This window comes from Calonectris borealis, chromosome 17, assembly GCF_964195595.1.
Source record: "Calonectris borealis chromosome 17, bCalBor7.hap1.2, whole genome shotgun sequence".
Classification (NCBI taxonomy): domain Eukaryota; kingdom Metazoa; phylum Chordata; class Aves; order Procellariiformes; family Procellariidae; genus Calonectris; species Calonectris borealis.
The window spans coordinates 16,452,307-16,689,881 of NC_134328.1; the positions used below are offsets into that span (position 1 = coordinate 16,452,307).

A 237,575-nucleotide genomic window follows, 5' to 3' on the forward strand; every position below is an offset into this window, starting at 1 on the left:
TAAAAGCGAGTGGGTTGGGTTTAGGAAAGCTGAGAAGAGAGCGGGGAAATTTTTGGAGGGGTTTGGAACTACTAAATCCAGAGGGAAAGAAAATAAAGAAGGCATCCGCCTTCTTCGCCCGCATCCCTGCGCCACTCCCCAGAGAGCAGGGGCTCTCCCAGGCTTCGGGGGCAGCGGCGTTTCTCCCTCTGCCTGGGAGCATCCCCGAACCTGGGTGCAGGTGCCGGCCCCACCAGCACAGCTCCGGCCGGGACGGGCTTCGGGGCTCATCCAGACAGTGGCTATTTTCCCACCCGATGGCTGCAATCGGGTCAGACGCGCTGGCCGGGCGAGAGGGCTCCTGCACGGGGCTGAGCACACGCGAGGGACGAAGGCGAGCAGCGGGGAGGCCGAATTCATCGCTGCTGGTGCCTTGCTAACAGCGTCAGGCCCTGGGGGACACGGAGCCCTGCCTCCCCCCGACCCCCGCACCCCTCCGGACCGATATCCCCCGGCCACGGCCCCGGGGCGATGCTGGGCTCTGCCCGTGCCCTGCCCTGCCTGGCCGGAGAAGAGGAAACATCTTCCCGAGGGCAGCTGGCTCCGGCAGGGATTTTCCGCTGCCTGTTTGCCGTGTGCTGCCGGAGCCAGCCTGGCCCCTGCTCAGGTGCTGGATCTCCCTGGCTGTAATTTCATCCCTGGGCTCCCGTAACGGCTCCGGCCGGGTGACACGAGGGAAGTGACCGGGGCGCAGGTCCGATCCCCAGCCCAGAGCTGCATCCGCCTGACGCTTCCAGCCCAGCCTTATCTGGCGGCTCCCCCCATGACTCCCCATTTTCCTCCTCTCGCCTCCTTTCCCCACCCCACCCCACGCTTCCTGCAGCAGGGCGAGGGCTGGGGGCTGCGGGGCGCCCGGCGGGACCCCTCCCTGCCGACCCCGGCTCTGCCCAGATAGGAAATCCTGCGGGAGCCGAGGGCTGGGAACAGCGGCCGAGCTCTCCCTGGGGCCAGGCAGCACCGGGATTTCGGCTACAGGTCGCCTCAGCCAGCCAGGCTGCAACGGGCAGGGGGGGAAAGTCGGGGTGAGCAGGGAGAAAGCCAGGAGGAGGGCGTGGAGACCACCGTGACGTGCCCTCGGTGACACCCGTCACCTACACGTGTGCCATTTACACCAACAAGAGGGGATTTTGCACTTAAATGAGCCGCTTTCCTCTTGGAAAGGGTGGGAGGAGAGGGTGGCCGTGGGCATTGCCGCAGGAAGATGCTGCCCACCGCGACGCACGGCCACCGGCGTGAGCCCGACAGCTCCCGGGTCTGTCGGAACCAGGCGTCGTCAGCACGGCTGCTCATAGAATGGCTTGGTGATGCTAAATACTATTAACTGCCTTTGAACAGCTTCTAATATAAACTAATTTATTGACAGCCTCATCGCTCCTCATGACAAGCAATTTAATATAAATTCAAATATCGTGCAAAATGCTTCTGATTTACTTAAGAGCATTTGTGCATGTTTTGCAGGGTCCTCCTAATTTTTCTTGTTATTTTTTTAGAATGGGAAGCAACCACAGAGATCTGCCGCTACCCCCACCGCAGCTCAGCTCCAGGCAGTGCCCTGCGTGGGACCCCAAAATTTGGGCTCTCTGGGCAAATTCAGGACACCGGAGGGAACACCAAAAGGAAGCATCAGAGCAGGACAAGATGCGGGCAAGCTCTCCACCCCTCCTGAGCCGCGGGGGGAACGGAGGTGGGGTTAATTCACCCAGAAAGGGCCGGACTGTGCCCGCTGGAGTGCCAGCCCGAGCTCCGCACAAATGAGAGGAAAGCTTGACTTACCGTATTTAACCTAGCTAAACCTCGAATGTGGCCTGAATCGTTACGGCGAACTACCAATTGCCTGACTAAACCCAAACCACACTTCCCAGACTTCAGCAGTTATATATATTTCAACTGTTGCTTCTGCCCTTTCCAAGCGTAGCTCCATTACAGGCGCTATTTATACAGATTGCATGAAACAAAGGACTCACGTGCAGCCCTGTAATTTCTTTGGGTTCTGAAGAAAATAAAATCGTTGCAACAGAGGCATCTATTTCAGCTAAACCTCTCTTAAGCTCTGAGTAGTTCGAGGTGCTGTAGCAAAAAGGCTCGAGCTTAACGGAGAGCCAAATCAGACTTTGAAGGATGCCGGCACTTCGGGAATGCCCCTGTTCGTGTCTTGCAACTATTGAAAAGAGAAATGGGTTTGCCCATTTGTAAAGGGGCTGGTGTGAGCCCCTGGGTAACGGCTGGGAAAGGTTGCAGGCGTGAAGGATGGCGATACTGGAGGAGGAAGGATCAAAATTTATTCTAAACGTGCCAACGTTGCGCTGTTGGTGCCAGGAGAAAGCACAGCCCAGGCCATGGTTCTTCCCAGATGTGCAGAGGCGAACGTCAGCGAAGAGCTGCAAAAGGAGATCTGGTTAAAGAGAACCGTCCAAAATGCAGCGCGGTGAGCTGCTCCGGATCCGTTCCTGGGAAAGGAGAAACCTGTTAGAGGGATGAAGTGCCAGAGCACTACGACATAAAATACAGCAGAAAGCAGCCCTGAGAAGAGCCCAAGCTCACAAAAAGGAGAGCAGAGATCCTTTATTGCAGGAGGAGGGCGATGTCGGCGTAGTACAAAGTGATCTGCTTGAGCACCGAAATGATCGGTGGCTGCTGGGTGGGAATCGAAGGGGCCCCAGGGTGGCCCTAGGCTCCCAACGGGGTCTGCAGAACCAGAGCTTGGCTGCTGCTGGGGAGGAGAGCAGGCGAGAGAGGAGAGAGAGCCAGGGCAGCAAGGGGGACGGTGGGCACGAGCCGCCGGGAGAAGGTCGGGGGACGGAGCTTGCTGCTGTCTCCCCCTCCACGCACTCCTGCACCCCCCGTGCCATGGCCCGGCACCTTTCCATCCTTATCAGCACCTACAGCCTTGGGTGAAACTAAACGAACACCCCGGAGCTGAACTCGGCCAGGCCACGAGGAGTTGGGAGTGGGGACCAAATTTGGCAGCCTGGACGCTTCTCCACTCGAGAGGCTTTGAAAGGGAATGTATTTTTGGAGCGTTAAAGATCAACTGTTTGTGACTCCGGCCAATCCCTTTCAAGAGCAGCACCAAAGGAGGTCAGTGGGATGCGGCTGGTCAAATATTTTGTACATGAACATCATCTCTCACCCCCTCAAGTATTTACAGACCTGAGAGCATTTCCTGCTGTTCCCCCCCGTTGAATATTTGGTGTCTCTGCTTTCTCTAGCAGGATGGTGCGGTGCGGCTCGGTGAGTGGTGAAGACGCGAAGGACCACCCAGTGCTGCCCCTCCGCACAGAAAATAAAAACCAAAGCAGCGCAACGTGTTTAGTCACACAAACGGCAATGGATTTACCCGGCAAGCAGTGAAACGGCAGTGCACGATAATGAGAAAAAATATGCGGGGGGGGGGGGGTGGGGAGATGGGGTGGAAAGAGGGAGTTTTATTCTCCAGGGTTTTTTTGTAATCTTCATTCACCATATTTAGTAGGCTTGTGCCTTGCCCTTGCTAGCTCATGGAGAATTCCCCCAAGTGTTTACTCCCACAACCTAGCAAATGCCTCAATACACATCATGGAAAAAATACAATCGACATCTTCACTCCCACTAGAGAAGGAATTCTAGCTTGCCCGGCACAGACCGGGAGTATGTGCCTGTGAGAGAGACAAATACTGCTTCATTAGCTCGCCTCAGATGTGGTTTACTCCTCAGATGACCTGGTCAGGGCTGCACACCACCTCCCTCCCTTCCTTCACCTAAAGAACCGCCTGACCTTTGATCGGAGCAATAGGGACAGGAATGTGGGTCCTTTAACCCTTTCCTCCGACACCAGTGAGCTGCTCTCACTCGGCTGACAAAGTTGATGGTCCCAGGATTTTCCGGGATCCAGAGCTGCCGTGAGGGGTGGGAGCAGAGCCCTGCGAAGCGGCTTTCTTCCTGCTGCGTTAGGGAAGGACAGGCTTTGGTGATGGAGACCCATGTCTACCGAGAGCAGAGCGTGGAAACAAAAGGGGATCGCGTGAGCAGAGCTTACAGATCAGAGGTTGCTCAGGATTTTTTTGCACTCCTATTTAAGAGAACAAAACTTTTGCAGGGCGAAAAAACACAGTAATTGGGCCACTTGGGTTTTCTCAACGTGCTTCCAAACTGACCACATGACAAGGACACACAAGAAATCATTTTAATTTATCAAATGCAAAATCTCCTGCAACTGAGATAAGTACAGGGTAGAGCGGACCTGAAGAGAGGAGCTGGAATGAGAATTACAGATGATTTTGCAAACGGGACGCGGTATGAACGCAGCAACCCAGCCTGTATTGCTCCTCCCCGGTCCGGTCCGGTCCCACCTTACGCGGCACAGGGGACAGCGGGGGGCTGGCTTATTAGCACTGGTAAGGTCTCCGAGGTCGTCTAGGGAGCGATCACAGAGGTGCGGGGGTGCAGAGCGGGCGGCAGAATTCAACGACACGCGCGCAAGTCCGTGTGCGCTTAATTTGTGTGGCCAGTGACGATGACTAGCCACCACGCATTGCACGTGGCTTCAGCCGGTGGCATCTGCAAGCACTCGCATGCTTTGTAAAGAAAGTGAAGGGAACGCGTCGGGGTGATTCCAAACGCTCTCGTGCCACAAGAATGTGACTTTTACCTGTTTCCCCAGTGGCTAAGAACTATCAGCGGTGCAATTAAAGTCTTCACCTCCACCGGCCTCTGCCTTGATGAAATCTGTGGTACGGTGGCGTGCAAAGGACGTCGACTCAGGCTGGAAACACGCGGTCTGTAATGCCTGACATTTCCCTGAAGAGCTGCGCCGTTATGCTCTTAACCTCTCCTTTGCACATCTTGTTCATGGCGCTTTGCACACCAAAAATCACACAAACTACTCTGAGTTTTCCTCCAGCTCACTGGTTTTGCCTATTCTCTTCTTTTTTCCACACACATTCTTTCCTTCTTTATGAGGAGAAACCACCTCTCTTCTAAGGACAGGCTGAGTAATTGCAGTATTTACCTAAAATACAATACAAACTTCTAATTAAAGGAGGGGGGGCAGCGTGATTGGCAAAAGAATATGAAACCTTTTCAAGTCTCCTGAAATCCTTTGTGCAGAACAGCTTTGGGAAGCGCGGCCTGCCGCCACCCTCCCCCTCTTGGAGAGCGTTCCCCAGGGCAGTGCCCAGGCTGCAGCTGCTGCTGCTCCGGGGGAGTCAGCCCGGCCTGACAGACGAATAAATACTACATAAATAAATACTTTCTTCCCACAAAGACCTGAGGAAGAAAACCTGGGTAGGAGGAGAGGAAGGGAACACACATGCTGAACCTGAAGAGCTTTGGGATGACGGGGGGGGCTCGGTCTCAAATACGGGGGAGCGAGGAAAGGCGGGAGTGCTTATAGCTGCAACCAGGTATAATATAGATTTTATGCAAAATAGATGTATTTGCATAAAGATACAGCTCCATCTTCAATCAGCCCCTCTAACGTTCAATCCGCCCCTCTAACCTCCACATTTCAGCGTGGAGCCTAAAAAAAAGCAAGACTTAAAGCACAGAAGCATTGAACACCTGCAGGCGCAGGGGGATAGCTTCACATGAAAAGCGGCTTCAGCATTTAGGGTGGAAAAGGGATTTTGACTGTTTAGTTCCGGTGCTCTTCACCCACAGGTGACAGAGGCTGGAAAACGTGCGTTCGACGGGGCGAACGCACAGGATTGTGCGTGCAGAAAGAGCAGGTGGCAGCGGGAAACCCCGCCTGGCGACGATTTTATATTGCTTCAGACTAAGAAATTGCGTCCTTCGTTGCATTAACAGACAACTTCTGCAAAGTCTTCATTTGCATTTTAATGGAGCTCTTTCTAGGAAGGTGCTGCTTGGACTCTGTCGCAATATAAAGTAAAGGGGTAATTAAGAACATGCTGGAGTTAAAAGACATTTCATTTTCATTAACCAGGTTTATTCATAGTCTTTTCAAAATTAAAGGTATTTAGGGTATCTAGGAGGAAATGGGGGGGAGGAAAACACGTGACGGAACATCTGTTTATTTAAATTACAGATTAAAAAGTGGAAAAGACACTTTTTGTCAGGGGACGTCCTAGAGATTAAAAGCACCTTGTAGAAATGGATTTGAGTAAAGAGTAGGCATAAAAGTCAATGCCGAGGTTTCAACAGTAGGTCTGCCTACTTGAAAGCCAGAGATGAAGAAAATACAGAGGATGAGGGAAAGGAAACCACGGAGGAAATTTTTAAACCTTAGGCACACAATTATCCAGGCAATTACTGTGATTATACACCTAAGCCAGTTAACTCTGCAAACAAATGGCCAACCCAAGTTACTCGTATGTGTATTTCCCCAGTTTTGGGCACAATCACAGTATGCAAATGTTGATAAACAGGTTGAAAACATTTTATCTGCTGGACCAACTCCTGCTTTCACATCCAGCAACCGCACAGATTTCAAGAACGATGCCCTCACTCGCCACAGCTATCGTACGATCGGCGTCGACTTCCTCCACGCTCCAGACCTATCCTGTCCTGTTAAGCTCTGTCCTTTGAAATATAGGGCAGTTTGTCAGATCCTTCAGCGCGACAGTCAAAAGGGCAAAATCCTGCCCTTTGTTGCAACAAGAGGTTTTTCATCCCCGGATCTGACGGCACCCTACGCCGAGCAGTAGCTGTGATCTCCACCTCGCAGCGGCAGAACCTCGCTCTCCAGACCTCCAGGCACGCTCTCCAGCCATTAAGCCAGGCCAGCGCCCCGCTGCCCAGTGAACTCAGGGGGCTCTGAAGCCTGCAGGGCTGTAGATCCTTCTTTTTTTTTTCAGGGATTTGTGTGAAATACAGATTATTTCTTAAGAGAGCGCAAAAGTGATTTTTTTTTCCCCCCGCAAGGTGCTGAGGAGGCTGCAGCACGGCCCGGGCAGCGGCCCAGCGCCGGCTCCCATGATGAACGAACCCCTGTCCTTCATCCCGGCTGCTCCTCGCCCTGGCCCGGGCGTGGCTCCCGGGGAGGCCGCGCTGGGCCTGAGGGGATGCACCCGGGCGAGGGGAGGCAGCCGGCCGCCGCGGCGCGCCCCTTCCTCGGGCCAGGCGCACCTGCCGCCACGGCAAGGCGAGGCAAGAGACGCCCGAGGCGCCCCAGACGGACCCGGGGCGGCGGCCGGTGCGGAGCGGGAGCGGGAGCGGGGCCGGGGGGGCCGCCGCCCGCCCTCCGCCTCAGCCCTGTCACCGCGCCGTCCCGTCGTGCCCCGCGCAGGCGAGCCCGGGCGCGCGCCCCCGCCCTCCCTCACTTCCGGTGTCCGGCAGTGGCAGAGCCGCCGGCGGCGCCCCCGCTCCCCCGGCGCAAGGGGGAGGGAGGGGGGAAGGGGGCGGGGAAAAGGGGCGGTGCTTACGGAGGCCCGTTGCTCGCCGCCGCCCAATCATCGGCCGCCGGCGGGTGAGAGGGGGCGGGGAAAGCGCCGGCACGCGCCGCGCGGCACCGCCCCCCCGCCCGCCGCGGGCTCGCGCCCCGCGCGCCCGAGGGAGCGGCGGGAGCGCGCCCGGGTGCCCCCCCCTCGCCTCCCCCCTCCGCCGGCTTCTCCCCCCCCTCCTCCGCCCTCCCCCCTTCCCCTTCCCCTCCCCACCCGGGAGGAGAGGCACGGAGTGACCGACGGAGCCAGAGCTCCGGCCGCTCCGAGACCCCGCTCTCCTCCATGGGGCCCAGGTAAGCGCGCCGCCCCCCGCCCCCTGAGGCGAGCGGGGGGTCGCCATGGCCGCCCGCCCCCTGAGGCGGCAGCGGCGGGCCGCCCCCTTCCCCGCGGCCGCCCTGAGGCGAGGCGAGGCGGGCAGCGCTCCGGGGGCGGCGGGGAGCCCCCCCGCTGCTCCCGCACCGCCGCCTCCTTTATTATCACCGTTATTATCACCCCCCCACAGCCCCCCCCACCCCGGCACCCTCCTCCGCCTCGGGCAGAGCCCGCCGCCCGCCGCGGGGGGAGCGGGGGCCGGTCGGTCCCTGCCCGCGGAGGGGGCACGGTGTCTTCTTTGGGACGCGATGTCTTATTTGGTGTGGGTGGATGGCTTAACTTGGTAAGTGGCAGGGTTTAACCCCCCTCCCCCGGCCCTCCCCTCCCCTCGCTCCTCCGCCCGCCCCCCCCCCCCTCCCCGTAACCTCCAAAAGGGGAATTTTCCAGCTGGTAATTTCTGCTGCGTCAACACCCAGCTCAAGGGAGAGGAGAAGAGACAAGGGGGCATTTTAACAGCAGCTCCACTTGCGAATAGCCAGCCTCAATCCCGGCTCCAGCATTAAAACCCTTTCCGCCCCCTAAAAACCAGCATCCGTGCAAGTTGGACCAAGAGTTTGTCAGGAGTGTGGTTCAAAACTGCTTGGAAAAAGGGATGAGGTAATAATACTGGTGAAGCATGTTGTATTTCTCTCTTTCTGCCTGTCTCTCTCTCTCTTTTCTCCCTCTCCTCTTTTTTTTTTTTTTTTTTTTAAAAAAAAAAAAAGCCAGGCCTGTTTTGGGTTATTGTCTCCCCCTAAAGCCAGACATAGATCGCCTGGCCTTGCCTCCATTTTAATTGCAGGCTGAAATGGGAGAAGTGACCCTCTTTTTAAAAAAAAAAAAAAAAAAACCACCACCAACAAACAAAAAAAACCTTGAAAAAATAATGCTGTTCCTTTGGGGGGATATAGGTGATTTTCCATAAGGCTGTAACAAGTGCAGAAGTGGCTGGAAATGTTTTCTGTCATGCTGGGAAACTAGTGAGGTGTCCTCCCCCCTCCCCAGAAGAAAGTGTGTGTAAAATTTGGCCGAGGGGAGAAGGAGAGGTGCTGTGAAAGGTGCTGGTAAAAGAAGGGGTTGTGCTGCTGGATTGCCTTTGTGTCTCTGTAAATAGACATGTCAGTTCCCAAAGTAATACAAGTAGTGTCTGATAACTCAATCCCAGATGACAAATAGAGAATGGAGCAGATTTTCAGGACTGTAATAGTGGGAGGATTTCTCTTTTGAAACGGAGGGGGAAAAAAAAAAAATGTTGGTACCTCCTGAGGAGGTTCTTCACCGGCGCCTTATTGTGAAGCGGAGCGTTCGGAAGAAATCCAGAGATATAAACCGATATTTATTTATTTTTACACCTGACAGGGGAAAGATAAACAAAGGAGAGTTTAACAGCTCTTTAATGAATTCCTCATGCTTTTTATTTTGCAATCTCAATGATTCATTTGGCAAGCCTTACAGGACCGGATTATTATCAGCATTGTTTAAAGCCATGCTAATTAGGAGATGTGTTTTGCAAACAGTGGTATTGTAGACACCTGTACCAAAGTTCTTGCATGCATTTTAATTGCATCACTGGTATCATTTTTAGCATTTAGTCACTGTAATATAGATCTAGGTCTCAGTTCTTGAACTTGATCAAGTATTTATTACAAGTGTGGATTCTCTGTGTACATAGAGCAGCCCTGCTACTAATGCATTAAATGTATTTTCTTAAAAAGGAGAGGGAGTATGTTTTGGATTTTTTTTTTTGTGGGGATTAAAAGGAAAAACTAGATTACCCAAAAAGAGTGAGAAAAATGGAATTTTGAGGAAGAACCTTGCTGTGGCTGGATGGCTCTTCCACTTTTATCAATACCTTGCCCGAACATTTTATGTTTTCATAGCATCTTTTAATTGGAAATAAAATTTTACTTTCCCCTTCTAAATTCCACCTAGCTTCTCTCACTGTTTGTCGAGTTTTATATTTTGAAATCCTTAGTGATGGAAAAAATGGGTGGAGTGTATTATTAGTCACAATATTTTCAACATGTGGTGAGGAATTATCGCTTTAAGGTGTTTTTTGGGAACTGACGAGAAACGGGTAGAGGAGCCTGCCCCGAGGGCTGGAGGAAGAGCTAGAAAACAGTATTTAGGGGAGCTCCCAAATGTAGGTTCCTGAAAAATACTACGTGGTTGGGTACGCTAGTGGGATAACTGAAATAGAAAACTAGCATTTTGGTTTTGATGCAGCCTGTCCAGGAGGGGGAAACTCACTCACAGCTAAACTTCTCTCACAGTTGTTTTCATAGACTCTACGTTAGCTTTGATGTAATTGAGTCAGTTTTGGTATGGTACCAAAAAATAGGGTGTTCTGACAATTCTAACATTAGATGTTTATTCATATACTTTAAATGCTGCTTCATTCTAGAGTGTGTAAGATTGAGCCTTTGAAAACATGACCTGTACACGGGGTTCTTGGAGACTGAAGAAAATGGGCCACTTTCTCCCCGTGGTCTTTGTTTTCTGGGACAGTTGTACAACAGTGGATATGTTCTTCGCAAGAGGATTTTTTTTTTTTTTTTTTATAACTGGAAGTGCTTAGAGGAAAACCAGTTTAGTAGCCCCCCCTCCCCAGCAGTCCTCTGTCGAAAGGAAAAATGCCTCATGTTTGAAAGATCTGTTATTTGCTGTTAATACGCCTGCTTTTCCTCCGGTAACGTCTTGTGTTGCTGTGAGGTTGAGCATATTCTTTTTGTCTTTGCTATCCACTTGTGTGGATTTTTTTTTAGATACGTGTTTTTGAAGTTTCTAAGCAAAGTTTCCTGTCCTCCCAGCAGCGCAGCAGCAGGCTAACACCCAATCCAAACTGCTATTGCTTGCTTTCAGAGCAGCATTATTTCATAAACAGCTCAACCTTTCCCAGGACATTCTTCCCTTCGTGTTCTTGCCGGTTTTACTGGCTGCTCCGGAGCACTCTGTAACGCTCTAGACTCCCCCTAAATTGGTAAAAAGCATTCACAGGGGTTTTCCTTGCTCCTGTGTGCTTAGTTTAATGGGCAAACAAAAGGGCAAAGAGAAGGCTTAGTTTCAGTCTTTGAAGAGCTACCTGCAGTTGTAATGGTTATCCCACATGTCCGTTGTAATTCCCAGGAGCCAGCGGTTCGTGTCCATTCCTGGCTGTGAGCATTACCCTAGAAAATTCTGACACTTTGCACAAAAGGATTAATACTGAGTTTATATTTTGCTTCTGGCTTACGACTGGCTTGAACATTTTTAAGTGCGTAGCTTACCTGTGTTTTATGTGTGTGATATTTGAAACTTAAAATGTATTAATAGTGAAAGCAAGCATGCTGTGGGGCTGTCTGTAGATAGCAGGGGTCACGTTAGGCGAGAGTACAAGGACCTACCACGGCTGTGAGATAGAGGGAGGTGTTTGGTCCGCGGGAAGCAGTGCGATCTTAGTCCTCGCCTAAGGATCTCTGTGAGCATTTTCATGATATTTTGGTCAAGTACAATGACAGTCAGGACTCCAGTGTTAAAATTCGTTGCTTCTAGACATCACTTTATTCCTTCTTGTTGCACTAGGCAATATGTTTGTTTAAATACAACCTTCAGTAGTTGGTTTTCTCAATTCCCTCTAGATCTTTAGTCCTTTAGGCAGGATGAGAAATAAAAGCGTGTACCAGTTGTTGCGGGACTTCTTTCACTTGAGATGAAAGAGGAAAGAATCTCAACTTCCCTAAACGGTTCAGTAGTTTTCTGGTTCGTGCTGCCTTGGTGTGTTTGGATGCACAGGGATGTCCAGTTTACAGGGGTAGCTGCTTGGGATGCGGTTCCCATCCTATAGCTGTTGATTGAACGTGCTGGTGTAACTGCTTGTTACCAGCCTCCCCTTCTGTGAAACAGGGGTGCCGGGGTTTGCTCAGCTCTTCCAAAACATTTTCTAATATACTGATGAAAAATCTTAGTTGTGCTAAAAACGCTTTTTCTTCGTAAATGCAAACTAATGTGAAGTCCTCACTGAATTTCCTACGAGATTTGGTGGAGTTCAGAGCTCGTGGGTGGGGTTTTCTGTCCCTTACCAAGTTAGCTGTGGTGCAGTTATTTTCTGAACAGTTGCTTTAACTTTCTTTCATACCCGTATATTTAAGAAACATCAGTTTGTGTTTTAACTGCTGTTGAAATGTTGGTTTTGAATAGCTTCTGAGTGCTTCGCAGGCAGGATGAGATCCTTGACAGTAATTCTAATTGGATGGAAATGTGTTCCACTTCGTGGTGTTTTGTTGCGCGTAGGTAAGGATGCACGTGTGCATTGGAACAAGCGGCGCAGCCGCGGAGAGGAGCAGTAGCTTTGCTGAAATGTAACAGGTAGATGCTGAGTTAGAGCTGAAACTCACCTTTTTGCCGTGCTTTTTGGGGCGGTGGCTCGCTTTTATTCCAGCCCATACAGTGGTGATCCCTTCTGTCCTGTCACTCACTTGGCTTGTGTATGCACTCAGGAAGAAAAACGTGCTGCAGATGTTGGAAGTTGCCTAGCATTCTCTTTACAGTAAACTGAGTTGGGGTCTCCTGTAATGGAGGGAGGCAAAAAGGCGTCAGAAGTATTAAGCAAACACAGCCACTAGCTTGTGTATGGATTAAAATAAACTTAGTAACAAGAATGTCAGAGCGTGTGCCAGGAACTTAGCTGCTTAAGAACCCTACTTAGAAAAGTGAGTAGGGTTTTACATATTAAATAATATGTTTATACCTGTGTATACTTAAATGCCTAGTTATCTTTCCTAATTACTTCCTCCTCATGTGTTGAACAAACTGCTTATTCCATCCAAGTGAGTTTTCTTCCTGGTATTTCTTACCTTGTGATGAAGAACTCTGCAGAAAGAGTTGATATTTCGGGCGGTTAGCTCACTCTCTTCGAGGAAAGGGTTAAACAAAATTTGCACCTTTTGCACTAATACACCATTGGAGGAAATACCTTTCTGACTAGTGCTCAAATCATGCTCTGAAAGAGAAGAATCGGTGGTCTGTATTAGTCATTAGGTGCTTAAAATACCCAAACCTGACACCAACTAATTTAAGTACTGATAAACGAAGTAGTCAGGATGCAGTACTCCTGAAAGTCCTGCCACTATGGTATTGGAGAATGAGGTGGTGGCTAAATATAAAATGAGCTTATTGACTTCCTTCTTATTACTGTATCCTTCTTGGCTTCAGTCCACTTTTTTTTTTTTTAATAATAGTTGATCAAATCTGCATTATGGGATTTATACTAAAAAGTAAAAAGGGATTCTTACCCAAGGCACTAAGTGCTTGTACCACGAATTACACAAATGACATTAGATTGTTCACAGAGCACCTCGTATGTTACCTTTCATTTTGCACTAGTTGATTTTTTTACTCTTGGATTGTTCCTGACTCCTTACGTGTCTTTTCTGTCTTTTAGGTGCTCTTTCCCTCAGTTCCTCCCACTGCTATACTTCTCTTTAAAAATTACCTCATGATTCTTCCTCCTTCTTTGGCTCCCTCCCTTTTTACGTACTGAGTTTGGGAACTTTAGCAAAGATCCCCTAGTTAAAAAACCCAAAACCAATGAGAAAGTTTTGGGGGAACCATTCTCTTCAGGGCAATTCCCAGTGTGATATGCTTGCAGTTCTTGAATCCTCTTTTTTTTTTTTTTTTAAGGTGCTTTTTATGTGTTTTTTGGCTAATAGATGTACAAGGGCAAAGTCGTTTGCTTGGATTTCTTTTGTGACTCTTTTTTCTTTTAAGTGGAAGCTTAAGATCTTGTAGGAGTTAATGGCACTTGGACAGGTAAGTGTCATACTAGCCACAGGCATTTGCATTTTTTCAGGTTGTTTTTTAATCTTCACTGCTAGAGTAGCAGGTATATCTGTAGCTAAAGTCTTACTTTTTTTTTTTTTATATCACCAGACTTCTCAAGCCTGGTACCCTGTAAGATACTTGCTTTTTAAGTGCTGGCTAGCTGTTCCATGTTCTCACTGCATTCTGCAAGGTCCGTGGCATGGGTAGCGTTGGATCTGTTCCGCTCTTGGTGCGACCAGATGAGAGAGAGAACACAGATAGGGGAATGATACGAGCAACTGTTTCTGTACCGTGATGGAACTCTCCATGATGGATAGAGAGGATGGAGAGAGAGGGACATGGACAGAGTTGGAAGTTATGGGGAAATGAGTAAGTGAAATGCAGAGGAAATACAAAGAAATATTACTGCAAGTAAGCATTTTGAACTAGAGCATGCACCTAGTGCCCTGTAAGGAAAGGTGCATCCTGTTGTATTAGCAAGTTGTTACCAGTTGGAATATTGTATTTCGGGCTGCATAGCTTTTACAGGCATGGAAAATAGCCTTCTGTTAGGCTTTTGCATCTTTTTCTGTATCTTTGTGGGTTTTCTTTTTTCAAAATTTTTAAATTTTGGAAAAGGAGCAAATTGCTTTACTCAGTACTTTTGTGCACACCGGATTTAACTTGAGGGTGACACTGGCTTTTGAAGGCTGTGATTCAGTCGAGTTGGGAATAGAACTCAAATATCTTACTTTTGTATAATGTGGGCACATAATTTTTCTGTAACCTTAGGCAAATATTTTGGTTTGGAGGGGAATCACTGTAACTGTGAGGTTAGATTAATACTAACCCCATTTAAAGTGTGTCGCTGAAACATTAACTGAAACTTTATGATGTTAACTGGTACAAACAATATTGTTAAAATTGTTTGAAATCCTCATATAAAGTACTGGTTTTTACAGTGACTTCTTCAAAACACTTCTGTCGAAGCATAGTCAGAAGTTGTTAATAGTCTTAAAATTTGTATGTTAAACTCTAACTTAACGCAAGAATTAGATCATTTTTTCCTGTATGTCAGAATATCTTTCTTATATATCAGACTATTTCTTGTTCGAAATGGCAAAGTGTTGTAAATGTGCAGTTATTTTAACTGTTGGTTGTAATTATGTGATGTTGAAGGTTTTTGTATTAAGTTAAAGTTTAGATTTTAATTTTTGCCTCCAATTCTTTCCATTCCCAAATACAGGACATCTGATGAACCTTTTGGAGCTTGTTAGCAGAGATCATTCTCCTCTATTCATTAAATCATGCACTATCCAGCTGTGAAACATCGTGACGTTTGTTTTTGCTAACAGAAAACATTTTCAAATATTGGTAAGTTCTCAGCGTTTAAAGATATTTTTGTAATGTGGTAAAGGAAAGAGAAAGAGCTGGAGATAACGTCATGAGGACTTACAGTTCTTTATAAAATTTGACTTAACATTGATAACAAAGGCTGCTTTAGAAGTCTTACTCAGCCGCAAAAGTTGAAGAAATACCTCTGGCTATTCTGCTCCTACGGTGTGGTAGGGCTGCCTCCATTAATCATGGTCACTTCGTTCTCTTCTGTTCGATTAGAAGAGGAAAACAGGTGCAGAGCTCAAAGGGGGAAGAAAAAATGCAGAGCCGTGCAAAATAGTATAGGTCTCAGCTTTACCACTCTTACCAGACCATTCTGGCTCATTTTGTGACTCTGGGACAGAGGTGTAAATGAGAGTCTTAACAGTAACTGTCCTAAGACTAAGTGAAAATACGTATTACTTTTACACTTTGCTAACAAAGTAATTTCCCATGTGTCTGTGTTGGTCTAGCTCCCTCACTTTATTTTTTTAACTGTCTAAATAACAGGACTAAAAAGAGCTAGCCAAAACAATTGCTATGGAGAAGCAATCAGAATTAGAGAAAGGCAAGACTTGGCAGTCTGAAATAGAAATTGAGAACAAAGTCAGTGGTATTTGCTTCAATTGGGTCATATTTGTTTTCAAGATTTTCACAGTTCTGCTTGTTGCCATAAGAATGCTTGGATTTTCCTTGTTACTTCATTTGTTTATTAGATATGTTATTTCACTGTTTATAATGACATTAGTTTGTATTGGAAAAGCTTTCTTAATTTTTATCTTTTGATGTTTTCTTTCACGATCTGTTACTACAGAAGTCAGTCTTGAAATCAACAGCATTGATTTATAGCATATTTTCACTAAGAGCTAATCTGTGTATTGAAGATGTCTGAAATACAAAGATCAGAAATATATGGCAAATACTTTGCTGTAATGACGAACGGTATATAAACAGTATAAAGTTTTGAATAAAGTGTAGTCAGAAGTTTTAGTTGAAGTTAAATGTTGCAAGTGTGGTGAAAATGCTATTTTGAAGAAAATAAAGTCTGTTTTGTATAAGAAAAACAGGTGTACAAGATGATAGTTATAGTGGGTCCGTCCTCACAGACAAAAAACCTTTGTGTAGATGAACTGGTCCTATTCTTTATACCTTGTAATCATAAATGTTAATATTTTATCTGAGAAGTCTATCTGTGAAGGTGCCTTACTATACCTAAGTATCTGTATTTTACACAAATGTTCAAAATCTTGGATTTGTTTAGTCTCTCAACCTAGAATGGTGTCAGCCAGTAGAAACTGGCCATTAAACATTTCAAGAGGAAATTCTCTTGAATATTCCATTGCGAACTTAATTTTTTTTTTCTTCAGGAGTTGTATTGGTAGCTTTTTAACCTCAGTTTTTTATAGGTCAGATAAGGTGAATTAGTGCCCTTCAGGCCACAAATGTCTCTTTTAAAAAGTCATTCAAGTGAGAATGTTTTGAAAAGCTACCAAACAGGAAACACTGTTGTTTCAAGAATCTGTTTGAAGTTTTAGTATCTAAAATTAGACTTTTTTTTCCCATACTTTAAGAAATAACTCTTGCTTATGTTATTGCAAAAAGGTAACCAGGATTTAATTACCTGCAGTGTATTGATACACTTTGAGTTAACATTTTTTAGGGTTCATTGTCATAAAAAGGGGTGTTATAACTGAGTTTGGAGGGAAAGCACTTAAAAATGTATCACTGTTGTTCAGTAATCTTGTAGTTTAATGCTAATAACTTCTTCTGGTTTTGTTTTTTATCGTAGTTCTGTCTTTCTCCTACAAGAGTTCATACCAGTGGTATTGGAAGGTCGCAGAAAAGTGCACTACCTGTGCTGCCCTAGGGCTGTTGATGTCCTCAGCTGTTGTAGGAGAAACACTAGACCTGGAACCGAGTTTATTACTGGTAAGAAGTAATTGTCTTGGATTTTATTTTTCTGTTTAATATTAAAGTTCGTATGCTTTCTCTAACAAAATCACTAAAAATCTTTTCACTGCTTATTATTTTACGAACACTGTAGCAAAACGTACATCTCTGGTCTTTTTTTTTTTTTCCCCCTTCCTATTTTTAACTTTACAGTTTCTAAATTTCTAATTGTAATTTTTAATTGCCCTCTTTTCAAAATGTGGAGGCTAACAGTTTTCCCTTAGCTTTCATTTTCAGACCTGGTTTTCTCTTGGAATTCTTCATGTGCCATCAGAGCTAATGAAGGTTAATAAATGGATTTTTCTAAGATACCTTCAGAAACTCTGTCTTTTGGTTGTACTTTTGTAGTGTCCAGCTTCTGCACGCTATAGCTGGCCCCATAACATCAGGTAGATGGTCTGACAAGTCAAAGGCCAAAGCCAGGTCTCTAGTTTGAGGTTCTGGAGTAGTGTGTTAAACATTTAATGAAAGCTCCCTGTTATTTTATGTTCTGCTTACTGGAGTTAGATTTTGCTTGTGGTTTGTGTTTGCACTGCAGAAACAAAGCTTTGATATGAATGACTAGAAGCGTGTAGTGTTTTGCATGTCCTTATTCTTTTTGCTGAAATTGACCGCCTTTTAATTCCTAGTTGCATTCAGATCTATGTATTTTCATGATAGAAGCAATTGTAAACTGATGATGTCTTAAATGTATTGTATTTCCTGACTAAATCTAACCTGGGCAGGCAGGGAGTTGAAGTCTCCTTGCCTGCCCTGCGAACCAGCGGTTCAAGCGAGTGATTTCTTTGCCGGTGTGTTACAGCTACTGAAGGTGTAATGCTTGCCCTGCCGCTGCTGTTTGAACTTTACTCATGGACTTTATGGATTGTAGCTACTACACAGATGCTAAACGGAGATGTTGTTTTGATGCTGTTGATGATGGGGTAGCCTTGGCTTGAAATTGGAGAAATTTTAGTGAGTCCTCATCAGGCAGATTATAATTAAATAGGGGTAGGGGCTTGTGGTGTTGTGTTTTGTTTTGTTTTTCCCTACAGTCATTGAGAATTGAGTGGGCCTCTCAAATCTGATAATAAAAATATAACTAGTTTGGGTTTTTTGAAGTTCACTGAAAATCATTTGCCTCCCAAATTCTTGCCTTTTCTGTAATTCTGTAGTATTTCTCAAACTGAATGAGGAAACTTTTATTTTCTTCCTGTAACTCCTAACCCATAAGGATGAACATGCGCTGTTGGGCTGTAATTAAACATTCTCATCCCCAGTCATAAGGGAAAAGTGGTACGCTGTTGTTTTCATGAAACTGTGAGTTGTGAGTAACCTCTTTGGCCCAAGGGTCTGGTTTGGTCTGTTTACAAACATCTGCCTGTTTCTCTTTGAATTCAGAGTTGTGGTTGGAATGAGCAACTTAAACAATGAATTATCAGTTTCATGGATCGGAATAGGGTAGAAGAGTTTCTTTTTTGGCAACTGTTCATTTGCATAAGCTGTTACTTGCATCTACTTTGAACAAAGCTGCACATACAAATATAATTTTGGGATATCTAGTATCAAGAAATTAAAACTCTTCTAGAATCGTGTGCTCTTCTTCAAACACACGTATGAGAAAACACTTTACTTCTGGAGATTCGTACTTGTAAAGCTCACGAGCAGTGTCTTTGCAGGGAGTCATCATCCATCAATATCCCGAGTCTTCTGCTTGCTCTCTCATTTAGGAGAATAAGCACAGGTGTCGTTCTTTTCAGTTGCTAAGGTTACGTTGGGTTTTTTGTTCTCTGTTCTTTTTGGCACAGGGCACATGGATAGGAGGAATCCTATGCATTTCTGTTGTCTTTAATTGGATAAAAGTGAAACTCGTATACACAGTGTGTCTTGTTGTGCAAGGAGGCGTTTCAAGCCCAATCTCACCTTACAGAGCTCCTTTGCAGAGGAATTTAAAAAATGTTGGAATGTCTTGGGAGTGGAGACACGGACAGGACACAGGGGAAGCAGAGAAGTGGGGTGTGTTTGTTGGGGTTTTGTATTATAAACCATTGGAGTGAATTTGAGTTGTTCCTTAATCTGTTTTTACTTTTCTCTGAAGGGAGAGGGGGGAGGAAACAACACATTTTTGGTTAAATTCCAGTAGGAATGTTTTCTCTAGGGAGCATAGAGCGGCTGGTGGAAGAGTGCACTCGTGAATATCTTGGTACTCTCTAACTTATGTCCTTAGTATTAAGTGTAGAAACATGTTTAGAAAATAACAGGCTAAATGTCATGTAGTTTAAATTTTTGGTTTGCTTATATTCTGAGAGAGCGAAAAGTAAACAAACAAACAAAAAACCCTGCCAACAACAAAAACCCGAAAAACCCCTCTAGTCCCCTTTTTTTTTTTTTCCCCCTTCCCTGTTTTCCTTCTGAGTGAAGGGAGTTTATTTTTGTCCTCACTATTTCCCAGGGGACTGTACTGTAGAGGCTTTCATCTGTGTACTGCATTTCTTGTGTGTGGCTTTTTGTCAAAATTCAACTAATGCACTGAGTTTCAGATGCAACAAATTTGTATCCCTTAATTTTACTGGTGTTAAGATTTTGGTCAGGAGACTTATTATGGGTACTTGTGCTGAGAGGTTGGCTTCGTAAGTATTACTGGTTACTCTTTTTAAGACCTTTCCAACAGTAGGTGAAGATTGTGTTTGTTTAGACTCTTACTATGTCATCAGGTGATATTTTCATGTTCAAATAACTGTACTGATAGTGCAAAATAAACAGTTTTCATAGATGCTATATTTGTAGAACTAGGTTCATTCTAGCTAGGGTTAAAGATTATATAAATTATTAATGCTTACTTTAAGACCAGATTTTTGACAACATGAAAAATAAAAAGCTGGCTTGTATCTTGACAGAGGTTTGCATGAAAGTGATTATTGAATCTGCTCATGTTTTGTTATTTTTGCTGTTACATCCATGTGTTGTTTGTTTCGGGACAATTTTTTTTAGTTATTTTTGGAAAAGTAATAGACTTGAATTACTGTACTGTCTGCAAATTGACTTATGAAAAAAGCCTGATCTGCTTTAATTTATTTTGTGGAAAATCTACCGATGAGCTTTCATGGTTCATTGGCTTCTTGGAAAGCTGTGTTGTGGCCACGTGCTGTCATCGCAGGCCCAGGCCTAAAGGATTTTAGTAGGTGCTCAACTTTGAAATCTTTCCGTGTACTAAAAAGACCTGAGATAGAACAAAAAATACATCATTGATCTTCGAGGTCTGTTTCCAGAAAATCTCCACAGTTTATTCCATCTTCACCATGCTTCCATTAGAAGTTTGAAGGGTACTGCTTTTCTGAAGAAATCTTTCCACAACATCTTTTAAGTGGAGATAAATATCGTTACCAGGAAAAGGGGGGGGGGAAAACCCAACAACAAGACACAAAACAGCATGTAAAATTGGAACACAAGACCACAGGGTTTTGAAGCTTCCTGAGTTTTTAACTACTAGCAAATTGCCTTAAATTTAACTTGGATTAATTCCCTAGTGATCCTTGACATTAAACGGATGTTCTGGTTTGACATGGGTAGACAGAAAACTAATTAATTCCTCTGAATTTGAGGCATATTTAATTTTCTCCCCCAAAGACCTCTCATTTAAAAGGTACAATGCTGTGATAAATGTTGAATGTGGAACGATGTGTATAAGGTAGCAGGCCTTTAGACAGAGGCAGATCAAGACATCCACAATAATAATTGCTGGTTTGTAAGATGTTAAATTTTATTGATCAGACTGAGCACGGTAGTATCCACATCACTGCTTGCATACTTAAAAGTGCTATAATGTGCCCTCCTATCAGTGGAAAGGATGTTGCTCTGTGATGGGCGTCTTCCCCATTCATCTCTCTCTCTCTTTATACTTAAAGTACTTGGGAACAAGGGCAAGTTGTCTTCCCTTTGCAGAGAGAAATGTATATTCCCGTTATTTTTACTTGTTTTCTTGTATTCATTATATTTTGGCATGTCAGGTGTTTTTGCTTTCTTGTCCAAAGTGTACCTGCCCATCCTCTGCTCTTGTCCCCAGTGTCCTTGGAAATGTGGTCAAGTAAGATACAAGGACTGTGTGATCTTACTGTAATGACACGCTTTGGTTCATCCATGGCTTGCCTGGAGGGTGTCTTCTGCAAGAGCTTGCTGGGTGGGAGGGAGGCCAGTAAGGAATCTTGCACAGTGGTTTTTTTGGTTTGGTTTTTTTTTTGTGTGTGTGTGTTTAGTAAAAATCCCTTGATAGGAAATAAAGTCAGAGAAAAACTGTTTCATAAGGAGGCTAGCAAGTGCTTCATCCATAAGAAGCACCAGGTTAGTCAACGACTGAGCCTCAAACTGGTCCAGTCTAAATCAAAGGTAGCAAGAGACAAATATTTTAATCTGGGTTTCTGGCATAGGCAGCTTAAACAAAGGACAAGGTGTATCTAAAATAGCCTGTTATCAACAGTAAGGGGGAACCAACCCACTGAACTAAGCTTAATAAACATATGAAATAGTAAAGAAATAAAATCTTAAGGAGTCGGTGTCATTTCCAGGTGAAAAAAATTGAAGAAAAGCTATTGTTGCATAAATTCACAAAACCAGGTGAAGACATTGATAACTACTTCTGATGCTAGTTTGTATTAAACTGAGGAAGAGAAAATCATCCTTGCAGGAGACTTCCCCCCCACCCCAATTCCAGGGAGATGCTGCCTTGAAATATGGATTTTGATACCTCTGAAGGAACAGCAAAAGGAAATGGCATGTCTGAAACCTTCTGATCACTTCGTAATTGTATGCTGTGAGGTTTTCTTGCGTCTTCTTCTGAATCGTGGATATGGCGGCTGTTGAAGACAGGATTGGTGATGGACAACTCGCTTTATCCTGTGTGGCAAGTCATATTTCCTGAGGGGACTAAGCTGACTCTTCAACTCCTAAAAGTAGATGCTGCAGTGGTTTCTGGAATAAAGACAAAACTGAACTGTCATTCTGCCTTAAGAGATGTCCTCTCAAACATGAAGACGTTGGGAAGTGGTGGCAGCCATCTTCAGAGCCTGGGTTAGAGAGGTGCTGTGCTGGCTGGTTCTAGCACAACCTTTTCAGGCCAAACACCGGAAAAATCAGTTCTTTTTTTTTTTTCCTCGCTCTCTGGCACTGATTCTTGGTTTGATTTTTATTAATTTATTTCATTTATTTGAGATGGCTTCTATGTGAGAATTTGATTTGAGGTCTCCGGGCAGGTTTCCATGGTAAATAGGTAGTGTCATTCACTATTATTGACCTCTTCCAGTTCAAATAAAAAAAATATTAGCTTCTTTGTGTGTTCTGTGCTTAATTCTGTAGAAAAGCTGTATGGATTTGAAATAGATGAACAACAGTTCAGCCTGTTTGTGTTGCAGGAAGATGGTCCTTCCTCTCTTGAGGGAAGCAAATGCTTCTCAATGATCAGGGACCAGTTGGTTTTGAAAATTAGCATTTTTGACACTGCTGAAGAGACATCTCCATTCTTGCAGAACTGGAGAAGCTTGTGCAGGCAATCTTGCTTAACTTGAACTTTTGAATCATCAGGTGGCTCTCTAGAAGAAAGGTCCTGTGTCACGTATGTTCTGTGGGCTGAGAGGTGGTTTTCTAGCCAATGGTGTTGGCTAAACTGTAGCTGTTTTGCCCCTGTGGATGATAATAATAGCACAGACTAGGGGAAGGGGGCAGAGGTCTTATGGATCAGTGTTCCACAGTACAGGAAACCCACTTGCATGTGTCAGGAAACTTTCTTAATCATGGCTGTCTTAGGACTGCCCACTGCTGTGAGCCGACTTGAACAGATGGGACTGAATTTGTGTTTGACCTCGATGTATGTTAGAAAGTGGCTTCAAGCTCACATCAGCCTCCTTACTGACAGTGCTTATATTTAACCATGTACACTTCAAGACGGTAAGACCTCAGAAGTACAGTGACTTTGGTTTTATCAGCAACCACCAGTAGCCTAAATCCAGGCTTCTGATAATGTGCGCCTGCCCATACTTGCATTCAGAATTTGGTCTTGTTAGCAGATACTAATTTTACAGTTGTATGTTGACATGTGGACCCACATATCAATTTTACAGTTGGAACTTCGTATATTGGCACAAATTTAAGTTTTTGAGAGAAAGGAGTAGATATCCTTCACATTGTGTGGCAGCTCGGTGCTCTTAATTAGTTGGACCATTAAACCACTGTTACAGGGTATATAAATCTTGAGAGTAAATTCCAAATAAGTGGTATAAGCTAGATAAAATGGCAGAAATTAATGCCAAGGAATTTGTAAAGATGTGGCAGCAAAAGCGAGTATGGAGTTGCAAAGGTACTAACTGCTGAGGTACGGTGTTGCGGAGAGTACTTCATCGGTCTGTTCAGGTGCTGCCAGCGTCCGTCCTTAACACCTTGAGTGTTGTGACCTTGCAGTCATCTCAGTTGAGAGGCAGAATGTGTTCACACGCCTGATACCAGTGAAGTGTTACCTGGGGAGACGAAGGGCAGGGAGTTTCTGATGATGCTGAATGGACAACAGGCTAAGCTGCGTGGTAGGAGTGACTTACTGAATGCTGCGAGAAGTGTAGGTATGCGCTCGTTCATGTTGATGTGCTACTTCTCTCGTATTCGTACTTTGGGGTAAAATTCAATCTGAAAATATTAGCGCCACTGATCCCCATTTAGGACCTTTTTTTTCTGTTTTGGGGTATAAGAGGAGGACAATTTGGAGCATAACTTACAAGATACGGGTCTCTGCCATGCTGCTGGCACTAACTAGCCTTTTTTTGGATAATACTGTCAAATTTTATGAAAGGTGATCAAAAGTCCTGTGAATTGTTCTCAACTTGATGGATGCTTTGTTATTTTGGTCATAAGCATCCTTTCTAAACAGGAATATTTAGGTGATTATTAGAATTTCTCTACCCAATATCTTAGGGTGGTTGAGGGGTAAACTTGGAAATGTAAAGCCAAGGAAATAACATGCTTTATTGCAAAGTTAAAAATCTTGTGCTTATAAGTAGCTAAGCTTAAAATAACGTTAATTTCATAGCTCTGATCTATTGCCAGTTTAGTTTGGGTGGGGACTTAAAATTCTGTGATCTGTGGTCTTGGATTTGCCTATTGCTCTTCTGACTTGAAAATAGTATTTATAGCCCCTCAACGGCAATATAGCAAGGGAAATAGCTGGTTTCAATTGGCTTTTGCTGTTTGAGGATTTCGGTTATTCAGTGTGCTACACATAATGCTTGTTCCCTTGAGGAAATTGTGTTACAGAGTGCTCTTCAATAGTTTGTCTCCATCAGCATGGTTTCAAGTGTAATACCTCTTTCAAAACCAAACTTTACTGAACCCAAACAGTAAAAACTGACAGCTGTTTTACCCAAGTAACTTAAGACAGGTTTTCTTACAAGTCTGTAGTAATTTAAAGAAATGTTTCTCTGGGATGTTATGAGCCACTGGAGGATTGAGCTTCAAATGTAGTCCCTTTTAACATAAATTATTTGAAGAATGGTAAAAGTAAGCTGCATCAGGTAATGAATGTGCAGTCTTTCTAGGCAGTAGTTGTATTTTGTGGCATTCTTTCAAGAGGAACCTGTTACTTAATTTGGTACAACTTGGGGTTTGTCTCAGCCTTTGAAAAACACGTTTGTGAGCTTGTATTGGATTTTGTAATACTGTCATTTCCTTCCCCATACAGGACTTGTGGAAGAGGAAACACAAAGATTTCCAAATGAATAACCGAAAGGAAGATATGGAGATTGCTTCCCATTACCGTCATCTGCTGCGTGAGCTTAACGAGCAGAGACAACACGGCATCCTCTGTGACGTTTGCATTATAGTGGAGGGGAAGATATTTAAGGCTCACAAAAACGTTCTGCTTGGGAGTAGTCGCTACTTCAAAACGCTGTACTGCCAGGTACAGAAAACCTCCGACCAGGCCACAGTCACCCATTTAGACATTGTAACTGCACAAGGCTTCAAAGCAATCATTGACTTCATGTATTCTGCACACCTGGCGTTGACCAGCAGAAACGTCATTGAGGTGATGTCAGCTGCTAGCTATCTGCAAATGACAGATATTGTACAAGCCTGTCACAATTTCATAAAAGCAGCTCTCGACATAAGCATAAAGTCCGATGCCTCCGATGACCTTGTCGATTATGAACTTGGAGCCCCTTCCAGCAGTAGCACGGATGCTTTAATTTCAGCAGTCGTGGCTGGCAGGAGTATATCTCCCTGGTTAGCTCGGCGAACAAGTCCAGCAAACTCTTCTGGAGATTCAGCTATTGCCAGCTGCCACGAAGGAGGGAGTAGTTACGGAAAAGAGGATCAAGAACCAAAAACAGACAGCCACGAAGACGTTTCATCCCAGTCTCTTTGGTCTAGTGACATGGGCTATGGGTCTTTACGTATCAAAGAGGAACAGGTTTCACCATCACATTATGGAGGGAGTGAACTACATTCTGCCAAGGATAGTGCAATACAGAATGCGTTCTCAGAACAAGGAGTAGGGGATGGCTGGCAACCCACTGGACGCAGGAAGAACCGAAAAAATAAAGAAACTGTGCGGCATATTACGCAGCAAGTGGAGGATGACAGCAGGGCAAGTTCTCCAATGCCATCTTTTTTACCTGCCTCAGGATGGCCATACAGCAGTCGAGACCCGAGTAAGTCATTCTTCTGATTTTTGTGGTTGAAATTAGCAATGTTAATTAGATCTGTTTACAGTATGATCTTATCAGCCTCTGAAATATATTAGCTTGCCAGAAACTGAAAAATGTAGAAACTTGTGTTGCCGACGATTCAAAAGAACCAAGCACTGGTCCTCAGTGTCACAGCAGTGCAGGCTGGTTCTCCTGTGGAAGAAGTTGGGAGTTTTGTTTTGGCCTTGAACATAGAGTGGCCTAACTCACCCCCAAAACATCATTATAATTGTTGGAATTAATGAGAGAAAAGGTTGGAATTTATTTTAGCAGGTGTGCAAACTGATGTCAAGGTTGAAGAATTTTCCTTGCACAGTATATTGATGATGTAATTACACCACACACAGGTGTAATTTAGTCTTAACGATACTATCTTCAATACTTCCTGATATTCAGGTGTCACTTTCTCATGTGTGACAAAACCACCATAGCTTGTTGCTGGTAATGGCAATATAAGTTTTTGGTAACTCTTAAGAACAATATGGTTTTTTGAGGTGCTACTAAGGCTTAAACTGTATTTTGATGTGTGACTACTCGTAGTCTGAAATGAGTGGCTGCTTTTAAAGTGTATAGCCAGGGAGAAAAATATTTTCTTGACTTCTTTTGAATCTTCAGTAGTTACTTTTCTGTCTCAAGGTAACTGTCCTATTTGATTCATTAAGCACTGGCAATTAATAGATCCAGGAATGCTACTTATTGGAGGGGTTTGGGTGTTTTTTTTCCTAAGGACTTTAAGGGAATGTGGTATTAAACTCCCTCAAGCTGACTTGAAGAACTTTCTTTGTCCCGTGAGTTAGCCTATGTTTCATTACATACCAGAATCCAAGTCGGCCAGGAGAAGGGTGTGTGAGATTATATACCCTTATGTTGCCAAATTCAGATGAAAAAAGCAATATAAATAGTACTGAAAGTCTGAAGAGTCTTTATGGGCTGAAAAAGGATGTTTAAGTTGCTTACATGCTGAAGTTTAAATGTGGCTTTCATTGAACGGGTAACTCTCTACAAATGTCTTTAGATTTACTATGTTTTACAATTATCTGCCGCAGCAAGCTTGCATGTAATTATTCTAATTGGCTGATGATAAAATCTAAACTATGTCAGTTAGAAGAAAAATGTGAGATAACTTAAGATAACAGTGATTTATGACGAATCCTGGTTTTATAATGCATGTATTTTAGGCTTGTTTTGAATGAAGACTCAGCGTGGATTGCCCGGTATGCTATTCACGTGCACATATTTTTCACTTTCATAGTATCCCATAAAAACAACTCAATCACTTGTACTGTCTATGAGGTGTACGGGGTTTGGACAGGTATATGAAGCAAACCACACATGTTGGAATGACTGCAGAAATAGAACTGCAACTCTGATCGTCTTAGCAAACTGGTTATAGATTGAATGTCTTTACATTACTAAACACAGTGCAAAATATAAGAGGTTGTATTACTGGAAGCTAAATGATGTCTAGATTACTTAATTCCTAACTGTTAAGGAATTAAATAGAAGTGGCCTTTTTTGTTACAACTGTTTGCGGATGAGAGGAAGATGGCTTCGGGTGTTGACTCAGCGCAGTGCTGAGACAGCACATCAGCAGGCACAATCAAATTATTTGTTACAAATCTTGTCCTGAATGCGGTTTCCAATGAAAGAGGTGTTTCTAATGATGGGAAAGGGGAAGCGGAGTGGTGGTGGTGGTTGGGGGAATAGTTTCAATATTCCACTGGAGTGGTGCTGGTAAAGCTAAAGGAAAAACTGAATAGCAACACTTCTCACTGTTCAAAATGAGAGGAATGCCAGAACCGAACAGGCACAGGGGCTACGTATGTTGGCAGTGGCCAACCGGTCTGGCTGCTGCTCTGAGAGCGGTGTGTGCCGAGGGAGATGTTTGGAGACTGAGCTGCTCATGGTTTCCCCGTGTTGCCCATCTGGAGAGGTGGGCAGAGATGAACAACTCCTTTCTGCCCTGCTGGAAAGGGGCATTTTCTCCATGCTGTGGGGCCTGAGCTCGTGGGATGGATGCGTCTCTGCATGCTATGGGGAAGCACTCAGGAGGAGCCCTGTGTGCATTTTAGGTCAAATTTTGTCTTTTGGTTTTTTTTTTTTTTTTTTGGTATGATTTCAGAGCATTTGAGATCTGTGCATGTTCAGGTTCAGTTAACACTTGGGCATCTTGTCAGCAGCAAGCCTCTTGTGTGCTTGTGTGTGTAGATGTGTGGTTTGGGCAAAACCTGAGTTGGTCACTTGGCTAAGATTGCTTCTTTTCAGTGTGAAGTGAAAGCATCCCCGCTACCCCACACCACCACTGTCTTGGTCCCTACGAGCAGTAGGGTCTTTTGGTCTCACATTAATATTTCCCATCTCCAGCAGGTGGAAGCAACCCTCTTGCGAACTGCTCCATCTCCCAAGTTGCCAAGCTACAGGGTTCTGCTTAGGTTGTGGTACCCCAGGTTCTTCACTTTCCTGCTAGAATTCAGAAATAGTCTAGAGGTGTGGCAGACTTAGCTCCTATGCATGAAAAAAAATTTATTCTCTTGTGTGAAAATGGATAATGGCAGGTGTCTGCACTGTGTAATGAGTATTTGGGATGTGTTTAAATTTCAGCTTGAAGTTGTCTTTGATTTAGTAGTGTCAGGCTTCATTCTTTAAAACAGACTTCATAGTCTAGGGCTCTTTCTTTACCTCACTTATTTAGAAGTTTCCCTGTCTGCATTGTTCAGAACTAAGATGAAAAGGTACTCGTTTGCTGAGGAAATGGGTGTTGAATGTTCTTTCATAAATAGCTAAGAGGAAAAAAAATTACCTAGAACTCTTTGTTCTTTGAGGCTCATTCACTTTTCTGATCTATTCAGTTACTTTAAGATGCTGCTTGTTAAGTCTGAAAGCCCTCATTGTGGGGTAATTTGGGTACCATTTGCAAACGCCTCTATACTGGAGGACTAACACAGACCTTCTGGCAATGCAACAGCTGATTTAGGAGAGTCCATCTTAAAAGTTCAGTGTTAGTGTCTTCCTCCTGAAATTGTGCAAGATACTCATTAGGTCTTTCTGGCAAGCAGCATTGCATTTCAGCAACAAGCCAGCAGTGTTTTGGAAGGTGGATCTTGCAAGTAACCATTGCATCACCCTTTTAATTCAGTGATTATTTGAGGCAGTATACTTCACAGATTAAAAATACTCCCCTACTCCTGTGTTGTACAGGATTACTTAATTTATGTTGTATTGCAAAGAAACTCATTGCAGTCATTGAAACTTTGCTTTTGAAGCAACGAACAGCTCATCACTACTTTGTAGTGGTGCTTCTTTCAGTGAGAAACATGTTCTTATCAATACAGGCAGAGTGTACTAAAGTGTCCCAAGTACAGTAGACTGTACTTAAATATGATGCAATGGGGCCTCAAAAAGACACAGATTTTTTTAATTGAAAGGATAAGAAAATTCCTTCCGAATCAGTTGATTTGTTTCCAGATGCTGGTGGGGTGCTGCAGAGAGTCTTTGAATTTGATCACACTCCAGATTAAAATAAAAAGGAGTGTCTGGAGTAATCTTATTAATGGTAATCTTAACATCATGCAAATCACTGAGATTCTTAACGTCTGCTATGAAGAGTATATCTTCTTCCGCCAAGAAAGAATGATCAAATAAGATTTGCAAAAGAATCCAAACTAAGTCGAAATGCTAGGTTGAGAATGTGATTAAGCTGTCAGTTTCTACAGGGTGGTATCAGTCAAGCACAAAGCTTGATGAGGACCTTCTTTTCATGCTAGTTTCAATTTATTAATTCGAATTCTCTGTTTAGCATAAAACACATTAGGTTTTTTCTTTCTCATCCTGTTTGGGTTGCTCAGGATGTCAGTCTGTCATTCCTTGTATGAAACATTCATATATGTTTTCCTCACCAAGCCGCATTGGCTTGGAGCAGCAGTTCTCCAAAGTAAACTGAAGGATGGGCTTTTATAAATAATAACTTTCTTCATAACTGAGCCAAGAAGAATTTCCTTCACAGACTTGCCAAAATAACAGGTCTGCCTTTTATTTTAACCTTTTCTCTTGAACTAAAGAGAAGAGGTTTTCTAAAGAAACATATTGCTATTTGTTAGTCTTCATATCAAAGATGCTTACGAAATTCAGAAGTAGTCTTGTGTCTTGAGCATCTTCATTTTCCTTAGGTTGCTGTTCCTTTAACATTGCTGGATAAAGTTTTTACAGGATTACACATTGCAAGTGCCTGTACTCCGGGATCGGGTGGTATTTAAAATGTTCTCGCCAAAGAGGACAGTTATCTTCACTAGAAGAGCTGTTAAGCTAGCAAAACGTTGCTGGTTTTGCCTCTTCGTATAATGGAAAACTCTGTCACTTGGGGGGTGTCTTTAGAAGAATTTATTGATGGTTCTATTAATGTGTTAGTTCAAATATAGTAATTATGCTTTAGGAATTTATTTCTAAGGAAATACTCCCACACATCTTGTGAGTGTTTGCACCCTAAAGCTGCGAGTGAGTTTTTGTGTGCCAACTGACTGTGAAATGAAGCTAATTATTTTCAAAACAGAAGAGTCATTTTTAAAGACGCTGCAGTTTGGGAACTTTTTGCTTTACTTTGGTTACATGTAGTGAAATTGTTGTATTCTGTAAGAAGAGCTTCAAAACTTAAGTAAGCCCAGAGTGGTGACCTTCATGGGAAGGATGGACAGGACTTCACTATATCCTTCTGTCTTTGCAGAGTTCCAAGTTCCTTTAATATTTTCCCATCAAAATCTTTAATTTTGCACAAGTTTCCTCCCTCATGGTGAGGACACGTTCGAGTTCATCATTTTCCAATGACACAATGTGATTTCAGTGCCTGCTGCAGGGAGTTGTGCTACTGGCTTTCCGAGAAGACTGGAGACAGCTGGTGTTGTAAGCCTTTTCCTATCCTTTTTTCTGTCTTGGTTTCTAGAGAGCAAATTATGATTACAGGAGTTGTTGGCGAGCACAGATGCTTAACAGTTGGATCATATATAGTGAGCTTACATTTCAGAAGGCTTCAGAGAGAGGCAAGGAAAAGCTCTGTCTAGATGAACTCTCAGCTCGTTTTGTGCAGGTGAGGTCTCTCGACCTGTCTGAGCGCAGGTAGGTGAATGTGTAGATTGTCTTATTACAGGATTATTTTATGCTTGCAAAAAAAAACTTTTTCTCAGCAAGCTACCGGGCTTCCTGAAACTTTTTCACCTTTTCAATGCAAATCTTCAAATCTTTCCTTGATTTTTGAAAAAGTTATTATTATTTAAAAAAAAACAGTGAAAATTCCATTGTTTCTGTTATGATATATGGCAAGCATATTAGTCCAAGTAGTGGAATAGATGTCTTGTATAATGAGAAAAGGAAAAAATTGAGCATGGTGTTTGTATTCAGGATTCAGGTGTTTAAGGAACTCTTAAGATTTTTGTTCTGCAAAACCTGTATAATATTTCTGGCTTTACATGATGCTTTATAAATAATCAATTTACCTGTCCTGAAAAGCTGATGTTTAGAAGAGAAAAAAAAAAAATCATCTGCAGGCTAGCACTAAAGGTTAATATTAATGAAGAAATAAAGAAAATGCAGTGTGAACGAGTTCAGAAAGAATGGGGCTTTGCAGTTGGCAATGGTGTGAAGGATTATGTCAGGGAAAGCGAAGGAGGGGTGGCATGGTATAGGAGTGAAGAGTGTAAGGAATAGGAAAAGGGATAATAGAAAGAGAGAACTGAGAATGAGTTCTGAGAACAAAGAGCCTGAATTTGGTGTAGTGAAGGTGGTATCCGAGACAGACTGAAGAGATGAGGGAGCAAGGTTAAATCAGAACATGTCTGTACCAGGAATACCTGTTGAGCATTAAGGCACCATGAATTAATCGATTTTTAGGCTTTTCTACCCAGCTACTCCCAGCTAGAGATGGATAAACCTTACTGAGACTAACTCTGTCCTGTACAGTCATTCTTCACTCTTCCTTTTAACTTCTGCAGCCCAATATTAAGAACCTCTTGCTGCAGCTTGAAATGCAGCGGCACGGTAAATGCTAGTGCTCCCACGTGCTTCTGCCCTGCCTGTCTCCCGTTAGAGGCAGATTGAGCCGTCTACTCTGACCTTTACAAAACTTCTTTCCCTGCTCCTCAAAAAGTGTACAAAAAGCATATTTTTTGTGAGACGTGGTATCGCATACTTGATATTCACTGTTCATTGTATCTAAAATAAAGATATATTGGTAAATTGTTGATTTTTATGGGATGAAAACAAATGTATTGAAAGAGATGCTAAGGGAAGTCTTAGTAGGTAGATTGAAAGCGTGCAGCGTTGAAATGATCCGCGTAGCGTGGCAGGCGAAAGAATCACTGGGACAGAATACAGTCATTTACTCTTCCTTTAAATGGATTTTGCTTTGAAGAGGTGGAGTCTCCAATCCATCTGCCACGGCCTGAGTTCTGGTTGAAATGTAAAAACGTAAGGCAGGTGTTTGACTATTTGTTACAGCCATGAATGAAAACTAGGCTGGTTAAAATTTCAGCTGTCAGATTAATATCTGATGTCCTAAAACAACATGGGCTCAAATTTTTATAATTTCCTACTGTTAGTTCATTATTTGGATCATTCTTTTACACTCAGTTTTGGAAAGATCACTTTTTAAGGAGGATATAGATGTTTTGGGTCAAAACGTTCAGCTTATAGGAAGGGTGTTGGAGTATTTTTGAGGATAGGTAATAGTAAATTGCAAATTGCCTGCCACTTGGAAGATTAATTACTGCATTTTTCCACCTGCTTTTCATGAAGTTGTAGTTATGGTGCAAGGTATTAGAATTTTCTTGGCTACAATTGAGGGGGTTTTAATGATGTTTTTATTGGGGAGATATTTTGATGCCTTAAGCAGTGGTAGTCGGCGATGCCAGACTTCCTTTCTCAGCCAGACCTGGAGGGGTTACAGATTTGTGCTCTAATGCCACCCCCAGAATTCTTTCTTAGCTCCGAAATCAGCTTAGCCCTTGCTCTGCATTCCTCTGGCTTACGGAGCTGCCCAGGTTTCTAGACCGTCTTTGGTGCTCTCTTCACGTGCATGAAGTTTACTGCATGGAGGTAGCTGCTAGTTGCAACAAAATGCAAAACCAAGCAAACAAAAAAACCAAAACACAGCACCCTGACCTCTGTGTCCATATGCTGAGTTTTGCAGAGACATTGCAGAGAGCGCTCAGTGAATAATTCAGGTTCTCCGTATCACCACAGTTACAGGCTAATAAAATTATTAGAATGCAATCTTTGCAGGAGTAACTCTCTTGAGTTTCTGTTATTAAAAGGTTAGGTCAGGTTATTTTCAAGTCTGGAAACGAAAATCATTGCTTTAAACCTAGACACTTACTCGCTGGCTACACCCTGGCTTTAAAATGGTTCCGCCCTAAACCAGCTTTAGCTCAAAGCTCACTGTCTGTTTCCTTTCCCCACCCTGCATTCCATTTTCCCCAGGCTCCAAAGCCCTCCTCCTCCTCCTCTTCCTCCTCCCTATGGTAACAGCCCTGATTCTGTTAATCTGCTTTAACTCCAGAGATCAGAGGCACTTCCCCTCTCTTGAGTGTCCTTCTCACTATTTTATTTGCTCCTTCTGCCAAGGTTACACTAGGCTCATCTTTACACAGATCTCAACTTTTCCAAAAATTTTTTTTACCCTTTTTTTTTTCTTTACTGAAATTACAAGTGAGAAATCAAGAAGGTTTTAGAATTTTAACATTAAAAAATTCTAATCCTACTTTGTAACCATCACTGTTCAGGACTTTCACTTTCCTATTGGAAGTGTTGCTTTTGCATTAAAACATAGTGGGAATTCATTCTTTAGATGCAGTGTCTAGGAATCAAACCCAAAACCTAAATTTGCTGTATTGGTCTCAGATTTTTTTTTTTTTTTTACACATTTCTTACAGGCAGTTGTTTCAAAAGGTAAACACTTGTTCTCGAGGATTTTCAAAGGTTATAACTCAGCATCTTGTCATATCATGAGTACTAGTGTTCATATTTAATGTGATACTTGAACGTTATATTTCTATCCCTTCATGTTTGTGTCTATTCATGTGCAAATGTGCAGAAAGAGACTGTCTCTGTACTGAGGAGCAGCAGAGAGTAGTATCAGTCCTTTTACTGTGTGAGACTTAGAAAAAGAGGTTAAGCTTACACTCAACCTTAATATTTTTAAAGTGATAGTCTGCATATTTTGGGGAAACAAGAGTGTAGCTTAAGGTATTTCTGCACTGCTGAGTCATTCCTGCTTCTGCAAGGACCACTTTACTATTCCATTTTACAATAGTTTCAAAAATAATTAACTCATCCAGTTTAACCATTTTGCTCTTCTGTGCATTTGGGCATTTTGTTGTATCTTGTTTTGGGGAAGATTGGTTCATTGACCAGGTTTACTTTGTAGCCCTACAAACAGTTGAGTCGAGGTCGCTGACAGGGGGTGGGAAAGCAGCAACAAGCAGCTGGGTTTCGGGCCAGGAGCTCCTTTTGCTGACACAGCCCACAGAAAAATATCTGCAAAATCTGATTCAATGTTAGAAAAACAAATACCACAGGAAAGAGATAAAAATTTATTTCCCCCCCCACCCCTCCCGATACCTGGAGCAGTGGAGGGATTTGTACAGATAATTGTACACTGGTTACTGTTTTGAGGAAAACAAAGATGGAGATGTACTTGTGCTTTTAGAATATCACTGCAGAAATATCAGTAGAAAACCAGGCCGTATTTGTGTAGAACAAGCCTGTTTTATTTTAGAAATACTATCCTAGAGGTATTGAGGAGAATGCTTCTGTTGGTAATACATATATGGTGAATATCCTATGGCTGTAGGCTTGAAAATTATATTCAAGCCTGTATGATGAATGCTGCCTTTCAGTTGGCATGGACTCCCCCTGAGCCAGAAACAGTAACAGCATTGGAAATTTGCAGCTTTATGCAGGATGGTGTCTCTCAGCCACTCAAAACTCAACAGTGCAGGACAGTGTCCCAGGTCACTCTGCTTTGAATCACAGTCGAGAAGCTGTAGTAGGATTCAAACCTGGAAGAAGAGGGGTGGGAAAGTGCAGCCTGAAGGAGACCACGTTTTTGGCTCCGTGAGGACTCACTTAAGATATCTTACAGTCTTTAACATAAAGGCGGTTTTCAATGATCATATATGTTGTGGTTAAATATCTGTGTTTGCCTGATAGTTTCCTGAGTTATGAAATTGGAGCTTATTTTGAAGACTGTGCACATTTGTTATATCCACATGTATACTATTATGTCTGTAAGTTAGTGCTAATCAAAACCAATATTGCTCATGGCATCAATTCTCTATGTAAATATTACAGTATGTGAGAATGCTGGGTTTTGCTTAACCAATACTAACTTGTGAAACACTTTTGAAGGATTTCTGTTAGAAAGGAGGGGGTATCTCAAATACAAGCTTCAAAGATATTTTTAGCAGTTGGTAAAAGATTGTGCTCCTTTTTTTTTTAATTCCCAAGAAAAAGCACTAGGAAATGAAAGCTTTTTTTTTTTGCCTGTGAGTTTAAAAATTAATTATGTCTTTTGCACAGAAGGAGATCAAGCCAAATCTTCCTAAACTTATACAAGAAACATCATCCCTGAAATTTTAGATGAAATCTGTCAGGCAAATCTGTATAGATACTTGACACAAATAGGTAGAAGAACCTCCGAAAATTAAGTCTTTGATTTCACCTAAGTTTTTTCCAGAAGAGTTCGGCTCAGGTCGTAATTTGGCAGTGTCCTTGAAAGAAGAGCTGAGTTTAAGTGGCTCCCACTTTCCCTTGGTACTTAATTGCACCCCCACACTCTCCTGCAGTTGTTCCGGTGAAAATGTCTGTGCAACCGTGTAGTGAACCGGATTGGGGAACTGATCTGGGTTTAAAAATAACTTTTTTTAATAAACCAGTTTTATTTTTAACATTTTAGTTCCTGTGTCAAGTTCACCTCCCGACTATACATGTAGTCTTGGTACAACTGAGGGAGTAGCAGGGGAGGATACAGGAATGAGCATTTGGGGTGGGAGAAGTTGCTGATGTTGGGACCTGTTCCCTCGCCCCCCTCTGCCCTTTCTGCTTATCATGTTGTAAACAAAAAAAGAATTACATTTGCCACCACACTAAAAATTATCCAGCTGTGTGCAGGAGATCCTAAACAACTACCCCAGAAAGCGTGATGCCTGCATCCATCACCGGTAGCTTCCAGGGCCGATGCTGTTTAATTTGTTCATTAACAACTTGGGTGGTGGGATGGAGTGAACCCTCAGCAAGTTGTTGGATGACACCAGACTGGGAGGAGTGATTTGCTGGAAGGCAGCGGTGCCAGGCACAGCATGAATTCAACAAAGACAAATGTGAAGTCCTGTGTGTGGGACAGAATAACCCCATGCACCGGTATGAGTTGGCAGCCAAGGAGTGAGAAAGCAGCTTTGCAGAAAATGTGTTCTGGTGAGTAACGAGCTGAAGAGGGGTCTGCGTGTCCTTGCGGCAGCGAAGGCTGGCTGCGTGCTCAGTTGCCTTATGAAGAGCATACCTAGCATGTCAAGGGAAGTGAGACCACGTTTGGAGTACAAGATCCAGTTTGGGGATCTCCAGGACAAGAAAGACTTTGACAAGGTTGGGCAAGCCCAGCCGAGGCCATTAAGATGTTGTGTACGAGGGGAGGCTGAGACAGCTTGGTTTAACCTTGAAGAAGAGACGGGGGGTGGATGGATTGTCCAGAGCCAGACCCTTCTCAGGAGGGGTGGAGAAAGGATGAGAGGTAATGGACACAAGTTACAGGAAGGGAAATTCTCATGGGGTAAAAGGAGGAAATTCTTCACAGAGTGGTCGAATGATGGAGGAAGGGCCTGGCAAGTTGCGGTATCTCTCTCCCTGCAGATATTCAGAACTTGGCTGTACAAGCCCTTGAGCAATGAGATCTGACTCTAAAAGTAGCCCTGAAGTCACTTTCAACCTAATTTATTCTACAATTCTTAAAAATGGATCCAGGTAATACAGCAGTAATCAGGACGGCTACGCGCTCGCTGTCTGTTGGTGACACCCCTTAAGATGTGACGTCAGTTGCTGTTGTCTTCAAACTGTACTTTCCCTGATGCTTGCCTTTCTGTTTCTGACAGCAGGACTCATGTACCTGAAAGTTTGTCTTTCCTTCCCTTCACCCTTCCACCCTAATTTATGTAAAGAGAAGAATATTCTCTCCACCTATAAACTTTGCAGTGGGTTTTTACGTACTTTGTTCTTACATGTGTTAAAAAGAAAATTAGCAGTATGACTTGCCAGCCCTGCTTCGTGTTTGCCTATGGGAGGGAAAGTATTTGATGGGCGTAGCTGGGGGTCCTACTGTTTATGACTGTCAAGTGTGCTTTATAAATAAGAGTAGGATATAAGATTATCCAGTGTTCCTTTAATTAGCTCCAGATAGTTGTGGGATCTTGCTGTCACCCCTAGCTTTGGCAAGTGTCCACAAAATGCAGGCAGCCAGAGACTTTGGCTGGGTTCAGTTGACGGTGTTACTGATGTTGGGCCGAAAGGATGCTGGTGAAACCGGCAGGACAATGGTGTTCGTTCTGCTGAAGCACCTACCTGCCAAGACAAGTGCTGGAGCTGTGCGATCGGGCGAGCTGTGCAGAAGGGGCAAGGACGCTTTTTGCGATAGGAGGTGGCTTGAATTGCCCTTGTCTTTGGAGGTTGTGGGGACTCGTACAGAGTTTACTCCAGGTGCTGAGCAGTGATAACCTCCCGCTCGGAAAGGTGTGCTTGGAGGGGTGGCTCGTGCTGTGTGAAAAAGCGCTAAATTTGAGGGGGGTTGAGGCAAGGTTGGAAAGGCTCCTAAAAGCTTCCTGAAATCTGCCAGGGTGATAGAGAAAACTTACAGAAACTGGCTTAAAGCTTTGGCTGTAAATGAAAAGCTAAACACTGTTGCACTCCTTTCAAGGACTGCTGCGTTCGCCGGGGGAAGTCAGCTGGCGGTTGGGTCACTTTGATTAGGTAGGCAGTCGCTTGACGATGCGTGTCACGCGACCTCATCATCCTGGAAACTGGGAAGACTGAGGGAGAAACATCACTGCTTTGTATTTCTGCCAAACAGAAAGGGACTTTGAAGAGAAGATGACAGACTTCTCGGATCTCTTTTTACTTTGAGACTGTAATGAAAAGAGCAATATTGAGGAATAGCGACCTGGCAAAATGTTGCCGTTAGTTCTTGGGGAAGAGTTTGTTTCTGCTTTGAATTTTCCAGCAGCAGATGTAAACTTGTATGGCTTTTATTCACGCCTTTCTCTCTTCTCATGGGTTTAGTCCTCCAGCTACAGATTTCTAGATGATGTTCAACTATGTACATAAGAGAGCAGGAATAAAAGTTGAAAGAGGAAAAAATTATTAAAAAAAAAAAATTATGAAAGAGAATAATAGCATTGGGAGTCTGGGAAACAATCGAAAACACAACTGGGGGTTTACTGAGAAGGTAAAAACACAATACAAACAAGAAATAAGTGGTGTGAGAGAAGCAGACACTGAGGAGGTAGTTTGGTAACAGCTGAGTTTAAGCTGTAACGAGGCAAAATGACTGAAAGAGGGAGAAGAAATACAAGAAAAAATTGTTTTCTGTATTAATTAATTAAGGTACTCAAATGGATTCTTTAAAATGGAGAAGTTTTTCCTTGGTCTTTCTGAGATGGCATGTGTATTTTTCAGTTGTTTGACTTGGTTTAATGCTTTTTACTGTCAATTTTCTCCTAGATCTTGGAAAACAATTTATCACATTAACATTTCATTAGGATACTTTTAGTAAGTTGCATCACCTTCATTTCTGCCATAGCCCTTCCCAAGGGGCTGGCAGATGTCTGCAGTACTTCTTGATTTTTTTTTTTTTTTTTGGACCAGTACAACTTCATTTAAAAAAAAAAAGGGGGGGATGCTAAAAATATATGTAATGCTGAATTTCTCACAGATGATGACCTTGATGCTGATACACTGTAGTTGACAAGTCCCTGCCTTTCGCTTTGGTATTCTCATACCTGGATTTGTGACAAGAGCTCAGTTTATAGACTTTCAAGTAGAATCTTTTTTTCTTTGTTTTGTCGTTTGCTTTTTTTATGGTAGTAGTGGTATGCCTGCTGATAAATGGCATTTCTGATCTGGATTTGGGCTTTGCATAGTGTAGCAAAGCAAGCGAGTTTCCTGTGGCTGCACTTCCTTGCAGAGCAAGCATACAGCTCAGTTTTGTTTTGCCCAAGTACAAATTTCTGCGCAACAGCCACCCTGTGTGCGCTTGGGATGTTGTGCTGCTTGTGTTATACTGGCGTGAGCGTTACTCCTGTTTATAGATGTGTTAAAGCCTGCCTGGTCGGTGTGGTTGGGAATAAAGTGCGTTTTGTCGTGCCACGCTCAGCTGGGATGTGAGGTGTCTGTGAGAAGGTGCTTGTAATTGGGCTTCATTATATTCCTTTTACTTTAGGCTTTCATGTGTAAATAAGGACTTTACCAGTTAAATGTTGCTTTCGGAGTTTCAGGGATGCATGGAAATACTGTTGCCAAAACTGTAAAAATATTCCCTGTGTTTTATTTGAAACAAAAATAATAAAAAAAAAATTCATCCAAGTCAACAAACGACTAAAGCTTTTCTAAAGCTTCTGTGTTTTGGAAAGCAGGCTGGTGTAATAGAATAACTGCAAAATAATTATTTGCTAAAGAGACTAATGAGCTCAGTTTTTTAGAGCAGCATTAATCCCACGTTTAGCTCGCTGCCTCAATCGGGATTTCCTGCGAGCGGTGCCTGGAATCCGTGCAGTCGCAGTGACTGTCTCAGCGGTGTGAAAAATGAGATGTGGAGGAGTTGGATGGAGCTCTTGGGCTGCCACGTGACCCGTTGCCTTGAATGATTGCAAAATAGAAGCTCATTTACTAAAGCTTGGTTTACGTACTGTTGAAGCACTGTAGTAAACAGTTTAGATTACTGGGCAGTGACGGATACTTTTGATTCATATAATTCTTTGGCTAAATCTTGTTAAAAGAAGCTGTATTCTAGAGAAAAGAGAGAAGTGGTTTTGGAGGCGCGGTGAAGAGGAACTTCATGCATTTTGGGGTTTTGGTGTACTGAGAGTATTTTAGTACTTATGTGACTAAGTGGATATTTATTTTGCCTTAATGTGTATTTGATTAGGTTACATCAGCTATAAATACTGGAAGCTCTAAAGCCTCTATTTCACTGCCTGTCTCTAATCTTGGCTTTTGAGGAACATTTAATGTCTTGTTGTGGTTACAATTAATCTGTGTGTGTTTTAGCAATTAGTGTTTATGTGCAGCAGGCAGCAACAGATTCTGGCAACTGTCAATCAGCATCTGTAATTGGCTATGAAAAAGGACGGGAGAAAACGCAAGGTGATTTACTGCCTGCCCACTTATTTGGCAACACCGTTCTGTTGACAAACACGCTTTCTGGCCCAAGTTATTTGCTGTGATTTGCCGTGTAGGTGGTGAGGAGCAGAGGAATAGCAGTATTACCACTGCTTTGATTTGATAAAGCTGTCTGTTGCATTACCAGTTTAATGGGCTAGAATTTACTTTCTTTGCCACCTTTTCTAACAGCTGCTGTTTTTTAAACTCTTGTAACTTCCTTTCACGCGGAAATCTTTGTTTTCAAAACAAACTTCATTATCATCTAGAAAAATGTATATACCTGTTAACTACTCACTCAGTAACAGAGGGATGACAAAATATGTAAAAATTCAAAGCAGTTGAATTCTTCTGCTTGGCTAAGATTTAATAAAACTGATAATAGGAGATTATGCAAGCAAAACACGATGGAGGAGGGAAAATGGTTTGATTTAAAGAGAGAGCACCTCTGATACTTCACGTAGTTGCTGCTACTGTGTTTGTAGCCCCCAACCTTGGGTATTCCTTACATCTCCAGGGTGTAGGAGTACTCTGTTAGTGATTGTTTTTTCCTTATTGTTTGCTTTGAGGCTTTTTGTTTTTTAAAGGAAGTGGAAAAAGTTAACAGCAAGAGGTACTGGCAGTACAGCACAGCTTAGTAAAGTAAATATGAACGTGTTAAGGAACCTGATGTGCCCTGGGCTGGGACTGGAAAATTCACTGTCTGATCCTGGCTCCGTGGGCTGGACACCTTGAGCAAGTCACTACGTCTTTCTCTGGCAGTTACCACCTGTAAAATGGAGATAAAAATAACGATCTTCCTTTAGCCGTTTTCCAGGTTACAGGAGGTAGGCACTGTACCAGTGTCCTCATTAGCATTTTTAATAAGGCTGTGCAGATTGATGTCTTGCCCTGGTTTGAAGTTGTTGATCGCTATCAACCGAGTGCTAGTGTGCCACACTCTTCCTCTTCCCTCCTCGTAAGCTCTGCTGCTCTGAAACCTTCTGTACAGGAGTAAGTTTATCGTGGTGGTGTGTATGGACAACACCTGAATTCCTTGCCCTGAGAAGTGCAAGATGAATTTGTCAGAGCAGTTCATTTTGTACGTGTCATACCACGATTTTGAACTGTAATAGTTGCCTCTTGCGTTAAGTAGATTTAAATCTATTTTGAAGAAGGAGGCAATAAAATGTTTAGGATCTGCAAAACCAGCTTTTTCTTCCATCTGATCACTCATTATCAATGCCTTCTCTTTGGATTTGGATTTTTTCCCTCTACATCTTGATAGTACAAATGCCGCAAAGGCATCTGTTTGTTGGGAAGCTTTAGCCCTGTTTGCCAGGTACTCGACTGGGTTTTGAGTGTGTCAGCAGTGTTCTGCTGCTGCAGATTCTGGAGTAGGTGATTGCAATTTGTTTGACACACTTTGTAAATGGGGTAACAGCCCTTTTTGTAGATAATTTTTTTGTTTTGTGTGAAGAATAGAGAGGAGTATGAGAGTCACTTTCCTTTACGTAAAAATACATAAGTTATTTAAGATTATAAGACTATAAGAGAGTCAAAGTTCGAACAAGAGAGAATCTTTAACTAGAGCTCCCCAAAAATACAAAAATAAACAGTGTTTTTGCAGGGAGGAATTAACCTTATCACAGCTTTTTCATTTTTGTTTGGGTTCACTAATTGATGTTTTTGCTAATAGTCCATTACATTTTTGTACAGCTTCTTTGTAGCTACCTGTTGTAAAGTGGCTAATCTGCATCTTTGTTTTTGTTTTTAACTGTATCACTTCTGTATAAAACCTACCCTGTGATATATGCTGGGAACCACGGCTTACTATGTATTTTCCGGATAAGTGATCCCAAAGGATTTATACTAATTGGCAGTCCACTATTGTAGGCTGTTTATTACTGGATTTTTCAAAACCTTCATCATGGGGAAGAAATGAAAGAATGAAAATTCGGACTACCAGAGTAAAATTATGGAAAAAACTGGAACTTAACCATTTGAACGTAATTTCAGTACTAGCAGACTATCCTGAAATCTTAGTTTTAAATAAATAAGTAAAGAAAGTTTTCTCCAGTTGCTGGTTATGGGGAGGTTGTCCACATCTCTCTCCCTCTGCCCTGCCTTCCTAGTGCGTGGTAGTGAAGTTCAGACCCGTGGATAGAATCATAGAATCATACAGGTTGGAAAAGACCTCTAAGATCATCGTGTCCAACCGTCAACCCAACACCACCATGCCCACTACACCATGTCCCTAAGGGCCTCATCTACACGTCTTTTAAATACCTCCAGGGATGGTGACTCCACCACTTCCCTGGGCAGCCTGTTCCAAGGCCTGACCACTCTTTCAGTAAAGAAATTTCTCCTAATGTTCAATCTAAACCTCCCTTGGCGCAACTTGAGGCCATTTCCTCTTGTCCTATCGCTGTTACTTGGGAGAAGAGACCAACCCCCACCTCGCTACAACCTCCTTTCAGGTAGTTGTAGAGCGCGATGAGGTCTCCCCTCAGCCTTCTCTTCTCCAGGCTAAACAACCCCAGTTCCCTCAGCCGCTCCTCATAAGGCTTGTGCTCCAGGCCCTTCACCAGCTTCGTTGCCCTCCTCTGGACACGCTCCAGCACCTCCATGTCCTTCTTGTAGTGAGGGGCCCAAAACTGAACACAGGATTCGAGGTGCGGCCTCACCAGTGCCGAGTACAGGGGCACGATCACCTCCCTGCTCCTGCTGGCCACACTATTTCTGGATGGGGCAGAAGTGAAGGGTGCAGGTGGGCTGGAAGAACAGAAACCCCAGCTGTGGGGTGGGTGTGCTTTCCATCGAGCCTCTGAACAGCCAAGTTCATCCTCGGACTTTTGGCAGAAGGGGGGCGAGAAACAACACTCTCGCGTGAAAAGTGACAAGAAGGTTCAAATAGGTGGTGATAAGTGCCTGGTTCTCAGTTATTTGGACCCATGGTTAGACAGGCATGCGTGGCCGGCGTGCCTCGTCTCAGGAATTTGTTTGCGTCTCTGACGGCATCTTTCGTCATGCAGGTGCTGAGGTGACGGTAACAGAGCCCAGCAGCTCTGACAGCAGAGTGGAGCGATCGGACCCCTACACGAACGTCGACGAAGCCCTCATCGGCGGGGAAGCCAGCTACATCTCTCAGCCCCTGACTCCGGAGAAGGAGGATGCGCTCCAGGCTGCCACCGTCGCCAACCTGCGCGCGGCTCTCATGAGTAAGAACAGTTTGCTGTCTCTGAAAGCCGACATGCTGGGAGAGGATAGTTCTCTGCTGTTTGAGTACTTACCCAAAGGCACGCATTCTCTCTCTCGTAAGTTTGTGTTTTTATATTTTTTGTTTATCGACACTTTAAGTGAAATCTTTAGTGAGAAGAAAGTACAGGTCACTGTCTTGTTTATTACTGCTGATATGTTTATATCCCGTTTTAAGTCCTGCTTAATCCTACTTTCCATAAAATTTGGAAACCTGTGTCTGGTATTGATCCAACTTCAATGTTAACTACTGAAGCCATGGAAGGAAATATTTAGTGTATGTCTATGTAGTGCTTGTCCTCAAAATTCTCTTTTACTTGTTTGCAAAATGGTACTTACAAACAAAATACAAAGTATTTGAATCCTTATGGTAAAAGAAGTAGCTGCAAAAGTTTTGAATCCAAAATTGCCTAATGTTGAAAGGAGGCTTGACTGTTGCTCCTGTGTCTGTAGAAACAGTTGTGACTTTGCAGATCGCCTGATCTTTACTTCTTGCTGTTTACTTTTAGACCTCTCTCTAAGTTATGAACAGCTATTGATTGTTTTGTTATACTCGCTCATGGAAACAAATGTTTCTCTACTGTTGATCTGTTGGAGACGGCTGATATGTACCATTATGTGTGGACAGCTTATTTTTCAGCATGCTTTTGTATTTTCTTCATTGAAATCGTAAAATAGTTTGATTCTCCAGTGCATAAAGACAGAAAAATTGTTAATGCTGTATTTTAATAATACTCTCGGAAGATGGGGATATCATTTGCGACGTAAAATAGAGCAAGCAGTGGCTTTCTGAGTACTATGTGTTAGTTTCCAGCAGAAAAGGTTTATTTTAACCTCTACTGAGAAAATTGATCAATTAAATAGAATGAAAAGTTCACTTAAGATACTTATTTTTAGTTTCCTTGATGGCAAAAAACCATAACTTTTAATGGTCACTTGGGTTGTACGATAAAGGGAAGAAACTGCACAACGTAGTGTCGGTCTTAGTATCTCTCTTCGCTTCTCATGTCTGAACGGTAGAATTATTTTTTAAAAAAATCTTTCTAAATTTAGACGAAAAAAATTTTTTGTACCTTATTCTGCAGCTTTAGTGTTTGGGGGAGAATTGCTAATGCAATGTTCTTGTTACTTCCACAGTAGTTCGCTTACTGAATGATCTCCAATTAAGTCAGATTTAGATGGTTCAAACTAGGCTCCTGGGTTGAAAATCCCTTCATTGCAATGAAACAGCAAAGATCCTGTGCAGCAGTTTAATCGCCGGGCTTGCGTGCAGTGGGAAGAGTGCCCTCAGCTGGCACCGGGACGGGTGGGAGCGTAGATCGATGCATGGCCGCGAGGGTGATTTATGCACCGCGTGTTCAGATCCGTGGCTCGTGACAGGTGAAATCAGCGGTTTCATCTTCTGTCATGATAAACTGGAATAATGACGGGGCTGCCCTCTATCCATCATCCTTCTCTTAGTTGGAGGATTTTAGAATTTTACTTAAAAGCTGAAGGACCACTTGGCGTAAAGACAAATGAGTATAAGGCAGTCATAAATTTCAGCCAGAAATTAGAGATTGCCTAACCAGCTGAGAAGCGGAGTTCAGGAACAGGCGTGGTGTAGGCAGAAGACCAAGTGGGTTTAAAATAAAGCTTGATAGATTTAGAAAAGGGGGTAAATGAGAGCTCATTGAGGGGTGCGATGACTCAGGAGGTCCTTCCAGCCTGTATTTGAGGTCCCTGTTTCCCAGTCCTCTCACTATTACTTGAATTTCATTCAGCTAAGCTTCAATTATCTCATCTTTGTGGAAGCAAAGTGAATTGCATAAGACAAAAAGAAGACTGCTCGCTTGGTCTGTAGCTCTCACACCAGTAGGTGGATGTGGCTGTGGCCTGGCAGGAGGATTTTTACAGAGGCAGGGAGTTACAGAACATATTTTTCTTTCATCTTACTCAGATTCACAGGTATCGATTTATTTTAATCACTTGAAAAAGATGTTCTGATGTAGGACTCGTTTGCTTTTAAGTGGCCATTACTGAATACAATAGGACATCAAGTTTAATGAGAATTTTCAATGTATAAAATGACAGTAAAGCAAGTGCTGAGAAGATTCTGGAGATCTAAAAGCACAGTCTAGGTTGGTGCTAGCTTTGTAGGTGTTTTTCACATTTTTCTTCAAACACAATTTGAGGATGTTGAGTCATTTTAAGTCCTGGGTTATATTAAAAAAAAAAAGGCGGGGGAGTGGGCAGGAGCACAGTGAAAAAGATTTTTTTTAATTTTTTTTTTTTTTAAACCAAAACCAGCACAGTTTTCATCTGTCTGATTTGAAAAGGAAACGCACTAATTTAAAGAATTTAAAGCGATCAATCTCTCTTGAGTTTAAAAAATGTGAAGTGTGTTTTTAATCTTAACTGCTGTCGCTGGATTGTCTTCATATTCTCTTATGAAGCACTACATTAAGTAACTGACTCAAAGAGCAGCAGTTCACGTTTATTTTTCTTCTCTGGCGGAAAAGACTTAATGGAGGTGGACAGATCCAAAGAGTATATTATACACGTTTAAAATTCTGATGAGCCGTTTCTAAAGGGGACATTACTCTCCAAGTTACTGCATACATTGCAAGTTTTCATTTTTCTTCCACATAGTTCATACTGTTGTAAAACTTAATAGAGGATACCCCAAGGTTTTCATTTTACCCCAAGTTCTTTTCTCTTAATTCATTGCATATTGTAACGATCGTATGAAGTGTGAAATTACTGAACGTTCTCCTGATGGAAAACGCAGCCCGGGATGTGTGGGGGGTGTTGTATCACTATGACGTAGTCAAACATAGGTACAGCATTTCTAAAGTTAACCAGTTCAAACTCATTTAAAATCAGAAGGGAAAATTTAAGTATCTTGCCATTTGGGTAACACAGATGTCAGATAACCTGCAGCTGAAGGGCTCTGAGGATTTATGATGTTCGTGGTGTGTGATCAAGACTGACGTCGTTCATATGCTTGTCAGAAACCTAAAGAACATGCAGGTTTTGCAGAAGAAAGTATGTGTCAGTTACTCGTGGGTAACACTGGGGTCGTCTTGGGACCATTAGTTATTGAACCTGCATAGTTTGCTGTTGGGGATGTCTTTTGGAGAAGGCAATATAAGAGGTTCAGTTTTCTTCGTCTGACATGTTGTCATGGTTTGTCTGTAAAAATGAGTTATTCTTCGCTGATGTCCAACTTCAGCAGTGCTGTTCTACTGAGCTCCTTGGTTTAATGATGTTTGTCTTATTTCATGTGTGGTACTGAACTTTGGTAGCATTGTTCAGTACGGTTACACCACATCTGCAAAAGTCTCAAAGGCTTTAGTTGAGTGTTTTTAGCTGGTTTTGCCAAGTATAATCAAGAGAATGAGAATTTTAATATTCATTAGAAAATGAGTTGGTTAGTTTACATCCTTGTTTTCTCATTTAAAAAAAAGGTCAGAAAACTTTCAGATTTTGGGGCGATTGACTACCTTAAAGGGCGACTCTTCCACATTTTCAGAATAGTACATTGCATGCTTTTTTATATGTCTAAGTTTGGCTTTTCCTGTTTACCCTGTTGCAACTGAAACTGTTTATAGAAGCAATTCCTATGAAGCTTGCTGTCCAAGTGATTACATGGTACACAGAGCCCTTTTCTTTTGGGCAAACCAGCTAATACGTTATTTTTAGTTAGTGGTTCATTGGAGCCAATAATTTATACTTGCACTGGATGTTAAAGGAATACATTTTACACAGTGGTCAACTTTCCCAAGAGGGAGTTAAAGGTATTCAGTTTGGTGTGGAATTTTTGTACATGGTAAACCAAGATTTAGGGGAGAATGGATGCAATTTTAAATGAGATATAATAATCTTTGCCTTTCTGTTTTCCACAATAGTTTACTGTCCAACTGTCAGAGAATACTACATTCATATAAATACTGCTAAACCAGCGCATCATCTTCCATACGCAAAGCTGACTGAAGGAAAGCGCTTTTGATTTCTGATTTAGAAATTAAAATACTTTTTCATTAAAATTCATTTCAATACAAATTTAGGAGAGAAAAATGTTTCTCACAGTACTAGTCAGAATGGGACAAAACATAAATTCAGGTGCTGTTTGCATTCTCGTGTACAAAGTATGGGTTGTTTATGTGGGTTTCTCTTCTCGTGTTACTTGCAGTTGTTGAAACCAAATAAATATTAATTACTTTGTACTTTTTTGTGTTGTACATCTTTGTGGCTCATGTTGGATGATTGAATTTATTGTTTCTCCTTACTCTATTTCACTGCTTGTTCATTAGCCTTAACTTCTGCTTTGACAAGTGCATAGTTTCTTAGGAACCTGCATAATTCTGTAAAGGTGCTAATAAAGAATTAATCAAGCCAGACCCCCTGGCTTATCTTTACTGTATGCTAAAATACCATTTGTTTAAGGAAGTGCAGCCCAGAGATGCCTCCAAGTTGTCCGTGCTCACAGTGTGTAGCTTCAATGTAAACAGAGCAGTTTGAATCAGTTTGGGATGTTCAGGGGAAAAAAAGGAATGTGTGGATGTCTAGGCAGGAATTCTGCTATGGACCCGCAGAGCTGGGTTCCTGGTAACAGTTTCTAATGGGAAATACTGATGAACTCACATTTTCCCCCATTTTTTCCTATCTTGAATTTACAGGGTTTTAGCATTTTGTTGTCCTGCCTTTAAATTATAACAGCAATAGATGAGCACCAGCAGAATGAAAACTTGAAGTATTGTTATCACACTTGAATAGAGTTAACTAAGTTGAGAAAGATTTCAATCTGCGATCAAAGCGGAGGAAGGTAAATCAAACATCCAGCTTGTGGCACAAGAGCAGAATTTCCTTTGATAGCTGATAAAAAGTTAGGTTTGGGATTGTTCGCATTTAGAAACCTTTGTGTGGTTTCACTCGAATGCTTTGTTGTGACCCAGATCACAGTGTATTGTATTTGGATGCAGTATAAACTTTGACTTGTTATTTGTAGCTGCATTAAAGAGTTTGGGTTTTATATGAGTAAAGGTTTCAATCAGACTCTTTTGTGTTAGAAATAAAAAAGCCTTTAGAGCATCGAGTGCTTTAAATATGAATTTGTTTACTTTTATGCCATATTTGCTTCTGATTTCGCCTGCTTGCTTTTCAAAAATAATGACCTGCTCAATATGTCATTCCAATATTCAGTCAAGGTGTTTGTTAAAGTTTGTTTAACAACTTGTAATGTACGCCGATCTGGATTACACAGCCTTTATTTGTATGTAGATTTGTCATTGATTATCAGTGCTGTTTCTGGAATACTGTTTACCATTTGGCTGTTGCTACAGTGCAGGCAAGAGGGTACAATTCTGCTTCGGCCGGACAAATCACGTTTTCCTTTTTAATTACAGTAGATTTTTAGAATGTAATGACTGCCAGGTATAACTGAATAGTTTTGTACAAATATCTGAACTTCTGTGCTTGCTAGCTATAGAGCAAAAGGAATATTTTTTCCCATCTTTTGTAAAGCACTTTGAGATCAAGGACTGACAGTACTATATTAAATAAAACACCATGGTTAAATCTTGAGATCTGAAGCTTTGATATACATTTTCAAGAAAGTTAGTAGCAGAATAAAGTTTCTGTGTTTGTGACTTAAAGATTTAAATGTATGTGTTTGAAATGGTGCTTCTCCAAGAGGTGTCTTTCAGAAATGCGATTGCTCTGGACATTTGTGCTGCACTGTGCTTCTTTCTCCCGACGGACTCTTTAGTGACCATGCCATGCGATATAACTCCACTACATGCATCGCGCACAGACGAGGCGTTTTGGGTGGGGAGGCTGGTTTTAAAAAAGCAAACAAACAGACAAAAAAAAGCCTGGCATCACTGTCCTGCTGCATTCCCTCCCACTGACAGAAGATAAGCTGCGAGTGCTGGTGCGCTGCCTTTGCAAGGCCGTTTTTAAAACCACCAGCTGGTGCTAGTTCACGTGGGTGAGATTCGTTTCCTGTGTTCCCCAGGGCCTGGCACCAACTTGAATCGTTCAAGGGGCGAATGTGATGGCAAAGTGGAAGCACCATCTCCCCCGCTGCCTTCATCACACCTTGCCACTCAAAGCCCCCCTGAGACCTGCTCTTCTGGTGAAATGTCACCAGAAACTGTGATAAAAGGAGAGGTGCCTTCCTCAACCCAGGTAAGATCGTGGGGAAAAATACGAAAAAACTTAAATGCAAAGGTATCTGTTTAATCAGATTCTCCCCAGTTAGGAGTACTTTGGAAGACCGTAATACCTTATACTTTGATCTGTTAGCTTTTTTTTTTTGCCTTTTTTTTTTTTTTTTTTTTTTTTTTTTAAATATAGGTTATTTTAAAACCAGAAGTCTGTTGAGGTCAGGGCTGGTGCCCTAATTTTATACTTTCTGCCTTACCTCAACAGAACTTGCATTCAAAGACTTTTTTTTTTTTAAAGTATACATGTCCTTTTTATTGTAAATCCCTTTGTTTGCAAAACATGGCATACAAGAATATAATAATGGCATAAAGATAGCTGAGACCCCAGCTATCCATTGCCCACTTTTGGTGTTTTGCATTTGGGTTTCTTGTGATGTCTAAATTCGGATAGAAGCAGGCTGGCTTTCTGTATTACAGGAGTCAGGAGTTTGACATACAATCCATAGCTTTCTGCGGCATTTCTTATTCTTAACGTTTTTGAATGAGGCTTTAATTCCATTAAACAAACGGGTGGAAATGCAGATTTTCCTTTGCAGTCACCTTAGAGGAAAGTGAGCTGGTAACGGCTGGTAGCTGCTTGCCCGGGCTCCAGCAGACTTGCCCAGGCTGCATCATGCCTCTGCCTCATAGAGGGTTGCCATCTGCTGCACGCTGGCATATTGCAAATGCTTTATGAAAAAAAAATCAGCTTTTATTTATAATTTGGATCAGCAATGCCAGAGAGCATTGCATAAAGGGAACTACCCAGAAGGTGTTTGTTTTCTATGGGCTTTTCTATGTGGAAAGAAAAAGTAGCTATGTAGGGCTAAGAGAAAATTTTCCAGTTCTGTTGTGTCTGCTAGACATTTTCTATTCAGTGTTTCTTTCCCATTGGCCTGAGTGGGAGCTACAGATGCTTAGCGAGACTGAAAACTCAGTAGTTACCCAGGACCTAAATAGGCACGTTGATTACTGTCTTTAAACACCAAATCTTGCAAAATACGGCCCAGTTAACTTAGCCGCTTTGACAGTGAAATCTTTGTAAAGGCAAATAGGGTTGCTGAGTCAAATGATGAGCAATGATAAGATGGGAGTCTGAGCACTAACTATGAAGATGTCTTCTTGTAAATGCTTGCCTCAGCTTAAGTATGCTTTTCATTTGCAGGCCACTTACGATGGATTTTTAGCACTTTGGCAGTTTGATAACTCTGATTCAGGTAAGTAGAGAGAAAAATATTTTTTTAAACTACCGTTATTTTATACTAGAAGACACTGATTTGTACGTGTGTATGTGTGTTTCTACTTTAGATACGAGTTTCTCGAGATCTGAAGACTTGGACGTAACCACTGATGGCCTGTTCCTGGATTCAGCCCTAGCCAAGAGGCTGACCTGTGGTTTCTGCAGGAGGGTTTTCCAGTGTGCTGAAGAGCTGAAGGAGCACATCCACGAGCATGCTTTCTCCATGCTTCTCCCCTTCAACTTGGTTGACTGCTCCCAGCCTGGCCTTGCTGACATCGTGCCTCCTGGCCAGCTCGCCCGCTTCCAGTGCTCCAAATGCCCCGCGAGCTTCACTCTGAAATCAAACATGGATCGGCATGAAAAGACCATCCACTTCAACTGTAAGAAGATGCAGTGTCCTAACTGTGCCAAGCTGTTTCGAGACAAGACAGACTTAAACCGGCATCTTATGTCTGTGCACTCAAACGAGCGTACTTTTGTGTGTCTCTTCTGTGGCAAGGGCTTCGGTACACAGAAGAACCTCTCTAACCACGTGAAAGCGTGTTACCTGGGCTCTGCCCAGCTGGGCGGGTGCGAGCTTGTGGACAGTGTAGGACAAAACGAGGATCCTGAGGATGCGTAGCTACTGTTGCGTGTATGAGACACTTAAACTAGGAAAAGCAAGTTGTTCCATTGTGCTCGTGCTGCGAATAAACATACCACAGATGTAATACAATAGAGTAACTCCCCAAAGCTGGTCAGGTTGATAATGTGCTGGTTCCAGATACTGTGTCACTGCAGCCATGGTGCAATTTTTGCGCCAAGATAACTTTTGTCAGTCCATATAATGGGCACTTTGGCTATCTTATTGGTGTGATCATGCTATGTGCTTATACTACCTTAAACTTTTTTTTTTTCCCCAATAGATCTCAAAGTGCTTTATAAAAGAAATTATGTTTTCCTTGTATTCCCTGGGAAGATAACATACCTCAGCTTGTTGAGTGTGTTAGCAATAGAATTAGTAATAGAATTCAGTCTTCTGAGTTCTGGTCTAGTGCTCTGTCCATTAGACAATTCGGGCATTTCAGGGTTTTTCAGCTTGAGATTAGGAGCTGTGAAAGCACTGGGTTGCTCAGTCCTGTGAGCTGTTTATAAGTCTGGTTTTCTATGTCATTTAAAGGAGAAAAACATGCTGCTTGTTCATATGTGCAACAGGGTATATTATTTGGGCTTGAAAGTTGTTGCAAGGCTTGTGTATTTTGTTGATATTATGTTTGGGTATTTTTAGGACTCTCTTTAAAATATACTGGAGTATGCCTGTGGCTTTCAGGAATTCTGTAAATTTCCTGACTTGTTTGTTTTATGTAATTAAGTGAGCCAAACTGAATGTAGAGGAGAAGATAGAAAATATAAGATCTAATTGTAACCTAGGGTGCACATACAAAACCAGTAATGGTTGTTCCTGGAGGGTAGAAGTCTTGGTGTAATTCCTATTTCGTTATATGAAATTCATTTATTTTTTTAAAAGATGAAATATTTCTGTGTCTCTTGCTATATATTTACATGCAAAATCAGTTTATAGTAACTGTTAAACAAAAGTAGCATAATTAAGTGTAGTGCTTTCCAGCTGCGCTGTGTACAACACAGCTTGTCAGCAGCTCGAGCTTTAGCGTCGCAGGGTTGCTTTCCTTAATGTGCGAGAGAGACAGCTGAGGAGACGAAAGCAACTTCTACAAATGATCTTTAGAGTTCTTCAGAAAAGTTCTTTCTCGTAATATCGTTGCATCTCAGGGAGACAGAAATGAGAACTATTTGGTCATGCAAAAAGTGGACTTGAGCAGCCTGGAGGTCTCCAGTGGAGAGTTTCTTGCAAAGCTGTTTTCTGCAGAAAGCTAGACGAGAGAGATCATCGGTTCCCGCTGCCCTTGCTGGCGTAGAGAGGGAACAGGTATATTCTGGTGCAGCGCTGCTCTGCCCATTCCTGCTGTGAGTCGGAGCTTCGGGGAGACGGCTCCGTGCCGCATCAGGGCTGGGCTTCTGAGGGTCGGGAAGCCAGAGTTTCCCTGCTTGGCTTAGTTCTTACTCTTTGTTTGAGCGGGGTGCGGTCAGAGTTGAGAATATGCTCCTCTATAATTAGTGTATACAACATACTTCAATCACTTTTTTAAAATTTTACTTTTTTTTGCAAAGTCATGTTCATTTTTTTCGCTCTTGTTCCCATTGATATCTTTGGCATTGTGGATCACGGCTGTCTGTGAATGTGTAGAGTTTATAGTCTGTCAGCTTCCCTTCTTACAGATGTCAGTTTAATTGCCTTGTAATTTATTTTGCTCTTAAATAACCAGCAAGTGAGGAAGGAGAAAGCTGAGCCAGAAGAGAAAGTTGTGACCAAAATGAGTTTTATCTGGAAATTTGGGAGTAGCATGGTAGAACTTGTCTGAATTGGAAAAGTAAGATGCCGGCAAAAGTAATTTCGGCAAATTTTAAAAGGCTTCGTTCACATGATAATAATTAAGGACGTTCCACGTTTGTTCATTTTTCTCATATTTGAGAATTTAATTCAACATGGAACTATTTTTCTATAGTCAGGTCAACTCATTCTCTCTTAATAGAGGTTTAAGTAGTATTTTACTTGGCCTGTACATCGGAGTGCTTCCTGACTTCAGCTCTGAGAATTTCCAGTGTTTCCCTTCAGGATCAGGAGTAGGTTTTTTAAAATGCTAGAACCATAGGGTATAACATAGCAGAGGCTTACAGAGTTTGTGTAGAAAACTTTTTAAAAGCAGGATTTTTGTGTTAGAAAATGGTATGGGAAGATGATGGGAAGTGTAAGTTTGACAGTTAAATTCCACCTTGCTATTTATAACCTTAAATATAATGAGGATTAAGTGGACAAGAATTCTCTTAAAGTTTGTGAATTCTTTGTAATAACCAAATGAGCGTAGTATTTCAGCCATTATTAACTACATATCGGTTTACAGAGTTAATACAAAGTAGCTCTATCAGGCAGTATATCACTAGTGCTTTCTCTTCTCTTAAGTCAGGGATGTAGGGGCCTATTTCATTTAACAGCCTCAGTGAAATAAATAAAGTGACTTGAGATGACAATACCAAAGGCTTTTTTCCAAGCATTGTTGTGTTGGTTTTAAAAATGCACATCTTCTGTAAATATTTTAGTCAAGTTAAATATATAGACTTCTACTGTGGCACTGTTTGTATTACGTTCTCCATTTCTTGGTGCTATTCTTCCTATAGTTGTGTCCAGGAGCTAATTATCTGTGGCACTACTGTTAATGGTCTTGATGATCTTGTTAAAGATGGTATTTCTTAGGACCTTAATGCTGCTATACGTAAGCTCAATAAAATATTGTCATTTAGACAAAAGATTATACTCATACCAAAGTTGGTATGTTGTTCATTAAATATATGTACTTGTGAGTGCATATATTTAACAGTACTGTGAAAATGTTAACTCTGCAATAGTTATTTTTCTAACAATGTTGTTATTTTTCAGGTGTTTACTTTTATAGATACAAGAACTAAATATATGGCTATTTGGTGAAAAAATAGTTTTCAATAAAACTAGAACTGCAAAAACTTTTCTGTGACTATTTTTAAATATAAGCATACTAGAAGCTGAAAATGTGATTCTCAAGTGATTTAAGCTAAATACAGGCAAAAGTAAGCATGAGGGATTTTGAAATCAGAAAGTGTTACGAATATGTTGTTGGAAATACATTTATGTGTTGGAAACATAGAAGTGTAGATGGCTATTTGTGTGTGAAAGTAGCGTGCCAGTGGTGCAGGGTGTGCACCTAAGGTTTGGAGTGGCCTGTTCAGCTTCTACAGTAGCTCGGCCATAAAGTGAAGGGGCAGGTACGGGCAGTAAATGAGAGGAGGCATCTGGTCGTTTCGGAAATGACGGGATCAGGTACAATCTGGCGATGTAGGAGATAAGGGATTTGTGGTATTCTCTTCTCTAAAGCACTGTTGCTTCGTAATCTTGGTATCTGGTTACTGCGAGTATTTCCATCTCAATTTTTTCCAGGGTGAGGTGGTTAAACCTGACGTGCTGAGCAGCTCGTCCTGCTCGCTGTGGTCTGCACATGTGGCATGTTTGTGTTCCCAGTACTGGACATGGCCTTGGACTGGAGGAGGGGGGGTTACATGTCCCCTCCTGACTTCCCTTGATCAGCTTACAGCTTGCTTGCCTTGTCTAGACGCATGGTAATAGGTTTATAGTGATCCTGGGGAACGTAAGTGTTTGTGTGGCCTGTTGCTAATAATTGAGCCGTTACAAGATCAAACCGGAAACATATTTATCATAAATAGCTTTGTATCATAAAATTGATGCTTGCTTAAGACGTTCCTGTAGAAGAAAGTGGGCTCCTTGCCTCTGGTTGTACAGACAAGGGGGTGTCAAATCCAAAGGAGAAAATAGAGCAAAAAATACTTTTCCTGCAATATAAAAGAGAAAGAGTTTTCATATTCTATTTGTTTAAAAAAAAAAATGACCGTAAATCAGAAGTTAGGCACGGGGTCGGAGAAGGGCTGTGCAGCGCAGCCGAGTTGTTAGGTTACCGACAAGAGCTTGCCCAAGGCTCTGGGCACCGGGCCATGTTGAACTGTCTCCTCGGGGAGGTTCCCGAAGCAGTGCAAGGGCACGTGTCCATAGCCACTTGAAACCAGCCCTTCAGAATTCTGCCTGGTCGCAGCGAGTCATCTTTACGACGGGTGAATAAAATATTCTTAGCGTTCGCTTTCCCTGTCGTCAGTATTGCAGCCATGGCCCAGGTGAGTGGTGAGCAGGCGCTTCCCCCCCCTTGGGCTAGAAAATTCTCCTGACAGCTTTACAGATGTGCTGGGAAAAAACCACCAAACCACCAAAAAAAAGCAGCTGTAGGATGGACCACCACAGTTGGTGAGCAGCCCAAAGCAGCGAGTGAGGAGCATGAGAAAAGAATATATTAGATCCAATTCAAACTGCTAGTATTTTTTCCACAAAGTTACCTGTGTGGAGGATATGTTTAATCCTAAATAGTCAGAACAAATGCAAAGACAAAATTCATATCATGGCAACTTTTAAGATCTTGAACCATGCTTCTAGTCTGCATTAGAACAGTAAAAAACTTTTTAGAGTACTTTTCTAAGATGAGCTTGTGTCGAAATGTTTGTTCTGATTATGAAGGGTGGTGTTACCCTGTTTAAAGATGTCTCTTAATAGCACCGTGATGTTCGCACTTTTACACGAGTGACAAGTGCAGTTACTTTCCACATTGTTTTATCTGTATTGCAAATACAAGACAAAGTAAATTTTAAACACAAAAGGAGAAAGAAGCCCACAAATGGCGCATCAAAGTAAACCACACCGAGTACATGGGCCTACTGACTTTCTTAAAAAAGGCTGTTTTTAAGTAGCTGTTTTTCAGTGTACGGAGTAATTCCCAGGGCACGGAGAGCGTGCAGTGTGCATTCACTAGTAGGGCATTTGTAGGAGATAATGTTTCAATAAGCATCTAAAAATATTGCAAAATACTCTATGTTAGAAACCATATAGTAGGTCTGATACTTCCCTTATTCCCTTAGCTCTCCTACATAGACTGTTTGCATTTACCAAGAGCCATTTACATACACGATAGCATACTTAAGGTGATTAACTAGAACTTGTGTTCTTTTTTCCCCTCGTTGTTATGTAAACAATATATTGCTTTGAGAAATTACAATAATTAGGAGAAAAGTGGGTGAAAATTAACATACTAATGGAAAGCAATAGAATTATTAGAAGGTGGAGATTTAAAATTGCATCTATGTGGACAGTCGCTTCCAAACTTACAGTGGGTGGATGTCTTCAGGGAATAGCAAATACTGTTTTCACCTGCTGTATTTTGCATATTGCGCTTTCACTTTGTCTGGAGGAGGAAATACCAACACAGCTGCCATGTGCATTCTTCTGGCAAATTAGACCCTTGGGCTGTCAATACTGTACGCGTCCCCTGGCTCTGCTTTCAGCGCGCTTCTAAGGAGATGACAAGAAGGAAGGAATCAACAATGTCAGAATGATTTCAAAGAATTCATCCCTTTTCTCGATTGGGGGGGACAGAAAAAAAAGTCCGTCGAGGGCTATATACAGTTGTCTTGTAAGGAGGCTTGCAAGGGTCATGCTGTAACGCCACATTATGCTTCCCTTTATATTTCTGTGTCCATGCCGCAATGGTAATACTAGCTGAGTTGGATAACGTAGCGTATGTTTGTCCTAACTGCCCTGTTTCTTCTGGGTAAACTTTAGTCTCTGCACCTTCTTTGGAACACTCCTGGAGTGTGTGATCTTGTTCTTGCATCGCCCCATAAATAAAACTGAAGCGCATGGCGCTGTCGGGGTGTTACGTTTGTGGTCTTCTGTTCACGGCTAGCTACTTCTTCAACAAATAATAGTGTTAGAATTTTGGATCTTGATATTTAGGATAATTCATTATAATATAAATCAGAATTATAGCAGATTGTCAGCCCTCTTTATCTGCCATTTAGCAAGCGTTAGGCAATGTGTGTTACAGACTGTTGCGAAATGTTTGTGTGTTGGCTTGTTCAAAAGCTGCTCTGATAAAGGTACTTGAAGTTCTTAGCTTTAATAATATAAGTGCAATAATACAGTATAAAAATTTTAAAAAATTGTAGGTGGTTAAGATGGTAAGAGTGTGATTTCATAGTGAACTAATTTAACAGTGAAATAGTAAACAAGACGACTGACTGTTTTGAGACATTCTGAAAGTAATCTGCCTGTTTTGCTTGCTCTCTTACAGTCAACGAGTTCACAGTCATCAGGAAGAAGTTCAAGTGCCCGTACTGCAGTTTTTCAGCCATGCACCAGTGCATCCTGAAGAGACACATGCGATCCCACACGGGAGAAAGACCCTATCCCTGCGAGATCTGTGGGAAGAAGTTCACCCGCCGGGAGCACATGAAGCGGCACACCTTGGTAAGCGGGCAGGCGTTGGGTGGAAACGGCAGATTTGTTCAGGTTAAAGATACCAGGAGCTTCATCTGGTTTAGGTCTGTATTTTGTTTTCCCTCTGGGCTCCTCTGAAGACTTCTCCAGTATCTTTTTTCCCCGTGTTTTGCTGCCTGTGTACCCAGAGCTAACTCTGCCTGCTCTCCTAGCTCAGCCGCAGGGCTCCCGAGTTGCACCTCGACGCAGTGGGCACTGCCCGGGCACCCCCCGCAGACCCAGCCTCGCCTCCCGCGCAGCCTTCTCCTTCCCGTGCAACCCTGACTGCCGGGGGAGCCTGGGCGGCAGGGACGGGAGGTAGAATGGCTAATGCTGTCTTCAGGATGGAAAAGGAAGGGGTTTTTAATAGGTTGAATGACTCGGTGCAGAAAGCTTTAAAATAAGTCGCTCAGCAAGAAGAATTCGAGGCAAAGCTACTCTGGTCTGGCAATGCTTAGTTATCGAAAATAACGTTGCGCCTTATTAAAGACGGCTGCTCAAAACGGGCTAGGAGGCTGGCTGGTGCCATCGTCTGGCTTTTCACAACTTCTTCAGAAGCAAAATTTTAAGCCAGACTTGGCTTTTTTTCAGGGGAGAATTAATTTGCCATCTTAAAGCGTTTTCTCAAAGCTTGGTATAGAGATGATATTGTGGAAGAACAAATAGTTTCTACATAATTATTTCAGTAATGCATGCCAGCAAGTTCTGGTGCCCCTTTAATTAAGCTTGTAGAGAAAACCGGAATTTTTTTTAAATACTGGGGATGGTAGCTGTGAGGTTCTAATACAGTGAGATATTTAAAAAAAAAAAAATAAAAATCACAAGAGTGTTGACAGTTCCAGTGTCTAAGCATTGATTTGTTGAGGTCATTTAAATAACTTTTTCCATATTTATATTATCCCTACATATCGTATTTATATTCTCTATTAAATTTTGAATGCAAAGAATATCTTTCTGGCGGAGATGTGGTTAGAGTAATTAATGTTTTCCTGGTTGTCATTCTCAAAAAGCCACAAAGAACTTCAGTGTCCTCATCCCAGTCCTGCAAGCGCGTGCGTCCCTTCCATGCCTTCCTTCAAAGGCAGTTTAATAGCAGTAATGCAACTTGGTTCAAGTGTAACAAAATTTGCAGTTCCTTTTCTTGCTCTATAAATTTCTGCACTAATGAGAATCAGCATAGCTTTACATACTGCGGGGAAGGCAGGAAAATGCATTGTACCCTCCAGGAGTGAAACTGAAGTGATCTGCAAATTAATTTCAGTTTTGCTGCTGGAATCATTCTAGGTGAGTGACTTGGTTCTGTGGAGTCTGAAGTTCAAGTTCTGTTACACACCCAGGGAGATGAAATCAGCTGTTTGTGAACACATCCAGGAGAGGATATGTGTCTGTCTGAATCTCTGTATGACTTCTTTTATGTCAGGAACGAAGCTAATATAGAAAGTACCAGCTGGATTACAAGTTTTTAGTGCCAGTTCCTGAAAAAAGTGCAACCCTGACTATACCGATTTGTTTTCATTTCCAAAGAGCCGTTAGTGACTCGGAGGTATCTTGGGATGGATGCACTAAAGAGAAAAGGACAGGGATTTGGGGGTTTTTTTGGTACTGTTGTAAGTAAGGCCCCAGAAAAATTCCAGTTTCGTTATTTATCTGAAGTTTCTTTTGAAATGAAACTAAAAAAGGGGTATTTTCTTATATGCAAATGACACCGTGATCTTTATTTACAAAAGCGGTCGTGCAGGCTGTCTGAAGTGCTTGTGGCAAGATTAACTGTACGCTTTGCCTGTCTTGTCGTCTTATTTCTGGTGCCCATGACGTGTTGGGGCTTAATTGCCAACTCTCAGGTAAATCTGTAAAGATGAATGCCGGTGTGTGTCAAATAAAAATACGTGTTATAAAAATAATGTGTAGGAAAAGGAAGTAGGTTTAAGGCACCAAAACCCATGTTTCAGTTCCTCAACTGATAAGACAAAAGGCAAAAGGGACTATTTTAGTTTGTTCAGCTCAAATTAAAAAGCCTATTTTTATAGTCTATATAAAATTTAAATTGTATAGAAACGCTTGTTTTCTTTGAATGGGAATATTAAAGAAAAAAAAAATTTTCTTTCTAAAATCTTTGCATCTCAAGTGATGCTTCCGTGTGGTGGCAGAGCATAAACCGAAGTTTCTCGCCCCGTTGCAGTGACCGGGCTGTGTCCAGAAGGAAGCGCTACCTCTGCAATACCCTCGAGGTTTTCAGCTTAAAACAACCTTGACCAAAAGTTTCTTGGTTCTAGTTTGAAGTGACTTGTCTCCATGCGTACTGAACTTTCTTACCTGGTCTGTCGCGGCATCACAAGTGACTGATAACTGCTTAAAACTGGCAGGATAAATTTAGAGGGGAAAGAGCAGTTTTGTTTGCATACTGAGCTTCTGTTTCCTTGCAGTAGCTTTTTAAAAATTATTTCTTTTTTTTAATTATTTTTTTAAGTCTGTAGTGAACTGGGTTATTATTGCAGGCATTGCACCGCCTGTGCAGCTTGCTCCGTCCCTGCTGCTGTTGCAAAAGCGTGTTCCTTTCCCTGGGAGGAGCTGCTGCCCGGTCAGCTGGAAGCCAGTTGTCCACTTGCAGCAGATGCCGGCGGCGCGGCAGGGCTTGCCAAGCGGCGGAGCTGCCTGCAGCGGGCGGTTAGCCCCGGCCCCTTGCACCGGGATGATCAAGGGGCTTGCGTGACGAGTTGCTATGGTGTTCAAAACCCCACCATCTACTACCGCTTCCTTCCACGCGTCTGTGTCCGTTCGGATGAGTGCCCAGCCATCTGCTCGGGGGACTGCCTGCTCCCCGAGATGTCCTTGGGGTGTTGGGGTTCTGGTGTTCGGCAGGCAGATCCAAGCAGTGAGCTTAGTCCTGCTGCAAGCGCACAGATTTCAAGCTCCGTTGCTAGTTTTGCAGCAGGGACACCTTGTCGTGCCAGCTGGTTGCCTGCATCGTTTTATTTCTGAGAAATTTCCCTTTTTTTTTTCTAAATTTTTTTTCAGAAATTTAGGATGTTATCAGCATAGCGTTTTCCCCTCTTTCCCTTGGAATATTGGTATTTAGTCAGTTAGAATGTGGTCTTTCTAATGGCATTTTCAGATACTGAGGGCCGAACACCATTTCTGTGTTTAATACTTACTAATTTGGCGATAAGGGAGATAAGACTAATTTCTGCTCAGCTGCATCCAGCAATATGGCTCACTTCGAATATGCTGACAGAACTGTCAGTGTTGGAAAAGAGGGAGAGAAGTGATCAGATTTTTAACAGATATTTCAATTACACATCATTTTAGTACCTGTTTTATAATTTCTTTTTTGTATGGCTCTTTTAGCCCTTATTCTGCACCTTGACCACCCTCTGCAGTCCTATTCAGCTTTTGATGCCTAAAAATCATTCTTCTAACAGTTAAAAACGAGTGATACCTGTTGAGCTTGTTAAATGGCTTTGACCAGCCCTGTCCAACTGCTTTTAAAAAACCTTACATGTAGTTTTAAAAAAAAAAAAACCCACAATGACTTTGCTTGATGCAGTGAAGAATACATCGTGGGGACTAGCTCAGAGCAAGGAGAACCTGAAGCCAGAGCACATCAGAAGAGCTCGCAGGCTTTGAGCGCGGTCGGGACCGCTGCAATACAAAGCCTGAGCGAGTGCCCTGCGGTGGTGAGGGCTGAGGGGGTAAGATGGGTCAATTTGTCCTCTTCCCAAATACCTTTAGCTCGGCTGGGTATTCCGGATGAGCAGCGAGCGCAGGATTATGGAGAATCCGGTCACGAGCGCAGGTGATCCCGTGCTGGGGCAGGAGCGGGGAACGGGCCTCGCCAGGCGGCTGGTTTAAAATAAAAGGAAGGACTTTTCCACGCGAGGTGTGTTTAACCAGCAAAACCTTTCCTACAGGCCGTTGTGAGCATGAAAAGAATAAATGAGTTAAAAAAAGGATTAGGTGTGGCGATACATGCCCAGAGGGCTCTGGTAGCTGATGAAACGGCTTGCTCAGGACAACCCCAAATCACCGGCCCCTGAACAGTGTGGTACAAGGTGGATCCTCCGCTGCTTCTACACCGCTTGTGTCTCCTGACGATCAGCGCCAGCGACAGGGCACTATATAAAAAAGAAAAAATATATATGTATAATATGTATTGGTCAGCCCTGAAGTAGTCAGTCAGTTGGACTAGGTGATTGTTGTAGGTCCCTTCCACCTGAAACTATTCTATATATAGATAAAATGAATGTATATATGTTTTTTTTTTTATATATATATATATATATATAAAAAAATGAAAGTACCTGATGAGCCTCCTCATGGTGTAATTCAGGAGTACTCGCTGCACTGGTTGGCTGTTTCCTTTGGGAGAGGAGCAGGTGAACGTTTTGAGCAAGCTCCTTGCCTTCCATATGGCAAAAGCAGCCAGCAACAGATTTCACCTTTGATTAGGTGGTTTTGTGCTTCTCAAAGTATGTAATTTTGCTCATTGTGTACTGAAGTTTGAATCTTGAAGCGATTTCTGGTTTCCTGCAGAGCATTTTCCCACTTACCACTTACTCTGTAAGTGTGATAGCTCTGTATGCCTGTTACTCTCGGACATAAAATGCAGCATGATTTATAGAACAGAAACATTTGTGTCAAACCATTTTTCAGGCACCAGAGTTGTCAGAAATAAGGTTAGAAGTGCATTCGGCTGCATTTTGTTAGAGATGCAGGATGCGTTAATGGGGCTCCTACTCCTTGGTTCTTGGCAGCAGTGGGATCAGGAGCGAGACAGCAAAATGAGCGTGACGTTAACACCGGTCTGATCGTGGGTGGTTCTGCTCTGGTCTGCAGAGAACTGGTGCTTGGGGCTGGTGGGTTTTTTTTCCTTTTTAAGGTTTTCCTCGTGGTGATGGTGTCATGCAACTATTGCACCCCAGAAAAACAAAAAGAAAAACGGAGAAAAAAATTGATAAAAGTTCCTCTCAAAACTACTAGTTTGATGATCAAAAGGCAATTTCAAAAGGATTTTCCATTGTATGACACCATTACAGGTTGAATTGACCACGGTGGGTTTAAGTTCAGCGATGAAAGCCCGTGACGATCTCAGGCTGCAGTCGTGGGCTGCAGTGGTTTTGCCTTTGCCGAAGGAGAGGGGAGCGCGTCCTTCCCTGCAGCTCTCGGTCCGTCTCCATTGGCGTTAACGTTTCTGATCGTTCTCCTTTTCCAGGTCCACAGCAAAGACAAAAAATACGTCTGCAAAGTGTGCAACCGAGTGTTCATGTCTGCAGCCAGCGTGGGGATTAAGCACGGCTCTCGCCGCCACGGAGTTTGTGCCGATTGCTCTGGTCGAGGCATAGCCGGTCACCTGGACCACAACGGGGGAGAAGGGTCTCCAGACGAGTGCTACCCCGGGGAAGGCCAGTACATGGAAGACCCAGATGACATCAAAGTGGAAGGAGACGAGGAGATGGGAGACGACGATGACATCAAGTGGAAGGATGACGTGGGAATGTCACAAGATGATGTGATTTTAGATGATGACAAAGATGTCGACTCTCCGCAGGAGCAGGACAACTCTGGGGAGAACGACAAGGATTTTACCTGGATTTCTTAGGGATTTTTTTTTGGTTTTTGTTTCGCTCTGTTCTTTGTAGGGGGAGGGAGGGCGGGGGAGGAAGGAGTATGTTGGAAAAACTAAGTAGCCTTGTTGTCGTCCATGTGTGCAAAATAACTCTTGTGTTTTCTAAACAAGTCCTTCTCTGTTCCACTCAGATACTGTCTTAGCAATGTCGCTTCCAGCGACGCGACTGACTTCGCCTTCCCCCTTCTCCCTTCACGAACAACCCCGACCGCGGCCGCCCCTCCGGCCGAGCCAGCCAGGTTGCATGCACGTGAGGTGGAGTTTCTGCAGGTGCGAGCGCTGCGCGATGGGGAGGCTGGGTGAAGCATGAGTCCTCCTACCCTTCCCACCCTGAACCGAGCTCCGGGGAGATTTTTGTGTCCGAAGCAGGTTTTTTTTGGTGGTGGTTGGTTTTTTTTTAACACCTTGTCTGTGTGCTAAAATCCCAGCAGCAGTGGAATTACAAGCTGACGTTGTGAAAGCAAGTTGTTGTACGTGTTGGAGGGCTTCCCTTGATGGATACAGGCCTTTTGCAAAGTTATTTAAAGAGAGTTTTTATTATTTTTTATGAAGCCAAATCGATCAAAAGGCAAGTCAGATTACAGCCTTACGAATTCCTATCTTAGATTCTTAGCTTCCAAAAGAATCACCATCAAAAAAAGAAAGATTATGACGTTTCTTGGACCTACTGGCGTCTTACCTACGTCCCATCTTCCAGCCTTCGTTATCCGCAGTCACTGAAATGCGTTGGTGCTTCCAGAAGCACCCCTCGCTATAAAGGACACAGGTAATTCTCTACCTGTCGTTCTTCTCTGCAAATATCTTCACTTTTCTCCCTTTGCTCAGCTGCCTTTTTCATAAATACATGCAAACTGTAGCAAAACCGAAGCGTTTAGCAAAGTGCAGGATGAACTGGGAAACACGAGAAGCCAAGGTGAGGAAATCACCTTGCTGGATGGGAATCTTGCTGCTCTGGTCCCATCGACTTTGCTGGGGCCAGGATTTCACCGGAGTACGTTGTTCTTCCTTGCCAAGCTAAAAAATTTCATTCATCGTTGGTAGGTGTAACGCCTACTTAATTCATGACAAAAACCTTCAGTTTTAGCTGCACTGGTTCCATGTAAATTTTCAAATAAAACCTCTTTTTTTTAAATAAGAACCAGGTTTCTCCCAGCATCTCCTAACAGACTCTGTGGGGCTGCTCCAGGCAGTTGGATTCTCCTTGTTCATATCGGCCACTGTTGCCTTCTTCCAGCTACACCGAAATGACAACAGCAACAAAGCGTGTTGGAAGTGTCTTGTTCCTGAGAAGCAGCTTGTTTTACCCTTCACCTCTTTGCTTCTGGTGCTTTTTTAAATAAAAAAAAAAAAAGCTGAAGACCTCACTCTTTCCTTGCCGTGAAGCGATTTTATACGATGTCCGTGACCATGGTATCTTGAAACCTGCCACAAAAGACAACCCGTTACCAGAAAGCCAAACGACTAAAGGTGCTATTTTCCTCCCGTGGTGGGACAGGCGATCCCTGCAGGGTGGAGAGCGTTCTTGCAGGTCTGGTAGTCCGTAACGAAAAGCGTGGTTCCACCCAGCAAAGGAAATAAAAAGTATATTGTACAATAAACCCCAGTAGAGCAAATAATCTTGAAGGATTTAAGCCACTCGGTGCCAGGATTTGGTGGAGCGCGGTGGGAGCCTTGATCCTGGCACCTGCAGGAGCCGGTTCTTTCTTCATTCCCCGATTTCAGTCGCATCCTGGGTTTACGGCGTTCGATTCCTTTCTCTGCTCCTCAGTTCCTTGCACACGTTCGCCGCCTTCTCTCTGCGGGCATCATCTCGGTTCACGCTGACGATCGCCCTCACTGGGAGCCTCCAGCAGCTCCCAGGCTCCTGGTCTGTCGGTTTTAGTGCACGTCGGTGACTTGGAAACACGGGTCTTTCCTAAAATCCTCTGTTTGGTTCAGTGAGGCCACGCGAGCGCCGTCCCTGCTGCTGCTGCTCCTTAGGATTGAAGGGGTTAAGTGGGACTTGTTTTAGCCAGTGAGAGCGATAACCCTCTTCTTTAAATACTTAAAGAATAGAGCGGTAGGGTCATGCAGAAACATTTTTATTAAACTGTAAAATTCTAATTTCGCATTTTAGCTTCTTGTAAAGCCCTCCTACCGTATCTAAAAAGACGTAAACAAACCCAGCATTTTACAATTGGACCTTTGCATACTTTTTTCCCAGCAGTCGTAGCGGTTGGGGGGGGTCCCAGAGCGAGGTCGCTGTTTCGTTACCCTGACTTTTGCCTCTCGGAGTGCGGGCTCTGTATTTATTGTCATTTATCCTGTAAATATGGAGGGGAGGGGAGGGGGTGTCTGAGGTCCTGAACTTGCAGCCTCACCTGTTACATGTAGACAAATACATACAGTACTTAAAAGATATCTGTAGCTTTGCTTTTTATATGTAAAAATCTATTTAAAAAAAATTTTAAAACCCAAACCGTTCAAAACCCCTCCGTTTCTGTGACATTCCGTCTCGCCTATCTGCTCCGACACCGGTGTGTGCATCCGCTGTCGTACCTTCCGAGGAGGAGCAGGAGATGTTGGTCCGAGTCCTCCTCTTCCTCGCTCCTCCCTGCCCTCGCCCTTGGGTGACTCGATTTTTGTAATCGGAGTTATGGGGTGCTTAGCTTTACTTTGCAATTCCTTTGGAAATACTTCTTTTTTTCTTTTCTTTTCTTTCCTTTTTTTTAAAGGGTGGGCAGTAAGCCAGGTGGCTTTCAGAAGTGTTTCCTAGTAGTGCCACTTCGAAGCTCTTTGAGCTGAGGATGCAAAAAATAAATCAAAAAAAGGAGAGAAAAATGGAAAAATCCACGTAAAAGCTAACTTTCACCATGTTACCATTATAATCTAGCACATGCTTCTATATTACTAACACACACTATATATACCAAATAAAACCCTTCTAACACCTGATGTATATTTTAAGCGCTTTGTTTTGAAGGAGGTGTGCAGATTTGGAAATGCAGGAATTAGTCTTTAAACTTCCCTGCTCCAGCGGGCGCGTTGTGAGGCTTGGGTTCGAGAAAGGAATTTGGGCTTTTCTGATGCTGACACTTTATAAAACTTCATCAGTTGCTCTGCGCGACCGGACCTCTCGGGCTTCTCTCCGAGTGCATCTCGGATCTGCTGCCTATGCAAACTTCTGCTCTTCGAGATTTAAACAAAAAACCAATAATTCTGCCTGTTCTATCCAACACTAGCTCAAGTAACCTCTAGCATCTCGTCTTTGTATTTCCCTTCAGGGCTTTGTATACTTCACTGAGGATCCCTTTTTTTAATTTTTTCTAAATATATATATGTGTGTATGTATATATATACAGATTTAGTTTCAAAAAATTAACTCCCTTATAGGTAAAAAATTGATACACTTGGTCTCAATAACTTGCGACTAATTTTTTTAAGTATTCATACGTACTTGTAAATGTTCCTCCCTGGATTTCTTCATTATCCTCATTTTTTTTAAATGTGAAAGCGTGCCAGGAGTGCAGAGCGCGTTTCAAGCCGTGCGTTGCGACCGTCTCAGGCGGAGCGGGGCACAGAGGGCACCGTCCTGCCCTCGGCTCCAGAAGTCCCCGAGGAACGCGCCGCGTCACGCACGAGGTGGCCTCGGTCCGGTATCGCATTTGGAGCGTCTTAAACAATGAAGACAAATGAGGTTCTTGCGTGGCCGCCTGTCAACTTGTTACTTCCAAAAATTGTATTGAAAAATCATAACTTCCCCAGTTTTGTACGTTTTGAGGTCACCCTAAAGCCTGGCAGCTACAGAGTGATTTTGTGCAGCGGTCAGAGGGGGATGCGTCTAATGAAGTTGGCAAAGTGACTGTCCTTTTTTCTGTTTTGGTTTGTTTGTTTGGGTTTTTTTAATCAAAAATCAGCGGTTTGGACTACAAAAGGAATGTTTTTCGTACGAACGGACACCCGCTCTAGCATTAGGTCCCGTTTGATTTCTCCTTGACTCATGCCTTTAAACACTCCGCTTCTCCGGCGCGGAAGCGGCGTCGCGTTGGCGTTCGGTGTGTTGTGGGATCGGTGACCCGGAGCGGGGCTGGGTTCCTGCCCCCGAGGGCTCCCGATTCCGCTGGGGCTGAGCCCCCCCGGGCACCCCCCGCCTCCGCGCTTCCCGTTTTGCACATCGCCCTTTAGGAAAGAAACTCCATGAAAATAATGCAAAAACTGGAATTTTTTGCAATATTATGAAAGATAATCTTATTTTAGCTCATTCTGTGACATGTGCAACTCCTAAGAAAGCCATACTTAATGGTTCTTTTTATTTTTTAGATTCTATATTGTGTTTTGAATTTCTGCCTTTTTTTTTTTTTTAGTTCCGCATAGTAAGAGTGCTGTGTGTATGCTTTCATATATATTTATTTTTCAACGTGCTTTAAACCTGTCTACAAAAATAAAGCTAAACAAACAAAAAAGGACAGTGTTTGAAGATTGTTGATTATTTTTTTTTTGCTGGGAATATTCTATATTATACTGACTTTATATTAATTATTATAAACCTGTGTTTGTATTGAAGATGTGTTTAATATTTTGGGGAGGTTGAGGAGATTTTAGTAACCAGAAGTCAGTGGGAGAACATGGCTGTGTTGTACTGATTTTCTGTAAATGTAGTTCAGGTAAAATGACCTTATTTTCTAGTTGATCTCCCGGTTTCTCGTCTGCCTGGGCATGCCGGAGGCGTGCCTCTTGATTATAATTACTTTGTGATGGGATTTAGCTTAGACATACTTGCAAAAATCAATCAGTTTCAATAAATTGGGAAATTGCTGCTACAATTTTGTCTTGGGGTTGTTTGTTTTTTAAACATACTGGTTTTTTTCCTCCTCGTCGTGCGCGTACGGATGGGGCGATGACGGTGCCGTCCGGGGGCCGCGGGCACCACCCAGCTGCAGCCCTGCGCTGCTGCAGGGCCCTGCACCCCCCGCGCTCCCGGGCGCCGAGACGGGGCCACTGTGGGGTCCCTGCTCCCCAAAATCCCCCCTGGCCCCCGCGGGGAGCCCGGCTCCCCCCCAGCCTGGGGGCGACGCTGCCTTTGCCTTTCCCTTTCCCGTGCCCATCCCAAACAGGCGCCTGCAGCTCATCCCCCCCCCGCAGTGTGTCATTTGGTGGCAATTTCCTTATTTTTAGGGCTTTATTTGAATTATTATTTATTAAAAGAATCCCTTTTGCACAGCTGCGGGGAGGACGCACAGGGCGATGCCGTCCCCGGGGGCTGCGGGATGCAGGAGGGGGGTGACAGCACCGGGTCTGGGGCTGCCGAGGGGCCCGGGGGTGCCCACCCTGCAGCGCAGAGCCCGCCTTAAAAGTAAGTAAAGAAGAGTAATAATTAAAAAAAAAAACCCAAAAGAATCCAAATATTTATTTTTTTTTTCTTCTGGATCTGACACATCAAATCCCCGTCGGGGACAAGGGGGGGCCCAGCCTGGCACAGCACCGTCCCGGCCCACGGGGCCGAAGCGGTCTGACCCCCTGCGAGGGGGGTCCCTGTTGCGAAGGGAACCCCGCTGCAAGGGGGGGACCTGCCCCGGGTGCGAGGCCGGGCGGGGTGGCAGTGCCACGCACCCGTCCCATCCCACCCATCCTTGCATGGGGAGGGGGGCCAGCGAGAGGAGGGGGGCGGCGTGGCCCGGCCAAACCCAGGCCTGAGCCGCTGCCCGGGCAGGCGGGTGACGGGACGAGGGGAGAAAGGGTTTGGGGGGAAAAAAGGGGGTTTTGGGGGGGAAGGGGTTTGAAGGGAATAAAGCCCCTTAAAACCCCCCCAGGCTGGAGGCATCCCGCAGCGCTGCGGCCAGTGCGCTCTCGTGCCCTGGGAGGGAGTATTTAAAAATACGAATTTTCATATATTTTATTTAAAAAATAAAAACACACGAAGGAGGAAAAAAAAAAAAGAAAAAAAAAAAGAAACCTTTTTGTGCAGTTTGGCTTAGTGCAAATGGGCGCGTTCCTGCAGGCACTTCCCGGAGCATCGCCCCGGCGGGAGCAGCTGCTCCCCCGATACGAAAAATAGAGAGAAACGACGATATAAAGAGTAAAAACCCCCTCGGGGGGGTGGGGGGGGCAGGCGCCCACCTCTGCCCCCGGCACTGGGGGTCCCCCCTGGGAGCAGGTGGAGGGCAGGAACGGACACCCCCTTTTCCGAGCCCCCGCCAGCCGCAGGCACAGCTTATTTGAGCGATGGGCAGCCCCCGGCCCCGGGGGGGTCCCCGGCCCGGCACGGGGAGGGGGGCTGGGAGCAGCCGGCCGCCCCCCGCCAGCCCCCGCCACGGTGCCGGCAAGGGCGGGGGGCAGGTTTAGCTTATTTTCAAAGGAAAAATGGGAGGGGGGGGACACAAGCTCCGTGGCGGGGGGGAGGCTGTGTGCATAAAGCTTTCGGGGGGCCGTTCCCTGAGTCCGGGGGGGCCCCGGGGCGGCGGGGGGGCGCGAAGGCACCTCGAGTGCAAAATGTGCAAGAAGGAGGGAGCGCCGCGGCGGCGGCCCCGGCGTCAGTCGAGGAAGCGCTGGCAGGCCTTCTTCCAGCGGCACGCCGTGCACCACATCTCCCGGTTCTCCATGCCGTACACCTTGCGGCACTTCTTGGCCTCCCCCCGCGGCCTCCTGCGGGCAGAGGGGACACGTCACGGCGCGGGGGGGGGACACGGACACGAGGGGAGGGGACAGGAGCGCAGATGGTGACGGCTCACCTGGGGACGGTGGGCGGCTTGGGCGGCGGCAGGGCGGGCGCGGCAAGGGGCACCGGCGGGCGCGGGGGGACCGGGCAGCCCTGCCGAGAGAGGACACGGCCCCACGTCAGAGCTCGGCTGCCACGCCGGCACCGAGCGGCTGGGGGGGCCGGAGGGTGACGGTGATGCGGTGAGCGCGGCGGCAGACCCTCCATCCCCGTCCCCCCGCCTCACCTGGTACGCGTGGTCGGTGTGGACATGGCAGAGGCCAGGGGGGGCTGGGGGGCTGCGGGGGGAGGCCAGCGCCAGGTCGGGGATCGGCAGCGCCGGCGGTGCCGGACCCTGCGCCTCGGGGCCGGGGAAGGTGGGCGGCACCGAGGAGGTGGGCGAGACGGGCGTCAGGCTGGAGAGCCCGTCCGTCAGCGAGTCCACGTCCACGTCCAGCTCCGTGTAGTAGAAGTCCTCCTCGCCGTCGCTCTGCTCGAGGTCGGCTTTCCGGCTGCGGGGAGAGCGGGGTCCGGCTGGGGCGGCTCCCTCCCCCCACGGCAGGACCCCGCAGGGGGCAGCAGGGGGGTCTGGGGGTGTCCGGGGGGACCCCGCACGCTTACCCAAGGTGCACGGTTCGGATGTGCTTCTGCATCCCTGAGGAGCTGCTGAGGACTTTGCCGCAGCTCTTCCACAAGCACTTGAACATCACCTTGGTGGAGTTCTGCAGGAGAGAGGCGTCAGGCTGGCAGCCCTGTCCCCGTCCCCGTCCCCACCGTCATCCCCACCATCATCCCCATCCCCAGCCTCATCCTCCTCTTCATCCCCGTCCTCACTATCCCCATCCCCAACCTCATCCCCAATTTCATCCCACCTTCCTCTTCCGCGGGATGGGCTCTCCGAAGACGAAGTGGGTGCCATCGGGCTCGTCGGGGCCCTCGTCCGGCAGCGGGGCGGGGAGGAAGGTGCTGGGGACGTGGCTGGAGAGTGGGGGCGATGGGGTGGAGGGGGTGGAGCGGTCGCTGGGGGGGTCCCAGCTCCAGTCCCCGCTGGTGTTGCTGCTGCTGCTGCAGCTGGAGGACATGGCGGGCGCCTCCTTCCAGACCTCACCGCCGGGCTCTGGTGAGGAGGAGGAAGGTCACGTCCTGCCATGGGACACGTGTTCAGAGACGGGGGGGGACAGGGGCACGCTCTTACCTGGCGCGGGGGCGGCCGGTGGGTGACCGAGCACCAGCGGGCTGGTGGAGAGGCTGGTGAGCACCGTGGCCGCCATCACCTCGTCGATGCCCGCCTTGCCTGAGAGCTTCCTGCCAGCGAGAGCGAAGCGGGGGGCTGTGGTGAGGATGGATGAGTCCCCCCGGGACCCTTCATCCCTCACCATCACCCACCGAGGTGCCGGGACACCCCTGCCCACGGTGGTCAGGTCTGCACCCACCCCAGGGGTGGCTCGTGGTTGGGGGACATGGGTGGCACAGGGTCACGGTGGCCACACCGTGCTGGAGGCATCACCATGGGCAAAAGCACCCATGGGTGCTCTGTCCCCTGCAGCACCCTGAAATGCCAGGCTGACCCGGGGCATCATCCCAGCAGCGGGACTGGAAACCCCGCAGGGCAGCAGCGCAGGCAGCGGCGCAGGCAGCAGTACAGGCAGCCAGCCAAAACGCCGCTGTTTACCACTCCGGGGGGGGAACCCTACGCGTCCGCGGGCAGCACCGCGCCGGAGGGTACCGGCACCTGCATCCTGCCGCCAGTGCCGAGAAACGCGGGGTTTGCTCAGCTGGGGCCAAACAACTTCCTGAAGTGGAAAAAAAAAAATTAAAAAAAAAAAAATTAAATTAAAAAAAAAAAAAAAAGCGGGAGGTCAGGAGCAACAGAAGCCATTTTGCAAACTTCTCGCGCCACAGGGACGGATAAATACGGCGTGGGAGAGCAGCGATGCTCTCTGCACTCTGGAGCGGTTGCGGTGCTCGCTGGCGCTGAGCACCGCAACCGCTCGAGGGCTCGTATACGGCGCCTTGCTTCATCACCCGGCGGGGCCACGGCCGGGCAGAGCCCTCGGTGCTGCCGCGCACGGGGCAGCCGGTCACAGTCGGAGACCCCGGCGCTGCGGACGAGCGGCCAAAGTCCTCCTCTTGCAGACGGCGGAAAAAAATCCCGGCTTCCCGCAGTGAAGCCGGTGCCGGCGGGAGGTTATTGCCGTCACCGCTGTCCATCCCGCCGCCGTCGCGGTCCTACCTGTGCCGCGGCACGGGGATGTACGCCGAATGCAGCGCCAGGCATCGCTCCAGCCCGGCGTCCAGCACCCGCAGCATCGCTTCCCGGCTGGCCGGCTCCCGGCGCGGCAGCGGCTCCCCCAGGCCTGGCAGCCAGCCCTCGGCTCCCGCCGGCAGCCCCCGGCCGCCGCAGGGGAGAGGAGCCTGTGGGAGAGATGGCGGTCGTCAGCAGGAGATCCCCTGAGCACCGGATCCTGCGGGGATCCCCCCCAACAACCTCGGCGGGGAGGGGAGGCGGCGCAGGGGAGCTGGGTCAGCACCTGCAGCTGACCCTGCCAGCCGCTCGGTGGGTCCCTCTGGGGTAGATCCCGGGTGGATCCCACCAGGTCGCAGTTGGGATCCAGCCGGGATTTCCCTGGCGCTCTGCAGAGGCGAGAGCAGAGAGCATCCTCCTGCGAGGCTGCTCCCAGCGCTGTCACCCGCCGGCTGAGCGTCAGCAGCCAGTGGATCCCTCCCCAGGCAGATCCCCAGGGCCACAGTGGGGATCCAGCAGGGATCTCCTCAGAGCCAGGAGAAGATCTGACACCCCCCTGCAGGGTGGCTTCGAGGTGGCAGAACCCACGTGCCACAGGACAGCCCCGAGAGGATCCTGCTCTGAGCAGATCACCCGGGATCCTGTGGGGATCCCCACAGAGCTCTGCAGAGCAGGGAGCAGGCTTGGCCCCGCCCTGCACCCACTGACTGAGCACCGGCACCAAGTGGATCCCCCTCCAGGCGGATCCCAGGTGATCTCCCTGGGGCTGGGCTGGGGCCCCACGGGGATCCCCCGAGAAGCGGGGAGCAGCCCTTCCCGCGGGGCTGACCCAGGTCAGCAGCACTCGCTGGTCAGGTTTGGTGACCAGGTGGCTCCCTCTACAAGCCATGCCTGGGCAGATCTCCTAGGGCTCAGATCCAGCAGGGATCTCCCCGAGCCTTGCAAAGGAAGCAGCCGACTCGGTGCGCTCCTCGGGGCTGCTTCAAGGCAGCTGTGTCCATCGGCCGACTGTCAGCACCAAGTGGATCCCTCCCCAGGCAGATTCCTGGAAGATCCCAAAGGGATCCAGCACGGATCCCCCTGGAGCTCTGCAGAGTGGGGAGCAGACGGGGTCTGCTCCAAGAGATCGCCATCCTCTGGCTGCGTGGAGCACTGAGCAGATCCCTCTCCAGGCAGATCACAAGCAGATCCCCCAGAGTCGGGCCAGGATCCCGCAGGAATCCCCCTAAGCTCTGCAGAACCAGACTGGGCTGCTCCGGGACAGCAGTGCTGCCTGCCCGCGCGTTGGCACTCAGCAGATCCCTTTCCAGGAGATCCCAAGCAGATCCTCCGGGGCAGAGATCCAGCCGGGATCCCCCCTCACAGCTCCGCGGAGCAGGAGCAGACGGGGTTGCCCCGAGACAGCAGCACCCAGCGGGTCGGCTGAGCGGATCCCTCTCCAGGCAGATCCTGAGCGGATTCCCCAGGGCTGGGATCCAACAGGGATCACCCGAGCCCTCCGGGAGGGAGGAGTGTCCGCCGGCTCCAGCACGGAGCAAGATCCCCCGCTGCGAACAGATTCCCCCCCCCGGCCCTTTGCCGAGGTGGGATCACGGAAGGAGAGAGCCCAGGGAGTGGATCCCCACCCGGGGATCCAGCAGGATCTCCCCGCCTCAGCTTGGCCGATTTACACCGGGGATCCAGCTCTGACCCACAGCCACACCGGGATGGATCCTTCTCCGGGCAGATCCCACCCGGGGGGAGAAGCGGATCCCAACAGATCCCACCGGGGGGGGGTGGCGGCGGGGCGCGCCCCCGCGCCCCGCCGCCACCCCCCCCCCCGAAGTTTGTCCCCGAGCGGCGCCATTTTAGCGGCGGGGAAAGTTTCGGGCGGGCCGCTGTCAGCTGTCACCGCCCCCCCCCCTCCCCCGGCTCCCCCCCGGTCGCCGCCGCCGCCACCGCCCCCCCCGGTACCTTCGGGGCGGCGCCGCCACCGCCACCGGGTTGGGGAGAAGGAGGAGGCGGAGGATCGCGGCGGCGGCGGCGGGCGGCGGGCAGCAGCACCGTGGGCGGGCGCGGGGGCTCCATGAGGGGAAGCGGCGGCGGCGGCGGCGGCCGCGGCCGGGCCCGGCGGGGGAGCGCGCTCCGCCGCTCGCGGCCCGGTGTCGGCGCCGGCCAGGCCACGCCCCCTACTCCCACCGCCATTGGTCAACTCACCCGGGTTGGAACGCGACCGCCGCTTTCGTCGCTTTCTATTGGTTCCGTCGCGCTGCCACTTTACGCGCCGCGACACGCCCCCTCCGCGACACGCCCCCGCCGCGACACGCCCCCGCCGGCAGCGGCCATCTTCGCGCGCCCCGCCCTCCCGCCGCCCCGCGCGCTGCCCGCGGGGCCCCCCAAAAACCACCCCCCCCTCCACCCACCGCCCCTTAAACCGGCGTTTCGGGTCCCCCCCCCGTCAGTCTGGGGACTCGGAGACTGGCGGGCGGCCGCCGTGAAGTCGCCCCACGCCCCTCCCGCCAAAGTCAGGGGGCTCCCCGAAAGTTGCAGGGTGTCCCCAAAAAGTTCTGATTTTATTATTATAGGGCGGAATTAAGGGTTTCCCCCTAAAGTGCGGGGCTTCCGCCAGCGGGAAGGACCCCGCGAAACTCCTACGGCTCCTTCGACGTTACAGGGTTGAAACTTAGAGCGTTATAACTTGTGGGGTCCCCCCAAAAATGATGCCCCTCCTTAAATTCTGGGGCTTTCTATAAGTTATAGGAGTTCTCCAGGAGTTGCACGGATCTTCGCAAAGTTATACACCCCAAAAGTGATAGGGGTCCCCCCAAAGTTCCCCCCAAAGTTTTAGACCCACTGGAAGTTATAGGGCTCCCCCTAAAGTTATCGGGCTCCCCCATCAGCTATAAGACTCCCCCAAAAGTCACAGTGTCCTTCTGCTGGGGGGGAGTGTCTGCATTTTTGGGGTGAGAGAGCGGTTCCCAGCGGGAAGGGGGTCCCCGGCCCCACACGGGTTGGGTGAGTCCTGCCCGCCACGGGGAAACGCTGCCGAAAGCCTCCCTGAACGGCAGGGCTGGGTGTGGGGTGCCCGGGGTGCATGGGGTCATAGGGCGCCCTTGGTGCACGGGGTGCCGGGGGTACTGGGGTGCAGGGGGTACCAAGGTGCATAGGGTGCCTGGGTGCAGGGGGTAGATGGGGTGCGTGGGATACCAGGGTGCAAAGGGTGCCCTTGGTGCATGGGGTGCAGGGGGTAGATGGGGTCTGTGGGATACCGGGGTGCATAGGGTGCCCGTGATGCATGGGGTGCCGGGGTGCATGGGGTGCTCAGGGTGCCCAGGCTGGCGCCCACCCATGCTCTGCTCCTCACCTGCCCCAAAACCTGCAGGGCCGCGGGCGCCGGCGTGGGGCCGCCCAGGCCCTGCTGCTGTTTGATTTACCAACCCGCAGCCTGAAGGCCAGGACAGAGTCCGTGCGGCTGTCCTGGCTGGTGGCCCCCGCCTGTCCATCCGTCTGTCCCCCCCCGCCGTCCCCCCCGCAGCCCTGGGCTGGCCCGCACGGGTGTTTCCCGCGTCTCAGGGCCGTGGGGCGCTGGGGCCAGCGTCCCGGGGATCCCCTGCCTGGGGGCGATGTCCCCAGCGTGGCGGAGGGCCGGGAGTCCTGGGGTGCTCGGCCACCCCTTGTCCCCTGCCCTGGGGGGTGGCTGGAGGTGTCACCTCCGCCCTGCACCGTGCCAGGGGCCAGGCACTTTCGTAAGCGTGAAAAAAAACAGCAAACCAGGAAAGCCCCCGTGTGCCCGGCCAAGAGACGGGGTGTCACCCCGGCACGGCCACCCGCGGGGTCCCCTTGCACGCTGCAGAAAGTGGGGGAGCAGCCGGGCGAAGGGCAGCATCCCCCCCGGGAACCGGGGCACCCGCGGGGCTCCAAACCTGCCCCGGCTGAGCCAGGGCTGCTGGGGGTCGGGGACCAGGAGCATCCCCGGCGGGGCCGTGGTGGGGAGCACAGGAGGAGGAGTGCGGCCAGAGCAGCCTTCATCCCCGGCCCGCAGCTCTGTCCCAGCCCCAGTGGGCTCTGGCCCTGCGGCCCTCGTTAGCGTGGCCCCGGAGGAGTTAACGACCGAGCCCCGCAGCGCTGGCGGCAGGCACGACGGCTCTCCTCCCCCCGGAGTTACGATACCCAGCCCGGGCTCGGCCGCAGGGACCCGGGCGCTGGCTCCGCCGGCCGCCCCCCGCTCTGGTTTAATCGTTAACGCCGGCCGAATCGCTGAGCTGGCGGCTCCAGCAGCTTCGGCGTTGTGCAACTCCCGCGAGCATCGCCTGCCCGTTGCACAAGGGCTCCGGTGCCACCAGCCTGACCCCGTCCCGGGCAGGGTGGCTCTGCAGGGTGGCATCCCGGTGCCACATCCCTGGGAGATGCTCCCGTGGTACCCGGATGCCTTCGCCGGGGCCGGCCCTGGGCTGGGCTGTGGTGCCCCATCTCGCAGAGGGAGCCGGGGCCTTGCGGCGCTGCCTGTCCCTCCTGGGCTGCCCGGCTGCCTGCTCGTGGGGTACAGAGCTGCAAGGGGTACAGGGCCATGTGGGGTGTGAAGCTGCACGGGGTATGGGACTGTACGGGGCTCGGAGCCACGTGGCGTGCGGAGCTGTACGGGTGTGGGGCTGGTTTGGGTGCAGAGCCATACGCTGCGTGCAGCCATGCAGCGTGCAGAGCCGTACAGGCTGCAGAGCCACACGGGGTGCGGAGCCACGGGGGGTGCAGAGCCACACAGGGTGCGGATCCTTATAGTGTGCAGCACCGTACAGCATGCAGTACAGCGTACAGCACCGTGCAGCACCATACAGCATGCAACACCATGCAGCGTGCGATACATCATGCAGCACCGTGCAACACCCTACAGAGTGCGGCACTATATGGCGTGCAGCACAGCCTGCAGCACCGTGCACGACCATACAGCGTGCAGCACCGTGCAGCGCAGCGTGCAGTGCAGCGTGCAGTGCAGCGTGCAGCGCCGTACGGTGTGTGCTGGGCTCCTGCTCACTCCCCCTTGTGGGAATGGCACCGTGCAGCACCGTCCCCTCGCAGCACCGTCCCCTCGCAGCGCGCCGGGCAGCCTGGCCCTGAGTGGGCTCCAGCCAGCGGGGAGGAGCGGGGAGCCTGCTGTCCCCTGGGACGAGGGGTGCTCCCGGCCCTCCCCGCTCTCCTCGCTCTGACACCGACCCCCACCTTCCCGGCCAGACCAGGAGACTCCAAGCGATGTTTCGGGATCCTTCGTTCACCACCCAGTTTTTGAGCCTCCAGCCAGGGCTCCGGGCACGTTTTCCACCACCCCAAGGACGGGCAGTTGCTCTCATTTAAACGCGAGTCCGGCTCTGCCGAGCCCCCCAGGCAGCGCAGGCGTTAGGGGCAGCCCGGCACGCCGGGCTTTTCCTGCTGCTGTTGGGGCAGGTTTGGGAGATGCTTTGGCCGCCCCCGGCTCGGCGAGAGCCGCAGCTTTCCCTGGCCCGGGCGCAGCCCTGCGCTGTGCGGAAGCGGCACGGTGGCACCCACGTCCCGACCCCGTGGGCAGCGCAGGGCCCGTCCCGCCCCGGGAGTGAAGCAGCTCTGGTCCCGCGAGGAGGTGATGCTCCTGCGCGGGGCCGGTGCAGCCCAAACGCAGCTCCCAGGGGATTCGAGTGGTGCAGGAGGGACCCAGACCCGGAGAGCTGCGGGATGGGATGATGGAGAAAGGGAGCAGGGGAAGGATGAGGCGGGGGCAGCGCGGGGGGAAGCCCACGCTCCCGTGCGGCGCGGGTGGCAGCAGGAAGAGCGCGGCAGCATCGGCGCCAGCCGCCCCGTGCCGTTTTCTATCGGGGCCCTTATCTCGCAGGGGGATGGGAGCAGCCGGGGCCGAGTCCTCTATCTCGAGCGGCTGTGGTTTGGCATCGAGCGCGGGGCTGACGAAGCGGCACGAGCGCCTGAGCTGCCTCCCAGCTTTAACGTCTTCAGCCTGCAGCGGGTTTTGCTGAACGCCTTGTTTTCGTTTTTAATCTCTTCGCCCGCTTCGATGGAGGGGCAAAGCTGCCGAAGGAAGGCACGTGGCTTCCTGCCTGCCTGCCGCACGGCACGGCCGCTCTGCTGCCGCAGGTCCCAGCCGGCTCCTGCGAGCACCGGGCCACCGTGCCGCGAGGTCGGGCAGCCTCCGGCCGGAGCCACGCAAAGCGGCTGCGCCTCATCCGGAGGGGCTGCAGTGAAACCAGGGCCGCCATCAGCGCAGCACCCGCCGCCCAGCGCCTTCAGAGCCCCCCCCAGGCGCATCCCCCGGGAGACACCGGCGTCCCTCGGGGCAGGGGTGCCAAACTCCCCATGGGGAGGACAGGAGGAAAGTTTGAGCCGCGGGGTCCGAGGGTTCTGAGTGCACGTCCAGCTCTCCCGAGCATTTTTGGCACCCGTCGAGGCTGCAGCACCCGTGGGAGTGACATGGAGGCAAGTGGGCAGCAAGCGCTGTGCAAACGCCCCCCGGCTCCGACCCCGACCCCACGCAGAGCCCCCGAGCCGCGGTTTTAGGCACAGCCACGGCGAGTCCCCGCTCCGGGACGGCCCACCCCGTTTCAGCAGCTCTGGGTGGCTGCACATCCCCGTCTCAGAGGTGCAAAACCATCCCTGCACCCGCTCGCGGTTACGCTGCGCCCGACGGCGCTGGCACCACCGCGTTGCTGCAGCAGCAGCACCAGCCACCACAACCAGGGGTTCAGATCCAGTTTAAGAGTGTTTGCTCCCGACGGGGATAAACCCCTCTCAGCCTTTTAATGGTGTTTGGGGGACGGCTGCTTGCGGGGGCACCCCTGCACGTGCCCGCAAGGCGGGAGTGGGGGACGGGCAGCCCGTGCTGCCTTGCACCGAGGCACGGGGCCCCTGGTCCCCATAACCAGGGACTTCCAGTGATGGGAGCAAAGCTGCTCGGGGCTTCCCGGGGGGTGGACGGGGCCCTGCTCTCCCCCCGGGCAGAGGGAGGAGGACGGAGACCCTCGCTCATGGCACAACCCCGCTGATGAGGGGCCTGATCCTGCAGTCCAGGGCCATGGGGCTGGCCCACCCCAAAACACGACCGGTCCCAAGCCGGTTCCCATCTTGGTGGCAGCGCCAGCCCGGTCCCACCCAGCACCCGGCTCGGGCCAGATGTCGCCCTGCAGACTCCCCGATCACCCCGACGTCGGGATGATCCCCCGGGGCACCCCGATAACAACCCGGGTGGGTGGGGATGGGACAAGGACGCTTCAAGAAAAGTAACATAAAATATCTACAGAAAGCGCTTGCGGGGATGCCGCCGCGCCGGCGGGCGCCGGGCTGGTGCGCGCCTGCCCCGGGGGGCTCAACCCCCTGGAAAGCCGGTCCCGGGGGATCCCCCACCCCGACGGCAGCTGGCTGGGGGGGACACCCTGCGGCAAGGCCCCCGCGCCCGGGGGATGCTATAGGTTGGTGATGTACACCTCCAGCCCGTTGGCCGCCGTCCTGGCGGAGGCTCGCCGGGACTCCCCCGCCCAAATGTCACCGACGCTTTCGTACAGGTTCTCGGGGGCACAGGGCTTCCCCGCCCTGTCCCGCTTCCCCGCCTTCTTCCAGTTAAGGTCCACAGCCTCGTAGTCTGGGTCGGGGCCGCGGCCCTGAGCAGTCCAGGCTCTGTCGCTGATGGACTCGTAGCAGGGGTCGGGGGGGCCTTGGGCTGCCGGGGACCAGCACCCGGCTGGGGCACCCTCCTCCCGGCGGGGGGGCGGCCACCCAGCACCCACCTCCCTCGCGGCCCTCGGGGACGCTGCGGGGACCTGGGTTTTCTTCTTGGTGGCTTTGCACACCGTCGAGTACATCTCTTCCAGCTGCAAAAGGAAGGGGGGGGTTCGAGGGCAATCCCTGCCCACCACAGGGTATCCCCACGCCCGTGGCCCCCCCAGCTTCCCACAGCCCCCGGCAGGATCCCAGCAGTGGATTATCCGTTGGGGATCCCACTTTTTGCATGACTCGGGGGCCTTTTGCAGGACACGGAGACCAGCACCGCGGGCATCGCCTGCCCTCGGGGGTCTTGGCTTCATCCTGCCCCCCCCATGGGAAATGCAGTAGCCTAATTTACACCCTGCTCCGAACACGGGCGTTACAAGGAGGCAGGGCGTTACACAGCCCCCCATGCGCCCCCATCCAGCGAGCTCAGCACCGGCGCCATGCCCCATCCCTGCCGCCCCCCCAGAGCCCTACCTTCGCCCGGGGGGCATCGCCCGCGCCATCCCAGCACCGCGGGGCTGCGGGAGGCCCCGCCGCGGCCGCATCCTGCACCTCCGCAGGCACCGTCTTCTTCACCTTGCGGACACAGGCGTAATCGGCGGCACCGAGCCCGGCATGCGGGGGGGACACCTGGGTGCCGGTGGGCATGGGGGGCACTGGGGCATCCTCCCCCCCCACCGCCAGGCACTCGTAGCCGGTGTCCGGCACCGGCTTCCGCAGCGGGGTGAAGAGCAGGTTGGAGTAGGTCTGGTCGGGGGCCGGGGAGGCGGCGGGGGGCTCGGGGACGGGGATCTGGGGCAGCTCGCGGTGCAGGAGGACGCTGACGCCGGAGCTCTGCAGGGCATCGGCACCGGTGGCTGCGGTGCAGGGGAAACCCAGGCTGGCTGGCCGCTGGGCTGCGGGGAGAGGAGACGGGGGATGCCGGGGATGCTGCAAGCACCAACCCCTGCGCCAGCACCGCGCGGGCACCGTGGCACGTGTGTGCATGCCGCGATGCGCTCGCCAGGCAGTGCGGGGACTGCGGGCACCCGCCAAGGGCCACCGGCCCCCGTCGGCTCCCCCGGCTCGACGGCCACTCACTGTCGTCCCTGGCCTTCACCCGGTACAGCTCGTGCAGCTTCGTGTCGGACTTGCTGAGCGACCGCAGCTGCGTCTGTCTGAGCAGGGACTGCAACGGGGGGAATGCACGCCCTCAGGCTCATGGCTGGGTGCTGGGGTGCCCAGAGCTCCCCCCGGGGCTGATCTTGCCCCCCCCAGCATGCGCTTACCTCGTCCACCAGCTTCACTCCGTCCGGAGGGACCTTCTTCTTCCTGCCCTTGCTGCGGGGAGAAGCGGGGCTGAGCCCGAGGTGGGGTGCCCCGGGACCCCGACCTGGCCACAATGGGCATTGCCGTGTGCCCCTCACCAGGGCAGCAGCAACCCCCAAACCCACAACCCTGGTCCTTCGCCAGCCCTGCAGCAGGGTCCATGCTGGATGGGGCCTCAGTTGCATCCTGCACCCTGCTGAGCCGCGCTGAGCATCCCCAGCATCACCCCTGGCATCACCCATCCTGCCCATCCCGCTCGCAGCTCAGCTCTCTCCAGGCTGCTCCTGCACGGCCACGTCCCCATCCCCAGCCGGTCCTGGCTCCTTCGGGCGCAGGGGGTGCGGCGGGGACAGCGAGGCGGAGGGGTGCAGGATCAGGCCAGGCAGAGTTGCACTGGGGCTGCGGCCAGGGGCTCGGGGTGAGCAGGGCAGCGGATCCCAGCGGTCCCAGCTCAGGACAGGCACACGTGGGGTCTCCACGTGCAGCCACCACGTGCCACCGAGGGGTCCCCAGCCCCGTCCCCAGCGCCCGGAGGGAAAGCCGAGGGGCCGCGGGCAGCACGTACCGTCTGCAGGCAGCGCACAGGGCGCCCAGGTAGACCAGGACGCCGAGCAGGGCCAGGGCAGCGCCCGCCGGCAGGAGCGGGGTCCGCGCCAGCCCCTCGCCGCCGGCTGCAGCCATGGGGGAGCCGCTTCCCACGCTGCTGCGGAGCCGAGCTCTGGGGAGAGAAAACACAAGTCGGGGTGCAGCCGGGCGCTGCTGGGCTCGCCACGGCATGAGAGGGTGCTCGGCGGCCCCCAGGGCTTGCCGGGGCCCCCGCAGCGCAGCCCCCCGGGCAGGGGGTCTCTCCAGATGCTCTGGGGGAGGACGTGCGCCGGGGGCCCCATTTTCTGGCCAGCCGCTGCCCTCCCCGGGGTCACCACGGTGCCTTCACTGCTCTGCCCGGCTGGTGCAGACACCCTGCAGCGGGTGCTCTGCCACCCCCTGCAAAGACTTCAGATTTTGGTTCCTTTTTTAAAAAAAAACCAAACAAACCCAACAGGATTCCAGCTCCCAAGCTGCCACCAAGACGTTGAAAAGGAGATGCCCGCGGGCCCTGAAAACCCTCTGGAGACATCCCAAAAGTGCCCGTGTGCTTTCTGGGGACAGTGGGACGCTGCCCCGGGCTGCGGGACGGGGGTGGTACCGCTCCCCAGCGCAGGCTGCGGGGTGGCCCAGACGGGACGGGCAAACAGATGACTCAGCTTCCCGGAAACGGGGTGAGCTTCAGCCTCGCAGCCGCCTCTCCCTCCTCACACACCAGGCTCGGCGGCCCGCGCCGGGACACCCTCCTTCCGCAGCAGGTCTCGCCCTCTGCCCCTCCGAGCCCTGCAGGTTTCGGGCCCGTCCACCCGTGCCATGGGACCTGCGGAGTCACCGGGGAGAAAATCCCGGGTGGGGGCGACGGTGCTGCCAGCATCACCGGTGTCACCCCCTTTGCAGCGCCGGGGGGCTGAGCCCAGCCCAGCCCCGCAAACCCCACCGAGACATTTCTGCTCTCACGGGAAGCCGGGTCGCTCCCTGCAGCATCCCAGCACGATCCGCACTTGGGCCAGGAGCTCTGGGATGGCAACCAAGCACCAGCCCAGCCGGGCCGGCTCTTTGCCGTCGGCAGCGCGGCACGCACGGACCCTGCGCCGCCTCTGCCACCATAACCCCGGTTCTGCAGCCGCTCTGTGCTGTGACACGAGAGCAGAAAACGCCCGACCTTTCGACCGCTTTCCTCTGCCTAAAGAAAAAGCCATGCCTTGCCCAAAGCTAGCCTTCCCTGCGCCTTATTCAAGGAAGAAGTTCCTCCCCTGCAAACCACGGCAGCGGCAAGGCCAGGGCAAGCGGTGCAGAGGCAGGACGGTGCCGGGAGCCAGACACAAAGAGCAGAGGCTCCCCGGCCCGTCAGGATCCCGCACCTTTCCCAGGGGGGCTCTCGGGGACACCCCGTCCCATGGTCCCTGACCCCGCTCCGCCGTCAGCGTGCTGCAAAGCCCAAAGCAAAAGCTGACCCCGCTTCACCTGCACCGGTGTCAAGACGGCGGCTGCTGCTCCCAGCTCTGTGCACGCCCCGCTCCCCAAAAAGGCTGGCCTGCTACTCGCGATCTGCGTGCCGGCGTCCAAAGAGAGATCGAGGCAGTTTCCCCGCACCAAAGCAGGGCTCGAAGAGGCCGCGGTAACCGACCCCGGCGGGGCCGGCAGCAGGGTCCCCAGGCGGGACAGGGCTGGCACAGCCCAGCAGGACAGCTTCCACCGGCGCAGCTGGGGACACAGAAAGCCCGTGGGGCACCTGCGCACCTCTTACTCACCCTCTTACATATCTTAATCCGGATGACAAAGATCAGACGAGCTCCGATGAGAAGGCACCCTGCCTCGCCTGCATCTCGGGTGCTACAGCAGTCCCAGACCGAGGGCGCGCGGGGAGGTCTGCGCCCATCGAGGGACCCATCTCGCTCCCCTCTCCCCCGCACCCCAGGTCGCGCGGCGGCATCGTTGGCCCATCTTTACCCCAATAACCAGCAAGTCTCTGCCCACTTGTAGCACCCTTTTGTCTGAGAACTTCCCACGCCTTTGGAAACTTCCCTGACTGAAGCCTTAACCCCTGGAGAGCAATTATCTCAACGGGGAAACTGAGACAGGGAGGTTTTAGGGACTAACCGGGCTGGACAGACTGGCTTAGATCAGAGCTGGGAAGGGAAGGCTGTTCCCTCTCCAACGACGTTTTAATTAGACAACACTGCTTTTCTGTCTGAGCATACATTAATTATACAGATTACCTGCAACACGGGCAGTCGCTTTAGACAGTCCTCGCTGAACTTGTTCAGCTCATCAGAGGGACAGGATCGCAGGCTGCAGAAGCGGCTGCGTTCAGGGCAGAACTGAGCAGGCTCTGAGGTTTAGCAGACAAAATTATAACGAGGTGCGATGGCTGGGAGCTGGTGTTATGTCGGAATCGAAGTGCGAGCTTTTCACGCATGCATGGGGCAGCTTATTCCACAGCAGGTGGATTTTCCATCCCTGAATTTTTAAGATTGAAGAATGAAGGGAGAGGCTTCCTAAGTCAAAATTAACGCAGAGAAATTCTTCTGACCTACTTTCTGTTGTGCAGGAGGTCGATGGTTGCTCCTGGATTTCTGACTATAGAAATGCCCAGCGCACGCTCTTTCAGGCTCAGCAGTCACTGGGAGAAGCCACTTCTTAGGACGACACATTGGTTCTCCCAGAATTCCCAATTTAAGAGGAAAACCCAGTGCCTGACTGAAGTCGCTCAGGTAGGACTGAGCAGGTTTGCAAGGCAAAGTCTCAAAACAGACGAAGGCACACCTGAATTCCCTGCCAATAAAGTTACTGATCTCCCAGTCCCGGGGCTATTCTCCGGGGCAGGAGACTCAGCAGGCGGCATTTCGTAACGCGCAGGCTCCGCAAGCCAAGATGGCTTTGAAGACGAGAGCAGTCACAGCCGTTGCGTACCTGCGAGGCACAGCCACAGCCCACCCGGGAGGGAATAACCCCCTTTCGTGACACCTGAGCACAGGCACGATAAATGCAGTTGGTTTCTCACTCCAGGACATGGGAGGTTTTTTGCGACTCCTACAAAAGGCGCAAGTTTTTCAGCTGGGCTTGATGAAAACAAGATTGACTTTACTGTAAAATTAAGTGCTGCTGCTGACGATTTTGCCTGGCCTCTGATTCATCTACCCAGATAAAACCACGCACTGCTCAGTGCAGAGAAGAAAGTCTATGAAACTACTAAATGCGTGTTTGCAAGAAACCAGGACAAACGTTACAAGCTGATTTCCATCAGCGATCGCGAACATGGCTGCAGCGAACCCAGCGTGGGTACCTTGGGGAGTTGTACTGAAAAAAAGGCCCAAGAAGCAGAAGTAGATCTTTTTTTTCTTTTCAGTTATAAAAAGTGAAAGCCCTGAAACAGTTAGTCAACAACACTGAATCAGCCCTAGACCGTGGGATGCAATTAGTAAATTTTAAGACTATTTCAAACACGGAGCAGGCACGAGATCGCACCCACTTCACTCGCATTTCCACAGCGGGATTTCATCGTCAAACTCCTCTAGAGGCGTTTCGTTTAGAAAGGGCCAACTGTATTTCTAAACGCCAGACCCAAATGTCACAAAACTTGGATGCACGCTTCTAATTACAGTGCTGATCGCTGCTCATGTGCTGGAGTGGCTTTTGTGAAAGTATAATTTTAAAACCTGAAGGAAAGTGACCCGCCTGCTCACACCATGTGGCTCTGGTCAAGGCTGACACAGTTTCAGCATTTTTCTTTCTTCCCGCCCTTCCGCGATTGCTGGAAACACTCACTTGGGCAGAGAAACGCACTTCTAAGCAGAAGTCGAGAACCTGCTAGGAGATTTTCTGCAGAGCTGAGCTGCAGCAGGACACCAGCTCTGGCAAGACCGCAGTGATGGGAAGCCAGATTCCCAAATACGGGACGGGCGTATTAAGGAGATGCATGTTTTCTCAAGAATCACCTGCCTACCACAGTGGTTTTCTTGCCACAAATTCAGTTGTTTGACCTGATTTCAGGTTTACAGAGGACAGCATTTCAATGACCACACTCTCTCAAGCCTTCTCACCTGCAGCCCAGAGCTCAGCAGTTCCCCAGGAGCTGTCCCACATGCAAGCAAAAAAATCTAGTCCCCCTTCCCACAGACAACTGGAAATTTTTCTGTTGAAGAAAGCAATGCCCCACACCTCTGAACTCAACAATTCATTCACGACGACAATAATCCGTTCCCACTCAACCCCTAGATTCAAGCCACGGGAGCCCAGCGGCGTAGCCAAGTTCAAACACTTTTCCTTCCTTTTTAAGCCCAGATGCTTGCAGAGCACAAAGCATTAAGAGGCACAAAGCTTGCAGCCCTCCTCGCAGCCGACTGACAGTTTAACCCAGCCGATGCTTCCCCACTGCAGCGTAGGAATCCTGCCTGTCCAGTCTAGCTAGCTGCAACAGCATCCCCGACAATGCTGCAACTTCTATATGGATCAAGTTTTTTAAAGTATTTGTCAACCCCTGGTTTAGTTGCAGATACCCAAGTTTGCCAGGCAAGAAAGCAACACCACTTACTTCGCAGAAACTCAAAAGCCGGTGAGTGTGAAGAGCGGGAATCCGATCATGCTCTCTTCCTTGCCAGCCAACCTGGAGAATTTCGTTTCTTTTATCCCACAGAGTTATTCCTGATCAGAGGTTCCCGAGCATTTCAAACATCTTGATCTGAGCTCTCCCGCTCCTCTTTAGCTCCTTCTAGAGCAGACAGCTCCGAGCAGATACCATGCAGCACACACCACAGCTCGCTTCCTGGCCTGCAGAGGTGGTTGCTTCACCCAATGGTTGGCTGGGTTTCTCCCCGCCTTGGCTGCGAGCAGCGCTGCAGACGGGCTCCGGCACAGAAGAGCACCCTCTGCCGCGCTCCGCTTCCCACCGAGCTGGTTTTAGCACCAGCTCTCTATCTGCAGGTGAATATAAGGAAAGAATGGGTTGTCACACGTCATCATTACTTTGCAAATGAACAACGCCTTACAAGGACAGAGGGAAAAAATAAAAACCAACTTTATTCACCAGGGACGTGAACTGCCTTGGGCAGGAGACAGCAGCCATTGACATAGGAGTCTGACAAGTGAGGCTTGGAAATCCCAAGGAAGGGTCAAGACTTAGCTGAGACACAGGGCTAATCACCCAATTCTTAAAGAGAGGATGATGTTAAATAGTGTCAGAGCACAAAACAACCCCAAGAAATTTCTCTGCCCAGTTCAGCTCACCAGCCACGGGCCACTTCAGGAAGCACCCGTGCTAAGCCAGGCACATTAATCCTTGTCACCACTCAACGCTTGAGTGTGGGAAACAAACAGCCATTTGTGAGGGAAGGGCACTGAGCAACCATTGTTAAACCCTTGAGTTAAGCCCAGTGCGTGGAGAACACAAATTCAGAACAATGGAGATGATACGGCCAATTTAGTTAGAAACCGATGGATGCTGAAGTGCTCAAGGCAGCCCATGCCACCTTTCACATCTCCACGGTGCCCATCGTAGCAGGATCCAAGTGCTTTCCAAGACGAGAGAGTCACTCTAACGCTTCCTGAAGATGTTCACCTTGTTTACTTTTGCTGTCGCTCTGTGTTTTTTGAGGTGTGTCTGCAGCAATGCTAAATCCCACATGACTTGAACAACTCTGATCGTATCTGCTTCAGCCTTAGATTTTCTGGTTAGTTTGGCAGCCTGACCCTACAAGTAGGTGCAGCCCTGCCCAGGCTAACAGCTCTATAAATTTCTTAGGAACAGATAAAAAAGCAAAACTTTTCATTAGAAAAATGACTCACAGAATAAAAGGAAATCAATTTCTTAAATTAAGAAAAAAATGTGTCCTTAAGAGACTGGCATGAAATTGCAAACCATTTTTTTTTAAAAAGCAATTACAATGCACAAGTCCCACCAGAAACAGAGTCTGATGAAACCAGCATCTCCTCTGGGGCAAGGACTGGCTGCCACCAACGCAGAATATAACCTAGGGGAGAAGACATCCTTCCTGCCCAAAGACTCTCCACGCTGCAGGGAAGGGCACTTCGCTTGCTTGGCCTGCTTCCAGCACAGCCTGGAACCCTCCCACAGACAGGGCTGCATGCTGGGCACATACAGACCTCCTGATCTTTGTGCTCATCCAGGGCCCAGTCCGACCTGGATCTGGGTCCTGAGGTTTTTTAATAAAAGGACCTGTGTTCAGAGAGCCACCTAGGACAGAAAAACTCACGTAACGATGGCAAAAATCGCAAGGTTCCCCGTGGAGTTGTTCCTAGCGAGGAGGTTTGAGAATCCGTTACTCTGCTGTCTTACGCCCCCAGCTTTGGCACCCTGCTTGTGGAACCACGCAGCTTTCCATGCCAAGTCAATGAGTTAGGCTATAGCATGTCCTAGGGATACTCTTACAGTCAAACTGATGAAATCCGATGCTTGAGGCCACTAGTACCCACCTCCAAGCTGCCAGTTTTCTGTCTATTCATTACACTAGGGCTACAAGGAACTGCTCCCAAATGAGTTCTCAGGTAAGTCCCACAGCAAAAACCAGAAGGTAGAGAGCAGCTGAAGCAGTCTGCCTTTGTTGTTTTCACCCAGCACAACCCTTTTCTGCTTCACCGGAATGTGCTCGGGACCCTGCCTCCACTTGCGTTCGTCAGTTGGCTGCGAACAGAAGCCACGGTTGACGGCAGGATGTGGGGCTCCCAAAGCCCCTCAGCTGGTTCGTAGCCAGCAATGTTATCACCCGAGTAGCTACAGACTCTGGATGGAGGTGCTGCCGCAGTGGTAACAGAGGAAAGAAGTGTGCAAGAGAGCAGAGAATCGTGTTTCTTGTAGCTAGTCCCTACACAAGGCTCAGGCTTACTGAATGCTTTCAGGGCTGGACGGATGTGTACTCCTCCCCCTGCCAGCAGAGCTCAGAAGCGTCTCGTTTTAGAAACTGCTGCTTTTCAGCCCAGTTTTCAGGCTGGGCAGCCTGAGGCCCAGAGGAGCAGGATGGCTCACCCAGGCTCTGAGGCCATGAGCACTGGGGCTGGCTAGAAGGACAATCACTGCAGTCAGACGCCTTCCTCAGAGACTAGAACTCCGTCATCTTCTTATGCGTGTCTGCTTTCTTCTGCTCCCGCTGCAGACTGGCTTCCTGGGCCTGCAGCTGCCCCAGCTGTTTGTGTGCATTAGCCAGCTTCTCCTCCAGCTGAGCTGTAGCAATGCTGTGCCTGAAAGCAAAAAGCATTACGGCATTGTCATCCTGCATGATAAGATCAAAGGCTTGTCATCGTCCCAGGAGGGATTAGCTAAGTGACCTGCTGAAAGCCAGGAAGAACCTGATGCTCAGCACAATCTGGGCTAGAAAATGTACTCCTGCAATGCTCAGAGGCAACGCTGCAGAGATGGGCGTGAGAAGGAAAGGACTCCAGTACCTCTCCTCAGAGAGCTCTTCTCTTTGCCGCAGCCTGAATTCCCAAAGGACCCCAGACGCATCTGCCAGTGTCCAAGCTGGTTTGAGGCACACGCTAAAGTCTCTCTCCTCCACTTCCCCTTAGGTCTCATCCAGGTCTGTTTCGCTTGTTCCTCCTATACCTCATTTCAAGCCCACCCCTTCCCAGAAGCGCCCAGAATTCTCAGTTTATCCTGCAGTACCAAAGAGAATGTTTTCCTACCGTCCAATGTTGCGCGCCAGGGCCTGCTGGATTCCTCTGATATCCTTCTGCGTTTGTTCAATCTTCTCCATTGTCTGGAAGAGGCGGACACTCAGGGCTTTCTTGGTGCTCTTGCTAGCATGGTAGATCTCTTTGCTGTTCCTCTCTGGTAGCGCCATCCCTCCCGCCTTCTCCCCAGTGCTCTTCCCTCGCAGTTTCTCATTCAAAAAGTCAAACACATTGCGGGGAGGCTTACGGCTGCCCGCAGGGGATTGTCCAGAGCTGCTTCCCTTTGCTCGGCATTTCCTCGATTTGCCTGTGTCCAGCTTCCCCTGTTTCTTCTTCTGAAGCACCTCAGCACACTGGTCGAGGGACTTTCCTCGAGGAAGTACCACAGCCTGCACCGGCTCCACGCGGCCCTCAGAATTCTTGCCTAACCCTGAGGAGAGACACCAAGCGATTACTGCAAGCGAGGACATCCCCCCTTGAGTCACCTCCCACCACAAGTTCACGCTGACAGTAACAAGCTTAGAACAAGTAAACAGGCTTTCGAGGTACAAAAAGCGATGACCACCATCCAAGTCAAGGGGAGCAGCAAAGGCCACAGCATGGTGGATGCGGATGCTACGACAGGGGCCTTCTACTGCAGAAGATATGCGATAAAAAGCCCGAGGCCATCCGTCAGGCCGGTTTCTGTGAAACTAGGTTCAGCCTCACATTCTCAGCTTCTCAACTCCGGTTCTTCTTAAAACTGGTTTGGTTCCTCTGGGAGAGCTATAGACAAATGCAAGTAGCAGACTGCCCTCCTAAAGCCCCCAAGGCTCAACACAATTTGTGTAGTGAGAAGCTAGTTCGGCAGGCTTTGAAGTCTGCGTCTTGAGCCAGAAGATGCTTTAACACAGACATCAGACGCTTCATGGATCAGTTCCCTTCTACCTAAAGCCTTTGAACATCTCATACAACAGTTCTCACGGCTTTAATCACGAACTTGACCATGGTTCCAAATGCCGCCAATTTTTGCTACTACCATAGAGGGGCTGGTGCACACATATGCCTGTACTTCGATTAAACAGCTATTCCTTCTTTCCTTCTAACACTTCCATGCAGGTGTGATTCATCACATAGCTTGAGCCTTATCTAACAGGTCCTTCAGCAAAGAAAAGTTTTACCTTTATCCAAAAATCTTGGTTTTTTAAACTAGCTTTAGGATCCATCACGAGGCTGAGGTGACGAGGCAGCCAGGCTCTCACAGCACCAGCACCGCCTTCTCCCCTTACCTTTTCCAAACTCGTATCCCATCTGAACAAGCAGTTTGGAGCCGATACCACGAGTATGGGCTTCCCAGCCACCGAAAGAGGAACTGCACGCAGGAGTCCATTCCCCGTTCTCTGGAACTCCCGAATCTATCACTGTGGCATGGAAGAGACAAATCAGTGAAACACACAAAGCCGCTACACAAAACCTTCATCTGGGGTACCCACTCACCATGAAACCCCCTCACAAGGCAGTAATATACTTCCCTCACCCTAGAATCACTCAGCAGCTCCTTCAGCCTTACTTGGTTCCTACCGAGCTGTCACCTTTGATGAACACTGCACAGCAAATTACTTAAATGAAAGCTCTCACTTGATTTAATGCACATACCATCTCATATTTCCAGGCAGAATCATCCAGAAGTTTTTATACTTCCTTTCCCTCCTTCCAGGATGGTCATACAGACTGACATATGCCATCAGAGTAAAATTTGGCACTGTGGCTTGTAGTATTTATACTGTGCCTCCAGCTTCTGTCTCTGGTATGAGGCTCCTCTAGGCCACCACACTAATTCTGTGTTATTACGATCCAATAATCTCTATTAAGCTAAATTAAAGAGCTCTAGGACACAACTTTGTCCCTGTGACGTAGCTGCGGCACAGGCACAGTGCTGTCTGTGTAATCTCAGAGAAGTCACTTGGGCTCTCTCTGCGTCAGCTTTCAATAGCAAAACAGGGCATGGCTGTTCCTGCGACCTCATCGAGGCACGTCGAGGAAGGACCACACGCTCAGTTACTGGGGTCTCCTACTCTTGTGTCATGAAGCTACACGGAGCCCCAAGGGATGAGGAAGTCTCCTGATTCACTCATTAGCTCAACTCAGCCAGTCACGTAAGAAATGGACTCAGAGCTTGGAACTGGACTCTAAAATATCACACCCTCTACTTTCCCGTCTTGGGAGTTCCCATGGAAACCTCCAACCTTCATTAGCCCAGTAATGTGCATAAACCAAAGATTTTAGTTTGCAATTGTAACATAATAGCGAATTACCATTCTCTATCTTTCAGCAACTTATAAGGAGATTACCTACTCTTTTATCAGAGGTGAGGCTCTTACAATGAAAGCTCCAGGAGAGTAATTCAGTAGGTCCCAGAGAAAGGCAGACCTAGATCACAAGTCGCTTTCGCTCACACCGTCCCCACTCTCTTACCTTTAGCGTAACCAGAATCATCAACGCTGTCTTCATCAGACTCGGCAGATGAGGCACCGTCTTCACTTCGCAGTGGGGGAATGACACTATCTCCTTCCACAACAGCTTCCTTGAGCAGCAGGGAATCAAACTTCACAGTGTAGTAACCACTGTCGATGTCTACAGATGGAAAAGCAAGGAACAAAAGTTCAAGTATGTCTCCAACACGCAAGTGGCAGAGGGCTTTCTAAAACAGAGTTAGCTCCAGTGGAACCCCATGGGAGAGGGGGAAGGCCCACGGAATATGCGTTTTAAAAAATTCTGGTTTTTCTTCGTGCTTTGGGTTTCTGTCTGGGAGGGAGAAGCACCCACTGCAATGAAAAGCTATTTCCACAATGCCTGTGTTGATACTTTATTTCTAAAAATGAAGAAAGATAGGCTGCTGAGAAATGGAATTAAAGGGAAGTTAAACTTGCTCCCCTCTGACCTAATAATAGTCAAAGAAAGATGGAAAGAGAGAATAAACCCTCACCCTTCCCAGGACACGGGGAAGCCTGTATCAGCAGCTGATGGGCAGGGCCAGCTCCCCTGACTTTTGTTTAAATAAGAGCAATTATTGCAATTCTAAGCTAATATGCATGCAAATTCCTGCAATACCTGCCTCTTCCCTTTCGGCGCAGTTAACGACCACGTAGTTATTTCCTTTCCACGTTCCTGCTCTTACGTCTCCTTTTTGTCTAACGCTCTTCTGTTTCCTAGCCTATTCCCTTCCCAAGCCTGACAAAATTCACAACGTTTTCTCAGCTATGTCAAGTTTTTCAGTTTAGGGATGCAGCTACATAGTTAATATTTTTCTATCATTAACCAAAATAGTCAAGTTCTACATTCACTTAAGCATCAGCCTTCATCTTCCACACAGGATCCTGGCAAAGCACACTCACACAAGACTCACCGGTTATTTTTGCAGTGTACCATATTCCGTCGCTGTGTTTCGCCAGGCAGGCTGAGCCCACCTCCAGCGCGCTCAGATTGGGCTCCTGAAATGGCTGAAGCTCTTCCACAGAGACCACCTGGCCGTGCGAAAACCTGCCAGGGAAGGCGGAAGAGGAATTATCTCTACCTCATTTGAGCAGGCTTTAAATAAAAATTCCTTCTCTCCTTAAAGGAAATGCAAACGAGTTCTCAGCGGTGACAAATCTTCACCAGTAATTACGGAAGGTTTATCGTGCATTATTTCAATTACACAAGTTATTAATTTTTCATCTTAAACAAATTATTTAGGCCAGGTAACAAAGAATGCATCCCACCCCAGAGAATCAAGCTTTCCTTGCTAGTGACACATCCAGTAAAAAAGCTCACAGATCCTTTGAGATAAACAGGATCACACAGACACGCAGGTCTCCAGTCCAACCTCCTGCTCAAACCACAGCCAACTTCAAAGACTGATCAGGTTGCTCAAGGCTTTACCTAGTTCAGTTCTGAAGCTCTCTGAAGATGGAGACTCTACAACCTCTCCGTGCAACTGGAACGTATGCACTATCGACAGAGAAGCTTTGGTGTTTTATTTTAAAATACTTAATCAGTTACTAATTTAGCTGCTCGATTGATTATGTAAAACCTCTGCAACTTTCCCATGGGATTTTCCATTTCACCTTTGCATGAGCTAAAGAAAACAGCCAAACTGATGCTGCCGCTTACCATAACACATTTTAAAAACATAAACAAAGAGGCAAACTTTCATTGGGTATAAAAGCCAAACATGGTACTTTCAGAGGAGGTTTATCCCTTTGAACGACAAGGCCTTTAGCTACAGGAAGGACATAAGCCCCCTCCCACCCCTTTTTCTTTTTTACCGACAGTTCTCTTTAAATCTGCATTTGTCATCCAAGAAGAACGGGCACGGCTTCAGCGACTTGTGAGTTGGGTAGAGATACAGCACTCTGACTCCTGCACTGCCATCTTCTAAGTCCTCTGTCCCCACAATCATGGCATTGTGGTACTCCAGGGTCCCCCAAGAACTGTAGTAGGGGGCTTTAACCTTCATCCCACTCAATTCCTCCTCCTCCTCCTCTCTGTCAGACTCCTCCTCCTCTTCACTGTACTTTGATTCATTTTTGTCAGCAGTTTCTTCATCTCTCTTTGATGATATCTCATTGTTATTAGCTGAAGGCTTCTCGTCGGTGCCAAGCTCAGCGATGGCTTCCTTAAAAGCAGCATACTCCTCATCTTGGGCAGAACTGTCTGGGTTGGCATCCTGCTCCAGGAGACCTACTGGGGAGGAGGAGGAGGAGGCATTTGTGTCTAAAGTAGCCAGAAGTTTGCTCTTTTTAACAGACACCAGGCTGGATTCAGTCAGTTCTATCAGCTGCTTTAAATCTTCCTGCAACTGAATCAAGTCCGACTGCTGCGATGGGTCCAGGCCTGCCCCTAAAGCCAGCTCCACTTGCTGCAGCTGGGCATTGTAGGTCTGAATTGCTGCTTCCAGACTCTCTTCATCCATTATCAGCAAAATAAAGGTGTGCTTAACTGTGTCCTTTCCGGGAACTCAGAACATATTCGAAGAGTTTGTTTAAGATGAGCAGCTTTTTGGGCAACAAGCCTTTGTCCGCAGAAGCTACCATCTACCCCGCCGTCCCGCTTCTTCCCTCGGAAGTAAGCAGGCGATGCGCCTGCAGCGAACAGGCGGCGAAAGGCGATGAGAGTCCGAGGAGAGGCCGGGCCCTGCCCTCCACTGCCACGGCGCCCACTCGAGCCCACCGGGCCCACGCACGGCACGGCTCCCTCCGCAGCCTGGCTCTCGCAGCACGACCCCTCCGCCACGGGGCCGGCAGCAACCCCCCGACCTGACCCTACCTCGGCCGCCCCACTCACCCCTCAGCTCCCCCTTCCCCTACTGTGCCGCCGCCATGACACCCCGCCAACTTCCGGCCCCCTGCACCCCCACTTCCGCCTTCTCTAGCCGACGCGTTACGCCACTCAGCGGAGCCTCCCCCCTCTACTGCGCCTGCGCACTCGGGGTCTCCGGAGGTCTGTGGCGCTGAGCATTCTGGGAATTGTAGTCCATTCACCGCCCCCGCACCGCCCCCGCAGCGGCGCGAGAACTACGCTTCCCAGAGTGCCGCGCGAGGGATGGCGCCGGCGGCCGGTGCCGACGGGGAGCGGTGAGGCGCTGTGTGACGGGAGGTGTCTCCGGTACTTGGTGAGGGGCTGCGGGCTTCGGGCTCTGTCTTCCGCCGTCCGCGCTTGGAGGACGGCAAGGGCCGCGGCGGGAGCCGGCAAGGCACGGCTGGGCTTGGGGCGGGCCTGCGGGGCGCCGCCGGCCCGGTCCGGGACCTGGCCCCGGTCCGTGAGGGGGAAATGGCGGTGAGGTGGGTTTCCCCCCTCGCCCCTGTCAGGCTGTGGCAGGGGAAGGAGGGCGAGGGGTCTCCCGGATCTACGGGGAGCGGGCCGGTAGTTGGGCACGCCTAGGATCACTTGCCGGCCCGAAAGGGGAGCGGGCCGGGGGGCCGTATCCCCAGCCTGCGGCCTCCATGCCTTCCCGGAGGACGGCGTGAGGCTGCGGCTGTCGCACAGCGGGAGGTGAAGGGTCCCCGCTCGCTCGGGGGTACCTGTGGGGGGCAAAGCCCCTGCGCCCGGAGGTGCCCTGTCCTCACGCTGATTGCCCCAGCCTGGGAAATCCCTTACTTCTGGTCTGGAACGCTTTTTTTTTCTCCTTTCGGCAATGTTGTTTGACTTCAAAGTGATTATTTATCTGCACATTTGCTCAAAGACAGTTGCTTCTCAAAGTCTTTGCCTTGAGGTTGCCTTTGTCTGTATTTAAACAGAAGACTTGTTGCAATGTTCTGTGAGTCAGCTGTAGCACTTGGTACCAGTACTTCCAGCATCTGAGCAAATCTCCTCTGCCTTGTTCGTGCAAATTCAACAACCAAAAAAGTGTGGGCTTCTGCAGGTGTTGGTGTCGCTTTGTCTGATTTTTAGTCATGTGCTTTTGGCTCGTTAACTCACCTATCTTGTCTTCATGGCATTGTAAGGTGACAAAATACTTGTATGGTGGATACCATAACAAGACTGTTGCTGGATAAGGCTTAAATTAAGATAAGTAGGGGGTTTTATGTGCCTTTAAGATATGCTGCGCTCAGTTTGACCATTAAAGGTCCCGTGGTACTGTTATATGGATTGGGAACAAGGACAGGGGGACTGACCTGTACATTCTTGCTCAAAATACCCATTCTGTGTATCTGTATGAAGTTGGCTTCATTTTCTGTGGGTCTTACATGTACCGCAAAAGATATTCAAGCTCTTCTTTAGCTCTCCTTTAAGCCCCGAAGCAGACAGGGTAGTTTTCAAATGAGGGTTGAGTTTGCAGTGGATGCTGGGCGCTACGTGCAGAAACAGAGGTTAAGCTTTTTGGAAGATAATCCCTCACTGGTATGCATTTGAAAATTTGATCTTGAGCTGTTTGCATGATCTCTCTTAGATCTGTGATTTGTTCTGGGATTGCCTAAACATGAGAGTTACTGATAAAAGAATAACGTCATTTATTTATCTGATGTTGGGAAAAACTTGCGTTGTGGAATAAGAGACTTTGGGAAATGACCTGTTTGTTAATGATTTCCTGGTACTTGTTGCAGGAGCAGGATGTATACTCTGCTGTCTGGCCTCTATAAATACATGTTCCAGAGGGATGAGTACTGCATCTTGATCCTTGGTTTGGACAATGCTGGTAAAACCGTAAGTGCTGTTTATTACCAATCGCGTGGAGGGCATACGCAATTCTAAACAACCTCCACAGAGAAAACTCTCAAAAGACAGGTCAGTCTTTCTTCGGCTGTATTGCGAGTTATTTTAGCGATGTCACACCAAAGAATCAACTTTTCCCTCTTACTTAAATTTAGCGTAAGCTTTCAGGGACGTAGCTGAGGCTTTGGTAATCCTGTAATCACCTGTGATCCCTTCTTTCCTTGCTAAAATAGGGAACAAGAAGAGTAGTTTGTTCCAAGGTTAGGTAGGGCAGTATCTGTTGGAGCAGGATTCTGCAGAAATGAAAAGGCAGGTTTGGGTTAGGATTACCCCAGCCAGTAAAATGTTTGAGTGTAAATACTTTTTCTTGTTTCTTTTCAGACCTTCCTTGAACAAACTAAAACTCGATTTAACAAGAACTACAAAGGGATGAGTTTGTCCAAAATCACAACCACTGTAGGCTTAAACAGTAAGTAAATCTGTCTGGAACTTTTTCAGCTTTCCTGCACAATTAGACAACAGCTAGTTCTTGTTGGAAATATTTAAGAATTGACAAGGGCAAAATAGTTCCTGGAAGTAGAGATCATATCTCCCAACTCCCCATGTGTTTTTGTAAGAGAATAAAATAGGCTTGCTTAGCCTATTTTATGAGGAGAAAACCCTGAAGTCTTAACAAACCCAGTATCCCATTTCAGTGCTATGCTCAGAGGTTAAGCTAAATTTCACTGGAGGTCATTCGTTGGCCTGATTCTGGTATTACTTGCACTGATACGACTCTATCTGATATTAGTGGTCACTGTTTGCAAAGGTATTGTTCTGTTGTTGAAAGTAGCCACTGTATGTGATTTGTTCCTCTAGAAGACTGTGCTACCCCAGATTTCTTAGGGGGATGTGAGGTGTTTGTGCTTTAGAGAAACACCTTTAGTTTTCATTGGATTGCTTTTTCTTCTTTCCCTGTAGTTGGTACTATTGATGTTGGCAAAACTCGGCTAATGTTCTGGGATCTTGGCGGACAGGAGGAGCTACAGTCTCTTTGGGACAAGGTTGGAGATGTATTTTTTTTTTCCTTTTAGAAATGTTTTTGTCTCTTCTGGAATTGAAGCGGTACGATCATTTAGTAATCATATAGGCGTATTGGTAACCCTAGTATTTAGCATCAACGCTTCTCCAGAGCTTCAACTATGTCTGTGCAAGATTAGCAAAGATAATGCTTAATATTTGCATTATTGTTTACAGAGAGCAATTACCAACCCATATCTGAGGGTTGTGCCAGTAGAGATAAGCTTTTTGGGGGGCCAGATAAGCTTTTTCGCCTGTTGTATTCAGTAGGCCTGCAAACAGAACAGGCAGTGCATTCTGTGTGCCACCATTCTTCCCTCCAGACATATACCATGGAAACAGCTGGTTCTAACTGGTTGATCTCTTCCATGTGTATCAAAATTTTACCAAATTTAAAAAAAAAATCAGGAAAAGGAACAAATGGTCCTAGCGGATAGATAAACTAATATCTGTGTTATCCTTCCAGTATTATGCTGAATCTCATGGAGTGATCTATGTTATTGACTCCACTGATGAGGAGAGGCTCTCAGAATCTAAAAGAGCTTTTGGTGAGTTTTACCTGTACTGTGATTTCATGATGTATTGTGGCACAGTTCTCTCCTTACTGTCGTGTCTGTTCCTGTGTCTTGGAAGTAAGCTGTGTTGCCTGTTGGTGACACATCCGCAGAGCTTTTGCACTTTTTTGTTGAAGACTGTCTTGTCTGTAACACAGGACTCGCTTTTGTTGCCTGTAATGGCTTTGAATCTCTTTTTGTGCTTATGCTAATGATTTTGGAATTTTTAATTCCTTATTCTATATTTATCGCCTCATTAATTCTCAATAACATGCTTGTTGATCAAAATTATGTTTGGAGTTTGATCTGGAAAAAATTCTGTGAAGAAAATAGACTTGAAATGTTGTATCAAATGAAACTGTAATGCAAGAAGGAACCTCTTGCTTCATCCCTATGTCCAGATAGTCTGTGTCAGGCATTTGCACAACTGTATCTTCCAGAACTGGCTAAACCTCCATTTTTGTTTCTGTGCTTCATAGAGAAGATGATTACCAGCGAAGCTCTGGAAGGAGTTCCCATTCTGGTGTTGGCTAACAAGCAAGATGTAGAGGTAAGATTATTGCAGATTTACTTCTTAAGTGAGCAAATAAGCTCAAATAAGCTTGGAAAGGTGAGCTCTGCATTCATGTTAAATTTGCTTCACATTCCTGGACTGATCCTATGGTGTTGCTGGAAATAATTGTTTTGAGTTTAGTTTTAATTTTTCCTTTTCTCCTCCAACCTTTTTCCAGTGGCATAAGTGAGCTTACTGCAGGCACATCCATCTCAGTTGTTTTGAACTTTTTATGTAAACAGAACAGACTGCGTAGCTATGGTGGGTCTTTCTTGTACCCTGACTTTGTATCTTGATACTGTTTTCTCCTCTTTAGCAACAAAATGTCTAGCGCACTTTGTTATGCTGCTCTACTATTACTTGGGAACAGCACAACAAATGTATGTGAAGCAATATCATCCTTTTCTCATAACCAGATAAGATCTATTCAATGAAACATTCTGTTTGTCCTAGAGCATTCCATCAATGATAGCAGTGAATGGCAAGGAATACTTTTTCTTGATAGTATAATTTAAATTCTTTCTAGCATATCCAGAACTGCAGAACTCTTGTTTTGTATTTGGCAAGTTAGTGGGCACTACAATATGACTGTTTAGGTGATGCATCCAGGGCAGTCCTCATCTCCCCTGGCATGGAAAAAAGGGAAGAGAGCGCCTAAAGTGGTTGTGGTATTTTCCACGTTTTCCTCCTCCTTTCCATGCACTGCACCTGGAATTCCAGTACTGCAGTTCGAGTGATTAATCTCTAGATGGAGCCAGAGACTTTCAGTAGAATTTGGAGCACCAGCCCTGGCAGCTGTGGTCGGTACCTGTTTCAAAGTATGCTAATACTTTCCAGCTTCTTCCCCTGGGCTTTACGCCGATGTCAGGGAGTGTACTTCTGGGGAATACTTGAGACTTAATAGCAATTACTTTGGCTTTAAAGGAGGATTTGGTTACACTTCATGTGTACAACACAACAGCTTTTTTTGGGTGATCATAAGATTATCTAGTCATAGAAATAAAAGAAATGTAGTTCCACTTAAAAGACAGCGTGAGATTGAGAGAGGACTCCTGATTTATGGTCCTGACTTTGCTGTCATCTCTGGTATGTGAAGAAATTGACTGTCTTTTCTGTGTGGAAACCAGAATATTAACTCTCATATTTCCATGCAACACTACAGCTTTACAGCAGGGAGCAGTCTGCACTCTTGCCTTTGGCTGCTGTGCATGAAACTGTATGCAGTGACTTGGAAAGCTGTTCCAATTTTCCTCATGGCTGTATGTGTGTGTTTGTTATGGGCATACTGCAAAAGCCAGTTCTTCTGGCACCCTAGCCAGGCTAAAGAAAAATGATTGAGCAAGTGGACTTCTGTATATGACTAGACAGAGGTGTTTGGAACAGGCTCTCAAGGCAAAAATTGTGAATGACTCCTTGGCCCTTCTGGAGGGTCCGAGACCAGCCCACAGATTCAGTGCCTTTATGCAGTCGTAGAACTGTGACAAGAGATTAGCAAAACTGTACCGAGTGGAGGTATACCTATTTTTAAGGAATACCTAAATTGTATATTTAGAGGTCTATTCGTAGAGTGTGATCTTGGATATGGACACAGAGCAGAGAGAATCAGTGCTATTAAAGAGACTATAGCTTATTTTTCAGTAATTATTCAGGCTCCCTTAAGCAAGGTTTAGAAAACTGGAAGGCCTGTTTCTCTTCCACTGATCTAGCAGAATTGAAGACATCTGGAAAAAAACTGAATGTTACAGGATTATCACTGGTAGAGATTTTTCTGCTCTGGATCCCCAGACATATAACTGGGGAATTCTCACCAGCATCCCTCTGTCATTGACGTGGATCATGATACGGGAGGATAAGTGGTGTCTTAACCTTGCTGGTATATGCGGATGAAACATAATTCTTGATGATTACATCTTTAAAGGCCAGCAGAAGACTTGTGAAATATATCAGAAGTAATACGTCTCACAGATTTATTTTTTTTAAGTTTACATTCCTCACAATAAGCTAACAAAAGTTCTGACTCAATGCCTGAAATGCCTGAAATTGCATAAAGCGTAAGAATTTTTTTGCCGTGATGCTAAATTCCTTGTAGAAAAGAATTCTGCTGTTAGTAGGCACCACTACCCTAAGGTAAATTGCATCCACTCAGCACTGCCAAGCATGAGTGGTGTTTGGCTGTATCAGGAAGATGAAATACAGTCATAGTCTGCAAAATACAAATTCTAATATTGTGACAATTCTGTATATGATTTTTTTTGGAGAGGAGCATTTTGGAGAATGCTCTGTGTTTAGCAGGGGCTTCAAAACTAGATCATTTTGTAATTAATTAAAAGACTGGGTCAAATGTGTGTTGTGGGAGGGAGTTTGTTTTCATTTGTTTTTTAAAGGAACTATTGCTTTGTAGGGGAATTAAATGTCTAATATATAATAACTCATGCGGACTCCCTTTCAAGTCAGAATGCCACTTCGAAAATATTAAGCAGTTTTGCTTACCTACTGTTTACTGCAGAATAAGCTGCAAAATAAGAATTTATATTTCCCATTTTGATGTGAATGCAGCTGTTTAAAGGTTTATAAAAGTATGTATTTCTGAGCTGTACAAAACTTGAGGATAGAACGACTCATTTTGCAGTACTATTAAAAATACTGGAAAAACTGAGCTGAAAAAATAGCCCATGAAAATAATCAAGTCTTGTATGATGTCTTTGGGAGGGAGTTTTGCCTTCCTAATCTTAAGATAAATTTTGGAAATTAAATTTGAAATCTCCAGAATGTTGGAAAGCTTCCTTGTGTCTTTGGAAAATGAGAGGAGTCATGATGAGTAGCAGCATATATTTGAGGACTCATAGTGTTATCTGTTTTCCACGCAGTTGTTAGAAAATAGGCCTTCTGCATGATGGCCATTCTAATTTCTAACTTAAGAAATACCACAGCTTCCCTGTAAATTAGTTTTAATTTAAATAAGCTTGTTTTAATTTAAACAAGCTTAAGTTTTGATTTAAAATAAGCTTGTAAAAAAGATAGCACAGAACATGGTCATAGTTGGTTAGACTTTTTATTAAATAGTTTTACTTAAGCTGTCCACCTTTCTGTTGTTTCTATTTTAGTTCCATTCTGCCGATCGATTACTCTTGAGATGGCTGAAGAGTCTATACTTCAGGTTTTATCCTGATAGGAGGCCAAGCAGCAGCATTGTCTTTCCTGCAGTGGATTTGGCAACAGGATAAAGACTCTACAATGCAACCTTTTTTGCCTAAAACAGCCACTCATGCTTTTCTGCAGGTGACTCCAGAAATGGAGCCTTGCTGCTTGGTATATTTCTAGGTGTACCATTCCTAAGTCTTAATGCGGGTAATGCTGTTCTGAACCCTTCATAAAAGGCATTTGGTTGTGCAGGCAGGTCAGTCCTGGCTAGACTGTGCCTTGAAGAGCCTTTATGAAAAGATGGTTTACAGTGCATTCTTTTGGGGAAGTTGAGGTAGAAATATGATTCGTCAAGTCATGTGAGTTTCCTCTGAAATATATGGTAGATGACGTCACTCCAGAAAGGTCACCTGTGGATTTTATTATTGTAATAGTACACTGTTTATGTGATCACAAATCCAGCTTCCCTGGATTTGTTTATGTGGTTTCAGTTGAGAAACAAAACACATCTGTAAACAAATGTTTTGTAATGTAGATAGGGAGATGGACAAGAGGGGAACTTAGAAGCCGCAGCTGCCATTTTCTGCCGAGCAGGAGAAGCTCAGGTGCTCCTAGTTGAGGTGATGGGTCATCTGCCTCATCCTGGAAATCTTGTCTTACAGCAGAGGATGAGGCTTCCCCGTGGACGCTAAAACAAGGCTTCTCTGAATTGATAGTTCAGTGGTGCTATCCCCTCTGCTGTGTTACCGTACTTCATCCCAAGGGGAAAGAGACGTTCCTCAAAACAGGTGTAGTGTTGTGATGCAGTGACATCCTACTGTAAACAGGGTAAATGGTGCGAAGTCTCCTCAGAAGCAAAACTCTGATGCAGATTTCTATGGAGAGCAATAGCTGGACAGCTTTGTGGAAGTTAGAGCAGGCCACGATTATACCAGAGGGTGAGAAAGGGAAGTGATTATAATGGATTAAGCTGGGGGAAAAGATGGCTCCAGCAGTTGGAAGCCGCCCTGGGAAAAGTGGACTTCTCAAAGGCCTCAAAGATGGACAAGGTGAAGGAGGTGGATTCTCTGTGCCACTGAATATGTGAGGTATACTGGTCTGGTGGTGGTTTTTGGGAAGTCCATTGCCTGATTGCTTTGCACAGGCCTGTGCAAGTAGAAATAAAAGACAGCATGACTATGCTCTGCGCTGTTATTTCCTATCTTGAACACTTTCTCTCAGATTTGTTTTAAAAAAATTTTAAAATATATCATCATTCAGAAAAGGACAAATTATTATACTATGATACTAACGACGACACCAAGTTGGGCGGGAGTGTTGATCTGCTGGAGGGTCGAAGGCTCTGCAGAGGGACCTGGACAGGCTGGATCGATGGGCCGAGGCCAACTGTATGAGATTCAACAAGGCCAAGTGCCGGGTCCTGCACTTCGGCCACAACAACCCCAGGCAACGCTGCAGGCTTGGGGAAGAGTGGCTGGAAAGCTGCCCAGAGGAAAAGGACCTGGGGGTACTGGTTGACAGCCGGCTGAACATGAGCCGGCAGTGTGCTCAGGTGGCCAAGAAGGCCAACGGCATCCTGGCCTGTATCAGAAATAGTGTGGCCAGCAGGAGCAGGGAGGTGATCGTGCCCCTGTACTCGGCACTGGTGAGGCCGCACCTCGAATACTGTGTTCAGTTTTGGGCCCCTCACTACAAGAAGGACATGGAGGGGCTGGAGCGTGTCCAGAGGAGGGCAACGAAGCTGGTGAAGGGCCTGGAGCACAAGTCTGATGGGGAGCGGCTGAGGGAACTGGTGTTGTTTAGCCTGGAGAAGAGGAGGCTGAGGGGAGACCTCATCGCGCTCTACAACTACCTGAAAGGAGGTTGTAGCGAGGTGGGGGTTGGTCTCTTCTCCCAAGTAACAAGTGATAGGACAAGAGGAAATGGCCTCAAGTTGCGCCAAGGGAGGTTTAGATTGAACATTAGGAAAAATTTCTTTACTGAAAGAGTGGTCAGGCCTTGGAACAGGCTGCCCAGGGAAGTGGTGGAGTCACCATCCCTGGAGGTATTTAAAAGACGTGTAGATGAGGCCCTTAGGGACATGGTGTAGTGGGCATGGTGTGTTGGGTTGACGGTTGGACACGATGATCTTAGAGGTCTTTTCCAACCTGTATGATTCTATGATTCTATGATTCTAAACTGTGATAAGTTTGAAGTGTATTTCAAGAAACATTCGCTCAGTTTCAGCTGCCGTGGGATTTAACCTTCCTGCTGTCTCATTTATTGAAAAAAAGTAACGACAGGAAAAATAGCTCAAATTACTCTTCTTCCTTCCCAGTTGTTGGGTAATTGACTTGTCTAGAGCTTTGGCTTAAATGAAGAGGTAGTTGGACCTGCCTTTCTTACTTGGCAGTGAATGTCATACCAAAACTAAAGTAGCATCTTTTACGAACTTGTAGAGAACGGTTGTTTGGTAGTAATCTCTTGCCCATCTTCTAGACCTACTGGTATGAATTCCAACTCCCAAGTCCAGTCTGACTCCCTCTAATGTTAGTATTTGATTTTTTTTTTTTTTTTTTTTTATTTAACTATTTGTCCTGTGGATGACAGCTCATCTTTATGAATTGGAGGATTTTCAGAAATCCTGAAGTAAGTTGTAAGGGCTTTGGTGCAATGAATTAAGTAATGTTTCTGGATATGGTTTCCAGCTCGTTGATTGAAACTGCAAGTTTGAAATGCAGCTTAGGTCATAAGAAAGTACAGTCATCAGAAGTTGCACAATTAATGGATTCTAGGCCCTTCACAGTGGAAAATCACAAGTCTGGATTCAAGGGCACTGGGTGAATTGGGTGTCATTAAACTCCTCAAGCCATTTCTTAAGAACCCTTCTTATTTATAAGCACTGAAACCTGCTTATTTGTCATGTGGTCATCACCACAGTACTTTCCTGTATTTAATTTCTCCAGAACCAGTATTTTGCAAAATGGATGGCTGGTATCATTAATTTCCATCTTTCTGCTAAGTTAAAGCCCAGACTTGTAGAAGACTGAATTCCTGTTTGCAGGTAGCCTGTTCTTTCAAAGTGTACATCCACATGGACTAATCTTCAGGACTCACAAGGGTCCAATTTGGCATTTGAGTAAACACTTGCCCAAAACACGTATTTGAGCCTCATTGAAGGTCCAAAATGCCTTTGCAGAGAGAGGAAGAAAGCTGGGCTCGTGGCTAGCTAAAGTGCTTAAATGGCTTGTCCAAGGCTTCTGAGGAAAAAGTGAGCACCAAGATCAGAAATGGATTTAAAGGCTGGTGATTTTTCTTGTACCTGCTTCCTGTGTTCAGGGAGGAAGACGCAAGTATAGACTTCAGTAGGGCAGGTTTGCTTTTGTTGTGTTTGTAACTCTAAGAATAAAATTTTTGTGGTGACACTGTGATTTATGTCAGGAAAGTAATCTACTGGTTTATTGGGAGGTTTATGCATTTGTGTATTTTAAAATCACTTCCCAGCAATCTCTTGTGCTTCTCAAGCACAAGACGTGATAGTGATCAAGAACAAAGTGACACCAGGCGTCAGAAAATGTGCTGCATTTAGTACCGTCAGCATTTTCTCCAGCATGCAAAATGCAAACAAACAGGTCCAGAGCAGCTATGCCTTTAATGTCAAGGAACGTGCTGAGAACTTAAGAAAAACCATGTCCAAGTCATTTTCTGAGAGCGCGCATGTAGGGAGACATGATCCAGGCCACCGGCAAAGAATCGGCTTCAGGAACTGACTTGTCTGGGATTCTGGAAGGTACACTGTTTCAAAAGGCTTTGTAAATAGACGCGCTCTGGTAGTGTTCTGGTAGACAGAACTTGTGTGTGATGATTGGAGCAGCGTGGAAGGAGTATCCCGGGTCTGTGCAGGTTGTGCTCGTTTTCATTACTCTATCTGCTTAGAAGTGTACATCTTGAGGATCAGGGGGGTGTGGCAGTGTGTGTATACTGTCTGGAAATAGCACTCTCCTTGGTGAAAAAAGAATATGTTCATTTTTTTTGGAATGTGAAGTGCATTTGCTGTGTTAGTGGGTGAGGGGGTTTAACCTAACAGCATTGTGCCATCCTGACTGAAGCAGAACTGTGGATGTAGAGGATTCATTTTGGAAGAAGGTCACCATCTCTTGTAGAATAGAAAGCAAGCTCATCTTTGGTTTCCCTTGCAGACTTGTCTGTCAATACCTGACATCAAGACAGCATTTAGTGACTGCATTAACAAAATTGGGAAGAGAGACTGCCTGACACAAGCCTGCTCTGCTCTTACTGGGTAAGTATGAGAAAAGATGGTATTTTGGTTAACTGAACAGCTGCAGGGTGTCACACAAGCAGGGCATACTATGGGATTTAATAACCCCTGAAAGGGAGCTGCGCTTCTTTCCCAGCAGTGACAGATACTTGTTTGTGAACCTTGGACTTGCAGCAGGTCAGTAACTTCATCTGTAAATCCTGCCTATGAAACACAATGAAAATGCGCTACTGGCTGAGAGCAACGGGACTTGGAGGCATTCTTGTCCTTTATCATCCCTTTTCCGCACACAATAGTCTGCAGTCGTTGGCTTGCTGCAGCTCCTGGCTTTTATGTAAGAAGTCAGTTGAAAATACAGCTGTTTATGACGCTGCCAGAGAAATGAGTGGTATTCCATTGTTGGCAGAGTAATTATGCTCTCATATTTTTTTGGTGTGCAGGTGAGCTTTGTTATGTAGGTAATATAACAATCTCCAAGAGTGTTCTTACACTGGGGACGCCTGTGGTTTAAGATACAATGCGTAGAACAGACCAAAATTTGGGAGACTATGATTCTTTTTCAGGCCTACGCAGCTGCATGCCACACAGCTGCATGCCATGACCTTGACCAACCCACTAGATTCTTGATATCTTAGCATCACTACTGCACATTGAGTCGTGCAATACTTTGGTTATGCTTTCAGTTCTTTGGGTGGAAAGTGCTGTTTAGCATAAGTCAAAAGTGCTGTTCCAGATGGCTAGAAATACTCCTGTCTGAGTTACTGCCTGTACTGAATCCAGAGCTTTGAGATTTCTTCTTTTTTTAATCTAGCAAGAAAGCTGCATTATTATACAAGCTGCTGCAAAGGATAAGAAAAGCTTCTTAAACCATGAGAAAAGTCTCTGTGGTCTGATTGCTAAGAATCAAATGCCATTAAGCAGATGAATGACCACAAGAACAAGAACAATGGTTAAGCACTGACTGGAAGAGAAGTATTAGATAATAATCTTATGAAATGCAACCTTTTCAATTGTTGTGGGTTTTGTACAAACACTTCTAGTTTTGATCTGTGTGGAATTTCCTTTCAAAATTTCAGTTTGAGTTTGCACTCAAGAAAAAAAAAATTGTGGAAGTCCTGGCTGGGAAGCTGGGCAGACCAGTGAGGTGGTGACTTGCTTGGCAGCCCCAGCACAGCTGATTACAGAAAGTTGGAGCCAGGATTGGAAGATCTGATACAACTAGCCTGAGGCTAGCAAAATAACCTCAAACCAGCTGACTGTGAAGTGATTTGATGCTTGTTCATCACAAGGTTTCCACAGAGTTGATGACTAACTAAATTGGATGTAGATCTGTACAGACACTAGAAAAATAAAGGATGGAGTTTATATACCGAGTTAAAAGAAATCAGACCCCCATTGTTTGCGTGTATGAGAAACTAATATAGTAATGCCAATAAATAAATGCAGGGCAGAACCTTTCACTTGCTCTTGCAAGGGCTCAATTAGGGACTACATGAGCCATGTTTTTGTTCTTGGTTGTTTGTTGTTTTGTTTTTTTTTTTTAAATCTTGTCTACTTATCTTATTTCCTTAGCAAAGGAGTGAACGAGGGAATTGAATGGATGGTGAAGTGCGTGGTGAGGAATATTCACCGGCCCCCAAGAAAGAAGGACATCACGTAAGAAATCCCAAGTCAGCCAAGGAACGGACAGTCTTTTTTCCACAGAGTTTTGTGTTCTCTTTAAAGAAGATGGTCTGCTGGATTCCTATTACACCTGATTCTTTCCTAAGTTTGGAGACAAACGTTCTCTTTCTGTGTCTAAAAAACTTGAGCAAAGGATTCCAGCTGGGTGGGGGGTGGGAATCTCTTACATTAAGTATTAAGTCGTTGACCTGAGAGCATAGACCAAGTGGCAATCTACATATTGTTGCAGATGCAAAGGACTTAATTTTCTACTGTATTACTTTGTGATTCTTGATTTGTTAGTCTAACAGGCTAGAGGCCAGTGACATGAAGGAACTCCTGAAGAAACTGTGTAAGTGAATATGAAAGGGGAGGGAGAGCCTGAGGAATGGCTGTCCCTTCTAACTGAGAAGATACCTTGCTGCTCCAGCCCCATGGTTACTATAGGTGGTGTTACTGGCCCTGTTGTGCTGCTGTTTGTATAATGGGGGGAAACAGTGTTGATTATTACTCAATTTTCAGTTGGCAAGATGATTCATAACTTCTACCTGTGGTAAATGCAGATATGGAAGCCAGCAACTGCACAATGGTACACTGTTTAAAATGGGTATTCTTAATACGACATGAACTCCAGAAGCACTGCCTTGCTTTGACTGCCAATCTTTCTGTTGTACATTCTCTTTAATCCTAAGAATAATTGGTATCTTCTGTAACTTGAATGAATTGAGGCCCTCTCTGTGATCTTTCTAGGCCAAAAGCTGAACCTCTAGGCAGAGAGAAATCAGTATGCAATAAAGCTTCCTACTTGTTTGAACTTCTCTTGCTGAAACAGCTCATGTTCGGAAATAGTGGTAGTTAGCCCTCTAGTTTTTTGAAATGCAAGAAAGAACAGAAAGGCAGCTCTCAAAGTCAAATAGTGCTCACTTCTTATGTAGCCTACCCAGCTAGTAATTGTGCTGACGTATCACTGACATTTCTCCAAATATCTCTTTTTACATGTAGTTTACGGTGGTTTGGCTGTGGGTGTTGCTCTTCGCATATTTTAGTTACTCCTGGCACTGGTGACCGTTCTGTGCTGTTTGCTCACATAACTAAGAGGACTTGCTCTATTTGAGCAAGTTAGAGAGTAGTATTTGTTTAAAGATATGTTGTTTGGCATCTGTCAAATAACTTCCTGCTAAATTTTCTGCATGCAACTCATTGCAGATTTTTTTTACGAGAGAACATAATCCATTCCCTCATATTTGGGTCAAAGCATGAGGGCAGCTGGACTATGTCATTAAGCACATGAAGTCAGTGGAAATAATTGCATACTGGAAAGCAGAATCTTACTTCTCAGTAATGCTAGGATAAGAGAAGGCTAGGCAAACTGTCAGATAAGGTATCAAATCCCTTTCAATTACTTGCTGCTGTTAGACCAGGTGGTATAACACAGTACCGAGTTTGAATTTGAATGGTGCCAATGTCAACGCCATATCCCAGAAGAATTAAACTGCAGTAGCTCTAACTCAGACACCAGAGATTTCATTAGGCTCCTTCAGACCTAGTGACCCATCTCAGGTTTCTTATGCAGTCTGTGAATGTAGAGGATCCCTTGAAGATCACTCACCCACTGTAAGCAGTGGAACTTTCTCTAGGTGCTGCATGTGATGTAGGGCCGAGAGTTTCAAGTGTACAAAAGTATTGGATACTCAGTGGCCGCTGAGTATAAGGGAAATCTCTCTCACTTGGCCATCTCTGAAAGCCCGAGTATTTTTGAGGACTCTTGTTTCAGTTGGCAGGGTTGGTGCTAACAATTAAACTGAAGATGTAAAACAGTGACTGGTGGACAAAAGTGCCTTGCTGAGAGTCAAAACACTTTAGTCAAGTAACTTGACATGTCTATTTAATGGGACACCAGGGGTTTTCCAGGCTTTCCACATACTCTTCTCAGATCTTCTCCCTATTGCCTAGGAGACCAGGGAGGAAAAACAGTTTTGAGCTTGAGGCCATAGCTGTTCTCACAAGTTTCTAGACACAAAGACTGCTTTGTGGCACATATCAGCAGGAGGTCTTAAATTAGAGCAAACCTTTTGATTTCAGAATTCCAAGTTCTCAAGAGTGGGAGAGTCTTTCACCCAGAAAGATGCATCAGCTGCGATACGTAAGTATGAGCATGCTCTGATGTCCACAAAAAATCAGGGAGGATTTCTCTGAAACCGGCAGTGAAAGGTTCCATATCATTCAGAGTTAGCTTCTAGAGCAGCAACAGCAGTTACTTGATGGGGCATACAGATGCAGGTGCTTGGCTCCCAAAGTCTGTTTTAGGAAATGGCTTTGCAGTCAGGTTTTTCCACCATTACAGATAGATTACACCTACTTGATACTGTTGAAAGATTTCCTGACTGCTGGGGAAGCCCAGCAGGTAAACAGTCAAGCCAATTTTTTAATTGCTCTGGTGTGTCCTCCATGTTGCAGCATGACTGCAATGAAGGAATTCAGCTTGATCAGCTGACAGGTGCAAGATAAAGATCCTGCTGCGCAAGCACAACCTGGACTTGGATCTTGCTAATCATGTACCATGTGCAGTTACTTTACGTGAAGCGCAAAGACAATGGAGTGCTGCTAAGTCAGCTGGGGGTTTTGGCTGCATCTGCTCTATATGGTCATAAATGGCTACACAAGGACACTGATGACTTCCTCCTTCAGGTGGTTTTACCGCAGCTTCGGTCTCTACAAGCCGGTCTGTTCTGCTAATGATGCAGATTCCATTCTGCTAATGACCAATGGAATAGGACCGAATTGACATAGAAAAGCATTCTGCAGGGGGATGGTAGTCAATGCATAAGCTCCACTAAAAAAAATCCCACTGGGATAGTCTAAGATGATATGCTGGTAGCTGATAACTATTTTATATTTTGATCAGTAGTTTAATGAATAATTTATCGTATTTTAGACTTGTGCTTTATTTAAGCCCTCATAGGGAGCACAGACTTTTATTTAAAATGCTTTTGCTTTGCAAGTGACCCCCCTGCAAGACCTCCAACCGAAGTGAGGACATTTCTGAGTAGTTCAAATGTAATCAGTTTTTCAGATTTTTGATACATTTGAGATGGACTGGTTTTGCCCATGCCTGTTTACAGCAATTTATTTCTCTGAAGAGGTGCTTTATCTTCCCAGGATGAAACAGATTCATCATCTGTACCTAGTAATCACTTTTTCCTTTAGCGTGCTTTGCACTGAGATAAAGCTAAGCGTCTAATAATCATGGTAGTTATTCTACCTGCCTTATTTGAACATTGGCAGAAGATTAACTTTCTCTAACCTGTCTGGAATTTCGCTGCTATGCAAACATTTATTAGCTGTTAGCAGTGGGAGGCAAGAGCGTTCCTTAAAAAACCACAAAACCGGCTTTTAATGCTGTGGAGTACTCCATGAATCACAGTGCTCTCTACATGGTGGCAATTCCGTCTTCATTTGGAACTATGGAAAGACAGAATAACTGAGTTACAGCACTTTTTGCTGCTACTACCTAATCCCATCCCATCCTAGTGGAAGGCATCAGTGACGTGTTAGCCTTGCTGCAGTGGCCTGATGGTCTGCTTCTCGGTGATGCTGATGTCGCACCTTATCCCCCTCGCCATGACAGCCCGTCCCACAGAACCAGGGGAAATACCAGGACAAACCAGACAGCACTAAGTCCGATGTCTTATTTAAGGCTCTGGCCAGTACCATCAGCTTCAGAGCAAGGTGAAGAAGCAAGCAGAAGGCATGTATGGGGTATGTGCCATACTTCCTACTCTCTGCTAAACTGAAATCTATAACAGAGACTGAAGACTATTACAGAAAAGTGGACTATTTAATATCCTTTCCAGTCCTGTAAGGCTGTTTTATTCCTAATCAAGCTATTTTTAGTCTCTTCGTCCTTAAAATCCTAATTCTGTGTGCTGACACACCCTGTAACATCATTCGTACACCAACACGTCCAGCACATCCATCAGTTCATTTAAGGTAAGGATCTGCCTTTACACATTACAAATAGCGAAAGGGCACTTCACGGCAAGTCTGGGAGTTTGCTTCTCAGTGATGATGTTTTAGCTGGGCATGAGGCTGTTGGGTTAGTCATGATTTCCAGAAGTGTGTGCTCATGAATAACTAACTATGAGGTACCATTGTGGGTTTGGAAAAAGTAAGGTTACAACAGTCCTCGGCTAAAAACCTGGATTAAAGTACTTGAAGGTTTCTGAATTGATTTAGGCATTTCATTATTTTTTGAAACAGCATCCTGGGACTTCTTTGCTGGCAAATGGTATTAGTTCAAGGAGAGAACGTCTAGAGGTATCTGCTAAGAAAGGCAAAGAGTGGTACTGTCACTGGTCTTGACCATTATCCCTTTAAATAAAAAAAAAAGCTGATTAATGTAGATGGTAACTGACTGGCAGCCACAGACAGCGGTGTCCACGCATGAAGGAAAGTGGGTTCTGCCTCTGCTTGCAGCTCTGCTTACGCTCCTTAGCGTTTACCAAAAAAAGCACCACAGATTAAGTTTGCCTTCAGTCTTGGGACCATTTTCAGAGACTGAAAGAAATTACTCCCAAGTGTTTGTTTGTCTATAGGTTTCCCAAAAGCAATTTGGACAATCAAGAAAAACAGGCTGAATTGACCCTGCCACAGAGACAGGTTATAGGCTGATGACCTCTCAAAAATCCCTTTTGGCACAGTTTTCTATTAAAATTTGGCTCGAATCTATCTCCAGGGAGATAAGAGGCAGTGGAGAGGTGGGAAGAGCCTTTGCCCTCTGCTATGCTCTCATCAGGACAAAGGGTGCCAGGGAAACTAGAGCAGGTGCTTTTTCACACTGGAATTTTATGCAAGTTGGAAATCCCACATGAAACATTCCTGGTGTATAGCACACATTATTTGTTTTGCTGGGCCTCAGGCTTTTCCTGCAGCATTGCCCTTTAGTTTTGTTTCTTGTGCTTCTGAAATGCCTTAAAGAGTTGTTTTTCTGCTCCACTGGTAAAACCATCTTCCGTGACAGCTACTGGGGGCTTTCCATTAGTTTCTCTATGCATGCTTAGGCTTTTTTATATCCAAAACCACTTCACAAGGATATAGGCCCAGCTATCAGTAGTGCCTGCTCTCATCATACTTAAATCTGATGGCAAGTCTTCACCCATGACACTCATTACCTCAGAAGGGAGTGCTGATTACATTTTCTGATGAAAGAAAGAAACGAATTGATACTAAAAGCAGTCAGAGCCTCATGTAGGAAAATGACTGAGGACTGGTGCAGAAAACTTGGACAGCACAGTATGCAACATCACTAGGGAAAAAATGACCTCAATTTCTTTCATAAACTAGGTGCTCGTCAAGTGGAAACAAGAGGAGGAGGAACATTTGCAGTGAACTACTCAGTTGTGGAATTCTGCTAGACATTTTTAGACACATAAAATCACTCTGGAGGCAGGAGTCTTCTCATTCCTTCTCGGTTGCACTGTCTTTCCTTAAAGCTGAAGGCTGCTGATTCCAGATGAGTTGCCACATTTCAGCTTTGTTAGCAGTGTCCTCTGTTAAATACCACATTCCCCACATCCTTTTTTGAGGATGTCTTTGCAGCAGTCTCACCTTTCCCACAATCATGTTGTCACATGCTATGAAAAGTACTCGTGAAGATGAGGCAGTAGATGTATTTGCTTAGGAGCTCACAGGATGAAGCATCCGTTCCTTGAAACAAAATCCTCGCTGGATGAATATGTAGTAATCTTTACTAACACTACTAACTCATGAGTAATAACTTCTTTTGGTGCATGTCCATAGATGGTGCTGTCTTTCTACCATCCACAAGTGCATTTACTTACACTTCTTCCATCCAGTTGTGTCTTCACAGCTGCTCCCTGCCATTGTGGCCACGAAGGGAGCACGTGCACACCGTGGAGGACTCCAGTGCTTAAACCCGCGTTCCTCACAGAGTCATCTGCTGCAGCTGTGCCTGGGACATGAAGCACAAGCGAGCAGCTACATACAGCTGCTGCACTCACTGCTGCTCTGCTAGGGAATCGCCCAGCAGCTGCCGGTGTACCATAAGCACAGCATTATTTAGTAAAAGCTTCTTCACTTGAGGTGTACATCCTTCAGCTGGATGGATGTCATGCTAAATGTTTGGAGGAACCAAATCAAACCCCTGATCCAGTGCGATCTTAAGACATCTGTATTTAGTATATACCATAAGCACTGCTCTGAGGATAAATTAAATTCACTGTAAAATTAAGTGCTTTCCTGAAACAGAAACCTACAGAGTTGTTTCTGTTGTGTTCCTCCTTGTGTTCCAGTTCAATTTGTAGCCAGGAACTCCTCTGCTAGTTCTCAGAAGTCAAATAACCTGAGACCATCTCATCTGTAGATTTCCTTTAGCAATTCTTTTTTGAGTCACACTTCCAACAAAAAAAAAAGGGTTCTATAAGACAGTCATAAAGAGGAATAAGGAATTCATTGTTCCCAGAAACCAGTGTTGCAAACAGCACCTCCTCACTGCCTACCCCTTTAAACAGCAACAGTCGAATGAATACACAGGCAGCCCCTGTATTTCACGCTGAGATTTTGCTGGGTTTGTGACCAAAGCCCACTGCTCGTTCAGATGTGCTTTTCTGTCGGGGGACAAGACCTATGAGATCCCAAGGGTTATCCTGCCCCGTTGGAAGATTTTGCTCCTCTGACACAGACAAGGCTTATTGTTACATGAGCTACTTGCAGCTGTGCATAATACCCCCACACCTTGAACAGCGCGCTTAAAGGAAGAGCTTTGTGCTGGAGGTGAAAGCGGTGGGCGCAAAGGCAGCTGGCCACCTGTGGAAGGGGGAAGGACAACCACCGAATCGAAAGCAACTGATCCCACGCAGCCCCGTCCTCTCCCAGGTCGGCACGCACATCCTCAGCGTGGTGGAAATTTTGACAGCTCATCTCCATGCCATGAGAAGAGGCAGGATCACAGGACAGTCTACGCCACAGACCGTGACAGACCTAGTAAATGCCCCATGAGTGCAACCATTGTACCAAAGGGCAGGGGATCTCTGTAAACAAGAGGTGCTGAATCACAGGCTAGGATGTTCCTGCATGATGTGGTGTCAGTGCACAACACACGCAACTGGCCGAAAGGAGAACTTGGTTTTGATCTTGCCAGCGCTGATTTTCTTTCAGGTTCGGAGTCATGAAGTGGGGAATGTACACTCCTATTCATCTTCCAAGTTTCCCAGCTGAGGAGTCCTTGTCTTAACTTCTGGGAAGACCGAGAGAAGTCCAATAAATCACCCCCAAGCTCCATACCACAGAAGGAAGTCCAGAGACAGAAACAGAAACCAGCATCAGGGAATCTGTATGATCAGGCTGAGGCTGAAGCACACTGGAGCGTGCCCCTGAAGCCGAGCTGAGCTCTCCAAACCTTTATGTAGTCCCTTACGCCTCATAGTCGAAAACGCCCTCAAGTCCACATGCCTGAGACTCGGCAGCAGCACCCAGACCACCCAACGCCCAGCCTCGCTGAGCTCACGTCCTCGCAGCGATAGCTGGGAAGTCGTCATTCCCTGCACTTCCATAGAAAAATGATCAAGTCCCCCGGCTCCGCTCCCGTGTTACAGCTAAGTCACGGCACAGCTGGAGCTCCGCTCTGTTCGGAGCAGCTGGGAAAGCCCTCACCCGAGCGCCGGACACCGCTGGCTCCTGGTGCTCTTCCCGGGTGAGCGGCGATTCGGGACACCCCACGCAACAGCCGGGGCCTTGATTCCCCCCCCACACGTACGGCACTACGAGGTCTCTGATTTCCAATACTGCTTAGTCATTTAGGCACAGCAGGCTGTTCTAGCCCTCTCCCTAAACATTGTGTAAGATGGAAAATGGCATTGTTTTTAAAGGGTAAGCAAACAGCTGTTTCAGGAAGACTCCTGTTTTATGTTGACCCAGATAATAATACGTAAAGTGCCTGCGGTTCTAAACAGTGAGGGTGTTGTGTAAGGATATTATAGCTGTAGTCATTCCAAGCTTCCTGACCATGTTTCCCAGAAAACTGGTGGTGTAAGCTAAAGGGCATCCGAAGGTTTACTAATATATTCTATTTTTATTCAGGCTAAGAGGCGGCAGTGCCCAGACCTGAGCATTATAGGCTAAGTACCTTGGGAGCAAATTCAGGGGAGCCGAACAATGGCTGAACCAATAGAAGAAATGTGCTTCAGATGTGACGCTGTTTGCCGGACAAATTCCTGTAAGTGACGTTTTAAGCCTCTCAGGGCAAAAGCAAGCTTTTCTGTAAAGGACAACTGTCCTCCCAACACTTGCTTGGAAGTAAACGCTGGAAATAAGTGAAAACTACAGCGTTGCGCTCTGTAACCGCCACAAGAAACCAGATCCAAGGTTTTGTTAAAAAAGACAATTGCTAGTGTTTCTTTAGCTCCCGTTTTAACTATTGGCTCAGCGCTACAGCACTGTCTGAACAAGTCTGCTGGGTACTAAATACTCCCGAATAACTGAATCTACTTAGGGAGATCATGGATAAAAGGTCCCGTTGCCTGTTCTCACCTCACTCAGCGGCAGGCAACAATAATTTGCTTTTTTGGAACATGCTTACTGCAAAGACCTCTGAAGACCTTCGAAATGTGGAACCTAGAAAGCTCATCACATTTTACAAGGGGAAAGAAGGGGCCTTTGGGGACCAACGCAGGCAGGAGGGCAGCGAGGGCAGGGGGGAGCGCCCCGAGGCCAGACGCGGCTCTGAAGCGGGGACCCTTCGGCAAACACTTGTAGGGTCATCAGGCTGCCGAAGAGTTTGAGCTTCTTTAACAGGAATAATATTGACAAACCAAACTGTTTCCCTTTCATTAATGTTCTCCATTGAGGTTTTCACATTTTCATTAAAAGGATTTATCAGTCAGATTCTGGTTTTGGTCAGCATGAGGCGAAAATTTGCATTTCAATAAAAGAAATATGAGGAAAAGTGATTAGGAGGCAGTTTCACCCAGCCCCGGCCGGGCGCAGATCAATGGTTATGAGCCACGTTCAGCCCAAGAGCACTTGGTCCATCTCCTCACCTGGCATGCCGAACCGCCACCAACCCGCCGCGGGGTGCCCGCTCCGCAGCTCTCGGTTCCGCTGCCTCCGACCGGGCTGGGAACAGGTCACGTCTGCCGTGCCTCCTCTCGCTTGCCCTTGGAGACATCCCGCTCTCAGGAAGCTCCTTGAACACAGAGGGGAACAGGAATTATAAACTGCGGAGGGGAAGAAACGAGGGCAGGGGAATGAGGGGTGAGACCCCATGGGAGAAAAGCCCCTCCCTGGTCCCATACCTGTGGCCGAGGCTGGTGGCACCGGAGCCCGGCTGCGGGGTGATGGGTGCTGCGAGAGGAGACCTGCCGCGGGCAGAGCGGCCGAGCTGGATGCCCCGGTGCAGCCAGCACGCTTGCCGGTGACATGGAGCGCATCTCAGAAACCATTTTCTGGAAAAACAGGGATGCAACTTCTGCTTCTCTTCTTTTGCAACTTCACCCCCCGAAAGCCATGGGAGGCTCAGACAGAAACAAATGTGTACGAAGACCTCCCGCAGCAAAGGAGGACTGGAAAAGAACAGTGGGGTGAGTGAAAACCCGTCCTGCATCGCGGCAGGTCTGGGTCTGGCCCGGCAGCATCACCAGTGCTGCGATACCCGGCGGGCGTTGGGGCAACGGCTTTGTCCCGAGCACCGCGGCACCGCTTCCCTGCCCGTGTCAGGGGTCCTCTCTCAGGTCACGTCCTTTGGCACCCCCGTGCAGGTACCCCTGGGCTGAGCACAGGTTGGTTCGCCCAGCACGATTCAGCTCTCGCTCTGCTCTGCTCTTGGACACGGCCGACTGCCGCACCCTCACCTCTGCTTCCCCGGCACAACCGGCACTCTCCACCCGCGGCACCGGCACCGGAGGGGCTCGGTCCCATCGTCGGGTCACGGCAGAAATAACACGTGCAGCAGCGAGGGACGATGCTCAGCAGGGAAAGCCTGGGCATGCGCACAGGAGATTACAATCAGAAGAGCGAACCTACACTTGGAAGACAAAAAGATGCATGCTTCAAAAGAAGATAAAATTGGCGCCTCTTTGGAATAGCGATGGGCGAATTTGAACAAGTTGGGTGTGTTAGCACTGCCCGAGGCCTCTCACAGCGACTGGAGGGCTCAGCCCACCAACTGCTGAGCGCCGGGGGAGGGCAGGGGGCGAAGAACCACCTCCCACAGAGCGAAAACGTGGGGAAATCCAAGGCAGAAGAGTGAATTTACCTGTCTTGTGACTAGGTTGTAACCAAGGGTGGCTGGAGTCTGTTTTGACAAGCTGGATTACGAGTCTGCACTGGTCCCATCCCCGCTGCATCCCTCTGCATACCTCGAAAAATCCCTCCTCGGTTTCCTCTAGCAATCCCGGCTCTCCTCGTTCGCGACGTCAAGGTGTGAGCCAGCTACGTATGACCTCACTAGAAAAAGATCCCACTGACTCCTTAAACTAACATTCATCATTTACCTAACCCCGTTTCAAACCCTCCGGCGCTGGGCCAGCACACGCGGTATTCTCGTTGCGTTAAAGCGTAACGTGTCCGAACCGCTCTCGCGGCGAGCAAGCCGGCTCTTGCCGACGGCGGTTTCGGGGGTTGGAGGAGCTGCCGCCCTGAGTCACCGCCACACCTGGCTGCCGCGAGAGGCGTCGAGTCAGCCGCGGCACAGGCGTAACACGCGGCCGTGCCTCAGCGGTTTAAATAAACTAGTGGATTTGTGGGTTTTTTCCCTGTTTTAAGTATTTGACAGCATAGGGTGAGAGGGAAGCCCGACTCAGGGAACGGCGTGGGCTTGGGCTTTCTATGTAGTGCTCATGCATTTGGGAAAATTATCTTCTGTGTACTAAATATCTGAGTCATTCCCGGGAGAGAGCCACATCCACATTTAAATGTAGTTGTCCTTAGCCACAGCTTATAAGGAAAGCAGTCATTTAAATTATCAGGAAGAAGCTCACGCTGCCGACTGGTCCTCTTCTCTCTCCAGGCTTTGGAAACTCCAGTGAAAACCAGAAGGGGTTTTTATCCTCTTATGTTATTTCACCTTTTCAACTAATTAAAGTTAGGATCAGTGCGAGGTCGGTCCGTGACCGCCTGCCGTGGTCTGGATGCGGGAGCGGAGCAGGGGGGGCTGGCGGGGAGAGCTGGGGTCGGCGCCGCACGGTGCTCGTGCGGGCTTTTCCAGCAAAGCCCATTTCCTGGAAACCGAGCAGGACCCCCGTGCTGGGGCGTTTGGACGCTGTTATAAAGGTCAATATTCACCAGAAAGATCCCCCGCTGTCACATTATCTGTGAGGGCACGCGAGGAGAAACTTTCCTACGCAGAAATTCCAACTGACTCGGCAGGAGGGGACGCGGGCCGGGGAGGTGCGGACCACGGCAGCAGGGAGAGGTCGGGCGCTGCTGACAAAGAGCCTGCAACCGGCACCGGTGCCCAAAACGTCGCCTGCCCGGGGAGCGCCCCACGGGACGCTCCAGCCCGCCCGCGCTGGGTTGTAAAACACCAACACCCAAACGCACACCGGGTCAAAACCACCTCGGCAGAGCAAGGTAACACCACGTGGGTGCTCACGGGACGTCCTGGAAGAGCAGGTCACGCTGGCGGCCCCGAGCGGGGGGGCTGCCGGGTGGCGCAGCGCATCGCCTGCCTCCCCCAGACCCTCGGCCCTGCTCGCGCTGGCCGACGGCTGGGGGGGCCTGGCAGCGCAGAGCTCATCTGACGCGGGCTGGGCGATTCAGCCATCCTCTCCTGCGCCCGTGAGCCGAGGCCTGCGGCCCCCACTGCAACCTGGCACGGCCCACGGGTGACAGACGCCCGTTGCCTCCCCTCCAAGGAGGGGTCGGACATGGCTGACCCACGCGCCGTGCTGGGAGGGCCACGGGGGCTCAGCAAGGCATCGCTTCTCAGGAGGATGGGAAGGAGCCGGGCGGCTCTTCTCACCCTTGTTGGACCCCTCGGAGTCACAGCGGTGGGACCGAAACCCTTGCGAAACTCTGGGTGGGAGGTTGAGCCTACAAAAGCAGCTGCTGCATTTGCTTTATCTGAACGGACAAAGGATCTGCGCAGACTGACGTCCGGGTGGGACCGAGCACTCACGATGTCAAATAAAAACCCAAAAAAAACCAAAAAACCAAACCCCCCGTCCTCTGTGCTGGCATTCAGCGGGAAAGATGTTTCCTGGGCCCTTCTCCAGGCCAGGGCAAGCCCGGCTGGGAGGACGCGTGCTGGGAGAAGCGGGGATCTCTGCCCGGGCCGTGTTTATCAGCCGCTGGGCTCCGGCATGGCTCAGCGTGCTGAGAGGGGGAGCTGGGCACAGGACTGAGCGCGGCTGAACGGGGCCGCTCTGCCGTAACCTCTGCCAGTGCCTGGTCAGACCTGGGCTCCCATGGAGCCCCAGCCGGGAGAAGCCACCACAGCTCAGCCGGGAGCCCGGGGACGGAGCCTCCAGCCCGCATCCAGGATTTTGCCTTGCCGGTGAGAGGGCAACAAGCTCCAAGGACAACACGAGGTGTCCCGAGACCCTGAGCTCAGCCACAGTGCCCCACGGGCACTTCCATCTCAGGACTGAGGTCTTTTATCACAAAAAATACACAGAAAAGGCACCTCTTCCTCCGGAAAAATCACCCAACTAAACCAGCATCCAAGATAACGATTATCAGCTTCTTGCCACTAATGCTCTCATTTTCCCTCCCTCTCCCCCTGACTCTCACGGTAAATACGTATTTCAAGAAGCCAGGACGGTGTGGACAAAGAACGGGAGGCAGTTCCTCCGCTAACAACCCCGACTCCTGTTCTCCTTTAGACCAAGGACGCGAATCCCCAGCGCTGAGTCAGGACTAGCTGCAACGCCGGACGGGAATCCCTCCAGGAGCCGCGGCCAACGCCGGAGGCTCCGGCTGCGCCAGCCTTCGACCCCTCAGCGCCGGGTGCCCTCCTCGCACCCTGCCTCGGAGGAAAGCACCAGCCTGCAGCAGTGCTTCGCTTCTCACAGCGCTCCGACAGAAGCCCTCCTCGTCTCCTGCCCTAGCTGCTCTTGGACCGTGCCGTCGGCACTGCGCTACTGCCACGGGACTCGAGTAAGTCACGCTCGGGGACTGAGCTGAAGTGGAAGAGGGCAGAGATTAGACGTGGGGATAACCGGGCATTGGGAAGGGGAGTTACGGTCCCTCGTGCAGCCTCCTTTGTAGGATTGACGAAGCCGCGAGGGGATTGCCAGGATCAGTCCTGGCTCAACGCAGAGGTGCGAGCGAGGGGTCCCCTCTGCTGCTTTTCAGCCATTCGCTTCTCTTTGTCCCTGGCTGAACTGACCCGGGGAATGCCAGGATCACTGAACTGCTTCATCCCCAGAGCCCAAAATGGGGGCGAGATGGCTGCAAGTCTGGGATCCCCAGCTGCAAGTCTGGGATCCCCAGCTGCAAGTCTGCAGAGCCAGGCAGGCACGAGCAGACATCCAGGGGCTCCGGAGCTCTGGAGCAGCAGCGAAAAGGCAAGCGCTGCCCCAGGGTCAGCCCCGTTCATCCAGCCCGCCATGGATGAACTTGTCATTGCAGCAGAGAGAGCCCGGGACAAGGCTGCGGGCAGCAAGGGGAGGTGAAAATCCCCTCTTGTACCGGGTTATGTCAGCCTTCCTCGCACGGGGGAAGTCTGGGGGCACTTCCACATAGCACGTGTTTCAGAGTGCTTTTAACAGCTCCTAGCTGGGGGAAAATATTCTGCTTTTGAACCACAAACTATTCCTGGCAACTAGTCAGCAAAAGAAGAGCTATAAAAAAGCCGAACTCATTCAAGGCAGAAGATGGAGGCTCTGTGTCATCATTGCTACAGGCTGGAAAACGCCTGCGAGGGTCACGCTTGTTGACTTCCCTAAGTGACATCTGCAAGGCTTAAAGAAGAAACCGCCGGCCGTCAGCCCAAGTGCCGCTGATGAGGCAGGCGCCTCTTCGCTCACCGCAGCGGCCGGGCCTGGGGGCAGGCCCGGGGCTCAGGGCGACACGGCTGGCTTGAGCCAGAGACGGGAGCTTCACCCTGGCCGCACCGGCGGCAAAGCCCAGCGCAGACAGGCTACGGCCCGCTCGCGGGCAGCCCTGCCGCGCCCACGGGGGGGGCTTCGGGGGGCTGCGGTGTCGTGCGGACGGCTGACGTTGCGTGATCGTGGGGTGAAGGACGTGCAAAAAGCGGGGAAGGGTACACGGAGTCAGCACCACCTCTCCTCTCCAAATGAGACTAGGAAAGGACTCTGGTGACAGAGAATCGTATAATAAAATAACTTCTTTGGTTTCTTTCTTTAGAAAACATCTCTCACACATGGTATACAAACAGGTAGTTTAGAAATAAATTTAAAGCTGGCTGTACCAGTGACTTCAGGGGCATCCTACACCCAACGTGTGTCTCGGCAGCAAACTCCTTTCTCAAAACAAAGCATGACAAACAAATGCAAGTGAATCCTCTCTGGGAAATTCTGTTAAATAACTAAAAAAAACCCCAACAAAACCAAAACCACACAGTTTAAAACAAAGCCAGACAGTTGTCTAACAAGGGGGAGCTGGATTCTTCCCCAGAAAAAATGACCCTGGCTGCAAGTTTCTCTTCTGATAAAGTATTGACCCTTGCTGAGTGCTGGAAAACCAGCGGCCAGCACCCAGGAGCTCCCAGGAGCTGCACCGGCCGCTGGCGCAGGGATGCTGCTGCTCACGGCATCCCGTCCCGCAGGCAGCGACTCAGCCGCCGGCAGAGCAGGACCCACCGCGGCTGCCGCAGCACACTTCAACTCTGACCCATCGCTCATCTCTACGCTGCATTTCAAGTTAGTTTTGGAAAGATTAATAAATTAATGAAGCCACAGAAGAAAAAAAAACCAAAACAAAAACCACCCGCAAAGTTCAGTTCGTGTTCTCAGTACAGGAGGAAGCGCTCGCGGACCTTCTCCTCGATGGAGTGCAGCTTGGCCACTCGCAGCGCGTCCAGCAGCTCCTTGGTGACCTCGTAGTGCCCCTCCTTCAGGTGGGTGAGGAAAGTCCTGAACTTCTCCTGGATGGCTGCCCTGGTGCCCAGCGCCTGCTTCCTCGGCGAGCGCTCCAGGATTTGCTGCAGGCGCTTCAGCTTTCTGATGGGGATGTTCTGGTACGCCACAAAGTCTATCATGGCTTGCTCACAGTCGTCGTCTCCTGGAGCTGGTGGGAGAAAAGCACCCAGAGGTTAAAGGGAAGGTGACCGCGGGACACCAGGAGAGCAGGTCAGAGCCCCACCGGGCCTCTCCATGGGACATCTGCCCAGAGAGGCGGTGGGTGCCCCATCCCTGGAAACATCCAAGGTCAGGTTGGACGGAGCTCTGAGCAACCTGATCTGGTTGAAGATGTCCCTGCCCATGGCAGGGGGGTTGGACTAGACCTTTAGAGGTCCCTTCCCACCCAAACTATTCTGACTCTTTGACATCGTCCTGGGTGCTGCTCTCCAGCCAACGCCTTGGACCAGGGGTCCCCAGTGAGCCCTGCTGGGAAACCTGCCCCTCACCACCCACCTTCAGACTCGGGAGGGTATTTTAGCTCACAGGGCCAGGTACCTCCATGAACACGAGCTGCAGACCACCCGCCCAGCTCTGCCCACGCAGGCGGGTGCCCAGGCACAGCAGGAGTCCCTGCCCGGGGATGCCGCAGCGCCTGGCTTGCGGCGGGCTCCTCCTTCGCCGAAGTCAAGGGGAAGAGGAGGGCAGCCGGCTCGCGCCGCCGGCAGGCGTGCGGTGGACAGGCAGGTCAGAATAAGCATTTTGCAAGTGCAAAAAGTGAGGTTGGAAGGAAGAAGACGGAGGAAAGCACCAAATACGGCATCGTTAACGCTGCCAGCTCGCTGCCCTGGAAGGCTGGGTCCAGCCCTCGCCACAGGCTGGATTTCCCAGAGGAGCCCATCCGACACGGGGCAGTTAGAAAACAACGTGTACAAGTTCTGTAATCTTGAAAAAAGTAAATATACCTGTTCCATGTTCCTCCCTGCCAGGGAGGAGGGGAAGAGGGAAACTCCAGAAAAACTGAAGTAATCGCAGTAAGTATTTACACATGTTATTTTTCCTGAAAGTTTCTATTTTCCCCATGCAAATTCTGCTTCCCGGAACAGGATCAGGGCTTTTGGACAGACCCGGTCCCGGCTGGTTAGAGCGCTGCTGCCGTGCGTCCAGCACAAGGACTGAAAGCACAAAGAATTTTCAAGAGATCAAGGCCAAACGATTACTCAGTCAAGGAGAGACTAGCTTGGTTTTGTGCCATTGTAAACTGGGAACGGTTTCACTGGTTATAGTGGGGTGGGTCGGGCTGCCTTGCCCAGACTCTGCCTCTCCTGCAGGCTCAGGTTTACATTGAATTGCTCCTGCAATTGCCGTTGCAGCAGGGAGGAGGGCAAGCGCCCACGTGCCTCCCGAGTGAAATCATGACGAACCGGAGTTAAAAATACCCCTCGGCTCCCATTGCTCGCGGGCCTCCCCTCGCTCTAGAAATAGCTGAAAGGCCGGTCTGGCCGCGAGCGCCGTTGCCTCACGAGCGGCAGCGCACGGGCTGCCGACGCTGCTCCCACCTGACCGCCCCCCCGCCCCGGGGCCGCGTCCCGCTGACGACAGAGCTTTCCATCTCCTCTCTCCGGCGGGATCACGCTCCTGGCAAGGAGCGCGTGGCACGAGTCAGGCTTCGTAAGGAGAAATGCCCCGCGTTGGCTGTGCCAGGAGAGGATGGAAAGGCAAGAGCTGCTCTCGCACGCTGCTGGGGGGAACAGCCTCCGTGCTGCGTCACCACGGAGGAGCAGCTCTTATTGAAGCTCAAGCTTCGTTTTGATGGAAGAAATTAATTTTTTACAGTGAGAAGGGTCAATCACTAGGCAAATCTCCCCAGAGACGCAGTGGAGTCCCCATCGCTGCAGGTTTTCAGGACATGGCTGGACAGGGTGCTGGATAATCTCATCCAGGCTCCCTTTCCCATGAAAGGTTGGACCGATGAACTTCCCAAGTCCCTTCCAGCCTGGGCTGTTCTACGGCTCTACGATTGACTTTTTTTTTTTTGGAAGTCGAAGGGTGCAGGTTCACTGGCACCCAGATCAGTCACATCGAATCTGTCCCCCGTGTGCCTTGGCTGGGTGCTCAGGGTGGAGCGGGTGGTTCGGAACGGCTGCCTGCCTCGCCTCGGCCGACGCCAGGCCCTGGAGGGGTCTTCAGCCCCTTTCTCATCCCCTGACTTGTTGGGGCGCATGTTACAAAGGCAGCCCATCGCTCTCCCCCGCTCCTTCGCCCTGCGCTTTTGCCAAGAAAGGCTGGACCAGGTGATCCCTGAGGTCCCTTCCAACCTGGGATTCTATCTATGATCCCATGATCTGCGCCCACCGGTGGCTCCTGCCCGGCCTTCAGCCCCCGCCGAGGCTCCGTGCTACATTTGCACTCTCACGGTGACGCAGTTGACACCACGTCTCTACTTTTTCACCTACCAGGTCAAAATCCGCCCTACGCTCAGCTCCGGTGAACCTTGGACTCTGCTCCCTTCAACCTGCACGAGACAAGGCTGCGCCCGCAATAAAAGCGTCCTGGAAAGGAGGCTGAAAGCCGGGAGAGGCGAGCGCCGGAGGCGTGCCAGCAGCCGAGCTGGGTGGCACAGCTCTTCACACCGCGTCTGTTTACATGACCGCCAGCCGTCAGTTATCACCCCGAGCTATCAGTTACAGCCAAGCGGCTGCCAAAACTGTCCTCGTGTCCCAGCATCCCCAGTCATCCCAGTCCCTGGTAAGAGCTGGCAGGATTTCACGGCCAGCTTTTTGTTTTGCTCAGCACGGGCTTTGGCTGAGCCGTGGCCGTTGCTTAAGCCCTGTCCCCTGTCCCTGCCCTACATGACCAGCCCTGCAGGGGGAGGAAGGCAGACAGTCTCTATTTTTTCCATAATTACTATTAATTATGGATGACTCCATACTTCTGCAAGCTATTTCACCTCATTTTGCATCTAAGTAGAAAAAAGTCACCAGAAAGTTCGCGCTCGCCCTGGCAATGTCGTGGTCCCGGCACCCCCCCCTCCGCCCGCAGAGCCGCAGCTCACCTGGCCCCTGCGTGCTGTTGCTTCTCCCCAGTCTGCAGGAGGTGCAGAGGGTGTCGTGGTACTGGTTGCCCTGCACGTTGGTCACCTTCCCCTGCTGCTCGCAGTCCTGGTGAGGCTGGCACGGCTTGGTGCTGGAGTTGGAGGAAGAGAAGAAGCCGCGGGGGCAGGCGTGGCACTGGGTGTCCTCGAAGGGGGTACCTGCGCACGGGGAGGCAAGGGGACCGTCAGCCTTCCCCGCCCCAGCCCCGCTCCTCTGCGGTGACGAGCTGGCAAGGGAGCAGGGGCAGGAGCTGGGGCCGATGCCGGCAGAGCAGAGAGCGCCAGACACCCTCCGAGCAGGAGGGTGATGTCCTGGCAATGATCGCTGCCTGCAACTCCCCTGGGAAGCGTGCATCCACCTGTAGGGCAAGCAGCAACGCCTTCCCCAGCCATCTCCCAAGCCAAAGCATTGGCACGTGCCGATGAATTGTCACCAGCCCCCAGACACAAGAGGAGATCTCATCTGCTACTGAAAAGGGCCACGGCCTGGTGGGAGGCACGGGCTGGGACGATGGGCAAGCCGAGTGCCAAACCAGCCCTTTGATGCACAGCAGAGTCAGGAGGCTCCTGGCCAAGTGAAAGTAAAAGTTGCTGAGAAGGTGAAAGCTCTGCTCGCTTCTGCAGCTTCCCACCGCGCCCCGGGCCAGACCCGCCGCTGTTCCACAGGGACGGCGCCACGCGAGCGAGATTGCAGCAGGGTGTCTTGCACATTCCTTGGGAGAAGAGGGAGCAAATTTCACACCCCTTTTCATCTCCTCTTCCTATATCCAGTTAAGAACAAGGTTTCTACCTTGTTGCAACCCACTCAGGCCATCGCTTTGGCTTTACCAGGAGATGTCCCAGCCGGCCCAGCTGATGAACCCAACACCTGACTCAATATTTGCAAAAGGGAAATCCACAAAAGCCCCAGAGGAACCGCACAGGGATCAAAGCACCCGTCCAGCCCAAAAGCCAGCGAGGTCTGCCCACAGCCCCGCAGCCACAGGGTCCACATCGTCCCCGTCCCGACACAAGCGCTCACAGCCCCAGGGCTCTGCCCACCCCCGCGGGATATTCAGTCCTTGCTGTGGGGTTCTGATGTCGGGGCTGGGGTGCCACCATTCCCCACACACGAAGCCATTTATAAATAAATAATAACAAAAAAATAGCTTCTCCTCAAATGCCCCAGCTTGCTCACACGGCTCCCCAGTCCCACAGCCAACCCTCCAGCCAAATTTGATGTTTAATTTCAAAGGGCTTCCCCACGTTGTTTGGAGACCTAATTCACCATTGCATTTTGTAACAGTCACGCCCTCTAGAAAAATTAAACCCCAGACCTCAACCATAAGCATCAGCTGAAGACAACAGGTATTTCTCCTCTGGCCTGCGAGCCTGGAGCAATTCTGTGCCATGCATGGAAGGACTTCAAAAGCCTCCGCACTTCAAAGCATGAAGCAAGATAATGCTGGTTTTGCTGATGCTGCCCACGCTGTTTTGCTGTACCCAGCTGCGGTTTCCAGGCAGAGCCCGCGCCTCGGTGATTCAGGGGAGAGCGCGAGGGAAACCCGCTCGTAGGCAACTTGTATTTTTAGAAAGTTTGCACATATACAAATGGGGGCAACTAAGGGACCAGGCAAATTTGTGTTGGGGAAACAACGGAAAAATAAACACCCTAAAACCTCTCGTGACTTACGTCTCGTCAGGGGATGGAGTCTCAGACTCATGAATCTCCCCCAGACATGAATTGAAACAAGGCTGATTTTACTGGTTTGGAACCTGTCCATGTATCCATTTCATGTTTTGAATACAGCCTCTCAAAATTGCTCAACAAAAACCACAAAACCCAGCCCCAGAGCTACACACGCTCACCAGCCCTGCCCTCGCATCATTAGCAGCCCTTTTCAGTCCAGGCAATTAGCGTTCCCACTCCCTGGCTCCCTGCCTGCGAGGAGAAGGGAGCCGACAGAGGAGCAGGAGCCGCTCAGACTTTTCCACCTGCCGAGAGCCCCGGCAGGGCGAGCTGCGGCTCCGGGGACGGGGGATCTGCCTGCCGCGGCAGGTGGAGCCGGCAACCAGGATTGCCGCGTCCCATCTAAGCGCAGCGCCAGGGGATTTCAAAGGTTTTCAAAGCGAAAGCAGGGGAAAACCCCCAAATAAATAACTCCTTGGAAAAGAGGCCAGGAGCAGTTTCGCAAGGACAGCGCTGCACTGGTAAGCAAAAAGGGAGTAAAGTCAGGCTATGGGTAATCATCAGCCACTTTCTCCTTGATTTTTAGCTCCAGCAGAGATTTCAGGATGACAAGAGCCTCGCAAGCACGCACACCGCTGCCGCAGGCGCCTGGCTGGGGTACTTACCCAGTTTTTCTACGCCGGAGCCCGGCGGACACTCGGAGTGCCTGATGCAGAACTCCATCTCCGAGTAGTAGCCCTCCTGGCACTGACAGACGCGGTTGTGGGTGGAATTGCACTGCTGCACCTCCACCTGCTTCTCCTCGCAGATGACATTACAGTACCGGCACTTCTCCAGGTAGTTCCAGTACTGCGTGTAGTGCAAATCCGGACAGGGTTCGCACACCGTCTGTCGGTCCCTGGTGCAGTGCTGTGCCACGAAGGTCCCCGGCGGGCACTGCTGGCAGGTGAGCTTCTCGTTTGTCACAGCATCTTTCCATTGGTAAGTGGGTTGGGCGCTGCAGTCGAGCTCAGCCAGGAAAAGGAGGAGAGAGGCAAACATCCACTACAGCAAAGACAGCGCAAAGAGCCCTTAGCTCGTCCTCTCGCAGAGGCAGAAGCAGCAAACACGGCTGCTGCGTTACAGAATTCATTACTGTTGTAGATGCAAGAAGTTATTCTCCCACCTCATGCTCTCCCCAGCCCCAGCAGCAAAGTGGTGGTACCAGGGACCAGACGCTGCCCCCCACGTGCCTCCCCATCACCCTCTGCTTGCCATCCCAGGTGACAAAGCATCCTTCCCAAACGATGCTTCTCAAACCCATTTTGTGGTGCCTTCACAACCCCATTTCTCTCCTTCAGCACTAAAAGCAGCTCCGGCACATTCTCCTCCTCTGTCCACCCCAGTCAGTTCCCCACCATTTGGAGTAAGACCTTCGCAGATCAAGAAGCAGAAGGGAGGTTTTCCAAACTAGCAAATACATAGTGTGCTCCATAGGAACTGGTTTTTTTGAAACCCAGATACTTGGTATAGGACCGGAGAATCCCAAAGTCCTGTTTATCCTCCCTTTCCTTTTCAAAGCACACGTGCCCAACCTTAAGAGCAGATGGTACCTTACCTTGGATGGATGCCTTAAATTCGGCATGTGGCAGGACAGCATAGCACCGAGGGCTTCCGGGCACCGTGATCAGAACCCTGGGGAGACAGAGAGGGTCCTCAGAGGCTGGCACTGGCTCTGAGGATAGCGGCTGGGTTGGAGCTCCCCCCCGTAGCAGCAGTGCCGATCCGGCCGTCCGGCTTTAAGGCAGAAAGAGAGAGAGGCGGGTAAGGACTGTTATAAAAGGCTGAGTTTTCTCGTCTGCTTTTCAAACAGCCCTTCCTCCGGGGGAGATGCCGGCTCTCCCCAGAGTCTTACAGCGCGGCGGAGAACCGGCTCGCCGGTGGGAGGCTGCGGCCGTGCTCCTGACGCACTCATCGCCCCGCCACGCGTAAGCGCTCGGCGGAGGAAAGTCACCCCCGGCCCGGGAGCAGGCGGGACCCACAGCAGCGGCTGCGGCCAAGGAGGGAGCAGAAGCGGGCGAGGTGGCGGAGCAGCAGCCGAGGCCTCCCTCCCCATCCCATCCCTCCCCCTCCCCTCCCCGGCAGCGGCCCCCGCCCCGCACCCCCGGCCCTCACCGTCCCGCACGGCGCCGCTCCCCGCGGCGGGCGGCACCTTTATAGCCCCAGCCCGTGGGAAAGACCCCTCTTGCGCAAGCGGCCGGCGGCATCCCGGCCCGCCCGGCCCCCTCACCCCTCCCGGGCTCCCGGGGCGGCGGGCACCGGCTCCGCTTCCCCCCCCATCCCCACCGCTCGCTGCTGCCTGAGCGCCGCTTTCGCTCCCGTTTCTGCTTTTGCGTATAAGAAGTGGAGCTTTCGGGGCAACGGAGCGTATTTACCTGCGCGGAGCCAGGTGGGATCTGCACAGCAGCAGGTTTTACAGTGCTATCTTGAGGATTTTTTTTTTTTTTTGGCTGGGGAAAGGCAGGGAAATTCCCTGGCTGTAAATGCTAAGTAATTTCCCAGTAACAGCATTTGTCTCTCGCTGTTGGGGGCACAGTTTGCCCCCAAAACACAGCCCAGATATGCCATTTCTCACCGTGATTGTCAGCGGTGAACGCGGGGATGTGGGGCTGTTCCAGCTGAGAACTTGAGCAACCTCCCTGCTCTGCCCAGGGGCTGCGGTGCGAGACCCCATCCTGCCTCCCGCACACTGGGAGTGTGGTTAGGCAATGCCTTCTTGAAACCAGCTCAGAGCTTCAACTTGCTCCTTTCAGGAGCACTGAGGATGACAGTCCAACTCCAACTGTAACACTAGAACATTTGAGTTAGTTACCTTTTGTGGGATAACAACATCCAGCAGCTGAGGAGGTTGGCATTTAAATATCTTGCAGGTGACACCTTGCCATAAGTCTTGGACCCCAAGGATTTCAATGAAAACTGAACTTAGCCTTACAGTGCTCAGCAGAGCCTCGCGGGAGTGCGTTTACCGGCGCCTGCTCGCTCTGCACTGCCCCTGCTTAAATACATCAGCCTCGTGTACTTTGTCCTTCTGCGCCCAGATTCCCTCTGAAGGCAAGAAAATCCAAGGGCTCCTCTGCAAAGTGCTTTACGTGCCAGGAAGGCACACGCTGGAGAGCTCGCCGCCCCTCCGCCCAGCTGCACCTGCGCTGGCCCCGCGCACCGCAAGCACAGGGGGAAGGAGGAAAAGCACAGAAGTTACTTACTCTTCGGTGTAAAAGCAGGAGAGCTCCTTACTAAGCCCATAAAGAGCACAGCGCACTCTGTACCTGAAAACCTGCCTTTTCATTTCCTCTCAGACACCACCTCTCCTATCAGGAACGGTGCCACAAGGCAGAGGAGAAGGGGAAAGCTGCAACCGATTCCAAATAGCTAGCTGAGAAAAAAAATTAGCTTTTTTCTTCTTTTCAAGCTTTCCAATCAATGGAGCAGAAGAAAACACACCTCCGTACAAATCACATCCTAATGCGCAGAGCACTCGGCTGGGAAATCTGATGGTTTTTGTACTACACCCCCGTTACTGTCATGGTTTGCCACCTTCATCTGTGAACAGGGCCAGAGGGTGCTGTGATCTGCACGCTGGGCTGCTGCTGCTGCCTGTCACACAAACCCCACCGGTTCCTGGGTCACAAACTCCTCGTGGCCTTTCCTACCGGCACAGCCCGCGGCTCCCGGGACCCCTGGGACCCCCAGCCACCCCCCCATACCGTCTTCAAGATAAAATAGGGATAACAACCATCAGCCAGCAAAGCCTTGCTTGCTTAGAACAAAAACATGTAAGAGACCAGTCTGAAAACAGCAGCCAGTCCATAAACACACTTGCTTAATATGCACAACTTCTCAAGCATCACCATGTGGAGACACTGAAGGGTGTAAAATATCCTCCCACAAGTCATTTTCTGTGCTCTTCACAGCCTCGCTGCTCCCAGCTCAGGCTTTGCTGTCTGCTCTGAAGACTTCTGATGAAGAGTTCACCCGCTGCCGCCTCTGAAAACAGCAGCATGCGGTGCTCTCGCCTGCCCTGCGCTGGGGCTCTGAACACATTTCCTACCATTGTTTGAGCTGCAAGAAAGGAATTCCACTCGGGAATACAGCTGTCCACAAGGAATACAGACAGTTTTTATAAGCCAGCCCAACATCCTCTAAATAAGCTTCTCCAGCAGCTGTCACAACTTGTATTTTTCTCAAGCATCTCCCATTCCCATATGTCCTCTGCTCCATCGCGTAGCTCAGGCCACTGAGCAATCATCAGTATCAAACACCAAACATAGAATCGCAGAAAAACTTAGTTTGGAAAATTTTGTACTCTGTTTTGTGTTGGGAGGCCCAACACCACAATGAATGGCGTTCTTTACTTTTTTAGAGTTGTTACACGTATGACCGGGCTGTGGGTCTGAACTGCAATCCTATGCAGCAGTATCTTTCTCCTTTGCAAGAACTGGGCTCCTTATGTCCTCATGTCTCAACACTCAGTGTTCCCAAATATTCTTTTCACACTTGTTCCCTCCATGTACAGTCACACCTATTACGTTAATATTATCCCACGCATACAGCCCAGGCACGAACACCTTGTTTATACCCAGACACTCTCTAGAAGGCGTCCTGCCGAGTAACGGGTGCTGTACCTCGAGCAGGTGCATGGGCACTTGTCGGGACGGGGGAACGGAGAGCTCGTCCCTAACAGCCTCCCCTCATCCTCCAGCAAGCCCCAAGGAGGAGGCAGCACTCAGTCTCAAGGAGACTCTCTGAACAGGCATTCGGGAATAGTCAAAACCAGATCACGCACTCAAAAAGCAAACGCACAGTCTCTGGAAACGTAAAGGAGTCATAGTGAGGAGGTGAGAGGACGTGGAGGTTTTTCTCCTCAGGAGCCAGCAACCAAATCATTTTGCACCTCATTACGGAGAATTAACATTTGAGCATTTGCTTTCTGCAACACCAGAATGAACCTCCCACCTCCCACCGTCAGTCACTGGATCTGCGGATGGTGAATCTCCTGGACTTTATTCTTAACGCTATTAAAGATCAAACCTACACAAGCTAAAGGCACAATTTACAAACAAAGAAAATCAAACCCAGTTTTCTGCTACCCAGAAGGAGAAGTAAGCCCCGATGGTCAGAAGGAATCCAAAGCTCCTTCCAGCAAGATCAGTTTCTACCCATCATGGTTAAAGAAAACACTCTGACTCTAGCTGGAATCAAAGGGGCTCGACGTTTTAGTCCGAGCGCGCTGTTGAGTAAGCGGAGGGCACAGCGTGGGCTGCACTCATTTGCGCTCTACACAGAACAGGTGACGGGCTGATTTTCACAGGCCACTCTAAAATGGATTTTAATTCTGCTGCTGGTTTAGCTCAGTCACTTGTAGCTCCCCAGAGTAATCCTGATGATCGGTAACACCTTTTGACATAATCCCTGAGCCAAGGACTACTGGGGCTTTGCTGCATCATCTCAGTAATTAAATGTATCAATTAATCTCCCAGCACTCCCCTGGGACTGAGGCACATCCTCTTGAGGATGTTTCTTTTGGGTGAAACTCGCCACTAGTTTGAATCAAGCACGAAGCCCCGCACTGCAGCTGACCCGGCTGGAGAGTTTAAGCACGACCTTTTTATCCGAGGCTCACCCCACCCAAGGACAGCCTGGCATTCCAGAGCAGCCTTAGTGCAACAGCAGCACCTTTCCTTTTCTGGTAGGCAAAAGCTGATCTCAGTTTTCCTACCATGGATTTCACGTGGTTCTTTAGCCTGTTAACAGCCCTCTTGCTGACACATCTGGACTTTTCCAAGAAGCTGCAACCAAAACCGAAGCCTTTTGCAAACTTGTGAGTTGGTTGAAGTGATGAACAGTCATACTGCGACATTTGTAAAAGGATTACTCAAAAGTAATCTGAACGGCTTCATTTCTTCCCTGTCTCCCTCAGTATTCTGCTTCGATTGAAAGAAAACATTAACACCCATTCCCACGCTAAGAACACCTGCTTATACCTGTTAAGGGATGGAGGAACCCACACGACGTACGAAGGGCACGTAGCTGGCACATCCTGGATGGCACCTCAGGTGACTGCTGGGATGGATGCAATACGCCAGGAAACTCTAAGTATGCAGCTCCTCACCATACCGCAATGTGGTATCATCAATTCATTTTGTTCTGAATTTAACAATGACAAAAATGTCAGATTAATATTTAGAGAGTGAAATACCACGTCAATGGGACAGAAAGGGCTTCCCCAGGCAACCTCTACCTTTTTAGGGAGATAAGAGTCTGGTAGAATGATCTTCAATTAATCTTTTTCTGTCTGTTCTTCCGCTTGCCCAATGAACCCCCCAGAATGGGTTTGTGGGGTCACTGCCTGATCACTGGAAAGCAACAACTTGACTCACTACTGACTTTCTGACATGCGGAGGTAGCTTAGAAAAGGAATTCAGCATCATATTCTCATGGCTCTGACTTCACTTCCCCACACAGGGCATCGTTTCACACTTCTGAGAGCTTCAGGGTGTCCAGCAGCACTGCTTTTCAAAACTACTCTTGCAAAATCAGGTTTCTCACTAATATTCAGAGAAAAATCTGAAAAGCAAAGAAATTGCTCGCTCTGCATCAGTAGCCACTTCTCCAAGAAAAGACACAGTTCATCTCTTTCTTGATGAAACAGTTGCTTTCTTATTTTTGGTCTCTTCCCCAAATCCTTTCAGCTTTATTTGGGAAAAACAATGGGAAAAGTTTTTTCAATGACACCACTAAAATTGGAGACAATATTCCAGGTATAGTCATAGCACTGCAAGGCAGGGGCAATAAAGAGACTAATATCTACTTCCTTTCCTTCATGATCTGTAGCTCATGTGTCATTTGCTTCCCAGAATCAGCAAGGAGTGTCCGTGATAGTTTTCCCTCTCCCTGAGCACTCACTAGTTTGGATCAGTTCCTCTAACTATTTATAGCAACATAGATTTTTCTGAAACAATTCTTGTTTTTACTTTCTGGTCTTTGTAAATAATGTACTATCTCTACCTCTTCTTGTAAATTCAACTAGTTTCCAGATGACAAGAGATCGCTATCTGCAGCGTGTCCCGGCAGCTGGTTCCTGGAGACCCTCTTCAAGGTTTCACTGGAAGCAGCGTTATTGCTGGGGCAGGGGTGGGAGGAAGCAGCACTCTAAACACACTTAGGAGGACCACACTGACGCCATGAAAGATTCGGTGATGCACAGGCCTCCGAACGTTTCTTTGGAAGATGGGGAGTGGAAATGCATGCGCGCAGCCCTTTGTGAGAAGTGATTCTTGAGCAACCTGCCATGGGGAACGTGCGGTCAACACAGAGCTCAGCTACTGGGCAGAGGTTGGAGAGCTGGGAATGGGAAGGGCCCGAGGTCTGATCACAGGTCAGGTAACATCGCTGCTGGGCATCGGCCATGAACCAGGGAAGGACGCCCTGGAAGCCCCAGCATAAACACTCTCCTAGTGGGTAACGGGGTTGCTATTTAGTGACACCAAGTGATCTACAAGGGTAGAGACCTTGAGACCTACCCTCAAGTTCAGAATTGTATTCTTCCCCAAGAGGAGTTCCTTTGGGTTTACAGTAAAACCTGGTGAAGGACAATACCACATAAAAGCCTATTTGCTCATCACTGGTCAGGCTTGCAGCAGCTTGCCTTTTTTTTTTTTTAATTGATGGGCATAACTTTTCAGCAAACCTCTCCAAGATAGGTCAGGAATGACAGAATCGTTAAATTCTGTTTGTTATTAAAACTAAAGCTAAGTGATGAGCAGATAAGCCGCAGACAAGGACAACCCCCTGCAGGCTGGATGCTCTCCCACCAGTGTACGCTAGCATCCATCCGTCCTGCCCGAGAGGCACTGACAGCAGGGAACCAGGCTTCCAGACCCGCTGCAGTGCAATCCTCACTAACCAGAAAGCAGCAACAAAGCCAGACCGATTCCAAATCGATTCCATCTGCAAACAGCAGATTCCCCGATGGGGACACTGAAGTGTTTCAGAGCTTGTCAGGGTGGGCTCAGCTAGCGAAGGCACGGAACAGTAAATCTCTTCAGCAAGATGATGGAACTGCTGAAGAGTGAAAGAAGGAGTATGTGAATCTCTTGAAGGCACCAAGATATTTTTAACATCGTTCCTCTGCCCTGTCTCACTAACAATGGAGCATTCCCAAGTAACAACAGCCTCCAGAACTAAAACAACTCCAGTGGCAAGGAAAAAGCACAGCTGGAAAACTATTCTAGTTGAGGGGAAAACAAGAGTGTAATAACGTTTATCCCAGCAAATCACACATACATTTTAAGTACTTAATTTAGTCTTGCTGGATCTTACAGCATTCTTGCAGTCTATAGCAGATAATTCCCATCGGGCAAACCTAAACAAAGCCATCACTTCACTTGCTCTCTGAAGATGTTCAAAGCTCATGTCCGTGCTGTGGTTTCCCTCCAGTGGCATAAGCAGTAAGCTGCAGCTTCCCCCAGGGAGAGGTCTTCACAGACAAGGCACTGAACTATCTTACCACTAAATAACATTTTACTGTTCACTGCGCCCAGCCTTTGCTCAGTTCTTAGGCTTCCCCTTCCCCTGCTTACCCAGGCCGAGACAACGCACCGAGAATTCAAAACGAGCATCCGAAAAGTCGCAGGGACCTGCTCGGAAGCAGGCGTGAGCCTTGCCCCACACGGAGAATTCAGATTACCCCAAAGCCGCTGACGGCAAAACACCGGCATTGGCCTGATCTGCTTTCCCCCGAAAGCATCATCTTTTTTTCTCTTTTTTAAACTTCTGTAATGCAATAGTTATTGCTATAGCTGTTAAAAAAGCAAAAGAGAGCGAATGATGATAAAGAACACTCAGGGCACAACTTGTGAAGGTGCAACTTCAACAAAAAACCCTTAACCAACAAATAAAATCAAGTACATTTCAGGTATGGAGTTGCTTTGTTTTTGGGAAACAAAGCTGTCTTCCATGTTTCTGGCATGATTTCAGTCCAGCAAAATGTAGTTTTTCCGTCATTAAATACAACATAGTCACCATGCTACAAAACTCAGAGTCCTTGTGAAGGACAAGAGTTTAACACTACTGCCTTCTTGACACCATTGCTCCAAATCTTTTTCTGTTCATTTTTACGACACATATACGTACATACATTTTTCTGCAATTTTTCCCACTTATATTTCAAATATCTAGGGCTTTCCTTGCATTATTTATTCTTGTTTTCAGAATCAAAACCACTGTCAGCAGTGCACTGAATAGATACGTGGATAGAAGGTAAAATTCATTCACAGATTTAAACATGTCAGAATATATGCTAGCCCAAAATTACCTTCATTCCTGTCTAAATCTTCGTTACTTCTAATTATGAATTAATGAAATACGGAAAGTTCCTGTTTCACTGCCATTTAAGAACACCACTTCTCTTGTTCTTCAGATGGTCTGACCGCAGTGAACCCCGACTTGAATACACACGCATTATTTGACATTTTAATGCACGAGAGGCACAGTATCACACACACTACTGGGTTGTTTCTATGTAAAGTGGATTCCAATCTGAAAAAAGAAGCTTCTCAGTGAGGACCAATATCCCAGCAACTATGAGATTTGGAGTGACACTGGTTTTGAATTCTATAACCGGGGGAAATAAGAACCTTTGAAATTTTTGTTAAAATGCAGCTCACCTTTCCATTTTGAATTATCAATTATTAACATAAAACTTTACAAAATTCCATTGGTATGAAATCCACCTACACAGTGAAGAAAAAAACGCTCCTAAAATTATTAAAGAATATATTCTCCCAGAAAATTCTGAAAACATAGGCTATATGAAGTGTCTGTCATCACAGGAACACCAAAACTAATTAGCAAGTGAGAATACAATCCTTTGCTCATTTTTGTCAAACAAAAATATTCAAGTGTCAAAAATCCCACAGTATAAACCTCTCCTCTTACGCCTACCAGGGCCATTGGGACTCAAAACAGAATGTTTTTATATATAGTAATTTTTTTTTAAAAAAAACAAACAACACCCTAGTAAGACAAAAATGGGTTTGTTTATAGTTTAATTTACAGCAGCTACTGAAGATTTAAAATTGATACAATTTTTCAGGTTAACCACTGATATCCACTACTCACAGAGAGTGGAAGTACTAAGGAATTTTTTTTAACCCACTTATCTTGATTTATTTTAAAGTTTTAAATTAATTAGTTTCTTTTTCTTCTTGGAAAGTAAGCAACAGATAACACAAGCAGAATGGAAATATCAGTACTGAGCAGAAAATAAAGCCTCCTTAGAAGCATGTTTCCAAAAACCCCAGTACGATGGAAGGAATCAGGCTTCAGGGTGCACAGCAGACGCAAGGGAGTGTTTCTGCTCACTACCCAACCACTGGAATTTGTTTTTAAAAAGATCATCCTTTCTGTATCTTCTATTGGAGACAGCAGCTGCTGCCAAACACCAAACAGTGAATGTGAATCACTTCTTCCAGGAACACCAGTGTGGTAAGGACGGGCAGTCTGGCCTCCTTATTTAGCCAGCTCAGTTCCACTGTAGTACTATTGCTGGGTTTTTCCAGGATCTGGTGTTACCTGAAGGGCCCATGAATGACAGCCGCCTCCAGGATATAAAATTTCAGCCTAAGAGTGGCCACAGTAGAATTTACAGGCTAATATAAATAAGAAGTTAACCTTCTTCATTCCAGCAGAGGACAATATTCTGCTTTGTCTCCTGCCAGTGGTGAAGGACAGAGACCTTTCAGACCTGATCACCTTTGTAGGAAGAAATGATACGTGTTGGTGCACAGCATGTAATCTAGCGCCAAGGATCAAAGATATTTAAATGAACCTTCATCCTACTTCTGTTCAGGTTGAGAGCCAGAGTGCAGCGATTTCCTTCTGCTGACACGACGTACTTGCCCTTTCTGTTCGTGAGATTATGACCAGAAGAAAACTTGGATTAATCGCTGCTTTTTCACATCACTGTAGCACTCTGGGCACTTCTTCCTCATCTATATAAATAAATGAACAAAATAGGAGACAATATATCAAATTTCTCTATCAAGTCTGTTATTGTCCAATATGAACTATAAGCCATACTAGTCATTTGACAGTCCCCAAGATATTGTATCTACTATTTTTAAATGCAGTGTTACCGTGCAGTCAGTTATTTAACTGCTAGTAATAAAAGGAGGAAAAAGAAAGAAGAAAGCCTCCCAGTGAAGTAGCAACAAACTTTACAGCAGTTGTCTTAGATTAATTACAGCTATGACATATCTGGAAGACTAAAATACAGGAACGAGGAAATACAGAGCCTGCAAGAGCTGTTGTGAAGTATAGATGTACTCGTTATTAGTAAAATCCCGTAAATGGCCGAGGAGTTCCCTGAACTTCTGCTTCCTCTTGCACAGATGAGAAGGAAGTGATCTGGGCATACCAGGACACCGGTGATACATGTGCTCATGACCAAGACTTTTGTAGGGGAACCAGGTACATTTATTTCTTCATACCACCACACGCCTTTCTCAGTTAACAGCAGGAGACTGCACATGAGGCAACTATTTCTCCACCCAGGTTTCAGTTTGCTTCTTCACTAATCTTAAATTTTAAAGTCTGGCCTTTAGCCATTTGACCTGCAGATGAACCCCAACTGTTCTTTTTATATCTTGCAAATTACTAGTAACACTAAAATGCTCTGCTTATTTCAAAAGTAAGATAGTAAAAAACTTTTAAAAAAATTAATCTTTGTGAGAAAATTGCCAGCTCAGTAGGCTAAAATGATGGTTACCTACATCAGTGGCACTGTGCAGGCTTCCCTACAGTATGGAAGTTAATCATTGTAACAAAAGATGTAGAGTGCAAAGTAGGTTCAGGCACTAGTATTTTGATATTCTAAGTGTAATATATAATTGTGAAATCTTATATTATTTGCCCATATTCCAGAGAGTCCAGATGAGAATAACTCAGTCTCTCTGGAATACCTGCAAAAAGAGCGTGAATAAACAATGCATTTAAACATTGAAAAGCAGCAATAGACCTCTGCACAGAAAACCAAAACCAAAGGCAGCGTATATTGGCACAGTCTCTGCAAGGCTTTCCCTAACATCGAAAATTACCCAACACGCACCGGCACTAATCCCTTTAATCCCCTCCAGCTGCAGGGAGTTCTGTCTGCTCCTCCAAAAGCTTCCAAAACGTTCCAAAATTATTTACCACCTCTTCCCATCACTAAGCTATTTCAGTAAAATAACAAATTGGAAAAGACATCACAATTTGCAAAAACCAAGTCATTGCATTTTGAATGACAGGCTCTTAGTCACTTCCTCAAAGGACAATATGCACCAACGTGCTTTTGAGCTGAAGAAACATAGTGAGTAACTCATTAGCAAAGAAAAAAGAGGAGTTTTCAAATCCAGCCCAGTCAGCGGTGACAAAGCCCGATCCCATCTGAGAGTTCAGAGCTTAGACACAATAAACATGGTTGCTCATTTCCTGCTGGTAAGATTACCTCCACCACAACACAGCCCTTGCCATGAATGGAGTCAATTGTCTGTACAACGAACCGAGGCACAGGCAGGAATGCAGATGAAGTGCTAGGAGATGGTTCCTATGGGACTGGTTTCAGAGAAACACGGAATAATCTTTCTCCTGTTTGCAATCCTCTGCTCTCAATCAAGCTGTTGTTCTCATCTGCATGACTAGCCTCATCACTGGAAGTGTCTCTCTCCATCAGTCCTCAAGTAACGTCCCAAACTACAAGATATTTGAGTTGTCATTAACCAAACTACACTAGAATTGTATCACAAGCCAGCTAACATTACTGTATACTGAGAATCATTCACACTAGAAAGGTATGCCGTAAGTAAGGTAAGAAAAGGTGACAAGGCCATGTAGTTTCATGTTCTCCATAACAAAGACTATAGGATCTCAGTCGCGCTGAGCCTTGAGGGGCGCTTGAACAGTAGAGCAAAAGGTCTCAGCTGGTGAGGAGGTGCTTCTTACATCCCCTACATCCAACAGTTTGTTGTTCAGAGCAAGAAAAAAAAAACATTCTTAGAAATAAGGGCTTTGATGTATGTTGTCTATGGAGGAGGCAAATGGATCACACTGTTGGTGTATGTAGAAAAACTCCAAAGGTGCACTTATGAAGGACAGGATATCCATGAAGTGTTTTCTTGAGAACTGGAAGAATATTTTTTTGTCCTTTTTAAAAAAGTGGAGCATTAAACTGAACTAGCAAGAAGCAGGTTCAAAATGACAACAGAAAAAATGAGATGGTTCTTCACACAATGTTTGGCTAAGCTGTGGGAGTGCTTGCCATAGGACATGGATGATAAGCTCATTTGTGTTCAAAGGGAACTGGACGATGTGATGGAAATGCGTCAGAGGTTTCTTAATATACAGAAGCACCCTTTGGCTCAGGGAGTTCTTGTGCTGAAAATAGGTTCAGGGCTGAGAGATTACCTGCAAGAATCATCACTCATGCCTGCCATGTTCTTTTATCCTTTCCTAGCCATTCTTTTCTGTCAGAGACAGAATGCTGGGTTGGATGGACTTTTACTCAGAACATAATAGCAGACATACTGAGTCAGATTATTTGCTTCAAACTGTATCTGTCTTTCCTGATCTTTACAAATTGTAAGACTGTATTCACCTCATAGGGCTGTGGTATGCTACCACAAAGCAAAGCTCTGATTCACCTTGCTAAGAAAAACACAGATATTTTCTTTCTCCTGCCATCACCTGGTACAACATGGGATGAAGTTTCACTGTAAGTAGCAAGTTTGTTCAGGTAAGTGGCAAATATGGAAGTCGTTAATAACAAATAACCCATAGGGATGATTATTTCCTCAAACATGGCTTTGTATTGGATACCTGAATAGAACAGAAAGAATACTTCCAGTTGGAAGGGACCTACAATGATCATCTAGTCCAACTGCCTGACCACTTCAGGGCTGAACAAAAGTTGAAGCATATCGTTAAGGGCATTGGGGCATTGACCACCTCTCTAGGAAGCCTGTTCCAGTGTTTGACCACCCTCTCAGTAAAGAAATGTTTCCTAATATCTAGTCTGAACCTCCTGACACACCTTTGAAGCGCTCCCAGGTGTCCTGCCACTGGATACCAGGAAGAAGACATCAGCACCTCCCTTCTCCACGTCCCCTCCTCGGGAAGCTCCGCAGAGCAATGAGGTCGCCCCTCAGCCTCCTTTCTCCAAACTAGACAAACCCAAAGTCCTCAGCTGCTCCTCACAGGGCGTTCCTTCCAGCCCTTCCACCAGCTTTGTTGCCCTCCTCTGGATGCATTCAAGTACCTCAATCTGAAATAGAGTCTACTCTAGTAGACCAGACTATTTTAATCCCCATTTTAAGAGATGTGCAATCAGAAAAAGCAGTGATTAAAAAAAAAAATTGAGGCTGAGCAAATTCTGTGGTTTATCCATGAGCTATGAAAATGCATATTGACTTGGGGATTAAGGAGAAAACCAGACCTCAGAATTACCACTTTCAAGATAAAAACCACCGAACAGGGCAGTACAATTGCTCAATATACAACAGTTCTAATTTTGTGGATTCTTAAGCTGATGAAGCAACAATTACAAGTTACATCTTACTGGCAAAAGGAAAGTGTTTTCCCCAGACGTTTATAAGATAAAAATGTATGGTCTGAGATAACATAATCTCCCTGTGGGATAAAAAATGTTTGCCTAACCAAAACCTCTCCAGGGAGCTCATTCCGTTCTTTAATCAATTCAAGTCTCAAGTAGCAGATTATAACACATGCTAGTAAATTCTTGTCATGAATTTCCTAGTCTTTTCTGAAGTGGGGTATGCTGCCTGTCAGATGTTCGTCCCCATTATACTTTGGCACAAATGGAACAATTGAGTATTCAGTGGTAATGCCTATTCAAGGCAATTGGTTTGACTGCCCAATCCGCAGCAAACATGAGATGCCTTCCTTTGGCTTTCTTGTACTTTCTTACATATATTTCTACAATCCAATACTTTTGGATTTTAACATTTTTAAAGAAATATGGCATAGCAGACTGAGGATAAAATTTAGTTGAACAGCTATTCTGAATTCCCTCTAGGAGATATATGTCTGAGAGCATCAGTCTGGTCATTATTCTATATTCCTCTTGGACCAAGTCTGTCTTGGTCGTTATATTTTATTTGGATGTTAGTATACTGTTTATTTTCTACACTTAGCTGACGTAATTCAGTGTCTCCTTCCTGAGAAAAAGACCTTTCTCTGGAACTTGGAATGACTGATTATTTTGTACTTCCTTATAGATTCACAAGTTGAAGAAATTTCTTTTCCTTCTCTACTGTTTTCAGGTAGGTTCCTGAGCTCCATTGATTAGGAGCCTTCTTCACCTAGAAACCACTCAACTCTTGCACTAGACTTCCATCAGTCACAGACTATTAATACCTGGCTGCCGAATCAAATGTTGGGTAAGATGCTACCAAACACATGCCCTGGAACTGGGATCAGTTACATCCTCTTACCTAAAGAATTTCAACCACCAATTTACTCACCCAGGAAAACCAAAGGACAGGATAACACAGGAGATATCTGAGCATGAATTTGCCTCATCTCATGACAGTGTTTTAGAGTAGGTTTTTAGATGGGAAAAATTATCATAGAATCATTAAGGTTGGAAAAGACCTCTAAGATCATCGAGTCCAACCGTCAACTCAACACCACCATGCCCACTAAACCATGTCCCTAAGCGCCTCATCTACACGTCTTTTAAATACTTCCAGGGATATGAAACTAAGCAAGAAAAAAGAAAATAAAATAAAGGTTCACATGTAGAAAACCAATTTTTTTTCAAGTTGACTCCACAGCTTGTTGCCTGCATAGCTCTAGACGGGAAAACATTTGGAGGAAGCTCAGAAGGAGCTGCAAAGGTGTGAAAAAGACAGCATAAGGCAGAGGTCTGCCTCCAATCACATGGCAGAACATGGGAAGTAATGAAACAAGTGGTAAATCTTCCACCAGGATTTAAGTGTTCGCTCTGTAAACAGAGGAATTCTGCTTCCAGGGCTGTCCACATGGTTCTCCTGAAAAGCACAAAATTCACCAGCAGTTTCAGGAAAAGCTGAAACTAGTAAACAAGATAACCTTTAAGAACTGCTCCCAGCATGTTTTGCAACAAGTGAAGTCACATAATGGACATTTAAAAGGCACATCATCCTCAGATTTGCAGTTAGAGCACTGGAATCTTCCTAGAACAGAGAGAGGGGGCCGGGGAGAGAGGGGGAGAGAGAAAGAGAGGGAGGAAATGACTAAATTCCAGTAATCACCTGTGAAATTCTAATGCATACATGTTTCCAGTGCAGTCCAGAAAACAATGACCATGAGCTTTTAACTACTTTAACAGTGCAATACCTGGCCCTGTTACATTATTTCTTTCACATGACCTCACTCAGTCTCTCGATGCTTCAGATCCCCATTTAGAAACTGAGGTTACATCCTCGCTTTACAAGGAAGTTGTCAAGAAAAATCCGTAAGTTCTCAGGAAACTATTACATCATTGTGATAAAGACAATGAAGTACTTTGAGAGAACATATGCAAGTGGCGGAAAGTACAAATTCTACTTAGCAAACCACGCTAATCATTATTGCACCTCAGCAAATATCAGCATGAACCAGTCATCATTTAATAGATCATCAACATAATTCTCTTTTCTTATCTTTTTCCCGAGTATTAGCGAATTGCATCCAAAATCTCACCTATACCTACCACACTCCGGCTCCATCTCTAGGGGAAAGATAGGCACCGCTCCAGAGCCTGTGGGTGCTCTCACGTTACTGGTTTCTTTTGATACTTTGGTCATTGGCAATTCAAGTTTGCTTTTCTGGTTAAAACAGAAGGAGGAAATCTTTCTCTGAATTTTCTCTGGCGCCTCACCCTTAGAAGTGGCTGCATCTGGTTATTGGAAAAAAAAAAACCAAACCCCAGCATACAAAACAGTATAATGCAGAACACAATACACAGACTCTGCAAAACACAATTAGCAGCAAGTTCAGTAAGTTCTTATTGTATAAGAACAGAACAATTTGAATAACTATTTTTTTATGCCATACTGCTTGGTTACAGAAGTTTCTGATACTAATACACATTATTACTGAAAGGGACTCTTTATATTGAAATAGTTCTGTGGCAAATTCTTCCTAGACACAGTGAATCTTGATGCACTCTTGTCCCCACCCCACTTAGGTGCAAAAATTTTCCCTTCATCCCAAACCCACTTAACAGTTTAAAGAAGATGGCACTTTAATTTTCTTCTTTTTTCCTTGCACTTCCCCATCTCACATTGCCTTCTATCTTACACTTTTTTTAACTCAATTTGGACATGGCCAATTGCTTTGATCTTTGTTTACACACCTAGTGCAGGGAGGCCCCAGCCCGCAGCTAAGGCTCTTGGTCACCACCCATCACAATAATAAATAAGATTCTAAACTTCAGACAAATGTTCATTCCCAACCTTGTACGTGGCTGTTTTCTCCCTTAGTGCACCAGCTCTCCAAACTCAGAGGCTTCCCTTCACCTTGCACCTGCTGTTGCAATTGCTTCTCTCCCTCGCCACACACCATTCCCGTCAAGTCTTTACACATCTGTTTGAACTGCTCTTTGTGATGAGGGCGCACAAACATGTAAAACCCTGTCCAAAAGAAAATACAGTCAAATGCATAGGAAAATAAATGCCTGACCATGGAAGACTCCTTGCTTTGGAGGGGAGAAATTCTTTGGAAGCTGAACAATATCAGCCATATTCCTCAGAGTATCTTCACATTGGTGGAACACTTGATGCTTTTGTTGATTTTATAATTATGGAGTTTTCCTTGCCAGAAGACAGATGAGTATTTAGTATTGAAAATAATCTCAACTAATCTCAAAATTCTTCCGTTCTCTACAGCCAAGCATAAATATCTGATCCAGCCCTTCACCTGATAACTGATCGAGGGAAATCAGGTATATACACAATATCTGAAAAGACTTTCTCAAAAAGGAAATCTCTTGTTACTGTTTGCTTGACAGGGATTCACAACACATACAGAAATTCTAAAAAATCCTAATTACGACTTACTGCCAAACACAAACAATTCTACCACAAAGTCCTCTAAGGTCAAAACATTTGCTCAGTAAAAACACTTTCTTACTCTGTGAGAAAGAATGCTTAGGGGGAGATTATGAGTCACAGTGCCACATAATTCATTTCTCTCCCACTCTTCACCGTGTCAAGACTAATCTGACTAGTTAATGCACCAGAAAAAAGTTATTCTAAAAATTTGGAGACTCTGACATCTATTCAATGGAATACTTATTGTTATTTCCTAAAGACAACAAATGAAACTACATCAGCATTTCCCAGCATACACTGTATGCATCATTTCCTGCAGAGGAGTTCACACCAGAGACATAAGAGAAGGTGGAACTGATGTGTTACATAGCACAAGACAAGCTGCCTCCTAAAGGCAATCAAGACCAGCATATAATCCCTTTTCTTCTTTTTTTTCCTTTATTTTTTTTTTTAAACAATAAAGCCCCGTTTCAAATTTTTAAAACTTGTAGCTTCCTAAATCCTTTCATCATTAAATCTATGAAAGGAAAAAAAAATCAAAACAAATAACTTCTGAGAAAATAAATATCAGCTTGAAATTTCTAATTATGAATGATAGAGATACTAAATTATGACATAGTTCCATAACTATTCCCAGGTAAAGCTCTGTAGAAGAATACTGAATCAAAAGTGTGATTACTTATCCCAAAACCTGGAAGTGATCTAAGAGCTTAGCACCAGTATAGTAATCAATGGTCATAAAACCAAAATTGAGTCAGTGCAATAGTCAGCGCTGTCTTTTCTAGAGAGCAATCACTTGTAGTAATTGAGGAGAAAAAAAGATAATGAAATCATTTGATTGAAGTTAGCTTGACTGAAGGTTAGGACTGGAATTACTGAGGTCTTATCAAATGTTTTTAATGGACCATTTCTAACTGAAGAGAGATAACATTTTATAACCTTGACATTTTTTGCTCTCTGACTGACATTCATTTAACACAACTTTCCTGCTGCTCCATTTATCTGGTCTGCTAAACCAACAGATGGGAGTGGTGAAGTTTACCAATGCTAAAAGTTTTTCCTAAAAGTGGAGAATTTGCAAACTAATGACCAGTGAAAGTTTATTGCTCACATGACATCACAGCACTTACATCTTCTTTTCAACTAAATAAAAGTGGTTTAAAAAAAAAACCCCTTACTTTGTAGAAGATGAAAGTCTTCTGGCTTCTCAGTGGTGAGGGCTGCTATCACTGATACCATAGCATCATAGTCATCTGTCTTCTTGTAAGCTAACAACGCTTCATAGAAACGGCTGTACGCACTTTTGTTCAAAGCCCTTTTCACATCATTGAGATAGGTAGCCCTGAGGACCTGGTGGTGATCTCTCCTAGAGCTTGAAGCTTTTTCAGCCTCTTTCCTTGGAGCTCGACTGGCATTCTGCCCTGAGAAACAAAGAACACATGTGAGCAGGGCTTGGGGAGGAACAGAGACAAACCGCTCACTCCTTAGTATCAATTTCTCTTTGCCTTCAGAAGGGGGTTCCTGGACTACTTCAAAGTGGTAGAGCCAACACTGCCTGCACACCCACACACCTTCCTCTGGCGTGGCCTTGGGCAGAGCCAAGACCTGCTCCTGGAAATGGCAACTGGGCAAATTAATTCTGGGGATCGCTTTTAGCATCTTCTGGAGTTTTTTGATCTTTTTAAATGGAGAAACATGTCAGATGGTCACTAGGGAATGAGAAAAAGGTGACACAGAAGACACTGTGCATGGAGGTCAGCAATAAATCAGGTTTTGTGCTACACTGAAGGAGTAGAAGCATTTTAAGCAGAAGGTTTAATCAACTCTGCTGGCCTGACACATGGGCAAGTAAACTGTTGAGAGTAATTTTAAAGAACAGATTTCTCACCCCTTATTAATAGAAGGAGAAAAGGGGTGGGTGTGTGTGGGGGGTATGCATGTGTGTTTCCCAACAGGAAAACATAGTGTCAAAAAAGAATAACTAACCTGAAATAACACACAAGACAGCACAAGAACAATGTAGGAGTACAACAGAAGGTAGGAGCAGCTATGAACATCCTGCTAAACTCCAAGTGGATTTCTGTTCAAAATGTCAGTCTTTGATTTCTGATACGTTTTAGAGGAAAAAGTTCTGTTTTGCATATTACAGGCATGCCAATATGGATGAAGTATATGATAAGAAACTGATTTAAATTAACCAGCCACATCATATGGTATTTAGATCTTTATTCTTCACTAAAGAACTTTTAAAGAAGTTAAAGAAGATAATGAAGTTTTAAAAGATGGGCTTAGTTCAATTTCCGGGAAGGGGGAAAACGTGGGTGTGAATTTTATAATCAGTATCTTTTATTGCATATCATACAGCTTTCTGCACTTTCACAGGAGCATACTCTACTTAAGGAGTGAGCAACAGAAATAATACATGCATTTATTGCTATTATTTTCTCAATTACTTTTAGTGGAAACAAGTTTCTGTGAAAATCAATCTCAATCTCATGGACCTCAGGACAAAATAATTACCAAAGATTCTGTTTTGTTCAAATGTTCTTAAAATACAAAACAAAACGGGAAAACAAATCAAAAGAAACAGCATGGCTTCATACATGAAAAGCTTTTAAAGCCTTCCAGGAAACATTGCCTATGTATTTATTTATTTATTAAAAGAAAGGATTGGCCTTTGACTATTCTTTACCCTCTAAAAAAAAGGCTTTTAAGCTGTCCAACTATCCTACTCATTTCCTTGTGAGAAATACAAAAAATTCCCAGCTGTTGTCAGGAAGATCTGTAATCAAATCATAACGGAGCCTTTGACTTCAAAAACAAATACTGGACAGCATGAGATTAGAGGGATGCATACAGAGACCACGTGCAATGTGAGAATACATTCGCTAGTCTCTGTTTCTGCAGAAAAAACAGACTGTCCACATGAGGAGTATGCACATTACTAATAACAGAACAGGAACTGTTTTCTTCTTCATACCTGGATGCATATTGACCTAATTTAAAATTACATTCCTTACATGGCTCTCTTTCATGAACCCTGGACAAACAGGAAGCCCAGCAGTCTTGTGCTTGACTCACCCTTTCCCTCACTGACGTACGTCTCCAGTGCAAACTTCTGGCTTTAGCTGGTTTCTTTCATATCCACCTTGATTTAATTTATTGGCTTTGTGTTTTGTTTTGTACAATCCTTGCTGAAAATTCTGAATTACCATCACTCCTACCTACAGACAGTGAGCCACTGTGCTAGCTGAACACAAAAAACATTGGTTCCCACCAGGAGAATCTACAGTCAGTGACGAAATGAAACATAACATGTATTACCTTGGGACTGTGTTTTTATTTAATATGAATTGTACCTGCACTACTCAGTCCTGTTGTCAAGTGGAATCCTCCCCGGTTCAAGTGGAGCCCAGGGTTTAGCTGAGTGCACAAGTCCTTTGAGAATGCTGTTTTCTGCTGACTCTGTTTTTCTTCTGTTAAATCAAACCAGTCCGTTAACAGTGAACTTAGGGAAGAACGAAAATAGAATGGCGCACTTTAAAGTACACCATTCTATGCTGAAAAAAACTGAAGATGGAGATGTATTCCTCTGATAAGAGGGGATGAGCTAGCACCCTGCCTTTTTTAGGACCTTATTGTTCCAGAGTTTCAAAGGTTTCACAAGTTCTGCAAGAACATGATTACCCTCTATAAACTGTTCTGGTGGCACTATGTGGGTAGCCAGGAAGACAGAGGAATACAAACAAAGTTTTTAAATCCACAGACTAGATTCAAGATTTAAATAGATCTGTAAAATCCCCTTTTGAAATGAAATGGCATCATTACTAACTACACCGTAACTAATGCTCAGGCATTTGTGTGTGCTTATGGGAAGGCAAGCAAGAGGATCATGCAGAGCAGAGACTTAGCTCAATATTGATTAAACTAAATTGCTTTCCACCCTTTCTACATATTAGATGCGTCTTGCTCTACGATTGGACAATGTTCATCAAACGATACAACTGCCTGCACAGTGCTGAAACAAGCTCCTCACCTATTTTCTTGGCCAGTATCTCTCTCTCTTCCCGCAGGAGGCTGTGCTCAGGTTTGTAGCCACAGCCCACTCCAGTCAGACTGCAACACGCTTCATCAAACTGTTTTTTATGTTGAGGTCGAACAAACTGGTAAAATTCTTTCGGGGGGGGGGGGTGGAGGAAGAGAAAAAAAAAAAAAGAAAGAAAAAGAAAAATCAGTCCACAACAGGTAATAAATGCCACAGAAACCTACAATGGCAGGACTTCTAAGTTAGGTAATATGAAGATAAAAAGTGCTGCTAAATAACTTAAAATCTAAATGTCGTTATCTAGTATTTATACAATAAGCACAGTTATAAGTTACACAAAGGTCAGCTATCATGCAAATTTCCAGCAATATTATTACCAGTAGGTAATAACTGTAATTTTTTCCACTGTAAATATGAAGTAGCTTACCTTTTAGTGAAACCGGTATTTGCAGCAAAAGGTCATGAACTACCTCATAAACCATGGGGTCAAAGTATCTGCCAGGCTGATACTTTGAATAACTGATATACTGTTAATTTTACACTTCTTACCATAAAATGCTTGCCAACCAAAAGCCTAAACATCAAATGAACTTTAGGTTTCAGGTGCCTGTCACTTCTGAAAACCAGGCCTTAATTAGGCAATCAAATATTTTCTTATTTATATAGCAAGATCAGCAAATTAGGAACAGACTGTGGCTACTATTGTGGTGTATGATTGCGCAGACCCTCACATATACATGCACAGAATCCTTTATTGTTACAATACCGGAGCCTTTATCATAACGCGGCAGTCCCGCTGTCTCCCTCTCCACTGCTGCTCTCTATCACCCAATTCGTCTCCCTTATATGCTAAGAGAAACAGTCTCTCTCCCTTCCAGCAACGATCACCTGTCTGCTCACAATTCCCTTCACCTGTTTCAGCTCTTGAATCAGCTGGGGCTCATTAGGCCACCTCTTCTGCCTTATTCAATTCTTCTTTGGCTTCCACATCTGCCACCTCAGGGGGACTGCAAGCAGCATCCCTAGCTGAGAGCTTTTTCATTTTGATGTGTACAGTTTCCTTACAGAGGAGACAACTAAGCCAGGTGGCCAGGTCTTATCTCAGGCGTACGTGTGCGTCTGCTGGTTCTCAGCGCACAGCCGAAGTCCTATCTGATCTTGGCAGAAACTCCCGATTCCACAATTCTTCTCCACATACTATTAGTAATAAGCTTCCCATTCCTTAACCTTAAAATTAACCTTAAACAATTTACAAGATAGGTAACTATACTTTTTTATTTTAGTAGATGAAAGAAGTCACAAAAAAATCTGCCCATTTGCTCGCAAGTTGAGAGGGAAAGGAAAACTCAGAGAAAACACTGTTACACTAGAAGAAATGTTGGTGGGAGTCCAGTTCCTGTAGTTGTTTAAAGTCAAGAAAATACCACTAAACCAGTACACTATCCATGCTTGCCCAGATCACTTGCTTTATACTCACCATTATTTAAATAGAAAATTTCTCTAGATATTCTGTCTACTTATTTACTGCTTTAACACTGAACCCGTATGAATGCATATATCCAACTCGCACAACCACACTCTTGATCTTACCTCCTAAATCACAGGAATAAGCTATACTACTTTTAGGCAAAATTTAAAATAACACAAGCTTCCATAGAATGTGATTTTCTTCAGGCCTGTCAAGATGCAAACTAACATATGATAATTAGATTGAGAACATTTTCGGTGTGATCTGGGGATATAAAGTGATGAATGTTAATTATTATCATCCTGATTGATCTGTAATCCAAAACACTTACCTCTGAAATACCCAAGTCTATTTAAAAGACAAAGGTCACGTCATATAAATATATTAGGAAAGTTGTCATACCTCGTAACAAGATATGCTTTTTTTCATCCTCTACAAAGAGGGAGCTCATTTGAGATAACATAGCATGGAAGTCATCTGTCTTCTTGTAGTGCTGAAGAGCCTTAGAGAAGAGATCATAGTTCTGTTGGCTTAGGGTCTCCTTCACTGTTGCGATGTACAACGTAGCTCGGGCCTTCTTTGGCTCCGTCAGGTCTGCTTTCTTATCAGCTTGCTGCGAAGACAGGAAGGCTTTTCAGTAAGTAGTATGACTTGATGAGTTACTCTCACATGAATTCAGATGGAAGCAATATATTTACAATTCCGCCAGCACACAGAACAACGAATGCTTTCAACTAACGGGTTACTGTCTCTTGCAATTTTTGTATCCACCCCCGTATCCATGTGTTATTTCCCAAAAAAGCAAAACAGATTCAGTGCCACAGAATAAACACAAATCTAACTGGCCTACCTCCTGAAAATGTCCAATTAACTGAAAAACATAAATCTCTGAAGCAGGAGATACAAAGAACAGAAGGCGTTCAAGCATTTTTGTTCCTCTACAACATTTCTTGAAGACATTACACACATGAGCAAGCTAGATTACTCTCTCATGTTAGGAAGCATTCTTCTTCTACAATCACAAGCAGCAGGGACTTGAAAAAGATTCAGAACAACCCCTCCTTTATGAAAGTGACTGTGCATTACAATGTGCTCACACACTTTAAACATATAAGCTGTTGGACCCTTGTCACATGTCTTCGTGACAAAAAACAGTGTCACTGGGGCAATCCCGAGACACAAGTATATTGTTAATTTCCCCAGATGATTATTATATTTATTTCTAAAACATTAATCCCTCTGACATCTGTGAGCGTTCATTCCCTCACAGAAGAAGAGCCATGCTATTCACCTTCTCTGCTAACAAAACTGACTGCTTCAGAGGAATATTCCTAGAGAAGGCAGCCAAGCCTTGTTGCACAATTCTATTCTTAGGAGAAGGCTTAATAAGAGAAATGACATTTACTCCAAACCTTGAGGGCTAGGCTGACTCATCATGACATCAGATAGCAACAAACTGCAAACACAACCTTCTGCAATGAACCTGCTGCCTTCCTCACACCTTGGATATTATCAGCTTCAGAATCTGTGACTACTTTTATCAGTTTCATTTGCTAGGTGACTGGGAGTCAGACAGACAGACAGTACCCAGTAAGGACAGTAACCACTGGCAGACACAATCACCCAGGGGATTCTCATTAATTTATTGTGACTCTTAAGCAAATAGCTGCATAATGAGTTAACTCAGTTGGAGACAGGGCAAAACAGCAATGCACAACTGCAGACATAACACACAACAATGACCCACCACAGGTGGGGTTAGGATGCAATCGCTTACCCAAAACTGGTCAGTTATACCATTTGAGGCTCTACCAGCAGTTGGACTAGATGACCATTGTAGGCCCCTTCCAACTGAACTATTCTATTCTACTCTAATCAAAAAGAATGAAACCACCCACCACACCTGGTCAATGGGAGAAGTGTTCACAAGGTAGTCAATGCCAGAAAACAATTCTTTTCACCTACTAGCCCTACCTAGACCTGTGCTTGATTGGGTCTGTGATGTCTAGATTTGAGAAAGAGCATGACAGAAATAGATTTCAGATGTGCATTGATGAATATTTACAGTTTGGAGAAAAAACATAATTGTTCTGGCATCAGTCATCTGTCTGCCTGGACATTTCCAATTCAAATTAAAGCAGTCTGCAGATCAAAGGGATGGCATGGACACATGAAAACACATACTGTATTGCTGACTAGCTTTATTTTCTTCCTTCCTCCTTTCTGCTCATCTGTTAACCTCTTCTCATACTGAAGGGAAAGTGTTGACAGACGTTGTGCCTGTGAAGATGAAAAGAAAAGAAGAAAGGTTCAAAAAAATGCTTTTCAAAGTTATTGTCCGTTTAATTTAGCCATTTCCAGCAGTAAAGCTTGTTAACCCGGTTTGTGACATGATTCAAGAAAGTGAAACAAGTCGACCTAGATTATTGCAACAGAGCCTGGGACACATATGTGTTTCGAGAACGTAATCACTTACTGGACAATTCAGAAAGAGAGACCAAACCAGAGGAAATTAAAGACAAAGTTGGTCTTGAGAGTGCAGATTCCCGATTAAGCAAAGCTGGACTTACAGCTAACTGTTTCAGGGCAGCCCTGGGAGTGTACACGATGCCTCGCACGCCCCTTCACTTTCCTGCCTGGAAGTACTACTCTTCTGAAGAAAGCCTCTATCAGGCTTTTCTTTTACCGAGAAGGGAAGCCTAAGCAGTCTTGTAGAAAATATCAGGGCAGATAGGATGAGACTGTCTGTCTCATCCCATTTATGATACATGAAGTAAGTCAAAAAAACCTATCAAAAACATCTTCTTAATCCTGGACTATATAAAGGCACCACCTTGAATAGCATGATCCAGAAGAAATAAGGCTTCTGAAAGACAAGTTTCCATAAGGCATATCTCACAAGGAAAACTGATTAAGGGGAACTGCCAAATCGTTCTTTAAATGGATTGAGAGACTATTTCTTGTATTTTGATTTTTTGAGATGACAAAGGCTGCTTTTCTTCTTTTTCACCCCAAGCAAATTGTTTCAGAATGACAGTAGCTAAATTTCCATTATTTTGGGAACAAGGGTACAGTATAACCTTGATAAAAGAAAAAATGGTAACACGGATACTATGATGGATGGTGAAGAAAGATATGAAAGCACATCAACCCCATTATCAGCCCAAATCCCCTGCTCAGTACTAGACTCAGGGTGAAAGCTGGCTCCCTCAGAGGCACTGCATTTCTCAGGACTACGCTCCCCAGATCTCTGGTGCCAGAGGTCATCAATTTAGGTGCAGCACAGCACGGCCCCGCCGTTCTCTGCAAGCCACAGATGAGTAGTAATGCCGAATATCGAAAGCGGACACGAGCTGACTCACTGCTGAGTCGTTAAGACCATTAACTTATCTGACTTAAGGAACTATGCCAAAAGCAGTGCAGCTGTGTTAACAAGATACTGTAGATGAGTTACCAAGTCCCTGGAGATGTGCCAGGCTTTCCAAAGAATAAGTTCTATGGTGTCTATGCCATGAAGGCCCATAGGTGATGGAGCCGATTTCTCAATTAGCTGAAACACAAGTTAAATATTCTCCATCCTTGTTCGTTTCTCCAAGTTTGTACATCCCCTCTATTTTGTACACATCTCCATCCAAATCCCTTAGGCCTCCTTAGATATTCCGCAGATACTCCTTACACCTCCACACTTTCCCTCAGGCATTCTTCCCCTAAGCAGACTGCTTAGGTACGTTGCAATAGGCATTCCTGGAGTCCACACACTAATCATCAGCCAAACTGAGTCTGCAAGCCATCAGTAAAATACTCCTGCTGATGGTAGCCAGGTAAGGGAGCTACCCCACCAACAACTGCAAACAGGGATTTTGGGAAAGCAGGAAGAACACAGCCTAATCACTGATGTATTAAAAACACCAACCCAAGAGGAAAGAAAATGAACAGCGTGGATGAAGCTTTGTTGATCTTAATGCAATAGTGGGTTTTTGATTCAGGTAAGATATTCTGCAAGTCTACAATATTCATTCTCTGCGGCAAATAAAAGATTTTCATCTGAAAGTGCAAGTTCTAATTCATAAACAACCCCCTACACCTTTTTTTTTAACTCAGTATCTGGTCAAATACCAAGTGCTGACACAGATTCCACCCAGGAGGAACTGTGTATCTACCAACCTCTTCTTTGAGAGCTCTCTGCTCTTCCGAGAGCAAGGTTAACTTCCAGGAATCTATGTGGTCAGCAGCTATGGAGCACAGTACAAGTCTGTACCTGTTGGTCATCTACTTGAATGTGGCAAGGAAACCCTTTGCTTAAGCTTAATTATGAGAACTTGCAGTTACCAGTGCTGACTACAGTGAGTTTTTCTTAAAAGAGGGTTGAACTGGTACTCTTAAATCAATGTCAAACTAATTTTGCTTTAGAGCCTACAATTTTTACTTATAAGCAAGTATGTTGCTACACCATTGCCATTACCTTTTCTTCTCCTGACAAGTCACTTTCCTCCTCTGCATCTTCACTGCTCTTCTCATTGCACTCCAATGCATCCAAGAGCCCAATACATTGCCTTCTAGGTGAGATGAGCTCTTGTTCATACTCCATGCATAGACTGGATGCTCCATCTCCAGTTACTGGCATCACAGCATAATACAGATGACAAATTAACATTCCACATTATCTCTTGCCTTTTCTTTGACTTAGTAATACCTCAAAAATCTTAGGTAGCAATCCACAAAGATGTGTTGGTTTATTTAATCTTCCACATCTTGCAAAATTGCATTATATGACTTAGTAAGAAAACTGCTTTGGTTAATCAGTCCCAAAATCATTCAAGCATTTGTTACCACAACCTGGTGGACTTCTCTCAAACTTTTCCTTAAGTGATGGTCATATTTAACCTCAAAATGGCTTAGGACCAATGGACAAAGACTCTTACTGCAACAGTTGTCTGTGTTTAACCTACTTTAGCTTTATGGATTTCCCAAAAACTGAGTTCCTGTTTTTAAAAGATTCTGGCAGAACAAGTTTTTTGAAGCCTTCAATTCTCAGTCACCCTCAGCTCCCAAGAATACATATTCTCACTAATCAGGATCCAAGTATATTTGGTTTTAAATATAAGAATTCAGAGCTGTAGGCAGTGTTAAATTAGTATCAGTTTGCTACTTCTAAAAGGCATTCTCTTCAAAATATATTTCCACTATTTTGTGAAATTACTTCAACAGTCATTTACTAAGAAAAGTCACTATTTTGAGAAGAATGGAAGTATATTACACTATAAATTAAAAAGTCAGTACAAGAAGCTCTTCAGCCAAAACTATGATTACAGGTGCCGTTTGACATTACAGCTAATGCAACACAACTGAAAATCTATATCAAAAGAGGCAATGCAGCTTCCTCCCTTTACCTCCAGTCACACATTCCAGCCCATCCTTTGAGATGGATCTACCAGTCACATGGATGAAAGGTAAATTGGATCAGCAAACTCATCTGCTTGCTCTGCAGTTCACAATAGATGGATTCAAATCAAAAGGAAGGCGCATAAGCGCACGGTTGGAAGTTGAGGGAGGAAAAAAGTGGTGGCCAAAGTAATCCCTTTCAATGACAACATGCAGTCACACTGGCTTAGATGTAATGTGAAATCACCCTCACGTTCAGCCATAACTGTTTTGGAATCACAGTTTTAAACACAACTTCATTGTTCTGTTCCAAAACAGCAAGCAATCTAGAGTGGAACATTCTGAAAGAATGTCTTGAGTTTATTCTTTGGTATTAGCTAACCACAAATTTTAAAATTCTGTTTTGTTCCAAGGACAATGCCCTCTTTCTGTTTCCTTAGTCAGATTACTGTGTAAGTGTCATTTATACAACAGGATGGAAGGACATATGAAAGTCAGTTCTAGTCAGAAACAGACTTCCAGTTCTTATTTTTTAAACTATCTATGATATTCCACCAAACTCCTCCTATTCTGCAGGACACCTTTTCAGGCCCCTTCTGCCTCTTTGCTCTGTAGTTGCAACTGGTTCCCCCATTTTCTACTGCCGAGCTATGTCCCTTCTGATCAGACTTTTACATCGGTCTTTGAGGTCTCCTTGCTTTCTCTCCCATTCCAGTTTCTAGTCTGTCGCTCCTCCTCTTTCGGTTCAGCTTAAAACAAAAAAGTATATCTGTGAGGACCCAAACCTACCTTTTCTTTTCCTCTTCAAACTGGGAACGTGGTCGTCCAAGTTTTTGGCTTTTTTCAGGGAGAGGATCTGCTCAGAAGAAGTAGATGGTGCCATATCGCTTTCACTTAGGGAACCAGCAGAGCCAGAAGGGCATTGTGGCAGGGGTGGGGGCATCTGCAAGCAGTTTACAAGAAGTTACAGTAGGAAAAAGCTACTTTTCCACACCACTTTCTTTGCAACCAAAAAAAATCCCAGCAACAACCCAAAGACATACCGTTTTTCCCAAATAACCCTTGACAGCAAGATTGCTAAGCATTCTGGATTTATGTGCTTTTGAAAAAAGGGTCAAATAACTAGGAAGTGACACAGATAGATGAAGTGTAGTAAGCAGGCTTAGCATGAAGTGATCTGTGTAACAGAAAAAGGGTCATGACCCTGCTAAAGAACAATTGCTTCCTGCCACTATCCCTGCAACATAGCTCTTTCTGGCACAGCACATTGGGTTGTGGTTCTTATTTACCATGAAACTCCCATTTGTGATCAGAAAAGATCATCAAGTCATCCAGTATCATCCATCTGTAACTTACTATTTGAGCAACTTGTACTTGGCTAAAGCATCTTCCAGGAAGTCATCCAAGTCTGTATGTGGAATTTTAAGTGTTTACTTTAATCTTAATCTCCATTTTGGGGACAAAGAGTTCCCCATTCTGACTTCCAGCCCATTTCTTGCTATGACGTTCTCCAGTCGCTTAGAAAGTCTTTTTACAATATTACTTTTTAAATCAAGGACCTATTACTGAGAAAAAGAGCTTCTTAATGCTAAGAGAGAAGCCATATGAGTAAAGATGACCCACTGATGAACCGTAATAACTGATGGGTTGTCTCACTCTTTATATCAGTCAGCTTAGATTTAAATTTAAGGGTTTGACTGATTCTTCCACACATATACCCTCTCCCTGAGGGTGAGTTAGAAAGCTTTTGATGCTAACATCAGTTCCAGTATTTGCATACCATCCAACGAAAGCTATGCTTATTTAGCAGGGATAGGAAAAGGAAGTTATTTTTGTGATCTAACCTAATGAGTTGCACAGCATGACAACACATCCTGTCCCAGCTCACACTTGGAGAAAGATACGGCACATCTCCTTTCCCGTAAAGCTTCCAATGTTTAGAAGTGACAAGACAAGTGACTCCATCACATCTCTCACCTGGCTTAGTATTCTCAGTTTCCAACACAATCAAGAAAATCTGTTGTGTGTTTTTGTTTCTTTGGGTTTTTTGTTTGTTTGTTTGTTTTAAAAAAAAAAAGACACTTACAATTTCTTGAGCGACACGGAAGAAGAGGGAGACACTTCTGACTGCATGCCCAAAGTTGTCATAAACATTCACATAAGGGCGAACCCATGAAGGCAGTTTGCCTCTTACATCACCAGTTGTGAACCTGTGAGGATTGGAAAAGGAGAGAATTATTTGCCAGCTTGCCCTATGTGAATTAAACAAATGCTAGATCAGGGTCCAAAAGGACAAGGGAGAAGCAGCAAGACAACAAAAGATTGAAACAGTGCAGTAAATATAATGGGGTGATGTCTTCACTCAGGAGGAAAGGGCTTTGTTGATACCATGTACCATGCAATCAGCCAATTCTTATCTTTCGTCCCTAAAATCTTTAACTGTGCAACAGTAACAGTAGTACTGAACTGTGATGTGCTCACTGTCCCCAGTCGAGCCTCAGCATTGAAGGCTATCAATTAAACTCTTGTTGTCTATTATATACATATTATATTAATGGATATTAATGTAATATAATATTAATATATTATATTAATATAGATTATATTGTTTCAGCAATAAAATCTTTCTTCATTTTCGTCCTCCTCTCAAAAAACTGCAGTGCTAGTGACTGCCTTCTCAAATGAGAGATGGAGAAAATGCAAAACCTTCAGTTATTATCACACAATTTCCAGTAGCATTACAAACATGAACTCAACAAATTGGCTTATTTTGCATTAATACCATTGATCTCTTTCTACAGCTCCAAGACAGTATATTTTAGGAGCAGAAGATAACAATCTAGTTCCTTTCTTAAAGTAGTGCAATATTTATATAACCTGTTATATAAAAAAATTTCATTACTTATGAACTGTAGCCTTCTCCAAACAGTAACGTTGGCACATTTATATACAAAATACCAATACCCATGTTGGGATATAAAGATGTTGATGTATGTTTATGTTCTAGAGCCAAAGTTTCACCTGTGATCACACAGGAAGATAGCACCGTAGTCTTGGCGATGTCTGATGACCCTGCCAATAGCCTGATTAACAGCCCGGGAAGCTTGCTGACTGTACCACTCACGCCCAGATAAATACTGCAATAGGTGGGAAAAAGAATTAACATTATTTACCAGGTAAAACGTATTCTCTGTGCTGTACAGTCACTATTGCTTTCTAAAGAAGTAATAAAAAAAAAAGTATCTAACAAGGTCTACTGACAAATCTCTAAAAGCCTTGAAAGCCAAATACAGGCTGACTTGAATATCACACCTGATTTATGGTGCACAGAAAACTCAAGGAGTAATTTGAGGGGCTCTTTAGTATATGATGTACTGCCAGCCTTGGTAGTACAATAGACTCGCCATATTAATTAAGACCTTACAGCTATCCTGCAGGACAATAAACTAAATTTATAATGCCATTCATTCTCATGCCTGAAGCAATAGAAAAACCCCCGAAACACAAAGCAAAAGAAAACACAAAAAAAACCCCAAACCAAACAATGCCCGCCCCTGCCAAACCACAAAAACAAAAATCCCCAAACCAGCCAGCACAGGCAATTCTTCCTGGCCACCCTCTCTCTGGATGAAATAATTCCCTCAGAAAGATATATGGATAACATGCATACAAAGATTTTGACTCAAACTTTAATTATACCATTTTTTGAGCCTATACTTAATTGAGACCATGTGTCACTGGAACCCTTAATGTTATTAAAAAAATAGGTGACTATTTGTGAAAAACTCCCACAGTTGTTTGAGTTTTTGATATTCATGGTCCCATGAGGCTGGGAGGATAACAAAAGCCAAAATCCACAGAGACCGGGGGGAGAAACGATGACATGAACCTACAAATGGCCAACAGTGAAAAGTTGCCCAGTATTACCTGTGCACCTGCACCACTTCTTCGCATTTCATCCAGGAACTGCATCTTTAAAACAACTCTGGGCTCCATACGAGGAGGAAACGGAAGCCCAGTAATGATGACTCCTCGTCCATTTATGTCTGCAAAGTCCAAGCCTTCACTGGCCTGAAGAGACAGCGTTTTCCATTATCAACAGGATTTGAAGTGACATATCAGGGCAATTCAGCAGTTATTGGCCTTTTTTCTCCATTAAATTAAATCCCTAGCCAAGTGTAATATATGAATATGTTATGAATAGTTTCAACTAGATTTTTTGCTTTTATTACTGGGACTTTAAACTTAACTTTTTCCTCTAGGAGGCCCTGACAAAGCATACCTCAGCCAACACCATTAATGCATATGTCTCATTCCTGGATAAGCAGAACAGCTGTATTCAGAAGATGTCTTAAATGTCAGTCAATACCTCTGTTTAAACCTTCCATACCCGGAATTGTTAACAAGACATGGTAAGAACATGGCAAGCCTTCTCTGACATTAAAAATGAACAGAATCATTTCAAAGCAATAATGGAAAGCTACCAGAAATCTGCTCAGAATCCACCAGACTATGGTGTCATATCCACCAGCTGCGATGCTTGCATCCGTTCAAGTATTTGTCGCTCATCCCCCCCGTACATGCTCAGGTCCCATGCTGTGCTGGCAAATCACTTTGTGAAATGAACAAATCAGAGTTGAACAGACTGAAAAATAATTCAGGGGAAAAAAAACGTTGATTTGTTTTTCAGCTGAATCCGTTCTTCCATCTCATTTACCATGACACACAAGCAGCTGTGATGGAATATAACATCAGGGGTGGATGGGTGGGTGGAATGAGCTCAGCTTAAGCCAGCACTGCCACTAAGACCAATCACAGCATGCACTATAATCCGTCTGGAGCCAGCAGTTGCATACTTGTATTTATGGACATTTTATCTTGGCCTCAAAAGAAATGCCTCAGGCTAATAAAAGCACGAGAAGACTAACCTTAGAGAAAAAGAAAAAAGCCTAATAAAAAAAAAAAAAACAAACGAACCTGCCCTTCATGCCCTCAAAACAGGGAAGAAAATTCCTGTGAACTTTTAAAGACACCCCAGGCCTAGATACAGCTAGTGAAAGAACTAGAGTAACTGGGACAGAATCTCCTCTTTATAAAAAGGATTGTTTTTTTAGGTTTCTTCCAGGGAACAGAGAACACAAAAAGCTTGCTAGAACCTACTGCCAATGTAAAAGCTGAGCAACAACCTGGGAGGGAATCTTGAAGTGATGGCTGAGAAGGGAGCTAGTTTTAGACCTTTTGACAATACGTCTCTTTTGGTTTATCTTCTCAAATATTTCCAATTTAGCAGTCATACTATTAACCCTGTGACCAATACACTAAACAGTCTATCCTTCAATTGCGTGTTACCGCAAAGCATGATCTCTCCACAGACTCTCTTCCTCTCAGGGCAATACACTATTGTCAGAAGGACAGGCATATTCAACTGAGAGTCCCACCCAAAAAGGGCTATGTCTTTTCTTCATTGATCTAACAACTGCTTTGGAGATTGGAACTGAAGGTTCAAAAGGAATTGAATCGTCTCTTGGTAGGCAGTAAGCAGCAGCATAAAGGCCCTAAGAATAATTTATGATTTTGCAAATATTTCCACTGATATCATAAATCAATTTATCAGCACTGGAAAATGTAAATGAAAGGCCATCAAACATGTCCAGAGCACTTGAAGTTAATATAAGTTTTTTAAAGCTAAGCAATATTTTGGGTTTTCAGCAGTGTTGTTCTAACATGTTTGATTGCAAATGTTTCTTTTATTTCTCTTCCAGAACTGTTGTTTTCATCTAATGGGTTGAGTTTTCGGTGAGCAGCCAACAGGAAACATAAGTATGACGCTCACCCCCTTTAAAGAACTCAAAGGTGTATTCCTTTAATAAAAACAGGAATGAGACATATGTAAACTTGACATAATTTTGAAAAGGCTTCAGGGCATTCTACTTCTCTTGGGTTTTTTCCACATATAATTACAGTCAAATAACAGAAGTGTACTGAAATCCAGAATGATGGTTTTCTCCATCAACTATATAATCTGATCTCAGATGAAACAAGTTCTCAGTTACATTACCTTCCCTCGACATACTGCCAAAAAAGCAGCTCCGTTGGACTTAGGACAGACAACTTTATCATAGTAGGCATCCATTACCTAAAAGAAACTAGTTTAAGCAAGAGCAGGAATGGTATTATCCTTTGCATATGCATAGCTAAATTTGACTTGTACACTAAGATCTAAAATGTGATTAATTTGGCTTAGTATAATTTTCTTTACTTTTACTAATTGCAAGTGTGAGAAAACATTTGCTTAGGAAAATCCTTACATTACGTGAAATCTAGAATACATCTGGGTAAGCATAAAAGATTAATGTCAGATACTTCTGATGAGAAGGTAAAACACGGACTGTCCTGTGTTTCTGCAGATCCTTGAGCAAAATAGGCAAGCCAGGAAAGCAATTCAAGGATATTATTTATTCCAAGAAGAAAACAGAGCAGCTACAAATAAACAAGATGACACTGCACAATTCCTTAACACCCAAAGCATGACAAGCTGGGAGGAAATGTCCCACAGAACATCAAAAGATGCTGACTACTGAAGTGACAGCTTTCTACCATCTCAATTACTCAGTATATACGTATGTTAGCCGCTGTTACATCACTGGATTTCAAATGAAGACTGTAGCCTGCACAACCAGCCAAAAGAGTAAAGAAAGGATGCACAGAAGAACTATACTTCAAAGAAGCACTCAGAGAGTTTTAATTTTATCCTAAGATAAATTTTGGGTGTTTCACACCCAAACACATTTTAGAGAAGGTATTTAAACATAAAAACAGTTTCTGAAAATGTTATAGGTATGTAATGCAAATAACCAACCTCTGCAAAGCTTCCTTTGTTCCTGGGTTCCACAAACATTGGCTTCACTTCTTCTATTCTTTTAGCAAAATCATGCTCCTGTTAAACAGATAACGAACGTATCGGAAACGGCCATGTGAAAGTACGCACACACCAGAAGTGCCCACAAGAAAGGAAATGCCCAGGAGCGGTCACCACACACTTCCCCAACACAGTCTGTTTCTCTCTTGCCAAACATAGGAAGAAATGGAAGCAGAAACATGCAATCCTAACAACGCTAACGGTGATTCCTTGCAGTTGGTGCAACTCAGGCATTACGCAGATGGGAGATCCATTTTTTTCCTTCCAACTTGCAAGTTCCGCACATCCACCTCCCAGAGACCCACTCTGCAGCATGACACCTCTGTCCCAGCGTTCACTTTTAAGGAGGAGGAGCATTTAAAACAGAACTGTTCTACCAAGTCACACCAGGGACATTCAAGTCATGAGCATAGCAGTTACAAAAGTTACGGTTGCAACAGTTACAAATTAAAAATACAAGAGAAATTGGGATTTTTTCCCCTAAGAGTTGAAACACTTAGACCAACTATAATTTGGAGGTTTAATAAAGAGAAGTCTGGTGAAATTAAATGAACTCTGAGATCAGATCAGATAAGATAATGTATTAAGATTCTTTTGGGTTTGATTTCTACAACACTGCATTGCAGTGTATTGTGATCAAAGTAAAAGAAGCCTGACCTGGGTTTTTACTTTCCAGATTTTATAATTTACTTATTAACAAAAAATTTTTAATGAGCATGGTTAGATAGCATAACTACAAACTGTCTGACATGTAACCAAACCACCTAATAAAGGCAGAGCAATTCACATACTCTCCAATATTCCAGGCTCTTATCCATGACAGGATACGACGGGAAGAACACCAACAGCCCATGTGGTACAACTCGCACGAGGTTACCTGCAACGAGATAGGCAAGTGCATAGCCGAGGGCATTTTCATCCTGGGATGGAGTGCGCAGACTGCAGAGGAAAAATAAACTAACAGCATGGGTTCCTTCCAAAATCTTTTCTGCTTTCTTGACATGAATGTTCGTGTATTAGAAGTTGTTTCTTTTTTTTTTTTTAACATCATTTCAATAATCTTGTCGTCAAGGTATAAACTTTAATACAGATGCCTAACCAGCTTTCTCAAGTGTACTGTTAACAGGATAAGAGATATTATGAGCTACACCAAACACTATAGACAAAAGAGGTACCACATCATCTGCCATATTTTCCCTTGTGACAGTAGCATCTATTTTTAGATCATTTTCTCCACTCTTTCTCCACTGCAGTCTAAACATTCAAAGCAATGGATGAGGTACCACAAGGTTGCTTTTGAGAGTTTTCTAGTCAAATAGTATACACGTTACTGAAAAAACATTAATCTGGTATTTTGTGAAAGCATTTTCTTAATTTTACCTTTTAGGCCAAGCTGAATACCTCAGAGGACTCTCCTCCATTTCCTTCAAACATTTCTAGATTTAACAGATTCCTTTCAATCATATCTTAGCCAAGCTACACAAATGCTCTTCTTTTATTCTGTCCTCATGTGTTAAAATTTTGTAGTTTTATTATATTTGTAAAACATTACCAAAACAATAAATGCTGACTTTAAGCAATGAAATTGCTTTGATTTCTTGTGATCCTTAATTGTGCTGTAAATGATGCTTGGCTGCATCATCTCTGTGCGTGGATTTTCTAGTTTGCGGCACTTTCTGACAGTGTTTAGGAACCATATTTTTCACCCAAACACAAGCACCTGACAATAAAAATGAACTCCTAACTTGGAAATATTAAACGAAGGACTCAAACTCATTTTTGTATGCAATTACAGTAGCCAGCTAGCTGCCTGAGCAAACAGAAGCATACAAAACCAGACAGCATTTAGATATGCAATGTAATCCTTTACCTTTATCTTATTACGTCTTCTTTAATGTTTCTCCTTCTAGGAGATTTCTAAAAATCCCGTGCAGCAACCCATTTCTGAAATCCACACTCTTCACTTACCAATTGTCTTCCCCAGAGAAGATAGATAATCCTCTGAAAACCTACAAAGAAGAAAAATCAAGTAACATCATTGTATTTCCTTTTCTATGTTTTTCATACATATTGACTTCCTCTGATATTCATCTAATATAGCACATCCATACTCCCAATTGCTCTCCTTCCTGTGGCAAGCACCCATACCAAGGACACAGAATTAGTAATACCTTGACTACATGTTACTATTACTATTCAATATTCTTATTAGCACTGGATATAAGCTCCAATACTACCAAAATGTAACAAGTGGAAGTGGGCAGCCATATGAGTTTTAGGATTAATGCTAACAATTTAAGGGTGAAATTTCTGCCAGAAAAGTCTGCAGCTGCTGCCAAGCCTGACTAACGTTACAACTATTTAAAATAATTCTTGATGAATGAGGTGTGGTGAGGCTGCAGGGGCAAAAAGGGTGAATTTGGTTACCATGGTTATTATTTACTCGTGGCATAAGCCAAGTAAATCACTTTTGCTCTACTTTTGAAAAAGTACTGCTCTACAATGAGCAGTATTTATCTGTTTCTTCCAGCCCTGACTGAAGAGTCACCTGTTCTCTCATGCCTTTATGTTTCTTTGTTTTTAGTGCCCTGTAGTTTTGCATACTGTTTTCCTAGGAAACTTACTTATGCAGGGGAAAAAAACGAACATATTTATTTTTATAAGACCTACAAGTAGAGTATCACCACACAAATGCTGTCAAAACATAGCAAACACTGAATTCCCTTCCTTCAAAAAAAAGGTGTTCTAGGCCTTGGGGGGGTGGGGGGGGTCCCCAACCCTCCCCCTTCAAAAGACAGTATCTTCAACAAAATACATTGAAATGGCACACTAAGCTTTTGAAAATTAGAAATACAGCCTGAGGGTTTTCCAGGCTACTACTTCTCTGTAAAAATCAATTACAATTGCTGAGTCCCCTTCCAGTTCTGTGGAACATCTGGCATTTTTCCCTTTTTTTCAGTAAAAGCTCTTTGATATCTATTTTTTTTATTTTTGTGTATTGCTGAAAAAGAGTAAGTCAGGCCTGCAGCAGGCTAAATTACAGAATTCTGAGCCAGAGCTTTGTCTATAATGTTGAAATTGAAATAGATGTAAGAATGTGCCAACACAAAAATGTGTGTACTACAGGAAGAAAGCTAAATGGAAGAACATGTGTATCATACACAAGGAACTGATCCTCATTTCAAAATACTAAAGAAGGATTAATCCCTAAACACAGTACTAGCTCCACTGTGATGCTACTCTTTAGTAACTTCAGAGAACTGGCAAGCACAGAACCTTCTTCCATATGCACCAAAGCATGAAAATGCCTTTTAAAATTATATGCAGAGATGCTAATGAGACTATCATATTGCACAATGGAAGTCAATATACAATGAAGTCAAGTTTTGGCCTTCCTTGCTGGCAGTATAATCTGCTGGCAGCAGAAGCTGCAGCAGAAGCACTGTCTACTCTGAGGAACAGAAAGACACAGGCAAAATGATGAAAGACCAAAGAAAAGCAAGAAAAATATATCTTTTGATATATTTGATGAAAAGCTTGACAAATATTTGGATATATTTTCCTTAAGAAGGCAATGCAGAAGTAAAAGACAGGCTGGTCATGGTGACAAGCTTTAAATATAAAAATAGTTGTTGTAAAGGCCAGTCATGTTTCAAATCAATTAAGGCTTCAGCAGAGAAATTTAGGGTGGGGCTCCATGTCAGTGAGGGTAGACTGCTCTGCAAGGGACAGGGAGGCGGTACCTGAGCACGGTATGAAGGCATGCACGGCAGGGGTCTTGCCAGCCAGGGCCCAGACCGCACTAACAGAGCAAGGCAAGCAGGAAAGACTCGGATGCAGTAGCCAGGCTCAATCACAAGTCCGGATCATCAGGCAAAGTCACGGTGATGGGGAAAGCCCAAGGTCAAGCCAGGAATGCAAGCCAGTAAACCAGCAGCAGGTCCAGCGACAGTAAGGAGTGTCACAGTTGAGGGTTGGTGAGGCAGGTCCATAGTGACAGGCAGGTCCGAGGTCAAACCGGGAAGTCAATCAGTAGGTCAGGGTCAGATCAACAGGGTCTATGGCCAGGTGTGGTTATGATGGAGCTGGAGACAGATACTCCTACAGCTTGGGCAGTGACTGAAGGCCCATGCCAGACCTTAACTGGAGCTGCTGGGTGATGGTTGTGGGTGGGGGCCCCAGCTGAGGCTAGTCACGGCCATTAAGGACTATTAGGGCACTCAGCACCCTGACATTTGATCCCTTCCAGCCCTCCAGTTCTAAATTTTCAACAGTAGTGGTTGAAGGGTGTTGTTATTCAGCACAGTGTTTATCCAAGAAAAGAACTACAGAGACCACTTATTTCACTAGCACCCTCCTGTACGAGAACCCAAAATGCCAGAAGCCAAGACTTCAAAGCAGAATTCCACATGGAATTTCATTACCTTCTTTCGTAGGTAGAAGTAAGTGCAGCTCCATCAGGTCCCTTAGGAATGATCCCAACCCAGAGCTGGTGTTTATCGATAACATGAGGATTCTCCAAGCAAACAGGAAAAGGGCTAAAGAAACACAAAAGTAAGATCCCGGTCATACTCATTATATGATTCCCTACTGGCTACCAGTCCAGAACACTCAAAAATCCTAAGATAAAACGTAAAATCACGAGAGCAGATTGTGCATTTTCAGTAATGGTACTGTTCACACATCTAGGTACTTACATCTGCATTTCCATTGTAAATGATGAGAGGGGGGAGAGAGTCCCACTAGTAAGGATAATTGTCCTGACTCCCTGTCGAACAAGCTCATGCATGCTGTATCCAGGGCTGAAACACCAATAGCTTAGGGTCTTTCCTTTATCAAATAAAGAGAAAATACCAAGAAGCAAGTCTGTAAGTGGAAAAATTAGAATATGACTAGCATATAGCACATTGCATCTGAACTTCTGAAAGTAAAACGGCCGGCATCTGAAGCTAAAGTTCCAGATGTATGGTATGTTCTCCTTTGGTCCTTCCCAGATTTAATTACTATGCCTATTCAAAATATAGTTTAAAGGGACATTGCTCCCTCGCACCTTAAGTAGATTATACTTCTAAACAAAAGATTGTTATAGACAAAACAGAGCATCAGATCTTTTTCTTGGCAAGTAACAGGCAGACTGAGCAGATAAAACTACTCAATCCTCCATCCACTGATTCACTTCCTGCTGTCAAGGACAACTGGAAGGGAAAGCATGCTAGAACTGCAGAATACTGGGATGAAGGACAAATAGCTGAAGTTACTAAAAAAAAGAATATCTCCACCCCTGCCCTTGCTTGAAAAGAGAAGAACCCCTTCTCCATCAGGAATTTCCAATGGCTATAAAACCTTTCACCTAAACTTTCCATTTTCCCACAGTCAACTGCCAAACCTTTCCACTTCTGCTCAAATCTTTGTGAAATGTGGATATACAATGTGCGTGACACTGAAAATCTGGCATACTATAAGTTATCAACAGAAAGGATATAAAGAAAAATGGATAAATCACACTAGTCATTTCTTTCATTGCTCAGCTTATAGTTGTACCATTGCTGGTCTTGCTGAAAACTTAGCATCAGCTTTTCAGAGACAGTCAACAGAACAAGGGAATGAAACAATCATCTACGTCAAGAACAAGAGCAGCCAAATAAAACATTAGCTTTTGTTTCTATTTCTGATTCTGTTTTGCATGATTAGTTTTAGTAAAAAAAAAAAAAAATCTAGCATCCACATACCATGTGCATGTCTTTTAAATGTACACGCTTCATTCAAAGACTGCATTTCCAAAAAGGAGCTGACAGTTTCAGGAAATCCCCACTAATATGTGCCCAGTGAGTCACTTAGAATTACAAGAGAACATTTCTTTTAAGCTAAAGTTTTATCCTTCCATCTCATTTGGGCAAATCCATTCAGATGATGTCCAGATTCTAGAAGAATCACATTCCAAAATTTAGCAAATTCTATATCTCTTTAATTCACACTAAGAATTGGTGCAAATTACAGTTCGGATCTGTATATGGACAGGCCAGTAAGTACCTACAGACAGGAGCAAAGTCACTTATGTCAGGAGCCTAAGAAATTCCAGCATAAAAGCAAACTGTGCTGATATAGGATGGCCTAGAAGAGAAGAACACCAACCATCACATCTGCCTCGCCAATGCTCAGTTTGAAATATACTTCTCCGTAACCCTGCAGGATGACTACCAGGCACCAGTTGCCCAGTTCTTGGAAAAGCTGGAATTGTAGTACATTTTTAGCTTGGTGTTCTGCAATTATGTCTTCAAGCTTAACAATATTAAATCCATTTTAAAGGTCCCATTCACCAGCAGGAACTGCTGGATGCTACACAAAGTAGATCTCTGCAGCAGCTTCTTCTATTCCTGGTACAAGGACAGCTAATCCATGGAGAAACGGTTTGCTAATAGTTTACGACATGGTGATTTAGAGCAAACCAAGAGTAAGAGCATTTTATCTTAACGTAAAACTGCAACAGTTCAATATTGCATTCATAAGTGGCATCTGTGCACAGGACAGATAGCTATGGCAGTAATCTCAGCTATCCCGAGCTATGCCACTTCTCCTCACCGATTACAGTTTGTAGAGAATTACGCTTGAGCGAATAATTTCCACAAAATCCTTTGAAAACAGCTATTCTTAAAAGGTTTGCATTATTTCTATATAATCTGCTCTACCACTACAGGAAACTGGAAACTTGACCAGTCTTGTCTGGCCTCTGCTAGGTTTGCACATAGTGCAAGTCTCAACAGATTGCTAGTCTGTTGCATACGTACTTGCAAATACTATTTTTATTTTAAAGCCAGATATATCAGTATGTCTCTACTAAATCACAGAAGAATTCTGTGACTGCTTTGTATTGTTTTTATGTATAAATCCTTCAAATTATGCAATAAACTTAAAATGTTTTTATTAGCCTTTTCCTGCACACATATTTAACAAAATCTACTTAGAATTACTCTTGTAACTTCAAACTCCAATTGAGCAATATCTCAGGAAAATAGTATCTGCAGATTACCAAACAGCATGCTTCTGTTCAGAGAGAGAACAGAACTGACGTTGTGGAAATACTTAAGGGGACCTTATGTGCAAAACCACTAAATCCGTGGAAGCTCATTCTTTGAGAAATGTTACTTTTGTCGTTAAGAAAAGGACTTCTGTGAAACAAATACTTACATTCTCAAGAGCATTTAACTGAGTAATTAAGTAGATAGTTATGAGGCAAGGTATTTACAACGATCCTTGAAGAGTATTCTATTAAGAAGGCTTAGGGTAAGGTAAAGGGATCTGCATCTGTCTTCTCTAATCAGAAAATGTTTTGTTTTCCACCTAACTGTATTTATTAAAAAATAAATTAAAAAATATCATAAAGAATGAATGCTGAAGTCCTCAGTGCTGCTGTATAGGAGCCTTAGGATAAGCCTTTGATTCAGAAGCCAAGTTTCTTTTCTTCTAAATATGTTGTTTTGAAGCATGGTTATATTGAGGTAGTTCCAGATACCAAGTTCTGCAGAGCATAACGAACAAAATAGGTGGGAGGAGAGAGACAAATCTCAATTGAACAAGAAGGACTGAAAAGTATAGTCGAGGCTGAAACTATCAAGGAGTGACAACATGCCCTGAAGAACTTAGGAAGTTACTCAATAAAAGGTCGTATCTCAGAGAAGGTAACAGTGCCCTGAGGCTGGTACCTGACATGGTATTTTCTGGCTAAGAATTCACATTCTTAACCATTATTTCTCGGGCATATCACATGAACCCTCACTACAGAGCTTCAGAACAAGCCAACCAGTTATAACTCCTCCACTATATATGAGTAATTTCAACAGAGATTAAGAACTTTGATGGAATTTACTTTTACCATACCTTTGGCACATATTTTCAGTATCATATCTATACATGAGTCTCCTTCCTGTAAGAGGTAGTTACAGCCTTAGCAACACTACTTTTGTGTTTAACATACAACACAGTTACACAGAGAAATATAACAGATACAAGGATAACAGAACATTTCATAAACTTCAACATCAATCCTGAAGGAGGTTTTCCCATTCTTGGGCTGGTCTGAAGATTTTCTCTACACCAATACAAGCAACCATTCCATACTGGAGATGATTTTCTTTCACTGGAATAATTGCACTAGAAGAACTCCAGCAGTGCACAAAGCAGCAGTGGTACAGGAATGTTTTATATTGAGATTGCTCATGTCACCTCCCCTTTAGAAGTAACTACAAAAGTGAAAAGCACATTCTCGACTCATCGTATCCACAATGGAACGGTACTTAGAAACATAAAACTGCAAAGGAATACCCTCAAACAATCCTAGAATTCTTCAAACTTCTTCAAAGACCCAAAAGTCCCAAAGCCTTAAAAATCTACCCTGTTCTAGAGAAAGAGGGCTCTGGGGCAACACTAATGCTCCAAGTCTCTTCATCTTACAGAAGATGACCAAAAAAAACCCTACAACCAAACCAGCCACTGGTTCTTTGCTAACTGAGTAGAAGGGAAAAAAAAAAAAAATATCTTTCCCAATGCCACATCTAATAATGGTTTTAACTTGGACCATGGCAACAAGGCATATTAATCACGCACTTAAGATTTTCCAGCTCTATGAGGAACACTACTATGCCATTTGGGTTTAAAAAATTTTTTGCATATAGACAGATCTGGAGTGTGCCCGCATTGAGTTATTCTGTTTAGCCCTTTATTCCTCGGGTAATTTTTAACATTTAAGATAACATAGGTGGTGTTTCACTCAAAATCCTACAATGACATTCCAAAATTTGCCAGAGGACTCCCTGTTCACAAATGTGAAGTAATGCAGACTGGGATGTCTTCAATTGTTTTCTCTTATTTGAATCAGAAAGGAGCAGTCGAGTAGTTTTCAATCCAGCTTTTGCATGAGCCTCCCCAAGACCAAGTCCTGTACCTTGCTTTTTTGCAGACGATGAATTCCAGAGATCTGTCCTTTGCTTCTTCTTCTGATTACTGTTATCCAGATGAATATGTACCTGAAGGAAAATAACAGAAACACTTTTAGAGATGGCTACAGAAATGAACTTGCACTTAATCCCTCAAACAAGCTAGCCCATATTAAGGGTAGTTAACGTAATTAGTGTCGCTTTTATAGTGTTAGTAAGGTCGTATTATTTCCTGTCTGTCTTTCCTATTTTGTTTCCAGTCTTTCATAACGTATCTAACAAGGAGCAAAGAAGTATATCACCGTTTAACCAGCCATTTTGAGTCAGTTTCTGGGAGCAGCTTTTCATGGGCTGCCCTGAGCAGAGACAAAGAACCCAATTATTTGGGTATTGTTCACCAGAATAAAACACACACACCAGAAAAAAAAAATTATTGTGTTAGAAAGACTTGCTTCATTTGGCGACAAAAATAGTATCATGCCTTAAACTTAATATGAAAGTTACCATTTATCTAAAAAACCAGCCCTGTTCCTAAAATTCATTATAGCATCACAGCCCGTAAATCCCAAACTCTAAATAAATTATAACGACTTTGGGGGGGAGGTTCAGTGGCTCTACTGTAATTCCTTGGTAATAGGCTAAACTAAAGTCAAGAGAACAGATTATTGGAAGAACACATCAATTCCTGCATAATGTGCAGTATCAAAGTTTTCAATAATTCACATTTGCTGCACTTTCCTAATTTCATTTTAGAGTTTCTTTAAAAATTAATGTGCAACTCCCCTTTTTCCTTGGAACCTAAAACTAACCACAGTTCCTTTGTTGTTGTTTCGGGGGTTTTTTTTGATTTGTGGGGGGTTTTTTTTTTTTGGTTTGGTTTGGTATGTTTTTTCTGGAAGAACTTACATATCCTCCCTGTAATCAACATTGTTTGCTATACTATCCACATCCTTCTGAGTCTTGGATACAGTAAGTACAGACATTAAATGCCAGTGAGGAAAAATGTAGAACACAAAGTATCCCATACCTTATAATATTTAGATATCGACTGATGTGGCATGAAACCTGTTGTGCCTTCTGGAGGATCAATGTTGAATACTGTCTGGAAAATGGATGTAAACGAACGGAAAGATTTAACAACTGTTTCCAGCAAAATCCCTAATGTATCTTTGCACTGAGAAGTATCTCCACAGAAGTTACTGTTGTGATAACCTTAAATATATGTCCTTGCTCCTGTTATTAAATAAAGACAGAGAATCTTGAATAAATACATTTTTTACAGGCAATCCCTGCTGACCACATGGCTTTCTCACTGTTCCAAAAAATGCAAGCCAGTATCTAAATATATTCAAACTACGTAAGTGACAGTATTATTATTCACTCTGTTCATGACTTCTGGCTGTGGATAAACATAAACACACTACACATGCAGGAGATCACAGAGTCACAACTGAGTGTAAAAGAATTCCCTTAGTTTAAAATTTCAGCCATGATACCCTACACTAATAATACTCTGCTTAGAAAAAAAGAGTTGTAATCATATCTAGTTGTCCATATATTAAATTAAAAGCTTCTATCAACTCTTCTGCACAAAGTTATGCTTCTTCCCCTTTCCTGTATGTGACATCTTATGACTAAGGGCGATGCTCTTTCAAACATATGGCATTCCAGTGCAACTTCAATGAAAACAGCTGTGGTTCTCAAATATTTATAACCTCTGTTAATTTTTCTAAACAAAATTTCTTCAGATGTTTAAAAAGAATTATCCAAGCTCATAAGAATATCAGCTAGTTGCAATAAGATGTTCTCCAGTCAAAAAAAGTACAATTCCTGGAAATATTAACTTCTGAAAAATAGCCAAAGATAGGGTTACAAAAAGAGTTTTTAGTAAGTGTTCTTCTAAAAGGAAGAAAAAAATTTGTTAGTAATAAAAACAAGCTGGTTATAAATTATGTTTTGAAGACAAGGCTCTGCAACAAGAAAGCACTGTGTTTAACCAACAAAGACTCTGTGACCTAGTCCTACTTAAAAATATCTCAAGATAACAAACTATTACGTGGCAGATGATTTGCAATAACCGTCCATGTGCGTGTCCTCAGCAGCAGCAGAAAAGGGATCTTGGCTTTCAGCAAAAGACTGCTCTTCCAATTCAAATCACCTTTCATTTATCCACAGGCTAAAAGAACACACAGAGACAATTATCCCCAGTCCTGTAGCACACACTAATCTGTGGGCTCCAGTCACTGGGATCAGGAGACCTGGCTTCTACTTCTGAATCTTCTCATCTCTCAGCTGTGAAACCCTGGGAAACTAATTTAAATTAAGCATACCTCACCTTCCCCACAGAAGAACAGTGACACTCACCTTCCAGTACAAATCATTTTGGTATCAGTGTACACAAATTGCTACTACTGTATCAGAACATACATACAGGTTTTGTTGAACCACTGCTATAAAAATGAAATAGCGTGTATGCCACTGCGAATACACCCTCACAAACATCCATGCATTCGATGAGTTCAGTATTGCAAACCTACTAGGACCGTTCAAAACACAGCTAGATAACTTGTCTTTATCACGCAGGTCTGCAAAGTTTGAATACATTTCACTTTTAGTTTTCCACGGGGTGTTATTCTGTGGCGTCCTTTTGGACATGTATGCTGCTCTCCACCAGCATAACAGGTGCAACATGACTTCATACGCTACTTCATACACAAAGCAAGCACAGAAAGTCTCATTAAGTAAGAAAAAATGAATCATCTATAGGAATTACTGTGTTAACTTGAGATGGCTATTCTCCTAGAAGCATCTAATAATGTTTTTTAGGAAAATTTTAAATTATAAAGACTATCCTTTTCTATTAAATTCCAATTCTAGAAGAAGAGGATTCACAATTAAGCTAAGATAGCAAGTAAATTCTTAGGTGAAAAGCAACAATACTGAGTAATTCAAACTTCCTCTTTGTAAGATTTTCTAGCAATGTCTTCTAGCAGGAAGACAACCTGAATGTTGTCAGTAGATTTTGGTACCTATGACAAAATAGACCTGAGCCATTCAAAATAAATAAATAAAATCCAAGACCCAGGATAGGACTTTTAGAGAACATGGCTAAACTCAAATCTAGATTATTTAATCCCTCCTAGTTTACTTAAAAGGGACACTAAAACTATAAACAGTAATAATCTCAGGTAAAGGGAAATGTAAGTGGGAATGCTAAAAATCCTTCAAGTAAAAAGGGAAAACTGAAGTACATAGTCGGTACCGCACCCAGATAGAAGAGAATTTCATTACAAGTCTTCTAACAAGTGTTCTGGAAATAAGCAAGAATATAGAGGAAGAAAAAAAGAGTTCATTTGCTGCTGACAAATGCAGAGCTGGACACAGAATTCACTTTTCAGATTAAATAAATTGCTGTGTTCTTCCTCATTTTTGCTTTTGCATAGATTTTACTCTCCTCCTGCCTGTGTTTCCATTATTTTATCACCTTTTTTGACACTCCTGTGCTTCCTAAAAACATAGATTACACTTGTAAGCAGCACATATTCCAGAAGAAAGATCTATGACATCAAGGATTTCTGAAAAAGTCTGGCAGCTAATCTATTAGGCAGGCTACCAGTGAGTAGAACAAAACCAGAGAACTACAAGGAGACTGAACATTGCCAGCCACCGCAGACTTTAACGTTATGGAATTTCTTGCATCAGTGGCGGAATTATAATTTTTAATTAAAAAAATAATAATAATTAAAAAATCATTAGACCAAGACAGAAAAGCAATGATTAACACACGTTAAAATGTCATTATTATCACCCACCTACTACAGATGGGGGGAAGAGACCTTTTTGATCAAAACAACCCACAAATATTTGGGAAGTAAAGGCCTTATTTCACTGTCAGGAAAAGATCTAATTCAACCTGACACCCAGTAACCCAGGCCATGATGATGCTCTGAAATCACCAAGTTCTGGGAATACAATGAACTTAATCCCAAGCGTCAGCAGATTTTCCAATATGTAATGCTACAGCTAAGATGCTATTTTGTTTGAACTTTAAGTTGTCCAAACATTACCCTCTTTTTGAGTATCACTCAAGAATATTAGAGCTTTGGTCAACTTCAGAGAGAAGCTAGAAATCGAGCTTCAGGCCACTGGCCCACTGAACCCTGTAATTTCACAGGGCCCAGGTTTTTCATAATTGATGTTTTGCAAGTGCACAACAGGGAGAAGACTGACAGCACCACATGGATACCCACAAGTGTCACATTCAGTTCCTGTGGCACTGAAAAGATTTTTATTTTACAGATCCCTTAATTTAATAATTAAATGAAAAAATACAGTTAAATTATCTTTTGTTTGCTTTTTTCCCTTAGCCTGTCCTGTTAGTTCATGAGAAGGTCTCATTATCCCAAACATTGCTGTTAGAGAGTAAACAGCTCAATAACCCAGCTCCACCTGGTGGAGGCTAAAACCAGACAAATTTAAATCGAGCATCTCCAAAAAGGGACATCAAAACTGTAAAAGAACAACCTGGGTAAAAGCCAAAGCAGACCATCCCATTAGGCAGCAGCTTTCTCCTCAAAAACCCGTAGACTTCCATCGCTGCACAAGTGTACATACAATCAAGAATAAAATGGATCCAATGTCATTCCCCATTTTTTTAAACCAACTCTTCTATCCTTCAGATGTATATAGAAGCAGCGTTAATTATTTACCTGGATAATATCTGAGAGCTTATGCAATCCAGATGTATTGACAAATATCCCAGTACCTGGAGAGAATAACACATGATTACTTTTACAACACAAATATACATCCATTTGTATATATCCATATCTTATCTGAACAGCACAACGCTCTGAATGCAATGACTTGAAAATATTATCTGAAACAAATAAATTATTTCAAGTTTTTCATCATTATTCAAGATGCAAGGAGAAACATAAAACTGGCATTCCAAAGGAAGCTTCATGCCTCTGAGACATTGGGAAGCTGTCATCTGAGACAATTACATAAACTTCTTAAGGTTCCTCTACATTAAAAATTGGAAAGAAGATAATTAAAACAAAGATAAGCACGCTTAAACTGTTTGGTTACTTTTTCAAAAGCTTACACAACTAATATTGGTCTCATGAAAAAAAGAATAGAAAACTGACCATCCCGTTACGCAGAGGGACAAAACTAACCTTTGCTACAGCCATAAATAGCCCTTTACAATCACCTTCAAGCTTCTAGTATGCTTAAAACAGTGACTACAGAGAAGCAGTTAAAAGAACATATGAAATATACTGATGATGAGAATTTGACCACGGAAATGATAAACAGACAAACCTGTTAAGCCAGAGTGCAAACAGCCTAAAAGGAGAAAGATGCTGGGGAAAAAAAGGAAGGATAGATGTGTTCTCAAAGGATGCACTTGCAGAAGTGACAGCCTATATTCTAGTCTCCATGGAGTGGGCATGCTCTCTTCAATGCTTTTACTGAAGAGTCTGCTAGTAAGAACTAACTAAATCATTTTCTTAGCACATGTAGAAGTTGGAGATTTCTCTTTGAGGAAGGGCAAATTCAGAACAAGATGTTGATAGACAGCAGAACAGAAGCTTGCTAAATCAAGAAAAAACCCACATTATGTGATTCCCAAGACTCCTGTTTCATAACTCCATGACCAGGGAAGAACTCAAGACACTAAAAGCACCATCAGCAAAACGTCAACAAGCTCCACCCCACAATCCTTCTGGTTTGGGAGAAAAATAGTGTTGTATGCAGAAATCCTCTACGTATGCACATGTATGTACACACCTATGTTGGTACACGCTCAGGTTTTGACATAAAGCGGTTCTTAAAGCTAAGACATGGACAGACATAAAACGTGTTTCCCAGCAGAGGACCTCGCAGCAAGTCGTAATAAAATACACAGGTCCTCAGGGTCAGATTTTAGCTTTTAAAAGCTTTGTAATTTAAATCTAAACAAAAAAGCCTTTCTCCTCCTCTCCCCGAACAATGCAAACTTCCAATTACTTACATTACAGAGAAAAGTCTGAGTGAAACAACAAACAAACTTACGGCCTGAAAGAAACTGTAAAATCTGCTCTAGTGACTCCAAGAGTGAGGATTTGGTCTGGAATGTTATTTGGGCCTCTGCAAACAGATCAAAGATGTAGCTGCAATTTACAAAGAAAAAGCACAAATGGGTAAACACTGTAAATAATCATATGGACACAATTACTGCTACGCTTTTATAACAACAACAGTTTCACCATCTAGTAGCAAAACATGTTCTTGTCTCCATGAGAAAGAAAAAATTACAGGAATAAAAATAAGTATTTGGTTATAAAGACAGCAGACAACATTGACATGACAGAAAGCATATTGACCACATCCTTCCCATTTTCTGTCATTTCTCTACAACATACAATACGTATTAATTTAGAAACAGATTTGCATGCAATTTCCATGATTTCTTTACAACGTACAATATGCATTAGTTTAGAAATAGACTTAGAGAGCTCTGAGGTACCTCAAACCAAATCACTGCAGCACTAGTGCCTCTGTTCAAATCATGACGCAAAATTGAAAAAAGCACAGTGAGGAGTTTCTTCTAGCTCAGAATACCCGATAGGCATACACAGAGCATAGGATTTTCCACTCTTGAAACACTTTGAACAGGAGTTCCACCAGAAATAATGATTACTACAGAAAGGGGATTTAAGGAAACCCAAAACCTTGAATACATACTATTCCCAGAAACTAGAATAGTACTACCAGTCCTAACAGCTGACCCAGTTTCACCCGGGTCTAGAATTGCTGTACTTTTAACATGTAAACATATTAACGAGAAGAAATCTACCTTCCCTCTTTGGTGACTCCACTGTCATTCAGTGGCAGCTCCACTGCATCAATAGCACTTTCTAGCTGAAGAAGAATTTCTTTAAGAGAACCAAGAGAGAAGAAAGTTAGGGTTCACAGAAACTCCCTTCTGGGACACATCTAAGCCTCTTTTTCAAATGTACCTTATTACAAAGGCTATTACCAGCAACCTAGCTGTTTTCTTGATTCTGTAAACAAATCAAAATGATCAAAAACAATATCCTAGATATCATCTCTAAATATTCATATTCAGGTTTAAGAACTTCTATGACCTCAGTTCTTAGATGAAGCTTAAGTTTTCAGCTAAATGTTAAACTCTTCTCTATAGATGGGGAAAGTTGTGTTCTTGGAAATGCTTTGTAAACATGAGACATCTCAAGCTCTTGCTTTAACTTTATGTAGCTTTATTTAACTTTATGCTGTTCTTACAGCAGAATGATGCAACTAAAACAATTCCAGCATACTGACAAGATTAGAAAACAAGGGAACTTCTAGCAAAGAATGAAGTGACACATTCATGTGCTAAATCTCTCATCTTCCTGGGAAAAAACTGTAATTAAACATTCCACAAAATTCTCTGAAAAAGAGACGACAAACTTCCATGAATTTCTCAGTTATGAGCAATGTCTACAGAAATGCTACAGGAACCTGATTTATAGTTGTTGACCTTTTGAAACTGTTTCAACAACAATTTTCAACAACATAAAAAATAACCTTACTCTTTATCTTTGCTATATCTTCAAGTTCCATGTTCAGTCCTGTTGAAGAAAGGAAAGATTTCAAAAAGGATGTTTCATGTCTGTTTCATTCCTAGTTTCTTTATGGCTTTTCAGAAATTATGGATATGAAGGTAAGAACTGTGTATATGGAAAGACATCTTCTGTATTCCACTCACTGTTTTCTTTCATGACCCCTCACATCACATTGGTTTAGCCACATCTTTTCATGTTTGTCTGGCAGTGATTACTAATTAACAATAATTAATTTACTAATGAGTGTAAATTTTCCAGAAACTGTTAGGTAAAGTTATTTTCCAGTTCTTGGTAGTGGCACCCTATAATCCCAGTGAAGCAGTGGTTTGTGGTTGTCAACACACCTGAATTGGCCAACTCCATACTGAATTCAGCATTTATTTCATTCTGTTGAACTACTTTGGCTTGTTCTTCCAGTACAACATTTATAGCATCCATTGCCGAAGCCAAATCATAGGGTGTCAAGTCAAAAGAAGATGATTCCTCACACAACTTCTCCTAAAATATAAGGAATGGAAGCATTATTTGGACTGCTCAGAGTGCTACTTGCTCAGGCAATTTCATAGATGATAAAGACCAGATGACCAGGCTTGATTTCATTTCTGATCTCCAGCTCAGGCCAGAGGACGTTTTATAAACACCTGAAGACTTTGACTATTACTAGGCATCCTTTTTTTGGAAATGCAGAACAGATTTTGCCTCTTCCACATTATCAACATTCTACCATTCTCATCTAGTAGCAAATCACTGTCATCAGTAAGATCCCTTTTGTTTTTAATAGGTGTCACCTCCTCCGTGTTCTTAGTGTTGCTGCTAATAGATTTTTCTTGACATCCTTTTGTTTCTCCCACGCAGTTCCCAAATAGCTTGCTGTCTGACGACAAATTGTTCAAATAGCAAATTTTTTAGTTAGAGAATCAGTTTGTCCTTCGAAAGAGCTACTTCCTGGTCCCTTCACATTCTTAGGAAATACTCGTATCTCTATATTTGCTCGTATGACATGGTCCTTGCCCCGCATGACCCTGCATTCACAGATGGGGGCATGGAAAAAAAAGGGAAGGAAAAAAAAAAAAAAAAAAGCAGTAACATGCATATTATTCATATGTAAAATTTGGGCCAAAATGTATGCCAGAACAAATATGCCAATAGAACAAACACTATTGTAGAGAAGGAAGGAAACGTTCTATTAAAAAAAAAAAAGCACAATGGTTTGAACACTCACCAAACCGACAAGTTTGACAAAACTCTATGACCTTGAAAAATAATTCACATATTGTTTTGTCACAAATTTTTCATTCACGAAAAGAATCATCTTCCCTGAGGAATGAAGAGAAATAGTAAGGACTAACCTACACAAAAATATGACTGCAATAGCTATGAAGAAATAAGTTATAAAGAAAAAAATGTTGAACTAGCTGCATGTGTAAACAATTTAATCAGAAAGAAATCAATAATTTTATTTCAGAGTAATTACCAAGTTTCCACATATTAACCTGGAACAGACAGTACCACGGGAGAACTATTGCAAAATGAGTAGTTCTAGAATAGCTGTTCCCGTTGCATGCAGGCATCAATTAATATTTTTAAAACACTACAAATGGAAAAAAAAAAACCAGAATCCAAACAACTATGACTGGATTTCCACCCATATTTCAACAGAAAAAAAGGTGTTCTGATGAAAGGAGCACATACTGGACGCAATTCTGCGACTATCTCTAGTCAAACATAGCACACCCTCCGGTGGCCTGTTTACTGAAAGAACATGCAATCAGAAAACAAACTTTGCAGCTGTTTAGCAGAAATCCCACTGGGAGGTTCATGCAGTAGAAAAAAGGGACATATTTCAAATGTTCCTTTGCATTTCATTATTTAGGCAAAGGGCTGCAGTTTCGAGCCAACTAAGAGGAAAATCTCATAATGCAACATTTTTTTTTTCTTTTTTTCTCTATGAGTGAAGACTTGGAAATATTACAAGAGTCACATTTGCCATCTACTGCACTTGGAGAGCTGATGCAGCTGAGCTTCAAGAATGGATCTTTCATGATTTCTGGAAGAGAACTCTCCAAACAAGAAAACAAGCGCCTCATAAATTTGGAGAATTTCTTCACCCTTCAGGAAGAAACTATCACCTTGTAGAAAATCACAGTAGTGTCAAAGGATTGTTAATTAAACTACAAAGCTTTAACTGTCACAGAAACAAGAAATATTCATGATAATGAATATTAACAACTGAAATAGCTGAGTACAGATTTTACAGACTGTTTGTAATAGGGCATGGGTCTGTTGTTCTCTTTGGGTGAAGTTTGAAAAATGGCAACAAACCAGAAACAACTTACCACATTGTGAGCTTCATCAAGTATTACCACAGTCCCCTTCAGGTCTAAGTTGTGCGCTCTCCGGCTCTAAAAGACGAAGAAGAGAATGAGGGAATGGACAAAAAGGTCACAGATTTGATTGACTGAGAAATTGGCTCATGAGACAAATTTGGGTTTCATGTATTTTAAATACTTTTTTTTTTTTTGAAAACAGCAAGTAATCACTGTGGCTACCTAATATATAAACCACAGAATTGTGTTCTTTGGAAATTAAGGTGATAAAATGCATCATGTAAAAGTTTATGGAGGTTTCAACTTACACTGTAATAAAGAAAACAAACAGTTGTACCTTACTAGGATACACAAGTTTATCAGAATTAATTTCAGTCACTATTTTTGCTGACAGGGATCTGGGAGGAGTGCGGTGCGAAGCAGGGGGACTTGCCTTGTTTTTACAAATTCATGCTTGTGTCATCTTTACAAGAAGTGGATGCTCTGAAAACTCCCCTGACAGTACCAGATCACATAACTTCATTTTACAATGCTTCTTTGCTTAAGGTGGTCAGAGATTGTTTTTAAGTTTTATTTTTTTTTTTAATTTATTAAACATTTGGTCTTTTTGTCTTTTGTAGCAGTGGAATGTAATCTGGCTTTTACTATAATTCATTAATTACTCCAAGTTGCATGAAGATGTCAGCAGATTTGTTTCCTAAACAGAGTTTTCAAAGGTTTCATTTTCTATCCATGAAGTATGGACAACTTATTTTAACAGCTTTTCTTTTTTTTTTTTACAAAGCCAGAATTTATTTCCAAGAGAGATGTCCAATCTCTATAGAAAAAGTTTCCTTATTCTAGAAATCATGTAGCTGGCTGCAGAAACAAAAATGTCTCAGAATGCACACAAAAATACTGCATAGTATGTGACTGAAAATTTGTATTCAGGAGGTGAATATCACCAAACAACACGGGCATCACATCCTGCAAAGCTAATTCTATAAATATAGCAACACCTCAAACAAGAAAAGAAAAAAGAAAATATTTAACTGTGAGAAAGAAGAACTTTACAGAGAAAAACACAAAAGGGCATCCTCTATGGCTCTGAATTTGAACTGGGTTTTGACTAGTTTTGAAGTATACCACATAATGCATTCACCTGCTATGCATCAGTTTGTCACAGCTTATCCACTAAAAGCCAATACAAGATAAATAGAAGAACAACTTTTAAACATTTAAAAGCAAAGATATATGTTACCTTCGAGTCTAGTAAATAGTTGTAAGGCATAAAAATAATATCTGCTTGCTGCTTCAGGCTTCGAGAGAGATAATAAGGACAAGCTCTGTTTTGAAAAAAAAAAAGTAGTATGAACTATAAAGTAATACTTGCAGAAATATTAAGAGTGCATTCAAGTACTATGTTTCATACTCTCACGGGTTTTTAATCAACTTCTTAAGGAGTTAAAATTGGCATGTTTAATTTTAGGGCAGATGCTTAGCTCTATTCACACAACGCAAGTAATAGAAGTGTAGAAAATAATACCTAGCTGTGCAGCTCAACAAAACAAAGAAAAAAGAAATTAAAGGAGAAAGAGTGGCATTCATTACTGCATTATCATTTCACCCCTTTAGGCTAGAAGTAAATGCTGCACTAGACTATTTTATCTCAACAAACCAGTCACCTCATCCTCTTAAATCTGAAACAAAACTGCAATATCACTTGTCATGTCAGATGATATGAGCCTCTGCTCAAGCAAGAAATAAAATATTGGTGAGCCTGACTCTGAACTGATTCAGTCTTTACACAAGTAAGGATTGAAATAAATTGCTGTGTGACGAAAACTGCAGTAACAGAAGTTAAGGCTTTAGTACACACATGATTTTGTTGGAAGCTGTCTCTGCAACATATTTAGCCACTCCACTTTACTCTCATCATTGTTCTGCTACTTTAGTGTGTGTCACGTTCATAGCAAGGTATCAATAAAAATGAACAGATAAGTAGTTTTCACAAGTAATGGGGAGGAAGTCAGAAGGGAACATTTACCTGTGCTTGTTTCCATTCTTAACCAAGTCTTCGATATCCATGATTGATTCAACGAGTTCTTTCTCTGTACTCTTTTCTGTGAAAAATTACAACATTACAACCACAGCCTTAGGTAAAAGTATCACATAGATCTTTTGTTATCCCAACCATCAGAGCCATCCACTTCTTAACATTTTATTCTTGAAACAGATTAATGCAGAGCAAAACACACACAAGCGCACAGGCAGACTCTGCCAACTCTTTCAAACTTCTCTACCTGCCTAGCAAATCCCTCCCTCTAAAAATAGGGCTTTACTTCCACAGCTAAACTCACCTTCCACATTGTTATAGAAATGACAAGCACGAGCCATCACTTTCATTCGGCACATGTAGATCTGTAAAAAGCACAGCGTGTCAAGCACTGAAAAGCGTGGTAAGGGGTGAAGAGCTATTACTTTTCTGTAACACCAGCTGATGAATAAATGCTAATCACAGTTCTTCAGTTTTAAAATCATGTGTCCCTCTGTCCACCTTAAATCCACTGAGATGCTCAGAGGAAATTTTGTTATATTTTGCCACTAATATTTTTCAAAACAGTAATCCTTTATATTACTTGTAAAAATAACAAGTAAATCAATCACTGAAGCACTATTTTGAAATTATTGTTGCCCTTGAAAAACACTTAAGTGGCAGATCAGAAATTAAACTGCAAACTATTAACTCTCTCTCATGTTCTACACAATGACATCCTTCTCTGGATGGAAAATACTACCAGAGACACAGAATTAAATTTTGCACTCACATAACTAGAAACTGAAAGTTCCTCAAAACACATTTAGAACTACTATCTTTCCCTACAGCCTCCAGTAGTTAAACGTCAGAGTTAAGAATTACACACGATACGCCAAAACAAAACACCTCCATATTCTCACTGTGCATGCTTTCAAGGCTCTGTTCTCACCTGCATGTGGTTGCTCTCCTGTCGCTTCACTTCAGGATTGATGCAAAGCTGCTCTCTGGAACCCAAAACACATATCTTCGGCCTGTTCAAACAGAATACTCAAAGTTGAAAATAAGGCAAGAAAGAACAACAGAGTTGTTCATGCCTAGATTGGGTATCATATATCAAAAGCGAAAGTTCAGGAAAAATAGATAAGCCTAAAATAAGGGTCAGAATCAGAAACAGTAAGTAAGCTAGTCTGTTTGTAACAGCTATATATGTTATTTGACTTCATGGTACTGTATTTCTGTTGGTAACAGTGGGTGGTAATAAGCAGCAGTTTACAGCAGGAGGTAATGAGTAGCAGCTTACATCATCCACTATACAATCTGGGTTCTGTTATGACAGTTCAGCCAAATAAGCTGGGGCCTGCCATTTATTACAAGCTCTTCCAGAGCTGGCTGTGATTTTTAGAGTAAGGGTATGACAAGGACTAATGCACTGCAAACATTCACAATAATTTTTTTTGGTTATTACAAGGCTGTATCTTTACAAGAAACATATAAAGAAATGATTACTGCCTGTCCAAAGAGCTCAGTCAACACACCGGCACGTCAACAGCTGAAAACTGTGACAAACATTGGTATAGCAAAACCACAGAGTTCTTCATAGATTTACATCAGCCTAAGGAATCCAACTTTGTAATGGCTTCCCACTGCCTTAAGGAAATACCCCAGTTTAAAAAAAAAAAAAAAAAAGGAATTTTAGAAATAAATGTGTGAAGTAAAGAGACAAAAAACAGACCAAATTCAGGAAATTCTATGATCGAAGGAGCTAAGAGAAGCTGTGAAGTATGGAAAAAAAAAACCCAAATCCAACAACAAAGAAATCCAGGTTCTATACATGCACATTAAGAGAACTACATTTCAGTGGATATCAGGTTTTTTATACATACATCCACATAAATTCAAACAATAACTAAACCAGATGGGTGTCTCCACTTTTTCTTTGAACAGGAACACTACCCTAAATCATATTTACCTGTAGACTGTGTTCTTTAATTCGTTAATGACCTGTGTAAGTTGTGAGTGAGTTCTGGAGGCGTAAATTATTTTGGGAATATCAGTGTAATAAGCTGCCAAACAGAGCAGAAAAAAAAGCAGAAAAATGTTATTAGCATGGAAAGAAGAAAGAGATTTTTTCAGCCTCCTTTCCCAGCTGGTACTATGGTAACAGTTTGCCTCGTCGAGACAGTAAGAAATTGTGTCATCTAACTATTCACACACACAAAATGAGCTAAATGAGTTTCTAATGTTCTAAGAAATATGTAAAACACTTTTAAAATCTATAAAAAGGTGTGAAACTGTGCTTCAGCTGCTAAACAATAGCTCCATGACTTTTATAACTACATACTTATTAAAAAAGATAGATAAAAGCAAGTGTTCATTAACATTCCTGTATCGCTCCCACTGAGCACAAAAATCGCAGTACTTACTTGGGATATCAGCATCTGTGGCAGCATTGCCCCAGGATGACATGGGTCTCTCAGGAAACAGTTCCACTCCATTCATACGCTGTGCAATTTTGCGGGCTGAGATAGTATCTTTAAAGTGTTCCCGCCAAGCCAGAGTGGAACACAGCAGGCAGAGGGTCTTTCCTGTGCCTGTAGGACTCTCCAAAATGCCATTTACCTTCTTTAATAAAGAGAAATAAAATAAAAAGGGAAAAAATAAGCAATTTGGAGATTCAACTAGAACAGGTCTTTGCGCAGTACTGAATTTCCTCAGTAAAAAAAAAACAATCACTATCTGGTAAACTGTACCATACGACAGAAACACACTCATACCCCACATAAGGTTGTTATAAATGCACGACTGTAGGACCCTCTAATCAACTTAGCGAGGCTCAATCTAAAACCAAGAGGCAGACATTATTAGCAGAGGAATTCTCCACTCTTAGAGCAACTAGAATGCATCACATTTCAGCATAAAATACATGAAAATATTAGAAGTTATTGGAAAAAACAAACAAAAAAAAAATCCCCAACAAAACCAGAAAGTGACTCAGATTACAGTCTGCCAGTTTCCTTTAGAATTAAGACTATATCCCACATCACAGTTTAGGCAGAAAATTTTCCAAGCACTTGTAAACACTTAGTCCTACTGGATGTTGCAATTTTAAAGTGCATAAAAATACTACAAGTTGCAGAAAATCTAGCACCTGAGCTTGCGCTGCCACGACAATGTTCGTGTTCAATTGCATTGAAAGAATTTCTATATATAACAGGCTTACAACACTTTTACTTTAAAACGAGGAGGTACCAAGCAGGAACCAAGGCACTGCCCGTGACATGGAGGAATGCTGAGCCACGTGGAGAGCCAAAGCTTCCACAACAAGCTTGTTTGATCTCTCAGAAGAACAGGGACCACGGAGATCTGTTAACCAACTCCAAAACAAAGATAACTATTGTAAAAACCATTTTCTTATTTGACATTCAATCAGTAAGATTATCCTGCGGTAGATACAATGATGTATTACACTAATAGTCCAAGGACTAACAATACAAAACCACACCCCAGGTATCTAAGGACAGACTGCACGAACACAGGGACAACTTGCTCAGCTTTTCTTCCTTTTCCCGAGTTAGGCAGAAACATCCTATCCACATCTTTCCTGACTGCCACTTGCACACTTCTGGGTTTTTAATAACTATACAGTAAAATAAAAATACAAGTAAAAGAAAGTCAGAGATTTGGAAAAGGTGGGATACAGACACCGAAAAGTAAACTTGAATTGTGACCATCTCTTTTTAGAGACACCATTTTTTACAGTTAGAAATGAAACACAGTTAGTAAATGAACCGCAACGCCTCCGGGCGAGGCGGCCCTCACCTTCTGCAGACACTCCAGCACCTTGGCCATGTAGGCTTCCTGGCACTCGTAGGGCTGGAAGGGGAAATCCACCGTGACGCCGTTCAGCGTTATCTTGGGCATGTTTCCCGTCAAGAACCTGCAACGAAGCGCAGGCCCGTGGCTTAACCCGCCGGGAGGAGGCTGTGCCGCCGGTGTCACGTAGAGCGACGAACCGGCATCGGGGCAGGTTCACTTGCACACTGAAGTGCCGAAAGGCCCGGCTTTCGCCTCATACTTCCGGACGGGACGTTACCGGCGGACCCGCACCGCAGCCCGGGCGGGAGGCTCACGGGCACTCGGGGCCCGGCCGCGGCGGTGCGGAGGAGCTGGCTCGGCCTGTGGACCAGGACCTCCCGCCCGCTCCGGTGCGGCCCGGTCCGCGTTCCCGGGACCCCCCCCGCCCGCTCCAGCCCGCGTGCCCGGCCCGGCCCGGCCCGGCCCGGCGGCTGTTGCCATGGAAACGCGGGCAGCACAGCAACCCCTCACCTCCCGCTCCGCCGTTCGGAATCCCCGCGCCTGTATCACGTGTCCCCCCCGCCTACCACCTCTCACACGCGGTGCGTAACTTCCGCCGGGCGCTCTCGCGAGAGTTGTGGCGTTGCCCAGGGAACGGGGCGGGGAGGTGGCTGCGGGTGGGCCCGGCCGTGGCGGCGGGGCCTGGGCCTGGGCCTGGGCCTGGGCCGGGGTGCGGGTGCGGGCGGGGGCGGGGGGACCCAGCCCGCCTGGGGGGTAGAGAGCGAGCGGGGCTGGGGGCTCCGGCGCCGTCTCCTGTGAGCTGCTGCACAGGCCCGAGGGGCCGCGGACAGGAGGGGACCAAGTCTGGTGGGGTTTGGGCCCTGCCGGGCCTGGGGGGAAGCGGGACCCGGGGCTGGGGGAGCCTCCCCGTCAGACGCTGGGTGGTTCAGCTAGAGGGTCCCTCAGCCGCTTGCTCCCTGCTGTGCCCGGGGCAGAGGCCGAGATTTGGCCCCGAAGAGGCAGGAGATTGGCTGTTGGTCGCTAAAGGTAGCGAAGTGGCCGCATTGCCAAAGCCTGTCGGCCCTGTTCGGTTCCCTTGGAGCATGTGAGCGCTCCTGGGCGAGGGCTGCCCGGGCCTGGTGTTTCTGCCCTTCATTAACGACTCAGGGGAGCCGTGTGATAAGCGATGCCCTTGACCAGAAGTTGTCTCCAGTGCGATGCTGTGCTTTGTGCTGCGCTCTGCCACCCTTCAGTGGTGTTACATATAAGAGAAGGCAGGATTCTGTGTTGAAACTCTAAGCATTTGTTAAGAAACCCTTAACAAGGGCTTCTGTGTCGTTATTGAGCCTTGTAGCTTCTACATTGAGAACAGTAATGAATTGTGACAGATATCTTTTGTTAGGGGTGAATGTGCTGCTCCTTTGTTCCCTGCTTTTCTTCAGCAGGGTTCTTTCAGCCTTCAGTCCCCCGTAGCGTACCCGTGCACGTGGCCGGGAACGGCTGCCTCAGCATTTCAGTTGCTCAGGCTGAGTGGTGGTGTGTGATTGAAGTGAACTCTGAGCTGCTCTGGACTGATGGATTACTCGGTTTGTAAGACTCAAGTGTTTTTATAGATGAATAGATATGGTTTACCCAGATCCCCAAATTTTGCAAAACCATATTTTATGCAGTTACATGAGGAAGGAGGTAGGAAGAAAATATTGTTCACGCATCTGTCTGTACTTTATTGCTGCATCTCACACTGTTAGGTGGTTACTGTGTAGATGTAGAGCAGGATGTGGCTTGTTTTATGGTAACTTTAAAATGCCTTTATTCCTAGCAAGCTGCACAGCTTGTTTGTATGTAGAAGTGTTACAATATTTAAAGAAAAATAGCTATTAAAAGGACCAGTCCTTAAACTTGAGTATATTATGTAATCTGTTCTTAAACTTCTGGTACATTCTGTGTCTTCCAGGTGCTCAGTTCGGGGAGCTTAAGGAGGTTGCTGTTTTGGTTGCCAGCCTTTAAACTCCTTGAGCTGAACCTGCCTGGATTGTAAACTGTCTTTAATTGTAGTGGATGTGCTAGAGAGCATTGAGTTATTCCTTCAGATCTTCACAGCGCACCACACAGAATGTAACAACTGATTTTGTGTTTCTGACTGTGTGAACTCTTTAACTTGAAACCAGCAAGATTAAGCTGCAAAAGAAATTATAAAGATTGTACAATATTATGAGAGCGTGGGATAAGATCTTTATAATGGAGAATAAAGGTTTAAAGCTCATCATAAATATGTGGAATACTGTGTCGTTACTTCCTGTAAATGTATCTTTCCTACATCGAAGGATATCAATAGTGTTCCAAATCAGATTATTTTAACTGTCATTTAAGTAATGTTGATTGAAGCAGCGTTACCTCCCGCGAGGGAAGAGCTGGAAGGTTACCAAGCCCAAAAAGGAGTGTGAGTCAGCAGCCGCGCTGGTGTCCAGGGGCAAAGATGACTCAGCACCGGCTGAGCGCTCTTTATCCTTCTGGAGGGTTGTTCCTCTGCACCATTTACCTTACTTGACCACGGCTGCAGTGCCAGCATCGGCGAGTCTGTCTTCAACATTGCTACGCCAGTTTCTTTTAAAAACTGAAAACAGAGAAAACAAAATTTTGTAAGTTTAAAAAGAAAAATTTCTTTCTTACTCGGGTTGCAAAAGAATTGTGAAGGTTTACTGAAGCTAGAACATCTGTTTATGTAGGGATGCAGACATGATAAAGGCAGGCATTGGTCTTACACCTGGATTGTCATTCTGGTGTTTGGCTCCCTGGGATAAAACCTGAGTTCTTACAAGGCAAGAGACTGGAGAGGGAGGAAGAGGGAGGAGAGGTTTAAAAAATTGGTCAGAGCGGCAGAGAGGATTATATGAAAGTCCAGCCCCTGCACCCGTAACGGCCTCGACATGCCAATCCAGCAGGAACCAGGGCGTCTCCACTGCTCGCTCGTTAGTGGATGGTGACGATCTTGGATGAACTATTTTTCATTTAAAGTGGTGCCTTCAAGGAAAAAAAACTGTACAAAAGAGAAACCTTGGAAAAGATGATCCTTAAACTCTGTGGGGAAGTGGGTGTGTGAGTGGCTGAACCGAACTGCAGAGAAGCCGGCAAGCAGAACGCTTGTGCGGTGCAGAAATACAAAGTGAAGGATCGTCTTTTTTGTTCAGAGGCCGCCTAGGCCTCTTCCCAGACAAGCAAGAACCTTGAGGAATGGGACAAAAGAGTTTGAAGAGCAGCAATGACCGGCTGTGAAACTCCTGCAGTTCGCGTGAGGGTTATTTTTCCCCTTTCACATGGGAGAGGATTACGTTGCCGTTCGTTGTCTTTCTGAGGAGATGTGATGGTTCCCATAGCAACAGTCTAAAACAAAAGTTTGACCACAGAATTATTTGATTCCTTTGAATCCAGATAATCCACAGCCTGTCTGTCTCCTTACTGTTGGGAAATAAAACTGCTTTCCTCTTTGACAGTCCAATTCTAATCATCATCATCCTGCTATTAGGAAGGTGAGCAAATACCCATTTTACAGATTAAGAAACCGAAGCAGATGGGATTAGTGATTTGGTGGAGGCCATAAGGGAACCACTGGAGCAGAGTTCACAGCTTCACGTGTTCAACGTCTGCTGCTCTTTACCATTTGTAGTTGCTCCGTCACCTAGCCTGGCACTGCTGACGCCACGTACGCGCAATACCCGCTGCAGCTGAGCAGACCCCAGGGTGACCTGAGCTCCCAGCTTCCTTTACACCTCCACGTGGCTAAATTAGAACAACTCTTCTCCTCCTTCCTGATCCAGATCCTTTGTACAGCTCGGCCTCATTTCTCAAGTGCACATGATAGCTACTAACGAGGAATCATCGGAACAACCCTCTTGTTTCTCTTGCCTTCAGGGAAACATTTTCCTGGGTTAGTGCTGATGTTGCTGTCACTGGTTTCTCCCCGCTCAATTCTTTTTCTCCTTTCTCTTATATTATTTCACAATTTCAGGGGGTTGACTGCTGCCCTACGTGGGACTTTTATTATTATTATTATTTCTAAGGGAGCTTCTCCCAGCTTGAGACTGCAAATGGTAGTGGGAGGTCTCACACCAATTCTATCGCCTGGGTACCATGAGTTACAGCCTCCCGTGTCGCAGCCCCTGCTCTTCCTTTTAGACCAGATGATTTTCATCTTTCAGTGTTATTTCATTAGTCACTAGATAAAATTGTTCCCCAGATATTTCTTGTTGCAAGTCATGCTTCTGCCAGGCTTGCAGCCACAAATAGCAATACAAAGTGTGCTGGGCTCGTGACCCTCCCGGTAACAGCCACACCTTGCTGTTACCTCCGGACTGCCCCAGGAGAACGTTCCCTGGAATGAAACACGGGGATTGTTACGGGTCCCTGTTGTGGGATGTGTTGAAGAGAGAATCTTTTCTGTCAGTTTTGGAATTTTTCTTTTGTTTTCAGCATTGTTGAAAGTACGAGTTATTGGAAGAAGCCCCTCCTGTGTTGAAAGACATCTAGGAATATTTAATTGTTAAAAATGTTGAAAATATTTGCAATGAGATAGTGAAAGTGCATGCTACAAACCCAACTTCTTTGCTGATTCTCCATGAAAATCTATTGTTTCCTGATAGTCTGCCTGATTAGCTGTCATGTGTGATGAAGGCACAGGACACGTTAGCCAAATACTCACTAATTTTCCCTAATCCCCATCTTGAAAAAATTACCCAGTACCTTCAGATGCTCCACAGTGAAAATGGGGGAGAACTTGAAAAGACAGTTACATGTAAAATAAGGAAGAAATATCTCCCGGTGTTACAGATGGATCCAGAATTAATTGTATTGAAATTATTTATATGACAGGTTATCTAGAAAGTGTGAACAATATTGGAGCTACAGCGTATGATGTGTGGCATAGCCACGTAAACCCAGTTTGCTCACCATTTCTCATACAGTGTATTCCACTGGGACACATGCCATGCACCTTGAAAGCATTCTGTACCTTTCTCTAAATAAAGGGAATAAAATGCATGTGTATTTATACCCAGAATATCGCAAGAGGTAGACAGAGCCTCTCAGGTCTGGTAGGTAAGTCAATGCCAGAGCTCATCCTGAACAGAGGGGGGAAATTATTCCAGCACCCAGGTGCCTGGGATAGCTGCCTTCGTCTGTTCATGGAAGATACATGTGTTGTATCTTCAAACACATACAATTCAGCCAGCTGCCTTCAAGATAACCTGTAAAGTCTTAGAGATTCAACCCAAGGAGAAAGTAGAGTTTGCAACTGCAAACCAAGCCTTGGACAGAACAGGGAGCAGTTAATGGTCATAAAAAAGCTCTTGTTCCAAACGCGCCTTGAAAATTTGTGGATAGTGTTAATGCTATTCTGAATTGGACTTATTTTCTATAATTTTTTTTCTTTCTACGTACAGTGTTGCGGGAGTAGGACACTTGGAGATCGAGGGAAAAAAAGGAAATCTCTGTCTTTTTAACTGAATTTAGCAGGCACTGCCTGTGGCTTCTGCCCCTGACCAAGCCGGAGCGCCGGCAGCTGCTCCGACAACCTGTAGTTCCCTGCAGCTGCTGGAATTGTTCGGCAGCGTCTGCATTGCAGCGGGCTGGGCGACTTGGGGTGTTTTCAGCCAGGGGGGATGTGCAGCCGGCGGGATAACGTCTGGCACGCGAGGGCCAGAGGCCGGGAGGATCGCGTGGGATCGCAACCGCAAGCCCCGAGGCGGGGTTTGCGCAGCCGTGGTGGGATGGGTGCAGCTGGCCATAGGGGCTGGGGAGGGTTGCTTGGTCCCAAGTGTGCGTGTGATACTCTAAAAGCACAGATGCGTTGGCCCCTAGCAACAGCCACAAATGGAAATGATAGAAATGATAGAAAACAGAACAGAAAAGGAAAATAAAAGAGGTCCTAATGCCTGGGGCGGGGGGAGAAACCCAGGGCCGTCCCGTTGAATTCAGAAGGCTCTGTTCTGCTCTTCCTCCTCTGCTTTTACAGCAGTTTCTCCCCCAAACCACAGCCCCTTTTGTGCCCCGGTGCTGGTGCAAAAAAAAAAGCCGCCTAAAAATGCTGAGCCTGTCTGGGATACCTCCTCCCTTCGCTGTTTGCCCAAAGCTGCCGCAGGGTTTGGGGTTTGGGTTTTACACCTCAGCCTAGCTAAGCCAGACCCCAGACCTGGCCCTGCGGGTGGGCACCGCCTTGGAATGGATGGTTTAAAAAAAAATAAAGATCAATGAATTTGCTTATTTCTGCTTTCAGCGAGGGAAAAAGCGGTTTAGACCGTCTAGAGCAGACAAGAAAGGGAGGAAGAGGAGGAAAAATCATCTTTCGCCAGAGCCCGGCTGGGTGTGTCTCCTGGCCCCCCCGCGGGGGTCTGTGTTCCTGGCAGGCAGTCTTGCCTGGGAGGGATCTGCCGCCAAAGCCACCCAGGAAAGGAGGCCTGATACGCTAATTAATATTCTGAACTAGTGACCCTTCTCTTTCTTTCCACCCCTTCCCTTTCTCTGGGCTCTCCAGCCTCTCCCCGCCGCGGATGGCTGCAGCCCCCTCCAGCTGAGTCAGTCCTCCCTCCCCGCAGCATTGCAGCACCTCCGCAGCTCCCTGCGCTCCTGCTCCTGCAGCACCCGCTCCGCTCCCGCCGCAGCAGCATGGCCAGCACCGTCTCAGGTAGGACAGACATCTTTTGGGGGGGCTTGTCATCAACCCGCTTATAGAACCATCAGGGGTTATTTTTTGTATTGTTATTCTGAGGGTTTGGGGTTTTTTTTTCCGTGCATTTGGGGGAGTTCTCTGATGAGGAGGCAGCTGGTATGGCAGCATTGTTCCCCTTCCTCCCCCATACACACACACCCCTCTGATGCAAGATAGCAGGTGGGCTTTTTATTTTAATATGAATACACATGTCATAAACTTGCCAATTTAAAATATTGCTGCCGTTACATTGTGCCGTAAGATGCTGCTGCATGCCAGTTAATTATTATTTTTGTAACGTGATACAGCTTTTTTTTTTCCCCTAAGAAAAATTTGCATGCTGAGTAGCTGGATGCAGAGAAATCAGCAATTACGTTTTGTTTTGTGAAGACCATGTATTGCCTAAATGGTTAATGGAAAGAAAGACACAGGCAAGAGACTGACAGTAATGCCCTAGAAAACCCCCCAAACCCAGCCAGAATAACCTAGGTGGGTTTCTCCGCATTCTCAGGGCTTCCCATCCCTAGATTTCTTCCACGGCTCACATTTCTTCGTTAGAAGATGCTACAGGGGAGCGGTCCTCTGATGGCGTTGGGTGAAATCAAATGCTGCAAGGAAGCCCTTCCTCCCTCCTGCAGCAATAACGGGAATCACAGCGCGGCTGCCCAGGAGCCTGGTCGGGTTTGGCTGCAGGATGGCAGCCTGCCCTGTGGTCCAGCCGTTTCCTAAAGATGTGTCTTGCCCCTTCTAACTGGGGAGGAGGGATTCAAATGGCGGAAACTGGGAATGTGGGTGAAGGAGAAGAAAAGCCTGAAATGGTACAATGAACAGTGGGTGGGTTTAGAGGGTCTTTTTCTTTAAAAAACCAAGTTTTCTCTTGAAATGGCTCTGAATTCTGCAGTGCATAAAGAGGGGCTTGGGCGGGGAAAGCTAAATCCTGGAGGGCTGGGATGTGGGGCTGGGATGTGGGGCTGGGATGTGGGGCTGGGATGTAGGGCTGGGATGTGGGGCTGGGATGTGGGGCTGGGATGTGGGGCTGAACAGGCACAGCAGACAAAAAGGAAAAGCAGGCAGTGCTTTGTGCCCCCCCCCGCAGGGAACCAGCCAGAAGGAGAGCAGGCAACTCTTCTTGCTTCTGTCCCTGGCCTTTGCCCGTGTCTCCTGCTGTGCATTTTCTATTCCTTTCTCCTTTTAAAAGACCAGGAGATGCGGGGGAGAGAAGGACAGAGAGATGGAGGGGCGTGGGGGGGGTGTAAGGGTGCAGCTGATCCCGAGTGGGCTTTGCATGCAATTAAAGATGGTAAAGCAGCATTGTAAAAATGTGTGGCTATGATAGAAAATCTCCAGCTATTGTATATATTTCTGCGAGTATCCCTGTCTCGACGAACGTGTGCGCCCCTGCACGCTCGGGAGGTCCCACCCATCTGCCTTCCTCTCCTGCAGAAGAGGATTGGACCTCGTTTGCAGAGTGGGGGTGGGAGGGACGGCTCAGGCTTACCAGCCATCTAAACCAAGGTTGCATCGAACTTGAGATGGACGAGGTGGCGGATGAAACACGCGTAGGCATAACACGCATTTTCCGTTTGGTGCATTCTCACCCTCCCAACCCACCACATGCTGATGGCGTATTTCATCTTCCCAGAGATGCAGTTTTACCGTCAAAGGAGACTTAGGATCATGAAGAAGCCTGTGCTTCAGAGAAACCGCCCTTCCTTGTGGCTCAGATCAAGTAGAGAAACAATTTCAAGGAGTGGAAAGTCATGGGAGACCAGTGCTGTGGCAGGAGGAAAGAGAATAGGGCAATGCTGGCCACGGGGGGGAGCGGGGCTGCGCCTCGCCCAGCTGCCTTTGCAGGGAGCAGCTCCCCGTCGCCTATAGCACTTATAGCAGGAATGGAGAGTAGCCTGGAACGGCAGGAGACAAAGGCAAGCAAATCCTTAAATTAAGGAAAAAGTCTTGTTTGCTTTCTTCTTTATTTTCTTCTTTACCCGCAGCAAAAGCAAATCCGTGCTGAAGGGAGAGCGGCTGTCATTGTCTGCAGCCGGTGCCCGGGGGCTTTCCCCCCTTGGGAGGGTGTTCTTGGGTTTGTTTAAACAAACACAAATCCCTGCGATGAAAAGAAACGGGGCTTGCTTCCCCCCGCCCAGCAGCCACCTCTCTTTTCTCCCTGCCACCTCGGGCGTTTTCTCCTGGCCGTGGTGGTTGTTTTCGGCGCTGGCGCGGAGGACGCGGCGGCACATGCTCAGTGCAGGCTCAGCTGCGGTGCCGGCCCCGCCGCCGGGCAGAGCTTGCAGGGACAGAGCCCTCGCACCTCCTCCCCACCGCGTCTGCACCAGGCTTGGAGCTTTGGTAGACCGCGGCGGGGGTGTCCGGCTGGACTCCGCAGGACCGTATGACTTTCCCCACCATTTGTAGGCATTGGGGTTGAATAAAGAGACACGAGATTATGAAATGATGCAGTAAGGCGACAGCCTCATGGGCTTTTCTCCGACGTTAGCGTGTCTGAGAAGGTGGAGCCAAGAGGAAGCACCCGTTTGTCATTCCTGGCCCCACGAGTGGGCATGGTAAATGTGCCTTGATAGATCGCGAGATTTTCTCCTCCTACGTTGAAATGTGGGAGCCGTGTGACTCTGTGCAGGTCTGGGCTGTCCCCTTAATCCCTCTGCTGCACCGGTGGGCACCAGCTGGTATTGCCTGTCCTGGCACTTCTACTGCTCAGGCTGGAGAGTCGCGGGCCTTTCTATCAACCCCTCCATCTCTCTGTATTCTCAAGAATCACTCTTTTCTTTCTCATCAGGTGTTGATGGAGTGTATATGGTCTTAGAAATTTATGGTGCTTTTATTGGGACTTCAGTTTTACAAGCCAAAAGAATCTATTGTAGGCATTTTTTAATTTTTTTTTTTAACCACTGTATGCAAATGAGGGATCTAACTCCTTGGAAAACGTTTGTTCTTTCTAAGATATAAATCATATCTTCTTTGATGGTACCGTGTAGAGTCTGTGAGGATCCCTCAGAATTCTCAAGAAAGGGCTTTCTTGGAGCCTGTCACCGTGGGTTCAGATCTGGTGAAGGCGTTGTTGTATCAGATGAACACACTCCCCTTCTGCAGAGGAACAGCGAGATTTAGTGGTCTGATGTGGCAAGGGGAAGGCTGCAGATAAGACCTTTGTGTCAGCGGTGTGGGCAGCAGGATGGATTGCAGCTTCAAGCTTTCCTACGGTGAACGGGGCTGATGATTCTTGATGATAATACTTGGAGGGACCTGGAGCTCACTAAAACTTCTATACCTCTAAATCAACTGGAAACAACATGCCTGCCTATTCCCTCCCAGTTGCCTACTGACATGGGCTGTGCTCTTCCAGGTGTAAGCCTACATTTAAAAAATCGTGTCTCCTATCCAGAGGGGAGTTAAACTGATGGTCAAATCTTTGGCTGTGATTTAGAAATACAAAGGAGCTGGAGAGCAACCAAAGATGACCTGCATGTGCTGTAGCACTTTGGCACATCCCAGCTGGTGAAGAGCTGCTTGGCATATTTCCAATCAGTCCTTTTATTCTTTCAAGGTACCGCTACACGTTTAGTGCTGTACTGGAGAATCGTATGTTTTCTGGATGTGTTCATACACATAATATCACTGTCTCATGGGTAAGTACAAGAATCCCCAGTTAATGCAAAGGAAACCAAGATCCAAAGAGACCAAATGACTGTCTGTGGTCACACAGGGTGTCTGTACCTGACACATCATGGCACTGGACTCCTGTCTTTGACTGTCCCCGGCTCCTTCGTAGCTCTTTGTCTCTTCCAAACACGACCGTCTGAACCTACCTTTGCCCCCGCTCCACAAACACTCTGGGAGAGCTGCCGCCATTTGGGTCCTTCACCTGCTTTCCGAAGCAACCCAGGCCATGCCTCTCTGCTTCCTGACAGCCAGCCACCCACCCAGCCCAGGCTGCCGGGGCTCTGCTGCCCAGCTTGGCCCCTTCTCCCTTGCTGAGCCCGAAGAAGAGGAGATTTCCTTGCTTCTTTTCCTGAGGGCAGCCCACACGCTCCAGTGCTACAGCTTGAGTGATTTGCTACTCCGTTGGCTGTGCACAGCACGGGTTGATGTGGCCTTCATGAGCTGCAAATGAAACCTGGGAGGGAAGGAGCCGGTGATTGGAAACCGTTCTGGGGTGATAGCTTAGCAAATGTCCGACCGAAGGCAGAGTAACCTCGCATCTGCCTGTTCTCATGGGTGATCCCACATGAGCCTGCAGTAACTTCTGGGCCACAAATCTCATGGTGAGCAGCTGAGATGGTGTATGGCGTCCGTGTGGGCTACAACCGCTGAGCTGGGAAAAAAACCCACTAGTGTTTTCTGGTTGTGTGAGCTCTCTTGCTGACCTGTTTTTGGAAGCTGGGGGGCAAGAAAATGGAAGTGAGTTAGACTGAAGTGAAGGTCCGGCCATTATTTTATGATAGGACTCCTAGCAGGTGAGAATGTCTGCAGTCTGTTGTACTCTCACGGCTATCGAGGACTAAGGTTGCTTTTGTTGTGTCTGTGGCATTGCAGTCTTTGTGCTGAAGGACGCGGTTCCCTGTCTCTCTAGCTTCTCAACCTTCTCTGCCTTCTGTTTGTGCTTTGGCTACATTATAATTGGACTGTTCTCATTTTTTCATTATATAATATTCTTTATGGAAGCAATTTTTACTTCTCCAAAGTTATCTTTGTAAACAAAATTATTTTCCTGTAATAACCTTCCTTTGACCTTGCTATCAGACACAGCACATCCAGTCTCATCCCTTTAAATTTCCTGAATTCATATAAATTAGTTCTTGCCGTGCCTCTGGTCTGTTATGAATGACTCTGCATCGGTGCTGTGCCTAAAGGGCCTCACCCTGTTTTGCCGGACATCATTAAACACCGCACGAAAAGACAGGCTGCTCAAAGAGCCTGCAGTTTAATTTTATCTGGTTAGGGAGCAGAGAACAGAACTTTTTAGCGAATAATCGGTGGGGAGCCCCGCGGCCCAGGCACGGCGCGAGCGGGAGGGTGGTTCCCGGTGCTCGCGGGCTGCGCCCGTCCCCAGCCCTTCCCCCCTCTCCCGCCCTGCAGCCGCTCGGGGGGCAGCTGGGGGTGCCCCCGGGGTAACCTGGCGATGAACACTTCGCACGGGTGAGGCTGTACGGAGCGCTCCGGCGCAGCCGCAGGGCACGGAGGTGCGGTGTGCGCTGTGCAGCGGCAGAGGGAGCCCGGGAGGTGGGTCCCTGGAGAGGCACAGGCTGGGAGCCCCCGGCCCCCCTGTGCCTTGGTGGAGGCCCGGGCAATCTCCTCCTCCTCCTTACAACAGGAGAAAGTAATTTGCCCGTGCGATATATACAGTGCCGAGAAAAGCTAGATGAAAAATTTTCATAAAGATTAATTGTTGCATGGGGTGGGCAATGGAATATAAACAGAGCAGGATCAGACTGGGCTGATTACTGGGCATAAATACTCAGAAATACTGGGCGACTGACTGCACCTTTTGGATAGTACTGTAGCTTAATAGCTACCGAGGTCTCATGAAGCCATTAAAATGCAAGTTTACCCCACTTTACAGGATGGGACTCTGATATATTTTCTATACCTTCTACAGTTAGTTTAAAACTCAGTTATTTGTAATATTTCACCCCAATTCTAATATAGAATAGAATAGAACAGAACAGAACAGAATATTTCAGTTGGAAGGGACCTGCAACGATCATCTAGTCCAACTGCCTGACCAATTCAAGGCTAACCAAAAGTTAAAGAATATTATTAAGGGCATGTTGTCCACATATGAAAGCACGGAAGTGTTATGACTTAGTGATGAAGACCATACCGGAGTGAATGAACTTGCTCCTGATCCTCCTATTGCAGTGTTTGCCTAAAAAGAAACGTCAAATATCGGTACCATACCTGAGCGAGCAGCCTTCCTAATCTCCTACCTGTCAGTGAGACAAAGTTCGTGTTGCACCTCTGAGACTGAAGTCATGCTTTGGTGTAAAGTCCCTTAGGAACTTACTAATCCTTCCTGATGTATACACATAGGCAATATTTCTTCTGCGTAAGCTGAATCTAGTTTTACTAACTTAGCAGGAGTAAAAAATGCAAATAAGTAGTTCAGCATTTCCTGTCTAATTGTTCTTAAAATGTGTAAATTTGTGCACTGGAAGACACACAGTCTGTCCTGGAAGGGACTTGTTGGCCTTGTCATATGCTGGCCAGCCAGCTGTCTGTCTTGGTGCAAGGATTTTGTCCACTGGCATAAATACGTCCTCAAAACCTTGTATCTGTTGCGTGCAGATACTTCTGAAGTAAATTTTAGCGCTGAGGTTTGCAATGCCGATCCTTTACCCCTGAGAGCTTTAAGCACGCCATTTCTGATGCAGCTGTGATTGGGACATGGTCCTGCTTCAGGAGAGCCCGGGTGTGCCCTTCACGGACAGCCTCCCGAGCAGTGCCCAGCGGCTGTGTGCCTGACTCGTATTTACGGCATCCGAGGACCTACCTCTCCTCACAGGTTGCCGTGTCTTATTTCAGCCCGTTAGCAGTGCGTTGCCCGCACGTACCGCCTGTTGTTTGTCGCTGAACGTGCCAGATCAAAAGCGCGTGAGACGAGGGCATCACTGTGGGTGCTTCTGTGTCCCACGGGTGTCACCGCTGGCTCCGGGGCAGAGGCGGGGGGCGCGTCAGGGGCCCATTTATTTCTCGGGGCGCGGATCAGGGGTGATTTCTTCAGGGGTCGGTCCTTCCCCCTCTTCATGAGGAAGCCCCCGGCCTTGGCGCTGCTTGGGGGCTCCCCGGGGTTCAGCACCACCGCCCCCCGCTGCTACTGGGCAGCTCCCGGGCGGGGGTCCCGGTGTGGGGGTGCTACCGGACAGCTCCCGGGCGGGGTCCCGGTATGGTGGTGCTACCGGACAGCTCCCGGGCGGGGTCCCGGTGTGGAGGTGCTACCGGACAGCTCCCGGGCGGGGTCCCGGTATGGTGGTGCTACCGGACAGCTCCCGGGCGGGGTCCCGGTGTGGAGGTGCTACCGGACAGCTCCCGGGCGGGGTCCCGGTGTGGGGGTGCTACCGGACAGCTCCCGGGCGGGGTCCCGGTGTGGGGGTGCTACCGAACAGCTCCCAGGCCGGGGTCCCGGTGTGGAGGTGCTACCGGACAGCTCCCGGGCGGGGTCCCGGTGTGGGGGTGCTACCGAACAGCTCCCAGGCCGGGGTCCCGGTATGGTGGTGCTACCGGACAGCTCCCGGGCCGGGACCGCTGCTTTCCCTGTGTCCCCCGCCGGCAGCGGGGAGGCCGGAGCGGGTTCGCCCGGCAGCGAGGGCTGCCCGGCTGCTCGGGGCTCTTCGGGCTCTTCCCCGGCCGGTCTCCGGGGCCCCGGCAGCTCCCAGCCCTGCTCCCCGGGGCTCTTCGGGCTCTTCCCCGGCCGGTCTCCGGGGCCCCGGCAGCTCCCAGCCCTGCTCCCCGGCCCGGGTCCTGCACGCTGCTAATTGCATCTGCTGGCTGGCGCCGGGTGCAGCCGCAGGCTCCTGCGCCGGGAGAAGGATGCAGGGCACTTCCACAGCTCGTTAAAGCACTGCCGCAGCTCAGTGAAGCGAGTCCTTTTGTCCTCTCGCTCCTTTTCATTTTAATTGACGGAGAGGGACGGTCAGTTTGCTCTACAGAAGGGCAAGCGGGACAGGGAAGACCCCCACGGAATGGAGGCAGCTGCGAAATCACTAGAACAGACCCTCTGGAAGGCAGGGACTGCAGCATACACACATCTACACAGAGGACCGTGAAACCGGTGCTGGGGAGACCTACTGGAGTTCAAGTAATGAAACACAAAGCGCTGTATTCTGTAACAAGTGCTAGGAGACAATTAAACTAGTGGGCCAGGGATGCAGCACATCTGCTTAATGTCTTGGTTTCCTAATGGTAGGACCAGACACAAAGGTAGAGCAACAACCTCGGTGCGTGGTTTGTTTCTGTGAAATGGTAATGTCTCTCGTTTGGTGCAGGGGACCCACCTCCGGGCTCCTGGCAGCACATGATGAGATACATTAGCTTACTGCGGCATGCCACGGCTTCTAGCATGATACAGCACTCTGAGAGGTTTTCCAAAGGCTTTTTTCATTAAAAACAAAATCAAAGATGTCCTGCTCTATGGCTGGCACCACTGATGTAAACTGTTCCTATTTGGTTTACATTTAACAGCAGGACTGGGCAGGGTGTTAAGATCAGAATATGGAGCAAACTGGAAAATGTTCAATAAAGATCTGAGCTTCAGGGACTGTCGGTTAGCAAAAGGAGGACGAAGTTCTGTATCTAGGAGGAAAAATAAGTGCAAGTATGAAGTAGGCATGTGAAACCACTGTTTTCCCACCCAAATGGCTGCAGGAAGGCAGAGGAGGAGGTCTGAAGGGTGTTCCTGAAGGCAGATGGTACACAGGATGATTTTTTTTTTTCAAAATTGTTCTGCCTCTAATGCCTTTTCATATCACAAAGTTTTGGGGATTTCCCTTTCCCGGCCCAGTGGAGGGTCTTGCTCTGAAGGTGGTTGCAGATTCACCTCTGGCTGGAGGTCGAGACAGGAGCTCAGTAAGGAAGGGACAAGCCAAGACCAAAAGCTCAAGGACGTGTGGGAAATCCAGAGGCAGAGCCAAGGCTGGACACCAGAATGCCTGTGCCCTGCGGTGGAGGCAGGAGGAAGGACGGCACGAGGAGGCTCAGGGCAGGTTTGGCAGGACACGCAGGACTCTGTCCCCATGTGCCTGGGTGTCCCCTGAGCAGCCAGTCCAGGGCAGAGCCTCACAGCATCCGTGAGACAGCGGCACCCAGCGCTGAGCCGCCAGCTGCTGACCTGCGGCACAGCGGTGATGCTGTGAGGGTTACAGGGATGTGACGACAGCCTGAGAGCACCTCTCTGTTTTCAAGTCCTTCTTCTATTCTGAGGTTCTTTGCCAAGCGTCTGCTAACGGTTCACTGTCTTAAATGTGCCAAACTCCAAAAATACAGGTGAAGATTGCCCCAGAAACGGACCCGCTGCAAGCTGAGGGTGCCGCTGCCAGTAGGGCAGCACCTTGGGCACCTCTGATCACCGAGGATGCTGCGGTGTGTCCCCTGCTCCCAGGAATGTTGAGCAAACCGGGGGGCTCTGCAGCAGAGCTCAAAGGGGTTGTGCGTTTCCCCGTCCTTTGCAGGGGACAGCAGTTACTGTGATTGCAGACCAGTATCAACCTCTGCCTGCGTGGGCCAAGGTGGTGACAGAATCCACTGACATCCTCCCTTACCTGCTTCTGCAGGGAAGGAGCTACCTTGGGAAGGCGGTTACAGCCCTTCCCCCCGTTAGCAGCACCCCGAACCATTTCTTCACTCAAGTGCCCGTTTGTTCTCCACATAGCTGACTGCGTCTCGCCTCTTCGCCCCGGTGTCAGAAATGCTGAACTGTGAAATATCAGGGACTTGCCGGGGGTTGAGCGATGTTTCCAGGCGTGGATGGGCGACATTTTACCCCTGAGTCTGGAAGCGGAACGGAGCAAGGGTCTGGGCAGCTCCCCCGACACGGAGAGCTACCCGGGCTGCAGCGTTTCAGCCCCTTCGGAGGGAAACTCCTGCGCAGAAACGTATACCTCTAGATGTGGTAAATTCCGACCGCGTGTCTTCCCATGACATTGGCCACGCTGGCAGCTAATTTAGTCTGTTCTAGAACAGACGCTCCTTGGGGACCTTTTGGCAAGCTATGGCAGCCTGGAAGAGCCTCCATAGAGTCCGGTAGCTGCAAATGGGTTTCCTTGTGTCTGCTTGCTTCATTCCTCCGTGAAGAAGAGCTGCCGTTGCCGTTAGACTCTCTTCTCATTGCTATTTCGTATTTTTCAGCCTACAAGGAGAAAATGAAGGAGCTGTCCCTGCTCTCCCTCATCTGCTCCTGTTTCCACACCCAGCCCCATCCCAATACCATCTACCAGTATGGAGGTAGGTAACCAGCTCCTGCAGGAGCTACAGCAGCGCTTGCACGGTGCTTCTGCAGGCGTCAGCGCGCTGGGCTGGCCCGTCCCGGAGCAGCAATCCGCGTCTCACCCGGGGTCCTTCTGTTTAGTCTCCGTTCACCGTTTATTTTGTTAACGTAACCCACATTTTCCCAGAAAGAAACTGCTTGCAGAGGCTGTCTGCTTCGTGCTGGGGTGTCGTACAAGATGTTAGCAGCAATGTGGCCTTTCCGTAATTATGCTGTGAATTTAAATTAATTGCGTTGACTTGGGGGGGATGAAGCTGATCACTAATCGGGAAATTTTGGAGATAGAACAGAATGACCCAGGTCAGGACATGGGAAGGCCCTAATGCCTATGAGGAGAGCTCGGTGCCCTCAGGTGAACGCTCTCCTGAGTGTCACAGGTCCACAGAGCCTCTGGTTTTTCCCCCCCCAAAGATATGGAGGTGAAGCAGCTGGATAAGAGGGCATCAGGCCAGAGCTTCGAAGTGATCCTGAAGTCCCCTTCAGACTTATCTCCCGAGAGCCCGATCCTTTCCTCCCCCCCCAAGAAGAAGGACCTGTCCCTGGAGGAGCTGCAGAGGAGGCTGGAGGCTGCAGAAGAGAGGAGGAAGGTAACGAGATGTCCTGTGGAAGCAGTGACTTTTCTGTGACAGAAATTGCACCAAACCCTAAAACTGGCTTAGCAGGAGCAATCTAAAATGGCTGGAAATAGTGGGTTTACATTTATTGTTATATTCCACTATAAATTGTCAGGTGAGACGTGGGAGTCAGGGAGTGAGGTTCTGCAGCCTGGTTTAGGCAGGGAATTGGACTCCATCATCATCCTCCTGTTCTTAAAACCGCACGGTGTGGGGTCCTCTCGGGTGACCTGGCCGCGGGGGCCGTTCTCGCCAGCTGATGCTGAGGAGATGCAGCAGTTGGTCACACACCCAACCTAAACTCCGAACCTACAGACAGCCCAGGGCCGGCTGCGCCACATTCTATTGTCAGTGCTGTATAAAATGTTTTCTGGTGAAAACCATTGAAAAGGAGAAAGCCGGCAGAGTAAAATAAAGTATAAATGTTACGAATGTTGGTGGGTAAGGGGAGAGCAAGCCGGAATAATCCAAAGAATGAGGTGACACTCGGAGAGGGGACTCTGTGCCCGCACGGATGTCACCTCGGCTTTGCTGAGCGGCGGGCGCAGGGTGGCATCACCTGCCCGCCGGGAGCCCTGGGCCCAGCAGACATTGCCCCATAGCAGCAAAAAGGTGTCAAAGCATCTTCCAAGCCAGAGCGTTATGGGATGGAGGGGGGTGGCAGAGTGGGCTTGAGCAGAGGAGATGGTCAGAAGGCCTCTCTGGGGAGTTGGCGGCTGGAAGAGCCTCTTCGGTTGCCTCACGCGCCTCTCCCGACGCCTTTGCCCGGCAGACCCAGGAGGCTCAGGTGCTGAAGCAGCTGGCGGAGAAGCGGGAACACGAGCGGGAGGTGCTGCACAAGGCGCTGGAGGAGAACAACAACTTCAGCCGCCTGGCCGAGGAGAAGCTCAACTACAAGATGGAGCTGAGCAGGGAGATCCGCGAAGCACATCTCGCCGCCTTGAGGGAGCGGCTCCGCGAGAAGGCGAGTGCGATGCCCCGGCGCGGGCTGGGTGCTGGTGCCCGTGGGGGGGGTTGGGGTCTGCCGGCGTCGTCCCAGGGCGATGGGCACAGGGCAGCGGGTGTTTCGTTGCTGGTGGGCAGCGGGCTGTGGAGCAGCTCCGCTCCGGAGCAGCGCGAGGCGGGGGGATGTGTCCTTCAAGGTCAGTAGAGAAAATACCATTGGGCTGATCTTGAGAAGGGCAAGCTGAAGGGCACAGGATCAGGCCCACCCCGTGTCCGGGGGCTGCGTGGCCGCAGGGCTTTGCAGAGAACCACGAACGCGTTCGCTGTAGGTTTGCGTCCCCTCCGGGCTCCCGCAGGTGAGACGCTTCGCTCCTTGCAGGCGTCACCCACCGTCCTCGGGGTGTGTCGGGTGGGAAACTGGTCTCTGTTTTTTGGTCTGGTGCAAATGCTGTGTGCAGGAGAGAAGGAAAACCGAGGCTGCCAGAGCAGAAGGTGTTAGCCCGGTGCCGTCTCTCCCGTCTTTGCAGGAACTGCACGCGGCTGAAGTTCGCAGGAACAAGGAACAGCGGGAGGAGATCTCCGGATAAAGGGCTTTTCTACACATCTAGCACCTGATTCCTGTTAACAAACCAACCAATCGACCAACCAACACATTTTATTTTGTTTGTCTAGATGCCACATTCGGTTCTCCATCCCCCCTCCCTGGTGTTCGTCCCCCAGCTACACGCTTCTGTCTCTGCATCCTTAATCGTCAGTACTTGTGGGGATTCACAGCTCATAGGGACCTCTAAGCAGAATAGCAACTAGTTCACATGAAATAGAGAATCGATCAGTCAATCAAACAGCTTCTTTGGAGGGTTTCGTCCTTTTTTAAAAAAATATTTCTTAAACTGATGTAAAAAAAAATTAAGATATTAATAAATTCAACCAGCAGTGTCACGGAGATACGGATTTCTTATCCGGGGCTTTTGCTCCTCTTGGTGTTTGCTCTGAGCCAAATATCAGCTTCAGAATAATGGGAAGTAAGTGATAATTTCCGTGTGTGAAGTGGAATAGGGAACAGCCCCACGTTTGCCAGTGCTAGGAGGGAGGAACGAGCGAGCGCGGGGACGGCTCGGGGCTCGTGGCGTGCAGCCCCCCGTCCCTTGGCTGTGTCTGGAGCCGGCGCGGGCAGTGACCCAAAGTCCTCGTCTGTGAGGGTTCTTTGATAGCCCGTGTGAGAGCAGGTGAGGGTCTGCACGTCGCGGAAGGTCCCCGTCACGACAGGCCCTGCCTGATGCCCTGGCTGCCGCGGGCTGGAGGAGCCCCCAGGCTGAGCCGCCCTCCCCCCGGCAGAGCGGGGACCGAGGGGTCTCGGCCGAGCAGCCCGGGAGAACCGCAGACGGCGATTGCATCCCCGGCTCCGCGGGAGCCCTGGGGGAGGACGCGGGGTCTGCGGGCTCTCCAGCGCTCCCGAAGCACGAGGTTTCACTCCAGTGAGAAAGCAAATCCCATAGAGACGGTGCATGGTTGTGAAGTAGCCTTTTAGTGAACAGAGTAATCATCCTTCCCTCTTTCCGAAGACGGATGTGACTTCGGTGCCGTTGCAGGGCAGACGCCAAGACGAGAGATCGCAGGGGAGCCCCGGAGCTCCGGCTGGCAGGCAGCACCCCGGGAGGCAGGGCACGCCTGGCACCTCCAGAGCGGCGGCTCGGGGTGAGGGGGAGCTCAGGGGGGAGCAATTCTGCAGTAAGGGCGAAGAGACGTCCCCATGCTCATCCCTTGTCTATCTTTAGCTTTTCAAGGCCTATTTCTAAGAAAAAAATCTCTCTTGATGGAGGTAGGGATGAGCAGAGAACACGCAGGCATGGCAGTAACGTCTGATCTAGACAGGCGACGTCGGAGCCCGTGGACTTCCTAATCTTCTAGAGTCACGGCTCAGGGAGGGTCCAAGCAGCCACCGCGCACTGCGAGGGGCCGCCACCCTCCCGCTGAGACCCGCAGACCTGCTCCCCTTCCCCAGCCCTGCTTCTGCCTTGAAAATCTAAGTGGAAGCGTTGCATCTGAGGCGCAGGAACGGCCACCCCCGGCCAGCGGCGAGGGTGCTGGGGAGCCCTGCAGAGCACGTCCTGCGGCAAGCTTTGGCGGCGGAGACGGTGGAAGCTGCTTTCATTTGAGGCAGAAGGTAACAAGAATTCCCCTCCGTCCGGTGCTTAGAGACTCCGGGGTTGTTATTTTTTTAAGCGACCGGCGCGGTGTTGCGGGCGGCGGCAGCGGGGTGGGTGGCATTTGCACCAGGGCACGGCTCCCCAACGCCTCGCGATGGCCCCTCCGTCCTGGCTGCCCCCTCGGACCCCAGAATAAGCCAAAGGGGCATCCGAGGCACCGGGACGTTTAATTATCAGTAATTGGTGTGCTCTGCCCGCTGTGCCTCCAAAGAGCCATCCTGTGGGTGGGACGAGGGGCTCCCGCGTTGCAGGGCAGCGGTGGCTCTGCAGGAGCCCTGGGGAAGAACCGAGGCGCGGGGGGTGCGGACGGGCAGGCGGCAGCGGGCACGGGCACAGCCCGGCCCGGGGCTCGCGGGAGCCGGGCTCCCACGGCGGGGCCAGGCAGCGACGGGGAGCTAGAGCAGATGAGGGGTTCGCACGGGGAGCAACGATCCCCTTGCCTCTCCCCCCTCTGAAAAAGAAATCATCACTGAGTCTTGTCAGAAGCTGAAGTTTTCTGTCTACCCTGTGCTTTAATTAGGTAAAGAATTGATTACGGCCTGGGGTGAGCATCAGGCGGTCGCAGAAACCCCACGGAAAGCCAAAGAGCAGCAGCTGCTGGAGGTGAAATCCCGGGGCTCTTTGCTAATCTCCCCGAAGTCCCAGCTGGATTCGGGAGAGATCCGGTGGGATCTCTTGGTGGCCCCGGTTTGGCGTTAGGGACACTCTGCTCCTAAAAGGAAAGGCTACCTTGCGCCAGACCCCTCCACCCGGGCGGGGGAGGACAGGACTGTCAGAAAGCCCCAGCGCTGCCCGTGACGAAAAAAATAAGATTTGAGGCAAAGGGGAAGGAAACTGAGGGTTGAATTTCTTAACAGTAGCTAACGATCAGTTTATAGTAGCAGCTGTCTTAGATAAGCATCTGTGTAGAGCGCGGCATCACCGCCAGCATCACCTCATTCATATAGTGACGAGAAATTTTAAAAAGTTTAAAAAAAAAAAAAATTTAAAAGTAATTTAAACGAAATGTTTGTGTGTAAGAAATGGTTGAAACTGTCAAATGTCTGTGTCCCACGCTGGTGGGATCTGAGAAGGTACCTGCGAGATATTAACCCTGTCCTACTCTCTGTGGTGCTGAGTGTTTGCTTGGTGTGTAATTCTGACCTGGAGCTTGTTGTAAATACTGTTTTTAGTACTATGATTATTATGATTATTATCATCAGAGATGTTGTACTCATGAGCAGGAGTTCAGAACAAGAGAAACCACCGGTTTCACTCCCTCTCCGGGGCTCAGAAGGCGTCGGAGGCCGGGCGGGCGGAGGCAGGGTGCCGGCGGGGTGGGATGCCGGAGCAGAGAGCAGCTGGAAAATCACGGAGTCGGGAGCGGGAGGCACCCGAGTCCTGCGGGCAGGGCGGTGGGAGCGGGGACGGGCTGCCCCTCGTGCTGGGGGAGAAGGAAGGGCTGAGAGGTGGAAGAGGGGTGATGCTCCCATTCTGGTAGGTACGACGTAGTGCTCACCCAGACCCCCGGCTGTGAGGGCGCCCGGGCTGCTCCTCAGCCCCGGGGGAAGCGGGAGGTTTGGCGTGTGCCGAAGGAGGAGCGGTCGGTGCCAGGTTGTGCCGGTTAGAGCCGTCCTCCCCAAACAGCTACCGAGTCTCCGGACTTGGTTCCTGCCCGGATCTGCCTTTGTGCTGCCCCCCCCCCCCTCCCCGGGGGCCAGCCTGGATCTCCGGTGGGGACTTACTCCTGCAATAGCTTTGTCTGGCAAAAAATCCCATGGGAAACGCAGAGGAGAGCGGCCCGGCACCCGGTGCTCATGCAGGTGGGAGCACTGGGAAACTCATTTTTCTCACCTCCGTCGGGTGGGTGCTGAGAGGGACAGTGGCTGTGGCTGGGAAACGTGTTTCTGCAGGGTAAGCTCCTGCGCCAGAGGAGCAGGGACGTGCAGGGAGAGTTTTGCATCGGTAACGTCAGGGGACCGGCTCTGTTACTGCTGCTCGTGCCAAGGAAACAACCTCATCCGTGGGGCCAGATGCTTTAGGTGTAGCAGAGCGGTGTTTGCCCGGTGCAGATGAATGTAGTGGGGGTGTTGGGGAGCTTGACATTTGTCCGGTGCCACTGGACGCTATCAGGGAAATGTGTGATTGCTTTGGCTGCGTGCCCCAGCTCCCGCGGTTTCGCTGGACGAGGGGCGCCCACCCACCCACCGCGCCGCTCCAAACCCACGGGGACGGTGCTGCCGGCGCCAGCAGCCAACGCGGCGCCGTGCCCGACCGGCAGCACATGGTGCGCTCCGGGATCACCGTTATTTCATGCCTTTCCATCTCCCAGGGTTGCTGTGTGCAGCAGCATTCTTCATGCCTCAATTGAGACTAATTAACTATCCTCATTAACATCCTTACCGTCCCAGCCTCCCTCATTCCCGGACCGCTCCCACGTACCGCAGTCGCGGACATGGCATGCAACCCCCCAATTCCCGGGGCCACCTTCCTTACGGCAGGCCTTGAGGTTCTTCATTGATTCCCGTAGACGTTTATGAATGAAGCTTTGTAACGACCGTTAGCGGCCACATTTTTGCAGCAGCGTATGAACACGGGACTTGGTGCCTGGTGGGGAGAGCACCCTCGGGGCGGCCGGCAGCATCCCTGCCCGGCCCTCCAACTGTGTGAGGGAGGAAAGGCGAGACGGTGACAATTCATGAGGTGCATGCGTGCACCTTTCAAAGAGCGCTCCTGGAGAAGGGTCTCTGATTCCAGCAAGACAGAGAAGCTGAAGCTAAATGAGTTCCCAGCTGGCGCCGACAGCCGGGCGATGAGCGAAGCTGCGTGAGAGCTGGGACAACTGGCCTCGTATCCCAAATTAAAGCTCTGCGCTCACGTTATCCCTTACAGCAAAGTGCTCCGCTCCGTCTGGAAATTGGTGCTTTCAAGGATGCTGGCCCCTCAGACTGCTTCTGGACTGAGCCTATTCCTTGTCCTATTATTTTTGAGTCATTAAAAAGTCTTGCTTTAGCCCAGACGCGGGGTTACCTTTGAGTTGACCTTCCAGGGACGGTGGCAGTTCACGATTGCATGCATCCTACCTTGGGGGTAGGTCGGTATTGCTGCTCCTTTTAAAATGTAAACTTCAGCTTGCTTGCTTTTGCTTAGCCCGGTGTGACTCTCTGGCCCTGGCTCTGCAAAGCCTGTCTCATGGGGTTCGTTTAATCCCGTCCCGCTGCATTCTTCCCTCCCTCGCAGTGGCTGTGCACTCGGCTGTGCACACGCGCACAGAAACGCATACGTGGAGACGATATATGCACATACGCTCTTATACCACTTGAAATGAGTCAGGGAATGGCTGTTTACGGTGCTAGAGATTTCTTACTACCCATGCTAGGGATGAGATGACATAGTAAGACCAATAACTCCACCTTTGTAGTCAGTTGTCTTTAAGTGAAGCAGAAGAGGGGCACTGGCCCACGCCTGCGTTTGGGTGCTCCGAGGTCCGCGGGGTGCAGGGAGGCGGCCGCCCCCACCCGCCGCCGGGACGGTGGGACCCGAGCGCGGGGGGCAGCCGGGCATCCCAGCCCCGGCATCCCCCATGCCTCAGTTTCCCCCCGCCCCGTGACGAGGGGACACCCACGCTCCCTACCCCATGGGGACCGCGGGAGAGCCAACGCAGCCACGGCTCTAAAGTGCTCGGAGAATGGAAAGTTCCGAAGTACCGAGTCGTGGCACGCAACTGGCCACCCCGGCAGGAATAAACTGGCCCAGGGCTGCAGGCAGAGGTTTGGAAGACGGCTGCGTGGCCGCGGGGCTGAGCCGTAACCCCAGGGCTCAGCGCCCCGGCTGCCCCCCCGGCAGGATTTGCTCCTCCTGCCGCAGCCTGGGCCACCTTTGCTCGTGCCGGGGGTCAGCCGGGCGGGGAGCTGGCGCGGTGTCGTGGAAGGACTGTCCATCACTAACAGAGCCTTGTCCGGTCCCCTTCGGTCTACCGCGTGCATTTCATTGTCAACTTGAGGTTGTTGTTGTGCAAAAGAAGTGATTATGAAAAAAAAAAAAAAAGAAAAAAAAAAGAAATAAACTTGGTATGAAACCGTGTGTGTCCGTCTCTCTCCATAAATGGATTTAGTTCTGAGGCTTCTCTTTGTATTGTGAGAATACTAATAAAATGCATTAAACAGAAAATTGACCTAAAGATTTAACAAAATAGATTTTAAGCATCTGCATGCTAAATGAGTACTTTGCACCCAGCATAAAAGATGCGGGGATCCATAGTTTGTCACCCTTCTCAGAGGGAAAAAATAGTAAAATGCTTGAAGGAGGGTTCTGCTGACATCCCTTGTGGCAGGAGAGGTGAGGGTGTGCAGAGTCTTCACAGAGGAAGATCGGAAAAGATATGAGACAATTACAAATACAATAAATCCAGTTCTAGAAAACACGTGAGCTTCTTTTTCAAAAGAAATCCAGTGCTCCTGTAATGAGCTTTTCCTGAGAAACGATCCAGCCTTGCCCCTGGGCTGGACCCGGCGGGGAGGGGGAGCGGGGCTGCGGTTCCCCGGGAGAGGGGACCCCAACCCGGGAGACCTCGCATGGCCCACGCTCCACACCACATCCCTGGGGCCAGGAGCACAAAAATGCCCAAAAAGCTGCAACTGGAAACAGGGAGGTTTGGAATCCACGGGGACGCCCGAGGGGAAGGCGAAAGGATCCCGCACCTGGGCGCACGAGAAGCTGACACGAGGGGAAGGCAGGAGGGGGTGAATTTTCATGCCCAGGGCAGCTCTTCTGTACGAGGAGGACGGCGGGGCCATCACCGCATCGGCGTCACGGCGGTGGCCGAGCAGCCGGCGCCCGATGCTCTTCCCATGTGTGCGCAGGACGCTGCCGCCCGCACAAACAGGAATTCTATTTTTGCAGCGTGACCTTCCCGATTTTAGAGATAACGACCTAACTGCAAATGCAGCACTGCTCGCTTTTCTTCTGTGGTTTGCTATAGACCGCTAAGCCAGGCCCTAAAAACAGTGGATGTAGTAAAGGAAGCCTCTGCATTTGCCTTAGGAAAACAGGCACAGTGCCTCGGTGCCACAAAATTCAAGAGGTATTAGAGAGGCGAAGCATGGTCACGCTCTAACTAGTTAACTCGAGTCAGATCCTTCACCCTCTTGTGATCTGAAGGAGAAAACCGCAGGGGAGTGGGATGCGCTGGGGAGCGGGCGGCAGGAGCAGGCAGGCGCTGCAGAGGGGCTCCCACCGCCCGCGAGCCTCTGCCCACATGGGCAGCCCTGCGGGGCCGAGCGCTTGCCGGCAGCACCGAGAGGGCTTAAAGACACGATGCTGAAGTCTTGGACCAGATTGTAGCACCCACCAAAATGCTTCTTCCAAGACCAAAACCAGGCCGACAAAGCAAACTATCGTAAGTAACTCTTGGGAGGAGCCCTACAAAGTGCTTGAGCCGTGTCTGAGCAAGGGGAAGGGAACAGCGACTCTGGCAAGGTAAATGCAAAAGTGCACCTGGGCAGGCAAAAAAAAATAAGATTTTGCAGAGTAATTTGCTAAAGGTTTGAAAAATAACAGGCCGTCCTTTCTCAGCAACCTCCCGGGCACTAAGAGGAGCCTGCCAACCGATAAAGGGGCAGCCGGGAGCAGCGCAGATAAGGTGCCAGGAGGCGAATTCCTCCCGCCGTGGGTGCCGGGGAGGAGCCCAGGGAGGTTCCCGTTGCCCAGCGTCTGACAGCAAAAGCAAGGTTTTGCTTTCCAAGGGACTGCCAGCTGCTGGGAAAACTGGTGCAAGGCAGCATCGCTATGGGTTTGCCGCCTTCTTACCACCTTTATAATGCCTCTGCCGTTAGGCGCCGCAGGGAGCCGGTTACGGTGGCAGAGGGACCTTTTATCTGTCCCGTCCAGCCCACTTGGGTCCCGAGGATGCAGCTGCCAGGGCCGGTCCCCGGGGAGCCGCCGACAGCAGCGCGGGTGGAAATGCAGACAAGCTTCCCTGGAAAAGGGCTTCACAATTTCTAGCAATGAATTAACATTGCTGGATACCGTTGGTTATCTTGGAGAAGGAAAAGAAATAGAACTCCTTGTGAAGTATCACTTTAACGAACATTAGGCTGGGTAACCTGGAAAGCAAGAAGGAACGCAAGGGAAATAGAGCTGGCAGTTGGTTATCGGGCAGGGTTGGTTTGGATGGGGAGGACGGAAAAAGAAAAGGAAGAGCCTTGGGAAAAATAAGCACTAAATAAACCACTATCAGGTTTATATATATATAAAACTATAAAAACACTAAATAAACCACTATCAGGTGAGTTCATTAGAAATTCATGTAAAAAAGTACTGCTAACCAGACCAAACACGCATGCGACGGGCCAGCCACACCACCTGAACGCAAGGCAGAAAAAGCCACTCACCAAGTAGCTGCAAAAAGTCGACGGAACTAAAACACGAGAGTGTTTCAAAAAGGGATTCACGACTTTTTGGGCCTCTGGTCTGGCTCTTCCTTTTTCAGAACGTGTTAACCACCCACTTGCAGAAAAAGCGCGATGCGGTAAGATCGCACGAAAAGTCCTCCCTGAAAAATCACTGCACGCCTTTCAAACGCCGGACCTCACGGGCACAGCTTGCAGGGTCAGCCCAGAAATGGCAGAAATTACACCAAAACCTGCAAGAGCTTGAGGTGGCCGAGGGACACCCCGGAGAGCAGAGTCGCAGCACGGTATTTAGCACTAATACGCAGCAGCATGTCTGGGGTGCAGCAGCTTGGGGACGGCTCCTGGGCTCTGCAACGGGTGGGAAACCACTGACCCCGGATCAAACAGCAGCCCTGCAGCGTCGTACAGCGCCCGCGCACACCGCACCCCCCGGCGCCGTGCAGAGCCCCCTCCTCCCCCCCCAACTTCTCAGTCACTAAACAGCCTTTGCACGGGACACCCACCGAAGAGTTTGCAAAGCTCGGGGACAGCTTGCAGATATCTCGGGTAGGAAGGAGGTGTCCACTGCAATGGGGCAAACCTGCGCAGAGCTCTGAACGCCTCCCAGACACGGCCACTTTCTCCTCCAGGTACAAAACACACTTTTCTATCTCCCCTTTTCTAATTCATTGCTGATAAGGACAGTAAAAGAGTCCTCCGAGAACTTCTTTATCTCTTTAGTTTTTATTAGGCCTTTTGAATCGGAGGCAAAGCAGCGCTGCGGAGCTCTGGCAGGGCTGCTGCGTGTACTGCAAACAGGAGTGAAACACGTATGGGAAAGCAGATGCCTGAAGCTCTCCCCGGGGGCCTGTCCCACGCGGGAGGAGAGGCTGGAAGGTCACTGATGACACCTCCATGCCTCCTCTGAAACCTGGCAGCCTCCAGCCCTGCCCAGCAGCACGGGCAGGCAGCCTGCACGGCCCGGCTGCTCGTTTGGGCCCAGAGTCTGGGCAAAGAGCAGATGCGTGCGTGCCTGCACACTTGGGCTGTGTGCGGGACACCCCAAAATGCTGTGGGGACTGCACGCACTGTGCCCCAACGGCAAAGGCAGGTACCGAAAGCTCCCCAGCCCCCTATCAGGCGCTGCTCTGCACTCCCAAACAGCGTGCACACACTTCCCGTCCACGCACGTGCACCCGCAGGCAGGGAGGGAAGAAAAATATGCCCAGCACCCCCACTGCACTTGGCCTCAGGTGCACACACAGCCTTGGGGGGCAGGGGGCATGCACACTGAGGTGCATATACATGCCTAGTGCAGCCCCCCCCGGGCTGGGGGGCATGCAGGAGCCCTGGGCGCATTTGGGGGCCCAGGGAGAACGCACACACTGGGTGCACACAATGGGAGGGCATCGTGCACAGGCCCCAGGGGGCCATGCACAGCTGAGGGCATGCACGAACCCTGGGAGGCCCCCGGGGGCCAGGGAAGGCATGCAGGGCCCCGGGGGGGCACACACGCAGGACACGGGGGGGGCACGCAGGGCCCCGGGGGGGGGGGCATGGGGGGCACGCAGGACCCCGGGGGGGGACACACGCAGGAGACACGGGGGGCACGCAGGACCCCGGGGGGGGACACACGCAGGAGACACGGGGGGCACGCAGGACCCCGGAGGGGGACACACGCAGGAGACACGGGGGGCACGCAGGACCCCGGGGGGGGACACACGCAGGAGACACGGGGGGCACGCAGGACCCCGGGGGGGGACACACGCAGGAGACACGGGGGGACATGCAGGACCCCGGGGGGGGACACACGCAGGAGACACGGGGGGACATGCAGGGCCCCGTGGGGGGACACACGCAGGAGACACGGGGGGGCATGCAGGGCCCCGGGGGGGCGTGCAGTACGCGGGGAGCACACGCAGGAGCCCGGGGGATCCCCCACGGAGGCGGCTGCCGGCGCAACAGCAGACCCCACGCGCGAGCACCCCCGGGCGGCGCGCGCCGTGCCCCCGCCTCCACCCGCTCGCCGCCTTGCGCAGGCGCACTGCGCCCGCCCGGCACCTATTTCACAGGCAGCTCGGGCCGCGGCGCCCCCGCGAAATAAGTCCCGGGAGCCGGGCCCGGCCGTGCGCCTGCGCGGGGGCCGAGAGCCGCGCGCGGCGGAGCCCCGCTCCCCCCCACCCTGCCTCCCTTCCCTCCCTTCCCTTCCCTCCCCGCACCCACCGCCCGCCCAGCCGGAGCGCCCGCCGCCGGAGCCGGAGCGGGGCAGCGGGACCCCGGGCCTGAGGTAAGCGCCGGGCCCGGCGTCGCCCGCCGCGGGGGCCTCCGCACGCGCCGTCCGGCCGGCGGGTCCCTGCGGAGCGTCAGGACGTTACGGCAGCGGCAGGAGACGGCGGCAGCGCCCGGCCGCCCGCCCGCCCCGCGCCCCCCCCCCCCTCCTCCTCCTCCTCCTCCTCCTCCTCCTCCTCCTCCCTCCCTCCCGCGCGCCCGGCGCTGCCAGCGTGAGCGCGCCCACGCGCCCCCCCTCCCCTCCCCCTCCCGCCGGCCTCGCGCCCGGCGCCGCCGGCGGGAGCGCGCGCGCCGCCCCGCCGTGGGGTGGTGGGGGGGGGCCGGCACCCCCCGCCCGCCCGCGCGGCGCCACGCGGAGCGCCGCGAGCCTTCCCCCCCCCACCCCCGTGCACCGCCTGGCCCCCGTGCACCCCCCTCTATGCACCCCCCCCCGGGCCTCCCCCGTGCGGCCTCCCCCCGCACGCACCCCCCCTCTGTGCACCCCCAGCCCCCCTCCTGTGCACCCCCTGCGCCTTCCATGCGCCCCCCACCCTGTGTACCCCATGCAACACCCCACCCCCTGTGCAGCCCCCCTGCACCCCTGGTGAAGCCCCCTCCCCACGCACCCCCTCTCCCTGCGCTCCCGTGCAGCCCACCCTGCGCACCTCCCTCCCTCTCTATGCACCCCCGTGCTTGCCCCCCCATGCACCCTCCCTGCATGCACCTTCAACCCCCTCTCCCTGCACCCCCCCCTCGCTCGCTGCCCCCAGTGCGCTCCCCCCACACACACCCTGTCCCCCAGCAGTGCCCTCCCCCACCCTCTCCCCACGCTGTGGGACCCCAGCTCTGTGCCCGCCTCGACTGACACCCCAAAAATCTCTCCCTCCTTTCTGAGTGGTGCAATGCTATTTTTTATTTTCCCTTTTTTTTTTGTCCTACTTCACCCCCAAATCTTTCCTGCAGCTGCTGAAGCTTGCTCGGTGCCATCCGAGGTGCACCAGGAGGGACATGCACGGGCGCACAGAGCCCTGGCAGGGCTGGGGTGCTCCCTGCCAGCCCTCGTCCCCCTCCAGCCGCCCCCCTGCACCCCACTGCTGCTGATGACTTGTGTTTTCAGCTCAGTTTTCCCCGTCCCGCACCGGTTCCTGCCCGAAGGTGTCTGAGCAACGCGCGCTCGTGGAGTTCAAGCCTTCCCGCAGTGCCCGTGCAGCCAGCCCTCCGTCGGCCCCGGCGGCATCCCCAGAGCACCCCAAAACGGGTGACACTACTGCTGCAAGAAGAGTTTCACCCCAAAACAGAAGACAGGTGTAGGGATAGAGCAACAAAAAAAATTGCAGCAGTTAAACCGAATGCAGCTGCATTATATGTTGCATCTTCCTTCACTGATGTGCAGCACCCAGCAGGCTTTTATCCCGCTAAAAGGCAGCGGCTGCCGTCCCGGTGCAGGAGCGAGGGGCACGGGGAGCAGGCGTGCGGCTGGCCCGCTGCAACCCTGCCCGGTTCTGCAGTCGTTAAAACGCTGGTTTGTAGCAAACCCCCCCGTTTCTCTCGCCTTGCCCTCGGTCCGGCCGCCCTCGCTTTGTTCCTTGCTGCTGCAAAAACTAAACCGCTTGTTGGTGGCTTCACGCTGGGCTGTCTCGGGGGGACCCGTCCACCTTCGGCTCCTCGGCTCGGATAAACCCCGTGGCCCCCACGGAGGGAGAGATCATCTCACGGGGTCCGCGTGGGTCGGGGCAGGAGTTTCTGTGGGCCGCGCATCGCGTCGCAAAGTCAGGTCGGACACGTCGGGTCAGCGCACGGCGCCGGTGGTGGGAGCCGAGCGGCTGCTCCACCTCGCTCAGTGCCGCCGCTCCGGAGCGTGGCTCCTTCGGGAAGGGCGAAGGGGCTGCTGCTGCGCATACGTGGGTGGGGGTGTTGCTTGCTTGAGACACCCCAAATTTCAGGAAAATTAATTTCTTTCACCTTGCTTCTTTCCCACGTGGTGGAAGCATCACGCGGGCTGGCGTGAGCAAGCTCTCAGCTTGAAAGTTCTGCAGAGGAGCAGCAGCGGTTCTGGTGCTGTGCAGGTGATGCTGAAAACAAAACCGGGAGCAGAGCGGGAGCTTGTGCTGCAGCTCTCAGCTTGAGCCCGAGCTCGAACGGCCAGAGCTTGACAAGAGGAGCGCTCGCACAACTACGCCCACGTATAGAGTGCACCGGCGCTATAGGTGGTATCAGGAGGTGCTTTGTAGTCACCCGCAATACCTGGGTGTTAGCGTGCAAGTGGGCACTGCTCAGGTGTTGGGGGAAATGCGGACGTGGTTCACTCGGGCTCATTTGCAAATCGTTTTATGGCTCTAAATTGTGTATGCTAATTTTATTGCACCATCCTTGTAACGTGAATGGTAACACGGGTGTTCGGAGGACGTGCATACATGCACATATACGCCTGTGTTTGGTAAAGGATATTTATTTCCATTTTGGACCTCTCCTATTGCTTGAATGGCTTAAAACTGCTTTTAATTCTACAGTTACCTAAAATCCCCAGGAAAGCAGGCACGGGCTCAGTCACAGGTGCAAGCTGGTCAGAGAGGTGGGCAATGGTGTGCGTGGGGGACCGGGGCTTCCCCCCGCGAGTTACGTCGTGCTGTGGGTAGGGAGGCTGGAGCGGGGGTGTCGTGCAACCGTGAGAGCGTGAAGACGCGCGGCTCGTGTGGCTTTGGTTGACGAGGTTTGTTGTTTTCCCAGGTTTCTTCTGGCATGTGAAATACTGGCTTTGCAGGGCTGGGCACTGAAGTCGGTTTCAAATGCTTAAATCGATTGGTGATTTATTAGAAACACACACTTTGAAATAGTTTTCAGATGTCACTTTGTTTCTGCAGGCTTGAAGTGCTTTCTTAATTTGATGTTTTGTGTGTGACTTTGGAGGAGGGGAGAGTCCCCATTTCTGCCGGTGATGAGCTCCGCCAGCAGCGTGAAATCCTTCTGAGATAGTTTGAAATAGATGTGGAAATGCACCTTCAAACTGTGTCTCTTCGTAGAGTTTTTGGTGAATGCCAGGACCATTTTTTTGCTTGCTGTCTGCTCCCACGCTCTGCCCCCGGCGCCCAGGCCCTTCCTACCCCTGGCTCTTCCCGTGCCCATCACCCTCACCCAGCCTGCAGAGCCCGTGTTGGGTTACGAGCCTCCCCTCGTCCCTCCTCTTGGGATGGAGCGGTTGGGGATTTGCTAATCCCCTTCTCCTTAGGAGCGCGGATTCCCTGCAGCCCCCTCGCCCCTTGCTCCCGCTGCACCGAAGGACTTTCCACGTCCGATTTTAGCAGAAAGACCTTTTCAGCCGGGGCTTCCCCTCCTTTCTCTGCAGGCGGCCGGTGACCGAGGGCTCTCCCGCCTGGCTGCCCAGCGCTGCCCGCTCCTGCCTGGCGATGGCGACTCCGGACGTCAGCGTCCACATGGAGGAGGTGGTGGTGGTGACGACGCCCGACGGCGCAGTGGATGGAGGCGGCGTGGAGGAGGTGAAAACGGTGCTGGTGACCACCAACCTGTCCCAGCACGGGTAAGAGATGGGGTCGGCGTACGCCGAGGTGATGTGCTGGAAAACCTCGCACCCGTGGTCATACTCAGCTGAGCTGGGTGTGTTTAATCACCTACTACTTACTCCTGCGTCAGTTCTCGCAGTGGGGACCTCAGCGACGTCTGGGGAATCTCTGGTTCCTCGTTAGGTCCTCGCTGACGCCCCTGGGACCATACCCAGGGCTGCGGGCTCTGCAGCTCCGAGCTTGCAGAGCAGAGCAGGCTCCACTTTTTCTGGTAAAGCTGAGTTACCGCTGGTGGTTTTAAGCTGGCGTTACCCAGAATAAAAAGCAATGCAACAGTTTGTTCTGGACGGATGGGGGAAAACGTCTTTAAAAAAAACCAAACCCAACAAAAACCCCAAAACCAAACCAAAATGTCTTTTCTGAGTGGATGTGGATGGACACAAATCCAGTTGGAACAGGACACTGGTAGCTAAATCAGTGTTTTTCTGCTATTTATTTCACGATTGCTTCACTAAGCTGCGAACCTCCAAGAGAGGAGTCTCTGGCCGCAGCGTGGCGGGCGCGGTGCAGCAGGGCTCCTCTTCCCGAGGGGTTTGGGGCCGTGTTTTTCGGCAGAGCTCTGCAGGAACCTCCGCTGCCGCTGCTGGCAATGGGAGTGAGAGAGGTGGCCTTGAAACCACGCGGCGTTGAACGGAGAGGCACTGCTCAAAAAAACGGAGTGAATGTGTCTGACTTTTAAAGTGCTGCTGCTTTGCCCCATTTCTGCCTTTCTTGTTGGCATTTCAGATCCAGGACTGCTTTTCGTTCAGGTCTGCTCTGTTCAGCTGCAGGTCTTTGCTTCCGTGGCCCGAGTGCCTGGCTGGTACCTTGAAGGCCCGTGTAGCGATGGGCTCTTTGCTTTATTTCTCTACAGTCTTTCACGGGACGGTGCCCAGAATTTTAGTGCTTTGCTCTTTCGGTGGGCAGATGAATCCAAGTTCACGCTTGGAGCTGGATCGGGGCAGGTTTGTCTGATCCAGAAGTCCCTCAGCGTGAAATAAGTGGGTAGCGAGCGGCTGTTTATTGCTCGCCACAAAAAGGAGAAATTTGTCTCCTTTCCTCAGGTATGCCCTGCTCTGTCTGGTTCGGAGCAGGGCACAGCTTTTACGTTACAGCGCGGGCGCTGTTCCCCGTGTTCTGCTGTAACTGGTATAAAACTCATTAACAGATGAACTTCTGGTAGGGAAAGGAGGGGCAGGCAGCGGTGAGCACCGTCAGCGCTGGGGCGGGCAGCGGGGACGCCGCAGGCAGGAGCTGCCCCGCTCCTCCTCCGCATCCCGGGTCTGCGAGCGCTTCCGAGAGCCTTTTCTGCTCCCAAAAGAGCGGGTGATGGTGGGGATGAAAGGCTCCGCTCCTCTTGCTTTCTGGCCCACAGTGACTTCCTTAGCTCCCCCGGTGGAAAAGCACCCAGATGTGAAACGTGGGATGTGGCTCTCCTTGCAGAACGGTTCCTGGGTTTAACGTGGCTCCGAGCCTTTGCAGACCCACGTGCAGCAGCGCAGTGTTGTCCGGGAACATGGGTCGCGGCAGAGGCTGGCTCAATCAGTTTGGTTTCCTTTCGATCTTATTTCCCCTCCTATTTTTCTTTGGAAACCTTTTCTCATCCTCCCAGTGTCCCCGGATGCTCAGGAGCAGGACAGCTCTGCACAGCGGAGAGAGGATGATTTTTATTTAGTCGCAGCTACGAGCGGAGCGTATCTTAGCAGGCATTAAGAGATTCCCTGAGGGTTTTCCATGCAGCTCTCTGGAGAAGGGCCAGTGGGCAGGCTCCTCGCTCCCCCGTGCTCCGGGATGGCAGCGGGTTGATGGGCAGGACGTGGATCTCGGGCTCGCGGAGCGAAGCCCGCCCGACGCGCGCTGTGCAGGGCTGTGGGGCTGGTGGTGGGTCTCTCCGTAGCCTTGGCTCCTCCCCGGGGAGACGCCGTCGCTGGCTCCCCCTCCCTCTTCCCCTTTGCAGCCCAGCTGGCGTGAGGAGAGCGGCTGCCAGCCCGGGCTGGGATCCCTCGGCTTTGGCTCAGTCACCGCTCACACGGGAAGCGGGCTTTCAACTTGTCTTATGTGGCACTTAGAAACCAAACTCAGCTTGGGGGTTGATGCCTTTTTCTGGTGCTCCTTCGAGTATGGGTTTGCTATTTTAAAAAAAAAAAATTATACGACCAATGGTTAAGAGCTTAATTAGTTCATGTGTTTTTAAGATTGACTGGGAAAGGCAGAGGGAAATGGGAAAACAGTGATAATCGGCAAGAAGCTTTTCTCTTTCATCTGCGATTGAAGGGATCTGTACTTGGTGCTCTGACGAGGTGCTTGTATTTCTGATCAGCATCCCCCGCGCAGGTTTCTGGCGGAGACTTTTTCTCTCCCAAGTCTCCAGGTGAGGCAGGAGCAGAGGAGAAAGGAGACGCAAGCCCGCTGCTTTATCAGCAGGCGCTTTCTCTCTTCCTCCCATCTGGTTTGTGGATCCTCCCGGGGAGGAAGATGAGAGCCATCCTCCCCCGGGTTCGTCATGGCAACCGGCGAAGGCAGGACCGGCGTGGTGGGATGCACCGCTGGGGCTTGGAAGGTGTTTGAGTTTTCTCCTGCTCCTGCATCTGCCTCAGTCCGTTCCTCTGGAATGGGATGGGGAAGCAGTGTGGAGAAACTCACCTTTTTCTGTGGTTTTTCTCTTCCACCCCCCAGTCACATCTCCGTGGCAGACACGGACTTTAGTTGCTTGAATTTTCCATACAAGCCGTTGAAGTTGGTTTGGTTGGTTTTCCCTGGAGGACGGGGTTTGAGGTGTGGGCTGGGTTGTTTCTCCCAATCCAGTCACGCCTTTCCGTCATTTTTTGGAGCGGTGCGAATGCGATGGACTCCTGGAGGAAGCTCTGGTTCAGGTGCTGACTTTCTGCTGGGGTGTTTCTTCTAGATAAGTCGGTGGAGGTGTTCGGTCTGGTGGCAGGCGGAGGCAGATGGGAGTCAGGGCTGTGGAGTGCTGGGCTCTGCACGTCGGAGGTGGCCGCAGCCTCCTGCAGCCCTGGCGCCCTGCTGAGGTGGTGTTGCTGGCTTTTCTCCGAACGCATCTGGAGAAACGCAAGAACCAAGCAGCAAACTGAAGAACAACCACCAGGTTACAATTCTTCCGGTTTTCTCGTCTCAATCTGCCACTTCTCTAATATTCACCTGCGTGCAAACGCGTTAGCTCCGAGTTTGCCTTTTCGAGTCCTTTTGCGTTACCCAGCACCTTTCCCTCCCAGGGGTCTGGGCTGTTGGTCGCTGCGAGCTGCAGAGGCGGTGCGACATCCCGCGGTGCCTTTCGCCCGCGACTGCGGCTGCCTTCAGCTCTCGCTTCTCTGAAGCAGCATCTCCCGCGTTACCCACCCGGTGAGGCTGAGCTGCCGCCCACACCGGCTCCCTTATCTCGGTGCGGCTCCCCATCAGGTACCTGCCCTGCAGCCGGCGAGGGGAGGGGTGCTTTGAAGCTGCCGCGCCACCCCGGGGCTGTGTCTTGGGAGGCCAGGATGGAAAAACCAGTTGCTCTTGAATTTGCTTGTCCCCGTGGTACTGCGGGTGGGAAACGTGGTTGCCAGTGAGTCACTAGGACCGTTCTTTTAATCCACCCGTGGTGCCAAACCGGGGTAGATGTCAGGTTTATTTTCTCCTTGCAGTCTTCCTTAGGAAGTTTATATGCTGAAGCATGTGGAAAATTTCCCCCCCTGCCCCTGCAAACGCATATCTTAAAACCCGTTAGGAGTGGTCCATGCTGAGAGCTGGCCGTGATGCGCCGGTGGGATCCGTAAGGGTACCAGCGCGGGCTTCCTCCCTCGCGCGGGACCCTCCCAGCCGAGGGGGTGAGGAGCACGTCCCAGATCACAGCCCTAAATGCCCTCCCCATCTGAGCGTGCACCCAAGCTCGTTCGAGGGGCCTGGGGCTCCGTACGCGGCAGCGAGAGCTGGAAGGGGCGAACAGGGAGGGTGCGGATGCCGTGCAGGACCAGCTGTGCATCTCCGTCAGCAAAGCACCAAGAGAAGCCGGGGGTCTGCGGGGTGGAGGGGGTGAACGCAGTCGCATAGCCAGCTCCTAGTATCATGGGTGTATTGAGTTACGAAGGCTCAGAGATTGGATTGCGAGGGTCTGTCGCTCACGCTACGTTATCTCTGCGCGTGGATCTGCTGTTAGGGTTTGTCCAACTCCTTTATGGCGTGTTCGCGGCTCCTCGGGGCGCTGCTCCGGGGAGCATCCCGCGTACCGGGGATTCAGCCAGTCCATCGCCCAGAGAGCGGCAGCATGTTTCACACATGTTTTTTCTGGAGAAATCTTCTCAGGCAAAGCTGCCGGAGTCTGGCAGCGACTTCTGAGCGAGGGGCCGTGCTGACAGCATCCCTCCACGCCAGCTCCCCTGCACGGGCTGTGCCGGAGGCAGCTCCCTGGGGCTGCTTTAAAAGGGAGCAAGGCAGAGCCGGCCGGGCTGCTGGCAGCGGTCCTGCCTGCCTGCTGCGGGGCCCTTCGTCTCCGTTCGGAAACACGGAGCTGAGCCTCTCAAAACCAGAGCCAACTTCTAGCTTTTGTGGGAAAATGTAGTCCGAGTGACTTTTGGAGCAATGTCTCCGTGGGGCATCGGGTGTGGGGGTGGCACATCCACGTGGCTTAACTCTGCCCCTCCGACTCTCTCACCAGTGGGGACATAAACGAAGACACGCTGGAGACCGAAAATGCAGCTGCTGCGGCTGCTGCTGCCTTTACAGCCTCCACGCATCTGAAGGAAGCGGTCCTAGGTAGGTTCAGCCCGTGCCGTAGCCCCTCGGTTCAGCCGTGCCAGCTCGAGAGGGTCCGGCCGCTGCTGTGCAGAGCCGCCGGCTGGTCCTGGGGGTGCTCTCCCAGGGTCCTGGGGTGCTCTCCCCAGCGTCAAGGGGAGCCTGGAGAGCTGCAGGGGCTGGGTGACGGAAGGGGTGCTGGCAGCTGCTGGCGGGGCTGCTGCTGCCCTCTCCTGGTGCAGGATGAGACCCTGTGTCTGGCCGTCGCTGGCTCCTGCCCTTCCAGCTTGCGATGGGAATGTCGGTTTTCCAGCGAACTGGCTGGCTTTGGTTACAAGTGGAAGTGAATTTAGAGAGCAAAGACTGTAACCAGCTGGGCTGGAGTTGCCTTAAAAACAATCGCGCTCTAAAACCAAAGGCGAATCTATAATTACCTGAACAACATCATTCCTTTCATTTTTATCAAGAATTGAATTTTTTCAGTCCTGGCCACTGACTTTCTCAGATTTCACACGCTCAGCTGCGGCCGAATCGGTATAAATCTGCCTGCCCTGCTGTTTTGCCTGAGAAATTTGGGTGGTTGGGTGCTTTAGTAGCAAAGTGCAAGTGCACGGTGGCCACAAACTCCAACACCCCCACCATGTATCACTATGGTGGTTTTTTTTTAACTCTGAGCTTCAAAACTGCTTTATGTATGTGTGCGTCAGGGCGGTGAGTCGGGGGCTGCGACTCACGTTTCTTTTTGCTCTATCCCTTCCTCTGTTCCCTGTGAGAAGTGAAGATGGCTGAAGATGAGGACAGTTTGGAGGCAGAGATTGTCTACCCCATCACCTGCGGGGACAGCAAAGCCAACCTCATCTGGAGGAAGTTTGTGTGCCCTGGGATCAACGTGAAGTGTGTGCAGGTGAGCATAAAGGTCCCTGACGCTGGACGCGTGCCTTCCCGTGCCCGCGTTGCGGGCTCACCTGGCTTGTCCTGGTTTTGATGAGCTTTGGTAAGCTGCTTTGCATCAGAATCACATCGTGGTGGGAGAGGAGGAAATTCTTGGTACTGTTGTACCCGATATTTGTCTTCTCGGCCAAGTTGAGCAGCCCTGGGTGGAGAGATGCTGCCTCAATTTAACTGCATTCTTGGAGAGTTTGAGAAATTTGGGCACTTCCAGCGTCTGCTCAGTTAGAGAGAAAGTTGAGAAGTTGTTGAGAAGATTATTGGTAAGGGACCTATTGAACAGGTTGAATGGTTAAAATTTGCATGAATTTGGGGAGCAGGGCCAAGCTTTCATTTCTAGGGCCATACCATATGTGATGCTGTCGTAAGCCATCGCTGGCATTTATATCCGGACTCAAGAATACGCTGCCGAGGGAGCGTCCCCTCTGGGCTCTGTTGCAAGAGGGCTTTCCAAAGGATGGTCCTTCTCCTTCGTAGGAGAGATGGTCTTTTCCATCCCTGCGGCAGAGGACAGGTACTGCTGCAGATAATGCTGCTGCCTAAAATCGGTCGTCTCTTTGCACCGAAGCCCATGCACTTCTTCAGAGAAGCAGTTTCTCATGCAGTGGTGGTGAGTGAGCTCTGTCTTGGTCAACATGGGCATTGAAAAGAGGAAGCCTGGACTTGGGAAATCCTTTCTGAGACGGGCTGTGAAGCAGCTCTTTAGAGATCTGCCTGATTCTGCAGGTTGCTTTTAGGTCAGCTCATGGGTTCAGGCGGAGCTGGGTGTGTAGGGCAATAAAAGAAGGGGGAAGAGCTGGCTGCTGGTGCAGAATGTGCCAACTCCCTCAAGCTGGTTTTCAGTGGAAGTGGGTGTGTGCTGAGAGAGGCCAGAGGTTTCACTGGTATTGATGGTTGGGCTCGGTAGCAGGAGGTCAAAGACCGAATGGGCTTCTCCTTCCCTCGCTTGCACAGAGCGTAGCTTGTCCCTGGACCCAAACGTCACCGCTGGCAGCCGGCTTTCGTTGCGAGTCTGCTCGTTAGTGGGAGCGTGAGCCGCTCACTGCTGTCGGTGAGACTTTGCAAAGCCACGGGTGTTTTTCCCAGCTGCCCTGCCAGGGCTGGGCGTTCAGCAGACTCCTCTCTGCTGCACCCCCCCAAACCCTTGGCTTCGAGCAGCTGTTAGCTAACCATCCATGAAAGCGGTATTTGGCTTTAATTTTTTTAACTCGCTCAGTGTCCTCTAAGGTGGGGAGGTGTGTGTCAGCCAGCTGTTCTGGTGCTGTTCTTTAAAAGCACGTCGAGGCTGTGGTGCAGCTCCGCTGCTGGGCACCGGGAAGTGCCATCCCGGCAGCCTGGCTCCGCTGCTGAATCACGCTCGCGGGCACCCTTTCGTTATTTTATGGCTTGTCGCACTGATGTTGCGCTTCTGCCTCTTGCAGTTTGACGATCACCTAATTAGTCCCAAGGAGTTTGTCCACTTGGCGGGCAAGTCGACCCTGAAGGATTGGAAGCGGGCAATCCGGATGAACGGGATCATGCTCCGGTGAGTCTCTTTGTATCTGCGGAGCAACAGCGGAGACCTCTCCTTTCTGGGGGATAACGGTGGGGTGGGACAGAGCCGTTGGCACGGTGGTTCTGCTGCTGAGAGAGCGAATGCACCACTGAACATTTGTCTTAGCCTGGCCCTAAATGTGGTCTGTCCAATGGCTTTGCTTTATCCTTGTGCCTAGGGAATAATTTGGGGCAACAAATGCTTCCCCGGTCTTTTTGGGACTTGAACCACACCACGATCCCAGCTGGCGTAAGGTCATTGAAAATTTTAATGGCCAGTGGTGGTTGGACCGTGCTGTCTACGGATTCTCAGTGTGACCTACCAAATGGAAGTCTGGTCATGAACTAATGCTCCTGTTGCAGCATGTCTGCTTATATCTCTTTTCTTTTCCTCAAGAACTTATTTAAAGCTTGTTTATGCAAGCATTCCTCTTCTCTAGTCTTAACTATAGCGATTTAATTCTTCCATGGTCTTCCTGAACATCAGCCTGAGATTGTGATTTAATTAAAGTCTGTCTCTGCCTGTAGGCAGGATAAAAATGCATCACCTCTTTCCCCAGGAACTGTCAGTGGTTTTATGCTCTTTTCACAGGGTGACATTGCCTTTGCCTGTATTCTTCTGCTTCCATGCAGGCGTCTCCCGTATTCCTTCTAAGCAGCTTTTGCTCCACGTATATTTTGCATAATAGACTTATACTTTGGCAGGTCTTTTAAGGAAAAAAACTTCTCAAGGAATGTGTGAAGGCAAGCCCAGCAGCCCATGGGAGCAAATCTTGGGAAGCTCAGGTTGGTCTTGGCCGGCAAAGCCCAGGGATGCCTTGGAGAGAACTTGCTTAGACTGGGAAGATCACACATGCCAATGTCGCAACCTCCTTTCCTTAAGCTGGGAGACCTTATTTGAGTTTATAAATAGAGTTATGCCCCATCTCTTTTTATGGGGTGTAGAGTCAAAAAGGGAAAGAAGAGACTTCTTACTGTCTCAGCCCTGGACTGAGACTTCAGCCCACCCTTCTCCTAGAAGCTGCAGGCGTGCCCAGGGGGAAGGTGCTGGTGGGACCAGCCTGGGACCTTCTCTTCTCCTTCCTCCCTCCTCCCTAAACGAACCAGGAGTTCATCAGTCCCAGTGAGGGTTCCTAGTTAAAATTACAGACCCCCATGCAGAAGAGCCTGCTTGGAGAGGTGGGACCAGCTCTGAAACCAGCTTGTTTGGAGGCCAAGCGTTGCCCTGCTGTTAGGAGGTGGGAGAGCAGCAGGACGGGGCAGCTCTGCCTCTGCCGTGGGGAGCCCCCCGGATGCGTGGGCACCCTCGGGGTAGGTGTGTGTTGCTCATACAAAGGCGGGGGATGTTCTCAGAGCAGGTCAGGAGATCCCAGGGAGAGGACCTTGTTCAGCATCACAGGGCAGGGGTAAAACTGCTGCATGGGAGCATGGCCCAGGGCGATGGGGAAAAGCTCTGCCCACTCCGCTGCCGGGAATGGCAGTGTTTGGGCTCTAAACGGTACGTTTTCCCTGAAGGCTTCTGGCCAGCAGAAGATCTGCTGAGAGCAGTGTGGTTTGTCCTCGTTCTTCTCCAGGTGTGTTTAGTTTCATCGCATCATTAAGGTTGGAAAAGACCTCTAAGATCATCGAGTCCAACCATCAACCCAACACACCATGCCCACCACACCATGTCCCCAAGCGCCTCATCTACACGTCTTTTCACAGGGATATATCCTTAGGGAAAGCTCATGTGTCTTTGAGCCTCTCAGCCCAAGTTGAGTGCTCCAGTGGCGAAGAAAAGGACTTTCTTGGACTAAGGAAATTCATCCTCTCTGGGTTGGACTTGGAGAGGAACCTTTTCAGAGCGCTGAAGTCCCGCTCCCCCTCCTCCATCCCGCAGGAGGGTGCGGGATGTGGCAGGGAAGTGGGCAGAAACTGAATCTGCTCCAGTCCTTTACCGCAGCTACAGCACGATGGGCGCTTTTCTCCCCATCCCAGCCTCCCGAAAGGCTTTACCACCACCGGAGTGTTGCACGGTTCTTGGATTTGTGCGTGTGGCCAGTGCGGAGCAGGCTGTGGATTCTGTTTTAATTAACTCTTAGTTAATGCTGCTCCTAAGGTCAGGATGGGGACTTGGCGAGGGAAATTCAGACTGTTGCCTCTGCCTGCTCTCCTGGCTTTTGCTTTTCACCTGGGACTTTGAGAGGTTTGGGGGTGAAGGCTGCCAGGCGCTGCGTCTCGGAGCTCTCTGCTCCCGCTGACGTGCCCGTCCCTGTGCTTGCTCCCTGTCTTTCAGGAAGATCATGGACTCGGGGGAGCTGGATTTCTACCAGCACACGAAGGTCTGTTCCAACACCTGCCGGAGCACCAAAATCGACCTGACCGGAGCCAGGGTGTCCTTGACCAGCCAGACGTCGACGGAGTACATCCCTCTCACTCCCGCTTCTGCGGATGGTACGTCCGGCCATTCCTCACACCCTAAACAGGGACTTTGAAGCATTAAAGCACAACGAATGCCGCGTAGCCGACGCCCCTTACGGTTGCCTCTCTTTTTGGCTTTGCGGGTTGTTTTATCCTCTGCTTTCTCTCCCCGCTCTGTTGCGGGATTCCCCATAGCAGAGCTGGGCAGGGTCGTTGTTCGGGCACCTCGGCAGCGGTGCGGTGACTCCCCTAGCTGCTCTGTACACTGCGTGACCCGAAGAGCCGCCCTTCTGGCCTCCTGCCTTACCCCAAACTGTGTAGCTGAAGCAGAAGACTGCAATTAATCTGTAAGAAAACAGTAGTCGTTGCTCGATGAAGTTCCCTTCTGTCCTCGCTGCCGGTCGGGCACTGTGTCCGTAGTGCTCGTCCTGGGATGCAGGGATCAGCCCGGCTCCTCCTGCTGCGCAGGGTGCCAGGGTGGGAGTCCCTCGTCCCCCCGGCTCTAACCCGACTTCTTCCAGAATAATTTAGGGATTTAAGGCTTCCTGGCTGAATTATTGCTGGGTTTGTCTGATGAAAGATTAAAGAGAACCAGGGAATACAACGGATTTTTTTTTATCTGCACTCATGCATGTAGTTTATAAAACTGGATTTAAACGATGTTGCAGCCACATATCTGTAGCCCTACACCTAATTTGACCTATAATTACAGGCAACTATTTTATTGGAAAGCTTTCTTATTTCTAAGTACTTTTATATTTCTGAGAGTTAAGAACAGCCCCCCAAGAGCCCCACACCCCGAGCTCCTGGCGGTGGGAGCAGAGCAAGGGGTGAGCCCTTGGCCGGCTCTGCAGGGCGCCTTCGGCAACACGGCCCGGTGTTGTGGTGGGGACGCCGGTGCCGATGCCCAGCACAGCCTGTCCCGAGCCCTCCCGTTAATCGTGAATATCAGCTCGCTAACGGGCAGACGCTTCCCGCGCCGCTGGGCTGCACTGGAATAACCGGAGCCCTGAAGGCTGCAGGGTAAAGGAGCAGAGTAATTGGATTTAACGGCAACGGCTGCGCATTATAAACGCTCCGCGCAGCACCGTGGGTCTCTGGCTGGATTCCTGTTCATCCCGCTCCTGTGCACGGCTCGAGTGACGCCGGTTCCCTCGGCTCTATGGTAACAAAACCGCTGAGGTTTGGCAGAGCTGGAGGGAGGGGGGGAGCCCCCCTGCACCCCCGCGCAGCGGGGGGATGCTCTCCCCTTCGAGGCTTTGGAAACCCTCCAGACATCCCAGTCCTGCAAACTGTAAGCTGGGCAAAACAGGATTGCCAAAAAAATCAGACTCTAAATCTGTTTGACTTTTGCCCCAAGCAGCACTAGTGCGTACGCGGGGGGGGCGGGAGGGCACGTGTTCTTGTGCAGGGGTTGCAGGAGCAATCCCCGGGGTATTGCACTCCAGTGTGGAAAAATAAGTACTGCCGGCACGGCGACCGCGTGCGGCTTCGCCAGCCGCTTGGGCGTCTCTCAGCCCTGAGAGCTAAGTTCAAATAAAAGCACTGCTATGCCATAAAAAGGAGAAGTCACAGAGATGCAGCAAGGGAGTGCTGCCCTCAGAAACAGCCCCTGAAAAATACAGAGAAAAATCAGGACTTGGGGTTTTTTTTCTTTTCTTTTTTTGCTATTGGTTGCAGTGAACGGATCCCCGGCTACGATTACCATAGAAACGTGCGAGGATGCCAGCGACTGGAGCACCAGCATCGGAGGTACGGCCTGGGATCCCGCCGGGCTCGGCACATCTGGGGCAGAGGCTGGAGATGTAGGAAAGAGGGAAACGGCAGGGACGAGCAGCAGGACCCTCCTCGCCAGGGCAGCCCTGCTTGAGCCTCCACCGGGATTATTCGGTTGCCGCTTACGGCGCATAGCGCTGCGTTACATCCCGCCTGTGTGCGGTCTGACTGCGCCGTCGTCTTGGGATGAAATTCTTTGAGCACTAAGATGTCAAAGCGTGGGCCAAGTGCTTGGTGTGGCTCTGGGGGAAAAAAAAAAATCAGAGGGGTCATAAAATCATTCTTGCTCCTCTGGTGTGCTCTGAGCAACGGGTTCTCTGTAGCATCAGCGTCCTGTTTGTGTGACAGAGGATGGGGAAATCCTGTCCTTTTCCAGCTGCCCTGCCTCGGGGCACGCTGCGGCTGGCTCTGCCCCAGCACCCTGTACCTGCAGCCCAGGAGGGCTTCACCTCGCAGGGGCCGGAAGGGGAACCCCGAGCGGATCACCATTAAAACCCCCCGCCGAGGATTTTGAGGTTCTCTCTTGCTTTCTCTTTCTCCAGATGACACCTTTGCTTTCTGGCGAGGCCTGAAGGATACGGGTCTCCTGGAAGAAGTAATCCACGAGTTCCACCAGGAGCTAGTGGAGACCATGAAGGGCTTGCAGCAGCGAGCGCAGGATCCCCCGCTGCAGCTCGGTGGTAAGGACCTGGGCACGGGCGCGCAGAGGCGTCTCAGGAGAGGGGCTTGTGGATTTTTCTTCTCCTTAGGGGTATCTGGATGGCACTATAGGGACATAGTTCATCGTAAGTAAACCCCATTTCTGGCTGCTCCCTGGGCAGGCTCTTGGCTGTGCTCGGGGACACTTCAGGTGGCCTCAGTTCTCCAATTTCCTCTGCCTGGGGCTTCCTATCTGCTGGCTCTGGTCTGGACAAACGCTTGGCTTGGGAACTGAGGAGGAATTTAGGCCGCCGGAATAACGATGCAGCAACCAGCTACTGTGCCAGCGGATTTCTTATCACCCCTGCTAAGCAGGAGAGGACTGTTTATACAGTAGTGACCCCTTGCACTTCCTCATGACTTCTCCTGTCTTCTCCTCTTCCCCAGCCTCTTGCGTTACCCTCCCGCAGATTTTGAGTCTCAGCTGAACATGTTTGCTGTCGTATGGTTTTTTACCAAGCCGTAAATAGTTTGCATGGGGAATTTTGCTTTCCTCAAAGATCTGTGTCTTGTTTTTAAGATGCTGTTTTACTCAACAACGTAGTCCAGAACTTCGGTATGCTGGATCTGGTCAAGAAGGTCCTGGCCAGCCACAAGTGTCAGATGGATCGCTCGAGGGAGCAGTACACGCGGGATTTGGCAGGTATGCCCCCGGGACACGCTGGTGCGCCAGCACTTCTCACCACTGCCGGCTCCTTTTCTTTCTGCGTAAGAAAGTTTCTGTTAAAGCTGGCGGATGCTAAACCAGCTCCAGGCGTTGCCGCGGTCCCTGGGAAGCTTGTCCCGGCTCCAGGCTGAGCCGACCCTGCTCTCTCTCCAGCTCTGGAGCAGCAGTGTGACGAGCACCGCAAGCGAGCCAAGGAGCTGAAGCACAAATCACAGCATCTCAACAACGTCCTGATGACCCTCACGCCCGTCTCCGTCCCCACGCCTTTAAAACGTCCCAGGCTGACCAGGGCCACCTCCGGACCAGCTGCCATCACCTCCCAGGTCCTGTCCCAGCCGGCGCAGCTCGCCGTCACCCCCGGCGTGCCCGTCTCCCAGCTTGCCAACCTCCCTCTCGGCAAAGTGGTCTCAGCCCTCCCGCCCTCGGTGCTGGGGAAGAGCCCGTCCCAGCCTCCCGCCGCCAGCTCCCCGGCCTCCCCGCTGCTGGGGGGCTACACGGTACTGGCCTCCGCCGGCTCCACCTTCCCCGGTACGGTGGAGATCCACCCGGACGCTTCCAACCTGACGGTGCTGAGCACGGCCGCGGTCCAGGACGGCAGCACGGTCGTGAAGGTGGTGAGCCCCTTCCAGCTGCTGACGCTGCCGGGACTCGGCACGACCATCCAGAACATGACACAAATGGCTCCCGGCGGGAGCACGGTCGTGACCGTCCCGTCCGGTGCCACCGAGGCCGCCGGGGACGAGCACGCCGCCGCCATCGAGGTGACCGCAGTGGCCGACGAGGCGGAGCAGAAGTGAAGGGGGGGACTTGCCTGGAGGGACGCTGGCCGTGCCGCTCTGGGTGGAACTGCCTTTTCTCTGGCTGCGCTGCGGGAAGAGGAGCGGTGTAATGAGGGGCACGGGTTAACGAGACTCAGAGCGGCTCACGTCGGTAACGAGGAGGTTCAGGTCAGAGGGAAAGAGGGGGAGGAAAGATGCCCAGAGAAGGGAAAGGCAAAAATGCTCTGCCCTGTTTGGAGGAGAAAAAAAAAAAAGCTTAATTTTTGATAAAGCTTTCCTCCCCCGTTCTCTTGGAATAGTTATTCCGTTCTAGCTCGTCAGCCCTGCCTCATCTGCAGGCGTAGCTGGAGCAGCGTCCGTTGGAGGAGCGGGCAGGAGCAGGGGCGCAGGGCAGGGAGGCGAAGGCGGTAGCGAAAGGAAGAGCAGGCGAAGTCGGGGAGCCGGCTGCTCCCCGTCCCGGGGGGCTCCGGGGAGGGAGAGGGGCCGCCGAGGGCGGGTTGTCCACGGGATGCGTGCGGGCCTCGAAACCAGGAGGAGGCTCCGTACGGCAGCGCGGGCGCGAGCCCCGGGAGGTTGGCCTCTGCGGGTGATGCTGGCTTCGGGTGGTGGAAACAAGGGGGAGCGCTCGTGGCGGTGGTCACGGCGGGTTGCCCGGGTCTGCTGGGGGACGGAGGGGGGAGAGAGAAACCCAGAGGGCCGGGAAGAGCTGTAACTTTTGAGGATTTAGGGTCTCGTTCTAGTTTTCTCCAAAAAAAAATCCATTCCTTGGGATTTTTTTAAGCGAACAGCAATTTTTAAGCAAAGCCCTTTGGTTGTGGAGATGGTGCCGTAAGGACGCACTGCTGGATGTGCGGAGATGAGCCGAAGGCAGCGCTCTGAGGAGCTCGCACTTACTGACGCGGTGTGACCCCGGCGCAGGATCAGGCCGGTCCCCGGGCCCCAGCATCTCGCCGGGTGCCTCGTCCCGCCGGAGCCGGGCGCTGCCGCTCCCTCCCTGCTGGGTCTGAGCAGCTGTTCTGTAAGGGGGTGGTCGACCCCCCAGTACTCCTTCGACTATTCAACTGGCTGCGAGTCTCCCAGCTGCCCAGTTTCAGGGCGCGCGTGCGGCTGCGGCGACGTTCGCGCTGTCTCCGGCTGGAAGCAGTCGGGTGCTGGAAGTGTTGGGGTTTCTACAAACTTGATCTGGCAGCAGCAGCGACGACAGGTCACTTTAATGAGCTAATAAATATTTTTTTTGAAAGAGCGCTGCTGGTTTATTGTATTTCTGCGTCTGGTTGCGACAGCCGGGGTTGCAAAGCGGGGCTAGGTCGGGGCAGGAACAGGCTTTTCACTTCTATTTAAATATAAACGCGCACACACGTGTGCTGTGCGCATGCTGCAGCTGCACGTGTCAAAGGCGCTCCAGACCCTAGAGGGTGGTGGGCGCGCTGTGAAGCTCTCCGACTGTATCCTGGGTGTTCAGGGAGCACCGGGGTTGGGATGCGCTGCTGCCTTTGGGGGGTTGTTATCACAGGGAAGACGGGGGTGTTTTGTTTGCCTGTTTTGTTTGCTAGCCGTGTTTGGGAGCGCTGGTCTGGTGAAAGACTGGGAGGAGTGAAACCTGAGGAAAAACCCCTAGGGTTCGTTAAAGGAAGAGAAGACCCGAGTTTTGCATTGGGAGAGGGCGATTCTCCTGCTGGAGGGGGGCAGAGAAACCTCTCGGCGCTGGTGCGGACCCTGCCGGACACGTGAGTTTGAGCGATTTTGGTGCTACCTCCGTGAGTGGGAGCAGCTTCATCCCAAATATGTTCATGCTATAAAAGGATTTATTTTCCTTCCTTTGCAGATGATGCTTTTAATTTCAGGAACTGGAAAGGTCGGTGCCGCCCCGCAAGCCTGGCGGGGACCAGGCTGGATGAGAGCAGCAGTCGTGCAGAAGGTCTGCCATCCCGGCTGCGGGACGGGGCTGCCCCGGCTGAGCTCGGGGCCGTGGCTGTGCTGGCAGCAGGCGGGTGGATGCCGTGTGTCCGCGTGGAGGCAGAGCCCGTTTCTCAGAGTGCCTCTGCGGTAGCCGCAGGGTCGTTGTTTGGAAACCTTTAGTTCTGTGAGTCACAGCCCCAGCGAAACCATTAAATCCAACCCAGTATTGGCTAATTCTGCCTCTTCCGCCAGGCCAGCTTTGACTGTCGCTGACTTCCTCCTGGTAAATAAATGTTAACTCCTTCCTCGCCCGGGGAGGGGGAGGGCACGGCCAGGCTGGCCCTTCCACGGGGACGGGGGTGAGGAGGTGTGCGGGCTGGGGGTGCTCCGGCACGGTGTCTGCTCTGCGGCTGGTTCAGCCGCGGTCACTGGGGTGGGTGGGCCAGGACACGGCTCGGCCTCCCCCGGCCCCTGCCGTGGGCACCCAGGTCCCTGGTGCTCCTGGAGGTCGAGGAGGAGGTTGCAAGGGGGCTCCTCTCCGTGCTCCTGCGGTTGGGTGAAGGTTCCCGTGCCCTCTCTTGAGGGCAGGAGCTGCCGTAGCTTCAGCAACTTGGTGTTTTCAGGGAACAGCGATTTTCCTGTATAATGAGTTTCGTTTTCAAGCCCAGCCCCGGTGAGACAGACACGGCCATCGGGGGGGGCGAAGGGAGCGCTTTGCTTCGAGGTGGGGGGAGGCAGAGTTGCCTCGAAAGGCTTTTTGAGTTTGAGAGGATGCTGGGGTGAGGTGCGCGAAGCAGGAGAGGGACGTCTGCCCGTCCGCCTGTGTGCCTGCCGGTGGGTGGGGGGGCCCTCGAACGCTCCCCGGTGCAGCCCGTGTATCCCCAAGAGGCAGTGGGTGCTGTCAGCAGCGGCGTCTTTCTGGAGGTAGTTTGGGTGTCTTTATAAAGGTTGGGTTTTATGGACGCTGCACGTCTGCTCTTGTTCAGGGATGCTCGGATCTGTTTTCCACTCCTTGCCTGGGATCTGAATGTGGATGGGATCCGGGAGAACCTCCCTGCAGCTGTGCCTGAAATCCGCATCCTGAAATAGTGCCGGGAGGGTGGCGGGGCTGTCCCTGAACGCCTGGGCTTTGCTCGTGGCACCCGAGGCCGTCTCCATCTCCCATACTGGCAGCAAACTCAGCACCAGGCACCCGCTGCCGCGCTGCCCCTAACCGTGTCCTGCCTGCAAAGTACCAGTTTTCACTTAGAAAAGCACCCGGCGGTTATGAAGCTGAGCCGAGCACTTTTC

At 47.7% G+C, this 237,575-nt stretch overlaps 9 protein-coding genes across 32 annotated transcripts; 4 read left to right on the forward strand and 5 right to left on the reverse strand.

Annotated features, from left to right (window-relative positions):
* The first annotated feature begins 7,702 nt into the window (after nucleotides 1–7,702).
* On the forward strand, nucleotides 7,703–69,159 carry ZBTB46 (zinc finger and BTB domain containing 46). 3 transcript variants are annotated; one of them, XM_075166803.1, is made up of 11 exons: nucleotides 7,703–8,073; nucleotides 8,207–8,387; nucleotides 14,794–14,921; nucleotides 16,714–16,853; nucleotides 24,568–25,537; nucleotides 42,994–43,275; nucleotides 49,215–49,387; nucleotides 50,570–50,621; nucleotides 50,713–51,024; nucleotides 57,421–57,596; nucleotides 62,815–69,159. In XM_075166803.1, the coding sequence occupies exons 4-11, from the start codon at nucleotides 16,800–16,802 to the stop codon at nucleotides 63,199–63,201; spliced, it is 2,406 nt and encodes an 801-aa protein (XP_075022904.1). In that variant the 5' UTR covers nucleotides 7,703–8,073; nucleotides 8,207–8,387; nucleotides 14,794–14,921; nucleotides 16,714–16,799; the 3' UTR covers nucleotides 63,202–69,159. The 3 variants fall into 3 exon arrangements, with proteins under 3 accessions (XP_075022904.1, XP_075022903.1, XP_075022905.1); XM_075166802.1 differs by lacking the exon at nucleotides 7,703–8,073 and having other exon boundaries at nucleotides 8,155–8,387; XM_075166804.1 differs by lacking the exons at nucleotides 7,703–8,073; nucleotides 49,215–49,387; nucleotides 50,570–50,621; nucleotides 50,713–51,024 and having other exon boundaries at nucleotides 8,155–8,387.
* A 456-nt stretch (nucleotides 69,160–69,615) lies between these two features.
* Nucleotides 69,616–74,256, reverse strand: SLC2A4RG (SLC2A4 regulator). 2 transcript variants are annotated; one of them, XM_075166806.1, is made up of 8 exons: nucleotides 74,100–74,256; nucleotides 72,135–72,316; nucleotides 71,097–71,206; nucleotides 70,774–71,018; nucleotides 70,523–70,623; nucleotides 70,149–70,413; nucleotides 69,936–70,015; nucleotides 69,616–69,849 (listed from the first exon to the last, which is right to left on the reverse strand). In XM_075166806.1, the coding sequence occupies exons 1-8, from the start codon at nucleotides 74,211–74,213 to the stop codon at nucleotides 69,738–69,740; spliced, it is 1,209 nt and encodes a 402-aa protein (XP_075022907.1). In that variant the 5' UTR covers nucleotides 74,214–74,256; the 3' UTR covers nucleotides 69,616–69,737. The 2 variants fall into 2 exon arrangements, with proteins under 2 accessions (XP_075022907.1, XP_075022908.1); XM_075166807.1 differs by lacking the exon at nucleotides 74,100–74,256 and having other exon boundaries at nucleotides 71,097–71,694; nucleotides 72,135–72,196.
* A 4,596-nt stretch (nucleotides 74,257–78,852) lies between these two features.
* On the reverse strand, nucleotides 78,853–82,654 carry LIME1 (Lck interacting transmembrane adaptor 1). The gene is made up of 6 exons (XM_075166809.1): nucleotides 82,209–82,654; nucleotides 81,739–81,891; nucleotides 81,134–81,185; nucleotides 80,946–81,033; nucleotides 80,340–80,761; nucleotides 78,853–79,966 (listed from the first exon to the last, which is right to left on the reverse strand). Exons 2-6 carry the CDS (start codon nucleotides 81,852–81,854, stop codon nucleotides 79,562–79,564), a joined length of 1,083 nt encoding a protein of 360 aa, XP_075022910.1. The 5' UTR covers nucleotides 81,855–81,891; nucleotides 82,209–82,654; the 3' UTR covers nucleotides 78,853–79,561.
* An 894-nt stretch (nucleotides 82,655–83,548) lies between these two features.
* On the reverse strand, nucleotides 83,549–94,814 carry ZGPAT (zinc finger CCCH-type and G-patch domain containing). Of its 3 annotated transcripts, none has more exons than XR_012676320.1 (8): nucleotides 93,671–94,710; nucleotides 92,770–92,903; nucleotides 91,839–91,997; nucleotides 90,653–90,784; nucleotides 89,397–89,814; nucleotides 86,785–88,952; nucleotides 86,293–86,675; nucleotides 83,549–84,218 (listed from the first exon to the last, which is right to left on the reverse strand). XR_012676320.1 is itself a non-coding variant. In XM_075166808.1 (6 exons), exons 1-6 carry the CDS (start codon nucleotides 94,315–94,317, stop codon nucleotides 88,814–88,816), a joined length of 1,629 nt encoding a protein of 542 aa, XP_075022909.1. In that variant the 5' UTR covers nucleotides 94,318–94,814; the 3' UTR covers nucleotides 86,754–88,813. The 3 variants fall into 3 exon arrangements, 1 of the variants encoding a protein (XP_075022909.1); XR_012676319.1 differs by having other exon boundaries at nucleotides 83,550–84,090; XM_075166808.1 differs by lacking the exons at nucleotides 83,549–84,218; nucleotides 86,293–86,675 and having other exon boundaries at nucleotides 86,754–88,952; nucleotides 93,671–94,814.
* A 93-nt stretch (nucleotides 94,815–94,907) lies between these two features.
* ARFRP1 (ARF related protein 1) lies at nucleotides 94,908–108,598 on the forward strand. 3 transcript variants are annotated; one of them, XM_075166813.1, is made up of 8 exons: nucleotides 94,908–95,016; nucleotides 96,449–96,548; nucleotides 96,939–97,026; nucleotides 97,518–97,600; nucleotides 98,083–98,164; nucleotides 98,650–98,720; nucleotides 106,043–106,143; nucleotides 107,695–108,598. In XM_075166813.1, the coding sequence occupies exons 2-8, from the start codon at nucleotides 96,456–96,458 to the stop codon at nucleotides 107,780–107,782; spliced, it is 606 nt and encodes a 201-aa protein (XP_075022914.1). In that variant the 5' UTR covers nucleotides 94,908–95,016; nucleotides 96,449–96,455; the 3' UTR covers nucleotides 107,783–108,598. The 3 variants fall into 3 exon arrangements, with proteins under 3 accessions (XP_075022914.1, XP_075022915.1, XP_075022912.1); XM_075166811.1 differs by lacking the exon at nucleotides 94,908–95,016 and adding an exon at nucleotides 95,081–95,185; XM_075166814.1 differs by lacking the exon at nucleotides 96,449–96,548 and having other exon boundaries at nucleotides 94,935–95,016.
* A 14,097-nt stretch (nucleotides 108,599–122,695) lies between these two features.
* Nucleotides 122,696–129,514, reverse strand: TNFRSF6B (TNF receptor superfamily member 6b). Its single transcript, XM_075166810.1, has 4 exons — nucleotides 129,183–129,514; nucleotides 128,251–128,629; nucleotides 125,878–126,075; nucleotides 122,696–122,991 (listed from the first exon to the last, which is right to left on the reverse strand). The coding sequence occupies exons 1-4, from the start codon at nucleotides 129,222–129,224 to the stop codon at nucleotides 122,714–122,716; spliced, it is 897 nt and encodes a 298-aa protein (XP_075022911.1). The 5' UTR covers nucleotides 129,225–129,514; the 3' UTR covers nucleotides 122,696–122,713.
* An 8,128-nt stretch (nucleotides 129,515–137,642) lies between these two features.
* On the reverse strand, nucleotides 137,643–188,772 carry RTEL1 (regulator of telomere elongation helicase 1). Of its 8 annotated transcripts, XM_075166815.1 has the most exons (37): nucleotides 188,723–188,764; nucleotides 188,216–188,333; nucleotides 187,628–187,759; nucleotides 186,820–187,018; nucleotides 186,366–186,459; nucleotides 185,346–185,427; nucleotides 184,719–184,779; nucleotides 184,406–184,481; nucleotides 183,620–183,704; nucleotides 182,389–182,454; nucleotides 180,397–180,550; nucleotides 180,020–180,058; nucleotides 179,281–179,359; nucleotides 178,497–178,594; nucleotides 177,149–177,204; nucleotides 173,467–173,541; nucleotides 172,448–172,529; nucleotides 168,207–168,339; nucleotides 167,934–168,047; nucleotides 165,478–165,518; nucleotides 164,301–164,386; nucleotides 163,450–163,527; nucleotides 162,649–162,726; nucleotides 160,518–160,661; nucleotides 159,612–159,727; nucleotides 158,677–158,800; nucleotides 157,380–157,533; nucleotides 155,671–155,825; nucleotides 153,393–153,488; nucleotides 151,611–151,821; nucleotides 149,732–149,869; nucleotides 149,055–149,171; nucleotides 146,874–147,116; nucleotides 145,099–145,275; nucleotides 144,354–144,539; nucleotides 143,732–143,835; nucleotides 137,643–138,615 (listed from the first exon to the last, which is right to left on the reverse strand). In XM_075166815.1, the coding sequence occupies exons 2-37, from the start codon at nucleotides 188,315–188,317 to the stop codon at nucleotides 138,541–138,543; spliced, it is 4,050 nt and encodes a 1,349-aa protein (XP_075022916.1). In that variant the 5' UTR covers nucleotides 188,318–188,333; nucleotides 188,723–188,764; the 3' UTR covers nucleotides 137,643–138,540. The 8 variants fall into 8 exon arrangements, with proteins under 8 accessions (XP_075022916.1, XP_075022918.1, XP_075022917.1 ...); XM_075166817.1 differs by lacking the exon at nucleotides 187,628–187,759 and having other exon boundaries at nucleotides 188,723–188,772; XM_075166816.1 differs by lacking the exon at nucleotides 180,020–180,058.
* A 222-nt stretch (nucleotides 188,773–188,994) lies between these two features.
* Nucleotides 188,995–210,145, forward strand: STMN3 (stathmin 3). Of its 6 annotated transcripts, none has more exons than XM_075166823.1 (7): nucleotides 188,995–191,718; nucleotides 191,856–192,116; nucleotides 194,718–194,867; nucleotides 204,753–204,848; nucleotides 205,303–205,478; nucleotides 206,278–206,469; nucleotides 206,978–210,145. In XM_075166823.1, exons 2-7 carry the CDS (start codon nucleotides 192,044–192,046, stop codon nucleotides 207,035–207,037), a joined length of 747 nt encoding a protein of 248 aa, XP_075022924.1. In that variant the 5' UTR covers nucleotides 188,995–191,718; nucleotides 191,856–192,043; the 3' UTR covers nucleotides 207,038–210,145. The 6 variants fall into 6 exon arrangements, with proteins under 6 accessions (XP_075022924.1, XP_075022925.1, XP_075022926.1 ...); XM_075166824.1 differs by having other exon boundaries at nucleotides 188,995–190,830; XM_075166825.1 differs by lacking the exon at nucleotides 191,856–192,116.
* A 6,973-nt stretch (nucleotides 210,146–217,118) lies between these two features.
* GMEB2 (glucocorticoid modulatory element binding protein 2) lies at nucleotides 217,119–235,622 on the forward strand. 5 transcript variants are annotated; one of them, XM_075166830.1, is made up of 10 exons: nucleotides 217,119–217,315; nucleotides 220,640–220,831; nucleotides 225,508–225,605; nucleotides 226,358–226,488; nucleotides 227,954–228,057; nucleotides 230,341–230,498; nucleotides 232,146–232,217; nucleotides 232,784–232,921; nucleotides 233,461–233,583; nucleotides 233,761–235,622. In XM_075166830.1, exons 2-10 carry the CDS (start codon nucleotides 220,701–220,703, stop codon nucleotides 234,402–234,404), a joined length of 1,599 nt encoding a protein of 532 aa, XP_075022931.1. In that variant the 5' UTR covers nucleotides 217,119–217,315; nucleotides 220,640–220,700; the 3' UTR covers nucleotides 234,405–235,622. The 5 variants fall into 5 exon arrangements, with proteins under 5 accessions (XP_075022931.1, XP_075022933.1, XP_075022932.1 ...); XM_075166832.1 differs by having other exon boundaries at nucleotides 217,120–217,315; nucleotides 226,361–226,488; XM_075166831.1 differs by lacking the exon at nucleotides 217,119–217,315 and adding an exon at nucleotides 218,454–218,554.
* Nucleotides 235,623–237,575: the final 1,953 nt, after the last annotated feature.

Coding starts and splice junctions, on each gene's coding strand:
- TNFRSF6B (XM_075166810.1), bottom strand. CDS start 129,224: ATGCTGTCCTGCCACATGCCGAATTTAAGGCATCCATCCAAG. Junction 126,076..128,250: donor CTCCGGCGTAGAAAAACTGG/GTAAGTACCCCA, acceptor CCCCGTGCGCAG/GTACCCCCTTCGAGGACACC. Junction 122,992..125,877: donor CAACAGCACGCAGGGGCCAG/GTGAGCTGCGGC, acceptor TTCTCCCACCAG/CTCCAGGAGACGACGACTGT.
- LIME1 (XM_075166809.1), bottom strand. CDS start 81,854: ATGGCTGCAGCCGGCGGCGAGGGGCTGGCGCGGACCCCGCTCCTGCCG. Junction 81,034..81,133: donor GAGTGAAGCTGGTGGACGAG/GTAAGCGCATGC, acceptor CCCCCGTTGCAG/TCCCTGCTCAGACAGACGCA. Junction 80,762..80,945: donor GGTGAAGGCCAGGGACGACA/GTGAGTGGCCGT, acceptor CTCTCCCCGCAG/CCCAGCGGCCAGCCAGCCTG.
- RTEL1 (XM_075166815.1), bottom strand. CDS start 188,317: ATGCCCAAGATAACGCTGAACGGCGTCACGGTGGATTTCCCCTTCCAG. Junction 185,428..186,365: donor TTAAAGAACACAGTCTACAG/GTAAATATGATT, acceptor CTGTTTGAACAG/GCCGAAGATATGTGTTTTGG. Junction 180,059..180,396: donor TATGGAGTTGGCCAATTCAG/GTGTGTTGACAA, acceptor TTTCTTCAACAG/GACTGAACATGGAACTTGAA.
- SLC2A4RG (XM_075166806.1), bottom strand. CDS start 74,213: ATGGAGCCCCCGCGCCCGCCCACGGTGCTGCTGCCCGCCGCCCGCCGC. Junction 70,414..70,522: donor ATCCGAACCGTGCACCTTGG/GTAAGCGTGCGG, acceptor CTCTCCCCGCAG/CCGGAAAGCCGACCTCGAGC. Junction 70,016..70,148: donor ACACCGACCACGCGTACCAG/GTGAGGCGGGGG, acceptor CTCTCTCGGCAG/GGCTGCCCGGTCCCCCCGCG.
- STMN3 (XM_075166823.1), top strand. CDS start 192,044: ATGATAGCTACTAACGAGGAATCATCGGAACAACCCTCTTGTTTCTCT. Junction 192,117..194,717: donor TCAGGGAAACATTTTCCTGG/GTTAGTGCTGAT, acceptor TGGGCTCTCCAG/CCTCTCCCCGCCGCGGATGG. Junction 194,868..204,752: donor CATGGCCAGCACCGTCTCAG/GTAGGACAGACA, acceptor CGTATTTTTCAG/CCTACAAGGAGAAAATGAAG.
- ARFRP1 (XM_075166811.1), top strand. Junction 98,721..106,042: donor CTAACAAGCAAGATGTAGAG/GTAAGATTATTG, acceptor TTTCCCTTGCAG/ACTTGTCTGTCAATACCTGA. Junction 106,144..107,694: donor GCCTGCTCTGCTCTTACTGG/GTAAGTATGAGA, acceptor TTATTTCCTTAG/CAAAGGAGTGAACGAGGGAA.
- GMEB2 (XM_075166830.1), top strand. CDS start 220,701: ATGGCGACTCCGGACGTCAGCGTCCACATGGAGGAGGTGGTGGTGGTG. Junction 220,832..225,507: donor ACCAACCTGTCCCAGCACGG/GTAAGAGATGGG, acceptor CTCTCTCACCAG/TGGGGACATAAACGAAGACA. Junction 232,922..233,460: donor TCCCCCGCTGCAGCTCGGTG/GTAAGGACCTGG, acceptor CTTGTTTTTAAG/ATGCTGTTTTACTCAACAAC.
- ZGPAT (XM_075166808.1), bottom strand. CDS start 94,317: ATGGATGAAGAGAGTCTGGAAGCAGCAATTCAGACCTACAATGCCCAG. Junction 92,904..93,670: donor AGATTTAAAGAGAACTGTCG/GTAAAAAAGAAA, acceptor CTTCCCTGGCAG/GTTTTCGCACGGCCAGGTGG. Junction 88,953..89,396: donor CTGGCGCGCAACATTGGACG/GTAGGAAAACAT, acceptor TTTTGCTTTCAG/GCACAGCATTGCTACAGCTC.
- ZBTB46 (XM_075166803.1), top strand. CDS start 16,800: ATGTCCTCAGCTGTTGTAGGAGAAACACTAGACCTGGAACCGAGTTTA. Junction 25,538..42,993: donor ATACAGCAGTCGAGACCCGA/GTAAGTCATTCT, acceptor TTCGTCATGCAG/GTGCTGAGGTGACGGTAACA. Junction 50,622..50,712: donor GTTTGATAACTCTGATTCAG/GTAAGTAGAGAG, acceptor TTTCTACTTTAG/ATACGAGTTTCTCGAGATCT.